This window comes from Zootoca vivipara, chromosome 6 (genome assembly GCF_965207765.1).
Source record: "Zootoca vivipara chromosome 6, rZooViv2.hap1.1, whole genome shotgun sequence".
Lineage (NCBI taxonomy): Eukaryota > Metazoa > Chordata > Lepidosauria > Squamata > Lacertidae > Zootoca > Zootoca vivipara.
Genome location: NC_142589.1, coordinates 24,019,903 through 24,308,260, shown reverse-complemented (window position 1 = coordinate 24,308,260; position 288,358 = coordinate 24,019,903). Strand labels below are relative to the sequence as shown.

Here is a 288,358-nt window from a genome sequence, read left to right as displayed (position 1 = left end):
TCACAGCTGGAAGGGTGTGTGTGAGATTCCTGAACGAGGCACAGCTAACGACTACACGAGAAGCCCTGACCCTACGTTGCACTCTAAATTCTGTCTCGTTTTTTGGTTGTTGCAAAATTAAACCAATAATGTAATGGAGCCTGTGAGTAAAGAACAAAGATGCTGCTGGTAACTAGAGCAAGGAGCTATTGAGGCCATCACTGGCGATACGTTCCTTTGCAATAAAGGATTGGGATTCTCCCTACAAGAGGTCATAATGGCAACAACGATCCTCCAGGTCTGCTATCAAGAAGCCCCACTAAAAGCCAGTAATAGTGCTATTATGTGAAATCTAAGTGCGTTCTCTCTCCAGCCATTTCTTACAGACAGCTGCATTTAAGAATGACAGGAGCTGTCGTATGTTCCACACACAGACGCCTCTGAAAGTCTCAATTTTGCTCTGGACCTTGGTGCTTCCAATTACCCAGCTATGTTTCCAAAGTGGGGATGGGGTGGGGTGCGTTCTTAAAAATCATCAGGGTTGTATCCAACTAAGTTATACTTACCCATCAAATTCAATGGAGCCAAGTTTGCCACATCCACTAACTTCCACGGGTCTCCTAATGGGACTAATGTTAGATACAACCCATTATTTCCAGATTTTGTATCAAATCCCACCTATGTATTCCCCCTCCCATGTCTTAATTTGGAGTTGATGGAAGGGGGAAGATTCTGAGGCTTCCGCAGTGAAGAACTCTGATCCAGAGGATGGCAATGCAATGTCCTTGAGCAGGAGAACAACTGGCTCATCTATGAACATAAGAGCAGTCTTCTGGATCAGGTCAATGGTCCATCTGGTCCAACATCCTGCTCTCCCAGTGCCCAATCAGACGCATGTGGGAAACATGCAGGCAGGATCCAAGCACAAGATAGCTCTCCCTTCCAGAGGTTTCAATTAGAACTCAGAAGAACTACTTCCCTCTGGGTCCTTCCCTAGGATCACCAACAGGCAGCTCCCTGAGCTTCTCACATCCCTTGTCCTGCTCCAAGCAGTCCCTTCAGGATGTCTCTTCAGGACTTATGACACCTGAAGCACTGCTATTTTTCTTGTCACTGTCAGGTAAGGCTACTAGGGCCCGCTGGTGGAGGAGGGGGTTCACCCAAAGGCACATCTTGGGACTCCGGGTCCACACTTTATGTTTTGAGGGCACCTAAGCAGGTGTCTGTCTCATGCCTGTGCAATGTAGCCATTTTGATCCCCAAACAGGAGGGTAACTGTGCCCTCAGCATTTGCCTTCCGTCCCTAATGGAAGCAGAGCCGTCACCGATAATAACAGAAGATGGTGCCTTGGCTTCACCTGGCTGGGACACAGCTAATGCTGATAAATGTGAGGCTGGTTTATGAGGCGCGAAGGGAAGCAGGGCACAGAGGAAAGGCGGGCAGGCAAAAGGGCTGGACTCGGAAATTAAAGGTATAAATCTTTGGTGTTGCCTTTGCCATCTCTGAACGTCAAGCCAAGACACAGGGAAATGGTGCTGAACAGTTGAGGAGCAAAAGGGAAAGGCTCCATTGATGTCATCACGGGGGGATGTGTTGCCTGGGTCAAGGTTCTGACATTCACCCCAGAGCCATTAGCCATGATGACTGTGCTCCGCCTCCATGGTCAGAGGCAGCAAAGCTTCTGAAGGCCAGTTGCTGGAAGCCACACAAGGGGTGAGGGATCTTGTGCTTCGGTCCTGCTTGTAGGCTGGAGTAGATGGTGTTTTTGTCTGATCCAGAAGGCATTTTTAATGTTCTGTGGTTCTTGTCAACATTGCATTCAGGGAGTGGTCTTGCTTGTGCTTCACTTTTGGGTACGGTTCTGCGGGGCTCCATCACCTGAGACCAGCTGATTTAGTGCACTGCCCACCACATATATCAATCAGATAGATAATAATAATAATAATAATAATAATAATAATAATAATAATAATATACTATACCATAAAATGAAGATAACTACTGTATTAGTCTGAGAGGTACAGATCGTGTCATCACTAATTGGAGTTTGCAAAAATTGAATTTCTCAAGCATCGCTACAGTTGCCACAATTCTTCTGTTTTCAGTGATTAATGAAATTGCACCAGATTGTCAGATTGTTTTATAGAAATTAGGGAGATGCAGAAATATGTCATTGGATTTCCTGAATGTATTCTTCCCCTGAAAAAGAGGTTTCCATGTTTCCTCCCCAGAGCACATGAGAATACCTTTAGAATTTTGTTGTGTGTGGGGTTGCCATTTTGTTGTGGCAGCGATGTGTGTGCATTTCTCTTTTCAGTAATCCTTTGGTCTCACACCCAGAGTGAGGATATGATAAACAACAGCAAGCGAGAAGTGAAAAAAGGAGGCACGAGAAGAAAAATGATGTTTTAACCTTAAATAGTTTTTTAAAATCAAAACTGCAATCCTAATATCACAGAGCATCAGTTGCCTGACTGGATACAAGGCAGTTTCATATATTCATTTGTATCAAGGGTTCCCATATATTAAGGCAGGTGTGTGGTGCAGGGACCCCTCCCCCATTGCAGAGCCTTTCTGGTGGTGGCTCTGCAGTGAGGAGGGGTGCAGGGACCCCTCCTCACTGAAATGTGCCTTGCCTCAACTTTGCATTCTTTCAAATGCCAGGCATTTTAGTGGCAGACAGATTGGCATGACTTTTATGTTGTTTTCAATTATGCTATTGATGGCTGAGGCTGGTGGGAGTTCTGCTTCAACAATATCATGGAACCATAGAATTGCAGAGTTGGAAGTCCAATGCCCTGCAATGCAGGAATCTCAGCTAAAGAATCCCTGCCAGATGGCCATTCAACCTTTGCCTGGAAACCTCCAATGAAGGAAAGTCTGCCACCTCCTGAAGGAGTCCATTCCACTGGGAAACAGTAGTCAGAATCTCCTTTCTTGCCATTTGAATCTATTAGTTCAGGTCCTCCCCTCTGGAGCAGCAGAAAACAAGCTTGCTCCACCTTCCATGTGACAGCCTTTCTGTTATTTCAAGATAGCTATCATTTGGAAGGCCAAGGCTCCCCATCTCTGTGTTGGACCATTGACTCAATTCTTGATGGGACGCAGATGGCCTTTCTATATAAGCATTTAGCACTCACTGAACAAGGAACACCATCACTTTTCATGTTCTGCCTCAAAACGAGAAATATTTCCTGAGGAGTCAAAGGCCTGACTAATCATTTGCTATGATTAGAAGAATCGGGGGGGGGGGAAGTTAATCAGGATGCAATGACACGGTATCCTGTTCACAGGGACAGACAGAAGTGGGTAGAATTTTTGCTGCCCTGATCCCGCCTGGCATCCCTTGTTTCTAAAGTATGCCAGCTTGCTGCCCTCATAAAGCTGCCACACTGCACATTTGGGCAAGCTGTCCTTTTGACCTGCTCTAGTTAAGTAACAGATGCTGACACGGAGCGCTGTAGCGGGCCCATTCATCCCCCAAGGAATGCCATAGCAGCACAGAAAATCCACAGCCAACTGGACAGACTGTCACCCTAGGCCAAATTAGCTGCCAGCAGTCTGAGAATAGCAGCTCGTTAAAAGCTACCAATTAGCCCTGAAAACTGGAGTGGGCTCATTAGTGCAGAAACCTGGTGGCAAAACCGGCACATGCCAGAGAGGGATTAGCCCGGGAATCTGGATGTCTCAATGAAGGGCTTTGTCTTCAATGAGGATGTGCAATAGGATGGACACTCAGACCTTGACGATGAGCCAAGTGTCTCTTTGCAACAGCATGGAACCGTCATGGCTGATGCCTACAAAATATCCAGGGGTGGGATGTTAAATTGATCCCGCTCTAGTCTGTCTTTCATGGTTCCTTCCCTTCCCTATGTCATGAAGATTGTGCTCTATCTCCACTGTCAGAGGCAGCAATGCTTCTGAATAGCAGTTGCTGGGAATTGCATGTGGGGAGAGATGCTGTTGAGCCCTGCTTGTGGGATTCCCACTGTGGTTTCTGCTTGGCCAATGTGAGAACAGGATGCTGGGCTAGATGTGACCCCTCTGGCCCAATCCAGGAGGGCTCTTCTGATGTGACCTCCTCTCAGTGCCATCTACAGCAGAGGCATTGTTGGTGATGACACGGGAGAAAGTCCTTTCTGTGGCTGCTTGCAGATTGTGCGATCCTCTCCCAACAGAGGTCAGACTGGCTCCCTCCTTGCTATTATTCCACTGGCAGGTCGAGTCCTTCCCCTGTTCAGACAGGCCTTTGGGAACCAAGGTGCAGATGCTGCTGATCACTGGGCTGCTGTCAGGCAAATTGTGTTTTAATTGCTGATTTTAAATACCTTGTGGATACTGTATCTTTAAATGCTGAAAGTCACATTGAATCCCAAATTGGGAAAACGAGCGGGATATTACTATATTGAATGAATGAATGAATGAATACCAGCATTGTGTTGTATGTTAACATCAAGAGCATTAGTAGCACAACCCTGCACATCTTTACTCAGAAGTAAGTCAATGAGTTCAATGACACTTACTTCCAGGGGAACAGGAGTAGGATCGTTGCCTTCCTTCTCCCCTCGCCCCTCCTATTGCAATGCTAACTTTGCACTCTCCTTCCATGAACCTCTGGAAAATCATCTGGTTTTGAAAGGATTAAGTATTCCCCGAAGTTTATTGTTGATGAGAGCAATGTAGTTGTTTATTGCAAAGTGGAGGTTTCAGCCTACCAAGAGCAATTATTTGAAGGCATGGAATTACATGGGGCTTAGAGATGTGTTATATGCCTAAGAAGATATTATCTAGCTTCTGAAACAGCCCCTGGGTAGCTTGGATTACTCGAATCATGTCGGTATCTGATCCACTCAGAGCCGAGAGGGAAAGGGACCCGTGTTTCCTCTCTCTCCCCCCTATGAGTCCCGTGTTTGCTTTGGGTGACACAACGTAAATTGAGCTCCTGTTTCTTCTCTTCCTCAAAGTTTAACCACCTCCTGCTTTGTGGATGAGCTCTACAGTTCCGAAGCAGGGAACCAGTTCGATAGGAAGGTTTTTGCACAGGAGAGCTAGAGGGTGGGAGATACATCCTATTGACCTCTGTGCCGATGACCTCCTCTTGTTTTTAAGCGATTCAATTACCAGTACTGTGGAGCCCACTTAATGAGTTCCACAAAGTCTCTGGTCTGGAAGTCAATTTGCATAATGGGCACATCTACATCTCTTGAAATGCAGAGAAACACCTCTGGCTTTGTGAACATAGGAAACTGCCTTATATCAAGTCAGAAAGCTAGTTTGTCTTAGCTTAGTATTGCCCAGCTCTACCTAGATATGCCATTGGGGATTGAACCTGCGACCCTCTGCATGCAAAGCAGATGCTCTTCCTTGAGCTGCAGCCCTTCCTTGTAGGTTTAATGTGACAGCATAGCTACATTAAGTACCTTGGTGTTCTTCATCTCCCCAATATTTGATACAATTGGAGAAATGCAAATTTAGACCTTTATCGGAGATACAACAGTGGAAATGAGTTTTTGGGGTTTTCTTGACATTGTTTGTGTGGATATCAGCCGTGGAAAAAAGAGTGTTTTCTATACCTGCATTGCAGGGAGTAGTGTCCCTTCCCACTCTACAGTTCTATGATTCTGTGGCCTGTTCCAGACTCTGGCCAGTGCGTCCATCAAACGTCCGAGACCCTGCCATAGCTGCAATGCTGGTCTGTGCTTCTTTGGTAGTCTGGGCATTGCTGAGTGGGCATTTGAACCCAGGTCTTAGTATTTGTATATTGTGATGGTTTTTTAATTCAAGCTGCTTTGGGAGCCAGTTTTGCCTGAAAAGCAGAGTGTAAATATTAACAAATATCAATATAGTAAGTCGCTCATTGGCTGGAGGAGAAGAGAACAAAGGTTGGTTAAAGAGCCATGAGTCTAGGAGGTCCCTTTTTTCTAACCTTATGGAATGTTCTCCCTGGGGAGACTTACGTGGGGCCTGGGGAAAACACCCCTATTTGACCAGGGCTTTGACTGCCCATGAACTATGACCTTTTGAATGTTTTGAATGTATCCTCCCACCCCCTTGGATTTAATGAATATATGGTGTTTCTTTTTGTAAAGTCACTTTGAGTTGCCTGTGGCAAGGAAGATGATCTAATAATTTGAATCACAGAATTGCAGAGTTGAAAAATACCCCCAAGGATGATCATTTTGTCAAACCCTATGCAATGCAAGAATCACAGCTAAAGCATCCCTGGCATACGGCCATCCAACCTTAATAATAATAATAATAATAATAATAATAATAATAATAATAATAGGCTAGCCATGGTGAATCTCTCTGCCTCTCTTGGCTGAAATCAGTGTTACCTGAAAGCTCCTTTGCTTTTTCCAGCTCAATGGACTCGCTTGAGTCCTGTCCCCAGCTGCCTGATTCCTAAAATATGATGCTTTGCAGGTACATTTCAACCCTCTTGGCCCCTTGGAGGTGGATTTCAATCACAGTGCTTTATACTTCCCAGCTCCTCTTTATAGGAGTCACCCCTCTTATTCAAAGCCTAACCCTTTTAACACGCTGCATAACAAAGATGATTTGTCCCACAGAGCGATAAAATATATTTATGGGTTGTTGCAAGCTCCATAATTGAAACGACATTAGAGAAAGAGAAGGATTTTTTCTCTCCCTTCCTGTGGTTTTTTTTAAAAGCCTTACCAGTTCCAAGCCTTTCTAATAGTGTTTTAAACTGTAACTTAGCTTTTAAAAAAGTTTATTGCCCCTTAATTCATTTGGTTTCCTCATTTGAATTTTTGCTGACAGGGTGCAAACTGGCTCCCTTCCCCATCTAGATAGCCCGGACTCCAACAATTTATTATTCCTTTCAGCTTTAATCAGAGCATTTCTTAAACTCGGCATTAATAATACAGCATTTTTCAATAACGACTAAGATAAATTGGGGTTATTTATACCCGTTGCATCTACAGTTATTTTCAAGGTATATGCTATAAGCCATTCTGATGTCTTTGTTGAAGTAAAGGTTCAGTCAGGGAAAATGTGCCCCTTGAGCAGGGGCAGGCCTTGGTAATATGGTGTCTTGTAGGATGCCAAAATTTGACACCCCCTCCGCCCTCACGCTGCCTTCCCAAAGCCAAGCAAGGGAGGTGCAGGACTTTGGGAAAGAGGTGTGAGGCTCTGGCAGGGTGATAGAGACCTCCCGCCTCCTTCCCCAAGCTGGGAAAGTGCTAACTAGGCTTGGGAAGGAGGAAAGAGGAGTCTAGGACCCTGTCAGATCCCTCATGCCTCTTTCCCCAAACCCAGCACTTACTAGACTTCGGGAAGGAGGCAGGAAAGCCCCTGGACCCTATGTAGGGGAACCAGTCATGTTGCCCTAAATCTGCCTCTGCTTGTGAGTGATGCTCAGTTAAGTTGGGCATGATACAAGTCAGGGCCGTCTTTAGTATATGTGCTGCAGGGATGCAAAGATCTGTCCAGCGCCCCCAATCAACTTTTATTGAGCTTTTCTTTGGGAGGGGGAAGCAAAAGTTGTTGACCCTTTTTAGGGGGGAAATCATTTACCTGTAACAACGACGCAGTGGGAACAACTACGCTACGGAGGAACAGAGCGACGGAGGAGGAGAGCGGGGACTTTCACTCCATTGATTTTCACCGCCGATGGTCGAGAGGGACCAGTACACAGTAGGTATGCATTTGGCGCCCCGCAGAATTCGGCGCCCGGGTGCCCCACACCCCTTGCACCCCGGGTAAAGACGGCCCTGATATAAGTCACAAGGATATGGTGACTGCATGGCTGAGGAATTAGCCTCCGATAGGAAGGGAGGAATTGTGTTTCTGGACATCTTTGAGTACATCTGGGCAATAGTGTTATTATCCCTGTGGTGTTTGCGGTTGTCACATCATAACTTAATCATTTGGAGATTCTGCCAGGCTGTGTAGCACCTCATTCTTAGCAGAGGCACAAAACCTCTTCGAGCTGTACTAATTCAAGACTTTTGTGACCAAATGCTCCTGCACAAATATTTCCATGTGCATAGGAGCCAACTCCAGGGGGCTGTGGGTGCTTGGCCACCCACAATAATATCATTGTGGGGGCCGGGTACTCACAAAGTCAATGAGAAAAGCCGGCAGGCAGCAGCGGTGCTGCTTTGAGAGAGAAGCAGTTCAACTCCATCCTCTGCAGCCAGCCAGTGAGGAACCCTTGGGGGGGGGGGCAGATGGAGGCAGAGTCTCTCTGCCACCAAGCCCCTCCCCATGGGGAGCCACTGCAGAAAAGGCCTGCTCTTGTGTTGCTGTCTCTGGGCCTCTCATGGAAGAAGCACATGAAGAAGGGCCTCAGATGATTACCACAGGGTTCTGATTGGCTCATAAGGGGAGAGGTAGTCCTTGAAGTATTGTGGTCTTGAGCCATTTAAGGCTTTATTACAGGGGTCAGCAAACTTTTTCAGCAGGGGGCTGGTCCACTGTTCCTCAGACCTTGTGGGGGGCTGGACTATATTCGGGGGTGTGCGAACGAATTCCTATGCCCCACAAATAACCCAGATATGCATATTATTATTATTTTAAGCGCCCATTCTTCTAATGTAAAAACACCAGGCAGGCCCCACAAATAACCGAGAGGTGCATTTTAAATAAATGGACGCATTCTACTCATGTAAAAACATGCTGATTCCTGGACCATCTGTGGGCCGGATTGAGAAGCGGATTGGGTTGGATCCGGCCCCTGGGTCTTAGTTTGCCTACCCATGGCTTTATAGGTCAAAATGAGATTGTCCAGGGTTTCCTTTCCTTAGAATGAAGGTCAGCAGGGACTGTGGTGTCTCTTGGATGTATGGTTTTATTTACACATATAAACAGGTTGAGCATAGAATGGAGGGGCTCACAACATTAACAACCCCCAACAGATCTTGCTTTCCCATTAGGGTTTCAGAGAAGCCTGAGACTCATCTTCGGATCCAGCACAGAGCAAGACATGTCTCTGTCTATCCAGCTTCCAGTACCAGTAAGCTCTCTCTCTCTCTCTCTCCCCCACCCACATAGGGTTGCCAGACTCAATAGAGGACAGGACTTCTGTGCCTTTAATTGCCCTGCTCTCTTTTGAGTCTGGAAACCTTAAAGAGAAACCAGCTGACCCTTTGCTTGGAAATTAAACAAAGGGTCTGCTGGTTTCTCTTTAAGGTTCCCAGACTCAAAAGAGAGCAGGGCAATTAAAGGCACAGAAGTCCTGTCCTCTATTGAGTCTGGCAACCCTACACCCACCCCCACCCCCAATCCACCCATCCCTCTATTGTTCAGCCAAGTAAAACAGGAAAAGACCCACCTGTTTGTCTCTATGGCAACACAACTCACTCTTTGAGATGCTGATGAAAGCATTTAACTGGCCAGATAAGGCCATTCTAAGGAACTCAATCGATCAGTTTACCAGGTTGCCTCTTGTAGATTCTTAACTCACAGTCACAGGATCACAGCTTTGGAAGAGACCCGTGGGTACCATCCATTCTGATACTCCCTTCAAAAGCTATAACACCCAGCTATTGCACCCAGATTAATTTTGTGCAGAGTTTTCTTGTGGGGCGTTCCTGTGCATTTGCAAAACACGGCAAAAAAAGAATTTTTATGCAACCAGGTGTACAAATCAGGAGGTACTTTTTTTTGGCTAGCATTTTACAGGTGTATAAATATGACAATGCAGAGGTGGGTGGGGGAGGAGAAAAGAACAAATGAACTCAAGGGACTGACAGCTGGACCACCCCAAATTGTGCATGGATCACATTCTGTACCTGAAATTCAGAAGTTTAAAAAAAGCACACAACTGGAACAATGGTGGATTGCTAATGCAGCCATGCCCCTTTTGAAAGGAGAACCAGCTGACCTGTAGAATATGGGGAGAAATTTGAATGAGGAGAATTGGGGAAGCATCACTAATGTGTATGCAATCTTCATTAGCTGAAGGAAGTTGCTATTCCTTGTTTTGCTCAACCATTTCTCCTTCAGTTACATTCTCCTTTGCCCGGAATTCTCTATGCAATGAAGGATTGTCATCACTGAACTAATAACTAATATTGATTTGCTAGAAAGGAAGCGGGTGGAAAAGAGGGGAGGGGGTGGAAAACGAAAGAAAAAGGCTAAATTATTGCTTTCCATCTTTCTAGTGTCGACCTGTCAAGCAAGGGGAGGAAAAGCCCTCAGGAAAAAGGCAAATCAGCGTGAAATGTGGAGAACAAAAAAAACCCTCCAAGATGCACAGTGCCTGCACACTATAAATTTCACCAGCACTTTAATTAGAGGATCAACGAAAGAATCCAATGAGAGGTATAATGTACAAAGTGCAATAAAACAACAACAACTCTAAACACCTTCCTGTTTATTATGGGTTTATTAGTCTTTGAATTTGGGCAAAGGATATATACTGTATATATATATATGTTGTGAAAAGCACAATTCGATGCCAGTCAGAAGTGTTTCCTAATGCCCTGACAGCTGGTTCTGGAGAGCACACTGGAGGAAGTGAGCTTCATGATGGCGGCTGAGTGGCGATTTGAACCCTGATCTCTCCCAGGTCCTAGTCTGACACTATGACCACTGTGCCACATTGTTATCCATTATGCAGGCTATGCTTTTCCTCCATGGTTGGAGACGGCAATGCTTCTGCATATCAGCTGCAGGAAACCACAGAAGGGAAAATCCTCTGTTGCTGGTTTCCCACAGGTATGTGGTTGGCTACTATGAGAACAGGATGCTGGACTAGATGGGCCACTAGCTTGATACAGGAGGCTCTCCTTGTGTTAATATGTGGGGTGGGAATGACAGGGGGGTTGGAGAATAGAGTGAGCAAGGACACAACCCCAGCTATATTCTCCAAGGCCTCTCTGAAGGAAGCAGCATCCCAGTCAATTCCAAGGAGGAAAGGAAAAATGGAGCATTTATTTTGCCACTTCTCAAAATTGCTTCTGAAAACTTCATCCCTTGCTTTCAATTCCCCTTGGCATTTGCTTTATTGCAAGGGGCTTAGGGAAAGTTTCGACAGAGATCTTTTGCCACTTAGAATTGACCTGTGCTACTTGGAACAAAATGGAGAAGATGTGTGCTTCTAACCTAAAACCATGAAAAGGATGCACAGTTTCTGGGGTGAGACATGACAGGTTTTTTTTATGACCTTAGACAGGATTGGGCAGAATATAGATCTGGGTCTACTAGCAGCCAAACATTTTGTAACCATAAACATTTTGTAACCACCTGCAAATCTCTAGGAGATCAGCAGTAAATTGGCAATGGTTTCTGGTTTCCAGTTTTGAAGTGGGACGAAAATGACTTAGCCTCACCCCACCCCTGTCCTAAGTTGTACTGTTGAAATGAGGAAAGCTCGGGGAAAGCTGGAGGGGGATTTTTGTGTGTGGAAGTATTGTGAGTTCCATTCAATTCTGGAACTCAAGGCAAACTTGTGGACTCTTTAATTCTAAGTGTATGTCTCTTGCACAAGGCTTTGGAATGGCAGATCTCAAGGTTTTAGTAGAAGAGCGATCATGATATATGATATCGAAAGTTGTCCAAGAAATGCTGGGTGATGCCCTGTTCCCATGTCAGTTTGGAATAATTAGGTTTCAAGATGGGAAGTCATAAGAACATTAGCAGAACCTGCCGGATAAGACCAATGGCCCATCTAGTCCAGCTTCCTTTTCTCGCAGTGGCCAACCAGATAGATGCACGTGGGAAATCCATACGCAGGACCTGAGCACAAGAGCCCTCTCCTCCCTTGTAGTAGCTTCAGCAACTGATTCAGAAGCATTACTGCCATTGACCATGCGGGCAGAACACAGCCATCACACTGATTGACTTATTTTCCATGAATTTGTCCAGTCCTTTTTCAAAGCTATCCAAGTTGGTGGCCATCACCACCTGGCTGGAGTCGATGGGATGTGGAGTCCAACAGTATCCAACAAGTTCCCCATCCCTGAATTAGACAGTCACTTGTGTTTCCCTGGTTACCTCCATTACTTGCCCTCACTCTCCCTAGCTACTCCCATCAACAGCCTTTATTGCTCCAAGATACCTCCATCATGACTCTGCCTTCTTTTAAGGCAGGGATGGGCAACTTGTTAACCTCCTGATTTTGCTGGACTATGACTTCCATCATCCCGCACCAGCTGTGGCCGCAGGTTCCCCATACCCAATCTATATTTTCTTCTTTCTCACTCAGGAATTCGTTCTTTGGATTTATCTCCACTTCATTTGCAAGAAGTAACTTTTGACAACACCCCCAAGCAACACATGGTTTCTCTCGTCTTCTCTAGCCAATACAATTTATAATAGATAAAATGTCACTCATACATCACGTCAGCACGTCAGGGTTGCACTTTGCAAGGCGAACTCAGCTTTGCAGTCTCCATGGCGGCAAAGCGCGGGCTCAACAGTAGTGCCTGCAAGCACTAAGAGCTTTATAATTTTTATAGGCTGTGCCTTCTTCGTTAAAATCATTTAGGTGGGACGGGGGAGACATATCTTTGAAAGGTCATAACTATAAAAATATTGGGAACATAATGTTTGCCATTTTCCTTCTCTTCATAACCTCCATTCTTTGAGCATTTTATGGGAAAGCTCTTTTGGTTCCCTTCAACACACACACACACAGGGACAAATAAATGTTTGCAAATGCATCTTACAACCTTGTCTTATGGCTATAGAGCAGGTTGGGGAACACTGTGGCCCTCTACTTGTTGTTGGACTCCAAATCTCAGCATTGGCATGGCCAATGGTCAGGGACAGTGATGGGGAGAAATTCAATTCTGTTTGCATTTGAAGTCAAATCTATCAAATTCTTACTTTCTTAAATAGCATATACTGTACACATGTTTGTATGCAATTTCTCCTGATTTACACATTTTTTGCACAGCAATGCTCCCCAATTTAATGCATTTTTGTATGTTATTTTCATTAATCTATGCATATCTGTACATGTTGCTTGAACAGCGAACTGCAACTGCAAAAGTGTAAATTCCAAAGGACTGATCAATTGATTGAGTTTACCTATATGCCATTTTCCCTTTTGCTAGTTGGCCGAGGAACTGCAGTGATCTATACTTTCAGAGGCTTGGGGGAAATCAAAATTCCAGGTTCAGAAATCCATGAGAAATTCCCTCATGCAAATCCATGGTAATCTCCAACTTGTTACATGAACGTCCACCTAATGAACAATATCCAAGGAATGCATTGTGTGCAGAAAGCAGGGCCTGCATGCATTTCTTAGAGTTAATTCATAGTTCGGTGTTCCTGGCTACTAAGTATACCAACCAGAAACTATACTGGATTATTTGAGACATAGATGAAGAACATCTCTCACTTTCTCTGGCTGCGTTTCAGTTCATGCATCGTTTCAGAAAGTACAAATTGGGTTGATTCACCTTTAAGTGCATTCTGGATTGGTTCTTATCCTTAAAAATAAAATACTGTAAAATAAAATACAGCTTTATTAAAAACTTTTCACATTACAATAAAAAAGCAAACTAATTGAAACAAAAAATAGTAAAAGAAAAAAGAAAAAAGAGCCAGAAGAATACAGAGTGCTGAAGCATGTGGTTGTCCTTGCTCATCCTGTTCCTGATTCCAGTGTTCCTGACTTTGGCTTCTCCTGATCCCCCAGTACTGATACCTCCTGACTCGGACTGCTCCTGACTTTGGCTTCTACTGACCAAGACTGTGGACCTAGGATCCGTCTGCACCTGACTGTTGCCTTCAGCACGCCAACCTGTTGGCGCCCTAACAGGCAGCCCCACACAGAGTGCATTGTGGTAATCCAGCCTCAAAGTTCCTAGTGCATGGACTCCAGTGGTCAGGCTATTCCTATACAGGAACGTCCTTAGCTGGTGAACCAGACACCGCTGCGAAAAGGCATACAGATATTGTTCCATTTGTTCCAACTAACTTTCCCTGTGTATCGGAAGAAGAGTATGCATGCACACGAAAGCTTATACCCAGAACAAACTTAGTTGGTCTCCAAGGTGCTACTGGACAATTTTTTAATTTATTTCGACTGCATCAGACCAACACGGCTACCTACCTGAATCTAATTACAGGTAGGTAGCCGTGTTGGTCTGAGTCGAAGCAAAATAGAAAAAAATTCCTTCAGTAGCACCTTAAAGACCAATTAAGTTTTTATTTTGGTATGAGCTTTCGTGTGCATGCACACTTCTTCAGATACACAGCAGATACACAGGTGTATCTGAAGAAGTGTGCATGCACACGAAAGCTCATACCAAAATAAAAACTTAGTTGGTCTTTAAGGTGCTACTGAAGGAATTTTTTTCTATTTTACCTGAATCTAACTTTCCCTTGACACACACACACACACACACACACACACACACACACACACACACACAATATGACTTCAGGGCTGTGCCTTTGTTTCAAGGAGAACTGAGTGAATGGAGGTGATGTTTTTGCATCCCTCAGGGAGTTGCAAACATCACCTCTCTCTCCCTCCCCTCCCCACGCACGGGGATAAGAATAGGTTTCTCGCCCACCTGGTTTTTGACGATTACCTTTGCCAAACAGAAGGGATTGATGGTTTCTATAGTAATGTTCCGCGGTGCATCTCCAGATTGTGTACAGCACACACAATACCAGCTTACCCTCTCTGCCACCCTGCCAAGCAGGGCCACCGAGTGCAGCTTGTGGGCTCTTGCAACGGAACGGCAGCCTGGAGCGTGAGGGAAGCCCACCTGCCAGACTCGAGATGAGATCTGCGCCTACAGTACATTCAAATGCAGCTCGTTTTTCGGAGGATGTGAATGCCAGCCCCCAAATCCTTCATTGTGTAGAGGCTTTCATCGCGGCTTGAGAGGAGAATGGCTCACCCCTTTGCTTTTCGGATATATTTTTTAAATTACTGCACAGAGCGTCAAAAAATATTTTATCCTGTTAGAATATAAAATTTAAATAAACAAGGATGCAAGATGAGCCAGCCTGCTGGAACAGGCCAAAGGGGACCAATCTAGTCCAGTATCCTGTGCTCACAGTGCCTGCCCAGATGCACACAGGAAACCAGCAAACAGAACGTGAGTGCAAAAGGACTCTCCTCAGCTGTGATTCCCAGCAACTGGAATTCAGAGGCATACTGCCTCTAACAAGGGAGGTAGAGCAAGTTTCTAGACCTCATTGCTACATCTATGGCAAAGGTCTAGAAAATTAAAAGTACCTGGTTCATAGAATTGTAGAGTTGGAAGGGACAACGGGGGTCACTCTGCAATGCAGAACCCAACGTGGGGCTTGAACCCACAACCCTGAGATCAAGAGTCTCATGCTCGACTGACTGAGCTATCTGTTGAGTGCCTTGTAGCCCTCAATAGCCTTTCCCTCCATAAATTTGTGCAGCTCTCATTTAAAGCCAGTCAAGTTGGTGGATATCACTGGATATCACAGCTGAACCAGGTTCCACAAAAAAGGTTCCCAGAGTAATTGAAAAAAATCACAAACACATACACATGTGTGAGGGGCTGGAAGAAAGACCTGCTTCCTGTTGCAAGGCCCATTTCCACCTGGCCTAGGGGGCAGGGCCCAGACTCACCTTGAACAGCTAAAAGAGGCTCCTAGGAGGCCACTGGGATATTGCTGGAACAACTCTTGGGTTGGGGCAACTGGCTAAAATGTTCGAAAATGTTTTAAAGAGTTCTAATTTTGGTTCCTTTGTTTTGTTTTGGTCGGGTTGGTTAAATGTTTAGTTGTGGTTGGCAGTTATTTTAATTTGGGTATAACTAAACTGTTTATTATTGTTGTCATTATTGTTATTGTTGTCGTCATCAGTTTCTATTGATTTATTGGTTTGTTTGTTGCTTGAATAGGATAATTTGTTTTTTTAATTGTTGGATGTTTTGTTGTGTTTTTATATATGTTGTAAGCTGCCCAGAGTGGCTGGGGAAACCCAGGCAGATGGTCGGGATATTAATAATTACCGGTATGTTGAATTAGATATATATTGGGGGCACCCAAATCTATTAAGTGCTTAGGGCTTCTAAAGGTCTTAATCCGGCCCTGCCTACCTCACAGGGTTGTTGCAGGGATTGAAAGGAGGAGAGAGAGAGAGAGTCATGTACGCCATCTTGAAAAAATGTGAAAACAACCAAACTGGTCACCTGGAGGTGCCCTGTTTTGTTTTGTGTGGTCCTCAGATGAGGGTGGCTTCTTGTGTCCCTGGAAGAGTCATTGCTCTGTGCGTTTTTCTGCACAATGAAATTTGCAGAAACATGGGGATTGTTCTCTCAATAGCAAGCTCTTTTTTGCTCTTTCAGATTCAAAAAGTCACCCTTTGCGTGCGTGTAAAGTGCGTTGTGTCTCCGTCTTTACTTTGGGAAGGCGGAGCATAGCTACTAAATGTTAGGCAACCTCCATTGTTTCTAATTCATTGCCAAAACATCTTTCCTCCCTGTTCTAAGAGAGAGGAGAGAATGTGCCTTTTCCTTCTGCATCCCCACTTCCTCCATATCCATTTTGATCACGGCAAGCTCATATTTTTCTTTATAAATTTCAAGCCAAGTGAGCAGGGTGTGTGCGGAAAATATACTGTTGAAATAAAAGAAAAACTGATTTGGCTTTGCCAAGAGAGCACTGATTTATGGATACCTCAGCCCTGCCTTGAAAGTGTCGCTCTGACACCAGGGGAAAAGAAAACCAATTCAAGGAGGAAAAGGAGAACAAACAACCGGGGGGGGGATTTTTCTCTTTCCTCCATTTGTAACCTTTTTTTGAGATAAAAATCCACATGGTTGGGATTTTTATTTATTTTTGTCAAGTGTTTGTTTCCTTAGTTTGTATGGGCCCATTTTTCTCCCTGACAATAATGTGATGTACTGTTCTCGAAGCATTAAAATGCAGGGCTGAAAATGGAGGCAAGGTGCAAAAATCATCACACTGTAGAGCTGGAAGAGATCCAAATGATCATCTAGTCCAACTGGAAGAAAGACATCTTGCGGATGCACCATGCGTTAGATTTGGAATCGGGTGGGATGCTTGGAGATGGCAACCCAGCTCTTCAAATGTAGTGCTGTGCCAATCACAGAGAAATCAGAGGTGTGTGTGTGTGTGTGTGTGTGTGTGTGTGTGTGTGTGTGTGTGTTTGTATGTGTGCACCTGCAAAAGTGGCACTGGAGTTGAGGACTGCTAGACCTTCCCATCTGCACTCCAATCCCCCCCCAGAAGCAATGTTGTTGTTGTTGTTGTGTTTTTTTAAAATAAAAAACACATCCCCATATGCCTTAAAATCCAATGCTGTGCTGAGTTCTGCCCTTCAGTTCCTCAAAGTCCCCCCTCCCCGCTGTGAAAGAGACTCCCCCCCCGCCTTGTTTTCAGGGCATCTGAGAATCCCAATGGATGCAGGTGTGATGTCCTGACGTTTATGCAATTGCAATTGTGTAAGCATTAGAGTAATTATGGAAAACAAGGATGTGATAGCATGGTCCCAGGTGCGTAGATTAGGTGAATTAGGGTGAGTGTTAGGTTGGGAGGGGGAGAGTGTGATTTACCAGTTCCTGGAAACCACAGGAGGGGAGAGGGGCTCTTGTCCTTGCTGGTTTCCCACAGGCAACTGTTCAGCCACTGTGAGATAAGGATGCTGGTCTAGATGGCCATTGGACTGATCCAGCAGGCTCTTCCAGTGTTCTTGTGTTCTGGGTGACCTTGGGCCAGTCACTGCCTCTCAGCCTAACCTGCCTCGCAGGGTTGTTGTGTGAGAATAAAATCAGAAGAAGAACTGTGTACACAGGACATAGGAGCACATGACTTTGGCTATGCACTTCCTTAGATGTTACTCTTGTTCATTGAAACACTCTTACCTATCATACCCTCCGATGAAAATAGGGACACCCTATTTAATAATAATAATAATAATAATAATAATAATAATAATAATAATAATAATAGAATTGTAGCATTGGAAGGGACCCCAAGGAGCCTTTAGTTCAACCCCCTGCAATGCAGGAATATGCAGTTGTCCCATATGGGGACTGAACTTGCAACCTTGGCATTATCAGCACCACACTCTAACCAACTGAGCTATAATAATAATAATAATAACTATAATAATAAGTTTATTATTTATACCCTGCCCAGCTGAATGGGTTGCCCCAGCCACTGGGTGGCTTCCAACATATAATAATAATAATAATAATAATTAAAAAACAACAACATTAAAAGCACTTCCCTATACAGGGCTGTCTTCAGATGTCTTCTAAAGGTTGTATAGTTTCTTATCTCCTTGGCTTGAGAATCTCATAACTCCATACCCTCCCACATTTCTCCAATAAAAATAGGAATGTCCTACCATACACTCCCAACAGCTGTCTAATGAAAATAGGGACGTCCTAAGGGAAAGATGGACATTTCGGGATCAAATCAGAAACTGGGACATCTTCTGTAAATCCAGGACTGTCCCTGGAAAACAGGGACACTTGGAGGATCTTATATCCACCCTTCCAAATATACCTAAGTTCTCCTGATATTGCTGGACTCCAGCTCCCTTCAGCCTTGGCCAACATGGCTGATAACCAGGGCTAGTAATGGAAGATGTAGTTCAGCAGTATCTTGGGGGGACATTGGCTCCACCACCCAGGACTCATGGAACACCACATGTTCTGCCCCTCTTATGCTTCCATATAAAACCCCATCATTACGCGTGGCACATCTTTTATTTCTCTGTGTGTGTTTGCCTTCGCTCTCAGCTGAAGTATGAAGATCACACTCCTTGTAAGCAGCGGCGACACTTGTAAAATGATTGCTGTTATCATCACTGCACAGGGATCTTCCGTGGAATAATTAGTACCTCATGGAATGAATTAATGAGCTCGGTGGCCGACATATGCTATCGGAACGCAAAACACCGTCTTCTCCATTCTCCGTGCTGCGCAGAAGTTTGTACCTAGGGCAAATGTCAGCAGGCAAAGAGCAGGATCACCTTCATTAGAGATCGAAATGAGCTCCATAAAAAAGACCCCGCAGGTGAACCTGGTGCCTGTGCTTTGGTATGTGGAAGGAGAAAGGGTTAATTGTTTCCTGAATAGATTTTCCATAATTAACAACACTCCCTTGATTTCTTTCTTTCTTACAAGAATGGCTTAAAAAAAACACAAAAAACTTCTGGAGAGGGATCTTTTTTTCCTAGCTGTTTCTGAAGACAGCTAAGCAGACAATAAAAGAAAAGAGAAGTGGAGATTTACAACGTTGCTGATTGAACTGAGCCACAAAACAGTAAGAGAATCAGAAAAAGGACAGAATAAATCCCATCAAAGGACTTTGACCTTTCTGATCATATTGCAATTGGCATGAGAGGGGCTACTTTCATATCTCTAAAGTAGAGATGAAAATAGGTCGTGTATTTGCATAGCTTTAGCATATGCTCATTAATATGTATAGATGAAAATTTAGAGGGGAAAAGCAACTACCTTTGAAATAGAATTGCAGTACGTCTTGCTATAGTGAGGAAAATTGTGACCACGGACTGAAGAGGGAAAGTGTAGATCAGGCATCCCCAAACTTTGGCCCTCCAGATGTTTTGGACTACAATTCCCATGATCCCTGACCACTGGTCCTGTTAGCTAGGGATCATGGGAGTTGTAGGCCAAAACATCTGGAGGGCCGCAGTTTGGGGATGCCTGGTGTAGATGGACAACTAGCTGCTCTCCCACCTCAGGGTTCTTTACCTTTAAACTGAGCCTGGAGCTTCAAAAAGAAGATGGCTTAAGTTAAAAACATATGAAAAGCCCTGGTGGATCAGGTCAAAGGCCCATCTTGTCCACCATCCTGTTCTCACAGTGGCCAGACAGATGTCCCAATGAGGTCCCTGAGTGCAACAGCACCTGTGATTCCCAGTAACTACTAATCAGAAGCTGCTTCTTCTTCTTTGGCGATCACTCACAGCCGAGCAAGATTGTCTTCCATGAACACAGTCTTAACAGTGAGTCCGTAAGTGACTGTGCAGGACAATTCTGGATCCACATGTCCTTCTACAGTGGAGACATAGGTTTCCGGGGAGGAGTTGATCACGGTGAGGGTTTGCCAAGTGTGCCTTCCTCTTAGCACGTTTCTCCCTTTCGTCCTGAGTTTGACCATCTTCAGAGCCCATGACAACTTTTGTAAAGGCTGTTCTTGCAGGCCAGTGTTTCCCAGTTGTCAGTGTTTATACTGATTTTAACTGTGGTGTCTGTATGTAACTCTCTAAGTATTGTGAGAAGTCGTCTATCAATGTCTGTTTCATATAGTTTTTGCCGTAATTTGTCCCTACAAATTGAATCAAAAGCAGATGTAAGATCTACAAAAGCCACAAAAAGTTTGCGCTTATGTACTTTTGTATACTTATCTATCATTGTCTGTAATACCATACAATGACCTGTTGTGCTATGGCCCTTTCTGAACCCTGCCTGTTCCGGATTAAACAAGTTAGAGTGGTCAGCCCAATCAACCAATTTATTTAGCAGGTAGCGAGTATAAAGTTTATACGTGATGTCCAGGAGACTTATGGGGCGATAGTTTGACGGGTCTTTGGGGTCTCCCTTCTTATAGATGGGGGCTACCAGACTCAGTTTCCAGTTTGCTGGGATTTTGCATGTATCATTTATTACAGTAAAAAGTTGGGCCAAAATAGCAGCCCACCATTGGGCAGTGCTTATACTACATTTTTTTAAGATTTACCTTGAGAGAGTCTTCAAACTTCTTTTGTTGACCACCAGCATTGCCCTTTCCATTTTTAAGTTCGGAATAGAGTAGCATATTTCCTCTGATGGTTGAAAGTTTGGGTGCACCAAAAGAAGGGGTTTGCATGCATGGAGTTAAGACAGATAGGGTGAGGACCCTCCAGATTCCCAGACTATGCCTGCACTTATATCTCTCTGAATTCTCTCTCTATGGCCTTGTTGTTTAGGCTGATACGTCTTAAGGTTGCATACTCTTTGAAACGTTGTCCTTCCACTTCTCCCTAGGACCTCAAATGATCCAGCAGGGCACATCTTAGGACTTTAATGTTTGCTTTTCTTAGGCTTGGTGACAACTGAGGAATGAGCCTCTTCCTGTATGCATCCTATGTGCTTCAGAAAATTTGGGAGAGGGGGAGGGACTCTTAAGCCTGAGCACCGTCACTACCTTGTGGCTGAATCTGTCTAGAATGGCTCCTAAAGATTGTGAGCATCTGCTCAGGAGGCCATCTGAGTTTGCAAAGAGGCAGGCCTGTGATTGCCCCCCCCCCCCGGCCGCTCATGAATGATTCTATCAGCCTATTAGCTACAAACAGAGACGGGCTAATAAAAGGTGCTGGTTGCCATGGCAATTATCTCTTAATCTCAAAGGACCTAAGATCACAAGCAGCAAGAGAGGAAACTAAAACAGAAGAGACCCAAAGCATATTTCAGTCTTGCCAGCTCCTTCCTCTCCCTGCTGGTCTCTCAGATCTTCCTCTTTTGCTGTATTTGCAATGGGCATGGGTGCGTGGGAAGGTGGCTCCAGAGAGTTGCTCATTTGGAGCTGAGTTCGTGGATAGTGAGAAAGGGGTTTTAATGGGAGGCAGGAGAGTAAAGGACCCTAGCATAAACACTGGAAGAGTTCCATGTGGTCAGCTGCTAGCTTTCACATGCAAGGAGGTTTGCGCCAGTAAGTGCACCATCTCTGATGATAGTGTTTAGGGGAAATTGGAACAATTTCCTCTCCTTTTAGCAAAGTGAAACTGCCTTCCAGAGCACCGGAGTGGTCTCTGTCGCTGGTGTGTTGACATCCTCTCCAGCCATACAGTGGGAAAAAGTCCGGTGTTGGCTGTTCTCCACCCTTACTTTACCTTCACAACAACCCTGTTAGGTAGGTTAGGCTGAATGGCAGCGACTGGCCCCAAAGTCACCCAGCGGTGACTGAGTGGTGGCTGAGTGGCGATTTAAACCCTGGTCTCCCAGGCTCTAGTCCAACACTGCAACCACTACACCACACTGCCATTTTCACAAACCGTTAGCAACATTTACATTCTGCCCTTCCTTCAAGGAACTCAGAGGGCTGCTTTAACTGCTCCATGTGGCATCATAGCCTTGTAGTCACTGGTTGCCTTACCCCCTCCCCCCCAAAAAAAGAATGTCTCTAACAATCCTTTAAGGCCATCCAGTTTCATAACCAGCACTACATCTTGTGGAAGAAAATTCCATCACTTACAAGCTATGTGAAGAAGCACTGTTAACTGCGCCCTGTACAAAGAAGTACCAAATATTATGTCAGAACTATTCTTATCTGTCTGTGTTCCCGCATTGCAGGGGGTTGGATTAGATGGTGTGTTTTTGAATAAATCACATGGGATGGAAGGTGAGCAGCGCCTCTTGCTCCCCATATTCTCCAGATCCCTTCTTTCCTCTCTCAGCCTTTCGCAAGTCTAAATGCATCTGCCCCACTCTTGTACCACAGGGCTTAGTCAAGGCCAGATGCAGAAGCTTAGGCTATCAGCACCAATTACAGCTGCTGCTCTGTGTCTTGACCCGCGCAAAAGGCAAGGTGCCCCCAGGGCAGACACCTGCTTGGTTAGCTGCAGCAGAACAGAACACAGCACTTTTGACTGAGTGATACTGAATCTGTTTTCTGTGTGTGCCAAGAACTGGATCTTAAGAGTTGTGTCAAAACATCCAGCATTTGCCAAGTGCAAAGGAAGAAACTCAGAGTGCCAATGTCCTTGAGCTGGTGGATAAATGCAGGAAAATGTGGTCAGTATTTAGAAAGGTGATGGGCAGAAACAGGCCAGCAGCAAAGTCACTGGGGTTCCAGATGGGGGGTCAGGTCCCATTATATCTCTAAAACGGTTGCAAGGTGGCAGGGAGTTGCATCCCAGTCCTTTCGAGCTGGAAGAGGTAGAGCAGGCATCCCCAAACTTCAGCCATCCAGATGTTTTGGACTACAGTTCCCATCATCCCTGACCACTGGTCCTCTTAGCTATGGATCATGGAGGGCCGCAGTGTGAGGATGCCTGAGGTAGAGCATAACCATCATGGAGAACAGCCATCAATAGCCTTCTCATCTGTTAATTTGTCCAATCCTCTTTTAACGTTAGTGGCCATCGTTACCTCCTGTGGGGGTAAGTTCTACAGTTTAACAATGACCCCATCCCCACCTTTCCCTTCCCCCCCTCTTTTCTTCCTAACCTACCATTGTATGTAACAAGAAATCTTTAATAAAAAATAAACTAAAAACAACAACAACAACTATGCGGTGAGAAGGTAAGTGGCATTTCTGTGTGCTCTGGCACTCGTCATTGTGTTCCGTGTGCGAGAAGTGGTTTAGTCATGTTGGCCACATGACCCAGAAAGCTGTCTGGGGACAAAGGCTGGCTCCCTCGGCCTGAAGCAAGATGAGCAAGATGAGCGCCACACCCCATAGTCGCCTTTGACTGGACTTAACTGTCCAGAGATCCTTTACCTTTTTACCTAAATGGATAGGGAGGTCAGCACAGAGGTTAAAGGTACAGGGATAGCCTGCAGGTCCCTTGCACCATCCCTTTTGTTTTTTTTATTATTAACGTATTAAGGTTTTTTTTAAAAAAAGAGAAATATAAAAAGAAGAAACAAAAATGACATACAGCAAAAAGAAAAAAAGAATACAAAAGCACACAAAAAGAAAATTTTACAAAAACAAAAATTCATATTTGATATCCTTATTACTAATCTAATCTGTTGACTTCCTCTCCCTCCTCCCGCTATGCTTCTTTACATATCTAGCTTAGTAAATTCTTAATCTTACATACTTCTAAATTTGCTTAAATATTATCATAATACCATATCTAGTGATTCTAAACAATTAAACTCTTAATCTATTACTTTCGTCTTTATATTAATATCTCTATCTTCTAAGATTGGTTATTCTAAAACCCTTTTGAAATCTGCAACCTCCTTGTATCTCCCTCACTATCATTAAATCAGTCTATGATATGTTTGTTTTCCAGATATCTTTTGAATTTCTTCCAGTCTTCTTCCGTCGCTTCTTCGCTCCGATCCCGGAGTCTCCCCGTCAGCTCAGACAGTTCCATAAATTCTATCAATTTCTTCTGCCATTCATCCACCGTTGGTAATTATTCATTTTTCCAATTCTTTGCCAATAATATTCTTGCAGCAGTTGTGGCATACAAAAAGAAAACAATATCTTTCTTGGGAATATCATCCCCTGTGATCCCAAGTAGAAAGGCCTCTGGTTTCTTAACAAATGTGCATTTCAGCACTTTTTTCAATTCATTATAAATCTTTTCCCAGAAGTCTCTCACTTGGGGGCACGTCCACCACATGTGGAAGAAAGTACCTTCCTGCTTCTTACATTTCCAGCACTTATTATCTTTTTTGTGATAAATCTTAGCTAACTTTACCGGAGTCAGATACCATCTGTACATCATTTTCTTTAAGTTTTCTTTTAGCACTGTACTCGCGGTAAATTTCATATTGTGCTTCCATAGCCTTTCCCAATCTTCCACCATGATGTTGTGCCCCACATCATTTGCCCATTTTATCATAACACTTTTTGTTCGCTCATCTTTTGTATGCCATTCCAACAATACCCTTGCACCATCCCTTTTGACCCCGTGCAAACCCTTTTCTTCAAGCTGAATTGCACCCAAAATTCTAACAAAATGTGCGTCCAAGATGTGACAGAGTGACAGAATGAGGCAGAACAGGATGCAACTGAATTCCAAAGGACTTGACTGGACCGAACAGTTCAGGGGTCCTTTACCTCTACCTTTTCACCTGCATGAAGTACAATTTTTCCCCCTGTCCTGAACATTGCAACAATCAACTTCATTGGATGTTCTATGAGTTCTAGGTATGAGAGAGGGATAATTCCCCCCTCTAACCACATTCTCCATGCCATTAATCATTTATATGCCTCTATCATGTTTCCTCTTACTTGCCTTTTCTCTAAACTAAAAAACCCCCAACGCTGCAAACTTTCCTCATAGGACAGCCGCTCTATCTCATCCATCATTTTGGAAGTCCTCTTCTGAACTTTTTCCATCTCAACAATATTTTTGAGGTGAGGCAACCAGGGCTGCACACAGTATTTCAATTGCAGCTGCACCATAGATTTGCATAGCACTGTTGTTTTCGCTCCATCTTTTATGTGAATATTTCAGCCTTCAAGGCAGACATCATATTCCCATATATTTGAAATCTTCCGTCTCTGTCACACTCCCCACCGGACTGCGTGTCTCAAACAGGAGTCCAAGTGCTCATGGCAGCAAAGGTGGCAGAAACACAACAATGGAAAAATACACAACCGCAAGCACCAGCTGAACACCTCTTGTTTTTGAAAGTAGGAGGCATGGCTATTACAGAAACCCTTACTCATCAGGTTAAAGTCTCCAATCGTCTTGCAAATCTCTCACATTGCTTATTTACTCTGACACTATTTATATGTTATGCAGAGTCTAGAGGAGGATCGATGGGATAAACCCCTTAAATATAGGTCAATATGCATATATTGATTTACGGAAATGAAATCATTGGAAAGGGTGATGTGAATAGCAGAGGCCAGAGATTTGTTGCAGACACTCTGCAATTATTCAAAAATGCTTATGTTGTGGTTGAAATTTGTTTCTTCTTCTTCTTCTTCTTCCTGCAATTTGTAATCATTTTACTGGTACAACTCACCGCATATATTATAATTCATCTGGAGTTTAAATATAGAAGATTTTAGGGTGTGTGTGAAACCACATAGCTTTAAAAAGAAAGTTGTGAAAAATAGCAAACAGATCCAGGAACTGAGCTGATGTTTAAAACTTGGAGAGCAGAATTGTGCAAGGAATATGTGTACCAAATATCTTGGTCAAAACTGGGTTCATTCATTTCTAGGTGGCATTTTCTGACAAAGCTTCCAAAGCAGCCAGCAACACTTAAAAAAATAAAACAACTCAAAAAAACCCCAACAGTTAACATTGGAGCAGTTCAAAATCTCCAGTAACAGTTAAGTATCCTGCTCTGTGAGAGGTTGTTGAGGTTCATATGGGAAGCCCAGCAGTGTCCTATCAAGCATATAGTCTGAGTCAGAAATTCAAGGAAGGAATCCACAGTGTGAGAAACAACAGAACCTTGGAGAGCTTCCATGATTCTGCTAAGATACATTTCACTACTACAGTGGTACCTCTACTTACAAATAACTCTACTTACGAATTTTTCTACTTACAAATGGAGCTCCGTCCGCCATCTTGGATGCGGTTTAGATAGGATTTTTTAGATAGGGTTGCTTCGACTTACAATTTTTTTCTCCCAATGCATTCCTATGGGATTCGACTTACAATTTTTTTGACTTACAGATGTGTGTTCGGAACGCATTAAATTCGTAAGTAGAGGTACCACTGTACTTTTACTACTTCTACTACTGTTGATCACTCACCTTTCATCCTAAGGTCCCAGGGTAGGATTACAACAACTAAAACAGTTTAAAACAACTTACAGTCACAGGAATAAAGCAACTGGATCTCCGAAGTACAATGGAATAGGTAGAGTTATATAGGAGCAGGTACTGTAGTCTTTTTAGATTGAGCAACCAAATACATTGCAACATTTGGGCGAGTGTAAAATCTGAAGAGTAGCCTGTATTCAGTCTGAGAGGTGAGTCAGCCTCTACTTGAATCTGCAAAGATGGACTCCCCCAGGGCATCTCCCCCCACCTCAAGCCACCTCTCCTTAGAATCCACATCTATTTCTCCCTATGGTGTTCCCGACATTTTCTCCGGCAAATGAGGTGTTCCAATCCAATGAGCTTCTCCTGTAATTTACAAATAAACAGCACAAGCACAATGAACACGCATTAATGTGCTCATTCTGACATTGACACAATGTCAGCTAACAAACTCTATGGCCCATGCAATTGGCTTTTGTGGCATATAAAACCACAAGCTGCAAAATGTCATGTTTGGGCAGTAGTAGAAAAGGTGCTTCAAAACACACACACACTTACTTGATAGCTTTTCATGTTCCATTTGCTGAAAGGTGTTTCGGCAAACCAATATTCCTGCTGTAACAACTCTCTCTAATGAAAGGGTGCAGGAGGAAATGATGTGTGTATATAGGGGAAAGGCGGGGTGGGCAAGAATAAACTTCTTGGGATTTGGTACTGTGGCACTTCAGAGGGTAGGCTGGAGAGCATGGGATGGAGCACATACAGTCCCCAGGAGCTGCCACTTTGGATGTTTGTGGTGAAAGCAGCAGTGGCGATGAGGGAAAGGGAAATATATCAGCCTCAGTTACTCCCAGGTTCTAATTTTTCCAGTCTTTCAATCAGTTCTGAAGAAGAAGAAGAAGAAGAAGAAGAAGAAGAAGAAGAAGAAGAAGAAGAAGAAGAAGAAGAAGAAGGAGAAGAAGAAGAGTAGTTTGGGTTTGATATCCCGCTTTATCACTACCTGAAGGAGTCTCAAAGCGGCTAACATTCTCCTTTCCCTTCCTCCCCCACAACAATCACTCTGTGAGGTGGGTGGGGCTGAGAGACTTCAGAGAAGTGTGACTAGCCCAAGGTCACCCAGCAGCTGCATGTGGAGGAGCGGAGACACGAACCCGGTTCCCCAGATTACGAGTCTACCGCTCTTAACCACTACACCACACTGGCTCTCTGAACTAGACTAGAGCCACTTTATTGATTTTGTAACCAGCCAAATCAACAAACACCCACAGATGGCAAACCCTGAAAGATGCAGGAACTAATTCTCAAATGCCAGACAAAGCCTGCAGCCAACAGCATGACAACCCCTGTTTGCAGGGAATAGAGGAATGGAGAGGTGGACCTAAAGGATCAAGAGCTGGATCCAAAGGACTAAGTGGGTTTGCAGAGGAGTATTGCTCCTGTGAAACTGGATACCTGGATATCTCTTGCTGTGGGGCCACCCTCAGTGCCAGTGTGGAGCCTCCTCCTCTGCAGGAGGCAACTGAAAATTGGATGCTGAGCCAGTGCTGACCCCACCTGCATTGCCAGAGATACAGACACCAGCATGAACAAACTCCGTGAATCCAACCCAATGGAGGGGGTGCCCATTTGCTAGCCCAGTCTGGTGACTCTGATCACGTCGCTTGTTGGATCAGTCTTAGCTTTCACTTAGCCATGTGTCTTTCTATAACTCTTATGCACCTGCTGTACCTGTTTGTTTTTACACCTACATCCCACACTTCCTTCAAGCAGTGCAAGGTGGTGCACATAGTTCTTCCTCCTCCATTTTTTCCTCATGTGAGGTAGGTTAGGCTGAGAAACAGTGACTGGCCCAAGGTCACCCAGTGAGCTTCATGGCTGAGTGGGGACTAGAACCCTGGTCTCCCCGGTCTTAGTCCAGCACTATAACCACTACATTATATTAGGACATCTGGTTGGCCACTGTGAGAATAGGATGGTGGACTAGATGGGCCACTGGTCTGATCCAGCAGGCTCTTCTTATGTTCTTCTGCAAGGTGTGGTGATGGCCACTGTCTTAGATGGTTTGGAAAGGGTCCGAACCAATTCATGGATAAACAGTGGCTTATCACTCACAATGGCAATATGGAGCTTCCATATTCAGAAGTAGTATATTACTGAATAAAGATTGCTCTGGGCCAAAAGTGGGGCTGTCTTCATACGCTGTTTAAGAACTTCCCAGAAACATCTGGTGAGCCATTGTGGATGGCAGGATACTGGACTACATGAATCTTTGATTTCACCCAACCCAGCTCTTCTCAGGTACTTGTGCAGATAGCATACGGGGGGGGGGGGGAGCACTACATTCTGTCTCGCATTTAGAGGGATTTCTTTTTTCCCCTTTTTTCTTTTTTGGTGGGAATGTCTTCTGTCATTTCTAATGTTTTCAGACAGGGTAACATCTGTAACCTTCCTGCAGAGCTGCTTAGCATGGTATACATCCCAGAGAAAGTAGAGCACTCATGCCAATTTGACTTGCATCTGCTTGGGTTTGGTGAATCCGTTTTTTAATGCCTCCCAGAGTAGGTGAGGGTGGTATGTTTTCAGCACTAATTCTGGGCTCCAATGACATTTCCAGCTTGCTGGGTCAACACCAAAGCAAGCCCTATGTTTGCACTGCGAACATTTAGGAAAGGCCATAGCTCAGTGACTGGGAATCTGCTGTGCATGCAGGAGGCCCCTGGATTAATCCCTGGTATCTCCAGATGGAGCTTGGAGAGACTTCTGCTTCTGAATACCAGTTGCTGGAGGGGAGTGTGGTCTTTTGCTTGGTTCCTGCTTGTGGGTTTCTCATAATGGACATCTGGTTGGTCACCATGAGAACATGATGCTGGGCTAGATGGGCTGCTGCCTGATCCAGCAGTCTCTTCTGAAGTTCTCATGGAAACCATGGGAGGGCAGAGTTCTCATGTGCTCAGATTCGGCTTGTGTGCTTCCCTTTGGGGCATCTGGTTGTTGGAAGCAGAAGAGGCAACAGTGCTTGCGTGTCTAGGTACCAAGACTTCCCACCAATAACTCACACTTCACACAGAATTTAAGTTTAAGGTTTTGGGCATTAATTTTGGCCGCAACTTTATTTAAATACAACTAAATGTGAGTGGTTGCTTAGGCATTGGTTCCCATGCCATCTGTCCCCTGCCTGGGACAGATCTGACTCCCCTAGCATACTGGGGAAGTCAGGAAAGGTAAGCACCCTCTGAGAGAGGCCGGGGCAGGGCCACCAAGCCCTTGACCTCTCCCCCAGGCTCATGCGTGGTCCTAGCCCCTACCGGGGGTACAGACAAACATGTGGAGCCCCAGGATTCCTTTAACGGAACACCCCTAAAGGCAGCAGCAATTTTGAGGGGCAGGCCCAGCCAAATCCGTACTCCTCCACCATCCAATTTGAACCAACCTTACAAGTTGTGACATTTTGCTATGTTGTAGGCAAGAACCACCTGGCACCAGCCAATCAGCCGAGTGGCAAAATTCCTACTAGGCCCCCGCCGCAAAACGGACGACCCCATGACAGGCACAGCAATGTCATACGCAAGCAAAACCCCTAAATATAGGGAGGGTGGGTGGGAGATCCGTTGCAAGCACCAAAAGTGAAACTGCAAGCTGCTTGCTCAGTATATATAGGCTGTGGCTATCAATCAAATAATTGCAACATAACATTCTCCCCAGAAACAATACCCCAGTGGCCATCCAAACTGGCCCGCCCAACAAACCAGGGAATGTCTTGTTAACCCTTCCACAACCCATGCTCTCCTTAAAGGGAGAACCTGCTTTAGTGAACAGGAAGAGGCTGAGGCAGAGAGTGGTGCAGACTCAGAGGCTGAAGCGGAGGCTGGAGAGGAGGTTTGCCAAGAGGCAGAGTTGAGACAGACTGCTGAAGAATCCAAGGCGTCTCCCTGTCCTGCTGCAGCCAGCTTCCTCCCCGCCCCCAGTCTCATAAAACAGGCAGAGAAATGGAAAGAGCAGAGCAGATATTGGTTGTGCACAGACATACAGGGAAAGACCCTGGAGACTTAGGCAGCTGTGGGAGGGCGAGGAAATTCAGTCCTTGCAACTGCCTCACTGGGGCAAGACCTCCTGGGAAGACTTGCTGGAATCACTGGGCCTGCAGTGTTTTGGTTTCTTGGGCAAAGAGCTAACTTCATGGACACTGTGTTTTTTATTGCAGACCTATGCCTGACTTCAGTGCCTCTCAGCAGCTAGGAGCGTGGGGCATAGCTGCCAAGTTTTCCCTTTTCTCGCGAGGAAGCCTATTCAGCATAAGGGAAAATCCCTTTAAAAAAGGGATAACTTGGCAGCTATGGCGTGGGGAGAATTGCCCTGAAGCAGCAAAAACCATGGAAAACCCATATTCGAACCTCCTATACAGGTACATATTGCAAAGGAAGATGGGAAGATCGATAGTTGTTGGAAACCAGCTTTTTATGGGCGTTTACGCATCATGATGGATCTTATTAAAAATGAACTTCCTTGAGCTTCCCTATAAAGAACTCTTTTAAGAGGTTCAATGCAAGACAATTTGAAAACCGTAATAAAGTGGAGCTGGCATGATGTTTATATGTTGTTCTGCGCTCTGCAAAGTTGACATTTTAGGCCCAATTCGTTGCCTTTCCCATAATAAATTACTCAAAGCTGCACCCTTTTTCTATCCTCTTTTCCACATGAACAATAATGTTGAACTGAATGTCAGTCATCAGGCAGGCATAATTGGATTGTGGAAAGTGTTATATTGTGAATTAAGTTGACTGATGGGGGAAATGTCAGTATTATTAACCGGCTTCCTAGGGATGATAATTTTATGTCTATAAGAATGAATTGCAAAAGAGTACTCCAAGGCATCCATTCAAAATGATGGAGTCCTTTTAATAAAAGGCAGATTTCTCTCTCATATCCTTGTTTTTAAACAGTTTATCTCCTTGCGGGAAAATGGCACCAAGTTAAGAGCCAAATGTCAGCATAAAAGGTGTGTGTGTGTGTGTGTGTGTGTGTTGAAATAGCTGAGGAAAGTGGTTTTGCTACAGAAATGTCGATTGCTCTGTGTTGAAATATGCCCATAGAAATAAGTGTAATTCCCTGATTCTGCAGGGACACAGGATAAAGGTCAAGTGTGATACTAGGTCTATGTTGTGTCTAGGGCACAGTCATTTTAGTATTTCTAGAAATCTTCAAACGATAGAATTACAGAGTTGGAAGGGACCCCAAGAGTCATCTAGTTGAATCCCCGGCAATGGAGGAATCACAATTAAAGAATCGCTGACAGATGGCCATCCAACCTCTGTTTAAAAAGCTCCAGCAGCTTTTGAGGTAGTCAATTCCACTGTCAAATAGCTCTTACTCTTAGAAGGTTCTTCCTAATGTTATGAGACTAGCCTATGCCTGCTTGTGTGTAGTTATTCAATCACAACTGTTTCACGACCAAATGCTGCTTGAGTGATTGTTTGGCCTCTTGGACAATTGCCCAAATTATTTTTTTCTTTGTAAAAGCCCCAGTGTTGGGCTCCTTGCCAGAATGCTTCCCTCCCCTGCCAAAGGTAGAATGTTTTGAGAAAAGGTTAGCAGTTTAACTGTCAGAAATATTTTCTGGACATGTTGAGTTGTTCTTCCTCTGAGGCCTACCAACAAATATTGTTTTTCATTGGGACCTGTAAAGTGTTGGTGTCTCAAACCAGGGATCTAGAGGCAAATAAAAACATTGCTGCAGAATCCTCTCATCTCCTCAGATTACATCTTAAAGGTTTCTTAGCCAATGATCTGACAGAACTTTAATTACTTTTGAGCACATCTGGGTGCCTTGGGTGCACATCAGACATATCAAAAAAGCTGTATTTGATTTGAGTTGTCTCCACACACACTTTTTGAAAGGGCGTTTCCACTGCCGCCATTTGCTTCCTGGGAAATTAGCAGCCCAAAGTTTGCTGCAATTTCAGGACCCCACAACACAAAGTCTGGGTGCCCAGGACCAATGTGTGCTCAGGTTAATTTCACCCGTAACTTTCAAATGAAAGAATTCTTCACTGGTGAAACTGCCTTGAATTTTTCTTTAGTTACTTACAGAAGCCTGTTGGAGATCACGTATAAAGGAAAATCGCATCTTGCACTAGGGTTTGGTTCTAAGGGTTCTGCACATATGCAAAACTTTGTATACTTGAACTGCTCCATGAGAACATCCTTACCCAGTGTGGTGTAGCAGTTAAGAGCGGTAGACTTGTAATCTGGGGAACCGGGTTCGCGTCTCCGCTCCTCCACATGCAGCTGCTGGGTGACCTTGGGCTAGTCACACTTCTCTGAAATCTCTCAGCCCCACTCACCTCACAGAGTGTTTGTTGTGGGGGAGGAAGGGAAAGGAGAATGTTAGCAGCTTTGAGACTCCTTAGGGTAGTGATAAAGTGGGATATCAAATCCAAACACCACCACCACTACTTCTTCTTCTTCTTCTTCTTCTTCTTCTTCTTCTTCTTCTTCTTCTTCTTCTTCTTCTTCTTCTTCTTCTTCTTCTTCTTCTTCTTCTTCTTCTTCTTCTTCTTCTCTCCCTTACCAGGCAAGGGACTCTCAGTGCTTTGGCCCTGGGATGCTCTCAGAAGATAGCATGGTGCTGTCCAGGTTCCCATGAGATCTTGTACAAGCTTCCCCAGGAGGGCCTTGCCCAGTAAGAAAGGCAGGCAACTTAAAAGTTCTTTTCATGCTAGGCATTTAATTTGTGCCATTTCACATGAGGGTGAAATAATATAAGTTAAATGTGTGTAAGATGTGATAGTACAGTACTGCCTGGGGAAATGTGTACAGCTCCCCATTTATGGATAGCTTAAGTGTACATTCTCCATGAGGCCTGGGCACAAAAGCTGGTTGTGATGCACATTAGCCATGCAACTTCATTACCTCCCCCAGCCACACAACTGGATCAGTCCAATGACCCATCTAGTCTAGTATCTTGTTCTCACAGTGACCAACAAAATGCCTCAGTGAGTAACCCACAAGCAGGAACTGAGTAAATAGCAACTCTCCCCTTCTGTGGTTTCCGGCAGCTGGTATTCAGAAGCATTTCTGCCTGTACCCATGGAGGCAGAACAGCCACCATAACTAGTAGCCATCAATAACTCTCCTCCATGAATCCTTCTCATCCTCTTTTAAAACCACCTTAGTTGTTGGTTATCACTGCCTCCTATGCACCGAGTGAAGAAGGATTTTCTTGTATCTGTCCACTCCTGAATCTTCCAACATTCAGATTCAACAGATGCCCATGAGACTCACTGCCTCTCAGATTCAACAGATGCCCATGAGACTCACTGCCTCACCTACCTACCTCCTAGGGGAGGGGAGGTTTCCTTCTCCCTCCTATGGATATTGGTGTTGTTTAGACGTTTAGTCGTGTCCGACTCTTTGTGACCCCATGGACCATAGCACGTCAGGCACTCCTGTCTTCCACTGCCTCCCACGGTTTGGTCAAACTCATGTTCGTAGCTTCGAGAACACTGTCCAACCATCTCATCCTCTGTTGTCCCCTTCTCCTAGTGCCCTCCGTCTTTCCCAACATCAGGGTCTTTTCCAGGGAGTCTTCTCTTCTCATGAGGTGGCCAAAGTATTGGAGCCTCAGCTTCAGGATTTGTCGTTCCAGTGAGCACTCAGGGCTGATTTCCTTCAGAATGGATAGGTTTGATCTTCTAGCAGTCTATGGGACTCTCAAGAGTCTCCTCCAGCACCATAATTCAAAAACATCAATTCTTCGGCGATCAGCCTTCTTTATGGTCCAGCTCTCACTTCCATACATCACTACTGGGAAAACCATATGTGTTCCCCCAATTCTCCTAGGACTGCTTTGGGAAGCCCTACTTAATGCAAACACTACAGTATTACCATTTATCCTATCTCCTGGCTGCTTCCTATCTGCTTCTTCAGGATAAAGCCATATAAAGTATTTATGAATGAATGCATGTGGTTGATGCACCTCTGCCTTCCCAGTCATCTCCCCTCTCCACCCGGTTTGGAAAATAACAACTCTGTCTGGTATTCTGAAAGATTATCTGCTCTTGCTTCCGGCTCCATCACCACTTATCACACACAGCAAAGAAAAGGACAAATTATATTGATAAGGATTTGTTCCTCCCCCCCTCCCAAATGCTACTGTGATATCCAGATTTATTCAGGGGCTCTCATGAAAGTAGCAGCTTCTTGCTCAATGAAGGCCACTCTCATCCAGCCTCTTAAAATCTCCTCTTCTTAACGTATATGTAAAAGCTTGTTTCTGGGTTCTACCAAACTGTGGTGTGACCAAGAAATGGAGTCAAGGGTATGGCTATATAGAGGAAGGTGTAGGCATATAAATAAGATCTGGCTCAGGTCTCTCAGTGACCCTCATCAAGGTGAATGGGACCAAAAAATGGCACACAAGGGACATGTGATCTTTCACCAACTAACATTGTAATCAGTTTTCAAATTAATCCACCTCAATCTTCACTTCTCTAATGTTCTACATTGTATTGCATTATTTTGTAGCACTCTACACACACACCGATCCACCCTGTGACCCTGATCCATGCCCCCTCCCCAATCTTTTCACCTGCTCTGGGCCAACCAGTGTGGTATAACAGTTACAGTGTTGGACTACTAGGACCTGGGTGACCAGGTTTCAAATCCCGGCCGCCGCTCAGTAATGAAGCTCACTGGGTGACCATGGAGGTCCATGGAGGACCATGGAGAAGTCACTGCTTCTCAGCCTAACCTACCTCTCAGGGTTGTTGTCATCACCTTGAGACCCCTGGAGGGCAGAGGTGGTATATAAATGTAAGAAATAATTAACCTGAGTATCACCTGCCCTATCCTGAATCCAGTCACAGATTAGTTGGGCAGTGAAGAGATTAATAGTCCAAAACATCTGGAGGGCATGACATCAACCCCTTCCCTTGCAAATGTGGCCACAACAGCTGATGCGGTGAGGTGCTTTTAAAAAACACACTCTATTTTCTAAATCCACATCCAAATCCCAAATCCAAACCTTCTTGCAGGTTTTTCCTGAAGCAAATGGAAATCAATTCTGAGCAAGGTTAAAGATCAATCCACTTAACCTAGAGGATGTGTGGTTTTCTACTGCTTCGTCCCAAGTTCTTTTCAACATGCTGTGGCTCAATTTCACTCCCCATCAACAAGTAACTTCCTGAAGGGTCATTGCTGTAATTATGAGGCTGATTCCTCAGGCACTAAGTGTTCCTGGATCCTGGCCAGCTGCAGGCTCTTCACTGCAAACAGGCTGTCTTTTGGAATCACCGCTGACCAACAAACTCACACCTGTGATTTGGAGGTGAAGGCAGGTGGAGGATGAGGTGCCTTGGAAGTAGAGCGGAGCTGAGCTGAGCTGAAATTTCTCAGAAGACATTTTGCTGAGGACATTTCTCAGACCTCCAGTTTCTCACCGACTGAGACGTGGTTGAGTGAGTTCGGGAAGTTTAGCATGGAGAAGACTGAGAAGCGATGCAATAGCCATCTTCGAATATCTGAAGGACTGTCACATGGGAGCCTTTTTTTCTGCTACTCCGGAGGGTAAGGCCTGAAACAATAGATTCAAATTACGAGAAAGGAGATTCTGACTAAATGTTAGGGGGAAAGCTCCTGGTAGTAAGAACTGTTCAACAGTGGAATAGACAACCTCGGAAAGTGTTGGACTCTCTTTCATTGTAGGTTTTTAAGCAGAGGTTGGATTGCCATCTGTCAGGGCTTCTTTAACTGTGATTCCTGAATTGCAGGTGGTTCAGCTAGAAGACCATTTACCGGTACAGTGGTACCTCGACTTACGAATAATTCAAAGGGCTGCATTCAGATGTCTTCTAAAACACAAAACAAAATAAAAAAATTCCTTCCAGCAGCACCTTAAAGACCAACTAAGTTTTTTATTTTGGTATGAGCTTTCGTGTGCATGCACACTTCTTCAGATACACTGAAACAGAAGTCCCCAGACGCTTATATATAGAGAAAGGGTGGGGAGGGGTATCACTCAGAAGGGTGGTGGAAATGGGTGATTGACTGATAGCTGATTGACTGACTGATAGCTGTTGACAACTGTAAACGACTGCAAATGGTCTTGCATGAAAAAGCAAGGGGTGAGATGGCTTTATCATGTATAATGAGATAAGAATCCAACGTCTCTGTTCAAACCAGGTCTCTCCATGGTTTTGTTTTGTTTATTTTATTTTATTTTATTTTGTTTATTTTTATTTTGTTTAATTTTTTTATTTTGTTTCGACTACGTCAGACCAACACGGCTACCTACCTGTTTCTAAAAGTCAGATAGTTGTTTATTTCCTTGACATCTGATGGAAGGGCTTTCCACAGGGCAGGCGCCACTACCGAGAAGGCCCTCTGCCTGGTGCCTGGTTCCCTTTAACCTCACTTTTCGCAGTGAGGGAACTGCCAGAAGGCCCTCGGAGGAGGAGGACCTCAGTCTCCGGGCTGAACAATGGGGGTGGAGACACTCCTTCAGGTATACTGAGCCGAGGCCGTTTAGGGCTTTAAAGATCAGTACCAATTGTGCTTGGAAACGTACTGGTATCCAATGTAGGTCTTTCAGGACAAGTGTTATATGGTCTCCGTGGCCACTCCCAGTCACCAGTCTAGTCAACACAATACCTGTTGGGGGTCAAAGGCCACGACTTTATGAAAATCAAAGGCCTGTGAAATGAGGGGGGGGCTCAGTCCTGGGACCCAGATGCAGCCCACTATGCTTCTCTCCCTGGACTCAGTTGAGTACGTTATTTGCCTCCAGAAGGTCTTAGGTTCAATCCCAGCCAGGTAGGGCTGGGAAAGACCCCTGTCTGAAATACCAAAAGGCTCCTGTCAGTTGTTGTAGATCAGGCATCCCCAAACTTCGGCCCTCCAGATGTTTCGGACTACAATTCCCATCTTCCCTGACCACTGGTCCTGTTAGCTAGGGATCATGGGAGTTGTAGGCCAAAACATCTGGAGTGAGTGCCGCAGTTTGGGGATGCCTGGACTAGACAACCCTTCAGGGTACCTTACAATTCTATGTTCCTATGGGAGCCCTGAATTCAGCTGCCTTTTTTGGTGAACAGTTAGAAGAAGACGCTCTCATTAAAATTGGTCAGGGTTTCAGGATAAATTTCTCCTAACACATATGATTTTTCTCTGCATTATTCACATTTTTGCAAGCCTCTCTCCTTAATACAAAGCATTTTGCACACTGTTTTCACTAATATTTGCATATTCATGAAATCCCCCCCAATATATATATTTCTGTACATGGTTGCATTGCAAAATTCAAAGAAGTGAAAATTTTGAAGGTCAACTGTGTTTTAGTTCTTGTTTAAAAAGTGTGAATTAGGTAGATATTTGAATTCAGACCAGACTAAATCTCTCCCCCATCCCTACACGCTGGTATGGCAAGTGCAACTTTCCAAAGATTTCATCAGTCTCAGGACCACAGAAGCTCTTTTGCTAGGGAAGGACAGTCATAGTCCTTAAGCATTTTACAGGTTCTGCTATTTGCCAGCAGTGGAGATAAGCTCATGTTTTGCATGAGGCTTGGCAATGATAAAAGAGCTGCATGTCAACAGCATTAAGAAAAATTATCATTGTTAATTCCACAAAACTTTTGTACTGAAAAGCATCCTTCCTGTTATGGTACAGAGCTGATTTAAATAAGCCCTTAAGGACTTTTTCAGCTATGCCACAATTTCTCATCGTGTCAACAAAGGAAGCTTTCTTATATCAAGTCACACTGTTTGGTCCATCTAGCTCAGTATTGGGTTTTTTGTTTTTTTAAAATGTGATTGATTTTTCAATAATATACATTAAATGAGCACAATAAAATCCAAACAACAAGAAAATGTAAAAAACAAACAAACCCTTCCTCTTGCCAGAAGCCATAGAATTATAGAATTGTAGAGCTGGAAGAGACCTCAAGGGCCATCTAGCCCAACCCACTTGCAATGTAGGAATCACAGCTAAATAATGCCTCACCAATTGCCATTCAAACTCTGTTCATAGGTGCCAACTCCCTGGGGCCCTGGGTGCCCGAGCATCCACAAAATTCCCCATGAAGGGGTTGGGCACCCACAAATTTTGGTTCCAGGGCCATGCATGGCACCTATGGCCCCAAGGACCCATGGTCGCGGGACCAAGCTGACACTCCTCCTCCACCACCTTCCAAGGGAGTCAGTTCCACTGTCAGAACAGCTCTTACTGTCAGAAGGTTCTACCTAATGTGTAATTGGAATCTCCTTTCTTGACCTTTGATTCTACTGGTTTGGGTCCTACCTTCCGGAGCAGAAGAAAACAAGGCTGCTCCATTTTCCAGGTGCCAACCCTTTAGATATTTTTGAAGGTCATCATCACATCACTTCTCATCCTTCTCTTCTCTGGGATAAACCTATCCAATCCTTCAACCATTCCTTATTAGCCTTGGTTTCCAGACCCTTGATCATCTTGGTTGCACACGCTCCAGCTTGTCAATATCCTTCCCAAACTGTGGCACCTAGAGGTATTCTTGATCACATTCTATTATATGATCCTCAGTCATGTTAGTTTACTCTTCATTTTTGCTATTCCTTCAACAAGGATCATGCATATCATATTACCTCAATCTCCATCCATATCATCACATCATAATCTCCATCAGTCAGGACACTCACAGACATAATCCTAAGGAAGGAAAACAACCAGGAGGTGAGGTCCAAGGTGATGCAGCCAAGATAGTCTTCTTCATTCTGGACGTATTAAAATGTGTAATAAATGGCCACCAACTGGCATAGAAAGCATCTAGTCCCCCCCCCCCAAATACCGCTACATCATAAATTGCATTATTTTCTCTACAAGTACTATTCTCCATACATTCTTAAACCTCAAATCTAGTCCTACACGTTGAAAATCTCAGCATTGGGATATGGAGATTCTTGCTGCAACTAGGAACACCCTTAACAGCTCTTTTGTCTCGATATCTTTATTCATCTCCTCAAAAAGTGAAAGTAGGGACGAGTGCAGAGGGTGAAATCAAATTCCTCTGAAATTATCCACGATATCTCCACATGCACTAACCCCCCTAAATGTCTGCAGCAGTGGGCAGGACCATTGCATATGGTGGTACGTTCCCATATAATTAGCCAGTGTGGTGTAGTGGTTAAGAGCGGTAGACTCGTAATCTGGGGAACCGGGTTCGTGTCTCCGCTCCTCCACATGCAGCTGCTGGGTGACCTTGGGCTAGTCACACTTCTCTGAAGTCTCTCAGCCCCACTCACCTCACAGAGTGTTTGTTGTGGGGGAGGAAGGGAAAGGAGAATGTTAGCCGCTTTGAGATTCCTTAGGGTAGTGATAAAGCGGGATATCAAATCCAAACTCTTCTTTTTCTTCTCTCCAACACATCAGAGCTAAACTAGAGGTCATCTGGGACAGTTGTGCTGGTGTTTTGTGCCTTCTGTGGACAACCTTGGAAAGTTTGGGTGTCTACTAGCTCAGTAATGTTTCTGAACTTTATCTAGGGATCTGTCCCATTCCAAACTAAAGATGTGGGAGATGCAACACAGCGAGCTGCAGTCCTTCCTTACTTCAAAGAAAAGCACATTTCAAAACCGGCCAGACAACAACAGCAAACAATTTTAACATTTGTCTGTGGCTGAGATCTGAAATGCTACCTTGTAATTCAAACCCTGGAACAGTTTTGCAATCAAGCAATTTCAAGGCATTGAGCTATTGGTGAAGGATTTGCATGGGAAATGAATCACAATTTAATGCACTTTAAAAATGCCCATAAAGGTTGGTTTTAAGCCTTTTTTTGTTCCCGACTCATAATTTTTCAGTAATTTTATGCCCCCTGGGAGAAGTATCATTTAGATGAAAAAGGAGAGAGATTTTCCTTGGAATTCATTATTTTCTAACTGATCTAAAGGGGATGTTTGATTTGAAAATCTCTTTTTAAGAGGCTAAGCTCAGAGATAAAAAAGTACTGTTTTGCTTTGAAGTGCAAAGGGATATATATATATATATATATATATATATATATATATATATATGAGAAAAGAACAAGCTGATGAAATCTTGGACCCTATAGTCCCTCTAAGTACCTTTACTTTGGTAGTGTGTTAGTTTGTTTTTATTTATTTTTCAACTTTTATGATACCTTTCAGCCAAAAAAGTGGTAGAGATGGGACATTTCGGAACATTCTGGAGAAGAAAAAATGAGGTCACTTTGGGGGGGGCAGTGATCCTTACGGCTTGGTCCCAGGCTACCTGATATCTCCTCGTAGGAACCAGCCAGGTGATAAGATTCTTGAGTCCCATCAACAGCACAGAAATTGTTGGTGGTGCCATGGCAGAGAGCTTTTTTTGCGGCTGCTGCCAGATTGTGGGATTCCCACCTAAGAGAGGTCAGACTGGCTCCCTCTCTGCTATTCTTCCATGGGCAGACTAAGATATTCCTGTTCAGACAGGCTTTTTTAAAACTAAAGTGCAGATGATGCTGATCACTGGGCTGTTGTCAGGGTGAATTATATTTTAATTGCTGGTTTTAAATGTGCCCTGATGTATTTTAATTATTGTTTTTAACTGCTTTGTTTTGATGACTTTGTATCCCACTTTCCTGCTTCTGCTTTTCTCTCTGGCACAGACTCTCCTTGCTTGCTAAGCCCTGTGAGCTGGGAGAACTTCTTTTTCCACCTCTTCCCAGTCTTCTCCCTCTGAACACTCATCATTGTCCCACCACCAAACCCCAGGCTCTGAGCCTTCTTCTCTTGGGGGTTCCGCAGCCGGTTCCTCCCACCATTCCTTTGTGTCCAACCAGTTCACGGCAACCAATTTCTCCTCCTCCGTTAATCAAGAGGCAGAGAAAGAGAGGGGGGGGAGAGAAAGAAAAAGAAAAAATAGAGAGGAAGAGATAAAACAATAGAAAAATAATTTTAAAAAGAGAGAAAGAGAAAGAAAGAGAGAGAAAAAAGAGAAAAGAAGTTAAAGAACTTCTGATTCTTCATCTGTCCTCTCTCTATACCGTATTGTTCCGTGTATAAGACTAGGTTTCCCCCCTTAAAAATAGTGTCCAAAATTAGGGGGCATCTTATACTCTGGGCCATTTTCCCGCCCCCATTTTCTTAAATCTGAGTCCCCCAAAATATGGGGCGTCTTATACATGGAGGCGTCTTATAGAAGGAAAATACGGTAGATATTATTCACCCACTCCAGTATAACACCTAATAAAGTCACTTTCTATAAACCATTATCTTCAATCCTCAAATCTAAACAAAATTTTTTTCTTTTTCTTTTTCATGCAAAAAGTCTATGAGAGGTTTCCAATCTTTAGTAAATGTTAACAATGACTTTTCTCTGATTAATCATGTCAATTTTGCCATCTCAGCTAAGTCCATTAATTTTTATGTGTTGTTCTAATTTGTGTAAGCCATATTGTGTTTTAATGTTGTACCTTCCTCACAACCTTTGGGTGAAGGGCAGGACAACAGCAGCAGCAGCAGCAGCAACATAACAGCAACAACTAGGGAGTAAGTACAACTGGACACAGTGGTGTGTACATTTGAGTAAGCATGGATAAGATGCATTAAACCAACCACTTCTGAAGGAGTGCCAAAATTGGGAGGCTAATGCATCTTCCTGCATAATATGCAGAACAGCTCTAAGTGGCGTCGATAGAAGCACTTGCTACATTGAGTATTCATAGCAAGGGGATTTAAAGAAGAAGAAGAAGGAGGAGGAGGAGGAGGAGGAGGAGGAGGAGGAGGAGGAGGAGGAGGAGGAGGAGGAGGAGGAGGAGGAGGAGGAGAAGAAGAAGAAGAAGAAGAAGAAGAAGAAGAAGAAGAAGAAGAAGAAGAAGAAGAAGAAGAAGAAGGGGGGGGCTTGGGAGAGTACATTGTCAGACTGGATCTGTCCTCCCTCCCCGCCTTTCTGAACATGCTCAGAATTAAAGAAATAATTGAACCAGATCCAATGCCTCCATTTATTTCACTGTGAGTGGCAAGGAAGTAGCCGTGCTGTGATGCTCGCTTTTTGTCGCCTTGTCACTTTGATAAATTCTTTAGTAACATCTGAGTTTAATGCAAAGAGAGCCTTGCTTTACTTGCCGTTCCCTGTCACTTAAATGCCAGATGGAACAATGGCTTCAGTCTGCCTAATTTTTTTTTATTCCAGGGGAGGGGAGTAGAGAACTGTATGCATTTCTCCTAATCAGCAATTTACCTTTCCTCTTACAAAAGCAAATTATGCACGTCAAAGGGATTTGTTAAAAAGGATCCCAGCTCCCCGCACTTTGATGGCTGATTTATGGCTAGGTGGCATAAGGCTCAAAATGGGCACTCAAAATCGGTATTGCACAATTGGGAAAAGTTTTTTAAAAGGGCAAACAGAACCAACATGGGAAACGAGTGATTCCTCTATGAGGAAAGGTTGCAGCATTTGAGACTTTTTTTGAGAAAAGGCAATCAAGAGGCATGATAGAAGTCTATAAAATTAGGCAAGGCACAGAGAAAGTGGATTGAGAAAACCTTTTCTCCCTCTCTCATAACACTAGAACTCACGGGCATCCTATGACACTGAATGTTCAGTGAAGATTCAGGACAGATAAAATAAATGACTTCTTTAAGCCACGCATTGTTAAACCATGGAACTCACTCCCGCAGGAGGCAGTAATGGCCACCAACTCAGATGCCTTTAAAAGAGAATTGGACACATTCCTTGGTTGATAAGGCTATCAATGGCTGTGCTATGATCTGCTTCCATGGTCAGAGGGAGTAATGCTTCTGAGTACCAGTTGCTTGGAATCGCAGACAAGCCGAGTGCTGTTGTGTTCATGTCCAACTTGCAGGCTTGCTATGGGCATCTGGTTGGCCATTGTGAGAATAGGATGCTGGACTAGATGGGACATCATCGGTTTGATCCAGCAGGCTCTCCTGGTGTTCTTAATAGCTTGAGCACATTTGAACATATGAAGTTTCCTCACAATAAGTCAAATTATTGCTGATCTTTTCCACTGCTCTGGGTGGCAGGAGCTCTCCAGGGTTTCAAGCAGAAGCATTCTGAAGCTCTGCTTCCTGAGAACAGTCACCTGAGCCTTCTCCCTAAATCAGGGCTACGGAACTTGTGTCTCCCTTCCAGGTGTAACTCCCATTAGACCTAACTAGTAGGACCAATGGCCCACCAGGGAGTTGTGGTCCAGAAACACCTGAAAGTCACCAGGTTCCATATCCCTGATCTAGAAAGAAGACCTCAGATGTCCTGTGTAGCTTGTTCGAGAAACTTCTCTGTTGTTGCCTAGAGTTGTCTACAGACTGACCAAAGACCCAGTTTATCTTCTTTTGCTTCTCCTTGCAAGTGCTCCCTACATGTGGACCACCTGATTGCATTTCTGTGGGTGAAGGGGGAGGGTTTCCTTCTCCTGAGAGAAAATCATTCTTTAGTTGTCTTTATGACAATGTGGCAACCTCTTCAGTCATGCAGATGAGGGTACTTAACTGGGCAGCTAGGTCAGGGTTTCCAAACTAAGGCCCAGGGGTCGGATGCGGCCCAATCGCCTTCTAAATCTGACCCGCACACGGTCCGGGAATCAGCATGTTTTTACATGAGTAGAATATGTCCTTTTATTTAAAATGCATCTCTGGATTATTTGTGGGGCATAGGAATTCATTCATATATTTTTTCTTCAAAATATAGTCTGGCCCCCCACAAGGTCTGAGGGACAGTAGACCGGCCCCCTGCTGAAAAAGTTTGTTGACCCTTGAGCTAGGTTATTAAGTGGGGGGGAGGGAACTGGTTTGACCAGTTCAGCAGTTCCTCCTCCTACAGACCCCTATATTGTAGATACAAAGCCACAGGCTTGGTTGAGACCCACAGGCATCATCCAAAGCAAAGGGTCTGGAAACCAAACCTTATGAAGGACCATTGATGGAGTTGGGGGTGCTTAGCCTGGAGACGAGAAGGCTAAGAGGTGATATGATAGGCATCTTCAACCATCTGAAGAGGATGTCATATGGAAGACGGAGAAGACTTGTTTTCTGCTGCTGCTCCGGAGGGTAGGACCCAAATTGATGGATTCAAATTACAAGAAATGAGATTCTGATTAAACATTAGGAAGAACTTTCTGATATTCTGATATTCAGCTGTGGGGGTGACTCCCTTAGAAGTTGGTGACCTCTCCTTCCTTTGAGGTTCTTGAACAGAGATTGGATGGTCATCTGTCAGGGATATTTTCAGTGTGATTCCTGAATTGCAGGGTGTGTGTGGGGGGGACTTTTCCAGCTCTATGATTCCATGATTCCATGAACTGCAATTCCTTAGCTCCATACCTAGTTGGATAATGCTCTCTTCCAAAGAGGGTGTGATAACAAAGGCAATCTCGTTCGCCTTCCTCCCCCCTTTAGCTGTTTCTCTAAGGGAAGTTAGCAGTAATTGCATCCAAGATCTCGGAAATCTCTTCATCTCCCAAAGTACCTCAGATAGCCTGTGGGGGCCTATTTTGAAGATAATGATAATAGGAGGAAATCTGAGGTGCAAAAGAAGATTATTTAAAACTCTCAGGTAATTTCACCAGGGAGCAGAACTCTCAGAGCAGACTTTGGTTATATTCTCCTTGGAATGGTCCATTGGGTTGCCAACTAGCCAGGTTGCAATTTGCCTGAGATAAGAGCATACAAGTACACACAGAGGGCATGTTGGATAATATTAAAATTCCATCTCATTTCAGCATGGGGAACATGGAGCCCTGCTGAAGTTGCTGTTTCTTGCTTTTATTATTTATTTATTTATTTATTTATTTATTTTATATACCATCCTTCATCCAAAGATCACAGGGTGGCTTACAATATAAACAAGTAAAAATACATACCATAATAGCAAACAAAATCAATACCCCTGTCCCCACAGTTTAAAAGACCAAATATATTTTAATCGGCCCAAGGCCTTGGAGAAGAGGAATGTTCTTGCCTGTTGCCTCCCTGCAGAGAGCTTTTCACAAGTGGGTAGCCGCCACAGAAAAGGCTCGTTTTCGTGTTGCCACCCTCCAGATATTTTGAGAAATGTATGCTCAAACCATCTTGTCCCAGTGAACACCTTGGCCGCTGAATTCTGCACTAGCTGAAGTTTCTGAACTGTCTTCAGAGGCAGCCCTATGTATAACACATTGCAGTAATCTAACCTAGAGGTTACCAGAGTATACAGTACAGAAGTTAGACTTTCCCTGTCCAGATAGGGGCATCTGAGCCACCAGCTGAAGCTGATGGAAGGCACTCCAAGCCACAGAGGCCACGTGAGCATCAATTGACAGCAAATGATCCCGGGTACTCTCTCCTTCAGAGGCAGTGTAACCCCATTAAGAGCAGACCACCTCCCATCCATGAGGTCTAGGGAACCAGCCACTAACAGTGACTCAGTCTCATCTGGATTGAACTTCAGTTTATTGGCTCTTATCCAGTCCATTATGGATGGAAGACAACAGTCCAGCACAACCACTGCCTCTCCTATAGATGTAAAGGAGAAGGAAAGCTTGTGTGTGTCACCACTAACCTCCTGTGCCATGTGCCCCTTACTTGGCCCGCCCAACCTCTACACCATACCTCCCCCTGAACCATTGTGACTGGGGCCCCCTCTGGAGGAGAATAGCAGTAGGAGGGGGTAGCTGTAGATGGTGAGAGAACTGAAGTCTTTCCTCTTACCCTCTCTCTTCCCTGTTCAACTCTTTGCTACAAACAGCAGTCCCTTGGTTCCTGGACTCATGCTGTGTTGGCCCTGTCTCTGCTTTGCAATCGTTTAAATCTTGATTTTCCTCCCTAAGGAGACCAGAGTGGTGTACAACAAAAGCAGTTTTTGTAAAAAAAGAAAAAGAAAAAAGGAAACCTCAATGAAATATAACAGCCAGTGTCTCTCTTCCTGTGCTTTGTCTGCAATTCTAACTTAAGAACAATGCTCTAGCTTTTAAAATTATACCAACCAGCAACTAGAAATCTTGGCTTCCATGTTCCACAAATGAACAGCCATATCCTAGCCAACCCCAACATCTCTCACCACCAAAGGAATGCAAGCAAACAGCAGAGAACTAATAATAATAATAATAATAATAATAATAATAATAATAATAATAATTTATTTATACCCCGCCCATCTGGCTGGGTTCCCCCAGCCACTCTGGGCGGCTTCCAACAAAGCATTAAAATACAGAAAACATAGACAAGTGACGCTGACAAAACAATTAAATAATCCCTGGCAGATTGCCATCCAACCTCTGTTCAAAAAACCTCCAATGAAGAGAGCCCCCCCTCCCCGCTTTCCATTCCACTGTCAAACAACTCTCACCATCAGAAAGTTTTTCCTAATGTTTAGTTGGAATCTTCTCACTTGCCATTGGATTTCAGAGATTTGGGTCTTACAGGAGAAAACAAGCCTTCTCCAATTTCATTGTAACAGCCCTTTGGATATTTGAAGATGGCTTTCATATCACCTTTCAGGCTTCTTTTCTTTAGGCTAAACATACCCAACTCCCAGACCCTTGATCATCTTGGTTGACCTCTGCACACATTCCAATTCGTCAAAATCTTTCGTAAACCATGGTACCTAGAACTGGACCCAGGACTCCAGGTGGGGTCTGACCAAGGCAGAATAGTATGGTACAATTACTTCCTTTGATCTGGAGATAGCATGCTGTTTTCACAGGAGCCAAGCAGATTCCTGATGGAAGCTCACAAGCAGATCTGTGTGAGGAGGACCCCCCCTCTTGCAACTGCTATTCAGAAGCATTACTGCCTCTGATTATGGAGGCTTCGATCAGCAAAGGCTGACCTCTTCAATATCCACATTCTTCATTCAAATAATGTGCAAGGGAGCTTAATTATGTGCCATTAAATTAGCAAATCAGCTGCAGTTCTCCTATGTTTCCTAGGCTTCTGTTGTGATTCTTGATGTTGAACATGATTAATCTGTTTCAAATGAAATACAGAAAATACGGCAACTATATTTATTGATATTACCAACCAAAGCATTTTTTTATGATCTCAAACTTTTGGAGATTAGATTTTTATATTTTTTTATTTCAAAAAGTTTTTTCACTGCCCATTTGGTTTGGGAACTTGGCAACTCCCATTGGCCATGCTAGCAGTTGGGAAGATGGGAGTTGGAGTCCAAAAATATTGGGAAGGGTACAAGTTCCTAATCATCTAAGGATATCTAAGCAGGAAGCGCAGTGATGAGTCATGACCAATTTTGTGTACCAAAGAGGCGTTCTGAGAGGGACCTCAAGTTCCTGATTTTATATAGAGCCAGAGTTCTACCAGAGGAACCCAGCAAACAAGGAATGCTCTGTGACTCTGAGGGCTTCCCTAAGTGGAATCCTAAGCAAACCATTGTTGGCCTGAGGGCCACATTCCCTCTTTTCTAACTCTCTCAGGCTGTAGCAAAAAGTAGCTGCGGATACCCTCACACTCTGACATACACACGGCACTCACAGACACTGTAGAAAAGGCTACAACTTAAGGATATACAGTGAAGCTGAATGTTGGAAGATGCAGGACAGGTACAAGAATGTACTTCTTCATGCAGCCTAGAGTTAAACTCACTTCCACAGGAAGCAGTGATGGCCACTATTATGTACTAAGCTGAATCCTAGAACAATAGGATCCAGAATGCAGCAGTCTGATTGGTCTTCAGGAGCCACCCAATCCAGCTCCAGGTGGAAGTGAATCAGCAACCTGATTGGCCTGCAGGAGCAGCCAATCAGGCTGCTGGCAGAAGTCAATCCACAACCTGATTGGCCCACAGGTGCAGCCCTGAAGTAGCCAATCACGCAAGGCCCATTGTGTAAATAATGTATATAAGCAGACGTTTTTGGGTAAAGAGCCATTCTTCTCTTCTTCCTCTATTGCTGCCACAAGCTGAATAAAGAGCATGAAATTCATTCTTGACTCCGAGTATATTTCAGCCACTAACCTGGATGGCTTTAAAAGAGGGCAGGACAAATTCATGGAGGAGAAAACATTTAGTGGCTACTAGCTATGATGTCTATATTCTGCCTCCACAACTGGAGGCAGCAATGCTTCTGAATACTGCCTGCTGGAACCCACAGGAAGGGGGGGTTTGCTCTTGTGCTTAGATCCTGCTTGCAGGTTTCCTACAGGCAGTACTGGTTGGTCACTGTGAGAACAGGATGCGTGACTAGATGGGCTTTGGCCTGATCCAAATAGAACATAAGAATCTTACATTCTTACACACACACACACCTCTCCACTCACCACAGTGAAGTGGCTGCTTTCACCCCCCCCCATTTTTTTGCTTCCATCAAGATTCTTGGGGTCCTCAGGGGCCATGAAAATTTCTTTGGAGGGGTGGATCAGCCCCAACCCTACCCTTCCAAGAGTTATCCCCTGCCCCACTCCAGAAGTAAAATTTTCAGATGTATGAGTGATGTCTCTGGTCTTATTTTGGACACAATAGCTTTGGGGAATGCTGCTCTGCCACTGGGCTGGGATCTCCGTCAAAAATAGTTGATGGTGGAAAGTTCCAGGGTATTATATTAATTCCATTCTGTTTGTTCTCCTTGGACCCTTTAGTGAATTTGAATTCTTGGATTCCCCCCCCCCCCGTGCAACTGAGAGTTGGGCCCCCCATGAGCCTTACACCAAAATTAAAAAACAAACCTATGATTTAGAACGCTATTTGCTTGGGAGCTCTCTCTGAGCGCAGCTGCTTCTTTGAATAGAGGGCTTGAATATTCATTTGCAAAATGTATAATTTATAGTTGTGGCAGATGATTCATAATTTAAATGTTATTGCCCTAAATTAACTATAGCATTTCAAACTTGCAAGAGACACTTAAACATAAAATCATGAAATGACACTGAAAGAGGGATTTTTTTTTAAAAAAAGCCACACACACAACCCCAGGCATTTGAATTGTTGAGCCATGAAAATCTCCCTCCCACTCCATCTTCCTATTCTACCCTTCTACTTTGGTAGGATTCAGGTCAGGATTCGGGACAACCATATACTAAGAACCTCAAGTAATGGCTGTGACTATGATGGAATGTGGTCTACAGAAGAGATGAAGTCCCATGATGGAGTGCCTCCTGGAAGAAGGAAAAGTAAAGTTTCCATCCTGAACCACCAATACACAATACATTGACTGAGGTATTTGAGATCCAAGAGTGTCCCAAAGGAACCATCCTTTTTTAAAGTAAGGTGAAGAATAGCAAGTAGATAAGAGTTTCACTTATGGAACCGGCTCCAGTGCTTCAACACACCTATGTAAATGTCCATCTTCTTGGGTTTCATGTTGTTGTTGTTTAGTCGTTTAGTTTTGTCCGACTCTTCATGACCGCATGGACCAGAGGACGCCAGGCACTCCTGTCTTCCAGTGCCTCCCGCAGGTTGGTCAGACTCATGTTCGTAGCTTCGAGAACACTGTCCAACCATCTCGTCATCTGTCGTCCCCTTCTCCTTGTGCCCTCCATCTTTCCCAACATCAGGGTCTTTTCCAGGGAGTCTTCTCTTCTCATGAGGTGGCCAAAGTATTGGAGCCTCAGCTTCAGGATCTGTCCTTCCAGTGAGCACTCAGGGCTGATTTCCTTAAGAATGGAAAGGTTTGATCTTCTTGCAGTCCACTCTCAAGAGTCTCCTCCAGCACCATAATTCAAAAGCATCAATTCTTCGGCGATCAGCCTTCTTTATGGTCCAGCTCTCACTTCCATACATCGTTACTGGGAAAACCATAGCTTTAACTATATGGACCTTTGTCGGCAAGGTGATGTCTCTGCTTTTTAAGATGCTGTCTAGGTTTGTCATTACTTTTCTCCCAAGAAGCGGGCGTCTTTTGACAGGACTGCTGTCACCATCTGTAGTGATGATGGAACCCAAAAAAGTAAAATCTCTCACTGCCTCCATTTCTTCCCCTTCTATTTGCCAGGAGGTGATGGGACCAGTGGCCATGATCTTGTTTTTTTTTTGATGATGAGCTTCAGACCATATTTTGCGCTCTCCTCTTTCACCCTCATTAAAAGGTTCCTCCTCACCTTCTGCCATCAAGGTTGTGTCATCAGCATATCTGAGGTTGTTGATATTTCTTCCGGCAATCTTAATTCCGGCTTGGGATTCATCCCGTCCAGCCTTTCGCATGATGAATTCTGCATATCAGTTAAATAAGCAGGGAGACAATATACAGCCTTGTCGTTCTCCTTTCTCCTTGGGTTTCATAGAGACTGGGGGGGGGATTGTGAGAATGTTGGGATACTACTTTCAGTCACAGGCCGTGACTGACAGTACTCAGCACTCAGTGGTCCACAGTTATGGAATGCCATCTGCCTGAATACGTGAGAAAATGTAGTACCACTGAAGGGAGGATGGCATCAGAACTGGAGAGGGGGAAGGGATGGTTCTGGTTCACTTTCCACAACAGACTGACTCAACCCAGTGCTCCTGAGCTTTCTTGTGGAGTGAACTTCCAGTCAGCCAATTGCACAGCTCCAGGTTTTGCAGTAGAGTTCCAGTGCGCAAGAAGTCAACACAAAAAGATGTGTTTTACATAAACGATGCATACAAACTGCAATTTACAGATGAACGCATTGAAAAGTGACACTTCTACATAAAAGCGTGAATTTTCCAAGAAAAGGTGTACAATGCGATAGAACAGAATGCATTGTGTACTGATGACTAAATAAAGATACATATATGTATGCAGGCTGGCGTTGAACTGGGTCATGTTTATTCAGTTAAATGTAAGGAGATCAGCAGAAGGGGATAGTTATGAAGGGGGGAACTCCAACTCCACTTGTAGCCATTGGGAGACACACTCCTGCCTGCGGAAAAAGAGGGTGAGAAGGGAAGTGTTACTTGCACCCCCCAGGATGCACCATAGCTCCAGGTGGATGAGGCAACTTGGCCCCGAAGGTGGTCCCTATCCCACCCTAGAATCCCAGAGTTCAGAAAAATAACAACTACTTAGAGGGAACTCTCAGTGTGGCTAATACTGTACGTCTTCCTGGTGTCAAAGCCCAGCAGCTGTAGGGATTCTGACTTCAGTTGGTGGAGTGGAACCTGGGGGCAGAAATTCAGCAGGTCCAGCTAGAGGCCTGTGACTCTGCTTTGCTGCTTTTCAAGCTGCAGTAGAGGCTCATTTTGCCATGTTCCCTTTTATAAGCCACAAAGAGACAGTAGAAAAGAGAGAGGAAAATTAAACATGAAAATTTAATTAAACCATCCGCTGATCACTCTCTGCGGAATGGACTTTGGCTCAAAATATTATTTGTAAGAGAGGAATAATAGCACCTAATTAGGGTACGAATCAACCTGAAATGGGAGGGGGGGCAATTGCAAATCAGCTTGCCCCATAAACATTCAGGGGAGCTGAATCTTATTAAACTTATGTTTTATAGCTCAATTATATGCCACTTTCCTTTTGTTTAGTCACGGGTTCCATTTGATTTAAACCCAACATACACGTCTAATTGAGAGGATCTGTAGCTGCATATTGCCTTTGCCTCAAGTGTGGTGAATTTTTTGATCCTGCAGAAAGGAGATGTAGGAAGTACATTTATTTAGAAAGTGCTGAGTCCATCTGAGGAATGGGGGAGCTCTCAAAGACCCAGTTTGGCACCCCGATGTATGTTTGCGCGCGCGCGCGCGCGCGCACACACACACACACGCACACACGGTCATACCTCGGTTTAAGTATGCCTCGGTTTGAGTATCCATCTGGAATGGATTAATCCACTTTCCATTACTTTCAATGGGAAAGTTCGCTTCAGGTTAAGTACGCTTCAGGTTAAGTACGGACTTCCGGAACCAATTACACTCATACCTCGGGTTAAGTACGCTTCAGGCTGAGTACTCCGTAGATTAATCCACTTTCCATTACTTTCAGCGGGAAAGTTTGCTTCAGGTTAAGTAAGCTTCAGGTTAAGTACAGACTTCCGGAACCAATTGTATTTGTAAACCGAGGTACCACTGTACATAGTAACACATACACACACACTACAACACATCTGTTTGTAAAGGGCATAAAAAGTAGACAATATATTATCTGAATACAAAGGAATCCTAAGAAGTATTATGACTGTATGACCAAAGGGGAAATGAGCATCCCTTCCAATAAAAACAAATTGCCTGTCAAAAGTAGAACTTCCATGTGCAGCAAATGTCTATCAGAGATCAAGTTTTGAATTGGATTTATTTGGTCACAGGATCATTAAAAGACTGCATTTCCATAAGATCAGCCAAGACCCACTGGTTTTCTTTTAAAATGTCCCCTCCCCCCTTTGAGGCTTTTTACCACCCACCCCTCTTCTTGGTTCTGTGCAAACCCTTTCAATAAGTAAATGTATTCCCTTGTAAGCTTAAACAAAATTTCTTTCAATTTTATTTTTGTTTGATTAATCATTTTAGGAAATGATAATTTTGTAGTCATTTTAGGTTCCATGTAAGGTGAAGAAACGCTTTTTGCGAGCCTAAAATAGAAAGTGTCCTTCCATTACAATCCTAATGCAGCGGGGCTGACCAGAGCTTGCTAGGAAACTGCCTCTGGCAGGAAAAAAAAATGCTTGCACACTCCTTACTTTCCTGTGTGTAGATCATGTATAGTCTGTAAAATGACTCAACCTTAGCTATTTAAATACATTCAAAGTTCTGAAGGGATCATAGAATTGGAGAGTTGGAAGAGGGACCCCAAGGATCATCTAGTTCAACTGATTCTCTTTTTTGCATGCCTTTTTTCATTAATTTTCAATGCCCACTTGACCCTAACACATGCATTTTTGTCAATAGTGTTCAATTGGCGAATCTCTTGCAAAATTCAGATGAGTGTGCATTTCAAATGATGCCTAAGTTTTGGTTCTCATATTTCAAAAAGTGCAAATTTGATAGATTCAGGTTTAAATGCAAACTGAACCAAAATTCTCCTCCACACCTTGCGTGTGTGATTCATGACTGCATTGAGGGATAAAGCAGTCTGTGGACAATGCAGTTCCCCCTTCCCCAAGTTATTCTAAACTGTGGGGAAACTCTCCCTGCTCTGCAGTTCCTCCTTCTGGGACTGGCTGCTTGCTCTCCAGCTCCATCTACTGCTTCCTTATATGGACTGTTTAATACCAGAGAACTGGGATTTCTAATACAGTGGAGCATCAGAAAATACAGAGGAAGTTCATTTTGGGAGTTGCTGCAACAAAGCAGCTGCATGCCTAGATGTTCTAGGATCAAATTTATTAAATTAATTCTGGGGCTTTTGGCAAACAACTGTGCTGGGCTATGGGTCACACACCTACACCATACATTCAAAGCACTCAAAATGTATCTTCTGCCTCCCTAGAGGCAACCCCCACCAATCACTTGCCCAGGGCAGTCTGCTCTGCGCTGTTCAGAAATTCATCATCGTCTCTGATGAGTTGAAGTATGGACAGACCGGCTTCAAATTGCTCTACCTTCTGTTCCAGCAGGGCAACCAGCTTTAATTTGCTGCAGGTGTAGCTTCATATGCCCTCAGACAGGAAAACAAACATGGCACAGGTATTGCAGGTCACTGTGGCAGCTCCCTTGCCCTCCATTGTCTCTTGCTCCTTGTTCTGTCTTTTCCACCAATCCCTGGCAAATGCCCCTGTTCACTTGCCTTGTTCATCAGCTCCTGGTTGTGAGCTCCCAGACACTGAGAGGAGCTATGTATTATTCTGGGACAGTGGAGGGGGATTAAGGTAACATAAGAGGATAAGAAGGACCCAGGTGGCGCTGTGGGTTAAACCACAGAGCCTAGGGCTTGCTGATCAGATGGTCGGCGGTTCGAATCCCTGCGACGGGGTGAGCTCCTGTTGCTCGGTCCCAGCTCCTGCCCACCTAGCATAGCTGCCAAGTTTTCGCTTTTCTCGCGAGGAAGCCTATTCAGCATAAGGGAAAATCCCTGTAAAAAAGGGATAACTTGGCAGCTATGCCACCTAGCAGTTCGAAAGCACATCAAAGTGCAAGTAGATAAATAGGGACTGCTCCGGCGGGAAGGTAAACGGTGTTTCCGTGCGCTGCTCTGGTTTGCCAGAAGCAGCTTTGTCATGCTGGCCACATGACCCAGAAGCTGTTTGCGGACAAACGCCGGCTCCCTCGGCCTATAGAGCGAGATGAGCGCCGCAACTCCAGAGTCGGACACGACTGGACCTGATGGTCAGGGGCCCCTTTACCTTTACCTTTAAGAGGATAAGAAGAGCCTTCTGGATCAGGCCAATGGCCTATCTAGTCCAGCCTCCTGTTCTCACAGTGGCTGTGGGAAACCCACAAGCAGGATCCGAACACAAGGACCCCTTTAGCAACTGGTATTCAGAAGCATTATTGTCTCTGACCATAGAGGAAGTGCATGGTCTTCATGGCTGGTAGCCACATCTTCCTAGAATCTGTTCAATCCTCTTTTAAAACCATCGGGTAGGTGCCATCACTGCCTCCTTTGGGAGGCCCTGCTCCCTAAAATATCACTGGTTTGCTCATTTCTATATATAGGGTGCCTACATTCTGCATGGACTGGTTGCATGGCAACATGTGCAAATGGCTTTAGATACCTATTAGGTCTGTATATTACCATATAACATATATTCAACACCAAACAAAACCAGCGACAATCTGTTGTTGACAAAGGGCAGCTGGACATATAAAGGGTCCCATTACCTCCAGTAGCTTAGGGCCTCATCAAACCTAAATCCGGCCCTGGCTCATTCAGAATAAGACCAACAAATTTGGGAAAACCCATTCATCTTTTGAGTCAGCTAATCTGTTTACCGGTCCTTTCTTCTTTGTCTCTCACAAGTTAATATTCTTTAGACGGCTTATGTGATCCACTCTGACATACAGTGCCAAGAGAATCCAGCCTCAATTATCCTGCCTAATATTGAACAAGGGGCTCATTTCAAAATCCCAGCCCCCTCCCACCCCAGCATGGCCTCAAAGCCCCCACTGCAATGTTTTGGCTGTTGTCCCCTCGGCTATGCCACCAGGGTTTAGATCTATATAAATGAATCCAATTTAGCTGATTCATCTCCTGTGTTTAATTTCCATGCTAACATAACAAGATTATATAATTGCACCGAGAGGGTCTAGGCACAGGGATTGGAATTTCTAACAGGCAGCGGTAGTTAAAAAATAAATCCATACATAGCGTACATTACCAACATGAAAGAGGGGGGTGGGAACTTTCAAAGCTCTTGTTGCAGTCCCAGATGCTCGGTGATCTTTCACTAGGTTTTAAAATATAGTCAAGACTGTTGGTTCAGAAATCGGAAAGTCCTCCATGCAGCACATAGTTAACTATGGAACTCACTGCCACAGGAGGTAGTGATGGGCACCGACTTGGATGACTTTAAAAAAGAATCACACAAATTCACGGAGGAGGATAAAGCTATTGACAGCTACTAACACCGGTCCTGAAAGACCTACATTGGCTCCCAGTATGTTTCTGAGCACAATTCAAAGTGTTGGTGCTGACCTTTAAAGCCCTAAACGGCCTCGGTCCAGTATACCTGAAGGAGCGTCTCCACCCCCATCGTCCTGCCCGGACACTGAGGTCTAGCAGCGAGGGCCTTCTGGCGGTTCCCTCGCTACTAGAAGCTAAGTTACAGGGAACCAGGCAGGGGGCCTTCTCGGTAGTGGCACCCACCCTGTGGAATGCCCTCCCACCAGAGGTCAAAGAGAACAACAATTACCAGACCTTTAGAAGGCATCTCAAGGCAGCCCTGTTTAGGGAAGCTTTTAATGTTTGATGGATTTCTGTATTTTAATATTTTGTTGGAAGCCGCCCAGAGTGGCTGGGGGAACCCGGCAAGATGGGTGGGGTATAAATAATAAATTATTATTATTATTATTATTATTATTATTATTATTATTAGCCATGATGGCTCTGCCCTGCCTCCACAAGCAGAGGCAGGAATGGTTCTGAATACCAGTTGCTGGAAACCACAGGAGGGGAGAGGGCTCTTGTGTTCGAATCCTGATTCTGGGTTTTCCACAGGCATCTGGATAGTCACTGTGAGAAAAATATGCAGGACTAGATGGGCCACTGGCCTGATTACATTCCTTATGCAAACCTGTGTTTGACACATTGCTTGACTCAGCCACTGAACTCAGAGATAACCCTCTGTGAATGGCTGCCATGGCTTGTCCCTGGGCACAGTTCCACCTCAGCCTTGCAGGACACTGGAATGGTGGTGCCTGGGTATGATATGAGCAAGATGCATGTCTGGCTGACTAGATCAGTGGGCTGAAAAAGGCACAGCTGCAGGCAGTCTGCACACGAGGGGCCAGGGCATTAGCAATGGCAGGAAGAAATTAGCTTCAGTTTGCATTTTAATGTCAACTTACCCAATCCAGACTTCCTGAAACACCACAAAGATCACAATACAAGCATCACTGAAATTCACACGTCTTCAAAAGACAATCCATCCAAACAACATGTTCAAAAATGCATACAGTAAGGAGAAGTATGCACAAGCTGGTGAAAATAAAATGCCATAATGCATTAGATCAAGACAAATATCTCACAGAAATGTGTGTGTGTTATGCACAATTGCATACCGAGAAATGTACATTGTTTGTACCAAAATACTAACAACTTTTCATGTGGACATACCTCTTGTTGTTATAATAAGGAGCTGGGCTTTCTCTTTCTGCGTGTGAAACCTCTTGGCTAAACCTTAAACAAGTATTTTGTCATCTTCAAATTTGGATCTTTTGGTAGCTGGAGGGGCTTTGATGACGATTTGATATTTGAGGAACATAGGAAGCTGCCTTATACTGAATCAGAACTTAGGTCCATCCAGTTCAGCATTGCCTGCACTGACCGGCAGCAGCTTTCCAGAGTTCCAGGCAGCGGTGTCTCTCAGTTCTTCCTGGAGATGCTGGGGATTGAACCTGGGACTTTCTGCATGCAAAGCAAATATTCTACCACCAAGCTATGGCCCTTTGTTTAAAAGGTATGACCATAGGAAGCTGCCTTATACCAGAACTCAATACTTCTGCCTAGGGGAGGTTCTCCTCCCCTCTTTGTGTTTGCAAGAGGAACAATGTGGGGCTCCTCCTGGGAGAAAACACTGGCAGGGAAGAGGTGGCAGTTAAACTTTGTTGAGTAGGAGAGAGAAAAGGTGTTGTTATGGTAACTAATTGCTTGTATTCTCCAAAGGAAGCCCAGGCTCTCTCTTTTAATAAGGGGAGAAGCATTGGGAAGGTAAAGGGATAATAATGCTTCATTTCTTTTTAAAAAAAAAAGGAAGGAGGGAGGGAGGGAGGAAATAAAAAAGAGAACAAGACTTGAATTGCTCCTTCTCATTTTGCTGGAGGGTTAATAATGGTTGGAAGGAGGGATGTGGCATTTAGACCAGACCTTGCCGTGCAGTGCGTGGGTGCTCGCCCTGCTGATGAGGCTGCACACAGCAGACTCCAGGAAGGAAATCGTGGGTGGCTTTAAACCCTCCCTTTGCCTGTCGCAAGACGCCATGTGTCGCTATGCAGCCTCCACCTAGGATCAACTCTGCTTTCGTTCCGCAGCTTCATGAGAAGCCTGCTAACCTGGATTCTGCTGCTCCAGTCGGCACAGTTTTCCTCCTCTGCGAGAAGGGAAAAGTCGCACTTGCCGGTGTGGTTTGAATCCAAACTGCACCTGCAAACAGATAAAGTGAGGCCCGCAGTTGGTACTAATCAACAGAGTAGTTGCTGCCTCCACAACTGGTGGCAGAACATAGTAGACATCATGACTAGTAGCCATTGATAGGCTTGCTGTTCTGCCCCTACAGCTTGGGAACCTTTCCACCAAATCTCACTCCTATAATAAAGCCTGTGCAAAGGACATGGGAATCTGGAGAGTTTTGGGGAGGACACAGCACGGTTGTCTGTCAGGAGCAAGTAAACAACAGAGTTATATATCAAGATGATTGATGGAGTTAAGAGAGGGGGAGACTTCCCTCACTTCAGATAAGCTTTTTTCGCAGCCAAAAAGACTTTCAAGTGATATGTGAAGGGGAAAGAAACTGGTGGCAGATGAAGCAAGAAATGCTCACATCCCATCATAACAGCCAGGAAAATGAAACAGCTCTCTCTCTCTCTCTCTCTCTCTCTCTCTCTCTCTCTCTCTCTCTCTCTCTCTCTCTCTCTCTCTCTCTCTTCTCTCTCTCTCTCTCTCTCTCTCCTTGCCTTACTGCAAAAGCAACACCTGTTCCGTCAATATCATTCCATCCTTGCTTTTTCCTGTAGGACTAATGGCAGTTGTTAACAATCGTCAACAGGTTTACCATACCCTTTGAGCCAATCACCCATCTCCTACTACCCTTCTGAGAAAAAACCCCACCCCACCCTCTCACTATATATAAGGGTTTGGTGACTTCTGTTTCAGTGTATTTGAAGAAGTATGCATGCACATGAAAGCTTATACCCAGTATGCAGATGACCAAAAATAGCTTTAGCATGTGTAATGAGACAAGAATCCAATATCTCTATTCAGACCAGGTCTCTCCATACTTTTCAGTTAAAATTACGGCACTAAAGTTGTAATTCAGCAACTTCTCTTTCAAGTCTATTTCTGAAGTTCTTTTGTAATAAGACAGCTGCTTTGAGATCCTGTATTGAATGTCCTGGGAGATTGAAGTGTTCTCCTACTGGCTTCTCTGTCTTGTGATTCCTGATGTCAGATTTATGTTGATTTATCCTTTGGCGTAGGGTTTGGCCTGTTTGTCCAATATTGCTGTATTGGTTCTTTTGTACAAGTTTCATTTCCTTTTTTATATCTTTCATCTTCCTACCATACTCAATTCTCTCATTCTCTCTCTCTCTCTCTCTCTCTCTCTCTCTCTCTCTCTCTCTCTCTCTCTCTTATACTTTGTTAGCCTTGCTATACATTTATTTATTTGTTTGCTTTCTAAAAGTGTAATCTTTATCTATTGTTTCTTTTCAGCTTCTCTAAATGACTTGCTTACAGAAGGAAGTAAAAAGAAAGCAGATTTGAGGATGGGCAAATATTCTCCAGATTCAATTTTGTGAGTGGAAACTACTCCATAGGTGAGGATGGGGGTGGGTGGGGACCATATATGGGAGATGGTGAGGGAATGCTTCTCCACAAACCCTTTTGATAGGAAGCTCCTTTGCATCGGCAACTTGAATTCAACCCTGCATTGCAAAGGGACCTTTTTTATTTGGATCCAAAAGTCTGTGCTTTGTGAATTGGGTGCCTATTTTCTGTTGCCAGGCAGAAAAAGCACAGACTTTTCAATTCAGAGGAAGAATCAGGAGTCTGCTTGGCACATGCTCCAAATTCTTAGCTGAAACTTGCTTGTACTTGAGATAACATAGGACCAGAGCTATTTTTTCAACTTGAATGATTTCCAAAGAGTTGGTTAAAAGCAGTTTGCGTATGTTTGAGAAATAATCAGTAAGTCTTGATCAGTCCTAGGACACATTCACACCATGCATTTAAAGTACTATGAACTCACTTCAAACAACCTCAAGGAATCCTGGGAGTTGCAGTTAAGGGTGCTGAGATGTGTTAGGAGACCCCCTAACCTCCTCACAAATATGGTTTTAGTTACTCAGGGATGGTGGAAAAACACAGATAACAGAGCTCAGTCCTCATGAACCCATTCAAATATTTCACACTGCACCCCACCTGGCTTTCAAAGTGTGTGCATGATTCTCTCAGGCCATTAACTGAATTAATCTACAGCAAGGGTGGGGAACCTGCAGCCCTTGAGATGTTGGGAGACAACAGCACCCATCATCCTTCACCATTGGTCACCCTGGCCCTGGTTGATGGGAGTTGGAGTCTAGCAATAACCGGAGGGCTACAGGTCCCTAAGAGGTTCTCCATTAGAGCATTGTGGACACACCAGCCTTTAAGCAGGATGCACCCACAGTGTGCTATTGAAGAGGAGCCTAGTGTTTGCCTTGGAGCACTCGAATGGGCTTTGCTTCTTCCACTGGCTATAGCCAAGTCGTCACCCATCCCATGGACCTTGGGGGAAAGAGAAGAGATTCCCTTGAATTTGAAAACAACAGGGGGAAACCTCAAGCAGATGTCAAGATTCTAGTCCTCATTTATACGCCCTCCCACCTCTTTCTCTCTTTACTTGTTTCCATTTATATGTCTTCTTGTTCCCCTCTGGTTTATTGGTCTATGTGACGTGAGTCTGGTTAATATAATGAAAAGTGAGGGTGAGCCTACATCCCCCACTCCCTCCTTCCACCCTGAGCTATGCATTTCCCTTTGTTTGCCTCTGTTAATTGACACCTTCTATTCATAGCTGATTACCAGGGCCTCAGTTTTCACTCATCTACATTCCATTTGCATAAAGAGGAATCCAGTGCAACTCTTATCAGCTGCAGAAAAGGCTCTTTTATCAGGAGAGAGGAAGTTTCGGGAAAGAGGAAATGTCAGGTGTCTGGAATACCAATTTCCACCCTGTCTGCTCTCTCCAGGCTGCTCTGGTGATGGGCGACCCACCCTACCTTCCCACTGCCCCCACCAATGGTTTGACTTGCAGTTGAGCTGCACAAACTGAACAATTTCCCAAAGGGGTCAGAAAATAGCTTGGTTTATTCGGAGACTGAGTCCACTCATGATTTGTGCTATGCTCACAATTGACAGCTCTGGAAGTACGGTGGGTGTGATGCCTCCTCAAACCCCCCACCTTCAAGCTTCATTGTCTGCTGTAATTGTGGAACCAGAGGATGTTTCTATCTTTTTGTGTCTCCTCCTCTCTCCCAAACCTAGCTCCTTAAACTATTCAGAGGAAGATCCCTCTCTTTCTCCTATTTATACCCTACCTTTCCTCCAAAGAGCTCAAGGCGGTGTACACACTTTCCCTCTCACAACAACTCTGTGAAGGCAGCTAGGCTGAGAGACAGTGACAGATTACTAATGGTGTTTGGTTATTTTCATTTTTGGGTCTGTCTTGCAGCAAGTTCTCTCTGGGTATCAGTCTGGCTCTTACTATTGGCTCTTATTCTTACTATTGCATGGAAGATGGAGCCAGCTTGTTTTCTCTTGCTCCTGATGGTCGGAGATTCCAACTAAACATTAGGAAGAACTAAACATTAGGAAGAACTTTCTGATGGTAAAAGCTGTTTAACCATGGAACAAATGCCATCAGAAGGTGATGAGCTCTCATTCCTTGAATATTTTTAAACCAAGGTTGGATGACCATCTGTCAGGTATTCTTTAGCTGTGTTTCCAGCTTTGCAAGGGGTTTGGACTAGATGGCTCTTGGGACCCTTTGCAATTCTACAATTCTATGGGACCCTCAAGATAATTTTGCACTAGAGTTCCCTTCATGCCTGACTGTGGACCACAGTGGCTGGGGCCGATGGGAGTTGGAGTCCAATGACAGCAGGAGGACATGGCTGGGGATGGTTGTGTTTTGCTATGCAAACAAGAAGTGTTACTTCCAAGTGACCTTGCATAGAGTTGGGATGCTGGTACCCTGGATCCCATTTTAGCATGAGTTAAAATGTCGCCCTGATAGTATGTTTGTTCAAAGAGGGACTAAACAGCCATTTGAAAACAAACTAGTTAAAGGGAAAAGGTCATTGAGGAGTGTAAATATTTAAGGACTTTAATCAATAAAGGTATTTGTCATGCAGCCCGAGAAGTACATGGTAATTCACTCGACAGAGGAAAACATGTGTTGCCAAAAATGAATTAATCACTAGCGACTACAGCCTGGAGCATCTACTGCCTGCCAAGGGCAAATGGAGTCACCCAAAGTTATGTAGGGGCTGGCACAATTCAAGCCATTTACATAGACAGGGAAACTGCTGAATTTACCTGACGCTTTCAAAACAAATAATGACATCCCACACACATACAGACAGAGACAAATATTGCACAAAAGCAACCTAAATTTCGTTCTGGGCAAAGCTGAATTGTGAAACTGAAGTATGGTTTACAAAGCTGATAATCCTGGCTGTTGTGGACAATTCATTCTGTTTTAACGGTGCTGGGGAAGAGCACAGAAATGTGCAGAATATTGCTGTGAACCTGGAGGAGATCCTCAATGCAGCTCCTGAAGCAAACTAACAATTCAGTTCTACTAAACCTGGAGTGGGGAACCTGCTGTGACAAATCCCTCACTGAAGATGGGATCTGGGTAACATGACCAATTTAGTCTGGGGGAGATGTTTAGCCTGGAGAGCAGAAGACTGAGAGGGGATATGAGAGCCACCTTCAAATATCTGAAGGGCTGTTGCATGGAAGACGGAACAAGCTTGTTTTATGCTGCTCCAGAGGGTAGGACTCAAACCAATAGTAAGAGCTGTTCAACAGTTGAACGGTCTTCCTTGAGAGGTTGTGGACTCTATTTCCTCGGAGGTTTTTAAGCAGAGGTTGGATAGCCATCAGTCACGGATGCTTTAGCTGAGATTCCTGCATTGCAGGGGGTTGGACTAGATGAGATTCTGAACATTAGGAAGACTTTTCTGGTGTTAAGAGCTGTTCATTTATGAAGGTGGTGGACTGTCTCTCCTTGGAGATTTTAAAGCAGAGTTTGGAGGGCCATCTGCCAGGTATTCTTAAGTTGTGGTTCCTGCATTGCAAGGTGGCCCTTGGGGTCCCTTCCAGCACAACAACCCTGTGAGGTAGGTTAGGTTGAGAGGCAGTCACCGGCCTAAGAGCACCCAGTAAGCTTTGCAGTTGAGTGGGGATATGAAACTTGGTGTCCCATGTTTCACACCAACATAAACCACACTGGCTCTTATCTAGAAATAGGAACTGCTACAAAACAAAACAGAATATGACAAGTTAAACCTGAGATAGTTCTGCTGTGTTGCATAATCAGAATAGCTTCTATATCCTTAAATACATATTTTTAAAAAGCTTTTTCTCACAAAATGGGCATTGCTAAACATATGTCAGACAAAGGAACACGTTTCTAAATGTACTTTATCCTAAAATACACATTATTAAAATGCATTTTGGTCCATTTGTTTGAGCTAACAACACTGTTGCAGAATTTGAGGCAGTGTGATATCTGAAAGTTAATTATATTCCGATTGGCACAGTAGAAAGTGAGGATCAGGTCAGTTCACATTGGAATTCACAAAGATTGAAGAGTCAAAGATTCCTCAACCTGACTCCCTTTCATGGGGTGATGTCATTGCCCATGTGTAAATGGGGTGCTTCTTTCTGCAGAGGGCCTCCATGATCTAATGTGAGTAGATCAGAGCAAAGTTTGCACCCAGCATGGCCTTCAAGGGGTGATCCTTGGCCTCCAGCCCTCACTGCTGGAATTATTTTGATGGCATATAATAGTAAATAAATTATATCCCCCCACCCATTTACCTATCATTTCACATAGTCCTCCATGGGCTGTTTTGGGGGTTCTTCAAACAAAGGTGTTTTCTGCAAATCACGTGGCTTCCTTTAGACCTGCTGATATTGCCGTCTTAGCAATGGAGAGGGCAGTTTTGGCTGCAGGAGGGCTCACAATCACCCCTTAGAGAGGGGATGATGGTGTTTCCTCAAGAAGGCTGTGAAAGGATGGCAAAGTCCAGAAAGAATAGCCACTCATTATATGCTTTGAAGAGCACCGTTATGCAACTCTGCGTGGCCTGCCACTCTGAAGCCTATTTCAAGAATCAAAGACTAATATCTGTTCTTGCCTCTGTGATTTACTTTATTTTCTCAATAGAGAAATATTCAGTTTCAAGCCGAGGCGAGCCGAGCCACACAGAAGATTAAAAGAAGCCCTGAAACCCTGGGGATGCAACATTGCAATCTTGCTAAGCAGCCCAGTTCAGAAGAGATGGAATAACTTAGAGGGCACTTTCAGTTAGAACTGCAGAATCTTCATGCAACATACCAGTGTGAAATAACTTTGAAGCACACTATTATCAGGAATCAGGATATAAACTCCTTGCTCAATCAGACCAAACAGCCATCTCTCTCTAAGTGTTCTGTGTCCCATGGGAGGCAGCCAGGGGCAACCTGGGAGGTTGCAAGAAGTGTGGTTGCAGAGCAGCTCTCTGCCCATGTTTGTCTCCAGCAACTGGTATTCAGAATCATTTTACTGACTGATTGATTTTAAAAATGCACCCTGCTCCCTTTGAGCAATGTCCTCCACATAGTGGTTCACGGTCTCCAGTAAAACCAAGCCCGCCCAAACGATGGGTTATAAAACAGAATGCACTCAACAGATAGAGCACCATAAATGAAATTAATAAATCAAGCAAAGATTTGAGCTGTGAATGCTCCCTCCCCTCAGAGATACATTAAAAGACAAAGTGAAAAATGTCAGAACATAAGTGGAGCCCTGGCTGGATCAAACCAGTGGCCCATTTAGTCTAGCATCCTGTTCTCACAGGGACCACCCAGGTGTCTGGGGGAAACCAGCAAGCAGGATGGGAGCACAAGGGCAATGGGAAATAAGGCTATCGACTGCTACTCCATGATGGCGATGCTCTGCTTTCATGGTCAGAGGTAGTCATGCTTCTGAATGCTAGAGAGGACGGGAGAGTGCTCTGGTGCTTCGGTCCTGCTTGCTGGTTTCCTACAGGTGTCTAGTTGGTTACTGTGAGAACAAGATGCTGGACTAGATGGGCCATTGGCCTGATCCAGCAGTTTTCTCATATGTTCTTAACATTTAATGTATATCGGGGAAGCATTCCGCTTGAAATCTGACAACTTGTAGATGAACCCTGCATCCTGTATGTTGCTGGAATCCTCTGAATCCCACAACCCCAATTCCCTTATGTTAAGAACACAAGAAGAGGCCTTGTGGAAAGGCTCAAAGGCTTATCTAGCCCAGCTTCCAATTTCCTTTGAAGCCATGGGAGGGGAGAGGGCTTTTGTGCTGAGGTTCTGTTGTGAGCTTCCCATTGGGCCATCTGGTCATCTACTGTAAGAACAGGATGCTGGAATACATGGGCCATTGGCCTGATCCAGGCTCCTCTTATGGGCAGACTTCTCTTATGTTTTTATGGAGGCACACTCTTTCCTTTCCCCCAAGTCCTCAGTTCCATTTAGGATGGGCCCTGTATTGCAGATATTAATATTGCACAGCATGAAGCAAAAGGATGCATAAAAACAAGCTTGTTTTGGAATAAAACATTGTCCAGACCCATAAGTATTATTCAAAACTTTACTTGCAGAACTTTCTTTAAAACAGAACAAAAACAATATGGATACATCCAAATAATTCTATGCAATATCTTGTGCATGTGCAGCATAGGCTTGTCATCTTATAAGACATAACTTTACTTCTTCCAGAAATCAAAGCTGTGCCTCTAGTCTGCATTAGACTACACCCTGCCTAAAGCCTATGCAGCTCCTGTAGATGCACTATCACATTCTTTGTTGTCTCTGTGGCACCCAGAGTAAGACTAACAGGCAACTCCCTTCAAGATGGTGATTTGCAGTTGAATACCTTACTCATGTGATCTAAGGTTAAACACTCACATGTTAGAGCAGAGAACATTCTCAGTTAATCATTAACTCAGTGAGAGCTCTGAAAGCTCTTGGTATGCTGCCATGGGAAATCCCCAATATTACCAACACACATTCAGGCATTCTCCATTTCAGTGTGTAATAGCAATTATACTTAACACCCTGTTGCTGTTTGTATATTTTATTTTTTTATACTATTAAAAATAATTTTTAAAATTCTAAGCAGTTTACATAAAAATAATGAGAATACAGCATTCAATAAAAATTCATAAGAATGAGAGGGGGTAGAGATAAAATAAAATGCCACTGTATGTTGCAGAAATGAACCGTTTCCTCTAGCTTGAGGTGACCTTGCATTGCTAAACGTTCTCCGCTGCTATATGGAGTGGTATGAAGTTCAATCACTTTGCAGTAACCCTGTTAGAGTGAAAACAATCTACTGCTTAAATAATTTATCCAGATTCAGTACAGAAAGTCTTCTGAAGAGATTCATCAGCTAATAAAGAAAATTGATCCCAGGAGCTGAAGTCAATATGAGGTGAGAGAAATGTTTTGGCGTTTACAAGTAGATTTATCTAGGGGGAATTCTCAGCTTCTGCATGTGCCGTGCCACTTTATGGCTCCATCTGAGTACTAGATACTCAGAAACCATGGCCTTCTAGATCAGTTTCCCACTTAAGCTTTACTAATCCTTAACATTGGGGCTGTAGCTCCATAGCAGGGCACCTCCATCGCAGGACACCTGCCAATTAGGAGTGAAAGAGAACCCTGCCTGAAATTTGGAGAACCACTGCCAGTCAGCACAGACAATAGTGAGATCACTGATATGACACTATACAAAGAAGCTTCCTATGTACCCATGGGTAGGGCACAGGCGTGTGTACGTTCTAAAAGAAGTGGTAAGCACTGAAATTCTGTAAGCAATAAACAAAACAACTCTCTGATCTAGGCCCTGCAAAATCCAGCACAAGTAGTTCCTCCTCCAAGTCTGAGGAAGGTGGAAGGGTTACATCTTCAGCCTGGGAGGACCTAGAATCAGGTGTTGAGGTGCATGAAGTGTGCATGCACACAAAAGCTCATACCTATGACAAACTTTGTTGGTCTCTAAGGTGCTACTGGAAGGAATTTTTTATTTATCCTTTGTTTCGACTACGTCAGACCAACACGGCTACCTACCTGTAACAGGTGTTGAGGGTCTCTCCTGCGCGGAGTAGCCTATAGTTTTCATAATCTGTGTCTTTTTCAGGATAGTGTGAACAGATAGATTCAGAGATCATGATACCATCCACCTAAATGAATGCCAGAACTGTGCTCAGTTCTGGGCACCAAGGTTTAAGAAGGATATGGACTAGCTCAGGGGTGTCAAAGTCAAATTCATCGGGGGCCGCATCAGCAGTTTGGTCACCCTCAAAGGGCCAGTTGTATCTGTAGGACTATGTGTCCACTCTTTATTATCACAAATTATTGTCACTGCATTCAATTATTACAGGGTTTTTTTGTAATAATGTAAGTAATAACTAACTCTGAAAGCAGAAACATAGTCAGAATAATGGCAAGCAGATATTCAAATGTACAATTATTGTACAATTTATTGAAAAATGATTTTTGGTAACTGCACTGGGTGGTGGAGGCTCGCTAGGGTTTCATGCAGGACCTTTGCAGAGCTACTAGTACCTGGAGATGCTGGGGTCCTTCTGCATGCAGGACAGATGTTCTGCCAGTGAGCCACCACCCTTCACCAAAGGGACTGGCTGAGGTTGACTCACTGGAGCTGCTCTCCTGGTTCCAGGGTTTAAGGGCCAGAAGTATAAAACAGCATCCTATGTTTCTGAGGAGAGGGAGAGGGAGAGGGAGAGGGAGGGGGAGGGGAGGGGAGGGAGGAAGGAAGGAAGGAAGAAAAGAGGGAGTGGGAGGGAGAGAGGAAGGAAGGAAGGAAAGAAAGAGGGGAGAGAAAGAAGAGTAGGAAATAAGGAAGGGAATAAAGAAGGAAAGAAAAAAAAGAGGGGGGAAAGATGGAAAGGGAGAAAGAAGGAAGGAAGTAGAGAAGGAAGAAAGAATAAGAATGAGGGAGAGGAAGAAAGATGGGAAGGACGGAAGGAAGAAAGGAAGGAAGTAAGGAAAAAAGAAAGAAAGAAAGAAAAGAGGGAGCAGGAGGGAGAGAGGAAGGAAAGAGGGGAGAGAAAGAAGAGTAGGAAAGAAGGAAGGGAATAAAGAAGGAAAGAAAAAGAAAGACGGAGAGAAGACAGAGATAAAGAAGGAAGGAAGGAGAGGGAAAGAAAGAATAAGAACGAGAGAGAGGAAGAAAGGGAAGGGGGGTCGCCGCCTTGATTCAGCGCCAAAAAAGAGCGCAAAGGGACCCAGGGGCAAAAAGCATCTCCCGTGCAGCGTGAGGCAGCGGGTGTCCGTTTTAGCAGACGTGTGTAAAGCCTCAGAGTTGCACGTTCATCAGGCTGAGCCGCTGCTGAGCTCACGTTCATGAGGCTGAGCCGCGGCAGGAGGAGGAGGTGAGGCAAGAGGAGGAGGAGGCGGCTTATAGGGTCGGTGCCCGGCAGCACCGTACGGAGAGTGCCGAGCCTCTGGGACGCAGCAGTGCTCTGTAGCACTTTGAATCCTCCTCCTCCTCCACGTGGCACTGCTGGGTGCTTTGTCTGTGGTTCAGCAGCAGCAGCAGCCGTTTCCAGGCGCCGAGCCGTGGCAGGAGGAGGAGGAGGATTCAAAGTGCTACAGAGCACTGCTGCGTTGCAGAGGCTCGGGACTCTTCGTGCGGCGCTGCTGGGCACTGAACCGGCAAGCTGCCTCCTACTTCTCCTGCTGTGGCTCGGGGCGCTCCACGCAGTGCTGCTCCGGCCACCTTTCTACCTCCCCCAGGCCCCAGCTGTTTGTCGGTGCTTTGTCGGCACGGCGCTTCAGCAGCAAGGTCCCGCTGCTGGGTCCCGCTGGCTGGGGCGCTCGGCGGGCCACATGACGAGGTCTGGCGGGCCGGATTTGGCCCCCGGGCCTTGAGTTTGACACCCGTGGACTAGCTGGAATCAGTACAGAGGAGGGCAGCTAAGCTCATAAAGGGTCTAGAAACCAAGACCTATGAGGAACAGTCAAGATAGTTGGGTACCCTTCAAGTGTCCTGATTTTCTGGGACGTCCCAAAATTTCATTCCGGCTTCTGATTTGATCCGGGAATGTCCCATTTTCCCTCTCCAGCACCGCGGCCACCCAGCTGTAATTCATAGACATTGAGCTGACAAGTATGTTGAACCATTCAGGAGTTGCAAAAGCTGGTGGGTGACTACTGATCTGTTCCAGGAGAATGCAAACCAGGCCCATACATAGGAGAACACAGGAAGATTTAATTCCACAAGCATCCCCGACTCAAAATGGGTGGGAAGAAAAACTCCATATGTAAGCAAATCTTGCCAGATGGCAGCACACGGCTGATTTCTCAGAAGTCGGATCCCTCCTGTTAAGAAGTCAATAGAATATTTGTATTCAGGAAAGGCCTGAGCATCATTACTCTGAGCTTCCCCCTTGATAAGATATATCAAAGGCATGTCTTGAAGAGCCCATCTCTTTAGATCACCGTGGCCAACGATAAGTGAAAAATGGCCCAACAGACCCTTTTCAATTTCCTTGTTAACACCGATGCCTACTTAATGATCCACCAGCAAATCCATTAAGTTCATTTGTAAAACACACTGTTTGCTTTCTGAGGATGGTTGGGCGACTGTCACTCACATCCACCTCGGCGTGTCAATTTTGCAAACAACGGGAGACTCCTGGAGACACAATGGGAACTCTAACTCTCTCTCTCTCTCCCCGTCTTGCACAGTACTTAGTCTCTTCTTCATTCAGTTTATCTCCCTACACACTCCTGCAGCAGGCGCTATCTGGACACCAATTTTCCCTTCCCTGTCAGCAGGCAGCCACTTACCTGGTTTGGGCTGTCATGCAAAATGAGAAACCGTTGAAAAATCCTCCTGCAAATATGCAAAGGACTATCGCCCATTTGAGAGGGAGGGGGAGGGGGCTAATTTGTCACGGACTACACTTTAGTGATGAGTCTGGAGAACGGGATTCGAAAGCGGAAGAAGCACTTGGGAAGAAATGGAGCAGTTCAGTTCATGCCATTAGTCAGAAAATGATCAAGGGGATGCAATGACTCCCCTGTGAAGAACTGTTGCAGCATTTGGGACATTTTACCTGAGAGAAAGGGTGAGTAAGAGGAGACATGACAGATGTCTGGCATGGAGAGAGTGAATAGAGAAAAAGATTTTCTCCCTCTTGCATAATTCTAGAACTCATGGACATCCAGTGATGCTGAATGCTTGAAGATTCAGGACTCTTTCTTCACACAGTGTGTAATTAAACTATGGAACTCACTCCTGCAGGAGGCCACCAACTCAGTTGACTTTAAATGAAGACTGGGCAACTTCATGGCATAGAGTGCTGTCATTGGCTATTAGTCATGATGGCTATGCTCTGCCTCTATGGACAGGAGCAGCAATGTTCCTGAATAGCAGTTTCTAGAAGTCACCGGAGGGGAGAGTGCTGAAGGGCTCAGATCCTGCTTTCAGGTCTCCCACAGGCATCTGGTTGGCTGCTGTGAGAACAAGATGTTGGACGAGAGAGTTCATTGGCTTGATCCAGATGGATCTTCTTATGTTCTTATAAGTGGCTGTTCTGCAACAATTATTTAATCACCAGGAGCATCCAAGGGTGGTAAAGTTCAAAACCGGCTTTTGAAGTCATTGAACTTGGGAAGGTGTGCTGTAAGATTAAGTCTTACAAGATCCTGAGGAAATTAATTCCGTCAATGTTGAGGGGAAAGGGGGAGGCAGACGGGCCATAAAATTAATGAGATATTATTGAAAGAAGGATAAACAATTAGGCATATTTTTTTTTGAGAGAGAGAGGAGATAAACATAAACCTGTTGCCATCAGAAGCGCAGAAACTAATTAAACTGAAAATTACAGCATAACTGTAAGAAATAAAATAAAATAAAAACAAGGGTGGAAATTAACAGGCTTAATATTGCTTTGACATTATGATTATTAACAATGGGAGGTAGGAGAGACTTGATTAAATTCATACATTCTCACATGCGTTTGGTGCATGAAAATGAACATTGAGGTATTAAATGGCTGTGGCTGGAAATCATGGAACTATAGACTTGGAAGGGATCCAAAGGGTTATCTAGTCCAACACCCTGCATTGATCTGCACACCCTCAACTTGGGCCGCTTGGTGTGTGTTGAGATATGTCTGGTGTTCATAGAAGACAGCATGGAGACATAATGAGAGTTACCAGTGGCTGGGGTTCGTGTTTTCCTGTATTGGATGGGACCTATGCGCTGCCTTGCCCCATGTTTGAGGGGGGCTAGGGCCGTGCAACATCAGCACACTGTGCAAGCATGCCCTGCCATGTGTGCACATGATGTCAGCTTGCCCCACAATGTTTGAGAGGCGTGCATGCAAGCCCTGCGGTGTGCTGACGTCACTTGTGCATGCCATAGGGTGTGCTGTTGTGTCATGTGGATTTTTTTGGTCTGGGAGGGAAAATCAGACTGGGGAAAAGTCATGGAAGAAGGGAGAGGTTAGGATAGGATAGGAGAAGAGGGGCAGAGAGAGCGAGAGAGTACTAGCTTCCTATTGCACTAACACCGCTGGTTGGCAATCACTGATGGGCACTGAATTTTGGCCTTGCACAGGGCCCCATATTATCAAAGTCAACCCCTGAGACGAGCCCTGCCAGATCAGGCCAATGACCCATCTAGTCCAGGTCTCATAATGGCCAACCACATGCCCTCCAACTGTCCCTATTTTAACAGGACATTCCCAGAATTACAGAAGCCACCCTGGCTTCTGATTTGGTCCTGGAATGTCCCAGGGGTGAGCCGGTGCTTGCCTCACTCTCGTGTGAGTCAGCTAACTTACATGAGAGCATGGCACCAAAAGACACACATTCTTTGGTGCCGCACTACCATGTCCCGAGTTTCATCAGGGGAATGCTGAAGGTTATGCAACCAGATGCCCCAATGGGAAACTCACAAGCAGAACCTAAGCATTAAAGCACCCTTCCTTCTTGTGTCTTCCAGCAACTGGTATTCAGAAGCATTTCTGCCTCTAACTGTGAAGGCAGAGCATAGCCATCATGGATTTGTCTAATCCTCTTTTAAAGCCTTCCAAGTTTGTGGCCTTCACCACCTCAAGTGTTGCTCTTTTAGTCACTTGTGCTTCCATCCCTTGTCCTCACTCTCAATTGCCTTCACATATTTACCCAGACGTCCATCTGAGATCAGTTGCGGTTTACTTCAAGGCAGGTGTCTTTAGGAGTTATGCCCAAAGAGAACATTAAGAAAATGTTCTGAAAAATTATACTGATTCCTATGCTGAGTTTGCCTGTCTTTGATATAAACGTTATGATAGGGGTGGCTGACTTTGGAAGTTCCACTTAGATGTAGTACCCAAGTAATTTAGTTAATCACACAGCAGCTAGTCCTCATTGTTGGTGATGAGACATTTGATATCAGATGCCAGCCCATAATTACCGATGACTTAAATGCTTCTCCCTATTGTTATATGTGAGACTACATCTTCACAATAGCAGCCCAGGTAATTCTGCATGTCAAGAGGCATGTGATTCTGGATTTAAACTTAAAGACTCATTATCCCATTGTAAAACTGGGGAGAATGATAAATTAAAAACCAAATTACATGTCCGATTATTCCTGATTACCCCACCATCACCAACATAAAGTTGAATTGACCTTGAACAAGAGGGAGTGAAATCTGCAGGAACATTCCAAGTTAGCAAATGCCCCTTTCAGATTTAATTTATAGTAACATCGTAATTCTGCCATCCATTAAATAATAGATGGCGCACCTAGCAAAAAAGAAATGTAAAGAAAATAATCAGCTGCACACACGGGTCATTTATAAAGCAGAAATGTAGGCATCACTTAGTAATTCAAGATGGTATTTGAGTTAGCTTTGGAGACCTAATGCAACACCTTGCTCAGATAATAGGTGGCAATCCCCTTGTTAAAACACTTGTACAAGCAGATGGGGTAGTTGCAATGGTAGAATCCCATAAACCCATTCAGCGAGGTTCATAGCCTGCATGATGTCACTGCATTGCAAATGCAACCCCCCCCCCACAACAATGTCACCCAATATATGGCGGGAGGGATGGAGAAAACTGATTGCTTCTCATGAAGGAAAGAGTGTGGCTTAGCATGAGGGCCTTGTCCCATGAGATCACCTCCATCTCCACCTACCCCATCTTGAACAGAAATGTGTAAATGGGGAGAATCTTTATACACTTAAAACCATCCACATTGTGCAGGGTTTCTGCTTGTGTGGGGGGAATTCTAAACCCATCCAGTCAAATTTGTAAAGATGCCCCCTATACATGGGCTATACATGGTCACTAGCCATGGCGGAGGCCATGTTCTGCCTCCACAGCTGGAGGCAGTAATGCTTCTGAATTTCAGTTGCTGGAAGTCACGGGGGGGGGGGAGTGCTCCTGTCCTTGGGTCCATACCTGTCAAGTTCCTGTGGGTGAAATAAGGGACTGGACCGGAAGAAGCAGACCGGAAGTAGCGCTACCGCCATTTTGGAACTGGGCGGAGCATGTTCAGAAGCGACTTTTGATGCTGCTTCGCCCAGTTCCAAAATGGCTGCCATGCCAGAAGTCACACTGCAGCCATTTTGGAAATGGGCAGAGCTGCATCAAAAGTCGCTTCTGAGCATGCTCCGCCCAGTTCCAAAATGGCCACCACACCAGAATAAACCGGGGAAAAACAAAAAAAATCCGTTTTTTCAGCTGGGAACAGCTAGGAAAATTGGGGTTTCCCGGGGAATACGGGAGACTTGGCAGCTATGCTTGGGTCCTGCCTGTGGGTTTGCTACAGGAATCTAGTTGGCCACTGTGAGAACAGGATTATGGACTGGATGGGCCATTGGCTTGCTCCAGCAAGCTCTTATGATGCTGTCAGACAATGGTAGGACTCAGCAGGAATGGGGAAGGGAAGTTGCCGCTATTGCCCTCTGCCCAGCATGCACTGCCTGAAGAGGCCACTTCACTTTGTCTCAGTATAGAGCTGATGCTGCAGTCTATGGCTTGATACTCTCAGTCTGCTTTCTGCGGCATCCTCTGGGCCTCCAGGGACATCTCATTTCTCTCCTGCTAGAAGAAGCCCTTCTATTATGTGATGGCATTTCTTGAGATGCAACTTCCTCATCAGCAGACAAAAAGAGCAGCTGATATATGGTCCCCCTTGAAGGGGAAATTCACAGAAACATGCCAGAATACACCATCTGATTGTCTCCAATTTAGTGGAAACAAATTGTTTCCTTTAACACTGAGGCTGCTCAATTGAGGCAGCTACCTGAAAGGTGCTCTGGGCCTCATTATCCTTGGGTAATTGGGGTTACGAGCCACTCTCCTGTATTTTTTGCTCAGCTTCTGCCTCTGCAGCATCATGTACGAAAACCTCAAGGATAAATTGTCACATATTTGGTGAATGTGAAAAACCCTATGAGGATCATGGTTCCTTTTGAGACAGTGGGAGGATTAGTTCATGCTTGGGGCCAGGTGGATCTCTGCTTGCAGGGTAGAAAGGAATTTCACCTCCTAGGATTACACTGTTTGGAACCCACAGATTTAAACTGAGTTTAGTTTCAGTTAAAATTGTCTTTCCCACCTACATCTACAAGAAGTACCCTTTCCCCTAAAACATTCACTGTTTATTCAAATTGCCACCTTATCAATCAAGTGCATAAAAATTAAATAACATATCAATAAATCAGTTAATTGACTTAACGTAATGCAATCATGGAAGGTAGGGAAAAAGTGGACAGATAAAAGTTTACCTGTCCTTGTTAACTTGGTGTCATCCAATGACACTGACCTGTAGGGAAGTACTTTTTCTGTGCCACAAAATAAATTATGGAACTCATGATGGCTGGCTGCTTAATCTATTAAAGGGGAATAGACTAATTGCTAAATGATAAGTGCAGCAATAGTTCAATGGAACATCTAGGTTCAGACTCCATAGCTATCTCTGTCTCCGGGAGAAGAAAACAGCATGGTAGAACCTCCTTCTGAAAAATGTTCAGGACCCTGGACAGAACCCAGTTGCTGGGTCTGTTATTAATCAATTAAATTTGTAAGTCGCATTATCTTGCCCAAGGCAACCCAAAACAACTTACAATCAAGTAAACAGCCCTCCACCCCCTGCCCCACACATAGATACCGTACATTAAAACCAAACTTGGGGTGGGGTGGGAAATCTATTATCAGTTGTTTTCAGGACCATGGACAGCAATCCAGAAGGTACTTTACCCTGGAACAGCCCATTGGTTAATCTAACTCAGGGTTGCTGGCACTGATTGGCAGCGGCTGCCCAGGTTTTCAGATGGGGGCATTCCCACCCCTACTTGGTTGAAGGTTGTAGCTGGAAGCTTCTGCATGCAATTCAGGTTCTCCAATATTGAGCTACATCCCTTCCCCTGTTCTTCCTGGTCTTTTTATATTTTTTTAAGAAATAGGGAAGGGGTGACTGTATTGAACTGGCAGAGAAAACTGGAAAGGTTTAGGCAGGGACACTGTGGGCAGAAAGATTGTCATATGCTTGTCATATGACCTCTCCATCTTCTCTTCTCCGGGCTAAGTATACCCAAGTCCCTCAACCCAAAGCTCAATGGGTGACTGCCTTCTCTCAGCCTAACCTACCTCACAAGGTTGTTGCTGTGGGAATTAAATGAGGAGGGAAAGAACCAGATATGCCACTTTGAGCTCCTGGAGGAAAAAAAAAGGTGGGGTGCAAATGCAGCAAATGAACGAACCCCATGACAGATTACCTTCAAGGGAATGTGGTCCTCAAGAGAGAGAAAAGGTTCCAGTCTTGTTTTATATACCTACTTCAGATGTGTTCATTCCTATCCCCCCCAGTTTTTTTTAGTTTTTCTTTATGCACTCCTGAGGTATCACTGCATAACACAAGATCTCAGATTTGTAGTACCACTAAAATTTATAAGTATCAAATCTGGGCACTAACATCCTGGCATTATCTGGCCATAACATTCCGCAAGCCCTTCTGAAATGTCTAATGCTTTTGTCAAAGTAATGTTGTGCCAATGCCGTATTCCCCTATCCAAAATGACATTATGTCTTCATGCTACTGCAGTGCTCCGTCTGGAATGTCTCATAATATATATATTTTAAAAATCTTCTTTGTGCCAAAGCATCTTGTCTAATCTCATCAAATCCCATCTGTTTCCCCCCCCTCTGGCATTCACTTTAGTAGCAACGCCAAATCATTTTATTCTTATCTAATCTTAACAAGTCCCTCACATCTCACATCTCTCTCCCCCCTCACTGTTTTACAGGGTTAAAGGCTACAAATCCCATCTTGTGGTGCAAACGTGAGTAAATAAACACGAGTAAACAAATGTGTTTGTGGGAAGGGAGGTTATTGTTTTGCTGTCTTGTTTTATTTTATTTTTTTTACTTTTTTATCCTGTAGTTCATTCTGTGAACTGCCCTGAGATCTTATGATGAAGGGTGGCATAACAGCAGCAGCAGCAGCAGCAACAACAACAACCATATATTATGACCTTCAACCCCTATGTTTGAGATTACTTGGAGGGCAAGCACTTCCATTCTGTATCTGAGTTTTCTCACAAGGGTGCATTCCTTTCTGATTCTGTTGAAGGAGAACTGAGCCCAAGCATTTTACCCTTTTCATCAAGAATTTCCAGTTTGCTAAGAAAAAAAATCATTTGTTTTTCATTTGTCTGCAAGATGCCGGGAGTCCGTTAGGGTACAGAGACAAGAATCAGGACCAACCCATCATCTTTGCTGTCCCCCCCCTCACTACTGGATCAGGCCAATAACCTCGTCTAGTTCTCACAGTGGCCAACCAGATTCCACAGTGGGGAACCCACAAGCAGGACTTGAGCAGGACTTGAATACTCTCCCTTCCTGTGGTGTCCAGCAACGAGTATTCACGAGCATTCCTGTGGAGGCAGAACATAACCATAATGGCTAGCAGCCATTTATAGCCTTGTCCTCCATGGATTTTTCCAATCCTCTTTTGAAGCACTGCCTTCTGTGAGCTTTAATAACTTGTTTCCACCACTCCTTGCTCCCCATCAATTTTTCCTAGGGTGTTGTGTCTTTTAGTTTGTACAGCTGAGGGCAGGGACCGGGACTGCCTTACTAGCGATTTTTGTAAGCTGCTCTGGAATGGTTTGCAGCTGGAGTGAAGCAAAAGGACTTTAAATAAAACTAGACCAGTCAAGCCAGATTGCACCTTCATGTTCAACCTGAGGGATCAGATTCTTCACTGCTGTAAAACAGAATGTTAGGCAAGATGGACCTTTGGTCTGATCCAGCAAGTCTGCTTTTATCTCCCCCATTAAGCGAAGATTGGTTTAGCACCTCTTGCGTGTGTGCTTGCAAATGAAATGGAGAGAAAACCTCCATTGTGTTGAATATAGGGAATGAATTGGGGTGTTTGGTTTACCTTCCTGACTTTGCCTACAAGAAAACAAAGTCAATTGAAAACAAGGTACACCGAGGAGCTCATGGAAGTGACCTCAATTTCTACTTTCCCCTTTGTTCCTCCAGGTTGAACATGGCACCTCACCTTTCAAACATCTCTGACAATGAAATAAGGCAAATGCTTTATTTTGTGTTTCAACGGCTTTTGTATACAAAGAGCCATTGGTTGTTTGCATCCAAGATGCACTAGCATTCAATTTGGCTGTCAAGGTGAAACTACTTTTGACGGTGCATCGGAATTAACACTGCAGACCTCTTTGTATCCACATAGATGTAAAGGCAGCTTGTCTGAAAGGCAGCTCAAGAAACAGGTGGACATGCAATCTCACAAGCTTTCTTTTATATAAACCTATAGTTAAGGATCATTCAAACGGCTGAGTCAAACTACTTACCTTTTTCATGTTTATTTGGTGTGTGTGTGTGTAAAATTAATATAAACCCACAGTGTTGGGAAGGGAAGACTTTGAAAGGATTCTCCAGTTTCCCCAATCTCAGAACCAGTGTGAGGTAGTGGTTAAAGTGTCAGGTAAAAAGAGGAGACGCGGGTGGCACTGTGGTCTAAACCACTAAGCCTCTTGGGCTTGCTGATAAGATGGTCGGCGGTTCGAATCCCTGCAATGGGGTGAGCTCCCGTTGTTTGGTCCCAGCTCCTGCAGTTCGAAAGCATGCCAGTGCAAGTAGATAAATAGGTACTGCTGTGGTGGAAAGGTAAACAACATTTCCATGTGTTCTGGCTTCTGTCATGGTGTTCCGTTGAGCCAGAAGTGGTTTAATCATGCTGGCCTCATGACCCAGAAAGCTGTCTGTGGATAAACGCCAGTTCCCTTGGCTTGAAAGCGAGATGAGCACCGCAACCCCATAGTCGCCTTTGACTAGGCTTAACTGTCCAGGGGTCCTTTAACTTTACCTTTTTTTAACCTAAAGTGTCAGACCTGGACCTGGAAGACTTAGGCAGAATGAAATAGAAATGTTTTCTGTCTTTTTCCCACCACAGAACTGAAGGGAAGTAATGTCACACAGAGCTTTTCTAGCAATCAGCAACTTGGGGGGGGGGTTCTTAACATTTTTCATACTTGCTAATTGTTATTTTGACTACAAACTCCCACGGAAACCAACATTGCCAACATTTCTCCATACAGAGCCATGGAGGACACACAGTGTGCCAGTGATGTACAGCAAACCGAATGTGATTGAGCCCAAAGCTTTACCTTCCCATCTGTAAAATGGGTGCACCACTTAACCCTGCAGCATTCTTGCCATGATTTTTTTAAAAAAAGGAAAACACTGTACTGACTATAAATCTGTTCCATTTAAAATGTATTCGTTTCCCGAGTGATCATTTCATGGGGACAAATGAAACTTAAGTTTCATTTGCTGGGGTCGAGGAAGTTAAACGACTCTGCTTTTCAGTTTCCCCCTTTTTTATACTATTCCATCCCCCAAAGGAACTTGAAAAGGGTAAAAACCACTGAAGGAAATGTAATTACTTTTTGCAGGCACATTTAAACATCATTTTTATTGCTATGCTTTCTCTGAATGTAATCCACTCCCCCCACATCCAAAATCTGATTTATTCTTGTTCCTTGGCAGATGAAATGGTGTTCTGCTTGATTTTCAGAGGTCCTTTCCCCCCCCTTTAAAGGGTGGAATGCATTTAACTTCCTTGGTTCAGCAGCTAGAGCGCTTGGACCTCAGGGACCTGTTTTAGGGGTAGCCATAATTCATCTGTAACAGCAGGGAGTGATTCTCACTTGATGCGGGGGGTTTCTTTGCAGACCTAAGTACAGGACTAGCTCAACACAATTTGCTGCCTGGGGTGAAAGGGATACTGCTGCCCCTGTGATGACACATACAGATGCTGGTTGGACTTGCAGCTGAACCTTACTTTGACAGTGGTGATGGGAAAGAGTCCCCCACTGTAGTTAAGGTGGCATGTTAGTTGCCTGACAGCCCATGTGACATGCACAAATCTGTTCTTCAATAGAGGGGAAAGCTGCCTTGCTTTGTCCAGCGATAACCCCAGTCCCACCTGAGTACCATAAAGTCCCAAGAACATGCCAAATAATGCCAAGGCGAGATGGCCCAGTGCTATTTAGAATGAAGAAGGTTTAGCATTGCTAGAGAATATAATTTCTGGGGAATTAAAGGGGTTGGGAAAGATCCCTATCAGCCTAGAGGTTGGAGAGCTATTCTTCTTCTTTGGCGATCACTCATAGCCAAGTAAGATTGTCTTCCATAAACATGGTTTTAACAATGGTTAAAAAGTAAGTGACTGTGGAGGCCAATTCTGGATCCACACTTCCTTCCACAGTGGGGACATTGGTTTCCGGGCAGGAGTTGATCACGGTTTGGATTTGCCAAGCGTGCCTTCCTCTTAGCACGTTTCTCCCTTGCGTCCTGAGATTGAATTTCTTCAAAGCCCATGACACCTTTGGTAAAGGCTGTTCTCCAACTGGAGCACTCGCAGGCCAGGGTTCCCCAGTTGTCAGTGTTTATACTACATTTTTAAAGATTTGCCTTGAGACAGTCTTTAAACCTCTTTTGTTGACCACCAGCATATTCATTATTTTCATTGCCATGATCCTACACTTTGTCAACGGGAAACTCCACACCAGAGTAGAAATCATATATTGAACAGATGGAAAACTCTTCAATCTGAGCAGGCTGAAAGCAAAAAGTAAGGTCACTGTAACTTCCGTCATAGAGCTTCAGTATGCCGATGACAACGTAGTGTGCGCACGCTCAGAGGATGACCTCCAAACCATCCTAAATATATTTGCAGAAGCTTACGAAAAGCTTGGCCTATCACTCAACATCCAAAAAAAAACCCCAAAGTGCTGCACCAACAAGTACAAAATAACCCCTCTGCAGCATCACAAATCCAACTCAGTGGAGAGCTATTACTGGTTGAGGAACATGGGGTAGATGGGTATGTCATCTGACATGGTACAAACCTGCTTCAGAAGGGCATGTGGAAGCCACCTGAGCCTCTCAAAATCTTAGGAAGGTCAAAGTGCAATCAAAGGCTATTTCTGTGGCACTCAAAAGAACCCCATAAGCAAATTCTGTCCCCGCAAGTATTGCTGCTTTTCATTCCCCAGTCTACTCCTGATTCTATTCCAGCTAGTCAATCATCCCCACTTGGGGGGGTGGGGAGCAAGCTTGTTTCCTGCTGCTCCAGAAGGGAGCACCCAAACCAATGGACTTGCAGGAAAGGAGATTCCAATTAAACATTAGGAAGAACTTGCTGAGGGTAAGGGTTGTTTGACAGTGGCACAGAAGATGGTAGACACTCCTTTGGGGGGGGGGGATTTCAGCACATCATCCCAACTCACTTCTACTCATAACGGCTTGTTAGTATTCAAAATAAAAATTTTAAAAAAGAAAAAGTGTGCCCCTTTCTTCAAGCACCCTCTTTTAGTCCTATGCAAGTTTAATTGACTCGGCTTCATGTAATTATTTGAAACTGTTTAATTAGCCCAGTGATGCCTCCCGCCCCGCTCCTGCTTGGAGCATTCTGCCAAGCTGATAGCTGGTTTCTGCAGAGAGTGCAGAAATCCACACCTCCCAGCATGTATCTGATGGTTGTAACCAAGCGTCAAGTCATACCTCCTCTCCTGTGCCCCACCCCTTTGTGTAATTCTGATAAGGCAACACAAAACTGCTCAGAAGATTAGCATGTGAGCTTTTCAGTTCTGATAAGGACTATCTGATCCAAATTAGATGCAGCAGGTCTGGTCATAATGAACCGGGCCCCGCCTGCCTCTGTTTGCCAACTTTTATCTCCCCGCTGTTTGGCCTCTGTTGCCTCTAATCCAAACATCTTTTCATTTCACACTTCCTCCATTCCATTAAAAGCTGCGCCTCTTCAAAGCCCCGGACAGTGGGAATGTAGAATGAACTCTGAACATTTGCAGAGGTGGCCCAGCTCTGCTCTGAACTGAAACCTCTCCCCTCTCAGCCCTGCTGCTCACAGGCCTACTAGGACTGATAATGGTGTGATAGGAAAAGAAAAGAGAGGTCAGGTTTCCATGTGCGTTAAAGGAAGGCACATTGAGAACCATCTGCTTCCAGCCCATTTTAGTCTTGCATAATTTGTAAGTCTGTTCCATCCTGTTCCCACATTAATTTGCATTTTCTTTATTTCCATTTTTCTCTATAAACAATTACTGCACCAAGTACGGTATGTATTTAGATCGATATATAGATATAGATATATGCACATAAAAAGTAAGGGTGCCCTCATGCAAGCCCCCTTTGGAGGATTTGTAGCACTTCGTTGCAATCTTAGATCTGCTTAAAGTCAGGGTGGGGGGCAGGAGCAAAAAGAAGGCAGGTTTTTTAAAATTGTAGCTTTAAACAGCAGCAGAAGTTTGAATGGAGTATGGATGGAGGTACATAGAGGAGCTGTGATAATATGGGAGGGGCTTGATGAAGCTGTCAGGGGTTGGGGGTAGGGTGAGGAGTAATTGGGGGGTTAGTAATGGTGGCGGAGGAGATAGGTGGGGTTGGCAAGCAAGGTGAGCGGGGGCAGCAGCCCCTAGTAGACACATATTTTTGACTGTATCCAATCATGTTCTACTCAAAGTAGACCCATTGAAATTAATGGGCATAAATTAGTCCTGTTTATTGGTTTCAGTGGGTCTATGCTGAGTTGGACTAGTTTCGGATTCATTATATATTATATATACATCACAGCGACTAACAAAACAAAACAAAATTAAACTTGTATAGCAAAACATACTGGCTTCCACTGTCGTCAGTTGCTCTCATTAAAATGATGCTGTTTCCAAGGCGGCAGTGATAGAGCTTTGAGGATGGAAAGCTCAGAAGACCATCATATGCTGAAGCTAAGTGATGTTGGTACTATCCTCTAGGCTGAGGTCACACAGTGTTAATGAGTCCAGCATAGACATCCGGAAAGTTTCCCTTTTCGTTAACATTGTTGATTCTGCAGGCATTTCTATAGCAATTATCGATAGGTCCAAATTAAAGTGTTTAGGAACAGATTGCTCCATTTTATTTTCATTTTCATCAAAATTACAGATTTGTGGTTTCCAAAATGTGGGCATAGGTCAGGAGTAGTTTTACTTACATACTGGATATGAAATCCTTTCTTTTTCTTTTTTGCGCTGAATGATTTAAATTATATGGCAAGACTTTGTAATATGATCTTCCCATCTTAGTGCTTTTGAAAGTAGCCGTCTCCATGAGATAAACACAGGTAAAACAGCATTTGGAATTACAGGGATAGGAACCAAGATTGCTGATATGTGGCTTAAGTACAGTTCTCACAAATAGTTTGCATAGATGTGGAGGTTGGCAAAATGCTATAGCAGGAAGCTTGTTGAGAGCTTTAGCAAGCCATTTAGAATTTGCTAACAATGAGTAGCTTTCTCTGGTTGTCAGGTGGTAGTCAGGAGATAGTGGATGAAAATCTGCCACAAATGGGGTACACTGTTCTTTGTTAGTTGCTAACCCATTTTGATGAAGGAGTTTTTCTCTAGACAGGATGGAAGTTCAATGGATGTTGCAATCAATTCCACGTGAAGGATATCCTCTTTGCAGATGGCATTGCTAAAGTTCACTGATCCTTCTTGAGTATTTGTTGTTGCATTTGTTGTGTTTGATCCTGAGAGCCAAGCTATAAATAATAGTTTTCTTTTTTAAAAAATCTTAAAAATAAAATTTTTATTTTTATTTTTATTACAACCACCAACATACAGAGATCACAACAAAAATACATACATAAGTCATAAGTGGTTTAGTCACAACGAAAGTACATACATACTAACGTATTAACATACATACATACATACATACATACATACAAACGTACAACATACAACTATACCATTACAGTACAAAATCCATGTAGATATCATCCTAAATAATTTCCAAATAATTCCTACTTCTTAACCATAATCTTGGTTCTTTAACTTCCCATTTTTCTTTGTATGTTTTGGGTGGCAGGATTTCCAGTATAGGTGGGTATAGGCACCAGTAGGTTGATCTGCAGATCAGTGACTATACTATTGTCCATGTGACAACTCTTCAGATATTTGAAGATTGTGGTCATATCACCTCTCAGTCTTTTCTTCTTCAGGCTAAACATCCCCAATTCCCTCAACCATTCCTCATCAGGTTCAGTTTCCAGATGCTTAGTTATCTTGGTTGCTCTCCTCTGCACACTTTCCAGCTTGTCAAGATGGCTCTTCACTTGTGGTACCCAGAACTGGACACAGGACTGCTGCTGGGCCCCTTCCTAGGATCATCAATAGACAACTTCTCCTAACCCTCATTCTTGCCTGACCATAATTTCTCCTTTGGACTCATGACAATACATATCCACTGAACCAGTCTTTTTTTCTTTTCTTTTCTGCTGACGGCTTATCCACACTTACTTCAATTGCATGCAATTTCACACAAACACACAATTACCCAGAGCACAACCCCCATGCAAATCCGGGGTTGCCTGTAAATAAAGCACTCAGACATGGACCTGGACAGCCGAGAACTAGAAATGCAGAGCAAAGCTAAATGTGGAAGAGCCCAAAGTTCCGCAAGAAGTTATTCCAAAATGCCCCAAACAATATACCTTTGCAGTTTCACCTAGCAGTAACTTTTAGCAAGTGATGTCGATGCTCTGAACCATTCTCTTCCTCTCACCTAAGTCATGAGCTTCCTGACTGAATATTTCAAAGGGTCATTCATTTTCTTAATAGCTAATCATTGCCTTGGGCTTTCCTTGAGTAATTTCTCCCCTCCAGTAGCCTTACCTACTGGATCTATCTGCCATACTAAACCACTTATGAAATAGAGATATAGAGTAGTACCAAGTCAAGCCTTATTTCAAGAGGTGTTTTGGCTTCAATCATGGAAGGGAGGGGGAATTCTCCCTCCTACCCACCTCAAAAACTTCATGGACAGTTTTCAGAGGGAGATGTCCTAAATAATTTGGTGGGCAGGGGAGAAGGGATCTCATTCCTGGAGGGGAGGGTGCTTTCTCCTCCTCCTCCTCCTCCTCCTAAAACAGGCACCCCCCAAACTGCAGCCCTCCAGATGTTTTGGCCTACAACTCCCATGATCCCTAGCTAACAGGACCAGTGGTCAGGGATGATGGGAATTGTAGTCCCAAAACATCTGGAGGGCCGAAGTTTGGGGATGCCTGTCCTAAATATTGAAATAACAACACCAAGGAGAACCCCCCTTCTGCAGCTGCTATTTCTAGATGGCCTCTGTTTTACCTAAAAATAATCTAGAAAGTTACTCTGTCTTTGGCATTTGGGTAATTGCAGCCATCACCAGAGAAGAGAAACTCCTTGCTGTCTTTTCAATTTATTCTTATTTTTAGGAGGAGGAAGGAAGTCACTCACCCACTCCTGGAACTTTTAAGAAATGTGCCCCCGGCAATACTCCAAAGGTATCCCATGAAGCAGCAACTTTTTGTGACTTTGAAGTTTTAGGATGCCAGGCAGGAGCGGGGCACGGAGGGTGATCTTCACCCTCTGTGCTCTCCAGTCCCTGCCACCAGCAGGGTGCAATGGGAATCTCTGCAGGGGGTGCCTGGTCTGTGCCCACCCCAGATTGTGTGCCCAGGGCAATGGCACCCACCCCATAGTGCACGATGTTATGCATATGACATCATGCTGCGCTGGCTCCCCTCAATGTGGGGGCAAGTTGGTACCCCTGATTGGAACTAAGGAACTCGCTCCCACAGGAGGCAGTGATGGCCACCAACTTTGATGACTTTAAAAGATGATTGGACACATTGATGGATGAGAGACGGCACTGGAATAGCTCTTTCCTGGGCCCTCACACTCACGTAGGGCCACTAGGAGGACCTCTTCTGCTAATCTTAAGCATAGGCAGGTCACCAGGAGAGAAGACATTCTTGAAGCCATTTGGATGCCAAGGCATTTAGGACTTTAAAAAGGACCTGGAAAACCAACTGGCAACCAGTGCAGCTGTTTTAGGACTGGAATAATATGAGGAATATCCAGAGAAATCAGCTGTAACTCTGGGTCAGGGGATTTGTCATGGGCATAGATCTTGCTTAGACAGGGAGAGTGGTTACCTGCATGAGTGGTTGACTTGCAAGGCGTTTACATGCGGTTGCCATTGATCCCTATGCACTTTGAAAATCCTTGGCACATGAATGCCTTTGCTCTTATGGAGCGCTCCATAAATACACAACCATGACTTTAATGAGAGGACCTGGCGTTTCCGTAGCATAGGAGTGTGATTCATTCGAAGCTGCTCAACAAAAGCAGAGATGTGAGGGCTTGGAGGGAGTTTTGCTTTGAGACGAACAAGATCCAGATTCAATACCTTCTCAGACGGAAGCAGGATTGGCGGAAGGGGAAAGGCATTGATCTTCTAATTTCCTGGCCTAACATACATCCCAGGGTGTCAGGCAACAGTGGTCTATGAAACCCTGCTGAGAATGTTTGCTAGTCTTAATAAGAAAATAAGGTAATATGAGCTTGCTAGATCAGGCCAATGGCTCATCTAGTCCAGCACTGTGTTCTCACAGTCGCCAACCAGGTGCCGAAAAGGGAAACTGCAGGGGTGGGGTTAACCACTCAGATAACGCTCATATTTAACTCTCAGAGAAGTAAAATAAAAAAATTCCTTCAGAGAAGTGTAGACATTGGCTGAAGCAATCTCCAACATCAGTGTTCATGTATAGGAGAACTCTACTTGGAGCTGTCCAGGGTCCTGTATTGACCACCTGAACTCCTGGGGAAATTGTAGCAAAGGTAAAGGGACCCCTGACCGTTAGGTCCAGTTGTGGATGACCCTGGGGTTGTGGCGCTCATCTCGCTTTATTGGCCGAGGTAGCGGGCGTACAGCTTCTGGGTCATGTGGCCAGCATGACTAAGCCACTTCTGGCGAACCAGAACAGTGCACGGAAATGCCATTTACCTTTCCGTCACAGCAGCACCTATTTATCTATTTGCACTTTGACATGCTTTCGAACTGCTAGGTCGGCAGGAGCAGAGACCGAGCAATGGGAGCTCACCCCATCGCGGGGATTCGAACCGCCGACCTTCTGATTGGCAAGCCCTAGGCTCTGTGGTTTAGACCACAGCGCCACCCGCGTCCCTTAAAACCACAGTAAAATAGACTAAAACAAATTAAAACTGCTATAATGTTCATGCTGCACATGCAAGAAATCACTCTGTTCTCACTAAACCTCTGGAACTCCCTGCCTATTGACATTAGGCAGGCATCTTCTTTGCACAACTTTTGGTGCCTGTTTAAATTCATTGCTGTTTTTGTTGTTGTCCAGGCAAACCTACAAGACTTGGATTTTTATTATGTAAATTTATTTTCAAACTGTTGATTTTATTCATATGATCATTTTCTTGTGTTTAATGTTTTACAGTCTGCTTTTATGGCTCTTTTTAATGAATATTTTATGTAAACCACTCAGATTTTGCTCATTAAGCAACATATAAACCTTCTTAATAAATCAAAGAAACAAACAACAATTCTGCAAAGTGGACTTCTTTGTCTGGACCTTCTAAGAAATTTCCGTTCAATTTTACTTGTAACCACTTAAGAGGGCCTTATTTTCCATTGAACCCAGAGGCCTTTAGATGGCTTGTCTCCAATCATACATAGCATGCCTTTTGTCTAAGGAGTCCTTGTGACCTGACATTTAGAGCATCCCTTGTCAGGCTTGTCAGGCTAATATCCTTTGTGAATTGAGAAAGAGGTTTCTGAATGAAATGCCTGAGAACCAGCCCCGGATTCAACTCCCCGAGAGAGTGTCAAGCTTCATTAGGAGGTCAGATTATGGAGTGAGTGATCAATGCTTCTTTCAAGTGTACCGCGGGCCATTTCCCAAGTTTGGTTTTGGTTGTGTGTGTGTGTGTGGAACTCTATAATCATATTTCTGGAGTTTGGAGCGTGTCACACATGCTTTCCTGTGCACAAAACCATCATTCAATGCACAGAAGAAACTGAATTTGATGTTCTCCTATTCACACAACCATCCATCTAGTAAACAGAGAAGAATAAAACAAGGAAGTTATCTGAATGAACATTAGCTCAATGCAGTGGTAGTGGTAAAACAGTGTTCTCTGTTGCACTGCACTAGGGATGGTTGACCCATAGCATCCAAGATGTTGTGGGACTCCCAATTTCCATTAGTCCCAGTCAGTAAGGCCAATGGCTATGGGTGGGAGGAGCTGCAGTCCAGAAACATCTGGAGGGCCACAGGTTCTCCATCCCAGCTAAAGACCAAACTCCTTATACAGGAAGAGCTAATGAAACTACTCTAGAATGAGAGTTCTGGAAATGGCAGACTATCATAATCAGATTTTGATATTGCCCACTTTGTAGAGAACACACGGAGAGTCCAGAATCCTGTTCTCACAATGGCCAACCAAATGCCTGTGGGAAACCAGCAAGAGGGGTTCAAGCACAAGCGTACCCTCCCCTCCTGAGGTTTTCAGCAACCAATATTTAGAAGCATTCCTACCTCTGACCATGGAGGCAGAGCATAGCCATCATGGTCACCAAAAGCCAATGCAATTCTGGGCTGCATCAATAGGAGTATAGCATCTAGATCAGGCATCCCCAAACTTCGGCCCACAATTCCCATCTTCCCCAACTACTGGTCCTGTTAGCTAGGGATCATGGGAGTTGTAGGCCAAAACATCTGGAGGGCTGCAGTTTGGGGATGCCTGATCTAGATCAAGGGAAGTAATAGAACCACTGTATTCCGCTCTGGTCAGACCTCACCTGGAGTACTGTGTCCAGTTCTGGGCACCACAGTTCAAGAAGGATACTGACAAGCTGGAATGTGTCCAGAGGAGGGCAACCAAAATAGTCAAAGGCCTGGAAATGATGCGTTATGAGGAACGGCTTAGGGAGCTGGGTATGTTTAGCCTGGAGAAGAGAAGGTACAAATATATAAAATGATGTCATATAGAGGAGGGAGGAAGGTTGTTTTCTGCTGCTCCAGAGAAGCGGACACGGAGCAATGGATTCAAACTACAAGAAAGAAGATTCCACCTAAACATTAGGAAGAACTTCGTGACAGTAAGAGCTGTTCGGCAGTGGAATTTGCTGCCAAGGAGTGTGGTGGAGTCTCCTTCTTTGGAGGTCTTTAAGCAGAGGCTTGACAGCCATATGTCAGGAATGCTTTGATGGTGTTTCCTGCTTGGCAGGGGGTTGGACTGGATGGCCCTTGTGGTCTCTTCCAACTCTATGATTCTACATAGCTGCCAAGTCCCGGTTAGAAAAATATGGGATCAGCAACTTCCAGTGCCGCGCTGCCCGATTTCCGGTGCCCAGACATGGGCAGAGAGGCACCGGAAGAATTACGGGATATTTCGCCATTCGAGATGACAGCGAGAAACGGCTTTAAAAACGGGGGTTTCCCGGGGAGAACGGGAGACTTGGCAGCTATGTGATTCTATGATTCTGTGAATAGCCCTCTCTTCCATGTTTGCCCATTCAATGCATAGATGTTCTCCTAAGTCTTTTCTGGGAGGGGTGTGGGTGGCCAAGAAAAACAAACTATTCTGAAAGCATCTATTCTACTTTGAGTGGACCCCCAGGTATTTCAGAACTCTTAAATTCAGGGAGTAATTTGAGTGAGGAGAATTTCGAATGCATGGCCATCTTATTTCCCTCCCTCCCTTTCTCTGTTTGTTGGCCAGACGTTTATGATTCTGTTTTTTCTGATACTCGTTCCAATTCTTCCCCCCTTTCTCCTGCAAGTAGAAGCGTGTGTCTTGCTGTTTAGCCTCTTCATACCCAGGGAAGGGAGGGGAGGTGGTGGGCAGGTGTTGTAATAAACAGTGTCATTCCTGCCTGCAAAACACAGGCCCATCCAAAAAGCAGGCGAGTGAGAGCTCTCTCGATGGCTCCTGGCATCCCGACGAAAAACATAACCAGGAGAGCAAGCGAGGCGAGTTGTGCAATAAAGCAGAGTTTAAGAACATGTAGGCAAGGAAATCAGAGTTGATGAGAACCAAAGAGCCCCGCAGCCTCAACTGCATGGCAGAAAACTCATATATTTCAACAAAAGCCCAAGCTCATTAGCTCTTAAAGGGCTCGGAGCCTTGAAAATCCCATTTCCTTTTGACGTTTCAGCACGGGGCGCTTAACTGCCAGAGAAAACGACCAAACAAACAATGTTTGATTCCGGAGCAAGGCATTTTGAGAAAATTATTTTTTCTTGTTGTTGTTGTTTTGTAAAAGGCTAGAAGTAACAGATGGAAACCAATGCATTTATTTAGGAGCTAGAGCAGGTAGGAAATGTATCATTGCCTTTCCAGGTAACTGCCCCCTCATCTGCTAATCTGTTTGGGCAAGTCGCTTTGCCATTGGCAAATCACATGAATTTTGCATTGGTGAGCACTGAGGTGCGAGAGAAAAGGAATAGGGTCCCAAATCCAATTCAGAGCAGGAGCAGCAAATTACAATCAACAATGAGCTGAATCATTGCCTACCAGTCATGCCCTGGGAACATAAGATGTCTGCAAGATGCTGGGTTGGGGTGGGGTGTCCTTGGGGTACAGAGACAAGAATCAGGACTATCCCATCACCTCTGCTGTCCCTCCCTCATCAGGCTGCTAGAATTGTTTCTACCCCAAAAGGTCATTATAAGGCATGTGACTTTAAGAACATGAGAAGAGCCAGCTGCATCAAGGCAATGGCTCATCTGGTCCAGCATCATGTTCTCACAGTGGCCAACCAGAATTCAAGCACAACAGCAGCCTCAGCTCTCCAGGTTTTCGGCAGCTGGTATTCAGACGCATTATTGCCACCAACCATGGAGGTAGAACATAGCCACCATGGCTAGTAGCCATCAGTTGCCCTCTCCTCTAGGAATGTGTCTAACCCTCTTTTAAAGCCATCCAAGTTGATAGTCACCCCTTCCTTCTGTGGCAGTGAGTTCCGTGGTCTAACTATGCACTGCATGAAGAAGGACTTCATTTTATCTGTCCTGAATCTCCCAGTGTTCAGATTCATTGGATGTCCATGAGTTCTGGCACTATGAAAGGGGCAGAAAAACTTTTCTCTAAATTAAAAAGTCCCAAATACTGCAAACTTTTCTCTTTTTTTTTATAATCTATTTTTATTAATTTTCCAATTAAAACACGATTATATCACATTCATTATTTCGAATTATACAAATACATATCAATTAAACCGAATATTATGCCAAATCATATAATATTTTCTGGAGTTCCCATGCTTCAAAAATTTGGGGATTCCTCGCACCCGTCTACTGCCGTCTTTTTCTAAAGTCCAAATCTTCTCTCAAAATCCAAAATAAGCCCGATCATTCCCCACCAGTCACTAAAATATTTTCTTCTTTCATCCGATTTTTCCACAGCTGCTGAAATAAGTATCAAACGAGAGTTCACATATATTCTTTCTCCTGTGTGAGTTTTAATCGTCCTTGCCCCCCCCCCCATAAATCTTCTGTCTGGAATGTCCTGTTACGTCAGCCTTTCAACACGGAGCAGCGCCATCTTAAAAAGCTTAGATCACTTTCGTTTTCTTAAGCTTTTTATTTTTTAAACCACCGATCTTTGTAAAATTTACAGCTTTTCCAGGCAAAGAAACAGCAGTCACTTTATGCATAGACTCTTGATAAGTTTGTAGGTCTCCTTGCCCTGTAGCTGAACTTAGCTTCAGATCGCTGTTCAAATTCAAAGTGCGTCACAACCATAAATCCACCAAGCGCATTCCAGAGACTCCGACCATCCAGTTAAAGGGGGGCTTCTCTCTTCAGTAGTTTTCCAACTTCAAAGGATATGCTCAATAAAATAGTTTATAAAGTTCATTACTCACTCAGGTATTCTTTATCTCTCATTTGTTCCAAACAAACAAGGACGTCCCGTCCGGGAAGGTATGGAGTAACTCGTGGAGTATATGAAAAAAATAAAAAAGTTCGCTTCCCTTCTCGTTACGTCCCCATCAATCTTTCTTCCAGATAAAATACAGCTTTGACTTCTCACCCTCAGCAGCACAAATTCCTTGGCAGTAAACAGAGCTTCTTCCCCTCCTTCCGAAGCATGTCCATGAATACACCTAATTATCTTCTTTAATCATGGAGATCCCGCCATGCAGGTTAGCGTCCGGGAGTGCCGACATTTCATGAGTGCTCTCAGCCCAAGCCCCCCCCACTCCTTAAACAGTCGGAGTGGGTTTGGGGGCATCGCGGGCCCACGGCCCCTCTCTGTAACCCCCGGAGAGGTAGGGGGGTTGCCTTTAACTCCCCTGGCAACCGCCGAATTCCTCATGAAGGTCGGAGAGATGGAACAAGGGTCAGCCATTCCTGCAGGCGGAAGCGGAACTCTGCAAACTTTTCTCATAGGGTAGTTTCTCCATATATTGGAAAGAACCTCTTTCCTGAACCTTTTCCAAATTTACAATATCGTTTTTAAGGCGAGGATTTTAGCAATGTTCCCCAATACAATGTATATTTTTTAAAAGAAAGGGGATTAAAAAAAGAAAACATTACTTTCATGGATATATATTTTTAATGCAGCCTTTCGCTCTCACATACCTATTTCTGTACATATTTCTCTATTGGAGACCTGCACCACTAAGTTTGGAGAAATATGCCTTTCTTTCTTTCTTTCTTTCTTTCTTTCTTTCTTTCTTTCTTTCTTTCTTTGATATTTATTGGTTTAAAACCAACACTTACACACACAACATTTGCATTTGGAGAAACATGACTTTCAGAGGATAGCTGAATTTCACTTTGCATATTGTTGTAGCAAATGTGGATTGGATAACTTGGCCTTAAAATGCAGACAAGACCAAATTTCTTCTCCATCCCTGTTGGGTTATAAGCAAGCTTGCATGCCTCCAGTCAGCAGAGGGCAGGGTTGAGACTAACAAACAGACAGAGAGAAACATGTTTTGTGGTTTTCCTGTCAAATTCCCAAGCTCCACCCCCCCTCTCTCCTGCCATGAGGCAACCATGAGAAACTAGCTCCCACCACATGAGATTAGAATTTGAAGTCATTCTTGTAAATATGAAGGAAGTTTAAGTATATAACTTTTTTCCTTTCCCAATGGGAGATATATGTTTTATTTATTTATTTGTTGAAGTAATGCTAGTGGTATGTGGAGGAGACGCAATGAGTGGTGGTGAGACTGGGCAACTCCAGCTTCTGGGTTTTTTGCTTTTTTTGTTTTAACTCTCATAAACCAATGTAAAACATCAATAAGGCCTAGTCAGGATTGGCAATATTTCTTCCAGGGTGGAACTCAATTCTCATAATGTCCCTAAAAGAAACACTGAGAATGATATATCCACCTGAACTGGATCTGCAAGAAAAACAAGAACAAAACTTCAATTGATTGCAGAAGAAAAGCAAACAGACAGCAGGGGGGTGGAGAATTCTGGGCACCATTCAGCAATGAGAAAGACCGACTGGCTTGTTCTCCTACATGAAAAAATAAATTTAAAAAGTGCTCCAAGCAAAAGTAAAGAAATCCACGACATGAGCATTTCTCTCCTTCCATTATTTATGGAGCAATTGCAATGATTTACCAGCAATGATCAGAAATATATTTATGCAACGGAAATTCCTGGCAATATTTCAAGCCTGTTTCACCTCTTCTACAGAAGTCTCTTTGTCACTTGTCCTTGTAAGTCTGCATTTCACATTTTTCTTTCCACTGAAAGCTGCTTACCCAAGAGTTCTGATGGACTGGTAGCAAATTTAGGAGTGCTCAACACCCCCTCCTTGTTTGATGGCAAGGGGGATGAATCCTATCCAAAATAGAATATGTCACCAAAACACATATTTTCTGCCTCAGAAATATATGCCTCAGAGGCTCCAGCGTGAGATGAGCATTCTGATCTCCAAATGTATTTCTAAGGCCACATTCACACCATACATTTAAAGCACTATGACACCACTTTAAACAGTCATGGCTTCCCCCCAAAGAATTCTGGGAGCTGCAGTCTGTTAAAGGAGCTGAGAGTTGTTAGAGAGTCCTCTTTGGGGAACTCTCCTCACCCTACCCTGACATAGAAATTCAGCTTGAGGGAGACTACTATTGGAATCAATTGAAGGGTCTCTGTTTTTGAAGCCTAATTGCAGCAAGGGAGTCTGTGGGGATTTTGGGGGGGCGGGGGGTAGCGGCCATGCAGCTGCAGGACAAAGCATTAGATACATGTAGATATCTCCTTGGTGGACAAGTCTAGCCACTCTAATTGGGCATGGAAACTCAATGGAAACTCCATGATCAGAGGCAATATGCTTGTTCAAACATGTCATTCCATGAGCTTACAATAAGAATTGAATTGAATTTATTCTTACGGTCACAGACCAGCTTACAAAATCAGAGGGATCATAAAAATCATAAACACAAAGATAATACACTAAAATTTACACTGCAGGAACAACACACACACATATATGTATACAGCACAGCAGCATTTAAAATGTATAAATTGGAACTGGGACACTAAAATATAGCCTAAAGATTACGTTTAATGTGTGTATTGTCTGTGTGCCTGATAGTTGAGCCGCAGAAAACAAGAAACACACACTTTCACACAAACACTTGGACATGTATAGGGACTGCTTCTGCCTGTGTTCAGCATAATGAATGAACGAAGCTAGCAAGCCTTTGAGCAGCTGATTCCTAGGAAATGGGAGTGGTTGTGGCCTTCACAGGTTCCTTAGGATATTCTCAGAAGGATCAGGCTGCTCCCTGTTGGATGTAAAATTCTGGACTAGATGAATCTGTAGTGCCATTGGACAAAGCAAATTCTCATGCCCATTCTTCTGACAACTCCAGTTTCCTTCTTAAGGGACAGTGCTTTCAGAAACAAAGAGGTTGCAAACAATGCTTTGTGGATATAGACTGTGTCCCTCCATCTATCAAAGGGCTTTGAAACTTGTGGTTGCAGTTGCTCAGAAGTGGAAGGTCACAGTTATCATTTTTCTCCCCAAACACCAAGGGCTGGCTAGTTTATTTCAAGACCACCGAGAGGCCTCGGACAGGGAATGTCTTGTTAGCGTTATGAATTGTTCTTTCCACTACAGATCTATGTCTGTGTGCGTGTACAAAATCGCAAATGGCCATTGCTTAAGTTGGTTGAAAACCCTATGCGGAGACTTCATGTTACCCCAGCCTTTTGCAACAGTTTTCTGGGAAGAATCTGACTCCCATATAACTCAACTGAAACCTCCCAAGAGCAGGGATGGGCAAATCTGTCAATCTGTTCTCTACAAATGTATAGTCGTTGCCTTGGTAGTATTGGGGAGCCAGATGTTTAGGGAATCCCAAAGCAGAATCATAAAACCAGAAGTAATCCTAAGGAAACAGAGCCACTGATGGTTAAATCCTATAGAAGTCTACTCAGAAGTAAGCCAAATTAATTTCAGTGTGACTTACTCCCAAGTAAATGAGTACAGCTCCTCTCAATCCACAATGTTTTTATGTTTTCCTTCAATAACCTAAGAAAATATACAGGAATGTTAAGATCCTGGGAATTGAGGCAAGAATGTAGTAATTTTCCATATCACTTGTTACAGAATGTTAACACGGTGGGGCACAGGGGAACCTGATGTTGAAACCAAATTCCCCCAAAGCTGATATTGTTTGCATTCTTAGCCAAACATTAAATTACAACCCTTTAAACATATACAATACACTTGCAAGATCAGTATGTAGCATTCCTCCCAGATGGATTGTGTGGGGTAAGGGTGCTTTGTGAGTTTCAGTTGGTGGGGCAGAATGCATGAGTGCCACACTGGGCTTTCCCATCCTGCAGGGCAGAGGGCAGTGGATGCAGTACGCATGGCCACTAAGGTTCCCAAAAATGCACCTCAGGCCTTGCAGCACCTGATTTTGAGAATGGGCTCTCTTAAGCCACCCCTTGACACGGGGGGGGGGTACATTATCGAGGCTTGGCTTGCCCATTGCACCAGTTCTTTTGCAGAGCAGCAATTCATTAGAGCCTGCCAAGGGTCACAGCATGTCAGGAATCAATTCCTCTTGGGTATACGAAGAGCATAGTGTTCTGGCATATTAACCACATTAGCTCCCGGTGTCCTATTGACATTTATGTAACAAATGTCCCCAATGAATCACCTGCAACAGAAACTCTTCCAGGCCCTTAAGATGCATCCTCCACCTCACAAGGATGTAACGATTTGGTTAAAGGAACATAAAACATTGCTTTTGCATCTTGGAAGCAAGTTTTGAGGCCGGATTCAGAAGGGAAGGGAGTAGTGTGTCCTTCAGGTCAACTAGGAGTGATCAGGAGCTGTGAAAAGGGAGTTCTGGCAGCAAAAAGGAGAGGGGAAATCAAAGAATTGTATGTTTGGAAGGGATTTCAAGGGCCATCTAGTCTAACTTCCAAAGGAGAAGCACAACCAGTCAGTGTCCATATCAGGCATCCCCAAACTGCGGCCCTCCAGATGTTTTGGCCTACAACTCCCATGATCCCTAGCTAACAGGACCAGCGGTCAGGGAAGATGGGAATTGTAGTCCAAAACATCTGGAGGGCCAAAGTTTTGGGGTGCCTGGTCCATATCTTTCTCCACCACGCTGACTGCATGTGTAAGTATGGCTTTAATTCTTGTGCATAGCCCCCTAATTGGGTTGAGACCTAGACCAGGCATAGACAAACTCGACCCTCCAGATGTTTTGGGACTACAACTCCCATGATCCCTAGCTAACAGGACCAGTGGTCAGGGATGATGGGAATTGTAGTCCCAAAACATCTGGAGGGCTGAGTTTGCCTACTGGGGTTGCTCCAAAGCACCAGATGAGGCCTCAAACTGGACTGGGGGACCTGTGCCCTGCCCTGCTGTTTATTCACATTTGTATATGTACACAATCTCCTTACGTTTTTATGCTTTTGGGGTGTTTGGAGAACTTCATTGCAAAATTCAAAGAAGTGCAAATTTTGAAGGAGTGCAGTGCTTTGTCTCATATATTGGCCCGTGAAGTGTTAACCAGGTAAGTTTGCATTAACATGTCAACTGAACAAGGGATCTCCTCATCCTACTCAGCTGCCATGAAAGCGATACAGCACGACCACATCTTGCACATCTTACACGGTTGAAAGCCAAGCAGTTGAAACCACACAATTCCCCCCCCATTATTTTTATTAATTTTCACATAAAGCATATTACATAGTCAAACATTTAGTCTCATTACATTTGTTGTATTTACAATTTAACTTTTACATTTGTCCATATCATTGTCTCCTAGTCTTGATTCTCAAATTAGAAATTCAACTTAACACAGGGCCCTCTTAAGCATATTTGGCGCCCTGGCGCCGTGGTGCGAAGATCCCTCCGGCGCGTCCCCCCCATTTCCCAGTGCGGCGGTCTGGCGGGCGCTGCAGCGTGGCACCCCCTGGCGGCCTGGCGCCCTGGCGCATTGCGCCACCCAGCCTTGCCTGACTTAACATTAAAGACTTAAACTTAGAACTTTAAATTACAAAAGTTCCCTTTGCACTGGGTTTTCCTGGCACAGAAGGAGCTTTTAAGCTCTCTGCCTTACTTACCATGCTCTGGGATGCCCATGAGAGATCTCACAGGAGTTCTGACAGCCGAACAAGACCTCACAAGAGCATACCAGAGCCCAGCAAGTTAGGAAGAGAGTTTAAAAACTCTCTGCTTAGAAGATAAGGGTGGTTGTGTGGGGCTGGTTCAGGTATATGCATATTTGTGTACACACACCATCTCCAGAACAAAACCCCTATGTAAGGCATGACTGTACTGTCGTGGCAAAATTGCTAACAAGAAAGTCCTCACCCCATTTTCTCCACCCTAAAATAATACCCCATTTTGCAACTGTGCTGCAATATGAGCCAAAAGTTCAAAACGTTGAGCTTTTGGCAAGGTGTTAATAAATGCACTTTTAAAAGAACACGCAGTTAATGTTGGATTGGGGCTGTTGTCAATAAATTCTCTTTAGCCCCTCCTTTCCTCTTGCTATGTGAGATTGGTAGCAGCTTCAAGGTTTTGGTATCGCTGGTGAGGATCTGCAAAGGAGAGGAAAAAGCATTTTCTCGTACAGTTTAACCTACAGTGACATGCTATATAGATCTGCCCCGTTATCTGATAAAAGCTCCGCAATTGGAGTCCATCATGTGTAGAAGAGGTGGATTTGGGAAGAAGTTGCTCTCTTAACAACTGAAAATCCAGCTCTTTGGAGGAGGCGAGATGAAGAATCGCGACATTGCCAACACACTGGAAAGAAGACTCACATGGTTGAGTGAACAGGTTATATTTATTAAAACACAACAAGCTAGAGAATCTGCAAATCCACCTCACTGAAGCACATTAACCAAATAAATACATCCAGATAGGTGAATTGTAATGAATTGGGAGGTGGGGAGCTTGAATCCCACCTATCTGCTGGGCATATTTATAGCCACACTCTGTAGCCACTCAGGAGTGTTTGGCAATAAATGCTCCCTTCCTGCTGACTGCACTTTGGGTGTGTTACCCTGACATGCACAGCATGGCCCCACCCCACAACAACCCTGTGAGGAAAGTTTGGATGAGAGGCAGTGAGCAGAGGTGAATTTAGGGGAGCATGACCGGTTTGGTCACACTGGGCATGGAGCCTGAGGGGCATCAGACAGGCCGTTGCAACCATGATGTAGAATGGAAGGTGCAGGAGGGCAGGGGCAAAACGAGGGTGGAATCTACACGCATACAGAAAATGCTGTGGAAATGCTTTTTTAAACAACGTTTTGAAAATCACATTGAATTTTGCATAGCTCACTGTCGCCATCTAGTGTCACATTTGTACGTTGCACTTTACAACACATCTAAAATGTTTTATTTGCAGCTGTGCAGCTGAGTCCCCGGTTTTATTTCACCCAGGTCAAAGAGCCAGTTTGGCATGCATGCATGCGTGCACACACACACACACACACACACACCTGTGTAGACAAACACAGGCTGGAAGCCCCAATGGCACTCCTCTGGAGGCTTCACCCGTGGCAAAAAAAACCCAGGTACCCCCCATAGCTATGGCACTGTGGGAGGATGCAAAACTTTGGTGCCGCTCAAATTTGAGACCCCAAGGCATGCCACTGCAGGTCATCCAATGAGAGCTTCATGGCTGAGTAGGGATTTGAGCCCTGGTCTCTCAGGTCCTAGTCTAACACTGTAACTACTGCATTGCATGTTCACCAACAGAGTGCCTGTCAAGCCCACCGCCTTAATGCCACAATCAATTCACTGGATGAAATACCAATTGAACTGAATTAGGGGTGATTCCTGCTTGCAGAGGGTTGGGCTAGATCAGGCTTCCTCAACCTCAGCCCTCCAGATGCTTTTGGCCTACAACTCCTATGATCCCTAGCTAGCAGGACCAGTGGTCAGGGATGATGGGAATTGTAGTCTCAAAACATCTAGAGGGCCGAGGTTGAGGAAGCCTGGGCTAGATGATCCTTGGGATCCCTCCCACCTCTATGATTCTATGATTCAATCAAACTCAACCCCCCCCCCGGTAAAAGATGGGGACTTTCTGTTGCTTAGGTTGTAACAGTAAAGATATATTTTTTTAAAAAAATCTGTGATCATTCATATGCCAGTATTCTGTGCGCAAAGTGTCTAAATCATCTCACAATGGAATCAGGTAATTACCATGTCAATTACATTAAACCAGTGAACATATAAAAGAAATAAGACACCACTGTCAATCATTGCATACGGAACTAGGAATCAGAAAGTGAGGCAATGGTTCTTGGATTAAACAAGAGTCACCAGTTTATTAAGAAATAGTTGTATGGGGGGGAGCAATTAATATCAAAAGAACTGCAAACAGTACAAACTTTAACTTGTTTTCTATTCAATTCAGAACCCCTGTGCAGTTTAGAAGTCTCATGCGATGTGAAACTTTCACCGGTGAGGCTGGTTTCCTTTTATTTCATGTCAGCATTCACCTAGCTCAGGAAAAGGAGTAAGGAGGAGATGCAAAATAAGATGTGGTTTTTTGAGGGAGGCCAAATTCACACCTAGTCCAGTATCCCATTTCATCCAGGTGCTTCCAGGAAGCCCACAAGTAGGCTGTGATGTCTATAGCCCTTTCCCACTCCCCCCCCCCAAGCATAGTGCTGTATAATGCTGTTTTTAGCTCTCCCTTTTAATTTCATTTTAATTATCACTTTTATTTCATTTACTACATTTTATATCCTGCCACCCCATCATGGGCAGGGATTAGAACTCAGCTCTCTCTAATTCCAATTTGGCATTCTGACCCTGGGATGGCTGACTTGTGGGCCCTCACATGTTCATAGAATCATAGCACTGTTGAGTTGGAAGGGAAACTATCTAGTCCCTGATGGACAGCTACCCAACCTCTATTTAAAAACTTAAAGTGAAGGATAGTCCAGCACCTTCAACTCCTATAAGCACTGGACAATTGTCAGGGATGATGTGAGTTGCAGATAACAACATCCTCTGGACCACAGGTTAGCGGCCTCTGCTCTAACCACTACACCCTTCTGTCTCTCTTGCCACTTGTAGTTTCTTCGAGGTCAGCCTCACAGAAAGGAAATTGCAGAAACCCAAGTGGAGCTTTAAGCCATTGATCACTGTGGCCAGGACTTGTGGCCTGCTCAGTGGGGTCATGACACCGGGGATTGAATTTTATGGCAATTAAAAAAGAAAAGGGGAAAGGGGGCTCCAGTGAATTATGTCCTTCCAGCCAACTCTCTCCACTCCTCTCCCCCTCCCCCCAAACTCAGTCTTCACTATGAGTTTGGCTTGGCCGTCAGTGAGACAGCAAAGTAATAAACATCTCAGCGACTCAGGAAGTTGTGTTATTAACCCTGATGCGTTAGTTACGGCATAAATTGAAGTCTTGCCAGCTGTCGGGAACCACAGACTCCCCCCGCTCCCGTCCCTTGCATAGCTGTCAAGTTTTCCCTTTTCTCGCGAGGAAGCCTATTCAGCATAAGGGAATTTCCCTTTTAAAAAGGGAGAACTTGACAGCTATGGTCCCTTGATAGTGCAGGGGGGAAGGGGGGAGAGAAAGGGAGAAATCCAAGATTTCTTGATGAAGCATTTCGCTACAAGCAAATAGCCAAGGCGCCCTGTGGTCAGGCGCCGTTACGAATCTTGTGCAATCTGTCGCGTAGCTGCCCAAACAGGCATCCTGGTAAATTAATTTCAGGAGAAATCGATACATCTATTCTGGCAGATGTCTCAGGAGGGGGCGAAATTATATCGAAAACATAACAAGCCCAGTAAGGAACATCAGAGAAGGAACTGAAGTTTCTGCTGAAAATATAAATGGTAAGGATTAGCTTCCTGAGCTCCTACGCTCCTGTAACACAATGAGAGGCCGGTGTTTTTATACATAAAGGTAAAGGGACCCCTGACCATTAGGTCCAGTCGTGACCGACTCTAGGGTTGCGCGCTCATCTCACATTATTGGCCGAGGGAGCCGGCGTATAGCTCCCAGGTCATGTGGCCAGCATGACAAAGCCGCTTCTGACAAACCAGAGCAGCACATGGAAACACTGTTTACCTTCCCACTGTAGCAGTTCCTATTTATCTACTTGCATTTTGACGTGCTTTCGAACTGCTAGGTTGGCAGGAGCTGGGACCAAACGATGGGAGCTCCCCCACCCCCCCCCGTCACAGGGATTCGAACCGCCGACCTTCTGGTCAGCAAGCCCTAGGCTCAGTGGTTTAACCACAGCGCCACCTGGGTCCCGTTTTTATACATAGGGATAGACAAAACTGTCGCTTCTGTTTTCTCATTTTCCCATTCCTCAGTTCAGTTCTCCACATTCCTGCATCAGTTAGTGATTTTTAAAGTTTTTTTTTTAAAAAATCCCCATGAATTGGTGGGACCCAAACCAAATGACAAGAAAGGGGATTTCGTCTAAACATTAGGAAGAACTTTCTGACACTAAGAGCTGTTTGACAGTTGAAAGGACTCCCACAGAAGGTGGTAGACTCTCCTTCCTTGGAGGTCTTTAAGCAGAAGTTGGATTCTTTCAGGAATTGTTTATCTGTGATTCCTGCATTCTAGGGGGGTTGACTAGGTGGCGTTGGGATGCCTTCCAATACTGCAGCTCCATGATTCTATGATTTATCTCCCTCTCAATATATATATTTTAATATACTTTCTTTTCTCACGAATTGATGGTGAGTGGTTAGAAAAAGGGACGAACTTTGGGCCTAGCACATGGCACATGTTTAAGTGGCAGGTATCAGAGGGCTAATGCCACACCGCCCACCCTGTATATGCAAAAAGCACAGCCCGCTGAAACTCTGGGGTCTCCAACAGGAACCAGTGAGGCGGCATCGAAGCCCGCCTTCGTTTCTGCCAACTTTATAAAATAATTGTCACGGGGGAAATCGTTTGTAGAGTTCAATTACTTAGTCGGTGGTAATGTAGGACTATTCCATTCTGAGAAAATTGGAGTGCCTGAATGGCAGAGCCCCCTTTTCGTCTTGAAGAGATGAAATAAAGCAATGATTAGAGCAGAATGCTCTGCATTTGAGAGTGTAAGGTAATACGTCTGCCATGCATTGATAAATAGTGCCGTCAAAAGAATAGGAGCCCAGGGCATAGAGTCGGGGGCGAGGGGGGGGGAGATGCTACTAAAAATGGCTTGCATAAGTAGGAGACACAGTTTCCTCCTTGGCGTAGGAACGCATTGACTCTGCTTTGCAAAATTAAGCTGATGTGCTTCGAGACAAGAGCCTAGGAATTGATGAGAAGCAGGCATGCTCCAAAGGAGACTGAATCTCTCAAAGCTTCTGGGATAGATTTATCCCAGAGTTTGTTAAGAAGGACCTATCTGAAAGGTAGGACCAGCCTCCTCACAAGGCAAGGTGAGGTGACTGCCTCAGGCATCAGCAGGATCCTCAGGGGCAGCAGATCCTAACGTAGATCTTTATTCCTCACCCTTGTTCCTGATGTAGGTCTTCATTCACCACCTTCTTACTTGGTGGAAAGGGGGATGCGATTTTGTGGTTCGACTCAGGTGCCAATAAGTCCTGGGCCAGCCCTTTCTGAAAGGGAAGTGGGTGGGCTCATTTAATTACTCCTCTGACATGCGTCTGATCACAAGGACATTTTGAAATGTGGGGCGTGAGAAGATCTAATACGGCCTTCCCCAATCGGGCTGGTCCAAACTAGCATAGTTTTATGGAAGTCACTGTCCCTTAGGCAAGGACCTAGTTGGATAATCCAGTCAACACAACCTCAATCTCTGTCAACAGGGAAAATAAATAGGGGTATCCTAACAACCCTCAGTGCCCTTGACAAGCTACAGTCCCGGAAGCCATGGGATGAAGCTGCTTTCAATGTATAGTACAAATGGCCTATTGCCTGAAACTGGATGAAAGTAAAAGGCAGGCATGGGGTGGTTCTCCGGATGTCATAGGAATACAGCTCCCATCATTCTGCCCCATTGGTTGTGCTGACAGGGAGGGGCCTTATTTGCCTTATAAATTCAGACAACACTGGGAGTGTTAACTAAGTAGCTAACCCATGACCCTAAGTATTTCAAGTTGTTGAAAGAATGCTGAAATGTGTATTTTGGAGTTTGGAAATGTCACTTCCAGTGGGTTTGTAGTGATTGTCTCAATAAGAGGTGAGTTAAGGTTCCAAAAGGTTTTTTTTTCTCCAGCTTGGATAATATCCAACCTGATCTTTTGTCCTCTCCTCTTTGTCTGCCTCCCTGGAACTCTGTCAAAGTGGAGGAGACCTCCCCCTGATGACAATATTTTAAGGCAATGCAAAAAGGTAAGTGAGATGTGAGTGGGAGGGAGACAGATATGTGGTTTAAGGGGTCTTCAGGGATCACCAAGAGGGTGTGCTGGGGATGTCTCTGTGATGGATGGACCTTGGTAGGCATCACAGCTCAGATTATTTCCCTGTGGGGAAGGAAAAGATCCTAGAAGGATTTGGAAGTGTTTTACTGGCTTAGTAGAACAAATAATAATTCTGGGGGGGAATCAGTTTAATCAGGAGCGGGTTTAAAGTGGAAGTTTTAAGTAAAGTTCTTTATTGCTTCTGTAAAGTGAAACGAAGTGTTGCGCCTAATCAAAGTAACCGTTAAGTGTGAGGGACAGGGGATATCGCGAAGTCCCTCCCCTCCTGAGTTCCAGCCCATCCCCGAGCGCAGGGGAAAGCAGGGAGAGCTCCGTCTCAAGTGGGGAAGCAGGAAGTGGGGTCCGAGGCTCAGACAGGGTAGCGGAGCCAGCGCCCCAGGTGAGACAGGAAGGGAGAAACAAGGGGGGCAGACCTGTTCCCCCAACTCCGGAATTGCGCAGAAAACGTAGGGGGAAGAGGATGGGTCTCCCCAAGTTGTTATGTTGGAGGAAAACGCGCCAAACGCCATTCGGAGGTTCTGATTCTAGCGGATAAGATGTGTCTCTGTAAATAGCACTGCCTTTCAGCACTGTAAATACGCAGCACCAATAAAAAGATAAAATGCAGAGCGGTGTAGAGTCGTTACTCTGAAGTAGCCCACTCCGGCCACTGTGACAGCAAGCTTTAACCATCATTCAGTGTGTTTAAATAAAATTCACATTTTGTTTCCAACATGCCTCGCCCTTACATTGGTCCTCTGGTTAAGGGAAGAGGGGTCACAGGTTTCCCTCTCATATTATGAAGTGGATATTGCTGGTGAATATTAATAGATGCTCCCACATACTAAGAAATCTCAACCCTTTCAAGAGTTACGGACAGGGATTGTCTAAATTTTAAAGCACCCAAAATCTGATCTGGTCAAGCTACCATGTTCCTATTTTTATATTTTCTTTTTTATGCCCAGCCTGGTGACAGCCATGAAGAACGTGGTCACCGGAGTCATGAGGGTAGCCATAAGGTTGACCATCCAACCACTGAACCCCATGTTTGGGATGCCAATGGCCTGGAGGACTTACCTGTGCAAAGAAAATGAAGAAGATGAAGAAGTTGAAAGAGCTGTTGCTCCTGTAGGCCTTGTACATGGGCTGATACCAGCAGATGAAGGAGCAGATGAAGAAGACCCAGAGGATGGAAAGACGGACATCTGAGCCACCTGAGGAATCCACACAGAAAAAGCTGAAGAAGACGGTTATGATGTTGGCCATTCAGAGGTAGTACATGGTAGAGACTTTTTCCAGGAGTCTGTGGGAGATTCCACAGGGATATCCTGATAGAAACATGGCTTCAAAGGATGGATGGTCAGTTGTTCTGTTGCACTCCACCGCTCAAAGCAGCATTTTGAAATTCTTGCTTCCGTAACTTTGTGGATCAGCTTCTGCCATTTCAACAGTTCCGCTGTGACTGCTTGAGTGCTGTAGGAGCCTTAATTCCTGGGCTCAGTGGGGCTTGGCTTTCAGGTGCACTGCAAGGCGTGAGCTGGTGGTGCTGGGGATGGGGGCTGTTGGATCTAAGGGAGAGACATGGTATGGAGTATGGCTGCATTGTCAAAAGGATTGTACTTGTTACAGGTAGAGAGCCGTGTTGGTCTGACGTAAAGGTAAAGGTGACCGACTCTGGGGTTGCGGCGCTCATCTCGCGTTATTGGCCGAGGGAGCCGGCGTACAGCTTCCAGGTCATGTGGCCAGCATGACAAAGCCGCTTCTGGCGAACCAGAGCAGCACACGGAAATGCCGTTTACCTTCCCGCTGTAGAGGTACCTATTTATCTACTTGCACTTTGACGTGCTTTCGAACTGCTAGGTTGGCAGGAGCTGGGACCGAGCAACGGGAGCTTACCCCATCACAGGGATTCGAACCGCCGACCTTCTGATCAGCAAGCCCTAGGCTCTGTGGTTTAACCGCGTCCCTGACATAGTCGAAACAAAAAATAAAAAAAATCCTTCCAATAGCACTTTAGAGACCAACTAAGTTTGTCAAAAGGATTGTAGACATCCATGGAGGTGTACTTTGAGGTCAGTTTGTGCTGTATGATAGAAGTGTCTTGGAAAGGATTCCCCATTTTCTCTCTAAGGGGTTTCACCCAGCATTCAAGCCCCTGCCTGTCCTCGCTTCCCTCCACTTCCTTGACTCATTTCACTCTGACACTGAGATCCTCAGCACCCATTGTCTGCTGTGATCCTGCTTGCCACCCACAGAGAGGATTTCTGCTCATGTGACTGAGAGGAAAGCGGGAAGTGCTCTCCTATTTATTAAGCATAACCATGTTAGAAGAGCCTGCTGGGTTGGGCCAATGGCCCACCTTGCCCAGCATCCTATTCTCACTCCCATGACTACAAGAAAGCATGGGCGTAGGCAGGGGGGGGCAGGAAGGGGCAGCTGCCCCCCCCCTAGAAGCAAAAAAATAATGTATTTTACAGACCATAACCAGCACTTTTCCCCTCCAAAAACTGAAGTGGAAAGGGCTTTGCTTTAGCAAGAGCAGCTAAGTCTCCGCTTGCTGGGGGGGGGGCACACAGCTGTAACAAAAACACATCAAATAAATAAAGCAAAGTGGCTACCAGTAGTTAAGCAGTTAAGACAATGGAGCAGATATCCCCAGGCAAGTTTCGATAGCTGACCAATTCACCCTATTGTTCTTGAGTGGGAGTTGTTAATGAGCATTCAGGAATCACATTAAGAGTTCTATTGACGATTTAATGAGGGTGCAGAGGATTCAATTTGACTAAGGTGGCTCTGCAAGGCTAAAAGGAAGTGAATAAGAAAGGGGGGGCTGTAGCTTTGACAGACACAGTGATGTTTATAAAAAGCACAGGTGTTCCAGCCTGCCCCTCCTCCTGCATCTGTATACTGTAAATCAGGGGTGGCCACCTCCCAAGAGACTCTGATCTACTCACAGAGTTAAAAACTGGGAGTGATCTACCCCCTTTTGGGGGGTTCAGGTCAAAGCTGTTGAGTTTTTTTAAGGAAGGGAAGCCCTGTTTTGGGGGGTTTAGGTCAAACTTGTTGAGCTTCTTTTAGGAGGGAGGGAGGCCCATTTTTGTTTAGGGCTTCAGGTCATAGTTCAACTTTTTTTAGGGAGGAGGAAAATTTTGGGTGAGCTTTTTTTAGGGGTGCCAGTGACCTACCAGTGATCTACCACAGACATCCAGTGATCTACTGGTAGATCACAATCTACCTGTTGGACGTGCCTGCTGTAAATCAAGCAGAGAGAAAGCTGCTTACAAGACTCCTTGGGCAGATAAGCCCCACATAGAAAGCCCATCAACATGGGGGGGTGACTCTTTCAAATACGGCATTTACCAGTAATTTGGGGGGGGGGAGAGGCACCTAGGCCTCTAGGAGTTGGCTGCTATGCCTAGGAGTAGGACAATTCAAGAAAGCAGAATGATGCATATGCTATGGTAATATATCAATAGAATCATAGAATTGTAGTCGGAAGGGAGCACAAGGGTCATCTAGTCCAACCCCCTGCAATTCAGGAATTTTTTCCTAAGGTGGGGCTTGAACCCAAGACATGGTTGAAATATTATGCTGATATGCAGCAATGCCTCGGAGCTGTCATGACTGCGGCAATGCCTTGCCTCGCCCTCGCCCGCCCTGCCACCCTCTCTCGCCTGCCCGACCCTCCCGTCCTTTTGCTGCAGAGTTCCAGCATCACAGCATCACCCAGAGACACCCGTAAATATGAGTTATCCCTCTCTCTATTTCTTCCTTCCTTCCCTCCCTCTTCCATCCTTAATAAAATACTGGGGGGGGGGCAGATAAGCCCCACATAGAAAGCCCATCAACATGGGGGGGTGACTCTTTCAAATACGGTATTTACCAGTAATTTGGGGGGGGGGAGGGGAGAGGCACCTAGGCCTCTAGGAGTTGGCTGCTATGCCTAGGAGTAGGACAATTCAAGAAAGCAGAATGATGCATATGCTATGGTAATATATCAATAGAATCATAGAATTGTAGTCGGAAGGGACCACAAGGGTCATCTAGTCCAACCCCCTGCAATTCAGGAATTTTTTCCTAAGGTGGGGCTTGAACCCAAGGCATGGTTGAAATATTATGCTGATATGCAGCAATGCCTCGGAGCTGTCATGACTGCGGCCATGCCTTGCCTCGCCCTCACCCGCCCTGCCACCCTCTCTCGCCTGCCCGACCCTCCCGTCCTCTCCAGCCAAGCAGGGTAGCTGCTAACGCTGCCAGCCCCAGAAGCACAAGGTGGCCGCTGCCGCCGCCGCCACAATGTCATTGGGCCCACTGGCCCTGTAGCCCCGTCCACATTCCCACTTCGTGGCCCCTCCCCTCCCGTGCCTTGGCCCCGCCCCTGAACGACCATGGCTTGCCCCCCCCCCCTAGTTTTGATCCTGGCTACGCCCCTGCAAGGAAGTGTTCTCCACTGCTAAGGGAAAGTGTACGAATATTCTCCCCACCCCAACAATGGAACATAGGAAAGTGCTGAGGTCCTGAGGCTATCTTAAAGGACCTACACATCTCCAAGCACAATTCAGAGTGTTGATGCTGACATTGAAAGCCCTAAATAGCCTCAGACCTGTATACCTGGACACTGAGGTCCAGCTCTGAGGGCCTTCTGACAGTTCCCTCACTGAGGGAACTGAAGTTACAGGGAACCAGGCAGAGGGCCTTCTCGGCAGTGGCGCCCTCCCTGTGGAACGTTCTCCCGCCAGATGGCAAGGAGATAAATAACTATGTAACCATTAGAAAACATCTGAAGGGAGCCATGTATGGGAAAGTTTTTAGTGCTTGGTGTTTTATTATGCTTCTATATTTGTTGGGGACCTTCTATATTTAAGGGGACCCAGGTGGTGCTGTGGGTTAAACCACTGAGCCTAGGGCTTGCTGATCAGAAGGTCGGCGGTTTGAATCCCTGTGATGGGGTGAGCTCCCGTTGCTTGGTCCCAGCTCCTGCCAACCTAGCAGTTCGAAAGCACGTCAAAATGCAAGTAGATAAACAGGAACCGCTACAGCGGGAAGGTTAACGGCGTTTCCATGTGCTGCTCTGGTTCGCCAGAAGCGGCTTTGTCATGCTGGCCACATGACCTGGAAGCTGTACACCGGCTCCCTCAGCCAATAATGCTAGATGAGCGCGCAACCCCAGAGTCGGTCATGACTGGACCTAATGGTCAGGGGTCCCTTTACCTTTACCTTTATATTTGTTGGAAGCCACCCAGAGTGGCTGATGCAACTCAATCAGATGGTCAGGGTACGAATAATATTTAATAATGTAGTAAAAATAGTATTGTTTACGCTGACTGGCAGCAGCTCTCCAGGATTTCCAGACAGTGGTCTCTTCGAATCTTACCTTGAGATGCTGGGGAATGATGGTGAGATATTCTGCAGCCCATGCAGGAGGTGCCCTACCACTGACCATTCTCTCTTTTTCACATAGATTACTTTTTGCACCTTTACCCTCAGTGGTTGACCTTAAGGTTCTGTACTGGGGAGGTGTTAGTGGGAGGTTGCTGCTAACGAGGATCTTCTAAAAATAATTTCCCTGTGCAGTGTTCACCCCGTAGGAGTTGATGAGTGATGGTTTAGCTTTTAAAAAGCAAAGGATATGCATGTTACTAGCCCTCAGGGTCATGTAGGGGCCACAACAGGCTTCTGCTTTTATATGTCAAGACTTTTCTAATAAAGGGCAAGCGCAGCTGTTGGCTACTGGCAGCGAAAGTGCCCCACTGAAAGGCAGGTTGTTACTAATCAAACTGGGCAGGGCAGGGGAAGCCCTCACTTCCTGGGAACACAAGTTCTTCCCAGCAGATTTTGGAGTTCTGAAATAACTTCATGTGACTTTCAAAACAGAATCAACTAGGAACAGAATAATAGAATCACACAATTCTAGAACTGGAAGGGACCCCAAGGGTCATCTACTCCAGCCCCCTGCAGTAGGGGAGGAGAATTCATTTTGCCTGCTCCTCTCAGCAGGCTGACACTATCCAATGTCCCCATCCTTGCTCATGCATCAGAATGCAACTCCCAATTAGATTACACACACTTCAAGATTTTGCAGTGTATTCTCGGTGTGCCAAAAGGGCACACAAAAATAAGTATATCACATAAAAGATACATACAAGATGCATCTTTCACTGGCAAATGCATTGAAAAGTGCATTTACTTTTAAAATGTATGCACCAATGTGTGCAACAGGACTGAATTAAATGTAATGGCACACAATGGAGGGGAAGAGGCCTGTGACCGAATGCCAACAAGACTGAAACTGGACAGTGTTAGGAGAACTTGCAGCTTGGGTGAAATATTTTGAAGTAACCACTTACAATTTCTGGAATTCAAAGGATCTATTCATGCACGAACTCTTTACAGGGTAAGTGGAGATGAGAGAGAAAAAGTAGGAGACATCTTGTCAGGAGAGAACAACAAACAAAATGGACCAGCTTTTAGGGGTGGAGTCAACTTAAAGCTACAAAAGAGAACTGGCTAGATTAATAAATAAGCATAACAATGCTCTCTGGTAGTTTAAATAAATACATGCTTTAAATAAGAATCTCAAGAGAAGTAAATGTACTTACTTTTCTCCAACAGATCCAGTGTTGTTCGGGTGGCATTCTCCTTCCTTCCCTCCATGTTGGAGAGCCCTGCACCCCACAAAAAACTGCTCCAGAGGATTCCCTCCACCATCTAAAGCATATCTGGTGGGTTGCTGCAGTGTTTCTGCTGAAGTTACACAGGGAAAGAGCATCCTTTGCGGCACCCCATTTCTGGAACTCTCTCCTTGCCTAGTGCTTAATTCAGTGTGTGTGTATACAATATATCGACTGGATTTATCCAAGATTAACCATATTTATAACAGATCTGTTGACATTACTGGGCATTGCTAACTTAGATCCAATCATATCAATGGGTCTCATCTGAATAGTATTTTCATAGGATTTCCCCAACTGAGTTTCCTTTAACACCTGGTTCCTTGCATCGCTGCTTCTACTATGATTTTTTTTTTTAAGAAAAGGATTGGTGGCATGCTATTTATGATCTTGTTTTATTCTGTAAATCAACCTGGTAATGCTACAATGAAAAGTGGTCCACAAATCTTATAAATAGATAAGCAACCCACCCCCATCCCACTGGTCTTACACTGAAGCCTAACACTTCTGAAACAATCAAAACATTGTACTTTAGAGCAAGAGAAAAATCAGCAACAGGGAGAGTGAAGCAATAAACATGTTAGAGGCCAGCAGCACTATTCAGCCAGGGAAGGAAGAGGGAAATAAATGGGTCTTTTGCACCAGCATTGAACAATAAAAAGCATAGGCACCAAGTTAGGGATCCTTGAGGAATTTGTTCTTTCCTAATTCTTGTACACATTAACCTGATCCACACCTCCCTGGACCATGACTAATGAGCAGGTTGGGATGTTGCTATATTATCTATCTAATCATCTATATCTATCTATCATCTATCTATCATCTATCTAGTGCTTTTTTTCTGGGGGTACGCATGTCCCTAAACATTTTGTGAATCTAAGTTTGGTCTCATTGAAGGGCAATATTTCAATATGAGAGGAGGAGGAGGAGGAGGAGGAGGAGGAGGAGGAGGAGGAGGAGGAGGAGGAGGAGGAGTTTGGATTTGATATCCCACTTTGTCACTATCCTAAGGAGTCTCAAAGCAGCTAACAATCTCCTTTCCCTTCTTCTTCCCCCACAACAAACACTCTGTGAGGTGAGTGAGGCTGAGAGACTTCAGAGAAGTGTGACTAGCCCAAGGTCACCCAGCAGCTCCATGTGGAGGAGCGGGGAATCGAACCCAGTTCACCAGATTACGAGTCCACTGAGAGTACCCCTAAACATTTTTTAAAAAGAAAAAGGCACTGTATCTGTCTGTCTGTCTGTCTGTCTGTCTGTCTGTCTGTCTGTCTGTCGACTGTCTAATCCACACACACACACACACACACACAAACACACACACACACACACAATGTAAGGCTGTTATCACATAGCCCCCATTGGAGGATTTGTAGTGCTGCATTACAATACTGGATTTTCATGAAGAAAAACCAACGAGACCAAGAAAAGAGAGCTCAGTAGTTGCATAAATTGGGGAGGGAAACTCTAGGGAATATGTTGGGGGAATGGCAGGGGGGTTGGTGAGTAGAGTGGACAGAGGTGCAGTCCGGTGTGTGTGTGTGTGTGTGTGTGTGTTTACACCATCAATGTTTTGTGATGCAGATCTCAGACCAAAAATACCTAACATAAAAAATTCAGAATAGAAGAAAGTTAGAAAATATGCTGAAAACCTGTATTTAATTGCACATACAATAAATACAATAGATGCAAATTTACGTGAAAATAAACTGGAACAGACTTATGAATGAACACACATGAAACTGTTCAAACTAGAAATAGACAGATTTCATCCATCAATATCCAAGATGAACCTCTCTAGGAGGATATTCCACAACTGGCCTGCTAGCTCCCCCTCCCCAACATCAGATGACGAGGCACCCGAAAAAGGTCCCCTAGTGATCCACACAAATGTGCTGCTTCCTGTGTTATGTTGCATTTGGAATTTAGAGGTATACTGCTTCTCTACATGGAGGCTCCAGTTTTTGAGTTGTAGCTAACAGCTGTCTGTGGACTGCGGCTGGAGGACCTGTGGTGCTTCAGCTGTTGAACTCCAACTCCTTTGATCATTGTGCCTCCTGGCTGGGGTTGATGGGAGTTGTTGTTATTAATAGTATTTATTGCATTTATATCCCACCTTTTCTCTGAGTACCTCAAGGCTGTGTACATGGCTCACCTTCCTCATTTAATCTCCACAACAACTTTGTGAGGCAACTTAGGCTGAGAGGCAGGAGGCTGGCCAAAGGTCACACTAAGTCAGGGGCCAGCAAATTTTTTCAGCAGGGGGCCGGTCCACTGTCCCTCAGACCTTGTGGGGGGCCCGGACTATATTTTTTTGGGGAAAAGAAAAGAATGAATTCCTATGCCCCACAAATAACCCAGGGATGCATTTTAAATAAAAGGACACATTCTACTCATGTAAAAACACGCTGATTCCTGGACTGTCTGTGGGCCGGATTTAGAAGGCGATTGAGCCGGATCCGGCCCAGGGCCTTAGTTTGCTCACCCATGCACTAAGTGAGCTTTTCATGGCAGGTCTCTCCAAGGTCCTAGCCCAACACTGTAACCACTACACCACACTGCCCAATAGGGACCTGAGGCTCCCCAATCTCTGTGACCAACCATGTCTGTGCCTCCCACCTTCATGGAAGAGACAATTCACCCTCCGTAAATGCTGCAAAGCCATTTGAGACTTGCATATATGGACCTCGTTTTGAAAACCTTATGCCCCCTTGCGTCCCCCCCCTAGTAATGATGTGCTCGACTCTGCCTGAGGCAGAAAGGAAAGGGTTAAGTCTTGCCTCCTTTCCGATTGCCTCAGCAATCCGGAGATACTCCTTGGTAACCGTAACCAGGACAGCATCTTTCTTTCCACCCACAGGCGAATTAGCAGATGCTTCCATCAAGGGCATGATCTAGGGATTGTACCGCCTGGCTGGCAATTTTCCTGAGCCCCCACATTCACTGGGGGGAACAAAAGGTTTCAGAAAGGGAGTGGGGCAGCACAGTGCTGGGTATTCATGGCAGAAAAAAGAGAGTTGTTCCTTAAAAAAAAAAATCACCAGAGGAAACTTGGCTCTCTGGGCAGATGTGGGCTCCATAATACTGTGTGGGATGGCTATTTAAAGTCACATTTTTCATGAGACATTTATGAGGTGGTGGTGGGGAAGCCTAACATAACAGCATCATCTTTGCAGGAGACTCCTGTTCTTCAGGAGCCAACTGCGAGGTTTTGCATGTGCTGTAGCAGAAGGGAGAAGCATTCTTCACATGCTCAGGGAATAGAATCACCGAACTGTAGAGTTGGAGGGGATCCCAAAGGTCATCTAATGAAGCTAAAGAATCCTGGACAGATGGCCACCCAACCTCTGTTGGAAAACCTCCAATGCAGGAGAGTCCACCACCTTCTGAAGTAGCCCATTCCGCAGTCAGATACCAGAAAGTTCTTCCTAATGTTTAGTCAGAAACTCCTTCCTGGTAGGGAGCCGCAAAAAACCAGCTTGCTCCATCTTCCATGTAGCAACTCTTCAGATGGTTTGAAGAGGACTCTCACGTCACCTTACCTTTCTAGGCTAAATATACCCAGCTCCCTCAATCATTCCTCATAAGGCTTGGTTTTCAGATCCTCGGCCATCTTGGTTGCCCTCCTTTGCACATTTCTCCTCCAGATTGCAAGTGAAGAGAGAGTTGTCCCACGGTAGAAGCAAGTTCCACAGTCATTCTCACTTAAGCTCTCAGCCAACTCTTCATGAAGCATTCAATCTTAAGACTCTAGTGAGCCATATGTACCCGTTCATATATTACACTCTCTGTTGTGTCTCTGTGTAAGTCACTGCTCTGGCCTCCCTCCATTATACACCCCTAGAAATGGATAATTTAACTTTGTACCTGTTCAAGGTGTGAGCACATCATCAATTCATTCCAGGTGCAAGATGCCAACAAAGAATGACCAGCAGTCAGCGGAGGGTCTTTATTGCATCTCTGCATGATCCACTGCCCTGGGATTGCTTCTTTTCAGTTAAGCATGCCTCTGAGGGCAGGTTGTTCTGAATCCCACAAGCATGTAGTGAGTCCTAGAGTACAGGGTGAGGTAGGGATGTAAAAACAATTCCTCTGGTTTCCATTACAGTGGTATCTCGGTTTATGAACACAATTGGTTCCGGAAGTCTGTTCATAACACAACTCCTAGTCAAGTTATGCTCTATATTTAGAACTAGTGTTTGGGGTTGAAGTCAATGTTAGTCCTGCTCAGAGTAGACCCACTGAAAGTCATCAGCACAACTAACTTGGGCTTGTTAATTTTAATGGGTCTACTCAGTTTAAAACCTAGCTGGATACTGTAGGTTAAAAAGGCATACAAAATGCTTAAACATTGTGTCAGTGTGCGCGCGCGCACACGCACACACACACACGCATATTTTTGTGTTAAAAAGAGTCCACAAAATGCATATGATTTAAATGCGGAATTTTTCTGCATCCTGCCAAATAACCTGCACAAAACAGGTATCACTGACTGAGATCCAGCAACATATCACAGGGTTGGAATTGGGCTTCTCTGGAGCCATGATGGGGAAGTGAAAAAAAAAACCACACAAACCTATGGCTCAGCAGCTTGATATGAGGGTGGGGGTCTTTGAAGGCCTAAAGAAGTCCACCTACTGAGGAAGAAGAGCACCCTAGGCAATAAAGAGAAACAGCTGGGACTGATCAGCTGTCTGGGAGCTGCACTCAAGCTGGAGGGTGAGGAGGTGTAGCTCTGTGCCAGGAACTCCAACAGAAGGAAGCCTTGCAGACTTGGCAAGAGAAAGCAAAGTAGTGATGGGGGGGACGGTGGTGGAGGGGGGGCAGCATCTGCTGATGGATCTGGGGTGTGAAACCAGCTTTAAAGTTGGAATTGAGAACTCTGCCTCCTGAGCTGGAAGATTCCTGCTTTCACACTTCCCCGAGATCATCAGCTGAAAAGTGGCTTGGAGTTGTGCTGGGAATTGGACTGGGCGACTTGTTAAATCCTGGTTCTGATGAGAGTCCAGGAATGTTTGCGTATGGTTTTGCCTTTGTTTCTCAGAACCGATAAAAGGAACGACTTCTTCATGCAGTGCCTGGATGAAGTATGGACTTCGTTCCCACAGGAGGCAGTGATAGCCACCAGCCTAGTTGGCTTTCAAAGAGGGTTAGAAAAAAAATCATGGTGGAGATGGCTATCGATGGCTATTAGCAATGATGGCTATGCACTGCCTCTATGGCCAAAGATAGTAAATGCTTCTGAATACCAGTTACTGGAAGTCACAGGAGGGGAGAGTGCACTCATTCTCGAGTCCTGCTTGCCGGTTTCCCAGTAGGGCATCTGTTTGGCCACTGTGAGAACAGGATGCTGGACTAGATGGATCATTGACCTGATCCAGCAGGCTTTTCCTGTGCTCTTGTCCTCTCTTTGGAACCTCTACAGAGCCTGGCACATGGGATTGTAGGGTCTTTGAGGGCATTGACCTGTCTGTGGTTTATGGTACTCCAAGGGTAGTCAATGAGTTGTCATTTAGATGTTGCTGGGTCACAGCATCCATCTTCCCATGACTGCTGGCCAGAACTGTCCCAAGTGTCTTTAAACTTCTACAGTTCTTCTCCATATAGTCAATGAATTTACTCCATTCCCTTTGGTACTTTGTCTCTCTCTGGTCACAGATCCCGCAAGTCAACTTTGCCAACTCTGCATAGTCTATCATTTTCGTCTGCCACTCCTCGATCGTCGGTATCTCCTGTAATTTCCATTTTGGGGCTAATAAAGTCCTTGCCACGGTTGTAGCATACATAAATAGTCTCTGATCTCCTTTTGCTATTTCCTCTCCTATTAATCCCAATAGAAAAGCTTCTGGTTTTTTGGGGAAAGTATACCTGTCAAACAGTTCTTATGGTCAGAGGTTCTCCTTTGCTTCAGTCACATCTGGTAGGGAGTGATTGTAAACCCTAAGGTCAGAAGGAAATGACATGCATAAATGTACAGACAGTAATATATGTGCTATTAGCAGTGAGTGGCCATTCATAAACAACAACAACAACAACAACAGTGGTTAATAACACATACATTCTGGCATTGGTGAGCTATTTGAAGTTCCTTTGTTCTAATACAGTCACCTTAAGGTCAGTTATCACGTGTCCTGCGAGGTTTTTCTCCACTCCCTTTTGAGTTTGCCGTTTCTGATATCAGATCTGTATACAATTATTATTTTTCATAGAGTTCATGTGGGTTAAGCATTCTGTAACAGTGGCTGTGATGCCGATGAAGGGGCTTCTCACTTTGACGGGCGGGGTGGAATCTGGAGCGCCCCATGCCCTGTGTCTAAATTCTGGAGGTTCCTTAGAAATTCAAAGTCCAGATAAACACGTCCGCATTTGCTCTGGAAAATGATCTGGGGCAAACTGATTCAATTAGTCAGATTTAATTTCTCTCCCCTCAGAGATACCGCAGGCGCTTTTGGTGTTATGTTTCCACTGGCAGTTAAAAACATATTTATTCAGGCACGCATTAGCTGGCAATTAATGTGGGCTTAATTATCTTCTGCTCATTGTTTTATCATGTATTTATTAAGCAGTTTGATGTAATTTTACAGTGTTGTTATTTTATCATTTGCACACCCATTTGGTGCCTCATAAGCGAAAAGTGGCGTGAGTATATGTTTGTGTGTTTGTGTGTGTGGTTTAATCTGGAGTTTTGATGCATTTTAAATGTGTGTGTGTGTGTGTGTGTGTGAGAGAGAGAGAGAGAGAGACAGAGAGACAGAGAGAGAGACAGAGACAGAGAGAAAGTGCTTAAAAACCCCAGATTAACCCAACGACTCCATTTACTGGAGATGGAAACTTCCAGTTCTCAGTGAACCCAAGTTGCTGGAAACCAAGGGGCAGGGGAGAGGGTTGCTGTTCTGAGGTCCTGCTTTGCTGGTTTGCTACCATCATCTGGTTGTCCACTGTAGGAACAGGATGTACACAACTCCTATCCTGGTCCAACTGTACTGGCTGCCGATTAATTTCTGGGCCCAATTCAAAGTGCTGGTTTTGACCTGTAAAGCCTTAAATACCCCAATGACTACTTCTCCCTATATGAACTAACCTGAGCCTTGCAATCATCCTCTGAGGTCCTTCTTTGCGTGCCCCCTCCACAAGAGGTGTGGAGTGCAGCAACACGAGAGTGGGCCTTTTCAGTGGTGGCTCCCCACTTGCGGAATGCTCTCCCCAGGGAGGCTCGCCTGGTGCCTTCGTTGCATATCTTTACACACTAGGCAAAAACATAGCTCTTCAACCAGGCCTTTGGCTAATGAAACCATCCATGGCCTTTTAAACTGTGGCAGGGTTTTGTTTGTTATGTATCCTTGTGTTTTTATATTCTAAACTGCCCTGTGATCCTCAGTATAAAAAAAAAGTTTAAAAAACCACCCTAAAATAAACAAACATTAATAAAATGCTGGATTAGATGGACCATTGGTCAGATCCAACAGGCTGCTCAAGGAGGATGCCAATATTTACTAGCCTTAATGTCCATACCAGTAGTTGGAGGCAGTCAAGCTTCTGAATATCATTGGCTGGAACCTGTGGTGCAGGAAGTGTGCTCTTGTGCTTGGGTCCTGCTTTCTGGTTTCCTGCCTGTTTGGCCCCTGTGGGAACAGAATGCTGGACTAGATGGGCCCCTGGCCTGATCCAGCAGGCTTTTCTGATGTTTTGCGGCTGCAGCAGAACAATCCGTTCCAATCCACACTCCATTTGAGAATGTTTCAGACCCTGCTTGTCTGAATTTCCCCCATCACTGGTACCTTCCTTATAAGACAAAAGTTGTTCCTTTCCAAGAAAAGGGGTAATATATAGAAATACATGTCTAGGTGACTGTTTCTCAGACAGACAGAATTCAAAGGAACCATCAGGTTGCTAGGGACCAACACTGTCATTTTCTTGACATCTCTGATGAATAATAAAACAGGTGAGGGAGCAGAACCATCTCTCCAGTGACAACTCCCCCCCACTGGATTATAGTGTTGAAAAGGGGTGATTCATTTGCACTATGAGCATCAAGCTGGTATGTGTAAATAAGACCTACATTCCCCTGATATTTACATGTAGGGACAGAAATTAGCCATGAGATACTTGTCAAAGGCTTCTCTTTTTTTTTGTATAACATTTTATTAAATTTTCCAATTATTGCACATTTAAACATACAAATTACAAAATGACACCTTAACATACATTCTACTGTGACTTCCCTCCCTCCCCTCATCAGGTTTTCTAATCAGAGCTTATCTCGCAGTTTCTTTATTTCTTCCCCTTAAGTTCGATTCGCAGGATTTACTTCAACCCTGCAAGAGTTTTTAAACTACAGTTCTTTTCCATATAATCCACATATTTACTCCAGTCTTTTAGGAACTTTGCTTCCCCCTGGTTTCGGATCCCGCTAGTGAGTCTCGCTAGTTCTGCATAGTCCATCATTTTTGTCTGCCACTCTCCAATCGTCGGTAGATCCTGTGTCTTCCACTTTTGGGCTAGTAAAGTCCTGGCTGCTGTTATTGCATATAAAAATAATACATTATCTTCTCTTTTAATTTCTTGACCTATCATTCCTAACAAAAATAGTTCAGGCTTTTTGGGAAAAGTATATTTAAAGATTTTCTTCAGTTCATTATAGATCATTTCCCAAAATTCTTTAACTTTATCGCACTTCCACCACATATGGTAAAAATCTCCCTCCCTCTCCTTGCATTTCCAGCACATTCTATCATTCATTCTATACATTTTACGGTAGATAATTTCACTGGAGTTAAATACCATCTATATATCATCTTCCAAGAATTCTCTTTCAGTGCGGTACATGCAGTAAATTTTAACGATTGATTCCACAGCTTCAACCAACAATCGTAATCTATGTTATGCCCAAAATCTTTTGCCCATTTAATCATCACCTCTTTTGTCAGTTCGTCTTTTGTATACCATTCTAACAGCAAGTCATACATTCTAGACAATAATTTTGTTTCGCCTTCTAGCAGCTCTATATGGAATTTGGACTTCTTGTCCTCAAAGCCTATCTTTTTATCTTCTTTAGCTTCTCAGCTCATGCCCAGCGTTGCAATAAATGAGCAGGGCCTGGCTCCAGCACGACAAGGTCTCTTCCAGACAGGCATCGGTAAAAGCAGCAAAGTTCGTCAGGTTTGCCAGACTTGACTGTTACCACTTGCCAAACTTAACTTCACCCTGTCTCTTGAATGCGTTTAGCAATGCGTGCTCATCTGTTGACTTAAACCATTTCATAGAATAATAGACTCATTTCCTTCTGCATTATCCTTCTATGCTGCTATTTTCCAACAGAGAACTGTTTCCAATGCATTGGCCCCCTCAATAGATCAGATCAAAACCTTGGAAGAAATCTGGAGGAGGAGAACTTCAGAGGCATCTCAGTCCCTAGCACCATTACTATTCCATTCCTTGATCCGGACACTAGAATTCTGTGGATGCAGCCTAGAATTGCATTAGTTTTTCCCCTAGGTTGGTTCCTTTGGGATCCCACCTCTCTTCTTATCTAAATCCTCCTTTTCCACAAACTCTTTGCCTTTTAAGCCCAACCAAAACATAACTTCATTTGCACACTCTTCTTCGGCAACTTATCCCTCTGTCAAGAATTTAGATTGTTAGCTTCTGGGAGGGTTAGCTAATGCCACAGAAGAAAGAACAGTGTTGGAAGATGACCTTAATAGATTGGAGAACTGGACCAAAACTAACCCAATGAATTTCAATAGAGACAAATGTAAGGCTCTGCACTAAGACAGGAAGAACCAGCTGCACAAATATAAAATGGAGGATACCTGGCTTACTAGCAGTACATGTGAAAAGGATCTAGGGGTCTTAGTAGACCACAAGCTTAACATGAGTCAACAAGGTGATGGAGCAGCAACAACAACAAAATTCTAATGTTCTTCTAGGCTGCATCAACAGAAGCATTGTGTCCTGATCAAGGGAAGTAATAGAACCACTCTATTCTGCCTTGGTCAGACCACATCTGTTGTCCATTTCTGGGCACCACATTTTAAGAAGGGTAGAGATCCAAGCTGGAACGTGTGCAGGGGAGGGTGGCCAAGATAATCAAGAACTGGGAAACCAAGGTTTATGAGGAATGGTTGAGAGAGTTGGGTATGTTTAGCCTGGAAAAGAGGAGACTGAGAGGAGATATGATGGCCATCTTCAAATATCTAAAGCGCTGTCACCTGAAAGATGGAGCAAGCTTGCTTTCACCTGCTCAGGAGGGTAGGATCCAAACCAATGGCATCAAATTACAGAAAAAGAAGATTCTGACTAAACATCAGGAAGAACTGTTTGACAGTGGAATGGTCTCCCCCAGAAGGCAGTGGACTCCCCTTCAATGGAAGTTTTAAAGCAGAGGTTGGATGGACATCTGTCATGGATGATTTAGTTGAGATTCCTACATTGCAGGGGGTTGGACTAGATGGCCCTCGGGGTCCCTTCTAGTTCTACAATTCCATGATTCTATGGTCCTGCCTTACCTGAGGTCAGGTGCTGGGTTCTTAGCTAAGGTGAGAATAGAAGGGAAAGGTATCTGCCCTTCAATCAGTCTTACAGCTTGTACCCTGTGCCTGGCAACACAGGATCTAGTGGACCAGATTATTATGAATCTGATTATTTTATGCTTTGCTGATTGTTTCCTTGGATTTAATATCATTTTAATGATATACGCATCCCACCCTGGGACCACTTAGTGAAGGGCGAGTTTCTAAATCTTATTACTGAATAAAAAATTCCAATGGATGTAGCAAATCTTAGTCTCATCACTTTATTAAGCCAAAGAGCAGTCCCCCCTCCCCCCCAAAAGGTATTAAGGACAGAGGCATCCTGTTTAAAAAGGGCTAATGGGACTGGCCTAGAATTCAATTACTATTTCTCCAATTTTGAGCAGCAGGTTTTCACAGAAAAGTCTATGTTATGCTCCAGCTGTTCCTATATATCAGGAATAATCTTTATTTTCTTATTCCTGATACAATCCAACCAGTACTATTATTTGTGTGGGGTGTGTGGTCTGTTTAAACAAATAAACCAAAGTATTGTTTTGATATGAAACAGATTAATGCAGAAATTGTATGAATTGTTAAGGATATAAGTTTAATGTGCATGCATTGTCTTTAAAATGCTATGCAGAGATTTGCATTAGGCAGGAGGTTTAACTGTAACACACGAGGCAAGAAAGAGGGTGGATATTTCCATTTGGGCAGATTATGTCTCATACTGGAAATCCAGGCTGGGATCTCTAACAGGAAGAGATGAAACCTGAGAACTCGGTGTCCTGGTCATTTCTTGGAGTCAGCATTTCAGCTCAGCACTGTTGGTACAAGCAAGTTGCTTGTATAGGATCTCTCTCTAGGACCAGAGAGAGGATAGTTCTTACACTGTATTAAAAGGCTGGACCACATTGCTAGTTTGTTTAAGAGCAATGTGTTATTTTGTATTTTGCAACATTTATTTTGTAACTAGTTTAAGACCGTTTGCAGTAAAGCTTCGAAACTTTTTCTTGTGGTGGAGACTTTATTCATTTCTACTCTGCATAAGGGCCAGATTAGGACCATTTTCACAATGTCTAACATGAATAAACACATGCAAAATTGGAACAAGCCAAAATTTGTCCATCCTCAGTTTTGGGGATGCATTTGAGCTTCCCATTTCTCTCTCTCTCTCTCTCTCTCTCTCTCTCTCTCTCTCTCTCTCTCTCTCTCTCTCTCTCTCTCTCTCTTTCTCTCTCTCTCTCTCTCTCTCTCTCTCTCTCTCTCTCTCTCTCTCTCTTTCTCTCTCCACACACACACACACACACACACACACACACACACACACACACACACAGTCTTCTGGCACCTTAAAGATTAACTGTGTCATACACTTTTATGGAGTACAATCCACTTCATCAGATATAGGGCTCAAGAGAACGGTGGTATATGGAAACCTATAACATAATAAATTTCTTAGTCTTTAAGGTGCTACAATGTTTTCTTTTGCCATACATTCATCCATGCCATTAACATCCATCTAGGAGGCTGAAACCCATCTGGAGAGACTTTTCCTACAATGCAAGAGCTGTCTGTGATTTTCCCCCTGTGCAGTCTCTTTCATTTATTTATTAAATTTGTGGCCTGCCTTCCAATCAAATGGTGTTCCAGATGATGAACAACAATGCAAATGCAACAAAATGGACTATAACACCAATGTATAATGTAGGAAAACCGCATCCACTTAAGCACAACAAAAGTAGGGCAAACAAATAAAAATAAACCAGAACATTTCCGGTAAGAAGGGTTGCAGGATTTTAGCAGGAAGCAACGAGACATTCACTGATTAGAAACAGAGAATCGTGAAACTTCTGAAGGTGCAAGCTGCCTATAAGAACATAAGAAGAATCCTGCAGCTGAATCCAGGGCTGGCTCAAGACATTTTGACACCTGAAGCAAACCACAATCTGGTGCCCACTCCCAACCAGGGAAGGAGGGGTGAGTGAAGATCTACATCCAGAACAAGGGGAAGAATATCAACCTTACCCAATGGTTGAAGTGGGAATCAAAGGCCTCCGTGTGGAGGAAAGGGGCCTGCTCTGAATCACACTGGGTAGGTCCACACCCTGGGAGAGCAGTTGCCACTGTAGAGGCAACATGGAGGGAGGGTTGGTTGGTGAGGAAGTGGCAAATCCAGCCTCAAAGGTGCCATAGCCATCGCTTCCACTCCAGCAGTGGCAGCAACAGCAGATGATGCATTCATTGGAGGCCAGATCTGTTGTTTCTGGGATTCTGCTACCAGAGGCAGTTGCCTCAACTTGCCTGATGAGTGGGCCGGCCCTGGCCGAATCAGGCCAGTGGCCCATCTAGTCCAGCATCCTGCTCTGGCAGAGGACCAGCCAGGTGCCCCAGTGGGAAACCCGCAAGCAGGATTCAAGTGCAAAAGTGTTCTACCCTACTGTGGTTTTCAGTGACTGGTATTCAGAAGCATTGCTGCCTCTAACTGTGGCTGCAGACCATAGCCATCCTGGTTAGCATCCCTCAGTAGCCCTCTCCTACATGAATTTGTCTATTTCTCTTTCAAAGCCATTCAAGTTGGTGGCCACCACTGCCTCCTATGGGAGCGAGTCCCATAGTTTATATGATTTGTAAAAGAGTATTTCCTTTTACCTGTCTTGAATTTTCCAACATTCTACTTCATTTGATGTCCGTGAAGTTCTAGTGCTGTCAGAGAAGGAGACAAACTTTCCTCTATCCCCTTTCTCCATGCCTTGCACGGTTTTATAAACTTCTATATATGTCCCCTCTTATTTGTCTGTTTTCTAAACTAAAAAGTTCCAAAAGCTGGAAACTTTCCTCGTATGAGAGTCTCTCCATCACCTTGAACATTTGGGTCTGAAAGAATCACTGGCTGTGCCTGCTAGACAACAGATCACCTTGGCCTTATCCTGTCCAAGCTGGTTTAGCTTCACCTGGCTATCTGCAAAATGGGTATGGCGTCTGGCTATCTTGCAGGGTAAAGACTCCGAGACTAGGCTTGTGAAAGGTTTCAAATAGATACAGCCCAGATCTTATGACTTAGGTGAGTTAAGGTGACCTGGGGATGGCTTGCTATATGGCTCCCTCCACTCTGCTTCCAGTTTTTGCTGTATTTTCAACACCCTTCCCCCCAAAAAGGGGAAAAGAGAGAGATGCTTAGTATTATTTAAGTACATTTCCTTAACGCTTGTGTCAGAACTCGTGAATGTAACACCTTCGTCCTGACTCAAGTACCAGCCTGCCAAAACCTCTGTGGCATGGCCCCCTGGGTTTTGTTTTTTTAAAGGGGGGCATACTGTGCCCCTCTGAAACATGACCCATCCTGAATGCTTTCCTCCTGCTCTATTTTGCCCCTGTCCCTTGCTGCCTCCTCTTCTCTGGGGATCTGAGTGAGAACATTCCTCCCAGTTGCCATGGAAACTCCACTGTTCGGCCCGATCCCAATTTCTCTCTCTCTCTCTCCCACCCCCTTGTGCTCTTAGATGACTGAGCAGAGGACGGCTCTTAACATGCAATGGAAGAGAGGTACATGGCTGGTGGATTTCCTTTCCTAGATACCCTCCATTCTCCCACAGTCCAGTCCGTAGCTTGCCTTCCTAGGGTGTCTCAGCACTCGCCTGCCCCTCCAACATCCTCCACCTGTTTTCCTACAACACATAAGCATCACTCGAGCATAATGGCCTGTCAGCAGGTGGCATGTCTGGGCAGCTGCTGAGAGGCCACTGCTACTGTCTGAAGCTGCTGCCCCAGGTGGCTGTTAGAAGTCTGAATTAAGTGAAGCCTCCTTGTTCAAGAGCAGGATATCTGAGAGGTCTGGCTATTGCAGACAAACAACAGGTGGTGGCTATTTCCCATCATGTGTGGCTTGCAGCTTACCCAGGCACACCTGGCTGGTTGACATAGGCGATGGCTCCTTGGTGCCCTGGGTGCCCAAACATCCACAAAATTCGGCACCCACAAACTTCGGCGCTGGGGGCATGCATGTTGCATGGCACCCATGGCCCCGGGCACCCATGATCATGGGGCTGCCGGCAAACCTGCTGGTTGAGACTAGGGCCAAAGTGCTAGACAAAATGAAACTCTTAGTGTTCCCAGCAAAGCAATGCCTAAACTTTGATAATAATGTTATCTAGATGTGACAAGTTCTATCTCAGCTGGGATATAGGGACATAGGAAGCTGCCGTATCCTGAGTCGGGTCATTGGTCCACCTTGCTCAGTGTTGTCTACTCTGACTGGCAGCTGCTGGAACTCCAGGGTTTCAGGCAGGAATCTCTCCCAGCCCTACTTGGAGATGCCTTTGGGGATTGAAGCTGGGACCTTTTACATGCAAGGCAGATGCTGTGCTAAGGAACTACAGTCCTTCCTTATTTCGACACAGTTGTGAGTGGCTAGTTGATACTAACTCCACAGGAAGTGATGAACTTTGACACTCTGCACATGTTCAATGGCATGCAATTCCATGACACTTTTCAGTGTTGCAGGGCTGAAACCTGGCTTAGCACATCTCACACTGAGCTCTACACTCAGTTGTCCAAGCTCACACTCATTTTTTTTCTTTTTAAAATGACCTCAATGCACATTCAGGCTCATCCTTTGTTGCACAACCCAACACTTTCCCAGGCAATCAATCGCTCAAGAAGATAGGCGACTGGGTGACAGGCAGATGAGCCAGACGACTTTAACCAAAGGTATTTGCCCACAACTGTAGGCAGTGATACAAAAGTGAGTCATGAGATCTATATTACACAACAAAGTAATTAAATGTTTAGTGCAGTTGATATGAGACATGAGATATCAAATTCATAATACTGCAGGCTTTTGATACATGAGAATCAACTATTTTGCGCATATATATATATATATATATATATATATATATATATTCAGGATTAGACATTATTGGAAGAAAATGTCCCAGATTTCTCATATGATTACTGCCCTCAGTTCGAGCCACTCTGAAGGCCACCTGTCTCTGCTCCAAGTTTATCCGTATTCACTTCAAGGTTATCAGTCGTCGTGCCAAGGTTATCTGTCTTATTTCCAAGTTTATTTGTCTTCACTCCAAGTTTATCTGTCTTCACTTAAAAGTTATCTGTCTTCTCTCCAAGGTTATCTGTCTTCAAGCTTATCTGTCTTTGCTCCAAGGTTATCTGTCTTCAGAAAGCTGGTTCCACTGGCAGGTCTCAACATGCACCTTCTCAGCAATACTGTCAAAAATGCAGTGGCCTGTGAGCTACCCATGTGCCCAGTGTTAGGCCACTGTTCCACACAGTGATATTCTATTGCAGCCTCCTGGCCAACCTTTGAAAAATATCCATCCAGGCACTGCTGCTCTGCCCTGGCCTGCCCTCTGCAAGCACCACCCAGTGAAGTTAAAGTCCCTCCAGCCCATTGGAGGTGGCCATTGTCACCCCCACCCTCACTTGGTTTCTTTAACACAGGAGTGGGGAACCTATGCCCTGCCACTTGTTGGTCAACTATGGCTCCTATCATCCCTGGCCATTGACCAAGCTTGCTGGGACTGGTGGAAGTTGCAGTTCCCCAACATCTGGAGGGCTGCAGTTTTCAAATCCTGTCTTAACAGGGCATGGATGGGAAGAAACTTGAGAATTCAGAAATGACAAGCATGAGGTCTACCTACCAGCCACCTTCTCTCCATACAGCCTACTTTACAGGGGTGTTGTGAGGATGAAAACCATCTTGAAGGAAGGGTGGGCTAAAAGTATGGTTAGTTTTGGTGTGTTTTTAAAATGCTGTTAAAGTTCTTCTTCTTTTTAACCAAACATAGTGGAGTTGGGGGGCGTGATGGGATGAGATAATGTCAGAAGGATGATAAATGTCAGAAGGAAAGGTCAAAGGAGATTCCTATGTACATGTGCATGTGTGAAGATTTATGAGCCCCGAAGTCCTGTTCTTGAATATAATGAAGCTTAAGGGCTCAGGATCTCCACACTGAGAGTCAACGGGATTTACTTCTGAGTAAATATGCATAGGGTTGTGCTATAAAATGGCACCTCTCCACACAGAAAAGCAGATGATTTTAGAGCAGTCTTGCTCCACTTTTCATGCTTTGTAACAAACTTTGCCGGATTTTTGTCACACAAACTCTCCTTCATTTGCGGTTTTCAAACAGAGGCTGCATGTCAGCAATTCTTTAGCTGTTATTCCTGCATAGCTGGGGTTTGGAGTAGATGACCCTTGGGATCCCTTCTAACTTGACAGTTCTATGATTCTATAGGAGAACCTTTGGTTCTCCAGATGTTGCTCAGCTCCCATCAGTTGACTTCTTTCAACTCAGGGATGAGCAGCCTGATGACCTCCAGAGGTTGCAGGACGACCACAACTCCCAGCTCCCCTGACCATTGGCCATCCTAGTCAGGGCTGATGGGACTTGGGAGTCTCGCAACTTCTGCAGGGCACCAAGTTGCAGAAGGCTGATTAAGCCTTTAATTAACCTCCGTGGCAACACGAAGTGATGCATTATTAGCAACTTTTTCTACACGCAGCCCCAAAAGGGTGATAAACAATCGCACAATGCACGTACCTGTTTTTATATGGGGGGGGGAGTGTAAGTGAGGTAATAAATTAATTCTGCAATCTCATTTTTGCAATGGCACCAGCCCTGATATGGATGTACATATGGAACAGTGCGCACACCCAAGCAGCTCATCTTCTTATCAACATTTCCCTCCAGAGACAACCATATGGTTGAAATGTGTTTGACAACTTATAGCTTCGTATTAGTCACATCAGGTTGCTTAGCGATACGTTCTGCTTTCAGTCCACACCGTATTTTATTTCTTATTGTGTTGGTTCATTCCAATTTTAAACAATTGGCGTGCAACAATATATTGAATAAAATTTTGCCGTATCTTAGAAATGCAGAGTTGGAAGAAACCCTAAAGGCTCACCTAGTCCACTTGCAATGCAAGAATCGCAGCTAATTTGCAAGACTTTTTGACATACTGTCTCAGTACAGAGTGATTAGGAACTATTCCTTCCGTCTCTCTCAAACACAGAGACACTAAACAAAAATTCGGGGAGCTGTGGTCCAATAACATCTGAGGTGCCGCCAGTTACTCATCCCTGGCCTAAAGAGTGAAACCAATGCCCTGTGAACACAGGTGTATGGACAGGTATAAGAGGACAACAGACCTTGCAGGTTCAGGTGTATTTCAGCTCTGAAAACCAAGACTGGAGACAATAAATAAGAGTGGATTGTTGCCTTTGTGGCCTGCCTCTCGGCTTCCTGCGGGCATCTTTGTGAAGTACAGTAGCAAAGAACTCCTTCTTCATGCAGCACCCAATTAAACTATGGAACTCTCTCCCACAGGGGGCAGTGATGGTCACCAACTTGGATGGCTTTAAAAGTGAATTGGGCCAATTCATGGAGGAGAGGGCTGTCGGGTTATTTTATTTCATCGATTAACAACAGTCAAGAGCAAACCTAACGATAAAGGGGGAGGGGATGTAAAAGTTTAACAATAAAAGTGTATCAGCCTGGAGAGACAAAAGTACAAAGATACAGTGCAGCTGCAAAGGAATGATGAAGCATACAAATTTTCCCATTACTGTACAAATAATAAAGGTAATGGGGACTACCAGCTATGCCTCTTCTGCAGCGGCAGACTTTGGTATTTCCAATTCCAGCAACATCCTGTGCTATGCCAAAATTTGGGACACCACCCCCCATCTTGCCTTCTGTTCTAAGTTGTTGTTGCGGCGCCCCCTGCAGTGCCCTCTCAGCTCAACACCCAGTGTAGAAGAAACAGTTGCGCTCCCCTAAATCTGCCTCTGCTCTTCTGGGGAGCCCACAAGCAGGACCTGAGCACTCTCCCCCTTCTGTGGTTTCTAGCAATTGGCATTCAGGAGCATTCATTGCTTCCAAAAGTGGAGGCAAAGCATAGCTATTCTGGCTTGTAGGCAATGATAGCTTTACCCTCCGTGATTTTGTCTAACCCTCCAAGTTGGTGGCTCTTGCTGCCTCCTGTGGCAGGGAGTTCCACAGTTTAATGACGCGCTGCATGAAGAAGGGCTTCCTTTTATCTGTCCTGAATATTCCAACGTTCAGCTTCATTAGATGTCCACGAGTTTTAGAGTTATGAGGGAGGGAGGAAAACTTTTCTATATGCATGCCATGCATAATTTTAATATGTTTCTGCGATTTCACCTCTTACCCTTTCTCAAAAGAAAAAAGTCCCAAACACTGCAACTTTCCCTCTCAGTGGAGTCGCTCCATAACCTTGGTCATATTGGTGGTTCCTTTTTGGACCTTCTCCATCTCTACAATCTCCTTTTTAAGGTGAGGCGACCAGAACTGTACACAGCATTACTCCAAATGCGCCCGCACGAGAGATTTCACCAACGACCTTATGCTACTGGCAGTTTTATTTTCAACTCCTTTCCTAACGATCCCTAGCGCGGGATTTGCATTTTTCCACAACTTGCCTCCCACTGCATCGACATCGATGTGTCGACATCTTCATCGAGTTATAGCCACTGATCGTATACTGGACTCGGTTTTCCAATAGCCCACCTTGATGTACTCCAAAGAAGCACGCCAAAATTATCAGGTTTGTTTGCAGTGGAGATCAAGCCGGCCAGCTGCCAGCTGCCGTCGGTCCTCCTCGCTCAGAAGCAGTCTACCAGACTTCGTGGAACGCGACCATCCTCCGCCCTGCTGCGCGAAGGCGCCTCCTCTCACGGCTCCCTGAACGATCCCCCACCACCTCACCGGCATCGCTGCTGGAGCAAGGGGGGTTGCGTACTGATAACGGGGTTCAGCCCCCCTATTAGCTCCTGGGGGTGACGTCAGGCGGGGCTGGACCACGCGACGGCGGCGGCGGCGGAGCGAGCGAGAGATATCGGAGAAGGCAACGCGCTGCAGCAGCGGCGGCGGCGGCGGCGGCAGGAGCAGCAGCAGCAGTAGCAGCAGCTGAGCCGAGCTGGCGGACGGGCGGACGGACTCCGGGAGCCCCGCCAGCGCTGCCCGGATGCCGTTGAGCCCGCTGGGGCTGAGCTTGCCCCGCTGAGGACCACGCTGCAGCGATCCGGCCGTCCCCACTGAACCCAGACGACCCCCTCCCCACCTCGACAAGGCTGACCACTTCCTCCCCCCCCTCCCCATCCACCCAAGAAGGACATCGGCGTCCCCCCCATCTTTCCATGGGTCTGGGGGGCTCCCTCGAGGCTCTCTCCCCCCAGCTGGGGGAGGAGTTGGACGGACTGCCCCCCTTGTAGAACCCCCCAAACGACCCTCCCCCTTCAACCTCATCTCTTCCCTCCCCGGAGAAAAAAACAAACCCAAACTAACTTGGGTGCACACTTTTGAGGGGGGAAGGCGCCATGCGGGGTCTGAACTAAGCAACCGGACCCCCCCCGTTTAATCCTTAGGGGTTGAAATAGGGGGAACCGCCGACACTCCCCCCCCCCGGGAAAAATCACCCCCCTCTCTTTTGGAAACTCTTCCTTTCTCTCTATTGATCACCTCCCTCCTCCTTGATCCAAACCTGAAAACCCTTCCCCTCCCGTCTTATCCAGTAAGCCCCCCCCCCAACCAAGCACAGATGGCTGGGGCTGCGAAAATTTGATCCCCCCTTTTTTCTGGGTTCCCAGACGTGACAATGTGGATACATCGGTTTTTAGCTACCAGGTAAGAGATTTCAACGGGCGTGGGGGGTGCTTGGAGAAGGGAAGGTGATATACGGATGTTTGTGACACAAATGCTTTCATCTGGTAAAATCTGGGGCAGGGTGTGTGTGTATGGGGGGGGGTGAACTTGGAAATATGGATATAGGTTGTTGGAAGGGCTTCAATATATATCTGCATGTTAAAAAGAGTTATTTGGGTTGGTGGAAGGATGTGGTGGTGACCTTCTGCTTAACTTCTACCCAGCCAAAGGGACGACGAAGCTGGACAGTTAGTCAAAGACTCTTTCCCCCCAGTTATGCCCAGACTTTTCTGCGGGTGTCTTGTGTGTGATTTGGGAGATTGGGATTTGCTTCCCTGGTTCTGGAAGCAGAGGCGCTCCTTGATGGAGAGGGGACCTTTGCCAGCAGCTCATGCCCAGGGACCTTCAGAGCTGGGGAGGTGGGCTAGCTTCCCTGACACAGTTAGAGAGCCCCCAGATCTAGCCAGCTCCGCGGAATCCTACGAGTGAGAAATTTAAGCTGTCTATCTTCCTCCTCCTCCTCTCCTCCACCTTCACTGTGTATATTGGGGTCAAGCACATTGCGCAGTTGGGCAAACATGTGTATTTATGTGGGCTGAGACAGTTCCAAGGCAAGAGTATCCCCCCCCCCACATCTCAGCTGGGGGAGGTTCCAAGCAGGATCTGAAGCTTTTCGATTGCCTGGTCCATGGGACTGGCTCCCAAGTAAGTGGGCACAGGGTTACAGTTCTCAGGGTCACCTGCTTAGAACAAGCAAAGGAGAAAGAGAGAGAGAGAGAGAGAGAGAGAGAGAGAGAGAGAGAGAGAGAGAGAGAGAGAGAGAGATGGGGGGGGAAGAGACGGGGGGGGGAGGGAGAGAGAGAGAGAACAAACACAAATTTCAGCCAGTTACAGTGTTCAGCTCCCAGAAGACTGCTGAGGAATGGAATATGTGCAGTGAAGTGATGTGGCAATGTGTGTATGTGTCCCTTTGTCCCTGTTCCTCTTGTAGGAACTTGTTATCCATTGGCTAATGGATGTACATGCAGAGACATGCGTGAATTGGAGCCATAAATTGCATGGGTGTTTATGCAACAGCCGCCACGCACACACCGGAACATGTGCCCAAGCACCTCCAATTGACACGGGCATCTTTGTTAGTCTTGGCAAGACTCAGGCGAGAGTTCCTCGGCAAAGAAGTTGCATTTTTCTAACTGGCTGTAGCATCAGCTTGAGATCAGTCGTGTATTATTATTATAGCCTTCAGTTCTCCTGCAATAGATTAAATGACTGTCTTTTGCAAGGACGGGTGTGCAAATTCCACCAAGGAACTGCAATCACACACTCTCAAGTTTGATGGCACAATGTGAAGGTGAAAGTGCTTGCCAATCCTGGGAGCTTCGATGTCTCTGTAGAGTGAAGGGTGTGTGTGGCGAGGAGTTTTTGAAAGCAAAATTGTTCTTCGTGTGTCTGTCCACTGGGATGCAGCAGACTCCTGGATTGGGGAGAAAGAGGGCAAAGGAAGAAGCTTGGTTTTGCACACAGACGTCTACCTGAGAGGGGCTTTTGGGGGGGGATGCTACTCCCATTTATGTGTCGAAGGAGATGGGCACCTCACAATAGGTTTGCGTATTCTTTGAAGCAATTGCTTGGTGTGCTTAGTTCTGCAATCTTGGTGAAAATGTTATTTCTTCGGGCAAAGGGATGCAAAGATTATACTTTCCCCTCTTCAGTAATTTTTAACTCTTTACATTGAACAGTACAAAAGGTATTGTTTGGGTGCTGTTGAATAAGAGTGAGTTTTCATGCTCTGTACCCTGACCAGGGTTGTATAGCTTTCTCATGGTCCTTGATGAGATCAAAAGATGAGCCAGCTACTGATTTGATGGTGAATCAGTACCTATTGTCATTTCCTAGAGAATTACAGAATTGTTCTTGAATCAGGTGGACCGAGACCCTGGCTCATTAGATCTGACACACAGAGCCAATTATATGCTATAACCTTCCTCCACCAGCGAGACTCCTATATTTCTGCTGACTTCTACCATGAGATGGGTCAATTGGTTCAAATTTGCGCCACCTAACATCTCATGTCTTCTCCCTATCTACAATAAACTGGAGAGACTGTTTCATGCCAAGTCAGTTCCTTGGTCCATCTCACTTGGTCCATCACTTTACACTGAGGTCAGCAACTGTCCAAGGCTTTCATCCCCTTAGGAGAAATTGCCAGCGATCAAACCTTGGACCTTCCTGCACCCAACAAGACACGGTCATCCTGGATGTGATGCTTTCTGTTAAGGTTCCTCTGTGGTGCCGATGTTGAATGGATTTGGTGTAGGCACCCTTGCTTTCTGTTCATGGCACATTTAAATCCGACTGGGTGAAATGGGTTGCCTGGTGAGCAAGGGGTTGATGTGCAGTCTGGGGGTGTCCTCTAATGTAAGAAAGCACCTGTGTGTTATGGAAGGGTGAAAGCAGTGGACTACAGTAGATGACCCTTCACTCTCATCCAGTTCAGCCAGCCACACTGACCTGTGATCATTTTGCCCACATCTGTTGCGCATTCATCCGCAGAGTCTCCAGATAGCGTGGTGAGGGTGGGATCTGTTGCCTATTGCCGTCTTAATTTGCTCCAATAGTCCTTTATCCTGTGGACAACATTTCACAATCTGCTCATGGATTTGTGCAGTGGGCAGGCAAATAAACTCCTACGGACGCAGGAGTTAATTGGGCCCTCAGTTCAAGAGCACTGGTGTGGAAATGTTATATAACACATATTTTGTTGCTGTTGCAAGAAAGGTATAAACTGATATTTGTGTCTATTCCCCCCCTTGCATTCAAAGGGAATGCAAATTGGGGAATGAGCTTTCCCCAAATCTTTTACATTAGGAAAGGTCTGTTTCATCTTCCTGCTTCATGTCTCATTTTTTGAGACATGGACAGCATCAGTGGGCATGTTTAGGACAGCAATCCTTTCTAACAATTATTTGCAAGTGGAGGAAGAAACCACAATTCTTCTTTTCCAAAATAAAGACACCGTCAAACTGTTAAGGCCAGCAAAGTATTTCTACAGCTTCAGGGTGATGAACCCCACACCAGTGCAATGGAAAGCATATGAAAAGCAGTAAATTTTCATGGTCATACAGTGAGGGTAGTGTTACGGGAAAATATGCCCCTATTTTAAAATTTATTCTTGTTTTTGTTGGTCCTAGTGCATTTTAAATCCTCCTGCTCTTCTGCAAATCAGTCAGTTTAAAGCAAATGCCCTTACTGAACTAGGGACACTGTCTGAAGCAGTGTTGTTGCATGTGTGAGATTTGCTTGATCTTTGGTGGAGACAGAGCAGAGCCACTGTGGCAAGTTGCCATCGATAGCCTTCTCCTCTATGAATTTATCCAATACTCTTTTTAAGCCGTCCGAGTTGGTGGTCCTCATCACCTCCTGTGGCAGCGAGCTCCATCAATGAATGGAGAGCATCTGGAAAACTCTCTCCAGTTGAGTTTTCAATGGGAAAAGTGGATCTGAATCAGGTCACCATGGCTAATTGCTGGCCTTTGGACTTTTACAAGGGGTTTTGTGCCAACCACTGAGAGGATTGTGCTCAGAAGAACCTGCCTATGCATGCAGTTTCCTATCTAGGGGGATATTGTAGAGCTGGAAAGGTGCAGAAAAGCGTAACCCAATTGATCAACAGGCTGTGGAGGAAGTGTCATAGCGAGAGCCAGTGTGGTGTAATGTTTCGAGTGTAGGACTAAAACCTGGGAGACCCATGTTGGAGTCCTCAGCCATGAAGCTGAGTGACCTTGAGTTAGTCATTGCCTCTCAGCCTAGCATACCTCACACGGTTGTTGTTGGGATTACATAAAGAACAGGTAGAACCATGTATGCAATCTTGAGTTCATAGGATGAAAAGGTGAGGTATCATTCCTCAATGGCATCTCCAAGTAGAACGAGTACAGCCCACTCCCTGAAACCCTGCAAAGCTGCCGATAGGGTAGGCAATACTGAATTAGATGGACTACTGATCTGACTTCCGGCTTTCCTAAGACACATTAGTTGGAGAAAGACTTTTCGGAGCCTTCGAAAAAGTGTTGCTAGAAATACTCGACATTGGAGAGGAGAGAGACAGACAGACAGAATATTCCCTTATTCCTTCTGGCGCGGAGGCATTTCAGAATTGAGTTTCCCTGGCTTATTACAAGCAATTCCAAGCCCCCCGCACAGCTGGCGCAGAACAAGCCCCCTGATGAAACTTGTTAGGAACAACAGAACACACACAAAACGAAGTACCCAAAATATTATTCATTATTGTAGAGCTAATGGGATGGTAGCTTGGGGCTAGTTTTCTGATCTTGAATGTTTGTTTGGTGCTGTAAAGAATGCGTTATGGAAACAGCAGGAGAGAGAACGAAAAGGATTTTTATTTTTATTTTAAAAAAGGAAACAACTCTCTCTCTCTCTTTTTAAAAGCCCCCTGATCACTTCCTTGCTTCGCCTCCTCTTTGAGCTACAACCTCAGCCTCTTGTAAGGCAGGTCCAAGCTGCAAATGTAAGCCAGTTTCAGCACCATGAGTTTCCACCAAGGATTTCAACACAAAGCCACTTGTGTGTTCCTGCAGAAGAGATAGAAAAGGGCAATAAAAAATGACCAAGGGGGAGAATTCTGAGATTTGTAGGTTGTGAAGGGTGCTGAGAGGTGTTACGAGGCCCTCATAGGGCTATGATACCCAGAATTCTGTGAGGAGATGGACTGATAGTTGAACCGCTCTGAGAATTGTAATTCTGGCTGGAAGAGGAATGAGAGTCTCCTAATAACTCTCAGCTCCCTTAAAAAGCTACAGTTCTGAGGATTTGCTGGGGGACGAATGGACCCAGAAACTGTTTAAAGTGGACTCACAATGTTTTAAATGCAGGTTGTGAAGCTGGCCTTTGTAGAATCTCACCGGGTAACTGCAGAGTGGGCGGAATTGAATCTAAGAAAGAGTAAAAGTGTCCATGTATCTTTTATATCACTTGAGGTTTTTTCTTCTTCTTCTTACAATCAAGCGGTATATAAATGTTAACACCTAAATAAATGAAATAAGAAAAATCCAAGAAGTCCATTTTAGGGCAAAGCCACAGTATAGTTGTAGTCAAGCTTAGATAATGGTCAGGTTCAAGGAAATACAGGGTAGAGCCCACCTGTTCAAGCAGACTGCGATTCAATACATTCGGAAGAACATTAGGAATAACTTTCTGATGGTAAGAGCTGTTCAACACTGGGACGGACTCCCTTAGAAGGTGGTGAACTCTGTTTCATTGAGGTTTTCAAGCAGAGGTTGGATGGCCCTCTGTTTTAGCTGTGATTCCTGCATTCTGTGGGGGATGACGGGACTAGATGACATTTGGGCTCCCTTACAACTCTACGATTCTATGAATACGTTTCCCAGGCCATTATTTATAAAATATGTATTCAAATGCGAATGTCCATGGCAAATGGGATGGAGCAGACTGATAGATGAGCCCACGCAGGTTGGGAAAAGGAGACTAGTTTGCCAATTTGGGAACTGAAAACCATTCTGATAAGGCTGGCAGAATTTTGCATGGCATGCACTTCTCTAATTGACACACACATTCTACTTGCCAACCTTTCGAGGATCCAATAACAATGGAATAACTTTTCCCTGCTGGAGATCCTGTCTCTTTGAACAGGGAGCCATTCCTCCCTCCCCCAAGCCTCTGAATAATTGCAGCAATAATGTTTGGAATCAGCACAGTGTTCCTTTGTGTTGTGTGTGCACATGCACACACACACGCACACACACAGAGTGAAGTGAGGAATGAGGAGCTGACTCAGTTGCTTAGCAGACAGCATCCCCCTTGCTGTCTTTTATTCAGAAGCGCCGGGGCCTTGGGCTGGAGGAGAAGGAAAAGCTGAAACAGCGACACACACACACACACACACACACACACAGAGATTCCCCTTTCTTGATCTCCGGAGAAGCGCTGTTTTGGCAGTTTTCGCTTCTATCCTCCAGCGGTCAAGCGGTTGTGCATTATGCATGCAGGAGGGGTGTGTGTGTGTGTGTGTGTGTGTGTGTGTGTGTTTAAAACCCTGCTGTCCATCTGATGTGCGCTCTCTCTCTCTCTCTCCCTCCCTGCTCCCCCCACCAAATTGGCATCCAGACCTTGTAACATGTGCTCTCCGTTATAGCCCAGCAATTTGGAGACATCCAGCGACGGCCTTTGGGGAAGAACGCGTTCCTTACTCATGCGTGTCAATAACAATTACACCTCTGATAGTTGTGCGTCTGTACACACGGCGACGCTGGCTCCAGTGCCCGTCTGCCCATCTGCTTGGGGGCTGTGGCGAGTCTTATGTAACCACCATCTGATTAAAATAGGTAATTGCTACAGTTTCTCCCAAGGAGGATGGGAGGGGCGGCTGGTGGGGGAATGGGGACGGGGGACATAATCTGCTGCAGAAAAGATTATGGCTGCGTCTTCCCTTAGCCAGGAATGACACTACCTCAGCTTAAGAAATGGAGTGTGGGTGAATGAAGCAGAGGCGCCTTGGTGACATGAGAGAATTCCTGGATGGAGATGTGGAGTGGGACATCTGGCTACCACCTGGAAAAAATATATCTTTGTATCTGTTCCTCTTCTCTTCCCCAGTAAAGCCTAGGTTGTGTGACACGAGGGTTTCTTATGTGACGTACCCTTTCAGTTTCCCCAGAGGCTTAGTAAGGACAGCAGGCCGGGCAGAGTGACACCAATGCAGCTCCACAATATGGTACATAGGTAGCCAATGTAGTGCCCTCCAGATGATATTTCATAGAAGCATAGCATTGCAGAGTTGTAAGGGACTGCAAGGGTCAGCTAGTCCAACTCCCTGCAATGCAGGAATCAGAGCTAAAGAATTCCTGACAGATTGCCATTCAACCTCTGCTTGAAAAAAAACCCTCCAAGGAGGGTTATTTGTTACATCTGTGTTCCACCTTTCCTCCAAGGAGCTCAAGCTGGCATGCAAAATTTGCCTCCCTCTCTAATTTAATCCCTCACAACAATCCTGTGAGGTAGATTAGGCTGAGAGGTCCCCAGGTCACCCAGGGAGTTTCATGGCTGAGTGGAGATTTGAACTTGGGTCTCCCAATCCCTAGTGCAATGCTCTAACAGCTGTACCATACTGGCTCTCATTTATTAAATTTCATCATCTCCAGCTAGCATGGTCAATGGTTAGGGAGAATGAGAGCTGCAGTCCAAGCTATCTGGAATGCACATCATTGACTATCCCTTGTACAATACATTTAGCCCTTCATTATTATTTACTGGGGGGAGTGGTGAAGCAGTGGCATGTGATTCTACCCAATTTCTGCTGTCGAAACAGCAGCTGCCACCTTTGTTTCTGCACAACTCATTTTTTTCCTGCTGATTCCCTGCAGAATATGAGCGGTGGTGCATGGGTTGCTATCTTCCAAGGGTTGGGATGCAGAAAGATTGGCTGCCCCCATGTGGAAATAACTACCTACATAAGAATGTAAGATAAGCCCGCTGGATCAGGCCAGTGGCCTCTCTAGTCCAGTATCCTGTTCTCACAGTGGCTGCTCAGATGCCTGTGGGAAACCAGCAAGCAGGACCCAAGCACAAGAACAGCACTTTCTCCTCCTGTGGTTTCCAACAGCTGGTGTTGGAACAGCATGACTACCTCTGACTGTGGAGGCAGAGTATAGCTGCCATGGCTACTAGACATTCATAGCCTTCTCCTCCTCCTCCATCAACTTGTCCAATCCTCTTTTAAACCCATCCATGTTGGTGGCCATCACTGCCTCCTGCAGGAGGGACTTCCATCATTTACCTGCTATACCAGCATATGGTGATATTTAGAGGGAAGTCCGTGAATGTGTTTGTTTACTCATACGTTCATTTCTCTCGCTTTCCGTCCCATCAGTGCCCCTCAAAGTAGCTAAGAAATCAAATTGGGGGAAAAGAACTATAAAGAATCAGAAATCCGCAGCAAAATGTGTTAACACAGCAGTTAAACAGTACGGCAGCCAGCTCTCAAAGGTGGGAGAACACAAATGCAGTTGTCATTCATAAGGAAGGCTTTATGATGAGTGGGTCCTCCTCCCGCCCCCAGTGTTTCTGATAGGCTGCCATGAGTCATGCTAGAGTTCTTCTCTCAACCACTAGGGGCTTTGGGTGTGCATGTTTTAAGTCCTACAGATAAGGACCCAGCTCTAGGGGAGGGGGGCGGAATTATAATGAGCTTTGGATTCACTTTATCGGAGTCCAGAGTATGCCAAATCTTATGGAGGCTCCTTAGAACATAAGGGGTAGCTTAGCAACAATGCTGTCTAACACATAGGCAAAATTTTAGGAAGGCATTCTGAAGCCAATAATGACTGTCAGCGAAATGCCATCTGAGGGGTGGAACGGGCAAATGGATACATCGGCATAGAGACTTCCACATTATGGGTGACACAGCTGAGAAGGCCCCGCCACATACAATTGGTGGCTGCAGGATCCATTAGAGACCTGGAGGTTTTTGAGCAGAGACTGGATGGGCCATCTGCCGGGGATTCTTTAGCTGTAATTCCTGCATCGCAGGGGGTTGGACTACATGACCCTTGGGATGCCTTCAGACTCTACAATTCTATAAGTATATAGTATAAATGGGGGGGAGGAAAATTTAGGGGAATTACCCAGCTAGGTCATACTCAGAGTAGACCCATTGACTTTCAACCATCGGCATTTTAGTAGATTTGTTTTTACATCATTCTAATTCGATCATAGTCTAATTACTTTCTATTATCTTTTCTTTGTATTGAGCTTCCTGCATTTTATCTGTGTTTCACTTTCTTTTTAAAGGGCATCTTGAGTCCCAATCTGGGGAAAAAAGGTAGAATATAAATATCATCCCCATTTAGGGCCTTTCTTCATGTGCCCTCTTCATGGGAGGATCAGGGGGTGGTGACACGAGATCAAGCCTTTACAGTGTTAGAATGTGGAATTGTGGAATGCTTGTGCCTGGTGCAATCATTTCCAGCCCCCTCTACGTTTAGGCACTAGGTAAATATTTTATCTTTACCTGGGCCTTTGGATTTTAATTTGCTAGGTGGCATTGTAGATTCTTTTGGTGGAGTGGGACCTGTAAGCTCTGCCTTTTTATCTGTATAGTTGTGCTTAGAGATGCTCTATTGGGTGTTTTTAATTCAAATATCTGAAGGGCTGTCACATGGAAGATGGAGCGAACTTGAGTTTCATTTGAAATTCAAACCAATGGATTTCAAATGACAAGGGTGGGGATTCCAACGAAACATCAGGAAGCACATCCTGATGATTCTTCTTTGACGATCACTCATATCCAAGTAAGATTGTCTTCCATAAACACGGTTTTAACAATGGGTCCGTAAGTGACTGTGGAGGCGAATTATGGATCCACACATCCTTCCACAGTGGGGGCATTGGTTTCCAGGTGGGAGTTGATCATGGTGTGGATTTGCCAAGCATGCCTTCCTCTTAGCACATTTCTCCCTTGCGCCCTGTGTTTGAGTGTCTTCAAAGCCCACGACACCTTTGATAAAGGTTGTTCTCCAACTGGAGCGCTCGCAGGCCAGTGTTTCCCAGTTGTCAGTGTTTATACTACATTTTTAAAGATTTGCCTTGAGACAGTCTTTAAACCTCTTTTGTTGACCACCAGCATTACGCTGATGATGAGAGCTGTTCAATAGTGGAACAGACGGACAACCCTCGGGGCATGGTTAAGAACCTCCTTCCTTGGAGGTTCTTAAACAAAGATGGTCATGCATTCCTGCATTGCAGGGTGTTGCACTAGATAACCTTCAGTTCTGTGATTCTACGTGGCACATGGATCTGTCTGAGGAAATGAACTTTGAGAGCCACTGCTGGGCTTTTTAAGTACCACTAAGGGGAGCTGGGCACAGAAACTGCCTCCTCCCAAGGTTGAAGGCGACCTCCGAGAGGAGGTAAAACCAGATGGTGGCTTAATCCTCCTTTCACTGACAAACTGTCCTCATCTCATATCTTAAAATTCAGGAATGCCTCTAAACAAGGCCCACAAAGACATGGCCCTCTGTGCTTTTAAAGTGGACTGTTTATTTTCCGTGTAGATCTGCAAGGCACCATAACCTTACAGAGCTCGAGGGAAGGCAGGAAGCTGTAGTTTGTACTGGCCAACATGCAGAGCTTCTTCTTTTTTTTAAAAAAAAAAAACAACAACCCTGAAATTGTATGGAAGGCTCATATCGCATTGCCAACTGCATTGTCTTGAGACGGGAGCTGCTGATCAATTCTGAAGAGCAACTCCACCAGGCATTTCTGACACAATGCACTTTGCAGGCAGGCATCCAGGACATTTTTTATTGTTGCTGGAAGTGTGTGTGTGCAGAGGAGGGGTGCTTGGGGGAGGCAATTTCTTAGCATTCCTTCCAGGAGACCATTTCTTACATTTTTGAAAAGGTTTGCCAGGCTCCAGTAAATCCTAGAATCCTTTTTTTCTCCATTCCCAGAATTAAAGAATTTGGGTCCACTTAATTTACCAGGAATGCCCTCTGGACATGCTCAGGCATGCTGTGGGCTTTACAGTAATGTCACTAGCGGTGGAAAAATCTGTCAATTTCAGTTTTTCTTAGTTTCTCATTCTGCCACCGTTGTTCACCACATTTCCACATCGCTTTGTTATTTATTCATCTTTAAAAGCTGCAGGATAATTCATCAGCATTTCATCCATGCATATTTCTCCCATTAAACATAATTGTTTTTGGTATGCTGTTCTGCTTAATATACAGTGGCACCTCAGGTTACAGACGCTTCAGGTTACAGACACTTCGGGTTACAGACTCCGCTAACCCAGAAATAGTACCTCGGGTTAAAAGCTTTGCTTCAGGATGAGAACAGAAATCGTGCTCCGGCGGCACGTTGGCAGCAGGAGGCCCCATTAGCTAAAGTGGTGCTTCAGGTTAAGAACAGTTTCAGGTTAAGAACGGACCTCCAGAACAAATTAAGTTCTTAACCCGAGGTACCACTGTACAGTTTTCGTATGTAATCCCCCATAGTAAAATGCATTTTTGTAAGTTATTTTCGCCAAGAATGCATTTTAAGTCGCACTAATTCAGGTTTGGGGCTTGGGGGCTTGGAGAACTGCATCACAACATTTGAAGAGGTGAGAATTTTGTAGGATGCCTACATCCTGGTTCAGATATTCTTTCTGGAAGAATGAATTAGGGAGAGACACATTAAAATGTGGTCTAATTCCCACCCCTGCCCCCATTCACACAAGACTGCAGAATAAGACCTATGTGTCCACTCAAAATAGATGTGGGAGGCAAGCAGGGAGAAAGGGCTTTAGGAGCCAAAAGGGGAGGCATAGAAGCATCCCCAGAACTTTTAAAATGACAAATAATACTCATCAATTTGTGATCTTGCTCTAGTATCAATTTTCCCACTTCATCCAGCAAGCTGAGGTTAATCTCAACTATGGTTTGTTTAAAACTTTAAACCATCACCTATGAAGCCAACTTCTTTCAAGAAACCATTATTTATCTATGGTATTTTTACTGCACTCTTAGCTGAAAAGGCTGATGAACTGGGGGACCCATGTCCTCATGCTTACCATGACAAAAGGAAATAGGAGGGAGGGGAGAAAAAACAAGCTCTGATTACTGGTTCCTAAAGTTCTTAGGTGGGATGGAAACAGCTCAGGGATAGGAGATTGTCTCTTAGCAGGACCGATGGAGTGGTCCTGCTTCCCTTCTCTTCTCCCTTGTGCTGTAGCCAGATGGGAAGCCTGCTGCCAGGTGACAGTTGATAGAGGGATGAGTTTGATGAGGCCGACTTCTTCTTTTCTGCGTGGTCCTACTGCCCTCCTAATCTTCTGCTGCAGAATGAGAGAAGAACAAGAGGCTTGTTGTTCAGGGCTCAGCCTCTCCACTCTCAACCTCTGGTCTCTCCCCCTTCCTGCATCAGTGCTTTTTTTCAGCTCCTAAGGCACAGCAAGCAAGACAGTGCAGCCAGTTGCTGCGTCCTAGAAAATGGACTGTCCTTCACTTTCCCCCTTATCAATTAGCGCTGATTACAACAGATGCATGTATTGGGTTTTTTGCCTGATAATCCAATGGAAGGATAGCCAGCTCTCTAGCCAATCTAAGAGGTGGATAAGATTCCCCCAGGGGCCCTGAACATGCCATGACAGCAGAATGTCCAGGGGAAAAAGAGATACTCCAGTCCTTAGTAAATGCAGCCATTATTTCTCACCAGTCACCACAACGACCCAAGGGTTTAAAACGGAACGAGTGTTGCTGAGTCTCTCTCTCTCTCTCTCTCTCTCTCTCTCTCTCTCTCTCTCTCTCTCTCTGGCGTTCCAGGCAATCCCAGCCAGGCTGTAACTGCTGCAACCATTTCTGAGGGCTTTTTATTATAAGCAAATAAAACAACAACAGAGTTTTATGGAATTTAGCCCCAGTCTCTCAGCAATCAGCTGTTGACATCAGCCAAGTGCTTTTAGCAAACGAATCCATTGCTGCCGTGGAAGTGGGATTTAAGGAAGAGAGCAGCTAGAACTTGCTCTCAGGCACTGCTTTATATCTCTATAAATGGAAACTGAAGAGCATTGGTGTTAACTGAGAAGTTCCACGCTAGAGCACGTATGTTCCAATTGCCCGAGTTTAACCAGGGCAGCCCCTCTTTTATCCTTTGGGGGGAAATGCTTGTTAACGTTCCCTTAGAGTGGTTTCTAGTACCGATGTCCAATCCCAGCTCCCTCCAGAGAACATATAGGGACATCTGAACATCAGAAGAGGTGTATCAAGTCAATGGCCCAGCTAGGCCAGCATCCTGTTCTCACAGGATGCCCAGATGCTCCAATGGGAAATCCTCAAGCAGGACCCGAGTTCAAGAGCACCTGGCACCCCCATGGTTTCTAACCACTAGTGTTCAGAAGCATTGCGTCCTCCAACCATAGAGGAAGAGCAAAGCTTTCTTGTCTAGTATTACCTCCCTTTGTCTGTCCTGAATCTTCCACCATTCAGTTTCATTGGAGTTTTCATGTTACAGGAGGAACAAAACTTTATCCACTTTATCCATGCTAGACATAATTTTATAAACTTCTATTACATCACCTCTTGCTAACGTAAGAAGTCCCAAATACTGCCCGAGGCATTGAAGGTTCAGTGAGCAGATGGTAAGAACAGCAGCAGAGGTAGATATAGTCCAAGCAAGTGCTGAGAATCCCATGAGGGTGAGGATAATAGATGGGGCAGAGTCCCGGATAACAAGGACTATGGGAGACAACATTTTCAGGACCATGGACAGGTCATTGCTTGCACCAGCTGAGGGATGCAGTGGTGGCCACCAGCCTAGACAGCTTTAAAAGAGGCATCTGGTTGGTCACTGTGAAAACAGGATGATGGATTCAATGGGCCATTGACCTAATCCAGCAGTCTCATCTTATGTTCTTATGACTTTCTGTAGGCTTCACAATTCCAAGAGTGGAAAAGGAATGATTTGGTACACTAAAAGCAAGAGAAGGGGTCTGCAGACCCAACAGGATGTGCAAAAGATTTCTTAAACGAAATAAATGCTTTCATTTCATTCTTTTTTTCTGGGAACACATTAGCTTTAATTTTAATTTCTTTTTTTCTTAAACTGTTAATGAGATGCAAATAATGCCAGCAATTCTGACTCACAAAGCAATTAGATCCCCCCTAAAGTTGTGTGCCCAACAAACCGGTACAATATTTTTGAGTCTTTTGACAAATAGACCAAAAAGAAAAAAGAAAAGAAAAGAAAAGAAAAAGCTAAGGAAAGATGAAGGAACAGCCATGGTGACTCATGTTCACCTTTTCTCCCGCTGCTGTAACAGAGATCATCCTTGCTTGAAAAACACAGCCTGGAACGAGACAGCTTAGAGGAGATGAATTTCTGAGCTCGCTCCTTTGTGTATGAGAGAACAGTGGTATTTTTGCAGTGGTGGGGAGAGAGTTAAATCGGAGATCCTTGGTTTAAAAGTGAATGTATTGTGGGTACACAAGACTGTCTCTGTACACAAAATTGCCAGTTTGCCCAGGCAGGCACATGCCTTGAGCCTTTGTGTAGAAATGTTGCAGCCTCACAAATCAGTCCTTCCACTGGTAATGGTTTCGGCTGCATTTGGTGACTAGATAATGAATGATTTATGGACAATGACCAATGGTCATGGAAGACAAAAGTTGTAGTCCAACATCATCTGAGGACACCACTTTGGGTATCCTGGTTCTAGAAGGATGAAAAGGCTGTAGTGTAGCACCACCTTGACATCAGCATAAGTGCCAGGGAGAGATTCCACAATGGTGGAGAGGGGCACTGCAAAGAAGGCCCTTTTCTCTAGTTACCCCCTATCATACCTCTAATTGGAGGAGATACAATCAGAGCAGGGTATCCTTCGGAGAAGCAGCAGGAAGTCTCCTCTGTCCATTGTGCTCACACAATCTTTTTAACTAGGGTTGCGGTTCTCCAAGTGTTGTCAGGGATCCTAGCAGTCCCAGTCAACATGGACGATGGATATGGGTGGTGGGACTTTTTATCGCCAAAACAGTTGGAAAGCCACAAGTTAGTCACCCCTGATTTAATCACTGAAATAATTCACTATCAACAGTCTGGAAACCATGCCTTATGAAGAACGGTAAAAGTAGCTGAGTATAGCTAGCCTGGAGAAGAGAAATGACATGAGAGTCATCTTCAAATATTTGAAGGGCTGTCACCTGGAAGATGGAGCAAATTTGTTTCTGCTGCTCCAGAGGGCAGGCCCTGAACCAATGGATTCCAATGACAAGAAAAAGAGATTCTGACTAAACACTAGGAAGAATTTTCTGATGGTAAGAACTATTCAACAGTGGACTCACTTGGAAGGTAGTGGACTTTCCTTAATTGGATGTTTTTAAACAAAGTTTGGATCGCCACCCATCAGGGATTCTTGAGCTGTGATTCCTCTTAGGTAAAGGTAAGGTAAGGTAAAGGACCTCTGGGTGGTTAAGTCCAGTCAAAGGTGACTATAAGGTACGGCAGTCATTTTGCTTTTCAGGCCAAGGGAGCCAGTGTTTGTCCACAGACACCTTTCCGGGTCTTGTGGTCAGCATGACTAAACTGCTTCTGGCATAATGGGACACCGTGCCAAATGCCAGAGTGCATGGAAATGCCATTTATCTTCCTGCCACAGTGGTACCTATTTATCTACTTGCACTTGCACTTTTGAACTGCTAGGTTGGCAGAAGCTGGGACCAGGAAACAGGAGCTCACCCTGTCCCGCAGATTTGAACCGGTGACCTTCCGATCTGCAAGCCCAAGAGTCTCATGGTTTAGACCACAGCACCACCCGTGTCCTGCCATACAGGGGCTTGGACTAGATGACCCTTGGTATACCTTCCAACTTCTACAATTCTGTGATTCACAATGGCCCCTAGGGTGCCCTGGCATGAAATGTTGGTGACCATATACAGAAGAAGACAGGGCTCAAGACATTAAATAGTTTAAAATAGGAACTGCAATATCTTGGTGCAAGATTGTATGTTCAAGCAGGTTAACAGCAGTTTACAATCCTCTTACAACCAGCAAAACATGTCTTCTTCCTTCTTGATTTCCTCCCTCCTTCCCTCCCTACTCTCTCTCTCTCTCTCTCTCTCTCTCTCTCTCTCTCTCTCTCTCTCTCTCTCTCTCTCTCTCACACACACACACACACACACACACACACACTTCCAAGCCTACCAGTTTTCTGCTTCTGGCTCTGAAATTGATTCACTTGTCATGCCTTGGGGGCAGCCTGTAATCCTAGTGACTCACCCACTTGCTCTAGAAAAAGAGAGAGGATAATGGCACCTGCTCAACTTTCATGCATGGTTCAGAAGATTAATTAGCGGATGTGACCCATAGGCAAAGATCGCCACACAACTGCCTTTGTTGAGTGGACAGTATTCTGCAACGTGTTGGGGTTTCTCTTTCTGGATTTCCTTAGCAGAATTCTCTCTACTTTGAGAAAGTCATGGACTGGAAAATTGACTCTGGGCTGTGGACCTGAATTAGTACTAGTAGGATTTTGCAAAGTCCATCTAAGGCACCCTTTGCCCTGGGTTCCTTGGTGACAGGATGGCATGGCAATGGCAAGATCTGCCAGAGGAGGAAGAACCAGAGGTTTGGGCAAGTGCTAACTTGGGGAGAGAGTCCTGCCATATTTTTGCCAGATGACACCACAGGTTCCAAGAGCAGTTTTGTTCTACTTTTCACAATTTGTATGATTTTTGTTGCACATACCCTTGATAAGGGAGTCGTGGTCTCATGTCTCATTTTCTACAGCTAGCCCATTCTTTCAAAACATTTATAGGCTGCCCTTTGGATTTAGAGCCAATGTCAACCATATTTGTTCAATATATTTCTTTAAAGAAGTAGAATAATAGAATTATAGAGTTGAGAAGGACCCCACGACTCATCCAGTCCAACCCCCTGCAAAGTAGGGGAATCAGAACTAGAGAAACCTGGACAGATGGTTGTCCAACCTCTGTTTAAAAACCTCTGTTGAAGGAGAGTCCACTACCTCCTGTGGTCGTCCTTTCCAAAATTGCTGGAAACCACAGGAGGCGATAGCGCTCTCATGCCTGGGTCTTGATTGAGAGTTTCCCAGAAGAGGCACCTAGCTGACCATTGTGAGAACAGGATAGTGGACAAGATGAGCCATTGCCTTGATCCAGTAGGCCCGTCTTACATTCTTACGTTGTTAATATTTGCAGTATTGCTGCTTTCACCTCATCATTTTTCTTCTAGCCAAAATGTGGGAGCAGGTAAAATATAAGAGAATTGATCTGTCCCTCCTACTGTCGACTTTCTGTCCTAGGGAAAGCAAGCTGCTGTGAACATAAGAACATAAGGAGAGCTTGCTGGATCAGGCCAATTGTCCATAATACTCCAGCTTCTTGTTCTTACAGTGACCAACCAAATGCTTCCGTGGAAAATTCACAAACGGGACCTGAGCACAAGAGCTCTCCCTCCTCCCGTGGTTCCCAGCAACTGGTATTGAGAAGCATTGCTGCCTCGTGGGTCAAATTGCTTTTGGTATCCGCCTCCCCCCCCCACCACTACAAACCTTAAATGCTGATTTGTTTGCTTTTGGTACAGAGAGATAGAGCTTGATGGCTGGGTAGAAAAATTGGGCTGGCTTCTGAATTGATTAGACAGACAATAAACATGTGAGAGAAGGCCGGGGACTTCTCAGGCAGGGCAGAGCAACCTGTCAGAGAACGCTGGCTCATTTTTCATCGTCTGGCTCCAGGGAAATGGCACGTTCCTCAAGCAAGCCATATCTATCAGCGTCAGCCTTGAGAATGCGAAAGCACTAAATCTCACCACATCCCCCCTCCTCTTTTTTGTTCATCAAGAAGTAAGCGGAGGGGGGAATAAAGACCTGCCTAATTAATACTGCATTATTCTGCATTGGACAAGACATTTCAAAGGAGGACAGGAAAGCATTTTCCAAATTGTAGAAATAAATATTGGAGGGAGGGATGCTGATGCATCTCCCAGGAGAATTAAAGAGGCCATGGTTTACAAACTGTGTATCATTTAGCTCAGGCAGGCCTCAGGCTCATGGGATCTGCTCTCACACACCCCTTTGAGATCATGGACACCCACTAGCCAAAGCTGAGTGCAAAATCATGGCAGGGGCAGCGCCAGTCACAAAATGGTGGCCCACAGAGTGAGAGTCCATTACATACCGCATTGGTTGTGATCACCTGCAATGTCAGATTTACATTACAGTTACAGCATTCAAAAGCAATGAAACAGCATGCTGCCCCGGGCACTCTTAACAAGGGATGGGGGAGAAATTTGATCCATCTTGCATTTAAAGGCAAGCCTACCCAATTCTTGCTTTCTGAAACAATATGCCCACCAAAACATAGCCACTCTTTGGAATTCACACTTCTTTGAACTATGCAGAGCAAGTAATGTGTACAAAATGTGTATAATTGGGATATAGTGTCTCTAATATGCATATCTTAGAGAAAATAACATAGAAATGTGCATTATGTTTGGCCAAATTGCTTTGCAAAAATGTGCATATTTTGCAAAATTGCACAATAACGTGCACTCATAGTCACAAAGTCCCATTTTTTTCAGCATGGATTGGGCAAGTAAGTTTGCATTGGAATGTAGTTTTGTTGTTGTTGCTGCTGCTGCTGCTGTTAAAGACTCAGAAGTCTGAGACACTTGCTGATCTATCGCAGTTCGCCTAGAGATCCACCGGTAGCTCCTGGTCTACTTTCCGCTCAGCTCTGCTTTCAGGAACCCATTTCCTTTGCTTGCCAAGTGAATAGATCCCTGCCATGTTTTCCGGGTGCACTCTCAGTGACTCTATCACCCACAATTTATTTGCTTGCTCCCCCTCTACAAAAAATAAAATAAAAAAATCTTAAAGCAGCCAGGAGAATATCGAGACATCAAAAAATCTACCCCTGCAAAAAAACAATTTCATGATAACAGCAATCATATAACAGCAAGCGATAGCAAGTGCAAAATCGATAGAGAAATAAATCTGTACCAGCAATAGCACACAACAAGCAACTCATAAAGCATATCAATAATGTTACGCGCACCACAAATACTGAGTTGTGAGAGTTATGGAATGCCAGTGCATACCTTGGGTTTGAAGGTCAATGGAGACTATGAGCATGAGAACAGTGGACTTAGCATCACCACTCACAGAATCATAGCCTTGTAAAGTTGGGAAGAACCCAAAGTGTTGTCTAGTCCAACCCCCTTCAATGCAGGAATCACAACCAAAGAATTCCTGACAGATGGCCATCCAACCTCTGTTTAAAAGCCTCCAATGAAGGAGAGGCCACCAAATTCCAATAGAGTCCATTCCATTGTTGAACAGCTCCTACCATCAGAAAGTTCTTCCTAAAGTTTAGTCGGACTTTCCTTTTTTGCAGTTTGAATCCATTGGTTTGGGTCCTGCCCTCTGGAGCAGCAGAAAACAAGTTCACTCCATCTTCCAGGTCACATCTGGGAAGGCTATTGTGGGATAGGAGAAGGAGGTGCTGCATTGCAACATTTGTTTGAGTGGGGACCAGACAGGGTGGTGGGTGAAGCAGCTGTGAGGTGTTGCTGAATGGAGCTTGTGTGCAGTCAGGGAGCTGCCCCAATGCAGTGCTAAGCTAGATTGTTGTCCTTGGATGGGGTGGAGGGAGCTGTCCAGTGGCTGGTGCTGAAGTCAGATTCAACTGCCACACAGAATGGAGGAAAGGTCTCATCTTGGCAAAGGCAGAAAAATGCCTTGGACCATGGCTGGGTTCCAACAGGGCTAGCAAGATACTTCTGGGAAGCTTACATTGGGTCATGGAGGAAGCAGTCCTTCCCCTTTTTTGGTTCCCAGTACCTGGCAATCATATGCATCCTGCTCTTGTACATGGAAGTTCTACTCCTATCACTGTTAGTAAGAACACAAGAAGAGCCCTGCTGGATCTGACAGATGGCTGTCAAGCCTCTGCTTAAAGACCTCCAAAGAAGGAGACTCCACCACACTCCTTGGCAGCAAATTCCACTGTCAAACAGCTCTTACTGTCAGGAAGTTCTTCCTAATGTTTAGGTGGAATCTTCTTTCTTGTAGTTTGAATCCATTGCTCCGTGTCCGCTTCTCTGTAGCAGCAGAAAACAACCTTTCTCCCTCCTGTATATGACATCCTTTTATATATTTGAACATGGCTATCATATCACCCCTTAACCTTCTCTTCTCCAGGCTAAACATACCCAGCTCCCTAAGCTGTTCCTCATAAGACATTGTTTCCAGGCCTTTGACCATTTTGGTTGCCCTCCTCTGGACACATTCCAGCTTGTCAGTATCCTTCTTGAACTGTGGTGCCCAGAACTGGACACAGTACTCCAGGTGAGGTCTGACCAGAGCAGAATACAGTGGTACTATTACTTCCCTTGATCTAGATGCTATGCTCCTATTGGATCTGACCAACAGATGAGAAGCCCAGCATCTTGTTGATCACATTGGCCTATCAGAAGCCAATGAGAAGCCCATAAGCAGAGCCTTGAGGGAATAGCCCTCTCCTATATCCAGAACAAGGCTGGTTCTGAGCATGTGATGGGTCTATACAGTATATCTCTCTTCTAACCACACACGTTTGGGGAAAGAGGAAATGGCTTTCCGAAGCAAACCTGAGGTTTCCATTCCAGCTTGAAATAATGCACTGTGGCAATGAATTAATTTTGGCATCCAAGGTGAAGGCTGGAACTCTGCGGCTGTCAAAGCTGCTGTTGGTCAGTAATCTGTAATTAACACCCCTGCCACTTGGGAAAGAAAATGCCTCGGAGTTAGGTCAGCCAGATCAATATAGCAATGAACTTGAGTGGCGAGGCTGCTTAAGGAACCTGATTCAAGAGCGAGGGAGGGAGAGAGAGAGCAAGTCTCAGAGGGCCATTGAGATCATGCTTGAATACTAGCCAATTGAAATGCTCCCTTGATGAGGTGGTTGGCACTCTCCTGTGGTTGGCTCCTACACTGCATTGGTAACAGCTGGAGTCGTGGAGAATGTGGGCAGGAAGATGCCACAAAAGAAGTGTCAGAGCACAGGGCAGAACCCAGCTCCATTCCTCCTGCTCATCAGTAGGCATTATGAACTAGCAAAAGTAGAACAATAGCAATAATAAAGGGCAGCTCTCTTCCCCCAAAGATCTTACAATCAAAATTTTGGAAGGGGGTATTAAATCACCACCACCACCACCATCATTTTGTTATAATTAGCTTTTGCATCCCATCATCTCCCACAAAGTCACAGGGTGGGTAATGCAAAGGCCACATTCACTCCATGCATTTAAAGCACCAAGCTGCAACTTTAAATAGCCATGGCTTGCCTCAAATAATTCTGGGAGCTTCAGTTTTTTAAGGGTGCTGAGAGTTGTTAGGAGGCGCCATCAAAGAACTACAATTCTCAGATTTCCCTGGGAAGGAAGGCTTAACTGTTGAACCACTCTGGGAATTGTAGTTCTGGGAGGGGACTAGCGGAACTCCTAGCAACTCTCATTGCACCTTAAATAAAACAAAAAACCCACAGTTCCCAGGATTCTTTGGGGGAAGTCATGTCCATTTACAATGGAGTGATACTGCTTTAAAAGTGTGGCTCTGATCAGGCCTGTGTCACTCAACTATGATCATTGACCCAGAAGGGAAGGTGGTCATTGGGTTGAAAGAGGTCTCCCTACGCTGCAATGAGCCCATTTGTTGGTTATACATTCATTCCTTGCTTTATTACCCACAGTTCCAAAAGAGCTGGGCCACACACAGAGACTCACTACCCTTCTGCCTGGGTGATCAGCATCTTGATCATAGAACCATGGAATTGTATAGTTGGGAGGGACCCAAAGCTCATCTAGTTCAACCTCCTGCTCAGTAGAACCAACCTTTGCAGCTGGAGTCGGTCAGATCCCTGCCCTCTCAATCGAGATGGGAGTGGGGCCAGAGAAGGCCACATCCAGAGCAGCTCACAGGTAGGTGGTCTCTCTCCTCATCTTGTGAAACTGATCTAAGGGAAGTGACTTCCACCCATGGGCAAGCAAGCTTCTGCTGCCCATCCCCAAGCAAAAGATTGAGCCAATGCCAGTTTGCAAACCCAAGCTTAATTGCAGACTCCTGCCAAGGAAAGTTCATGCTGCCAGCTGAATTGGGGTTTCGTGTAGTCGAGATAAAACAGAAGCTCCTTACAGAGATGGCAGAACAAGACCAGCCACTCCCAAATCCTTGAAATGCAAAAGAGATGTATCAGGATTTTGAGGTAAAGGCCACAATTGGTGAGAACTGTCTACAGGGTTGGTATCAGGAATGAAAGAACCTCTCAATTTGCAGGGATTTGCAGGGATTCGGACAGGGGACTTTCCAAGCCTAAGATTTGAACCTGGGACCTTCAGCATGCAAAACAGATGTTTTACACCTGGACTGCAACACTTCCCTTACACTGCATGGGCCAGATATGGGTGATTCATGCTATTTCTCCCCTGCATCTTTTATTTCTCTCCTAAAATTCAGTGTACTTTGCCCACATTTGGGGCAATTTCAGTTCTAATCTATGTCTTCCTCCCCTCTAAAATAAGCACTGAAATTAGCTCTTGCAGCTGGGCTTTGCAGTCCACGATGTGTGATTACCTGCATGTTCTGAGAGTCCTCCAAGGTCCTACCTTTTTAATGCCTTGTCTCTTGTTTTGTGATGATTAGAAGCCATGTTTGTTTGGTTTTTTTAAAATTTATAATAAAACCTCTTTAGATTTCATCTCTTCCTCTTTAAAAGCAAAGTGATTATGTAAGACTGGTAAGGCAGCTAAGGGTGAGTGAGAAGCTTTCTGCAGCCTCTTTCGGAAAGTGGCTCTTTTGTCTGGGACTTCCCCCATTGCACTTGAGCCCTCCAAGGCAGATGATCCAAGGGCAGGGAGATCAGAGATGGAGAGCCATCTACTTAAGACTCCTCCAGGAACCCTTGTGAGGACATAGATGAAAAATCCTGCCTGACTTTTGATGCACTGGGTGTAATGGCCTTGTTAAAATGGCCTTGTTTTAACATGTCCAGTAAAACTAAGCAGGCAAATCTGCATATCTCAGATCACTGAGACAAAGGGATGTATGAGTTCAGAGTTGTACGAACAAGAGTGGGGAGCTTAAGCAATTATCCCCATCTGAAATGTTCCCAGGGTTTGTGTACAAAGGAGAATTTTGATGATAGTTTTTTTGGGGGAGGTTGTTCTTTAGGCTCTAGCTATACATTTCTAAAACATACAGGGTGAGATGCAACTAAGTTCTTGTGTGCGTGGAGCTCATGGTGGTCCCATGTGCTTCTCTACCCCCATTTTATCCTCCTAACAACCCAGTGAGGTAGGTTAGTCTGAGAGGCAGTGACTGGTCACCCAAAGGGCTTTGTGGCCAAGTTGGAGGATTTGAACCCTGGTCTCATAGGTCCTAGTAGTCCAGCACTCTAACCAATACACCACACTGGCTCCAAGCAGAAATACACTGATGTATTAATGTCCTTTGAAGTCCACTAAGTCCTAAACCCATTGAGATTTATGGACACAAGTTAGTTGTACCCACTAATTTCAGTAGGTCTGCTCTAAGTAGGACTAACATTGGATACAACACTTTGTTTATAATTTTTGTTGATTGTTTAAAGGCATTTCATTTACAGTACCATCATAATTAAGAACATTGCTAACAAAAAAATCACATAAGGAGAGCTACAAGTAAATAGCATTATGAAGGTGGTGGACTCTCCTTCATTCCAGGTTTTTAAAGAGAGGTTTGATGCTGATCTGTCAAGGATTCTTTAGATGTGATTCCTGCATTGCAGGGAGGTTGGGCTAGATGGCCCTTGAAGTCCCTATGGGTCTATAAAATAACAGGAATCCTGTAATAACAAGAACTAATCTTATAGGTCAGGGAAAGCCCAGGCAAAAAGAGATGTCTTTGCAAGACCTCTGAAGCAAGTGATGCTTGCAGAAAATGCTCATTTTAGGGTCATTGCCCAGCGATCTTCCATAGAGTGTTGTGCCAAGAGTAAAATCTCACTGCATGATCTGATTTCATGACTTAATCCACCACAGATGCCTGGCTACAGAAATAATAGGGCTATGACTTGATAGAGATGAAATAATTTAGATAGGCCTTTAAAAAAAATAAAGAGGGGGAAAAATGATAACTACATTTAAAGCAGTATATCTTACAATTTTAAACAGTCAAGAATCATGGAAGCTGCAGTTTGTTAAGGGTGCCAGGGGTTGCTAAGAGAGACCCCCTATTTCTCCTCACAGAGCCACAATTCCCAGAGTTCCCAGGGAAAAGGGATTGATTGCTAAACCACACTGGGAATTGTAGTTCTGTGAGGGGACTAGGTGGTTCTCCTAACAGCCACTGGCATCCTTAACAAAGCACAGGTCTCATGATTCTTTGGAGAAAGCCACGGCTATTTAAAAGAGGCAGTATGCTGTTTTAAATGTATAGTGCGGATGGGACCATAGAGAGTTAACTTTTTGAGGCTATAGAGGCCTCTGCTTCTGGACAAGCCACCCAGGCCACTCAAACCCTTACAAGGTATCCCTAAAAGGCAACTGTTATGGACAGCATGGGGACAGTGATTTGCCATGGGCAGTCCTCAGGAAATAAACATGTCCTCGTAAATCGGGACAGCAAGAGCGCATGCCAGAGGGATTCGGAAATATGTTACTGCGCCAAACCGCACAACAAGGGGAGGGTATGCCACTCTCCCTCTTGTGTAACTGCTGCCAGTTTGGCATGTGTTGTGTATGCCAGGGATGGAGAGAGAGAGGAGGTGGGGGCCGGGGAGGAGCAGAGTTAATTCAATCCAGGAGGCAGGTGCGGATTTCGGCGGACACAAAACCCCTTTGTTTAAGCCAAAGTCTCAACGATGGGAGAAGGGGGAGGTTGCCATCAGTGTGATGAAAAACCCAATGGCCTGGTCCACACTGCAATAAATGCAAGCAGTGTTTGGGTGGATGTTTCCAGATGCTGGTCTTGTTTCTATGCCCAGGTGGTGGGAGAAATTGTGGCAAACCTAGGTGCCCTGTGCTACATCCCAGAGTGTCACACGTGGAAACAGAGACATGCTTGTGACATGCCATACCAAGGAATCAGTGAATGAGTTTTATCCCTTGCTTTGTGCACAATGCATTCTTTTCTACGGCCATACTCTTCCATTTCTGGGTTAAAAACCAGGAAGGTGTTTTCTCCTTTGGATTAATATAAAAAGGTAAAGGGTAAAGGGGCCCCTGATCATCAGGTCCATTCGTGTCCGACTCTGGGGTTGCGGCGCTCATCTTGCTCTTTGGCCAAGGGAGCCGGCGTTTGTCCGCAGACAGCTTCCGGGTCATGTGGCCAGCATGACAAAGCTGCTTCTGGTGAATCAGAGCAGCACATGGAAACGCCGTTTACCTTCCCGCTGTAGCGGTCCCTATTTATCTACTTGCACTTTGATGTGCTTTTGAACTGCTAGGTTGGCAGGAGCAGGGACCGAGCAACGGGAGCGCAACCCATTGCAGGGATTCGAACCGCCGACCTTCTGATCAGCAAGCCTTAGACTCTGTGGTTTAACCCACAGCGCCACCTGGGTCCCTGGATATATATATGGAGAATGTTGTTTAGTAGCACAAATCCCTAAAGGCTCTACTCAGAAGTAATTCCTACTGAATTCAAATTTCTCCCACAGCTTGGGGAAACCATTATTAATGAAGAAAATAATTGCATTTGAAAAATTATGAAAGGAAAGCAGGGTTTGAGCACAAGGGCCCTCTCCGCTCCTGCGGAGTCCAGCAGCTGGCATTCAGAAGCATTGCTGCCCCTGAGTATGGAGGCAGAGCATAGCCATCATGGCATGTAGGCACTGATAGCCTCCTCCTCCTCCATGAATTTGCTGCATCCTCTTATAAAGCCATCCAGGTTGTTTGGCTACCACGGCCTCCTGTGGGAGCGAGTTCCATAGTTTAAGTCCTGTGTGAATGAGTGCTTTCCTTTATCTGTCTTGAATCTTCCAACGTTGCAGAGGCAATTGGATGAACAAAAAATTATGTATTGATTAAAAGGACAGCTGCCCAACCAGTATTAGCACCTCTCACTCAGACTGCACCGAACTAACCTCCCAGGCACTAGCCACGTGGCCAGTATCCTCTGGCTACAGGTCCTCTATGAGTTTGTCTTAAAGCAACAGCCACATCGACAACACATCTTCTGAATATCAGTTCCCGGAAGCCACAAGAGGGCGGGGGGCTCTTGTGCTTGAATCCTGCTTGCTTGTTTCCTATGGGCATCTGGGTGGCCGCTGTGAGAAGAGAAAGCTGAGCCAGATGAGCCAACTGGGATGATCCAGCTGGCTATTCTGATGCAGGAATCACAGCTAAATTAAAGGACTCTTGTTAAGAACATTTGGCTGTGATTCCTGCATTGCAGAGGTTAGATTAGATGACCCTTTGTGTCCTTTACAACTCTACCCTTTAAAAAAATTATATTCTGTATTGAAAAATGAAAAATTACAAAATTACAAGTGCACGGAGTATGATAAGACACAAGAAAGAAGAAGTAGTACCCATGTAGTAAAACAGAACAACAAAAAGATACATTGCAAAAAAGGGGGGAAACATGTTATTGTAGTTAACCAGCCCCTATGCTAATATGATATTTCTTTAACGAACTCTATCATTTTATGATTTCTGTGTGTCTGTTTTGAGCAGGACTAACATTAGATGCAACCTATAGAAGGGAGGGGGCAGGAAAAATGGAAAGGAACATTTTGGGGCCAGAACCACTGCAAACAACTAATAGGATTTGCCGGTTGCCAGTTCTAGATGCTCGTTGTTATTTCTTGAAGGAAGGCATCTCCCTCCCTTCCTCTCCCAGATATCCTTTCAGTGTTCCCAGCTCAGTGGGGGACTGTCGCCAAATTGCTCTCCCCTGCCTCTCTTGCTGCAAGGAAAGAAATAAAAGAGGCGATGAGGCGGCGAAAGCAGAGCTCTAAAGCCGGTCTGTTCCTACTCGGCGATTTCCAGGGGATGCAACTGTCAGGCTATTGATGATTGTGGGGGAGATGGGCCGAACAGCAAGGGTCCTCTGATAGCGTGGTGTAGACAATCCTCTGCCGCAGCGGCAGATCAGAACAGCTGCCAAATAATAGCAGTCGGATCAGCCTGCGGGAGCGGGGAGGCAACAACCCTCCTGGCTTTGTGTATTTCAGGCTGTGGCCTTCTATAAGCTCCCTAGCGTTCCTGCGTGGCACATTTTCCTAGTCTGATTGTGAAGGTGGCTTTGGTAAACCTGAGGCCTGCTGGGTTAGGCTAGCAAGTTAATATCTTCTCCGGTGGGTATGAAGCACTTGCCTTTATTTCCCAGATGTTGCCACCTCCCTCCAATGCTGGCACAGCACGGCTCAAGCCAGGGAGGGAGAGCCTTTTTCTCAGCCTCAGAGCCACATTCCCTTCTGGGTGACCTTCTGGGGCCGCTTGCAAGTGATGGGCAAACAAAACAATTACAAATAAGAAAAATTTGTGGAGATAATTTAAGACTTTCAAAAAGTTAAAGTGGACTAAAAGCATATGTGCATCAACTTTCTAAATTTCTGGGTAAAAGGTAAAGGGGGCCCTGACCATCAGGTCCAGTCGTGTCCGACTCTGGGGTTGCGGCGCTCATCTCGCTCTATAGGCCGAGGGAGCCAGCGTTTGTCCGTAGACAGCTTCCGGGTCATGTGGCCAGCATGACAAAGCTGCTTCTGGCGAACCAGAGCAGCGCACGGAAACACCGTTTACCTTCCCGCCAGAGCGGTCCCTATATATCTACTTGCACTTTGATGTGCTTTCGAACTGCTAGGTGGGCAAGAGCTGGGACCGAGCAACGGGAGCTCACCCCATTGCAGGAATTTGAACCGCCGACCTTCTGATCAGCAAGCCCTAGACTCTGTGGTTTAACCCACAGCGCCACTGGGTGTACCTAAACAAACATGTTTTTAGCAGGTGCCAGAAACAGTACAGTGAAGGAGCCTGCTTGATATCAATCAGTTGGGAGTTCCAAAGTGTAGCTGCTGCCACACTAAAAGACTGAGTTCTTACAAATGTGGAATAGAGTGCCTTTTAGAAACCACATCAGAAATGCTTTGTCAGGTCCCAGTAAGCTCACAGTCCTCTTAATATCCCATCCTTAACCTGAGACCAGGTGGCTACTGGCTCTGCACGCTCCCTCTCCTCACCTTGACTCCCCTCACCTGAAAATGAAGTGAAGGCCAGCTCTCTCCCTCTCTCCCCACTTTCAGCGGCACTGGAGATGAAGCTATTTCACCGTCTGTTAACTCCCCACATTCAAACCTATCAACTGCAGGCCAGTGAGCCTTGCAGATTAAATGGAAGGTAGGAGGAGGGAGAAAGGAAAATGATGGGAAAAGAAAATAGAAGAGTTCCTTAATGACTTTTCTTTAATAATTTTCCCCCTGGCAAAATTTATATGAGACGCTTCTGATGCTGTCGTCGTAAACAGGTCGGCAGCCTTGCACATCGATCCACAAAACTTAATTGCCTACACGGGTTTCTGCTAACCCACTGACCCACTTATCCCCGTGGGAGGCTTTTTGGTGACATATTGGGTACCCCACATTCATTCTGTTGTCTCACAGCCAGGATTTGAGTGGTCTGTTCAGTTGAATTGCATTTGCTTTTTTTTTATGCCACTATGTGGAACAATCTAAGGTGGGCTTATGGCAAAAGGCCTACCCAAGATTCTGTTTTGAGGGAGTTTCATGGTTAAGGAGAGAGCTGAACCTATCTCTCCCCAGCTACACACCAAAACGTGACCCACTGAATCATAGTGAGTCTGTCACATTTTTGTGCATCACCTGATCCCCATCCATCACATTTCACCAAGTGTTCAGAAGCTTTGCCTATAGTCAGAAAGTGAGGAGAGCCCTGGTGTGTCAGGGCAAAGGCCTATCTAGACCAGCACCCTGTTCTCACAGTGGCCAACCAGATGCCCCACAAGCAGAACCTGAACGCTCTCCCCTCCTGTGGTTTCCAGCAACTGGTATTCAGAAGCATCGCTGCCCCAAGACAGTGGGGAGAGAACTGACTAGTACCCATGGAAAGCCTGACCTTCCATTCTCAGTAGACTTTGTTCCTCATTATACTTTTATAATAAACCTAATAAACATTTAGAACCATGTACATGTCTAGCTGGCTGTCCCCTGACTATCTTCTCCAGTGCCTGTGGGTGGTCATTTGGAGACCCTTGGAGTGCAGTCTCAAGGTTACTTACAGATTGTGCAATGGGGGCTAGCCTCTTTGTGAAAACCTGAATTACGGATCAACTCTAAAATCTGGGGAAAGAGCAATGGGACTTGCTCCTTTGTTCTCCTCACCTGATCAGATGTCAGGGACTGGCCAGAGGAGGAATGGTGGAGACTTCCTCCTCATCCTGACCCCTCCAGGGAGGAAGAGGAAGACAGTATAGGTCACGGGACAGCAAATTTTCCAGCAGGGGGCCGGTCCACTGTCCCTCAGACCTTGTGGGGGGCCAGACTATATTTTGAAAGAAATATAAATGAATAAATTCCCAAACCCCACAAATAACCCAGAGATGCATTTTAAATAACAGGACACATTCTATTCATGTAAAAATATGCTGATTCCCAGACCGTCCGCGGGCCGGATTTAGAAGGTGATTGGGCCGGATGCGGGCCCCGGGCCTTAGTTTGCCTACCCATGGTATAGATTTACAACAGGGGTTTGAGGGAGGTCACAGTTCAGAGACAAATGAGGGGGAAAGTTGGGAACTAATGGGAGAGGAGAAGGCAGGACCAGAATGGCAGCTGACTGATCTCCCCCCTCCCAGAACCTGGTGAGCCTTAAAAGTAGGAGAGCAAAGAGATAAAAGTCAGAGGGCACATAGCAGCACCCATAGAAGTGACGAGTGAGGAAGTGGGAGAGACGAGCCGGGTGGGGATTCACTCAGGACAACACCATTATCCAAGAGGCCAGGTTCTATAGCCTCTCTCTGCCTGGGAAAACAGCTAGGAGCTGCTGGCAAGCATCTTGACATCAGAACACTATGACATTGGTCTCAGTAGTGAAATGTAATAAAATACATGATAATGCCCATGCTTTTTATTTCATTTGAGTGAGGTCCAGAAAGGTGGCATAAACCTTTTTCACTCAGGGATCCCGTCCCCCCCGTCCCCCGGAATTCCTCCCCAACATTTGAAATGGTTTTGGCCATTTCCTTCTGCTTTGTTTTACCTTCAGATGAAGAAGGAATGGGGTGGGGGTGGGGGAGTGCACCACCTCTGGCACCATCGGGGAGGGGGGATACACACCACGCCCCTGCACGCCACGCCCCCGGGATGCGTGCCAGTCACGCCCCCTCCTGCTCTCTGCCCCCATGCAGCTTCACCACTGGCTACCCCTGCCTCTGTATATACTTGATCCTATGCTCAGATCCAACTTTTGCATTCGCATCTGCATTCCTATGAATGTCTGTGTTCAGATTTAAGGCAGATTGCAGGATCCCCAGTAAGACCTGCCCCCCTGCTGTCCTCATTTCCATCCTGCTGCTCACCATATGCACTCTGTCTTCTTGATTACATCATCTTCTCCCTGACCCAGCTGAACAGAATTTTTCAGCTGAGTTTATTGTTCTGTTTTGTTTTTCTAGTCCACCCAATTAATCCTGCACCCTCCCCAAACCACAGCATCTGAATGTGTATAAGATGCATATACAAGTGGGAACCTTCAACACAGTTGTGTAGTTTACAAGGATTCTCTTCAGGGATCCAGCCAGCCATGCCCTCTGTCATTCCACATTTAGTCAGCATTCCATCCCCAGTGAGCATGCTCAGTCTTCATTGGGTTGCTTTGTGGAAGGTTAACCTCTTTCAGTTACCCACCTCTAAACATACTGTATTTTTAGTTCCGCAAACCTTCGACATTCAGCATGCTTCTTTGGAGTATATAAGGATAAGCCATTGGAAACTGAGTTTACTGTTTAATAGAAGCAAAGAGTGATAGAATTGTAGCGTCAGAAGGGACCTCAAGGGTCATCTAGTCCAACCACCTGCAATGTAGGAATCACAGCTCAAAAATCCCTGACAGATGGCCATCTGATCTCTGCTGAAAACATCCAGTGACGGAGAGTCCGCCACCTTCCATGGGAGTGTGCTCCACTGTTGAACAGTTCTCACCATCAGAAAGGTCTTTCTAAAGTTTAGTTGGAATCCCCCTTCTTGTCATTTGAACCCATTGACTTGACTCCTATCCTCTGGAGCAGCAGAGCGGGCTGTGAACACACATGGTCCCATAGAGATGATTCAGCTAAGGTAGCCCTCATCTTTGCCCCATGCAGAATTTGGAATCAGAAAGGCTGATTGCAGCTTGCACTTCCACGAACCTTTTCTCGGCGGGGGCTGTGTACTTGCAAGGACAACCACATGGTGGAATTTAGCTCCCTGCCTGTGGGTGTGAGCCAGATCCACCTTGATGCCTGTAGATCTGCCTAGACTGACTGACAAACACACTGCTTCCTTGCTGTGTGTTTGGCTGTGAAGCTGGCGCCTGGACTGACTGAAATGAAATGGAACACTTCCCAGTCTTTCTGGGTTCGTGGGCTTTTGCAGTGTTTGAAGTGTGTTGCTGAGTGAATTAAAATCCAGGCATGTCACCAGAATGGCAGCCTTTCTGGAAGGAATTGGGGGGGGGGAGAGAAAGCTGTTCTCCCTGGCTCAGCCAAGGCAGTATCCAGCCTCTTTGACCCTCTGCCCTGGGTCAGCAAAGCATAAATCTCAGCAACTAGAGAAACCCTGAGAGCACAAGATTCAGGGGACACTGTGCTGATCTCCCCTGCATTCTTTAAAACCTTGTGGTTTTGGTAGCCTTCCTTCAGGATGTTGAGGTCCATAAGCCCTCAGGGCTGGAGTGCTGGGGTCAGCACCAGGGAACAGCAGACGCTTCAGTCTACTATGCCTGGGTGCCCAGCTACTGCACAGCAAAATTGCACTGTTAGAACTGTGTGCCTGGCTGTTTTAATAAGGACAGTGTCAATCAATGTTTCACGCAGACAAAGCCTTTGTTGAGAACATTAAAAAATAATAATGTTCAGCTGAAGCCAGAGAGGGCATCTTTTGCCCCTCCACAGAGGCACACAGTAGAAGAGTGTGGAACAGTTTGCAATGGTGGTGTAAGAAATAGTTTGCATGTAGAAGGTCTAGATGCCATAAGGAAGTAAGAGGAGCCTGCTGGATCAGGCCAGTGACCCACCTAGTCTAGCATCCTGATCTCACAGTACAAGCAGAATTTGAGCTCAAGAAGAATCTCTCCCCACTGTGGTCTCCAACTGGTATTCACAGGCATTGCTGCCTCCATGGAGGGACAACATAGTCATCATGGCTGGTAGCCATTGATAGTCTTATCCTCCATGAATTTTTCCAATCTCTTTCAAAGCCTTCCAAGTTGGAGGCTCCTGTAGCAGCGAGTTCCACTGTCTAACTATGCACTGCAGGAAGGACTTTGTTTTATCCACCCTGAATCTTCCAACGTCCAGCTTCATTGGATGTCCCCTTGTTCTACTGTTAGGAGAGAGGGAGGAAAGCTTTTCTCTATCCACTTTCTCTATGCCATCCTATCCTATTGCCTCTTACTTTCCTTTTCTCTAAAGTCCCTAATGCCACAACCTTTCTTCATAGGGCAGTTGCTCCATCTCCTTGATAATTTTGTTGGCCCTTTTTGGAACCTTCCTGAACCACCTGAAACATCTCCAGGTAGGACTAGGAAGTCCTCCTCTCTGACTCTTAGGGGCATGCTGCCAGGTAGTGTTGGCCAGGAGTAGCTGATGTGTTCCCTTCCAGATGTTACTGGGCCACAACTCTTCCTGGTCCCAGCCAGCATGGCCAATGGTCAAACACAATGAGAGCTGTAGTTCAACTACATCTGGATGGCAACGCTTTGCCAACGACAAGCAGCCAGGATGTCATCATGCCAAATGAAGCGTGGCCACATCAGCAGCCAAAATCTCACCATTCACCACAGCCAATAGCATGAAGGGCAGAGAAGGACTAGGAGGGCAAGGACAATAAAGACCCAGGAGGAAGGAAAATGAGCCTAAATGTTGGCAAGAAGCAAAATACTGTCCATAAGCTGCTAACTTTTTCTTTTTGGGGGAGGGGGACAAATCTGAGCACAAAATGAAATAAATTGTTTTGGTTCAGGCAAACCTTTTGATGACCCTCCAAAGCCACTCTTGAAGAGGAAAAAAATGACTTAATGGCAGGGAGATCCATTACTGACACAACAGCTCCACTCAAAGAAAGGCGAAACAGAGAGAACAGTTGAGTCTTTTAAAAATGGGAGATGGGGGTGCCTCTCCCTGTTGGCTCTCCTTTGGGGGGGAATCCTCCCTCTTCTAAAAGGAGGGACCATGTTCATTTTCAAACGAGAGAAATACAAAAAACTCTAAGTAAAGCTAACCTCACAATAAGCCTGCCTGAATCCTGCTGATTACAGCAATTGCCAGAAAGCTCTTTTGCCCGAATAAGTTTGCCTGATTGCCCGTCCTAATTTGTTACATGGAAAATACCTATTTTCTTGTTTAGCAGCCAAGGGTGAAAATCTTTTTTCTCTCTCCATCGTACAAGATGCTAAAATGCTTATGCGCAGAAGAGAGGAGGGCTGAGTTCTTTTAGCATGGCTTAACTTTTTTTTAATTCTTTCTTTTTCTTTCCTTTTAAATAAATATTCCTTTATATTCAGTTAGGCTGTTCGTCTAATTCAGTGTAATGTTACGTAGGGGAAGAATATCAAGTCTGTGGTTAGATGGCAAGCTGGGGTCGGGGGAGAGAAGATGCAAGCAAGACTATGCAGGTTCTCAGGACCTGATCAGGATTGACAAAACGGGCCCTGCACCAAATCAGAGGTTCCTTGGAGACATGTCTCTGTGCAGCAATATTGCAGACAACAATGTGTATGTCAGAAACCCAGATTGAAAAATGTGTGTGCATTTTCCTACAGTCTTCTTATTCTTCTTTTTTTAATTTAAAGTAAAATAAACTGAAGTGGAAATGGGGTATGCTGAAAGACTGGGAAGGGGGGAAATGAGTAAAAAATATCATCTGGAATTCAGCATGTAACACAGTTCAGCTTCGATTTTTCCTTTTTAAGTTTCTAGTCCTTATGACTTGGTTGCAGCAATTATTGCCCCCTACTGGGGACTTGGAATGGGTGGGGACTGGGTGGGTTATAGCAGGCAGAACTCACTGTGAAGGTAGACTTGCCTCTTTTGGCCTCGCCTTGTTTCCTAGGCTTGAGTAAGGATGAAATGAAGCAAGGGAGATTAATGCTCACTTAACAGAAGAAAGCATCAGCAATAAAGAAAGAAAAGCATTTGGCTGAGGAGGATTTTAAAAAATTGCTGTTCCTATTCATTGTTTTATGTGCCTTGCGCCTTTCAAACTGCTGACTGTATATTGCGGGGGATGGACCTGCAACCTCCATATGTTGTTGGACTGCAACTCCCAGCATCCCTAGCTGGAAAACTGAGTCCACTCTTTGTATATATGAGACCCTGGGGGCATAGGGTATAGCTCCCTGGAGATGTGAACCCAGCATGCGGCAGCTGTGAAAAGGGCCAATTCCATGCTAGGGATCATTAGAAAAGAAACTGAAAACAAGTCTGCCAATATCATAATAGCATTAAACAAGTCTATGGTGCAGCCACATTTGGAATACTGTGCGCAGTTCTTGTTGCCTTGCTTCAAAAAAGAAAAGAAAAGAAAAAAGGATGTGGTAGAGTTGGAAAAGGTTCAGAAAAGGTATAACCCAAAATGATCAAGCGGATGGAAGAAATCCCCTATGGGGAAAAGTTGCAGCTTTCAGGACATTTTAGTTTAGAAAAAAAAAAGTCGAGAAAGAGGTGACATGACAGGGGTTTGTAAAATGATGCCTGGGGTGGAGAAAATAGGTAGTGAAAAACCTCTCTCTCTCTTATCACACTAGAACTAAGGGTTATACAATAAAGCTGAACGTTTGGAGATTAAGGACAGGTTAAATCAGAGTCTAGGGCTTGCTGATCAGAAGGTCGGCGGTTCGAATCCCTGCGACGGGGTGAGCTCCCGTTGCTCGGTCCCAGCTCCTGCCCACCTAGCAGTTTGAAAGCACATAAAAAAAATGCAAGTAGATAAATAGGGACTGCTCCGGCGGGAAGGTAAACAGTGTTTCCGTGCGCTGCTCTGGTTCGCCAGAAGCAGCTTTGTCATGCTGGCCACATGACCCGGAAACTGTCTGCGGACAAACGCCGGCTCCCTCGGCCTATAGAGCGAGATGAGCGAGATGGGCCCCTTTACCTTTACCTTTTAAAAGAAAGTATAGAATCATAGAACTGTAGCGACGGTCATCTCGTTCAACCTCCTGCAATGCAGGAATCTCCACTAAAGCATCCATGACAGATGGCCATTCAACTTCTGCTTAAAAACATCCCATGAAGGAGAATCCACATGCCACTGCTAAACAGCTCTTAGCATCAGAAAGTTCCTCCTGATGTTTAGTGTTTCTTGTAATTTGAAACCACTGGTTTGGGCCCTACCATCCATAGCAGGAGAAAACAAGTTTCCTCCCATGTGACAGCCATTCAGGTATTTGAAGATGGCCATCTTGATCACCCTCCTCTGCACACGTTCCAGCTGGTCAACATCCTTCTTAAATTATGGCACCCAGAATTGGACACAAGATACTGGACTAGATGGGCTGTTTTTTTTTTAAAAAAAATACATTTTATTCCAATTTTCCAAATTCAACAAATTAACAAAACCAATCTTTTATACAAAATCTTATATTCACATCTTTTACCTTGCTCCGCCGAGCTATGACTTCCCCCCCTCCCTTCATGCGGGTTTCTTGTTAATTCCCTTTTTTGCAGTTCCTTTTTTGACATATTGGTCAATTCGTAAGGTTTATTTTAATCCTGCGAGAGTTTTTAATGATCTACAGTTTTTCTCCATATAGTCCACATATTTACTCCAGTCCTTTTGAAACCTTGTCTCCCCCTGGTCACGAATCTTGCATGTCAATCTAGCAAGTTCAGCATAGTCCATCATTTTTGTCTGCCACTCCACAATTGTAGGTAATTCCTGTAATTTCCATTTTTGGGCTAACAAAGTCCTGGACTAGATGGGCTGTTGACCTGATCCATCATGCTTTTCTTAGGTTCTTCTGGATGGGCCTTGCAAGGGTTTACTTGCAACTCTCACAAATGGTAGATCCTTTCCAGTTTGAGGAGAAGCACGCCCTTCCATCCTTACTCCAGACTATCACCCATGATAATGCATGGCCAGTGGCCAGCTTATTATAGCCTTTCCAGCTTGCCCAAAGCAATTCTACTGACATGAAGTAGAAATGAGTTTCCTCCTTCAAGACACCATATCAAGGTTGCTCACTCATCTCCATTAACATCACAGTTCATGATCCTCCTGTGCAGAATCAGGCAGGGGAGAATGAATCTCAAGGATGTAGCTAGCCAAGCAAATTGCCCAAACCGTTCCTATTTCCTGGTAAGGTGGAATTTGGGTTGGGAAGGATTGAAGACCCCACAGTTATCTGTTGCAGAGGATCTCATGTGACACACAAACCTCTCTCTCTCTCTCATGAACACACGAGAGAGAGAAAGATGGTGTGTGTTGACAGGATGTCTTCCTGAATAAAATAGCTATGTGTGGGAGTTTTCTGGTTGTCTAGGCAACACACCTCTAAACTATTTGGAGACAGTGATAGGCAATCTTGAGTTCCCAATGAGCTGATTTCTCCAGCCACCTGGAGGAAAGGATGGCCTTTCCCCTTGACTGAGATGGCCACAGATGTCCAACAGACCCTCACGTACAGAGTGTGAACCTTAGTTCATGCACTTATAAGGGAAGCATCAGAACAAGGCAGTAGCTGCCGAAATTTTCCTCACTCATATTTCTCCTTGGAATTCGTTTTTGAAAATGGGTGCATTTGGCACTTTCTGATGCCCTCAAAGAAACATAGAATCGTAGAATTGTAGGCTTGGAAGGAGCCCCAAAGGATCATCTAGTCCAGGCATCCCCAAACTTCGGCCCTCCAGATGTTTTGGACTACAATTCCCATCATCCCCGACCACTGGTCCTGTTAGCTAGGGATCATGGGAGTTGTAGGCCAAAACATCTGGAGGGCCGCAGTTTGGGGATGCCTGATCTAGTCTAACCCTCTGCAAGGCAGGAATCACAACTGAGAGTGGCCATCCAAACTCTGCTTATAAACTTCCAATGAACAAGAGTGGTCCACCACCTTCTGAAGAAGTCCATTCCACTGTCAAACAGCTTTTACCTTCAGAAGGTTCTTCCTGATATTTAGTCAGAATCTCCCTTCTTGCCATTTGAATCCATTGGTTTGGGTCTCTGTTGCTTAAATGTCTGGATTTTGTATAGAACATTGTGGGTGGATGGTTTGCACATTCTTCAGGTCTGGCATCAAGGGTTCAACATTGATGGGCACCACTAACGAGACCACTACCAACTCCTCCTCTCCTCTGGCCCTACCGCTCCACCTCCTTGCTGCCTCTGTTGCATATGCAAATGAGCTGAGACGAGTAAGGAAGCAGATCAGCTCCTTCCTTGCCTCTGAGCAAGCAGGCAGGGTCTATGCAGAAAAGTGTGAGTAAAAGGTCAGGAATGAGGAGGAGGTGAGCCCACGGGAGGGCGCTCTTTAGGGCAGTTTGCCCCCTTCCTTACGAAAAACCACTCCTGCAGCCTGCAGTGCATTCTTTATCTTCTACTATCAATGGCGCCAATGAATTGCTCTTGCGTTGCGATTCGACTGCATGCAACAACTACATCAAGATTCCTTGTCTGTGGTGCTTTGCCCATGCACCAGCAAATGCTTCTCGCCAAGCATTTTAATGCAGCCATGCAGTTACATTGCATTGCCTGTTAGCTGTGCTCAGAGTAGACCCATGGAAATGAATGGCCCGAGGCTAGACATGCCCATTAATTCCAAAGGGTTAACTCAGAGAAGGATTAGCACTGGATATGATCTGCAATGTTTGTATGTGGGATGAAGATGAACATGAATGAACGAAGCCCAATGCTACCTGTTAATTTTGGATGAGGGTTTGCAAACTCTCATTAAACATGCATTCAGGGTCATGGGAAAAAGAAACATATGTATGCTTCCTTCCTTTGCTCTGCTCTGCTCTGCTCTGCTCTGCTCTCCTCTCCTCTCCTCTCCTCTCTGCCAGACCTCCCCACTCTTTTGACAGCCGCCCTTGGATCTTGCATGGACCTGACCTGACCTGACCTGACCTGGTACAAACCAGTTGAATCCTGAGTCGACCCAATTTGGTTCAGGATCTGGGAATCAGCTGGATCTGCTGCACAGCCCTAGTGGCGACATTATCTAAGCACCTAACCCTTTGCTCTGGATTGTTGCTCTGGAGATTTGTCCTCTCCTCTCCTACTTTTTTTCACTATGAACCTGTGTCTGGCCCTACCACTGTCCACACAGACTGACTGCACCCACCACTCTGCCCATTCCCGGAACTCCAGCACATGGTGATTGACCTTAGCTGAGGCCTGTTAATTAGGACCAAACGTTACCTGACATCAAGGGTTGCAGGACTGGAACATCCCCTACAGTTTCTAAAATGAGCTAAAAGCATCTTTTGAGTGGGAACTGATTTTTGACAAGGGCAGTCACTGCTGCAACCATCAGGGGAGACAGCTGGACCCTCCCACACACACAGTTTCCCCATTCCAAATTGTCTGCGATTTCCCCCCCCCCCAGATTTGCTCACTATAGCGGAGGCAGGATAAAGTACATGTAGGGGTTGGTGGATGGATCAGGTCATTCTGTGTCCACGTCAGTTTCACTTGCTTTTATTCATATATTCATTCCATCCTCTTTCAGCATCAATCGGTGAATGCTCTTGTTTTTAATGTTTGATGTTGTCGCTTTTTAAAATTAATATTCTGTTGGGAGCTGCCCAGAGTGGCTGGAGAAACCCAGCCAGATGGGCAGGCTATAAATTATTTATTATTATTATTATTATTATTATTATTATTATTATTATTATTATTACAAGCAAACCACAGCAAAAAATAACAAATCACATGTTTGTTTGTTTTTAAAAAGGTCATATTTTGCCTTTGAATTAGGGATGGGGAATAACTTTGATTCAGTTCACCTTTAAAGATAAACCTACCTAATTTACACTTAACTAACACAGTGAATGAACTGAAATGCAGATATCCTTAAAAATTCACATTTCTCTGAATTTTGAAATGTGGTTCTCTAGTCAAGTAATGGGTACAGAAATGCACATACTAGGGCAAAGTTTGCTTTAAAAATGCACCTGTTGGGGGAAAATAACATACCAAAGAGCGGCGTAGAAGAAGTTGCTTTGCAAAAAGATTTTGCATACTGTGTTAGGCAAAGTGGCCTACAAGGTTGTATATAGGAGGGGAAACCTAGACTAAACATAGTTATTATGAATTTCATTTACAAGCATGCATTTTAATGCGAAACATGCATTTTTATAGGCATTTTGGTCCATTGTTTGAGCTGAAAGCTGTATTTCAAAATTTGGAAGAGTGCAATAAATAGAAGGGATCTCTGCATTCCGATATGTGTATTAGTCCAGGAGGTGTGATTGGGGTTGTTCCATGTAAAACTGTGGACCCAATGAAGTCTTAGAGCCTCCCCAGCTACCCTATAAACCCAGACCAAAATGTTGCTCCTCAGTTGTAAAAAGAATTGCTTACGTAGTGTGGACAGGATACAGACTGCCCCGTCTGCAGACACAAAGGTTAAAACAACATGAGGGAACAGAATGAAGTTATATACTTGGGGCTGTGGTGATTGTGAGCCTGGAGATGGATGCCCTGTCAGGCAACCCTGTGCCCTGGCTGTCTTCCTCTCCTGCAAGGAGAAATTTCAAATCACATCAACAGTGTTAGCCGGGGCTCAAGTCTGAGTCTGGCGGGCCATTATAAATGACAGCAAGGCTGGGCATTTTTATTAAGGAAGAGCCTTGCTTTAATGCTTTCTCTGGAAACTTGCACTCTTGACTTACCCGCAGCAATGCCTGGGAGTTTCCTGGCTGATCTGCAGCAGAAGAGAATGATCCCCTCTTTTGTCTTTCAATTACTGTTTCCCAGACACTAGAAAAGGGGTGGCAAAGGCAGTGGGGAGACTCATTGGTGTGTGGGAGTTCAAAGCACCCCTGACACCCCAATCAATGCCATTTAACCAGATGAACCATCTCCACCTCTAAAAAAAGAAGCATTCTTCCTAGAACACCTAAGGACAGTAGCTGCAATACTACCTGTTGGCTATCATCAGTGGTGGTGCTGAAGAGCCAATAGCTCCCTCCTCTGAGAGCGTGCCAGAATTTCTGTCTTGAGATTGTTACCACCTTGAAGTGCTCCCCGCAATCACTGAACCAAATAGGGTTCAGTTGCAAATGTTGGGTGGGTGCCCCAGCAAAGTGCTCTTTTTGAGGCAAAATGATAGAAGTTAATAAAACTATGCAAGGCATAGGGAAAGTGGATAGAGGAAAGTTTCTCTCCCCCCCCCCCACAGCCACTATAACTCATTTCCAACAGCTGGTATTCAGAAACATCGCTGCCTGTAACTCTGAATAAAGAACATAACCGCTGTAACTAGAAGCCATTGATAGACTTCTCCTCCATGAATTTCTCCAAGCCTCTTTTAAAGGCAAGCAAGTTGGTGGCCATCACTGCCTCCTGGGGGAGGGAGTTCCCTAGCTTAACTATGTGTCATGTGAAGAAATACTTTCTTTTTATCTGTCCTGTCAGGGACTGGGCGGAGGAGGAATGGTGGAGACCACCTCCCCAGCCTGACCCTTCCTGAGAAGAAAGAGACAGTTCAGAATTACAAGGGGGTTTGAGGGAAGTTACAGCTCAGAGGCAGTCGAGGGGGGAAACTGGGAAATAGTGGGAGAGGAGGGAGAGGAGGATGAAGCACCAGAGGAGAGACAGCTGATGGACTCAGTGTCTTTAGAAAGCATCCCAGACCCCCCTCTTCTCCCATAACACGGTGGGCCTTGAAAGTAGGAGAGCAAAGAGCTCAAAGGCAAAAAGCCCTTTCCAGCACTGGTAGTGATGACTCATGAAGAAATGGGAGAGATGGAGGTGGTGGGGTTTCACCGGGAGCAACACCATTACTCCAAGAAGCTGCATTTCTAAGCCTCTCTCTGTGAATATTGAATAAAAAGCACTGGAAGAACTTTCCTTGTCTTATCCATTCCTAGCAGCCTACTGTGAAGGGTTGGGTCCTCTGACGCCTGCCATGTCTTGAATCTCCCAACATTAAGTTGCACAGAATGTCAATGAGTTCCAATGTTACGACCGAGGGAGAAAATAGGAAAAATATTTCTCTATCCATTTTCTCGATGCCATGCATCATTTTTAAACCTCTTATCATGTCACCTCTTACCCGCCTTTTCTCTAAACTAAAAAGTCCTGAATGCTGCAACTTTTCCGCATAGGAGATTCACTCCACCCCCCTGATGATTTTGGGTTGCTTTTTTCTGAACCTTTCCCAACTCTATAATATCCTCTCTCTTTTTTAGGTAAGGCAACAAGAACTGCACACAAATGTGCACCATAAAATTGTATGATACTGGCAGTTTTAGGTTCAATCCCTTTCCTAAAGACCCTTAGCATGAGAATCACAGCTGGGGGAAGTGCAGTTGTGCTCAAATCCTGCATCTGGGCTTCCCATTGGGGCATCTGGTTGGCCACTGGGAGAATAGGATGCTGAAGTGGATGTGTTGCTTCTTCTCATGTTCATCCTTCTGCAGAGAGACTAGCTGGATCTTGTTGACCTCTCACTGCCCAGCAGATGTGGCCAAGACTGGCCAAGTTTCCACAATAGGATTTTGCAGTCTCACAGAGCTATGTCAGGCCCTTGAGGTCCCAGAGCCATTCCGAATAGTTTGCGTGATCATGCCAGATCGGATTGTGCATCATGCCCAGTCAGCAAGACATAATGCAGCCATTCTCTCCCTTCTCTCTTCCATCTCTATTTCATTTCATTAAAAAAGTAAGTTTTATAGCCTATTGGATGTGCTGGATGGAAGGAAAAATACAAGGGCTTATCTCAGGGCTGCTAAATTGCAATCCCGGGCAGTGAGTCAACCTGGTTATTGCTGAGAGGAACAATGGAAAGAATTGATGGCTATTAGATGCAAATCGAACCTCTGCATTGAAGGGCAGTATATCTCTGAGCAGTAAATGCTGTGGGCCCACAAAGAAAGGCTAGTTGTGGGTAGCGATGGCAAAGTGACTTTCCCTGCCTTCCCTTCCCATAGTCCAGTGTTTTTTCAGAAGAAGAGAAGAGCTGGATCAGGCCAAAGGGGGGCCATCTAGTACAGCATCCTGTTCTCACAGTGGCCAACCAGATGCTTGTGGGAAGTCTGCAAGCAGGGCCTGAGGACAAAGAGCACTATCCCCTCCTGTGGGGTAATGGGAAGCCGGGTTAGATTCACCGATATTCAGATTTTGCCCGAATATCCAATTCTGAATGTGACATTTGAAAAAGTGCAAAATGTTTGTGTATGTCATCCATCAATGCTACTGCATGCCAACTGTCAAATAGCAAATATGGAATTCATTAGGGGCTACCACCCCTTTTCATAGTGCTTACCAACTTCACCTACCTGCCACCAACTCACCAACCCCCTTGCCAACCCCCACCTCTCTCTTTACACCCAAATCTCAAATCCCCTCATAACTCCTTCAGGCACTCCCCCATATCCAATCACAGCTACTCTGTGAACCTCCATCCGTGCTCTAATCAAATCTCTGCTTGTTGTTTAAAACCCAATTTTATATCCTGACTTCTCCATTGCTTCCCCGCCATACCTTGGCCATGCAAATCCCAAGACTGTGATGAGGTAGCCTTACATTTATATATAGAGAGAGGGGGGGGGAGAAATGTCATCTGTTCAATATTGTTGGACATCAACTAGATATATTTTGGAGAAATATTTTGGCAAATGTGGGTAGGGAGGTATTTGAGGAGGCGTTTGAGGAGGCGTTCCAGCTCTGGAAACAAAAGTGCTCATTAACCCAAAATGTTGAGCCAATTTGCACATTTGGGATAACAGTATGGTCTAGTCCTGCTTGGACTCCACTTTTGCTGACTCAACCATGCAAAATGCCACATTTAAAGGGCAACCTGTGTTGAAGTCTAACAAATCTTCACCATCCAAAGGTTTGAGTGCCAGGCTAGCCCACTCTTTGATTTGTTAGCCGCTCATGTGAGATAAGGTTTCAGAGACAAGCAGAACTGCCGGATCCATGAGCAACAGTCTGGAGAGTTTTAGTGCGTCATCCTGCCACACTCCCCTTGAATGAACTCTGTTGACTTTTCTGTTTGTTTTCTTGCTTCTTTCTAACACAGCTCTGTGTCTATCTGCAGGTCAGGTTATCCTGTACGAAGCCATGCTTGGATTTTAATAGCCATGTTCCGACTTGCCATGGATTTCACCTCTTGCGAATCTTTGGGCCACGGTCATAGGCCCTTGCAAAGACCGGGTCACCGTGACCGATATGGATTCTGGCATAGTCCTTTGTGGAGTCTTAGATCCGGGCAGCAGGCTAGGAGTTATGGGCTTCCGGGGAACCATGCTTTCCCCTACTTGGAACGGTCTAACGGACAGCTGGCCAGTATGTATCATTCCAAACGTCTACACAAAGCCACAGACCTCCTCTGGGAAAATGGGCACCCTGAGCACTTTGCGCCCCCCAGATCAGACCCTTCCCTGGCAGATGGGAGTACAGCATACCAGACTTACTTGAGGAGGAGGAAACGATACCTCCGGGCGATTGGCAAGCCCACTCCAGAGACCGAGGTGATTGTCTGGGGGTCCACAAGCCCTTTGGAAACCCTGGAGAGCTTCTCGGGAATTTATGGCAGTGCCACTACCATCTCTGTTTTGCGACACAAGACCACCACCATCTCCACCACCACCACCACCACGATCACCACCACAACTGCAGCTTCCACGACGGTTCAGCCAGAAGGACCTGGCCCTGGGATTGGCACACCCAAGAACAACCCCGGTGTGGTTAGCACAATGGGACCACCTGCCACTTCTGATGGGAACAGAAAAGAGGTTGGTGCCCCTCCACCCAAGATACCAGGAGACACGTCAGGTATATTTATAGATTGTTTTGAGACCTGTGTGGATTTGCTTGCCTGTGTGCAAATGTTGCGTTTCATTTCCAGTTGTTGACCCAAGCAGGAAAACAAACAAACAAACACATGGGGTGTCTATTATGTTTGTATGAAGGGGCATACTGTGTAACAGAAATGCAATGCACATGCACCACTAATTCATAAAACAACATATCAGAGTGGTTCACAACAGTTTTATATAAGACCAAGCCATATAAAAAAAGTTAAAATCTGGAATTAGGAAACTACAGTTGTACCTCGCAAGACGAATTCCCTGCAAGATGAATTTTTCGCAAGATGAATGCGTCTTGCGATCTGATGGTGACTTGCAAGACAAATTTGTTTTGCGGAAAATTCGTCTTGCGAATCGCGGTTTCCCATAGGAATGCATTGAAATTTAATTAATGCGTTCCTATGGGCAAAAAAAGAAATTTCAATGCATTCCTATGGGAAACAGCGATTCGCAAGACGAATTTCCCGCAAAACGAATTGACTCACGGAACGAATTAAATTCGTCTTGCGAGGCATCACTGTATTGTGGAAAGCTGTACAGTGGTACCTCGGGTTAAGAACTTAATTCGTTCTGGAGGTCCATTCTTAACCTGAAACTGTTCTTAACCTGAGGTACCACTTTAGCTAATGGGGCCTCCTGCTGCCGCCGCACGATTTCTGTTCTCATCCTGAATCAAAGTTCTTAACCCAAGCTACTACTTCCGGGTTAGTGGAGTCTGTAACCTGAAGCGTCTGTAACCTGAAGCATCTGTAACCCGAGGTACCACTGTATTATCAATTACCTAAATGCAGCCTGATAGAATAGAAAAGTTTTCAGCAATTATTTTAAAGTTGGCACAGAAGGAGCTTTCTGAATCTTTTGTTCACACAGCATTACACCATACTGGGCCAATGACACTAAAGGCTTGATTTCTTGTTGTTAGTATTGAGACCGAAATGGGACAGAATTAACTGCTTAGCCCATCTTGTGTAGCCCAACTGATCCTCATCACCCCTCTGCCATTTTGTAACCCATTATAGAAAACCCACAGTGTGGTTTCCTTAATGCCAAAATAATTTTCTTGAACATGCTGGTAAATTACTTAGGACTGTCCTATAATTAGGCAGTTGCCTCAGATGGCAGATACGGGGTGGGCAGGGGGCAATGGCGGAGAGATGGTGGAAGAAAGGTGCCTATGTGCCGGTTGACCAACCCCTGCTCCCTCTAAACTTCCTTGTTGACTTCCAGTGTGGTGGAGGATACCATCATGTTGGCAGTGTTGAAGGAAGATTCAGCTCCCAGTCTGGTAAGCTGTTGCACCTGAGGTGAAGTTGGCACTCTCTAGCCTTTTGTTTCAAGCAGCAAAAAGACTTTCCCCTGAGCCCTCTAATGACCCGGACATAAGAACATAATAAGAGCCTGCTGGATCAGGACAATGGCCCATCTAGTACACAGTGGCCACTCAGATACCTATGATGGGAAGCCTGCAAGCAGGATTCAAGCATAAGATCACTCTCCCCATCCTGTGGCTTCCAGAAACTGGTACAGTGGTACCTCGAGTTGTGGACCCGATCCGTTCCGGGGTGCCGTTTGCACCCTGAAAAGTCTGCAACCCGAGTGGCGCTTCCACGCACGCGCAAAAGTGTGATAGAGCACTTCTGCGCATGTGCAAAGCACGCAGAACGCTTCTGCGCATGCGCGCACAGCAGAACCCAGAAGTAAACACTTCCGGGTCCGCCACATTCACAACCTGGAAAAACGCAACCTGCAGTGGATGCAACCCGAGGTATGACTGTATTCAGAAGCATTATTGCCTCTGACGGTGGAGGCAGAGCATAGCCATCAAGGTTAGTAGCCACTGATAGTGCTCTCCTCCATGAATTTGTCTAATCTAATACCAAATTGGTAGCCACTACTGCGTCCTGTGGCAGCAAGTTCCATAGTTTAACTTTGTGTTGTGTGAAGAAAAGTTTATGCAGCTTGGGACCCTCGTACCTACGGGACCGCCTCTCCTGGTATGCCCCGTGGAGGACCTTAAGGTCCACAAACAACAATATTCTGGAGATCCCGAGCCATAAGGTGGCTAGATTGGCCTCAACTAGGGCCAGGGCCTTTTCAGTATTGGCCCCAACTTGGTGCAACACTTTTTCACAGGAGACCAGGGCCCTGCGGAATATGTCATCTTTCCGCAGGGCCTGCAAGACAGAGCTGTTCCGCCTGGCCTTTGGGTTGGATTCAGTCTGACTCCTGTGTTTTCCTCCCTCATGGTTTGGATTTATGGACTACTTAAAATGAGGCTGCATTTTAAATTTTAAATTTTAATATTGTATTTTAATCTGTATTTTAATTAATTATTTTCTTTTCTTTTATGTCTTATTTTAATTTTATTGGTGTTAGCTGCCCTCAGCCCAGCTTTGACTTAGGGGGGGATAAATAAATTTATTATTATTATTGTTATTGTATTATTATTATTATTATTATTATTATTATTATTATTATTATATCTGCCTTGGCTGTTTCAACATTTAGTTTCACTGGATGTCCACGAGTTCTGATGTCTTATGAGAGAAGGGGGGGGAAAGACCCACCCCTTTCTCTTTCCACTTTTCCCATGCCATGCATGCCTGCTTTTATAAACTTCTATCCTGGACCCCTTTTTGGGAGTAGTTTTCTAGTAAAGAAACCGACGAACTAAAGGATTACAGTTGAAAACGGAATGAAATGAGTTTCAAGGAAAATGTTCAGCCACTGAGCAAACTGGAACTCCCTCCTTCCCTCCCTCTGATCCTTCATTTTTATGTGTGGTACTCACTGGGGGTTTAAAGGGGGTTTGTCCGTAAGCTCAGTAAATCCACACGTGGGAGCCCTGTAATCGAATCTAAGCGCCATGCTCATTCCTCATAGTGCAACACACCGATTCCATTCGCTCAGCAGCTGAAAGTGGACTTTCCATTTATTGCAAATTATGTTTGCTATTACGGAAGTTTAGACCGGAAGGCCCTTTGCCACACATGAAGTAAATTAAATCGCAGAGAATGTTGGTTGTGACTCGTAGAGCCCAGAAAGATGCTTCTCTTTAATAAAAGGGAAGGAGAGGAATTGTTGGATTTTACAGTATAATCTATACCCAGATTAATTTCTCTAATGGACCCATCTTCTAGGGAGAAATAGATATTAACTTATTCCTTTCCCTGAATACTGAACTAGGCATTAAAAGGAGTGTTTGGTGGGCTGCTGAAACGAAAAGGAAAAGCAGCAGTCTTGCATCTGCTCTTTAGCCATGCAGCAACCTCCAGATTTAAACTACAATTCCCATTAGGCCTAGCCAGCGTAAATTAAGGGTCAGAGACAATGGGAGCTGTACACCACAATATCAGAAGGTCGCTGTGTTGACTACTTGTGGTGTGGCACTATCAACCTGGAGTGCTATGTCCAGTTCTGGGCACCACAGTCTAAAGGATATTGGGATAGCTCAGTCGGTAGAGCATGAGACTCTTAATCTCACGGTCGAGGGTTCGAGCCCCACCTTGGGCAAAGAATCCTGCATTGCAAGGCCTAGATGACTCACGTGGTCCCTTCCAGCTCTACAATTCTATGATTCTATGACAAGCTGGAAGGTGTTCAGAGGAGGGTGACCGGGTTGATCAAGAACTGCTATGAAGAACGGCTGAGGGAGTTGGGTATGCTCAGCGTGGAGGAGAGAAGACTGAGAGGTGATGTGATAGCCATCTTCAAATACTCAAAGGGCTGTCTGTCACAGCCTGTCCCAGATAAGGAAGGCACACGCTTGTTAGTTACCTCTTTGTTGGCAAGAGAAACACTGACAGAAGCTTCCTCCATGCTCCGGATAGGCATGCACACATGCACGCATGCTTCTAGGTAGCTGTCCACAAATCTGGGCCCTATGGAGCAATTGCAGCAACAGGGAAACCCTTCCTCTTTGCCAGCTTACAGGTTGCCCACCCACAAGCTGCAACTTCTCTGTGGAAGGTAGCACTTCCCACTTCAAGCCTCTCCTGGTTTTAGGAGACGCAGGGCAGGGGAAGGTGGGGAGTCTACTGACCCGTCTGTAGGCTAAACAGCCTCTTCTTCTTCTTCTTCTGCCACATCTGCCACACCTTCCTCTCTCTTGGTCTGCCCTGACTCTCCCTCCCCTGACTCCTGCCTTGCAGGCCACGTCACATGCCATAAATCACTGCTCCCCACTTCGGGATCACTCTGCTGGTCCTCTGCCTGCACCACACACCTTTCAGAGCCTGCCTCTCCCTGACACCATCACATGGTAGATGGGGCAGGTTTATTTCCTGCTGCTCTGGAGGGTAAGATCCAAACCAATGAATTCAAATGACAGGAAAAGAGATTCTGACTAAACATGAGGAAGAACTTTATGATGGTGAGAGCCATTTGACAGTGGAACAGACTCCTTCAGGAAGTGGTCGCTTCTTCCTCACTGGAGGTTTGCAAACACTGGAGGTGTCAGGGCTTCTTTAGCTGGGATTCATGCATTGCTTGGGGTCAGACTAGATGGCCCTTGGGGGTATCTTCCAGTACCACAATTCTGTGATCCTACCACTTTATTATTCTAAATGCATGATGGCAACATGGTTAAGGATGCATCTGAAATTTATCCAAATTTATTTCTAGACTCGGGAACTCTACATAAATTACACATACACAAAGTACATAATTTTGCTTGCCGTGTCTCCTGATAGCAGCCTTGTGGCTCCAAGGTGAATAATGTCTTGTTCCAGCTTGAGGCAGGCAGGAGGAGGTAGCAATCAATCTTTGGGATTTTATCCACCGGTTGGTTTTCATTTCTGAATTGCTTCCTATGCGATTTAACAACAAAAACAGCAGAAATAAAAACCTACACGAAAGAACTCCACACATAAAAGCAATTAAAACAATTTCACATGTGGAAAAGCAATTCCATGGATGAAAACAATTTCAAATTTCATACAGATGGGTTTCATATATATATATATATATATATATATATATATATATATATATAATCTCCAAATACCTCTCTACTTGAGAGCCTGGTTGAAAAACAAACACTTTCAATCAGCACTGGAAAAACTACAAAGCCTGACTGGTGGGGGGGGGGAGAGAGAGAGAGAGAGAGAGAGAGAGAGAGAGAGAGAGAGTTTCTGTGGCTAGGTGCTGCTACACATAATGCTTGATTCCAATATTATATGGATGGACTTCTAATGAGATAGTATCTGTGCAGTGTTTGCTTGGGTATTTAAGGAGAGTGAAGAACCAGGGTGTTGCAGATGGAATATAACCTGGGAGACCTGGGTTCAAATCCCAGCTCAGCTGTGAAGATAACCCAGTAACATAGCTGTCAACCCTCCCCCCCTTTTTTTTTTGCGGGAAACTCCCTTATTCCAAGCCACAGCTGTCAGCCTTCCCATTTTTATTTTTTATTTGCTGGAAATTCCTTTATTCCAGCACCGTTTCCCGCTGCTATCCTGGATTGTTAGATTTACCGTAGACTGTCCCCGGGACAGGTGGGGCTGCTGCTGATCCCATATTTTCAAATCCGAAAGTTGACAGCTATGCCCAGTAATCTTGAGCCAGCCAGTCACCACTTCTCACCCTCAATGTTCCCCACCTATTCATTTAACCTTCACAACAACCCTGCGAGGCAGGTTAGGCCGAGAGGCAGTAACTGGCCCACTGGTGGAGGAAGAGGAGTGGGGGGGGGAGTGCCATGCCCCTGGCAGTGCGATCCCAGTGGGATGCCATCGCAACTGCCCCCCCACCCATGAAGGGCGCCATGCCCCCACAGGAAGCATGCCAGGAAGCATGCCCCCAGGACATGTGCCAGCCTTGCCCCCGCCTGCTCTCCGCCCTCTGGTGCCGGAGCATGAAGCTCCACCACTGGACAGGTCCAAGGTCACTCAGTGAGCTTCATGGCCAAGTGTAAAATTGAACCTGGGTCTCTTGGGTCCTAGTTCAGTTCTCTAACCACTACATCTCTCTCTCTCTCTCTCTCTCTCTCTCTCTCTCTCTCTCTCTCTCTCTCTCTCTCTCTCTCTCTCTCTCTCTCTCATCCTGTCTGAAAACTCACATGCATTTTGCACATGCATTTCGCCTGATGTTTACATTTTGCCTAATACAATCCATTCCTGCATACTTATATTCTGTAATATACACCATTTCTATGCGCACGACAGATGGTGATCTACACTTTTTTGGGAGAGGAGGACTGTGCAGAAGCGGGAGCTAACTCCTAGCCCTAACTCTGGCCTTTGGCTCCTGAGATGTGTGTTCCGAGGACCCGCCCTGTCTTTGTGAACGTAATGTGCTTCAATTGTTTTTAATTCTCAGTTTTAAATTGTTGTATCCCACCCTGCGACCTGCTGGTGACCGGAGGGTAATAATAATTGCAGATATGAAGAAGTGTGACTTTTGAAGGGTGCTGTGCATAGTTAAACTGTGGAACTCACTGCTGTAGGAGGTTCATTTGTTGTTGTTGTTCATGTGGTGGGTCAGAAAATGCAAATTAGGTAGCTTTGCATTAAATTATGAACAAATTTCTACCTCATTCACTACCTGGACCTTACAGGACAATCAGCTTACTTAGAGTGGTTTGCTACAAAAAGGCAGGGGGTGGCAGACTGGGAGGCCCCCGCCTCTTATGCTATTCGTAGCTGAAACCTGGAGATTAGGTGAGGAGGGAGGGAGGGAGGGAACGGGTGCCCATTCACCCTTCCAACAGACATCTTGCTACCAATTCCGATCACTTACTGATTCAGTCGTTGCTTCTGCCCCGACACCCTCCGGGAGGTGCCTCCATTTCCGAGGATGTGAAGCAGGCTTTCTGGAGCTCCGTTGCTATTGGCAACAGAGTTCAACATGTGTTTGAAGTGGAGCAAGTTCCGCCCCCACACGCTGTGATACTGAGAGAGCATCACTCTGTTGTGGGGAACGAACAGGAAAGGGCATGTATTTCAGGATCTTCCCCTGGAGGGAGAGTGTTGCTAGGCATTATCCCTGACTTTGAGAAAATTGCAAGGTTTTTTCCCCCTCCCTCTTTTCTTTTCTTTTTAAAAACCCAATAACAACTTTCTTTTTATAAAACTTTACGAGAGTTCCTCTTGATCAATAATACATGATATATATAATCTTGGCTTCAGTACACAATGTTACATCTTGTTAGACATTATATCGTGTTACAGTGCACTTGTGTGCCATAAAAGAAGGTTGCTGCCTCATAGAAGCACACAATTGGGCACTCTTGGAAACCCAAAGCAATAATGTAGAGAGGAAGCTTTCCACTGCGCCCCTGGCTGAATCAGTGTTCTGGGCAAACTTCCTTACACTCAGCCTCTGTTGTGGGCAGTAAATTGTGAGACTAGGGTGTCGGTCTGCAATCTGGGAGACCAGAGTTCAAATCTCCCGACTTGGCAATGAAGCTCACTGAGTGACCTGGATTCACAGTTGCTGCGTCTCAGCATAACCTACCTCACAGGGTAGTTGTGAGGGATTGAATGGAGAGGGAGGAGAACCGTACATGCAACCTTGAACTCACTGGAGAAAAAAGCTGGTCTATAAATGCCATACGTAAATAAAATAATAAAATTGTGTCTTCTTCAACTGGTAGGGTGGGCTCATCCCTTAGATAAGGCTGCCTCTCGTCTCTGCATGAGTTGCTGGTTTAGAAGAGAATGCTGGTCAAGATGGGCCACTGACCTGATCCAGCAGGGTTCTTATGCATCTGTAAAATGTGTGCAATTTAAATGCATCTTCTTTTGTTGCCATTTCATTTTTAGCGCACAAAATTTGGAAATAAGCTCACAATAAAATGCAAGTGAGATGGAATGGAAATAAGCCAAACCATACATTTTTAGTGGTGAGGATGGGATGGACAATGCACAGGATGCTCAAGCCAGAATGCAGTTGCACCCTCTGGTACTTTTTGCTCAGTGCTGAGGGGTGGGTGGAATTCCTCTGAATCGAAAGTGCTGGCAAAGCGGTCCCCAGCGATGCTCAGAAACTGACTTTTAAGGACTTTAAAACCCCTTCCTCAAAGAAGATGAGGTGAGCTCAAAGTCTTCCTCATACCTTCTCCTTTGCAAGTGGAAGAAACAGCTTGGGGAATGCATGTGAATTCATCAGGAATAAGATGGGAGGCATGAGGGTTAGGGCAACCCCTCAGTTTGTTTTGACCCTTAGCCTCTCCATTTGGCCACAGGGGATAATGCTAGTAACTCACCACGGGCCACAATAGCTATGTTCTACCTTAGGCATATGGGACCCAGGTGGCGCTGTGGGTTAAACCGCAGAGCCTAGGGCTTGCTGATCAGAAGGCCGGGGGTTCGAATCCCTGCGACAGGGTGAGCTCCTGTTGCTCAGTCCCAGCTCCTGCCCACCTAGCAGTTCGAAAGCACATCAAAGTGTAAGTAGATAAATAGGTACCGCTCCAAGCGGGGAGGTAAACGGCGTTTCCGTGTGCTGCTCTGGTTCGCCAGAAGCGGCTTTGTCATGCTGGCCACATGACCTGGAAGCTGTATGCCAGATCCCTCGGCCAATAACGCGAGATGAGCGCCGCAACCCCAGAGTCGGTCATGACTGGACCTAAGGGTCAGGGATCCCTTTACTTTTTTACCTTAGGCATAGGCAAACTCGGCCCTCCAGATGTTTTGGGTCTACAGCTCCCATCATCCCTAACCACTGGTCCTGTTAGCTAGGGATGATGGGAGTTGTAGTCCAAAAACAGATGGAGGGCCAAGTATCTGAATGTCAGTTTGCTGGGAGAGAGACACAGTTGCATTTGGCTCCTGTCCTGCTTGGACATCCTGTGAGAATAGGATGCTGGGCTAGAAGAACATTTGGACTGAACCAGTTACAGGATCTTCCTATGTTCTTAGGTTCACAGTATAGTCCATTCTACAACCCAATTCTACTCTTTTTGTTGACCAGGCTTTTACGTATTCTTCTTCTTATTATTTATATCCTGCCTTTCTCCCTGACAGGAACTCAAGGTGGCACATTAAATTTAATAGAATTAAACACACACACACACATACAGTAAAAACATCATAGCCCCAGCACTTCCTTGGAAACAGTGATTTCTAAAAAGCCAATTGGAACAAGAAAATCTTCACCTACCGGCGGGAGAACGAGGAGGGAGCCAGTCTGTTTTCTCGGGGAAGGGAGTTCCAAAGTCTGGAGCCAGACACCAAGAAGGCCCTCTCTTGCATCTCCACCAAGCATGCCTTTGAAGGTGGGGGGGCTGGGAGAAGGGCCTCCTCTCAAGAACCCAGAGCCTGGGCACGTTCTTATGAGGGAAAACGTTCTTTCAGATAACCTGGGTCTAAGTTGTACAGATATTTGCTTCTGAGGTCTATGAAAACAGTTGATGCCATAAAGCTACAGGCCTTACGTTAGCCACTCCCTTGGTTGACTATATCAAATAAAACTGCTTCCATGCAAGTTCCTATGACTCTAAAGGTGGAGCCGCCATAGCACTGCCCCATATATAGACAGAGTTTAAGTGAGGGCTTAAACTGGGGTGACATATGGTGGGAATGCATGTGAGCCCCACATCCTGCAATCATTTCTATGCATGCTGTTCGGGGGCCCCCGGTTCTGTTGGAGCTGGAGTGGAGGGTGGACATGTGGGGAGTAAATCTCGCATGCTCCCTTCTCCACAGGCAAAGCCCCTCACATATTTACTTCTTTTAAAGGGCTATGCAAATGGAGCCCAAGATGTGATGTGTAACCTACCATGTCACTGCCTGTGGTTGGCAATATTCATTTTTGAGCTATGAACAATGAGTCATGGGGTTCTCTTGTCTGCCTAAGGCCCGGGTGCTTTCTTTGCTTGCAAACTGGTGCAGCCCATGGATTGTGGGGGGTGAATTAAGGTGGCACTTAGGACCCCCCCCCCCAGCCACATGTAAGTTGGGTGTCCAGCCTAATCCTGGTGTGGGACTGCAAATGTTGCACATCCATAAAAGCTTTCCCTTTTGCCTCCTGTAAAATATTGGCTGGTATGGACTGTAACTTGGGTCACCCAAAGATTTCTTCTGTTCTCCAGCTGGGAAACACAAGCATCATTCTCCGCCCCGCCCCCCGCCCCCATTAGCCCTTTCAAAGGCCTGGAAATGCTGTTTCTCTAAGCTTCCCTGCAAACAAAATGATGCTCTCAGCATCTCCAGATCCCCCCTCCCCCTGCTTCTGCTGGTGTTTTCTAAGCAGATACCTCAGGTTGCTGCTAATTGATGTTTTACCCAAGGGTTAAGGTTGGACAAAGGAAAATCCTGCCGTTCCATACTGACATCTGACAGGACTGAGTCACTGGGGGGGGGGCACAGCAATGCTTGAACCATCATCGACTGACCGCCGCTAATTGCAGTGGCATGCAGATTGGCCCTGAGCAGACTCCTTTCCCGCTTGATGACATCAGAAGGAGATGATCAGAGCTAATTTGCCAGATTGCAGATAGGGAAGAGTAACTCGTTCCTCTCCTGCTCTGTGTAAGTCATCCCTGGCTCTATTGTTATGAGAGAGGAAGAAAATAAACTTTTCCCTATCCATGCATCATTTTATAAACTTCAATTGTGTCGCCTCTTACTCACCTTTTCTCTAAACTAATAAGTCCCCAAAAGACTGCAACCTTTCCTTACCCAGGAGTCTCTCCATCCCCTTGATCATTCTTTCCTGAACCTTTTCCAACTCTACAATAGCCTTTTTGAGGCCAGAGCTCTACCTGGTATTCCAGGTGAGATTGCATCATGGATCATTTTAATGGCATGGTCTTATTCCTTTCCTAGTGCTCCCTTGCATGGAATTTGCTGTTTTCACAGTTGCTGCACACTTGGTTGACATCTTCATCAGGTGATCTGCTGCAACCGCAAGGTCTCATTACGGCTCATTCACTTCCAGCTCAGACCTCATAAGCAAATATCTGAAACTAAGGTTTTTCATGGCATTATATTCGCCACAAGGGGCAGCTGTTCACAGATTCCCAGCAGTTATTGATTTTCAGCATGTGGGCACTAGGCCAGTATCAGTTGGCCAGTATTGATCAGTGTCATTGTTTATGGTCAGGGGAAAATAATAATACATGAATGCGCTTAAGATCTCAAGAAAGTATACATCCCCTTTCTTCAGAGGAGTGGGCTACGTAGGGTTTAATGCATACTTTCCTCACAACAGTCCTGTGAAGTAGGTAGGGGGTGGGTGAAAATAACCTGTCCGAAATCAGCCAGTTAGTTTCATGGCTGAGCTGAGAGATGGTCCCTCATCTTCAGGTACAGAACTGTTCTATTTTCAAGCAGTGTTGGTGATCCTATTGTATGGACAACTAAGAGTGTTCTTGTTTTCAAATGGACAGGAGGTAGCGAAGACCACCAGCTTGGGTGTACAAAAGAGGATTGGACAAATTCATGGAGGAATGGGCTATTGATGGCTGCTAGTCAAGGCAGCTGTGCTCTGTCTCCACAGTTGAAGGCAGCAATACCTCTGAATATCAGTTACTGGAAGCTACAGGAGGGGATAGTTGCTCCTGCAGTTTTCCCAGAAGAGGCAGCTGGTTGGCCACTGGGAGAACAGGATGCTGTACTAGATGGGTCTTTGGCCTGATCCAGCAGGCTTTTCTCATGTTCTTATGCATGCCTTTTGATCTTCACAGTAATCCATAGTTTTTTCCCTACATGCCATTGGATAAAACCTACAATAGCAGAACTGGATGAAGGCTGGCTTTGTGCATTGTCACGTTGCCTAGACACTGCTCCCAAGGACACCTCTGCTGCCTCTTTCGTCCTTGTCAAGACTGAACCTTTGGTGCATTCAGTTGCTGACATTCACAAAATTCCAACTGAGAGCTGGCTGATGACATTGGTGCCACTACGGCACCAGAGATGGAGTGGGGAGTGTGGCACATCTAATTAAAATCAAAGTCAAAGGAAACCTGTTAAAGGGGAAATTTCAGGTGCCAGGGAAGGACAAAGACCTTTCCTTTTGATCCTTTATCTGAAACACTTCCTTTAAACTCTATAAAGCACATTTGGATTCTGAAACTAATCGGCAGTCAGTGGCAGGGGTGCCAATTTGAATAAAATATTGGGGTAGCCCAGGTAAGCCCCACCCTGCATAATCAATCACATGGTGCAGTGCACACACACACCATGTTAATGGCAATGCCCATCAACTTTGGGGCGGCCTGGCCCCCTCAAATATTATTTTGGGGGGAAGTCCCCTTGGCCCCTAGGAGTTGGCTCCTGTGGTCAGTGCAGTTGGGCCAGGATCAGTGTTCTTTGCTCGAACCATCTTGCCTTGGTGAGCAACCTAGCAGCTGAATTCTGCACCAGCTGAAGTTTCCAAACTGTCTTCAGAGACAGCCACACATAGAACACATTGCAGTAATTAACCTAGAGCAGGCATCCCCAGACTTCGGCCTTCCAGATGTTTTGGACTACAATTCCCATCTTCCCCGACCACTGGTCCTGTTAGCTAAGGATCATGGGAGTTGTAGGCCAATACATCTGGAGGGCTGCAGTTTGGGGATGCCTGACCTAGAGGTTACCAGAGCCTTGACAGCAGATGTTAGGCCACCCCTGTCCAGATAGGGGGGCAGCTGGGCTGCCAGCCAAATGGAAAGAACTCCACACCCTTGAGGCCAGCTGAGCCTCAGGTGACAGTCATGGATCCCCAAGTTGTCTACCAACTCCTTCAGGGGGAATATAACCCCATCAAGATCAGCCCACCTCCCATCCATCTGGCCTAAGGAACCACCCACTAATAGTCCCTCTGTCATATTTGGGTTGAGCTTCAGTTGATTGGCTCTCATCCAGTCCATTGAAATGGTCCAGTGCCACACACCTGCAGATGTAAAGGAGAAGCAGAGCTGTGTGTCATCAGCATATTTCTGACAATATACCCCACAACTCTGGATGACCCAACTCAGCAGTTTCATGTATATGCTAAGCAGCATGGGGGATAAAATTGAACCATGAGGAACCCCGCATTGAAGGCTCCATGGGGTGGAATGATGCTCCCCAAACATCACCTTCTGAAAGCAACCATCCAAGTAGGACCGGAGCCACAGCAAGGCAGTGTTACCCACCTGCAACTCCAGGTTGCAGCCACTCCAGAAAGATGCCATGGTCAACTGGGATCAAAAGCCACTGAGCATCACACAAAAGTGCTGATTAACTTTCATGAGGACTTGTTTTTTAATAATAATAATAATAATAATAATAATAATAGATAAAATTGCAAACTGATATGGAAATGTGAAGAGCTGATGAGTGGAAAAAAAAAATCTGAAATCGACAGATCCTCCCTTCCCTAGTTGTTCCTGCTGCAGGCCCCCCCCCCCCCCGAAAAAAAAGTGAGTAATTTTGACTCTGGTCTAAGAACAGACAATGGCAAGGGAGGTTGAGTCTGAAGGTTACCTACCCAGTTAAACAGACCATCTTTATGGTCCCAGTATTTCCATGGATAATCCTATCTAGAGATGTGAGCAAAATCTGAATTATTTTGGGTACCTGCAAAATGTTACATATTTTGCCATTTCAGGTCCTCAACAAAGCGAATGCACTTAGAGCAAAATTCCATGAGCATTTGCAGGATTATGGTGCCCTGGACCATATTATTTAATATTATTTTTAACCCCCCTTTTAGGCAATAATAAATCTTTCTATGTTAGCTTCACTTTTCACAAGTAATCTCCATTCTGCATACACATATATCGCTTGTGTACAATAAGCCCGGAACTTATGTGCATTTAACTTATTCGCATTCAGCTTTATAAGCATGACTTTTAAAAAAAGGGAGTGGGAAAGGGGTGGGGTTTCAGGAATAATGGCTGGCATTTCCATCCACCACTGAACCCAATGAGTTTTGACTTTACATGATTTTGGCTTTAGGTGCAATCCACGGAATGCAATCCACAGTGGTGGCGCCTGCCCTGTGGAACGCCCTCCCACCAGATGTCAAAGAGGAAAACAACTACCAGACTTTTAGAAGACATCTGAAGGCAGCCCTGTTCAGGGAGGCTTTTAATGTTTAATAGATCACTGTGTTTTATTTTTCTGTTGGAAGCCGCCCAGAGTGGCTGGGGAAACCCAGCCAGATGGGCGGGGTATAAATAATAAATTATTATTATTATTATTATTATTATTATTATTATTATTATGCAACACCCATATCAGTTGTGGACCTACTGTATATTAAAATGATGTAAAATTACATAAATCAAAAGATGTCATTCGTTATGTGGCCCGAATTCATGGTGCAAGATGCAGATGAAAGTTTCTGTGAACACTTACGAAATCCTACAAAAAAAGAGCATCAAATCACAAAAGACAAGGTGCTGCAAAGCAGAGTGTGCTCAATAATTTGCAAAAAAACAACAAACAAAAAAACAACAAAGAGAGATGACACCCATTATACCACTGGTCCTGCAATTTCTGAAGGCCGTTTAGCCGGCTTCACATTAAGTTGATCTGAAGTTGCTGGGCGAATCTCAGACTGCTGATCTCGAGGCTCTAAGTGTGAGGTGACAGCTGTGCGCTTCCCGCAAGATGCTCTCATTTGGTGCAGGAGGCTTTGCGATCCACGTGGAGACACCAGATGCTCGGAAATGGAGACTTGTCAGTCCCTCTTAATCTGGTCGGCTGAATAGTACGATTTGTTGTGTTCGTCTTGTTTAATTTAAAGAGAACTGTGCTTATTTAGGACATGTCTTTTTGCTGTTTTGAAATGGGTGGAGGGGAAAATGCATCCCAAAGAGCCAAATGCAACCCTCCAACCTTCTCTCCTTGGCCTCTGGGATTCTCTCTAATGCTACACCTTTTGCCCCAGGCCATACCCATCATGCCTTGCATTGCACCCCCAGCAAGTGCTTTTTCCTGGCTGGAAAGTGTCCCTTGAAGATAGAAGGGTGTGTGTGTGTGTGTGTGTGTGTAAATCTCTGGCTTCCAGTAGCTGAAATCTGGCTTGCTGTGTAACAGCAAAAGTTGCATCGATTGCTCTGCCTACTTTGGACTCTGGGTCCTCTCTCTTTGTTGCCTATAGCCCCACCTACTATTGGCCTTTGGCCCCCAGAAGCTTGCTTGTGAAGCTGAAGAAAGCTGCTTCACCTCTCTATTAGGATATTGCTCTTTTAACATGTGCAATGATGGAATGATTCTTTATTTTTTTTCTTATTTTAACGTCTCAAAGATAAAAGGGTTTTCTGAGCAGTATGGCGTAGTAGAACATTACAGGATGGGAGACACCTGGCTTGAGAGCAATACATGTGAAAAGGATCTAGGAGTCTTGGTAGATCACAAACTTGACATGAGTCAACAGTGTGATGCAGCAGCTAAAAAAGCCAATGCAATTCTGGGCTGCATCAATAGGAGTATAGCATCTAGATCAAGGGAAGTAATAGTACCACTGTATTCTGCCCTGGTCAGACTTCACCTGGAGTACTGTGTCCAGTTCTGGGCACCACAGTTCAAGGAGGATACTGACAAGCTGGAACGTGTCCAGAAGAGGGCAACCAAAATGGTCAAAGGCCTGGAAACAATGCCTTATGAGGAACGGCTTAGGGAGCTGGGTATGTTTAGCCTGGAGAAGAGAAGGTTAAGGGGTGATATGATAGCCATGTTCAAATATATAAAAGGATGTCATATAGAGGAGGGAGAAAGATTGTTTTCTGCTGCTCCAGAGAAGCAGACACAGAGCAATGGATTCAAACTACAAGAAAGAAGATTCCACCTAAACATTAGGAAGAACTTCCTGACAGTAAGAGCTGTTCGACAGTGGAATTTGCTGCCAAGGAGTGTGGTGGAGTCTCCTTCTTTGGAGGTCTTTAAGCAGAGGCTTGACAGCCAACTCTCATTCTTTGATTGAGTACGTTTCTTTGGGGAAATGGTGGGTGGATTTAGCTTTGGGCTGTTATAGGTGTGCTGGTAACTGGGAAGAGTAGGGCAGCTTCCCCCAACCTCGTACTCCCCAGAGCTTCCATCAGGCCCAGACAACATGGCCAAGGGATATGGATTGTGGGAGTTGAAGTCCAACAACATACAGATAGCACCAGGTTAGGAAATTCTGCAGCAGGGTGTCTGAGAAAGGCACCGATACCAGAGGAGGGGTAGTCAAGAAATTGAGCATCCTTATTCCTTTTCTGCAAGGATAACTGGGGCAAGAGGCAAAGCTCACATGGAATGGAGGAACATCTCCATTTCTGTTTGCACAATCTGCCAGCCTGGACCTGCCAGGAGTCAACACTTTGCCTCAGGGAGAGGGTAGGAATTTGATGCCTTTTGTACTCAAAGCCAAGTCACACTTCCTGGAACAAAATGAGAACTGAAACACCGCCATCCTTCAAAATCTGCACATATCTGAATTTTCCAATGCAGTTATTCAACCGAAGAAGGCTTTTAAAGATGCAGCTGTATTAGGGGGATATGTGCATAAAAAAATCAATCTATTAGTGAAAACAACATACAAAAATGTGTTATATAATGAGGACATTTACTGCAGAAATGTATAGATCAGTCAAACTCCACAGAAAAAAGGTTTATTAGGAGCAATTTGACACTGAATAATTTTAACAAGGGTTGTTTAAAAAGAAATGTTTAACTTGTTGAAGAAATGCAGATGGATTTCATGGTTAAGCATGAGATGAGATGTTGATCCAGCAAGCTCCACCCCGCCTGCCTCTTAATTTGATGAGTGGGGCAGGCACACAAGGCTTAGTGTGGCCATTGAGAGGTATCTCTGTTCTGGGCAAGCAAACAGGCACTTCCACCAATGAGGGCATGTGTGAGGTTTGCTCTTGTTGGCACCGGTTTGTCTCTGTGTCCTTGTGTCAATGGAAGTGCCAGCTCAGCATCAAACTTACTTTCAAGCCACTCTCACAAGTTTCCTGCTGTGGCATCAGACTGGCCACAAGATGCTGGACTAGATGCCCCCCACTTTGGCCTGACCCAGCAGGCTCTTTTATATTCCTTTTTTTAAAAAAATGCTTCTTTTTCATTTTTCCCACAAATCTATATATACACAACAACAACAGTGCCAATGACTAAAATTCAATGAAAACAAACAAACAATAAAATCACAAGTCAAAAACAAAAGAAATAAAATCAACAAAGAAAAAAATTATTTTATCCTTACTAATTTTTTGATTTTCCATCTTAGGGGGACTTCCCTTGGTCCCTCCTTTTGAGCTTCCTTTTCTTTAGCAGGCTCATCTTGTAAATATGTCACAACCTAATTTTAAATTCAATTTTCAACATGAAGTAACTCTAGAACAAACCGAAAACTTCCTTCTACTTCTCTCGGCTATCTTCTATATTATAATGTTTTATTCAGATCACTTTTAAATTCCTGCCTATCTTCTTCCATCTTTTCCTCCTCTTGACCATGGAGTCCCCCAGTCATCTTGGCGAGTTCCATATATTCCACCGTCTTCATCGCTCTTTTATATTCTTCTGCTCTTGTGCTCAGGTCCTGCTTTTGAACTTGGGGGATCTGGTTGGCCACCGTGAGAACCGAATGCTGGTCTAGGTGGGCACCCTTTGGCCTCACCCAGCTGCAGGACCAATCTTAGGGGGAATACAGGCAGACTTTTGCAGTGGAAGCTAGAGGTGAACACATGTTTCTATCACCTTCCCTTTCCTGGACTAATGGTGCTGATGGACAGCAGTCCATGGCGACTAATTGGAGAGGGTTGGCAGGTGCCGGTTTGTACATTTCATTTCTCAAAAAAACCAAAACAAACCCCCAAGATCAGGTGCACAGCTTGCCTCCCCTGTCATGTTGTGACCACCTGGTGTGCTAATGGCATCATCCGCAAGATCATTCAGGTATATAACTTTATTCAGTTGTGTGTGTTTGTGTGTGTGCACTTTACAGTGTGTGAGGGAACTAATGAACATTCCCCTGTGTTGTCAGAGAAGAAGGATGTTCTGTGGTTTTTGGAACCTATTTGTGGATTTTTATTTTATTTTTTGCAAAACCTGGGCTGCATCCAGCAAATGATCTGCTCAAGATCTGCTGCCTTGGAATGGTGGAGAGAGGGGAGGGCAGAATCAGGTCAGGAGTGATCTCTTGGTGTCCTGGTATGATTATTGCTATTAATAAGAGCAGCAGGGAGTCATCTGTTTCTCGCACACACCCGTTGGGCAAAGGGGAAAATAATGGTCAGGCCTGTGAAGACCGTCTGCCTGGGCTGATTAGACTTGGTAGAAGCCAGCACAGGTGTTGCTGCTAATTGACATAATCAGTCCTGAAATGTGCTGAAATCAGGTGCTGGCTAGAGGAGAGAGAAACAGAAGTGAAGGTGGGATCACATAAAGTACCGTCCCTTGAGAGGAAACCTTAGCCAAGGAAAGGAGAACAGATGTTGTCAGGCTCCAAGTCCCATCAGGCAGCATGGCCAGTAGTTAGCAATGGTTGTTGTTGTTGTTGTTGTTGTTGTTGTTGTTGTTGTATATTGAATTTATGGTGAGTGTTGTGGTTCAGGAATATCTGGATGGTTGAAGAGTTTCCCACCCCAGCTCTAGATAATGGACTAGATAATGGATAGGTAGGGTTGCCAGACTCAATAGAGGACAGGACTTCTGTGCCTTTAATTGCCCTGCTCTCTTTTGAGTCTGGAAGCCTTAAAGAGAAACCAGCAGACCCTTTGCTTGGAAATTAAACAAAGGTTCTGCTGGTTTCTCTTTAAGGTTTCCAGACTCAAAAGAGAGCAGGACAATTAAAGGCACAGAATTCCTGTCCTCTATTGAGTCTGGCAACCCTACTCCCAAGTCCCATCGGTCCCAGCCAGCATAGTCATGGGTCAGTGACGATTGGGAGTTGGAATCAAATATCTGGATGCATGTGCCTCATTTATGCCATCGCAAAAACAAAAACAAAAACAAACAAACAGATTACCAGGTAGAATAATGCTATGTGAAACGCCCTGAGACCTCTGGGTATAGGGTGGTATATAAATAATAATAATAATAATAATAATAATAATAATAATAATAATAATAATAGAATTGTAGAGTTGGAATCCCTGACAGATAGCCATACAACCTCTGTTTAAAAACCACCAGTGAAGGAGAGAACACCAAGGGGGTCCATTCCACTGTCAAACAGTGAGTTTTCTGAGTTTCCCATCAGAAAACTCTTCCTAATATTTAGCCGGAATTTCCTTTGCACGGTCAGGCGGAGTCCCCCAAAGCCCCCAGGCAGCCCCCTAGTGGAATGATGACACATGACCATGTTCTTATGGGATTAAAATTGGCCACAACTTTATTAAGAATTCGGATGTAGGGAGACCTTGGCTCAGGCATTGGGCGTATAGCCTTCCCAGCCCCCAGCCAGGGATCTGGGTAATTTCAGGGTTATCCAGCATGTGTGGGGGTTGGGCAGACAAGTCTCTCTGGAGAGGGAGGGCAATGACAGCCTATTGCGTATGGTCAATGCCTCGCCCTTAGCCTCATTGACAGGAACCCTGTTATCGCTGCTGCAATGGGGGTGGGGGGTCACTGACCCATGCCCCCCTATTTATGTAGATGACTAAAGGATTCTGCCCAAGGCCTGCATCTGCCAAAGTTGTGATGAATTGCTACGGGAAAGGCGAAACCTGCCAATGCAGGGGAAATTCTTTTCCGGCCCTTCAACAGCAGCCTTGTCGTAGCAGCGCCTGCGTGCGTGTATGCCTGTGGAAAAAAATAACCTGTAATGCAATCATTATTATTTTTTTGGGGGGGGGAGTGGAGGGTGGGAAAGCTTCTGGAGCCGTTGACTGCTTCCCAGGAATGACTCTGCTTCAGCCGTGTTCAAGGTAAGGTTACCTCCTCCTACCTGGCCAATCCCCCTGGCAACGCTGGGTTGGACAGGTAACTGCATGGGCGGAGACCACCAGTATCCAGCCCGGGAAGGCAGTGACGGCCTCAGAACTTCCAGTGCTGCCCCAGGGATCCCAGGGGGCTGCTCGCGACTGCGCAAAATGCAGTCATTCTTGTAATTTGAATCCATTGGTTCAAGGCTTCTCCTCTGGAGGAGCAGAATGCAAGCTGGTCAGTTTCATTGCTTAAAGCTGACTGCTGATGACACCCAGGACTGTTGAGCAGGAGTCCCCAGACGAAATTTTGGGTTGGAGAACTGTATTAACAATTCAGAGAAACGTGAATTTTGAAGGAGAGCTGTGCTTTGGTTCATTTAGTTTTTGAAGTGTGCCTTAGATATGTTTTCAGTAAATTGCAACCTGTACAAATTTATCCTCCACCTCTAGGCTGAGTGTGTTGGAGTTTGGTGTGTGTGTGGTAGCGGAGTGCTTTTTGAAAAAATGTAGAAACACAAGGTTTACTGCTCCTTGCAGGCAGAGCGCCATTTTGCGTACAATCGTATGTTTAGCCACCACAGAGTCTTGAAGTTAAGAAAAAGGGTCTGAAGAACAGGCAAGAAGTAGTAAAGCCTGAGGTGGTGATGGGGGGAGCTGTAAGCATTGCAGGTTTACTCCAAATGGAATCTGCCTCCCCAAGGCTTAAATCTATGGGGGGTGTTGACACATGGCTTTTGGAAGTCACCTCTGTGGCACTCCCTTAAACTGTTGCATGTATCAAAAGTGACAAGCGGAAGCTTGTTCGTTTGCTCTCGCCCATCAATACTCAAGCAGCAGAAAAGAAGAAGAAAAAAGAGGAGAGGAAGACAAACTCCTTTTTCCATGCCAGTTAGAAAAGCCTATTGATTCTTCTTGTTTTAAGAGGCTGCATTCTGCACTGATTGAAACCTCCATCAGAGGCTTAAGATAGCTCTTTTCATGCTTGAGTTAGCTGTAAAAGAGCGGGTCTTTTATTGACTGGTCAACTGACTCATTTTCCCCTTGATTTACCTCCAGGTAGGGACTTTTTCTCCCGAGGATCTATATGTCGAGGTCTTTGCCGCATGACAGGGCGCCCAGTGGGGCTTGACCATGTCAGTTGAGAGGAGGGGGCATTGCATTGCTTCATGACCCCCCCCATCCTCAAGTTGTGGGAAATTGGGTGGAGGGAGCCTTGACAGGGTCACCTTGCTATGGGGAAAGGAAAGCGCCGGAAAGGCACCTGCTTATTTGCAAACTAGCAAATTTCACCGGCATGCTTGCACCTCTGAAGAGAAAAGTCAATTCCTCTTTTGCAAGAGCAGCTTCACCCACTCTTGAGCTGAAATGCTGAATTATGTTAATAGACCCCATGAGTGTGTATGTGGAATTAAGAGTTTTTGCTCCAACCTGCATCACTTTGTTGTTGTTGTTGTTGTTTAGTCGTTTAGTCATGTCCGACTCTTCGTGACCCCATGGACCATAGCACGCCAGGCACTCCTGTCTTGCACTGCCTCCCACAGTTTGGTCAAACTCATGTTCGTAGCTTCGAGAACACTGTCCAACCATCTCGTCCTCTGTCGTCCCCTTCTCCTAGTGCCCTCAATCTTTCCCAACATCAGGGTCTTTCCCAAGGATTCTTCTCTTCTCATGATGTGGCCAAAGTATTGGAGCCTCAGCTTCACGATCTGTCCTTCCAGTGAGCAGTGATCCAGTGATCCCCTTCATGGATCAATGCCCCTTCATGGATCAATGCCTTGTCATGGCGAAGGGGTTTGAATAACTCAGAGAAGCTATGAGCTATGCCATGCAGGGCCACCCAAGATGGACAGGTCATAGTGGAGAGTTTTGACTAAATGTGATCTACCTGGAGAAGGAACTGGCAAGCCACTCCAGTATCCCTGCCAAGAAAACTCCATGGACAAAGACAACAGGCATCACTTTATAAGTGATTTAATCTAACCATTTATTTCTGCATTGCAGTGTGGTAGATTAGATGGTCTTTTGGGTCCCATCCAATGCTACAATTCTTTGATCTGCTACCTGTTAACAACTCAATATGGATAAAAGAAGTTCTTCATGCAACAACATAGTTAAAATATGGGACTCATGGCCACAGGAAGCAGGGGTGGCCACCAGTTTGGATGGCTCAGACAAATTCATGGGGGAGAGACTACTGATGGCTGCTTTCATGATGGCTGTGCTCTGGCTCCACAGTTGGACACAGTGATGCTTCTCTATGCCAGCTGATGGAAACCACTGGAGGGGAGAGGGCTCTTGTGCTCAGGTCCTGCTTGCTGGTTTCTCACAGGCATTGTGAGAACAGGATGCTGGACTAGATGAATCAAGAGTCCAACTCTTCATCCTTTCATTTGAACCACAAGCACTGGAATATTTTTCATTACTTTTTTTTAATATAAAAAAGACTTTATTAAGTAGTCAAAATAATTCAGAGCCAGGTGGTGACTTGCTGTTATAGAGCAATAATACTTGGTTGACTATGGCATCAGAATATGAAGAGGTCTAATCTAAAGTCAGACAAGAAAGTAGAATTATTGTTTGCACAGGAACAGTGAGGGCTATTAAGAGTGGATATCAGTGCCAAATAAAGTCGGATATTAATATACACCCATCGCAACGCCCACTGTGTGATGGTGTAGTAGTCCATTGGCTTGGCTGTGAGTCATGAAACATGCATCAAATGAGAAGGTTAAGGGGTGATATGATAACCATGTTCAAATATATAAAAGGATGTCATATAAAGGAGGGAGAAAGGTTGTTTTCTGCTGCTCCAGAGAAGCGGACACGGAGCAACGGATTCAAACTACAAGAAAGAAAATTCCACCTAAACATTAGGAAGAACTTCCTGACAGTAAGAGCTGTTTGGCAGTGGAATTTGCTGCCAAGGAGTGTGGTGGAGTCTCCTTCTTTGGAGGTCTTTAAGCAGAGGCTTGACAGCCATCTGTCAGGAATGCTTTGATGGTGTTTCCTGCTTGGCAGGGGGTTGGACTGGATGGCCCTTGTGGTATCTTCCAACTCTATGATTCTATGATTCTATGATTCTATGAGTCAACTTTTTCTGAAATTGCAATATGCAGGACCTTCTGAAACCAAATGAGAATGGAAAAGTCTGACATATTTCTCCATCCTGGGGTGATGCTCAACCTAGCCATATCCAACAAATATACAACGAGGACTGGACTCTTAATTTATTTTTAGATGAAAGATGGGGCACATTCTTTGCATGCAGAAGGCATCTGGTATCTCCAGGTAGGACTGGGGAATGACCTCTCTAGCTGAAAAGCTAGAGAGCTCCTGGCTGTCTGGGTAGAGAATACTAACAGTCTGACTCTGTGTAAGGCAGCTTCCTCATGCTCCTATGTAACATGCAAGTTCAGCATTGCAGGGAATGGTTGTCCAGCACCACCTTATATGACCAAGGAACTTCTAACAGAGGTTCTCTATAAGATAACTTGAAAATGACTTGTCTAAAGCAGGTAAAATGTAGGAAAAGAGCCTGGGTGAAGAAGGAAGAGAGGCCTGGAGAGACCCTGTCGAACACACAATAAATTTGTTCAAACATTGCAAAGCTCTGAGGTCCCTGAAGCACCTGCTCTTTCAATTGCAACCTTTCTGATTATTTTGACATCTTCTGTTAGAGTCAATTACACTCTTCTGGAGGCAGTTGGAGACCTGGACTCTGCTCTGGCGGAGATGAACTTTTACTCTCTCATTCGGAGCTTGGTTAATATGTTTTGGGCATCCAATAAGGGGAAAGGAGAATAGGAGGGAGGGAGTTTGGGCAGGAAGACGGGAAGCGTCCATAAAGATGCACCATTAATCTCCCCCAGGTGCATAGTTTGCAAGGGCTGACAGCTGCCTCTGGAACCCAAATAATCTTAGGTTTATTCAACCTCACATTGAATAACGAGATTTGTTAAGCTCCCTCCCCATCTCCTGCTAAAGGATTTTGATTTCACACTTCTGCAGAAATGTGAGGATGGATGTCTTTCAGTTTATGCCTTGTTTCAGACAGTACAAATTAGGAACGTTTGCTTTTAAATGCAAAATGAATCAAATCTCTTCTGCATCCCTAACTGGTGAGCAGTGGAACTTTTTAAGAGAGGTTCTGCTCCATCTAAAACTTCAGGATGAAAGGTTTGGAGCGCGCATCATTTTATTGTGGGGAAAAGACCAAAATACAGTTTTCCTAACCCAACACTTTTGCAAGAGAAGCCCTTGAGGGAACAGAGGTTTTCTTTGTTTTTAATTAGGAAATTCTGCTTCCTGCAGTTGCAACATCAGATTTTATGGCCACAGCTCAGCGAAAAACTCAGTCCCAAATCAATTTTCATCAGAAATTAATCATGCCAGTGGTGATCATGCCCCTCTCCCCTCCGATATCCATGCAGGCTTCAAAGTCAATGCAGCTGAGATGCCCTGAAGGGTAGGAAACGGAGCTATGCTTAAAGATTCTCAGGGTTTTGATTTTCAGGTGGAAATTAACTATTTCACTGATCTGGATATCTTTCCTGGAAAAAACAACAGCACTAGATGGTGTGAATATTTGCTTTTATTTCAACCTATTCGATTATCCCTGACCCACACCCAACCATTCCAGATTCAGACCAGCCTTTTGGGGGTGTTATCGAAAACTGGCAATTCCACATGGGATGCAGATTTCAAAGGGGTTTAAAGAAATCCATGGAGGATCAGCATACCAATGGCTGCTAACTATAACTCTGGATACTTGCTGCTGAGGATCGTAAGTGGTGAGTCTGCTGTTGCCCTCATGCTCTGCTTGGGGGCTTCCCAGAGGCATCCGGTCGGTCACTGTGAGTTAGTAAAGGTTCAAAAAAAGAGCAGCCAATATGCTCAAGAGGATGGAGTGATTTCCTTGTGAGGAACAGTTGCAGCATTTTAGTTTAGAGAAAAGACAAGCAATAGCTGATGTGATAGAAGTTGACAAAATGAGGCATGGCATGGAGAAAGTGGATAAAGAAAAGCTTTTCTCCCTCTACTCTTGGACATCCAACGAAGCTGAATGTTGTGTGATTCAGAACACATAAAAGAAAGTCCTTCTTCACACAGCACATTGTTAAACTACTCCATCCCACGAGAGGCAGTGATGGCCACCAATGTTGATGGCTTTGAAAGAGGATCACACAGATTCATGGATGATAACAGTGGCTACTGGCCATGATGGCTATGCTCTGTCTCCATGGTTAGAGGCAGTAATGCTTCTCAATACCAGTCGCTGGAAACCACAGGAGAAGTGAGTTGCTCTTTTGCTTGCTGGTTTTCTACAAACATTTGGTTGGCCACTGTGAGAACCAGATTGTGGACTAGATGGGCCATCATTGCTCTGATCCAGCAGGGCTCTCCTTATGTTCCTATTAGCATATACAAATCTTTATCAACAAGTGTGGATTATATTGGTTTTCGTAAAAATGTGGTCCAAATATGGACCAAATCCCCCTCTTTCTCTCTGTTTCCTGCATGTTGATCGGTAAGGAAGATGGAGCAAGCTTGTTTTCTGCAGCCCCAGAGGGTAGGATCTAAACCAGGGTTTCTCAAACTCGGGTCTCCAGCTGTTTTTGGACTACAGTTCCCATTGTCCATGACCACTGGTCCTGCTAACTAGGGATGATGGGAGTTGTAGTCCAAAAAAATAGCCGGAGACCCAAGTTTGGGAAACCCTGATAGAAATCAATGTATTCAGTTGACAAGAAAGATGTTCTGGCTAAACCAGGCATCCCCAAACTTCGGCCCTCCAGATGTTTTGGACTACAATTCCCATCTTCCCCGACCACTGGTCCTGTTAGCTGGGGATCATGGGAATTGTAGGCCAAAACATCTGGAGGGCCGCAGTTTGGGGATGCCTGGGCTAAACATTAAGAAGAACTTTCGGATAGAAAGAAAAGTTCAGCACTGGAACAGACTCACTCAGAAGGTGCTGGATTCTCTTTGATTGGAGGTTTTTCAACAGAGTTTGGATGGCTCTCACTTCTGGATTTTGTAGCTGTGATTCCTGCATTGCAGGGGATTGGACGAAATGGTCCTTGGGGCCCCTTCCAACTCTACAATTCTATGATTCTATAATAATGCATCTCCCATCCCATTCCCTTCATAAATCACTCTCACTTTCTTTCTTATAAACTGGTGCTGTAAATATGTCATGATATAGCATAAACCACTGGAGACTGTTTCCAGTTTCTTTCTTTTTTTAAGTACAATTGCTCACTGTTGCATGGGAAGTCTTTAACCCTTGAACGAATCTTTTAGCCCCCACATCCTGCCATCACCCTAGAAAATTGCATGAGCTCCATCAGGTTTGACAGGTAGATGGAGAGTGTTTCTCTTCTCCCTCTGTGATTATCAGGGCAATGTTGACAGCACTTCCTCTAATCCAAGTCTGTGTGAACCTCAGTTTAGCAGTTTCATCCTTGTGGTGTACCGGTGATGATACAGTTTGGTCTGTGTAATTTCCTGAGGCAATTGGCTGCCTGGGTAATTAACATGCAATTAAGCACTCTCTCCCATTACTAAGCCCCTCAGAATTAGTTACTTAATTATCCCTCTTTCCACCAGCTCACGCCATTAACCTCAATTGTCCAAACCAGTAATGGGTGACTTCTGTATCCTTGGAGGATGTTCCATTCTCCATTCCATCATCTGTGGGCCTTTGGGATATTGCCAGGGTGGGATTATGGGGCATGGGCCAGGAATAATTTTCTAAGTGTTTCTGGGAAAGGGTTTGGGGAAAGTTGAATTGGGAGGGTTATCTGGGTTACTGAACAGGGTACTAATTTGGGAGCTTAAATTAATTTAAAACAGCTTTATCTGGGGATGATTTGGGAGTAATGGGATTAAATTAATTTGGACCAGGTTCTGTTGTGAAATTAATTGGAGCTAAATGGTTTGAATAGGATTGATTTAGGGTGATCCTGGATGGGGTGCAAATAACGACAAGTTTATCTGGCATAATTTGTATGGGGAATTATCTGGCATTCATTCTATAACATTTATTTTTTGCAAGTTCTACACATAGTGGACCTACATTAGTCATGCCCATGAATTTCAATGGGTCTATTCTGAGTAGGAGCAGAATTACCAATTCAAGTCTTAACTGGACAGGCCCATGGCCTAAATCTTTTAAATACCTAGCAACACCACTAGCTGTGAGCCAAGTGATCTGTTTTGTTGTGTAGTTACAAGGGCCTGCCCTGTTCTGCTCCCATGGTGGACGTTAGTTGGTTCAGCACCACAGAGAGCTCCAAGTCAGCAACTTGCTCCCAACAAGGGTTGGAGGTGATTTGGAGAGTTTCTGCAGAAATGCCAACATCATGTCATAAACCTGTTGTTTGAAGCCAATGAAGTTTTACTCACAGAAGTCCAACTGAAATGAAATTCTTTTTAGTTAGTCATGTTGATTGATTTCAGTGAACCTACTCTAAGTAAGAGTAATGTTGGATACAACTTCAGGTGACTCCATCCAGGTTCCCACTGCCTTATGGATGTTGCAACATTCCTTAATGCTGATAAGAAGTCAATTAACTTCCTCTTCCTCCTCCCCTGTCAAGGGGATGAAGTGGCTCCCCTATGAAGAAAGGTTGCATCATTTGGGACTTTTTAATTTAGAGAGATGACATTTAAGAGATGACATGAAAGAAGGTAGAGCCCACAGCACAGCTGTCGGTGGAGCATGAGACTCTTAATCTTAAGTTCATGGGTTTGAACCCCACATTAGGCAAAAAAAGAGCCCTGCATTTTGGGGGGTTGGACTAAATGACCCTCATGGTCTCTTCTGATTCTACGATAGTTCTGAGTTTATAAAATAATGCATGGCATGGAGAAAGTGGATAGAATAAAGTGTTTTCCCCCTTTCTCATAACTCATTGACATGCAATAAAACTGAATTCAGGACACACAAAATGAATTACTTCTTGACACAGTACATAAAAGGAAGTACTTCTAAACACAGTGCATAGTTAAATCATGGTACTCACTCCCACAGGAAGCAGTGATAGTCACCAACCCAGATATTTTTTCAAAGCAGATTGGACAAATTCATGGAGGACTCAACTATTGATGACTACTAGCCATGACGGCTGTGCTCTGCCTCGATTGTCAAAGGCAATAATGCTTCTGAATCCCAGTCGCTGGAAACCACAGGAGGGGAGATGATGGTTCTTGGCTTCAGTTCCTATTTGTGGGTTTCCCATTGAGGCATCTGTTTAGCTACTGTGATAATAGAATGCTGGAGTAGATGGGCTGTTGGCCTGATTCAGCAGACTCTTCTTAAAATAAAAATTTATAAATTCCAGGATTTGTTGCTTCTGCTAGCAACTCAGAGTGGAAGCTAAAACTCTTTGGCTGAGTAAATATGGTTTAATCCTATCTGAAGGCCCATGCAGTATATGTCTCTGATTGCCTCTGCAATAATGCTTGCTGATGTATCAAACTTTAGCTTGTAGATGTCTCAACTCAAGAGGGCGACATATGGAAGAATGTAATGCCATTTCCAACTCAGTGCTTGAAGCTTTGCCTTGTTGAAACTCATTCTGACAGATTTTGATTCAGAAAAAAAAGATTAAAGAAACAGAGCTGAGCTTTTAAGGACAGAAATTCCCTTGTGGCATGAAGTTATGAAGGTGTATTCTAAAGCAGCTTTTCTCAATCTGGTGCCATCCAAATGCTGTGGACGACTGCTTCCAGCAGTACCAACAGATATTGCCAATGGTCAGGGATAATGGGGTTTGTCATTCATAAAATCCAGAGGGCACAGAGTTGGGGGAGGCTGCAGGAAAGATACATTCCATTAGATAAGATAATAGTGGGTGCATTTCCAAGTGGACATCTTTTACAGGCAGTGGTGGGAATTCCAATTGTGGTTATGGTGGAGATACAATAAACTCCACAGCTGCTACACCATCAGTGTATACTCCCTTAGCTGGCAGACATCTCTTTAAAAAAATGTAGACTCCCCCCCCCCCGAACTCTAGAAGAGAAAGCAATTAATTACCAAGTCAATTCTGAGTGAGTGGTGTCCAATAGTTGGTAATAAAAATAATGTATAAATTTGTCTTTGTTTTTAAAATGCATTTGTACACCAGGGGTTGGGGGTGAGATTTTTTTGGGAGGAATTTAGTCCTTGTGATTTCTGATACAAACTAATCCAATCTACACTTCCTGGAACAATTACCAAGCCCATTCTGAGTGAGGGATGTTCCGTCACTCCTCATAAAAATTCTGCATACCGTTTTCTTTCTTTTTCATTTTTGTTTGAAAATATATATTTGTACATAGAGCTTTGTGAGGAATTCAACCATTGTTCATTCTGCTGCAGGCTGATCTAATCTACACTTGTTGGGAAAGCCTGTTGTTACCCCCCCAACCCCCCCCTAGTTTTCATGTGTCCCAAATATTTTGATAAGGGGAGGGTGGGAGGGAGATTAGAATGTGTTTTAAAAATGTGCATTTAAATTCAGGTCAGCTTGCAACTGAACTTTGCAATTTAAATCCACGTTTGGTGGTGTTTTTTTTAATGACCATCTGAATAGCCCCAACTCAAGAAGGCTATTTTTCATCTGGACTTCACATCATGATTTTTAGTAGGGATGTTTTTTTTTCTGGAACTCCAAAAGTGTCAGAGGACTTGAAATTACCATTTGTTCCTAGAGGCAGGGAGCCTCCTCATTCTTAGTGGATTCGCCAGAAAAAACAACAAAATCCCTGCCTTGGCTGAGATACTAAATTGTGAGTTTGATGGTCCTTTTTAAGAGGGGAAAGAAATGCCTTGTAAAAGTTGCTCCGAAGTCTCCATTACTTTTATCACCCTTGTCAATTTGATGCAGGAATCCTTTTTGGGGGGGGGGGAGGATGAAGCAGGACAGAGTTTATAACTTTTGTAGAAGTAGGAAAAAAATAAAAGATGTATGATTCACTCAATGTAGAGTCATAGAATTGCAGAGTTAGATGTGACCCCCAAGGATCTTCAAGTCCAACCCATGATTACTTGTGAAACTCCCTGTATCTATTGAATGTGTGGTGTGGGTGTTTTGTTTTGTTTTGCCTCCGGCAAGTGGTAGGTCAGGGAATAAAGTGGAAGGTGGTGGTTGTAAGAAGGTTTGGCTTCGGTGTCGAATGAAGAAGGGAGATTCCAACTCAGCGTTAGGAAGAACTTTCTGATGGTAAGAGCTGCTCAACAGTGGAATGGACTCCCTCTAAAGGTGGTGGATGCTAATTTGTTGGAGGTTTTTCAGCAGAGGTTGGGTGGCCATCTGCCAGGGATTCTGTAGCTCTGATTCCTGCATTGCAGGGAATTGGACTAGATGACCCTTGGGGGTACTTCCAACTCCACATTTCTATGATTCAATGATGTTGTTTAAAACATCAGGATGGTGGGGTGGGGGAAGAACCCTGCTCTTGAACTCAGGTCCTGCTGAGTGTTTCCCAGAAGTATCTGTTTGGACACTGTGAAAAGAGGATGTTGGACTAGATAGGCCAATGGCCTGACCCAGCAGGCTCTTATTATGCCCTTACTTGTTACCTGTTAGCCTTTCTTCTTCTTCTTCAAAATGCAAAATGGGAAAATTAGATATTTCCCTATAGACTTCAGGTTATTCACACCATTTTATATGTTGTTGTGCAACCCTAACCCTGCCATGTTTTCTGTTCATTTGTATACATGCAGGTCCTGCTATCTGCCCACTCACTATGCTATGTGAAAATTCCCTTATCCAAACATAAAGAATTTTACCCAAACTATACGCACCACAGATTCAGTTATTTGAACAGCCAATGTTTGTCCTCTTCTTTACGTCCTTACTTATGTGTGCTTTGCTGGTTGGTGGCAGCCATTCATGGGAGGGAGTGGGGAGAGAGATTGGAGAAATCCAAGAAGAGGAGAGATGGGACAAATCAGTTTTACTTTTGTCTCACTTTTTCTGGTTGGCTGCAGTCATTTCAGGTAGAAACCACTGTTGGGGGAAAGAAAGATTTTTTTTAAAAAATAATGGATTAGAAATGTTGCCATAGAAATCAATGGAAATCATTGACTCTTCCTGTGAATGCTTGCCTAATGAACCATTTCCAGGGAACACATTTTGTTTGGTAAGTAAGCCCTGCATGTATTCAATGAAGGGAAACCAAATGCCCACAAATGGGTCTATTTTTTTTTTACATTGTCCATGATCACCTGTCACTTGTGGGAGATGATCTCCAGCAAGGCTATATGTCAAATTTTAACCTACTGATGATTCAGATATGTAGATGTGAAATTCTTCCAAAATCTTGCTGTTGCCAACTGGGCCACAATAAGAAGATGGATAAGTTCCTTGTTCTTTGAAATCTCATTTGGACCATCAAACAGATTCAATAGTACCAAGCATGAGGAACAAAAGGATGAACTTTCTGACAGTTAGAGGTTATTTGACAGTGGAACAGACGCCCTTGGGTTCTCCTTTGTTGGAGGTTTTTAAGTAGAGGATCGATTGCCATATATCAGGGACTATTTAGCTGTGATTCCCGCACTGCAGGACTATGTGGCCATTGGGGTTCCTTCTAACTTTGCAATTCTATGATTCTTATAAGCTAGCGGTTACACAATTTAAGAGATTCCTATGAATACTCTCTCCCAAAAGCGCTGGACCCCTAGAAAATCCCACCCCATGTGTTGATATGTGCCCAGCTGATGGCACCCCCTCAAACACATGGGAGAATTGCCACGCTTTGAGGGCACACTCCAGTCAGATCAAAGCATTTGAGGAGGGCACAGAGGAAGGGCATAGTCTTGGGAGGCAGGGTGTGCCTGTAGAGGTTTCCGAGGGCCAAATGAAAATGCCTGGAGGGCCACACTACGCCCCTGGGTCTGACCCCTGTGCTACAGTGATCAGGCTGTTAAGTAGTGAAGCTCAGGGGACATTGGCAGGATGTGTTATTATGGTGCCAGGGTCATAACTGAGAGTGACAGTAAATCATTAGAGTTTGACTAATACTGCTCCACAGTGGACATGGAGACCATTTAATGCTGCTGGCTTAGACCATAATAGATTGATGCCTGGCTCTGCCTCCATCGCTCTGAAGACCTCTGGACAGCGAATCCCATAACTGCTTGGGATATTGGGGTGTGCGTGTGGATTTCCAATGGAAGCATCACCCAGAAAATAGATAAGTGTAAGAAGAGATAAGGGGATTTGTGGTGCCCTGGTGAGAGAACCAAGCTAAATGCCCAGTAAAGCTATCTCTTCACCCGGGACGATTTCCGGTTTGAATGTTCTCCCAGTAAAAGAGAAATTTGATAGCGACTGCTGAAGAGGGAGAGAGGAATAGGAGAGGAATAGGAGCCTCACGTGAAGCACCAGTTTTGAGGGGCAGGCAGAGGGCAAGGCCACCCTGGGTGGAAAGAAAGGGGGAGTGGAGCCGAGCATACAAAAAACTCTTGATTTTTTAAAATAAAAAATGCTTTGTGCATCTGCATCTAATCCTGCCCCTTTATAAAAGTTATGTATAGGTGTGTATTTTTCTTTTGGTAAATCTACAATACAATACAATAAGAATTAAGGGTTTTTTCCAGGATGGTGGAGGGTGTGTGTGCTGTGTCCCGTTGGTGTAGTGGTGATGGCACTCACTCCGTGGGGCAGAGAGGAATGCCAAAAACAGAAGGTCAAGGAGGGTCAGTGGAGGGGAGAGTGACAAATGTTCCTATTTTCCCTCTTAGGAATATTGGAGGCTATGCAATTGCTGCTCTTGGAGGGGAATGGGCATATCCCAGGCATAGGCAAACTCAGCCCTCCAGATGTTTTGGGACTACAACTCCCATCATCCCTGACCAATGCTCCTGTTAGCTAGGGATAATGGGAGTTGTAGTCCCAAAACATCTGGAGGGCCGAGTTTGCCTATGCCTGGGATACCCTAAGAGTTCTCAGCACCCTTAACTAACTACAGCTCCCAAAATTCTTTGGGGGAAGCCATGTAGTTTAAAGTGGTATCGTAGCACTTTAAAATGCATGGTGTGAAAATAGCCTAAGAAAAGGAGTAGATTAGAACTTTCCTCCCTGAATTCTTCATGATAATGATGAGTCTGATCTCAGTGGAACCCAGAGTAGTCCCCAACATACCGTAATACAATGAAACTCAACATTTTTAAAACAAAAACAAAACACACACACGCCTGGTTGAAGATAGATGTTCTTAACTGCTGTCTAAAGACCATCAAGGTGGCTGGTTCAGTCACACTTCCCAAGGGAGGGAGTTTCCCAGCTGAACATCCACTGAGACATTCCTATCTCGGGCATTAGAAGAGAAGATGATGAACTATCGCTGGTGGGGAAATCACAAGCAAGGCTTCCCACACTGATCATTAAGGTTAGTAGGTATTCTTCACTTTTACTGCCTCTCTCTCTGATTCAGAACTGTGATGTCTCACCTGGAGTTGGAAGCCATCCATCCATCACCCAATAGGCTGAATTGCTACAACAACTTGTGTGGTGTTGTTTCATTTTATTGGAAATTCACAATAACCTATTTCTGGGTTCAGAACACTGACCTAAGAGTATGAAGAAGCAATATTTTTCACTCCCATAAATGAAGATCATGGGGGTACCTTCAGCCTCTACTCTTTTAGAGCTTGGAGCAACAACAGGAAGGGCTGTTACTGAGTGATAGAGCCCATGCTTTGCATGCAGACGGTATCATGTTCTACTCCTAACATCTCCAAGCAGGGGCCAGGAAAAGGCAGCTAGTTGGAATACTGGAGAGCTGCTGCCTGTCAGTGTAGACATCACTGAGCTAGATGACTTGGTGCAAAGTAGCCTCCTGTGTCTTGTTAGGAGCACCCATAGCTCAGTAGTGGAGTATCTGCCTTGCATACAGAAGATCCCAGGTTCCGTTACTCAGCCTGGACAGCTCAGTTGGTTAGAGTGTGATGCTGATAATGCCATGGCCACAGGTTTGATCCTTGTATGGGGTTGGACTAGATAATGGGTAGGCAAACTAAGGCTCAGGGGCTGGATCCGGCCCAATCGCTTTCTAATTCCGGCCTGCGGACGGTCCAGGAATCAGTGTGTTTTTACATGAGTAGAAAGCGTCCTTTTATTTAAAATGCATCTCTGGGTTATTTGTGGGGCATAGGAATTCATTCCCCCCCCCCAAATATAGTCTGAGGGACAGTGGACCGCCTAACTGCTGAAAAAGGTGCTGATCTCTGGACTAGATGATCCTCAGGATCCCTCCAAACTCTACAATTATATGATTCTATGTCTCCAGGTAGGGCTGAGAAGGTCTCTTGTCCAAAAGCCAGAAGAGCCACTGCAAGTCAGTGTGGATGATATAGTGCAGAAAAAAGAGCTAAAAGCACCAATGATTTGACTAAGGGCTTATCTACAGGTAGGTAGCCGTGTTGGTCTGGGTCGAAGTAAAATAAAAAAAAATCCTTCAGTAGCACCTTAAAGACCAACTACCCTTTGCCCCACTCTTCCCAGACCCAAATCTGTGCTTAAAAGCTCAGTGTCCATGGATTGCTGTTTGCTCCAGTTGAGCTTTAAAGAGTGTCTTTTTTGCAGGGAAAGCTCTGGAGCAAAAAATAAATAAAAAGGTGTGCGGGGGTGTGTGTGCTCAAGACATGGAGCTTTAAAGCACGGACCATGCCTAGCAAGAGCAGAGGGAAGGTAAGTGTGGATAAGTCCTCAGTGTAATGCAAATCACAAACTCATTACACCAACCAATAGTGTTAATAGGATGGAACTTCCTAAGAGGCGGAAACAGCAGACTAATAAGCTGCCTGCACTGGGTGGCAGTAGCTCTCCTAGGCTCTACAGATGAGTCTTTCCCAGCCCTACCTGGAGATGCCAGGGGTAAATACATTCTTAAGTAGTCCCTGTCTAACCCAGTGTGGACAGCACCTAACTGAACAAGGCATCAACATCCTGTAAATGTAGCAGTTCTTCAAAAGCTAAACTAGAGGCTTAGTGTGGGCAGCAGGTCATTCAATTGCAGCACCTCATTGACCTAATACAGCGCAGTCACTGGATAGTGCTGGTGGGAGAGGTAGAAGTCAGGGGTGTGTGATGGAAACACAAGCAGGGGTGTTTGTTTTCCATAACTGCTTCTGATTACCGGTAGGAGGAGTCAGATTGAGAGTTCAGCAGAAAGTTTGGCCCAGTGCTTGGGGGGTCATGGTGTAGAATTGGGTGGGTACAAATTGAATGCCTTCAAAAGAGGATTGGACAAATTCATGGAGGAGAATTCTATTGATGGCTACTGGCCATGATGGCTATACTCTGCCTCCGTGGTAGGATACAGGAATGCTTCTGAATTTCAGTTGCTGGAAACCACAGGAGGGGAGAGTGCCCTTGTACACAGCATCCTGTTTGTGGGTTTCCTACAACTAGGCTTGCCATACATCCTGGTTTTGACATGTCCTGGTTTTCGGTTGTAAAAACGGCGTCAGGGGGGAATTTGCCAAATCCGCAAAATGTCAGGGGAAACCCGGATGTATGGAAATACAATGGAAAAAGCAGAGAAAACAGCTCCAAAACTTTGACATCACTATTGGGGGGGGTAGGTTTTTTTGGGGAGCTCCACCTTCTTGGTATCTTTCTAAGAAAACAGCTCAACACCTTTGCAGGCGTCAGGAATTTTACTTTTGCTTTTTGAAATATGGCAGCCCTACCTACAGCGATCTGGTTGACTGCTGTGAGAGCAGGATACTGGACTAGATGGGCCACTGACCTGATCCAGCAGACCTCTTCTTATGTTCTTAATAGAGGTGGTGGTGGTGGGAGGTCCCTGGAACTCCAGGGCAGGCAAATTGATGCTGCAGTTACGCTCCCAGCTCTCAAAGTGACGAGTAATGTCTCAAGGTAAATCTTGTTAACACTCAGAGCTTCTGAAACACCTTTTTGCTTTTTATGCAGCCCTTCGCGGTACATACCAGCCTCAAAGCTGTGTCAAATCTCCTGGTTTAATTTACTCCCAGGAGTGCAAGAGCGGAAGAGCCTCATCTGTAAACAGAGAAACACCTCCAAGCTAAGTTAGGGTCCAGCTGCTAGCCGACTGGGGTTTTAATGCAGCCTGGCAGCGGGAGGAGAGTGGTTATCTCAGTGGTTCATTAAAGTCTCCAAGGACTGAGGAAAGTTTGAGGAAATTGCTAGGTTGCTTTGAGAGCTGGAAGGAAAATGGACACCCGTTTGGAAGCGGAAAGGCAATATCTTCCCCACTGCGACTCTTTCAAGTTCCTGGGCAGCAGTTCCCAGGGGGAAGGTCTTTTGGTGGAACAGCCGTATCTCATTAAAGGGAGAGCATTGAAACAACAATTATCCCAGCAGCCGAAGTCATGGCCATGAAAGAACATAAGAGGAGCCTGCTGGATCAGGCCAATGACCCATTTAGTTCAGCATCCAGTTCTCACAGTGGCCAACCAGATGCCCCTGTGGGTAACCTAGAAGCAGGATTTGAGCACAAGAGCCCTCTCCCCTCCTGCTCTTTCCAGCAACTGGTATTCAGACGCGTTACTGCCTCCAAGCACAGAGGCCCAGCAAAGCCATCAGGACACCCAAGCCAGCCCTCATGGCAAAATGGCCATTTCCATGTCTCCCAGAACTGCACGCCTTCTCTGAAAAGACACACATTTGCATTCTCTAGAGCTGCCTTATGGTTTCTTCTAGGAAATGGTTTGCAAACACATCACCTCCCCTCCCCCCCGCCACCCCTGTTCTTTCTCTTACTTGTTTTAAGGCCATATTATGAGGGCAAACCACAAACCCAACTCCCAATTTAGTATCTGATACAGAGGGGCCAAGGCATTTTAGTTGGGCTGCAGTTTGACTCCTTCAGTAGTTCTGGAAGGGAGAAGAGGGTAATGCCAGGCTACTATCCCTTTTAAATGGGACCCAGGTGGCGCTGTGGGTTAAACCACTGAGCCTAGGGCTTGCTGATCAGAAGGTCGGCGGTTCGAATCCCTTTGACGGGGTGAGCTCCCGTTGCTCGGTCCCAGCTCCTGCCAACCTAGCAGTTCGAAAGCACGTCAAAGTGCAAGTAGATAAATAGGTACCACTACAGCGGGAAGGTAAACAGCGTTTCCATGTGCTGCTCTGGTTTGCCAGAAGCGGCTTTGTCATGCTGGCCACATGACCTGGAAGCTATACGCCGGCTCCCTTGGCCAATAATGCAAGATAAGCGTGCAACCCCAGAGTCGGTCACGACTGGACCTAATGGTCAGGGGTCCCTTTACCTTTAGCTTATCCCTTTTAAAGGCATTCAGGGGAGAATGAGTGACACCAGCCAGAATTCCACTGCTGTGAATATGTCACTGAGGCCATCAACACAACTGGTGGCTTAGGAGGAGAAGGCAGTAATGCTTCTGAATCCCAATTACTGGAGGCGAGAGCGCTCTTGTATTCGGGTCTTGCTTGTGGGCTTCCCAGAAGAGGCATCTGGTTGGCCACAGGACGCTAGACTAAATAATCATTCATCCTGACTCAGCAGGGCTTTTCCTTAGTGTGAGCAGCCCCTCACTGCCATTATAAGCCTTTTCTCCAAAACTGAACCCTTAGGAATACTAGAAGAGCTTTGCTGGATCTGGCCAAAGGCTTATCTAGCCCAGCATCCTGTTCTCACAGTGGCCAACCAGATGCCTATTGCAGGAGAGTAAATACTACTGGTAAGGTGTTCATGCTTGTTGTCCTTACATTTGGACAGGAGTGGGAGCCCTGTGGTCCTCCACATGTTGGACTACCAGATGTTTTTGGACTACATTTCCCATCATTCCCTGACCAGTCACCATGCTGGCAAGAACTGATGGGAATTGGGAGTCCCTGTGCCCTGCAGTAGTGCAAAACCACATCTTTGATTTCTGCTTTGTGCTTTTAAAACCATGTGAGAAAACTGAGCAAGGAGGGTGCAATTTGCAGTGGAGAGACCCTTCTCCTGTCTGCCATCAACCCCTTCTGCAAATACCACCCCCCCCCGACCTTCTGGAAAACAAATTGTTTTCCACCCAGAAGGGATATGCAATGGAAATATAAGTCTGAAGGGAGTTGCGGAGGATAGAGTTAAACACTCTCCTTTTGCTCAAAACTCCAATCTTGCAAATCGTTCCCTCCTGGCTGGGGCTGGCATAGGCAGCCGCCAGACTTTAAAGGCATGAGGCTGAGATGGAACGTGTCATTCGTCCCTCAGCTTTGGAAACAAATAGGGGATTTTATGGACAGTTGCTGATCTGGCTGGCTGAGCCTGGCATTATGTTCAATTAAAGTGATAAAAAGGCAAAGTGTGCTGCTGTAAAAAAAATTAATTAATGTATGTATGTATGTGCTTCCAGAAGGGAGAGGAAGAGAGGAGAGGCTATCAAAATGTTCATGAGAGACCAACAATTATATTTGATAGTGGGACTCCAGTCAATTTGGCACATCTTGTCATTCAGCCCTAGCAACCTGCTCCCAACAGTGGGCAGCAGATGTGTCGAGGAAGCTCACAAGTAGAATATGAAGATGGAAGTCATCACCTTTGCTTGCCCACAACATCTGGTATACTGCTCCTGTTTATGGAAGCGCTGTTGTTGTTGTTGTTGTTGAGTTCTATCCAACCAAGTTCAAATCGGAGCAGAAGAATTGAAATTAATGGGCATGTTCATAGAATCATAGAATGACAGAAGGTTAGTGAATGTTACTGCACATGTTAGTGAAATCCATTTATTTAAATGATTCTGCTCTGAGTAGAATTTTGTATCAGTGCTAGTTAGATAGTTGCTTTATATAGGGCAACCTCTAGGCCACGGATGCCCAACAGCGATTGCTGTGAAAGGAAAGAAAAGCAGTGAACGGCTCTGTCCCCTTATGCTCTCTCCGTATTTCAGTGTTGCGTCAAATGGGCGTATTTATTTATTTTTTCAATTTGTGGTGGCGAGTTCTGTTACTGCAGTTGTTTACGGTAGCTCCCCCCATACCTGCCAAGTTCCGGCCTGAGAAATAAGGGACTGGACCGGAAGTAGCAGACCGGAAGTAGCGCTGCCACCATTTTGGAACTGGGTGGAGCATGCTCAGAAGCGACTTTTGATGGTGCTCTGCCCTGTTCCAAAATGGCCGCCGCACCAGAAGTCGCGCTGCAGCCATTTTGGAACTGGGCAAAGCAGCATCAAAAGTCGCTTCTGAGCATGCTCCGCCCAGTTCCGAAATGGCCACAGCGCCAGAATAAACTGGGGAAAAAAATCAGTTTTTTCGGCTGGGAACAGCTGGAAAAACGGGGGTTTCCCGGGGAATACGGGAGACTTGGCAGCTATGAGCTCCCCTATATATATATGGCTTTCTCCTCCCCTAAAAAAAGCTCAGCAACAGTGTTTTTATACTGGGAGTAGATAGCAGTCTCTTGGGAGTTGGGTGTGCCTGCTGTAGGTGATCTACAACTAAGTTTTTAAAGAACTTTTAAAAAGGAACTATCAATAAATCATCATAACAATATAAAAAATTGTGGTAACTGGGTGGGCTCAGGGAGCAGTGTCATGACTAAGAGCATAACCCATAAGAGCATAAGAAGAACCTTCTGGATTAAGCCAGTAGCCCATCTAGTCTGGCATCCTGTTCTCACAGTGGCCACTATATGTTGGCTTCCAGATATTGGTATTCAGAAGCATTACTGTTTCTGCTTTTCAGCTATCCAGTTTGCATCGAAAGCCAATTTTATCAACTTTGCGCTTTCCAAAACAGCATGAGAACTGAGAATACAGCCATTCTCCCAAACCTGCATGTATCTTAATTTTGCCATGCCATGTTCCAACCAAATAATGTGTGGAACAATGTCTGGAACAATGCATACCGGTGTATTAGGGGAAAGCATGCATACCAACAGAGATATCTGTGAAAAACAACTTTTAAAATGCACTATATCACTTGCAAATATCTGCCTGTTCGTCAAAACAAAATCCAGATAAAAAAATAAATAAATCTGTTCATTAGGAGAAATTTGCACTGAAAAGCCAATGAATGTTCAGGAGGAAATTTTTTTAAAAAAAAGAAATTTCACAAATGGCTGCAGAAATATGAAGAAGTAAATTTAAGGTTGTAGAAGTGGAAAACTGAGAGAACTGAAATGTTCCCTAATATGGATCGGAGGTCCAAATCCAGAACTTTTTGCTGAAAATACTGAGTTTCGTGCTGAAAAGACCCAGCAACCCCCTTGAAAATCCTTCTTCTTTTTTCCCCTTCAAATTGTTATTATTCCCCCCCCCCCTGATAGCTAGGGAGCTCTGATGGCCTTGGCAAATTCTCTGGTGGTCAGTGGTTCCGCTCTCATAGCCCCTGTCTGTAATTACCTTCTCTGGATCCCCATTCCTAGCCATGTTATGTTTTGTATGTGTCTGAGTCGCCTGTTATTCCTCCAGACTACCCGACCTAACAAAACAACTTGAAGGAGAGCAAGAAAATAAAGAGTCCGTTGCAGCTATCATTACCCAAACAGCTTGGCAGCAGTCATCCCAGTGACTCACGCTAACAAAGGTGACCTTGGCTTTTATTATATGAGATTGCCAGCATCCACATCTCTGAGCCTTTGATTGATACTTGCGATGCGTCTTGGCAGAAGGGACTATGGTGCTTCCTAAGAGGCATCTCTGCTTGCTGGCATTTGCAGGGTTCTCAGCTACTACTACCAACATCACCCACTTGCCTAGGTGGTGTAGCTATTAGTCATTGCCAGGGCTGCTGGGAACTTATTATTAGGTATCAGAATAATAGTTGGAAGGGACCACAAGGGGTATCTAGTCCACCCCTGCAATGCAAGAATCTTTTGCCCAGCGTGGGGCTCGAACTCACAACTCTGAGATTATGTGTCTCGTGCTCAACTGACTGAGCTATCTGGGCAACTCTATGGTTCTTCCTCTTCCTCTTGTTACAATTTATCATGCACCCTTCACCCTAAGATCCCAGGGCAGGTCACGGCCCGTTTAGACAAATGGTTATTAGAGAAAGTCATTAGACCAATTCAAGGGCGTAAAGGCTATCAGTGGCTACTAGTCATGGTGATGATACTTTGGCTGGAGGCTGTATACTTCTGATAATCAGTTGCTGGAAACCACAGGAAGGGAGAGTGCTCTTGCGCTCGGGTCCTGATTCTGGGCTTCTCGCAATTAATCACTGCTGCTGACCCTTCCTTTCTTCTGCACCTGTGTAACAGGACAGGGAGCTTTCAGTTACAACCGAAAGGAAATTTTCGGCAGTTGCAAACAACACTTCCTTTCTTCACTGACTTTTTCCCAGCACACATTGCAAGGGAAAAGAAAGGTGGTATACTGAGACTGACATCACTCACCAGGTGCACAGCCTGGGAGCCATTCTGGACTGGTCCATAGAGGCGCAGGTCAATTCTGTGTCCAGGGCAGCTGTTTATCAGCTCCATCTGGTACGCAGGCTGAGACCCTACCTGCCTGCAGACTGTCTCGTCAGAGTGGTGCATGCTCTAGTTATCTCTCGCTTGGACTACTGCAATGCGCTCTATGTGGGGCTACCTTTGAAGGTGACCCGGAAACTACAACTAATTCAGAATGTGGCAGCTAGACTGGTGACTGGGAGCAGCCGCCGAGACCACATAACACCGGTCTTGAAAGATCTACATTGGCTCCCAGTACGTTTCCGAGCACAATTCAAAGTGTTGGTGTTGACCTTTAAAGCCCTAAATGGCCTCGGTCCAGTATACCTGAAGGAGTGTCTCCACCCTCATTGTTCTGCCAGGACACTGAGGTCCAGCGCTGAGCGCCTTTTGGCGGTTCCCTTGTTGCGAGAAGCCAAGTTGCAGGGAACCAGGCAGAGGGCCTTCTCAGTGGTGGCGCCCGCCCTATGGAACGCCCTCCCATCAGATGTCAAAGAGAAAAACAGCTATCAGATTTTTAGAAGACATCTGAAGGCAGCCCTGTTTAGAGAGGCTTTTAATGTTTAATAGATTGTTTTATTTCATTTTTCTGTTGGAAGCCGATCTGGGTATAATAAAAAATTATTATTACTATTATTATTATTATTATTATTATTATTATTATTATTATTATTATGTCATAATGCGGCAAATCCAGCTGGCTATACAGTGTTGTGATGGCCAAGTGGGTTGAATTATCAATGTGACTAATAGAAGAAGCAGCCATAAAAGCTGTGCACAACAGGCAGTGCATCAGTCTCATAATCTGAAGGTCCCGAGTTTGAGCTTAAGAGAAGGCAGCTTGCAGCTGTCTTATTTTTGAGTGTTGTAGTGGATTGGGCTCACTGGTTGACCTTGGGAGCCACTCACTGTCTCTCAGCCTAACCTACCTTTACAGTGTTGTTGTGGGAATTAAATGAGGGATGAGGAGAACCATGGACGTCACCTTGAGCTCCTTGGAGAAATGGGTTGGCATATAAATGCAGTAAATAAATAAAATAAGTATCCTCTGAAAAAATAATGGCAGTGAAGAGGAACAGATTTTTGAGGGGTGGGTAACAATTTGATCCAAATGAAATGGCTAGCTTCTACCTGAAAGCCTAAGCAGTAGAAGATTGGGCAATGCTCTAGTGCTCTCTGGGACTGAGATTGCTCCAATTGTCTGTGTTAAGCTGATCATATAGTATTGCTGATGGCCCAGAGAGGAGTTAATCAACATGAATGACTGTTGCCGATGGTGGCCCACTGCGGCAAGGCAAAGAAAGACACAAGTGGCAAAATAGCTGCTGTTATGACACTTCTCTGCATGAATGGCACAGGAAATATCCTCGGATGTTAAGGCATGTCACAACAGCCATCAGCTGCAGAGGGTGACTGGTTTGCAGCTGCGAAGTGTGATGATACCTGCTTCCTCTGAGCTCACCGTCTCTTGGATTTCTCCGTCTTATGAAATGTGGGGGAATCAAGTCTGGGACGCACTGCCAAAGGGTTCCCCCTTCCTTCCTTCCTTCCTTCCTTCCTTCCTTCCTTCCTTCCTTCCTTCCTTCCTTCCTTCCTTCCTTCCTTCCTTCCTTCCTCTCTCTCTCTCTCTCTTTCTCTCTCTCTCTCTCTCCTCCCTCTTTCTTTCTTTCTTTCTTTCTTTCTTTCTTTCTTTCTTTCTTTCTGGTCTTTTCTTCTTTTTGACTTTCTTCTTTTTTCAACTAAGCTGCTATTTTATCTTAGAATATTATAAAAAAATACTTTGTAATGGGTTTGTATTTTTGTATAGCTATGAATTAATATCAATAAATAGGTTTTTTTAAATGTATGAGTTAGACCAAACTGCAAGAGGCAGTGGAAGATAGGAGTGCCTGGCGTGCTCTGGTCCATGGGATCACGAAGAGTCGGACACGGCTAAACGACAAGAACATGGGACTCTCTGTCTATACTCATCTATGAAGAATCCCTCTTGGAACAATTTGTAGAGGACAAGGTCTAGGCCCCCATAGAGAGCACACCTACAACTCCCAGGTCCCAGCAAGGCTGGATGCAGGGTTTGAATTCACAGGGTCCATTACAAACAGAAGCACAGATGCCGTATTTATGCCACAAAGCAGCACTTGGGGGCTCAGGATCAAACTAAAACTAGAATTAAGTCTTCTTTGCTTTTCCTTCGACTGGCAGGCTAAGACTCTCCTTTTCAGACATGCCTTTGGAAACCAAGGTGCAGATGATGCTGATCGCTGGGTTGCTATCATTGCAAACTGGATTTTAAACAGCTGTTTCCAATACTTAAACTGTGTGTGTGTGTGTGTGTGTGTGTGTGTGTGTGTGTGTGTGTATAATTTTGCATTTTATAATGATGTTTTGAAATAGAATCATAGACCTGCAGAGTTCAAATGGACCCCCAAGTGCCATCCAGTCCAACCCACAGCATTGCAGGAATCACAGCTCAAGACAGATGGCCATCAAACCCCTGTTTAAATACCTCCCATGAAGGAGAGCCCAGCACCCTCCAAGGTCATCTGCTCCATTGTCGAACAGCTCTTAATGCCAAAAAGTTATTTTTCATGCTTAGCTGTGATTTCATTTCTTTTGATTCCATTGGTTCAGACCCTGCACTCTGCAGCAGCAGCAGCAGCAGAAAAGAAGCTTTCTCCATCTTCCATGACACGGCCTTTTAGATATCTGAAGATATCACCTACCAGTCTTCATTTCTCCAAGCTAAACATACCCAGCTCCCTTGGCCATTCCTCATTAGCAGAAGGAAATAAATGGTGGAAGCCCATCTTCGGAGAAAGGCAGGACAAGAATGTTAGATAAATAAATAAAATTATACTTCAATGATGTAGATTGAATTGTTTTAACCCATCCTGGGACCTTAGGATGAAGGGTAGAGAACAAATTAGAATAATAATATTTTTAAAAATATATCATTATAAAATAAAACGATAGACAAAAACCAACTCTCCCACCTCTAAAATGCCCTATTTTCATGAGGACAGGCAGGCTGATGTCACCACAATGGACCAGCTTCCACTGTTGATGGCCCAAGAAGAAGCTTGGACATCCCATCCCACTCAGGTCTAGGTGCTTGTAGAGAGGAGGGTTGGGTCACTCACTGCATATCCAAGATTTCTTTTGTTTCCAGTATACATCTCCATTCTTCCTTTATTTTTATTTCCTCTACAGGTCTGGCCGTCCATCAGATTATCACCATCACCGTCTCCCTCATCATGGTCATTGCTGCTCTGATAACGACGCTCGTCTTAAAAAATTGGTAAGGACCTTCCACCACATGAGTTTGGCCTGTATGTGGGTTGAAAGGAGGGAACTGTGTAGCAGCTGAGGATACTGGGCTACTAAGGCTATTGGCGAGTCAGTCGCAACCTGGACCTTAGCCAGTGGTGTGGAAAGCAAGCCCAGTGAATAAAATTCGATGAGACTTGGACTGTTTGAAAAGGATTGGACAAATTCATGGAGGACAAAGCTATCAAAGGCTACTAGCTATGATGGTCCTGTCCTACTTCTACTGTCACAGGCAGGAATGCTTCTGTATTGCAGTTGCAGAAAAATGCAGGAGGGGAGAGTGTTTTGTGCTTTTGTCATGATGGTGCACTTCCTATAGGCCTCTGGTTGGCCACTGTGAGAACAGGAAGCTGGACTAGATGGGCCACTGACCTGATCCAGCAGTCCCATCTTATTTGCTTAAGAGACAATGCAAAAATCTGGACCAGGCCATGGTTTCTTCATTATTTCTCTGCTAAGTCATTGATTTTCTTCCTAGTCTCCTAGTCTTTGACCACCTTTCGGCATCAACCTGCATGGAATTGTGGGGTGGACTCCTCCTCTGTTTGGGTGGTCAGAACATGTTCTTCCCTTTGATTTGATTTCCTGAAGACCCATGTGGGCAATCGGAGGGATGTAGACCTCGTGCAGCCCTTGACTGACTTCAGGGTGGCCTCCACGACCCATTCTACACCCCCCACTGCCCAGATGATTGGCTGAAGTGCTCAGATGGGAATGCTCCTCAGCTGCCCCCAGTGCAAATTAACTGGGAAGAGCTGCTGATGGGGAGATTGTTACAGACTAGGACACTGAGAACCCACTGCATGCCTCCTTCTTGACCACTGTTCCCAGAGCTATTATGCTGGCTAGTGTGGTGGGAAGGATGTACACTCCCTACTGCCATGCAGGAGTGGGGAGGAAGGGTGGCTGTTTGTATGTGTGTTAGCAAGAACTTTCTGATGGTAAGAACTGTTTAGCAGTGGAAAGGTGGTGAACTCTCCGTCACTGGAGGTTTTTAAGCAGAGTTTGGATGGACATCTGTCAGGGATTCCTTAGCTGTGATTCCTGCCTTGCAGGGTATTGGGCTGGCTAAGCCCTTCCACCACCCCAAACAAACCCTTGCACTGGGACCTCTTCCAACTCTACAGCTCTATGATTCTATGAGGTCTATTATTTTGAGCAAAGCAGACATAGTAACACAGCTGGCCTTGTCTTGGAGCGCTGGAAAAAGCCCTGCTGCACCAGGAGGCTTGCACATCATTACAAAAATATGAGGGAGGGTGGCAAATGGCAGGAATGCAGACGGGCAAAGGGACCCATGGAGGAGCTACAGCAGCCACTTCAACTAGAGATTTAAAGGGCAGCGCCCTGTGTCAAGAAAAAGGTGTGTGTCAATCTTACTTCCCTGAGAGCAATCTTTTTTTTTTTATGGCACCTCCTCACTGGGGTTGAGCAAAATATCCACATGTGCCTGGTTCAAGGCTGGAGGCAGAATGACTCATTTCCTGACTGTTTGGGAAGAAGCAAGAGCAGAGCCGTGACTCATGCAGAGACACAGTGGGCAGCATCCTCCAAGGACAGATTATCCTCCCTCCCTTGCTGCTTTGCCCTATATTTCTGTTACAATTGCCCTGTCTTTCTTTTGCAAGGTTCCATCTCCTCTGAGCTTCCAATGAGTTCAGGGGAAATGTATCCAGTTTTTAAAAAATTAATTTACTTATGCATTTTCCCAGTCAATTAATGGAAATGACCGCACTCAAGCAGAGAGCCCCCTTCTCTCTCCCCCCCCAACTAAATGCCTTGCAAGGACTAGACTGTTTTACATGCCTCACATCTCCAAGCTTTTTTGTTTTCACCCAGCCTCATTTGGAGGCCTTTCTTCTCTGACATCCACTATGCATATAGTAAAATGGGTTACGTCTTAGCTCCAGGCACTGCTGCCGTTACCTATTTTCCTAGTCAATCTGACCTATTTTGAGGTCAGCCTTACTCACTCTAATAATGCGACGCACCTCTGGGAGAAACAAAGGAGTTAGAAGGTTGTGTAGCTTCCCTTCTCTCGAAGGCTGCTCCCAGGCCTCTTCCCTGCTTGAAAAATATGTTCCCTAATAGCTTCAAACCTGTGGCATTCCGTGGCGCAAATGGCCCCGGTTGTTCTGACACTCACCTCAGGTGATGGGGGCTGAATCAGATGAAGAGACTGCAAGTAAATTGGAAAAGTCATCCAGGCAGATCACTCTCCATCGCCCCATCTGCCCCCATTGGGCTTGTCAAAAGGGATTAAGGAGAATTCCCAGGGTGAAATATGCCAGCGTTTTTTCCAAAAAACCCCTCTTCCAAATCAAAGGCATCTGTGAGCTCAAATCCTATTTGAATGTTATAAGGAAAGCAGCAGGAGGAAGAAAACAACCAACCAACTGAATTAAAACGTAGCTTTGTGTTCTTAGAACATTACCACATATAAGTTCCTTGAGGCCTGAATTCTGGGCCCCACAGTTTAAGAAGAATATGAACAAGCTGGAAGGTGTGCAGAGGAGGGAAAACAAGATGAACAAGCGCCTGGAAACCGAGCCTTATGAGGAGATGGGGATGTTTAGCCTGGAGAAGAGAAGACTGGGAGGTGATATGAGAGCCATCTACACATATCTGAAGGGCTGCCATATACAGGATGGAGCAAGCTTGTTCGCTGCTGCTCCTCCTGAGGGTAGAACCCGAACTACTGGATTCAAATTACATCAAAGACGATCCCGACAAAACAGTAGGAAGAACTTTCTGGCGGTGAGAGCTGTTCACCAGTGGGATGTTTTCTCTTGAAAGGTAGATGACTCTCATTCATTGGAAGTTTTTAAAGAGAGGTTGGGTGGCCATCTGTCAGGGATTCCTTAGCTGTGATTCCTGCATCACAGAGGGTTGGGGCTCGATGACCTTTGGAGTTCAGCCCAACTCTACAATTTTACAATTCTACAGTTCAAATCCTTCTCAGCCATGAAGCTAACCTGGGTCAGTCACCATGACTTATATCCAATGCTGTCATTCTGCTCATGCCACAGACCCCTGCTTGCAAAGTGTAACTCCCCACTCCTCTCCTATGCCCTCCAGCATTTCTCTGATGAAAATAGGGACGTCCCATGCTATAATGATAATTTCACTATTTATGCCCCACACATCTTACTGGTTTGCCCCAGCCACTCTAGGCAGCTTCCAACCTTTATAAAAACACAATAAAACAATTCAGAAACCGGGACGGCTTCACTAAATCAGGGACGTCCCTGGAAAATAGATAGACTTGGAGGGTCTGCTCTCCTTTCCCATGCAGCTTCCTACCTACAATCTAATTTTCTGCACCAGAGGTTTGGATATCTCTTTGGAGAAGATTCTGGATGGGGGACGAAACAGGAAGGGTAAGGTGCACTGCGTGAGTGGAAGGCTACTCATGCAGGAGTAAAGGTAAAGGTAAAGGGACCCCTGACCATTAGGTCCAGTCATGACCGACTCTGGGGTTGTGGTGCTCATCTCACATTATTGGCCAAGGGAGCCGGCATACAGCTTCCAGGTCATGTGGCTAGCATGACAAAGCTGCTTCTGGGCTGGCGAACCAGAGCAGCACCCGGAAACGCCGTTTACCTTCCCACTGTAGTGGTACCTATTTATCTACTTGCATTTTGTCTTGCTTTCAAACTGCTAGGTTGGCAGGAGCTGGGACCGAGCAATGGGAGCTCACCCTGTCGCAGGGATTCGAACCGCCGACCTTCTGATCGGCAAGCCCTAGGTTCTGTGGTTTAACCCACAGCGTCACCTGCGTCCCATACTCATGCAGGACTGGCTGCCACCAAATAGCTCATAATAATCTACCTTGCAGGATTGTTAGGAGGGTAAAATGTGGAGAGGGAAAACCATTTCCACACACCCTGCCCAAGCATCATGGAGGGAGAGTGGAATATAATTTTTTAAGAATCAGTGCTTGGAATGTAGTAGGTTAGCTAAATGCAGTTAGAAGCTTCAATTTGACGGGGAACTGGTTTTATGTAGTATCTGATTATGTAATGTATCCAATTTTATGGAACATTACATGCAACAATATATGCAACTATATCTATATTTATATCTATATATTAAGCAATTAAGTCCCATACGTCACTTTAATTCTGCAACATGATTTTACAGCTATGGGATACATAGAGGTATTTGTGCAAAGTAATTAGCATTGTTAGCTTTGTGAATCTGTTTACGCATTGTTTATCTTAGAAAATCTGGCGAGTGGGTGTGTATATAAAAATTATGCCAGAATATTAGGAATGATATAATGCATGTAATAATGTGGATAACGTGCAAGAATTGGTTGCATTTTTAGCAAAGCTAGTAACAACACCTCTCTTCTTGGCCAAATCAAGGAGTGAGACAGGAAATGGGGGATGGGATCCATGTTTTATTGGGGATCTAATTTTGTTTGTTTATTTGCTTGCTTACTTGCTCATTTCTTTTAGTAATTGGTTTTATACTTGTAAACCACTTTTGGCAATAAAGCAGTACAGTCGAGTCACATCCAACGCACATTGAACTTACGCAATTTCAGCTATGCAAACTCTGTTGCAACTCCATTCCAGGAGCCATTCCAGCCTTTTTCTTTGGCCCTTTTGGGACATGTCTGCTTCCCTCTCTCCTCCTCCTCCTCCCTTCCACCAGTCGCTCACAGGTGGAGGAGTGAGGGGAGGCAGCGGAGACACTGGAAAAGGTCTCCCCATGGGGCTTCCCCACACCTGCCAGCCAGAAAAGGGTAATTTGGGCTGCATGCAATTTTTGCATATGCGCACTATCCTTGGAATGTAACCCCAGCATACAGTGTGACTCAAATGTACGCAAAAATATTATTATTTAATTCACATTGAATTTTTCAGGAAATCCCATCCCTGTATCTATGCACGAACACAATGGCTGCTTTTTGACACTATTTAAGGGATGCTTCACTAGCATGGTGCAGGGTGCAGGGAGCATACCTGCCAAGTCTCCCACTGAAAAATGTGGGGTCAGCAGCAGCGTGGCACTGGAAATTGTGTAGAAGCAACTTCCAAGGCCGCTCTGCCCATGTGTGGGCACTGGAAATCGGGCAGAGCAGCACCGGAAGTCGCTTCTACGCATGCCCGGTGGCCATCTTGGTGGTAGCCGCATGGCGGTGGCTACCTTGGTGACGGCCGTCGCCATGCAGCCACCTTGGTGACGGCTGCCGTCATGCGGCCACCACCAAGATGGCCACCGGGCATGTGTAGAAGCGACTTCTGGTGCCGCTCTGCCCAATTTCCGGTGCCCACACATGGGCAGAGCGACCCCCAAAATGGAGGCTCCCTGGCAGGTAGGAAATCTGGGGGATTTCCGGGATTTTTCTCCATTCAGGAGAACAGCAGGATACGGATTAATATCCGGGTGTTTCCCACGAAAAACGGGATACTTGGCAGCTAAGGCAGGGAGATAAGAGGAAGAAACTGAAGTTTGATGTAGGCTGTGGAAGTAATTTTAGATTTTTTCCAAATTTTTAGATATTTTCCCACTTAAACCAGAAAACAGGAAGAGTGAAATGCATAATGAATAATAACAAAGGGGAGTTAATTGCCTCCCAAGTTTTTAGAAAGGGGCAGACTTTGAGTTTATCATGAGTGGCAAAGATGTATCCTGCATGCTGAAAGATCCTGGCGAATACCAAATCCACGGTGCTTTCTTCCCTGCGCACTTCAGGCCTGTGATTTTTCCCTTCCTTATTAAGGCCTCCATTTAAAATTCAAATTTGATTATGCTAGATAAATACATACATGCACAAAATAGTCCTGAAACCTGATCACTTGGTAGAGGCCAACGTTACTCAGATACTGGAGGATAATAATTAAATTTGAAATTGCAGGTATAATTAGCAGGAGATAATAGAGTTTTCTCTCCCAGGAATCCGAGTTGCTGTTCTTTCATAACTGATATCTTTCTTCCTTATTTATTTAGATTTTGGTTTTTAACCCACCTTTTCCTCCAACAAACTTACAGTACCGCATTATGACTGACCCAAGGTCACTTATTAAACATTGTGGCTGCCTGGAGATTTGATTCCTGCATTGCAGTGCATTGGAGTGGATGGCCTCTAGAGTCCCTTCCACCTCTAAAATGTGATGGTTCTTACTGGAGGAGCCAGTTGAGGGACTAGGTCCTGAACTCCCTTGAGAACTTTAAAGGGAGTTTGCCTTTCAGTCAAATGGTCTGGTGTTCTGAGAGCCTTCTTTACTGAACATGTAAGATAAGTAATTCCTTGTGAGAACATAAGGAAAGCATTCTGGATCAGGCCAATGGTTGCCTAGTACAGTGGTACCTCTACTTACGAATTTAATGCGTTCCGAACACACATTTGTAAGTCGAAAAAAAATTGTAAGTCGAATCCCATAGGAATGCATTGGGAGAAAAAATTCGTAAGTAGAAGCAACCCTATTTAAAAATTTCTAAGTAGAAAAAATCCTATCTAAACCGCATCCAAGATGGCAGACAGAGCTCCATTCGTAAGTAGAAACATTCGTAAGTAGAGTTATTCATAAGTAGAGGTACCACTGTAATAGAATCACAGGACTGTAAAGTTGGGAGACACTCCAAGGGTCATCTAATCCAACCCCCTACAAGGCATGAATCTCAGGTAAAGAATCCCTGTCAGATGGCCAACCAACCTCTACTTTAAGAATATCCAATGTAGGAGAGTTCACCACCTTCTGTGAGAAAAGGTTCCACTGTTGAACCGTTCTAACCACCAGAAAGGGAGTCCATTCCACTCTCAAACATATCTTACAATCAATAAGTTTCTCTTAATGTTTAGTTGGAACTTATTTTGTTGTAATTTGAATCCATTGGTTCGGGTCCTACCCTGCAGAGCATCTTTTTCTCGCAGTGACCTTCTGGATGCTTGTGGGAAACCTGCAAGTTGGACCAAAGCCTGAGAAAAACTCTCCCTCCCTCTGGTTCCCAGAAACTGATATTCATTGGCATTAGTGACCTTGACCTTGGAGGCAGAGCATAGCCACCATGGCTGGTTGCCATCGGTAGCCTTCTCTTCCATGAATTTTCTCCAATCCTCTTTTAAAGCCATCCAAGGTGGTGCCCATCTCAATACATAGTCCCATGGGCAATATATATGCGTGATAAAGAATTATTCTGCTTTTTGCAAAGTCTCATTGAGAGTCACATTGTGATTGGTCCTTTTTCTGCCTACCCAGACAAGGGGCACTGTTTACTCTCTTGAATACAATACCTTAGTTGTTAAAGGTAAAGGGACCCCTGACCGTTAGGTCCAGTCGCATATGACTCTGGGTTTGTGGCGCTCATCTCGCTTTACCGGCCGAGGGAGCCGGTGTACAGCTTCCAGGTCATGTGGCCAGCATGACTAAGCCGCTTCCGGCGAACCAGAGCAGCACACGGAAACGCCATTTACCTTCCCGCTGGAGCGGTACCTATTTATCTACTTGCACTTTGACGTGCTTTCGAACTGCTAGGTTGGCAGGAGCAGGGACCGAGCAACGGGAGCTCACCCCGTTGCGGGGATTTGAACCACCGACCTTCTGATCGGCAAGCCCTAGGCTCTGTGGTTTAACTCACAGAGCCACCCGCATCCCTTGAACCTTAGTTGTTACGATGTGCTAAAATGTGTCTGAGCCGCATTCCCGGCGGACCACCCCATTCCTTTTGTTCAAAATCTCTTCCCTTCCACCTGCAGTTGTGCCCAGAGTGGGAACACGAGGAGGAACAGCCACCAGCGTAAAATCAACCAGCAGGAAGAGAGTTGTCAGAATCTGACGGACTTCACCCCAGCCAGAGTCCCTAGCAACCTGGATATATTCACGGCCTACAATGAGACGCTACAGTGTTCCCATGAATGTGTGAGGACGCCGGTGTCGGTCTATGCGGAGGAGACAATACTTCCCCCAGGGGATTATAAAACATCTTTCAATGGAAATAGGTAAGGAAGCAGAAGCTCGGTCGGACACATCCATTTGCATTTAGTGGATATTGGATTTGGTGGTTGACATCATGAGCAAAATAGAGTCTTTCTTTCCTTCCTTCCTTCCTTCCTTCCTTCCTTCCTTCCTTCCTTCCTTCCTTCCTTCCTTCCTTCCTTCCTTCCGTTTCTCCCACACAAGCACAAGTAACGTAAAACTGTTAAGTGTCTCCTTCCACATCATCCCATTTCCCTCTGGAGGGAAACTTAGAAAAGCTGGCAAAAGCAGGCGTCCATATAGAATTGCATGGTTCCCCTATATGTTTATGCTCATACCTTGACTGAAAAGGGCCACACACATCTCTGTGTACACCAGTGGTAGCCAATGTGGAGCCCTTCATTTTTTGCTGGACTTCAACCAGTAGAGGTTGACCCATAAAGGAGAATGGGGCACTTCCCCACCAACCCCATCTTACCCTCAGTCATTCACCATCTGCCTCCTTAACTGCATCCATCCCATGGGGGCAGCACCAGCTGCCAATTCCCTCCTTCTAAGTCTGAGTGTTGCCTTTGCAGAACTCAGCAGGGGGGGGGGAGGCATGATAGCTATTATTAACAATTGCATTTGTGTCCCACCTTTCTTCCAAGACCTCAAGGTGGTGCATGTAGTCCTTTTCCTTTTATCCTCAGAACAACCCCATGAATTAGGTTAGGCTGAGAGGCAGGGGTTGGCCCAGGTCACCCAGTGAGCATCATGGCTGAGTGTGGGGATTTGATCCCTGGTTTCAAAGTCCTAGCCTGACACTGTAACCACTACAGCTCGGTGGCTGTCTACTTATCATTAGTTCTGGCTCTGCCTGCCATTAGCTCTGGTTCCTCCCAGTGTTGGCCTCCTCACCTTCCACTCTCCCAGTCCCAGCAGTTTCCAGTCTCCACTGACTAAAATTCCCAACACCTCCAGCCAGCATGGCTATAATGGTCAAGGGGGGGGTGATGGGAGGTGGTTTCCAGCAACTTCTGGAGGGCACCACACTGGCTAATCCTGTATGTACACCCTGAACAGCAGTTTTACCCTATATGGCCTGAGCCAGGCATGTGATAAAATTCTCAACACTAGAGCAAAGATTTCAATGTGTGTCTGTATTAGATGTGACAACAGGCAAATGCCCCCCCCATTGTAAAACAGAGAGGCAACAGTCTGCCAGGAAGTGTTGCCCTACGTTAGTCTGTCCCAGGACTGATCCAGAAACCTGATCATAAATCTCTCTCTTCCCAACTTCATGATCCATTCAGTGTAACTCAGGGTGAATCCAAACAACTGCCAACCCTTTGGTGACTAGTTTTCTGAGTGAGTGTCAAGCGATGGTAGTCACCGCCCCCGCCCCCCCGTATCTATTAAACCACTTCTCTACATTCCAACCCCTATGAGGGGATGAAAGGGGGAACAAGAAACCTGGAGAAAAACTGTAATAAGATAATTTTTCAGTTTGAAGTTTGAGGGGTGGAGGAATCACCTTGTGGTGTGTTCCTCCAACTTGACATCAAGATTGGTTGTATGAAATAGTCCTGTTTGCAGGACGTTCTGCACTTGGGACTCTGCAACTATCTTTTTCTCAATTTGAAAAGGATCTCTGGGACAACCCAACACACACACAAATGTACCCCCCCCCCACACACAACCCTTCCTCTGTCTCCCATGCACAATATTTGGTCTACTTGTTCTAATTAATGTGAAGTGAAGTTTTGCAAGCACTGTGGTTAATGTGAGATTGTGGGACGGGGATTCTTTTGTCCAGCTTGAGATTTCATCACACTGAATATGGGAGGGCAAGATAGACCCTGAGCGTAGTATTCAACGCTAATCCTGCTCAGAGTAGACTCACTGAAGTTAATGGACATGGCTAATTCAGGTTCACTGAATCTGTGTAGGACTTGCTTGAATACTGCCCCATAAGTGTGAAATGTTAAGCATTTTCTCAGAAGCCTATAATCTGTTGAGTGCATCTGATTGAATGACCAGCAAAGCAGCCATGAGGAAATATACACTCAGTTGCTTAGGGGCCAATTGCATGCAACTATGAGGGTTTTGTCTGTGTGTGTGTGTGTGTGTCACTGGAATCACGACTATCCATTGTGAATCCCCTCGCTCCCTCCCTCCCACAGGAGACGTGGATGATTACTAGGAGAGGCATAAACTCAGCCTTCCCCATCTTGGCGTTTACAGAAGTGGTTGGACTCTGGCTCCCACCAGTCCCAGCTAGCACAGCCAATGGTCTGGGATGATGGGAATTGTAGTCCAAAACATCTGAAGGGTCCTAGGCTGGGGAAGGCAGTTCCATGCCATCGTTGTTGATGCTACTACAAAAAAGCAAGTTTGGGGGGGCAGGAATTCAACTCCTGTTCAATTCCTATATATTGTACACTTATGAGCACTTTCTAAGAATTGTAAATATCTAGACCACAAGGGTCTAACCTGTACACACACCCCAATATGTTGGTGGGCTATAATCCCCACAATCTCTGAACATTGGCCATGTTCTTGGGACTGAAGGGGACCTACGTCCTACAACATCTGGAGTACCACAGGTTCCCCACCCCTGATACATAGGTATAAACCACCCTTCCCAACCCAATTCCATCCAAATGTTGTTAGACTTAAGCTCAGGGATGATCAACATGTGGAGGACTCTAGGCAGATGAGTGATGCCCTTGCTCCTCCTCCATCCCACTAAGGTCACAGCCAGCCAACAGGATCCTGTGTTGTTTAGCCACTCCTTGATATTTTTTGCCCAATTTTCATGTTACCTGTTGCCATGTTTTGTTTCTATGGTCGACTCCCATTTCACATAGGAAAAGTTTCTCAATCATTTTACTTCCCAGGGAAAAAGTGTCCACTGCATCCAGAATTTGATGTTATGGATGTAACCTGATCATTGGGAACTGATGGCTATGTCACAGAGGCAATTTTAAGTTCAACCTTGCCTGCCTGTCCACAGATGTAGGAAGTGTAGTATCCCACAAGTCCCAAAGCAATTTGCATACATCCAACGATGCCACAATCATTTTATTTGGCTTAAGAGAGAGAGGGAACTCGGCACAAAAAAGGTCTGGCTTTAGAAGAGTCTTGCTGATGATCAGTGCAACCAAACATTTGCTGCATACTTGAAGCATGCTTGAACTTCATCTACTAAACCCAATTAAGATTCTGAGAAATCTCCACACCACTACTTCATCCCTGTCGGTCCAAATGTAGAACTGAACTTAAAGAGCGAAAGGGGGCATCACTCCAATTCTGCAGGGTTCCCAGGAATGGGGGAGGGGAGTAGTTGTAATCTATGGGGGGGGAATACGCTTGTGGAAATATGTGAGGGCGCTGTGGACACTGGCTGAAGTGCGAAGATGCGGGCTTCCTGGTGGGCAGAACATTGGCAAATATTTTTCAACCATTTCATTGTGTGCCTGTAATAGTGATGTTGGAATATGAGCCCCAGCCAACCAATGCGGGGTGGTGGTGGTGGTGGTGGGGAGAGCCATAGAGTAGCAGTTTTGGGGAAGTGGGGGGGGTGGAGGGCTTACCTATGTGTCTGTGTGTTTTCCTGTTGTACCCGTGAACTGTGGAGAACCGTTTCATACAGGTGCCTTTCCATTTTATGCTCCTCTTTCTGTATTCTTCCCCGGCAGGTGTGCATTGGCTGGAAAGGGTTCATTGCGATTTATTTCTACAGTATCTTTTTTTAAAAGCTGGGGGGTGGAGAATATGATTTTTGTCTAAAGGTGGTGCTTTGTTGGGAATTATTGGTCTCTGCTCAATTCTTTCCGATTTGGCAAAATTGCCACTCTTGCAATTTCTTTACAGAGGAAATCAGAGGGTACAACTTTTCATTTTTTTGCATGGCCAAAAGCCACTGGCCTGGTATCAAGCAGGCATCTTAAATACGGTAGCCTATGACTGTGTCTGCAAAGCTCATTTGAAAACCACAACATAAGATACAAATATGACTCTTTCCCCTGCATCTGAGACATCTCACTGTAGGGATTGAGGCTTCAAGTTACCATTAATAGCCCTATATGGTTATTAATATGGCTATTAGAGCCTCTTTATCCTTCAACATGGGTGATATAGCACCCACTCATGTTGGGATACCAATACTGACTGGGGATTTTGTTTTAATCTGGGGTGGGGTTTTCCCCACACCTTCAAAAAACAGCAACAAAAAAAACCCTCCACTTTCCTTTTGGAACACCCGCAGAAGCCAATACCTCCATCCAAAGCATCGTTCTGAAATTATTGTCCCCACTCAAATATGAAAAGAAAAAGCTGGTTTTGGGCTGCAGACGTAGCTAGACTTACTTGCTGTGTGTCACACATTGCCACGTGCCAGTCGATTTTTCTGCTTACTGCAGACCCTCCTCCTCTGATCGGCATCTAATCCCTGTGGCCTTTGTGTCTGAGAAATGGTTTGAAATCTCCTGTTGACCAGCCGAAGTCTGTTTTATTTCCTGGGGGCAGGGCAGATGCCATGTGTCCATTTCCTGGTACGTACCTTCTCTTCCGCCATTTTTATTCCCAAATCCCCAATCTGTCCGACCAGTGAAATCCCTCCCACACTTTCCAATTGCACCCCTTCTGTGATCTGAGGGAGCTCCCCGATGCTTTTAATTAAAATGCCTTGCTAGTTTACGCAGAAAAAAAAAAGAGAGCGAAAGCGAGCACGGCTTTTGCTCTGCAAACACCAAACATTTGCTGCTACATTAATCTATCGAACCTTTGTTTTTAATCTGTTTTAGATTATCGCAGTTACGCAAGGCGCTTATCACAGCAGGGCTGAAATTGGTTGCATGCAGAGGTGGCATTGGAACAACTAACATTAAGCATGTTTCAGATGAATTTAAATTATTGTAATGAGTTGCTTTCATTTTCTTACCTGATGTTATTGCTTCAGATTGTTTTGTAATAATTGATTACAAGTCAGGATTCCTAAACATTTTAGTTATAAAAAAAATGTCTGGTGAAGAAACAAGGAGGGGGGTCTGGTGTTTTGCCACTTCTGTAATAGAACACACACATGCCTTTTTATTTGGGGCCGAGGATGGGTAACAATATTGTACAGGTATCTCAAAAGCACATGGTCTAAATTCAAACAGGGATGGTGGGAGGATGTTGAGGAACTCCTACTTCTGTTGGATAACCAACATGGTCCATGTTGAGGGATGATGAGAGCTGTAGTGCAGCAAAATCTGGAGGACTACAGGTCATTGGTCCTTGAATTAGATGGATGGAGAGGAAGAGGGGGGTGAGTCAGAGAAGGGGGAAAAAGCATTGGTTTTTGTTTTGTTTTGCAAAATCACCTTCCAAAATCCCCCCTTCCTTCCACAAATAATTCAGCTTCTTTTAGCGATTAGCCAAAGTATTAATTAATTAATTAATTAATACTTTGGCTAATCACTAAAAGCAGCTTAATTAATTGATTGATTAATTAGTATCACCCCTTCATCCATAGATCTCAGGGCGGTTCACAGCATCATCCAGCAGGACATTTGGAGCAAAACTGGAGTTTAGGGGGTACAAAGTTTACAAAACAAACAAACAAACCCACCCTTAAACTTTCTCTTCAAATTCTTTTTTAAAATAGTTTTTGATTAATTTTAATATAAACAAAGACAAAAGACACACATATAAAACAAATAAATTTTTCAAATCTTATTTCTTAACATTGTATTTGTGACTTCCTCAAATCTCTTCTTCCTGGTATTCTTAATATCTTAATATAATCTTTCTCTTCAAATTCATTTCTCCATCCATAATGACAGTTGTTCAGGTGTCTTGTGGTGAACCAGAGGCAGAAAATTGAGGCAAGGTTTCTTAGGCAAGGTGAGAAAGCTATTCTGTTTTTAAGTAAAGCGCAGCACAGTAGGGGAAGGCGCATAAACTTGGCTAAGCCCCAGAAGCATCGACAGAAGTGGGAGAATTTCTCTGGTCTTCCAGTGGTTCCATTATCCAGGGATACATATACCCTTCTCACCCACCCACAGTCCGCTTTTGCTGCCTCCCATTCCTTATGTGCCTTCAAGAGCATCATTTCAGAGGGAAGAAATGGCAGGCTGTGTACAAATGACATTTTATTCTAGAATCCATGGAAACCGAGTCCTTTCCTGCTCCCAAACACAATCTCAACCTACTGTGTATTTTTTATTTTTTTTGCTCATGAAAAGCACTACTGGAGAAACTGGTTTCATTCTAAAAATAAAAGCTCATAGCAATTTATTCTGCCTCACCCCACAGTATATCCATTTGAAGACAAATGGAACTTGTATGTAGAAGATCCTAGTGAAGTGGGTTGCAGGCCCGTGCAGGGATTGGGGGGGGCAGTTGGGTACACCTGCCCTAGGCCTCGGAGGGCTAAACCAGGTGAAGGCCCTCACCAGGGACTGGCTGCTTTTTTGTTTGAGTTTATAGCTTTATTCTAACAAGACTCCCACCTTGGACCTCAGACAAGCGCTGCATGGATCTGGTGGGGTGTATCCACACATATCCAGTGACATTTTGGGTGGGCATATAGGACGGCTGTCCACCTGACTCAATCAACAAATCAGGTCTATGTAGAGAGACTTGGGTGTTGGATGAGTCGGGCTCAGACAGCCATGAATTTCCAAGGGTTGGAATGAATGGTCCATGACTGTCAAGGAGCAGGGCATCAGGAAGGCAGGAGGCCCAGGCAGGGAAGTCCCACAAAAAAAATCCAGGCTCTACCTCTGCATCACCAGCTGCATCTTCCAGGAGAAGGTAAACCCAACTCAGGTGGGTCTTCTCACAGCAAGGCTGTGAGTGTTCTCTGCAGGCATCCTACCCAGGGGGCCGTGTGGCTGCTGTGCTGTGTGCCCTCACCCTTCTGATAACCACCTTCATATATCTGAAGGACTTTCACATGGAAGGTGGAACGAGCTTGTTTTTGGCTGCTCCGTAGGGCGGCTTCCAACAAATACAAAAAATACATTAAAATATCACAGATTAAAAGCTTCCCTAAACAGGGCTGCCTTTAGGTGTTTTCTAAATGTCAGGTAGTTGTTCATCTCCCTGACCTCCGGTGGGAGGGCGTTCCACAGGCTGGGCGCCACTACCGAGAAGATGCTGAAACTGGACGGACCATTGGCCTGATCCAGCAGGGCTTTTCTTCTGTTCTTGATTTTTTTTAAAAAAAAGTTCTTATGGTTCCAAATTCCCACTGAGGTCTGATTATACTAGAAATGTTACAGCCATTCCCCCCTCCCTGTCCTTTAAGATCTGCGGTGCCTTTCATGTTGTTCCTTTGAAGGTGGCCTTGTAGACTGCAGCAGGAGGGGAAAAGCTATTAGACATAACCCGGCATTTCACTGTAGGGTAGCCAGGCCAGTTTTGAGCCAAGCAGTCAGGCAAATTAATTGGTCAGTCTTGAATCTGCCCCCTCCCCGCACCATCATAATGAATCACGGATCTCCCCTAAATGAAATTTTCCAGCCTTCGCTAACTGTGACTTGCTCGGAATTGCCCGTTTAACATCGTGCCCAGCCACTAAGCATTACAAAAAGGTAATTAGATTAGAACAGAAAAGAGAATAAAAAGTTAACGGCCTTCGCTGAAGCTGCTCCACACAGCTATTTCGGGGGCTGCTGAGATGAAATATGAGATTGTCAGAGGCTCAGGATTAGGATGGGGCCTAGAAAGCCGCCTTGTACCAAGTCAGACCATCAATACATCTATCTACGTACACCTGTTTGGCATGCAGAAGGCATCTTCAGCTACGGTGTTTGCAGAATTTTTTTCCAGAGATTTTCTCTCTCTTTTTTCCCCCAGTGGGAGGCAATATTTTTGGGTGGAGGGCCAAAGTAAAACACTGAAATGGTTGAGCAGGCCAGTTTCTCACACAAAATGCTGTCTGTACATTTGGGCTCACATCGCCGGTTCTAAAAATGCTAGAAATCTCCTCTTTTTAAAAAAGAAAAAAGAATGAAAGCTGGGAATCTGGGGAGTATGGTTCATCCTGGGGGCACCAAGGAAGGCCTTTGAGGGCATCATGGTGCCTGCCGGATATACCAGGTTGGGAACACATGAAGATGGACCAATGAGCTTGACTTGGTGTAAGGCTCCAAGACAGAGCAGGGAAAGGGGGTGGGGTGGGGAGAGAGACCTTACTTTTGCTGAACCAGCTGCCATTCGCCTACTACCAGCAGGGACAACACAATATGTTTTGTTGATGAGCTGGAACAGCGAATGTTGCCCCACCAGAAAGGAAGGCGCAGTCCCAAAGGCCCCTTTCCTTGTGCTAAAAACCATTAAATAACTGAACATTGTTCTGCTTTTTGCAGGGCATTAAAAACAAACAAACAGGTGTGTAGCAGGCATCTGGTTCAGAAGTCCCTTCTGTACCCTAAGAACCACCTCCACAAATTCTGTAAATTATTATAGATTATTATAACCAGCCTATCAACACCGCATCCTGAAGAACAATTCTGCCAAGCTAATCTTCCTGGAACTTTTAACCCTGTGGGAACCCTGTAGTCCATCTGTTGTTAATTATTAACATTCTCTCCAATATCCTACCTGAGAAGAAACCCCTGGTTAAATCGGCAAGATCTGACAGCAAAAAGCCAAATTCAGTTCTGGAACTATAAAATCTTACTCCGTGTAGTTCTGGGGGGGGGGGGAGAGAAAAGAAAACAACCCCAGAGTATTGTTGACATCCTTCAAAAGTCGATGGACATGCTCTGTGATGTCTGCAACATTTCTATACAAGGGAAATTAGCTCTTTAATAATATTTATAGTATAGTGATATGGAAGTGTGTATTATTCCACCCCCTGGGACAGAGTGGGTGAGCTTGCAAGTGAAGGTAGTGTAAATGGCAAGTGAGGGCACTGTTTTGCAAAATTGCCAAGAAATGATAAAATGGGTAAGTGGTCGCTTTTCATTCCCACCAAAAATACCTCCTCTAAATAGTCAGTTCAACTAAGCACTAACTCTATTCTTATTAAAACTTTACACCTGAACCCTGAATTAGAGCCATGTAGAAAGGGCCTCTTGGAATTCTCTAGAGAAATTGGAAAGACTCCTTAAATTTATTCAGGTTCTCTGGGTGGAGCTCACCAGGAGAAATAATAGTTGCAGTATCTATTTCCTTTCGCATAAGCTTCCTCTTCCTCCTCCTCCTCCTCCTCCTCCTCCTCTTCTTCTTCTTCTTCTTCTTCTGCTGCTGCTGCTGCTGCTGCTGACATTTTGCATTCTCACTGATGCACCGGACCAAGCATAATTCCAAGAAAACATATTCAGGTTTCAGTGTGAGCTGAAAGGCAACCATTAGCTTTTCATTAGAAATGCTAGCAACCCTACCCAAAAAATGCAACCATTTCAACTATCAGCAGGAAGCAGGAAGCACGTCAAAGGAAAGGGAAGATGTTTCCAGCCTTTGATTCCCTCCCACCAATTCTCTTTCCCCAGCCGATGACATCACCATCCCTGCTCTGAAATAAGTCCCAGAGCAATGCTCCCCACCCCCACTTTACCACCCGTTTTCTCTGCCTTGGGTGTTTTAATTTTCAACCGGAAAGATGGGCTGTAAGTGCCCCCCAGAAATAAGAGACAGGCAAAGAAGCATGCAACAAGACCTCATTTCACTTTCAAAGGAAACACAGAGAGATACTTATGGGAAGAGGTGCTCCCTGAGAACCGTAATTTGGATGAGAAGAGGTGATAAAAAAAAAATCCTCAAGAAGCATGAAAGAGCCCACATAAGTCCTTTGGGCCTCCAGTTGTGAATATCTGCTTGGCTGCTATCCCAGGGACTCTTGCTCCTCTTCCTTTGACTAAGAAGGCACCAAATTGAGGTCACAGAAGATTCCACATCAAGGAGTGACCTAGTTTGCAAATTGAGGCCATGGAGAAAAGCTGTTAAGAGCGTAATAAATATATAGGTTGCTACTGACACGTCTCTGTAGCTTCACTCTGCAGCGCTTATTAGTGTCTGCACAGTGCTGAGAAACCAGATCTGGTGGTTCAGCTAAGATCAGGGGTCCCCAGACTTACCGCGCAGTGGGCCAGTGCCCGCCGCGCCGACCGCGTGGCGGGCCGGAGGGCAGGGGAGTGCGCGCACAGCGGGCCGGAGGGCGGGGGAGTGCGCGCCCGTGCGCATGCGCACACGCACACAGGCGGGGGGGAAATCGCCGAAAATCGCTTGTGCGCATGCGTATGGGCCTCCCCCGACCCGGAAGTGCATCGGAAATGACCTCTTCTGGGTCGGGAGAGGCCCATACGCATGCGCAAAATGGATTTTCGGCGATTTTTTGCCGATTTTTCTGATCGTCGCCGTGCCGCGCGCCGTAAGAGCGGGAGTTTGGATGGCCATCCATCAGAAATTCTTTAGTTGTGATTCCTGCATTTCAGGGGGTTGGACTGGAGGATCCTTGGAGAGCCTTTCCAACGCTACAATTCTATGGTTCTATAATTCCTTCGGACACCACCCTCCCCGATTTTGAGCTTTTCAGTTGTTTTCAATGTTGGGGAGCATTTCCCCCCCTCAACTTGCTGGTAGCAGTGTCCATCTCAGTGGTTTGTGGTTGCCATTTGTACTTAGAATTTTCATCTTGATGATGTAGCTTTATTCTGAAGGGGATGAGGATAGGATGGAACCCATCAGCTCCTGAGAGATGAACTGGCATGGAGGTGGGAATAAGAGGTGAACCTGGAGACAATCTGTGGGACCTTTCACCCATCCAACCCTTCTCCATGATTTCAAGCTACAAGTCGACTATAGTGCCTTTTTGGGTCATAAATGAAATATGCTTCAATCGGCTAGCCTTTGCTCCCCACCCCCAAGGTTCCAGACTACAACTCCTGTCAGCCCCGGGGTTGTAGCAGAGAAGATCTGGAGGCCACCAGACTAGCAAAGGCTGATATGGAGAAATGCAAAATTTTGCTTCCCCCACTTCTATCTGAATCATTTTAGCTCCAGGCAGGGCCGGCCCTACGGCCAGGCTGGGTGGCGCAAGGCACCACGGCGCCAGCCCGCCAGGGGGGCGCCACGAGCTGCGCCCGCCCGCTGGCCAGCCGGTCCGCTGCGCAGCTGCACCCACGGCAACCGCGCTGTGCCTACCCGCTCGCCGTGCAGCAGCGCCTGTGGCAGCCGCGCTGCGCCCGCCCGCCCACCACGCTGGGAAACGGGGCGGGGGCGCCGGAGGGATCCGGCACACCACGGCGCCAGGGGCGCTTAAGACAGCCCTGGCTCCAGGGTCTGGCTTCCTGTTGTATGTTTGCTTTATGGTTGGTAGCCTGGCAAGGTCTTCACTCCCTGGTTTATTTATTTATTTTTTGCATTTCTATCCCACCTCCCCACCCCCTAAGGAGCTCAATGCGATGAATACATGGTCCTCCCCCTCCTCATTTATTTCCCACAACAACCCTATGAGGTAGGTTAGGCTGAGAGGTTTTGGACCTTGATCTCCTGGGTCCAACACCCTAACCACTACACCCCATTGGCTCTCAATAAAGGGCACAAAGTGGGTCGTGAGAAAAGGACCTCCAGCAGAACCATAAACAGAGCTCTTTCTAAACCTCCCCCGAAAAAAAGAGATATGAATGGCAGTGTTGAGAGAGGGGTGTGCCCCTTTTGAGTCTAGCCTGCTAGCCATTGCACAAACAGCAATTAACTTTAAATGTAATTAAAGTTTAGCTGCAATACAGGGTACTTATCTCCTGCATGTCGGCTAATCCTCAATAGATGTAGCTCTAATGATGATTTACGGTTTTGCTAACGCGTCCTTTAATCTAAATTAAATGTGTAGTGATATTAAAGACCTCTCCTCTCTCTCACCCGCACCCAGATTGCACACTTGTGGGCTAAGAGATCAGGAGGAGGAGGAGAGGTGAACACCTCAGAACAGGATCGGGGCCATGTGCTGCTGCTTCCCTTCCTCTGGTGAGGAGGTCACATTAATGAGGGCTGGTTCATGCTTTGGACATTTTGAGTCAAAGGATGCTTACTGGCACATTACAATAGGCCACTGCAGACAGGGATGCCCACGACATTTTGCTTCTAGAAGCAAAAGAGAAAATGCTGCCCTTGCTTCTGCCACCACCACTACTGTACATGCCCTCTGCTGCCATGCATCCCCTGCCACCTGGTGGTGCATGGATGTGCAGTGGAGGTGGCCGTGGAGCACAGGAGGCAGCGAGTGGTGCTCTCCTTGAAGGTTGGATCTCCTGTCCCTCCCAGCTGTCCGGAGCTGGTTGCCCTGAGGCCACTGCCTCAACTTGCCTCATGGGTGGGCCAGCCCTGACCGCAAAAACAACACTACAAGCTGAGCTTTCAGAGCAGCTCCATCCTTGTTGTTTTCAGCTGAGTCAAATAATAACGTAATGTCAATAAGTTGCACCAGTAAGAACATAAGCAGTTGCATGCCGAGGTTCCAATACATCCCCCCCCCAATAACTCACACTTCACACAATATTTTAAGTTCAAGGTTTTTGGCATTAATTTGGCCACAACTTTATTTAAATACAACTGAATGTGAGTGGTTGCTTAGGTGTTGGTTCTTGCCATCTGTCCCCCGCCTGGGAGAGATCTCACTCCCACTAGCCTAGTAGGGGATCCAGTAGGTAAGCACCCTCTGGGAGAGATCGGGGCAGGAGCCCACACCCTTGACCTCATCCCTCAGATGCTCCCTGACTCCTACCGGGGACAAACGGACAAACATGTAGAGCCCCAGGATTCCTTTAAAGGAATACCCCTAAAGGCAGCAGCAACCATGAGGGGCAGGCCCAACCAAAATCCATACCCCTCCACCATCCAATTTGAACCAATGCCTAACCGCCAACCTTACAAGTTGCGACTTATTGCAGCGTAGTAGGCACAAACCACCTGGCACCAGCCAATCAGCCAAGTGGCAAAATTCCTACCAGGCCCCTGATCCAGAACAGGCAACCCCATGACAGGCGCAGCAAGGTCAATGCAAAAACACCTAAAATTAGAGGAGGGCGGGCGGGAGATTCATTGCGAGCAGCAAAAGTGGAACTGAAAGCTGCTCACTATATACAGAGTAAGGCTGTCAATCAATCAGGCCCGTCCTAGCCATAGAGGCTACTGGCGCGGAGAACCACAGCGCCGGGTGCTGGAGGGCGCTGGAAGGGCGCCAAGTGAGCGCAGGGTTCCGGCGATCTGTCCAGGACTGCGCTCCTTCTCCAAGGACTCTGCGCTGCGCCTCCTTCTCGTTTCCCCAGCGCTGGGTTCCGCTCAGTCGAGCTTCGCCACCAGCGTGCGCACAGCACCCAAGCAGCTCTTGCTGGTCCCGCGGTGCGCATGCTGGTGGCAAAGCTTGACTGAGCAATACCCAGCGCTGGGGAAATGAGGAGGAGGTGCAGAGCGGAGTCCTTGGAGGTGGCCTCCCGCTGCTGCCGCGATCCGCTTGGCACTTGGAGAGGCTCTGGAGGGGGGCGCTGGAAGGATCTAGTGCCAGGGCGCTGGATGGGCTTAAGACGGCCCTGCAATCAATCATTTGCTACATGCACATTTCCCCAGCAATAGCACACCCTCCAATCACACATGTGACCATCCAAACTGACCCGCCTCTCCAACCCTGGGATGTCTTGTTAACTCTTCTGCAACCCATGTTCTCCTCTATGGGGAGAACCTGCTTTAGCCTTTCTGGATCAGGCCAAAGGCCCATCTGTTGGAAGATTCAGGACACATCAAATAAAGTCCTCAAAGGAAAACAGGGCCCAAGCTGGTGATAACAGAGCAATAGCGGAATGGATGACCTTGAAAGGTGATATGGACTCTCCTTCACTGGAGGTTTTTAAGCTGAGGTTGGATGGCCATGTGTCAGGGATTCTTTAGATGTGGTTCCTGTATTGCAGAGGGTTGGACTAGTTCCTTGAGACCCCTTACGATTCTGCAGTCCTATGGTTCTGTGATTCTTCATGCAGCACATAGCTAAACTATGGCGCTTGCTCCCATGGGAGGCGGTGATGGCTTTAGAAGAGGATTTGACAGATCCATGGAGGGCAAGGCTATTGGTGGCTCCTAGCAAAGGTGGCTATGCTTCCCCCCCCACGTCCTCTGAATGTGAGTTGCAGGAAACCACTGGAGGGGAGAAGGCTTATGCTCAGATCCTTCTTTCAGACTTCCCATTGGTGCATCTGGCTGGCCACTGTGAGAGCAGGATGCTGGACTAGATGGGCCATTAGCCTGATCCAGCAGGCTCTTCTTACTTTATTATTTAGTTCAGCCTCCTGTTCTCACAGCAACGGGCCTGATGCCTCGATGGGAAAGTCTATCTTAATTCTGCATCACTGCAATGTGACAGCATTTGTTATCCCCCCTCCTGCCCCTGCTTCCCTATTTATAAAATGTTCACAGTGCTTCCCCTTCTCTCTCTCTCCTTTTCCCATCCAAGCCACAGTGCAAATGAGCAGGGATGTCATCTTTTAAATGTTGCCTGACTTCCAATATGTTGCTAAGCCCCATCTTGTTCTTGGGGCACTCTAGATCTGTTTGAAGAATATAAAAGGGAATGGGGTTTTGAGCTTACCTTACCTTTCCAAGGTGGCTGAAGGTGGTATGTGGGGGTTCCCCTCCATCCCGCAGTCAACATTTCTCCAGCACTCTGCAGCTTCCCCGAATGCCCCTACTTCCTGTTCTGAAAAAAAAAAAGCCCAGCCGGAGGAGTGACCTCATGATGTCTTCCCCTAGGCTGAGCATGGGAAACCAGGGAGGGTGCAAACTGCAGAGCGCTGATGAGATGGTTTGTGGAACAAATGGAAGGACCTTCACAATACACCCCTCGACCACCTCAAAAATAAGGTAAGTGACAAAAAAAATGCCAGCACCTCATTCACGAGAATGTCATTGAAAAGCTCTACCTGCTTTGATAATTATAGAATGCAATTCTATTCATTAAAATAAGGCAGGCACTTTCAGCGTACTTTTTTCAGCACCTACTCAAAAGATTTTTTAGGCAAGCCCACCCAGATACGTAGAATGTTGACATGTTCTTTCAATCTATTTTAGTTAATTATAATTAGTATTTTGGAATGTTTTAAATAGTAGTGGTCTTTAACAGTTTTTATTGATAATTCCATAGCTTTATTCTGTTTGCAAACAGCTTTGAGGTTTTATTTTGTTTTTCCTATACAAGTGCTGTATATATACAGTGGTACCTCGACTTCAGAATGCCTCAACTTCTGAAGGTTTCGACTTACGAAGTCGGCAAACCCGGAAGTATTTTTGCCGTGTGCGCGTTCTGCGCCTGTGGAAAACGGGAAATCGCGCTTCGCGCATGCGCAAAATGGATGCTTCGACATCCAAAAGTTTCGACTTACAAAGAGCGCCGCGGAACGGATCACCTTTGTAAGTCGAGGTACCACTGTATATGTATTTAAAAAGTTGTTTTCTCATTAATTGATGACCAATAGTCAAAAATGTAGGAGAAGTTTCAATGCGGCACTAAAATTAGATAGCTTAGACAGATAAATCTTTATTACGGTCACTGACCAGCACAGTAATTTACATTATATCATTAATGTTTAAAATATTTTAAAAAAAACTTTTTAAAATAAACTAAAGTAACTTATCTAAAAGGGATCAATCAACCGTTGATCCTTATTTTTATATTGATTATATTGATGACCAATAGTCAAAAATGCAGGAGACGTTTCAATGTGGTACTAAAATTAGATAGCTTATATAATATCACTTGTTGGTAGCCTGAGATGAAAATGAACTTTCCCAGGTGACCAGATAACAATAAATGATATATTCCTTGATTGCCTAACCCCAACATCAGTCGACCCAGCCCCCTCGCCTCGCCTCTGATACCATCAGATATCCACACAAGCCCATCAAGTCTGAACTAGATATTAGGGCATAAAATCCAGTGGGCAGAGATTCTAATCACAATGTTGGTTTCTTGATTTTGTCTAGGAAATTGACTAGGCAAGCTGGCTTGTAAGTCTGTAGGGTTGAATGCATGCATGCCCCAAATGAACATTATTCCTCATTCACACTTGGATGTCTAGCTGTGTTGGAGGTGGGGTACTAGCACAGGGTTGGTGGGGAGGGAAAATCTGATCTCTTCTTCCACGGCTTATAGGAGAGCGATTGAGGAATATGTAGCCTCATCTTGTCTAGGGAAGCTCTTTTGTGTGTCAGAGGAGAATTGGTTTTGGGATTGTCTTTGTATGTAGTTGTTATTTGGTTTTTGATAGGCCATAACTGGTTAACTTAAGTGAATATGGGCTGGTGACATTGCTCCCTAATACCTGCCAAGAGCATCTCCACCCCCATCGTTCAACCCAGACACTGAGGTCCAGTGCCGAGGGCCTCCTGGCGGTTCCCTCACTGGGAGAAGCAAAGTTACAAGGAAGCAGGCAGAGGGCCTTCTCGGTAGTGGCGCCCACCCTATGGAACACCCTCCCATCAGATGTCAAAGAAATAAACAACTATCTGATGTTTAGAAGACATCTGAAGGCAGTCCTATTTAGGGAAGTTTTTAATGACTGATGTTTTAATGTATTTTTAATCTGTTGTTGGAAACAGCCCAGAGCGGCTGGGGAAACCCAGCCAGATAGGCAGGGAATGAATAATAAATTAAAGGTAAAGGGACCCCTGACCATTAGGTCCAGTCGTGACCGACTCTGGGGTTGCGGCGATCATCTCGCTCTATTGGCCGAGGGAGCCGGCGTACAGCTTCCAGGTCATGTGGCCAGCATGACTAAGCCGATTCTGGCGAACCAGAGTAGCACACGGAAATGCCGTTTAGCTTCCCACCGGAGCGGTACCTATTTATCTACTTGCACTTTGACGTGCTTTCGAACTGCTAGGTTGGCAGGAGCTGGGACCGAGCAACGGGAGCTCACCCGTTGTGGGGATTTGAACCGCCAAGCTTCTGATCGGCAAGCCCTAGGCTCTGTGGTTTAACCCACAGTGCCACCTGTGTCCCTTTAAATAATAAATTATTATAATATATTATTATGCCAAGCTGTGCCTGAGATCTGCTGGGGTGACCCTGCTTGGAGTTCTATTGATGGGTATCACTATGATGTTCTGGTGTTCATGTAAACAATATTGTGTTTGTATCTTCCTATATACATAAAATGCAAGGCTGTCATCACACAGCCCCCACTGGAAGATTAGTAGTGCCACACCACAGTCCTAAATTTGCTTGTGGAAATGGGGTTAGGAAGGTGAAAAGGAAGCTTAGTAGTTCCATGGGGTGGCAAATGGAAGCTTCTAGGGCAGGCATGTCAAACCTGCGGCCCTCCAGATGTTTTGGACTACAATTCCCATCTTCCCCAACCACTGGTCCTGCTAGCTAGGGATCATGGAAGTTGTAGGCCAAAACATCTGGAGGGCCGCAGGTTTGACATGCCTGTTCTAGGGGTTAATGTAGGAGAAATGAGGGGAGAGGTTGGTGAACATAGCGAGTAGGAGAACAGCTCCTAGTGTAATTAAAGTAAATGTTTAGGTAAGTATAATCTGTGAGTATGTAAAGTATGTGTTAGGTTGCAAGGGGGGAAGAGCGTGCATGGAATATTGGAAGTGAATGGTGACTGAATGAGAGTTTGAAAGAGAGTTTGAATGCTGGTGGGAGACAGTTTAGAGAGTCAGTTGAGTTTGGGAGTGAGTTGTAGCTGGAGTGGGAGTTAGAGCTGGAGATGGAGAGAGAGCTTGGATGGCAACAGGGTTGTTTTCAATAGAATCGGGTCTGCATTTATATTAGCCACACGAGACAAAGTAACAAATAGGATAACTCAAAACTTAAAGCATATGCTTCTGTCCACTATATGATCATAAATACCTATATTTATTATTTCTGCCCTAATAGATCATTGCCTTACCCCACATGCCTCTTGAATGGCTACATTAGATGTTGGAAATATTCAGGTGTATATGATCTGTGGGGGGGGGACAGGAACGTAGGGAATGTTAGATGTACCCCACAGAAACCCAGCTCACGGTGGTCACCTTAGAAAGAAAGAAGGTGAAACAGGGGAGTTGGGTGGGTGGGTGGGGGCACGGCAGTCACTATGGTGACAGGTATTGTGGAGCGACTTCTCTGTGAAGAAAGACTGCAACTGAGGCTTCTTAATTCAGAGAAAATGGAAGATTATAAAATTATGCAAGGCCTGGAGAAAGTGGGGCGCGGTGAAAATTTGTCCCTCTCATATAGCATTAGAACTCATGGCATCCAAAGAAGTTGAATGTGGGAAGATGGAGGACTGAGAAAAGAAAGTCCTTTGTCACACAGCACATAGTTAAACTGGGGAACTAACCTCCTGCAGGGTCAGCAACTCAGATGGCTCTAAACAAGGATTAGATAAACTCATGAAGAGGAGAAGGCTATGAAAGGCAACTAGCCAGGGGTGCCAACTTGAATAAAATATTGCGGAAGGGGCAGGTAAGCCCCACCCCGCATAATCGATCACAAGATGCAGCCCATCAACTTTGAGGAGGCCTGGCCCTCTCAAATATTTTATTTGAGGGTGAAAGGGAACTCGGCCCCCAGGAATTGGCTCTTGTGCTACTATCTACGATGGCTGTGATCTGCCTCCATGGTCCAAAAGAGCAATGCTTCCAAATACCCATTTCTGGGAGCCACGGGAAGGGAGAGAGAGTGCTCTTGTGCTCAGCTCTTGCCTGGGGGTTCCCCAGAAGAGGCATCTTGTTGGCCACTGTGAAAACATGAAGCTGGAGTAGATGGGATAGTGGCCCGGTCCAGGAGGCTCTCATGTTTTCAATGGGGGCCTTTAAATGAGTTCTTATTTTAAATGGGGGTCTTCTGGGTGGCAGTGCACCAGTTGTGGAACTCCCTCCCACAGGAACAGTTTTTCATCGTCAATCAAAGATGTGTTTGTTTGTCCAGGCTTTCGAGATCTACGTGAAGGGTCCCAAACAGTTCAATATTTCGATCTGCTGCTATAGAGTTTTTTTTGCATGCTGTGAGGCTCCCTGGGCTCCTGTGGCAGGAAGGGGTAATATGGAATCACACAACCACAACCATAATTTGAAAAGTATTTGTTCAAGCTTCTGTACATATTGTTACCTACCTTAACCAGGCTAGAAAAAGTATTATTTTCATTGGGTGTGATTTAATGTTAAGTCATGCTCAGATTTAAAACCCATGGGATCAATTAATTTATGTAACTTTGGTTCCAACGGATCTAAAAGGGATCAATCAACCGTTGATCCTTATTTTTCTCTCTCATGTTCTGTTTTTATTTAAAGAGGAAATGAAATTACATTTTACATTGGATGATTGTATATTTGGTCTGCGGAGGGTCCTTGTGCGCATGGCTACTGTTTTATTTGAGTTTTTGTTGATTTTCTCTAAATTTGGTCAATTTAATTAAAGGCGAAAATGAGCTATAAGGAAGGTGATAGCCACTGAAAATGAATGCATGGCTAATACTATTAAAAAACAAACAAACTGTAGATTATTGTGGGATGCTGCTAATTTTAATATTTTCTTTTTGTCCTTAACAGGATTCCATTGGTGAACCTGTAAAAAATAAAAAAAGGAATGGGTTACCTATTACCTACCATTTGTGTTTACTGATGGAAGACTCAAAGAACAGCCAAATATATTTTTATATAATAAAAAAGGGATTTGCCCCCACGAGTGATTGAATTTTCGAGGAGTGCATTATTTTTCATGGGAGAAGATGGTCGCGGGTGGGGTCTGGGGCGGGGAGAGAATAAACTTGCAAGCAAAGATGGAAGAAAGAAGATGGAAGCCAGCCAAACAGAGCCATGGCTTCAGTCTGGGACATGTGTGGACTGTGACTCTATTTTTGAACCTGTGCCAATAATACCATAATGTGCCATGATTCGCCTGGGGGAAACGTCTTCAGAAGGTGACGCAGAGCAGAATACATGTCAAAAAGAAAAAATATATATAGTGAAAGCAAGGGTGGGGAATATCTCTTCTAATAAAGTCAGTATTTCTGGTTACTATACATATAATATATATATATATATATAAACACAAACACTTTTTGTACTGTAGCAAATTTTTGGAAAAAAAAAATCTTAAATGTTCTGGGTTGTTGTTTTTTTTCTAAAAAAAAAAAGTAATACCATCAAAGAAATGGGTGTTGTGGGTTATAAATATGATTCCGTTTGACACGCTTAGTATATATGAACTTAAATAAATGGATGTTTTCTACTTCAGAAATTTAGTTTTCACAAACATACATGCTGACACCTGCATTTCAAAGCCCATTTCTACAAAAGAACTAATTTAACAACAACAACAACAATCCCAGGGTTGGGAAAAGGCAATTGAGCGTTCTCTGAATAATCCATGTTGATTACAGCTCTTAGAATTTTACAAAAGAAGCTCAGTGGATCCGGTGTGAACACAGAGAGTTTCAGTGTGCAGAAGGAACCAATTCAGGCTATGACATTTCTCCATGCCTATGGGTTTCAGGATGCAACACTAAAAATTCTTAACAGGGAGTAAGTCACATTGATTTCACTGAGATGTACTTCTGAGTAGACATGGTTAGAGTTGTCAGACTGTGTTCCCTGGGGTTCCTTTAAATCTGATTGAGGATCCCTTGATGAGAAGGTCAGCAATGGTGGCGCCACATTCTTGAAAGACAGAAATCTTCCCCTGCAATGCACATCCACAGGAGAGCATGGGGGCCATGTTCAGGAACAGCCCCTCAAGTTCACTCAAGGCAATGATAATGGCCAATAGATCTGATGTGTGACGTTCTGGTGGTCATCTTTGCACTTGCTTCAGAACCTTCTGTCAACACACAAGAGATCCATGGCAGGCAAGCCAGTGTGGGAAAAGATACTTGAAAACTACATGACTATCAGCACATTCAGAACTTCATGGAGAAAGGCTAGTGTATGCCAGGTGACCAAAAGCAAAGGAAAATAAGCCAATGTGTTGTATGGGGGAGGAGGGGCTTTTGAAAGGTGTTTGGGAACATCAACTGGACCAGAAAATGATGGGTGCTTACCTCACCAGTTTGCTGGCTTTTGTTTCTGAGGACAATTCAAAATCCTTGTGTTGACTTCCAAAGCCTCTACTTGTTTTTGATGGGCTGGGATAGGTGAAGGTCTTCTCCTTCCACTTGAACCTGCCTATCAGCTCAGATAATCAAATAAGGATCTCCTTGTCCTTCAGAGGTTAAGTAGCTCACTTACCCGAGAGAGGGTCTTCTCATGTGGTGGCTCTGTGATTGTGGAATACCCTTCCTAGGCAAGTTATCACTTGGAGCCATCATCACTCTCTCTTAGGCACCAGATAAGGTCCACCTTGTGTCCTCCCCTGTGTTTTTAACACTGTGTTATTTCTTTTCTCCTTTTTTTTTTTAAAAAAGAAACTTCTGCTGAAACTGTTTTATTGGGCTGCTGTTACTGGGTTTCTTTCTTTTTTATTAAAAAAATGTTTCTAAGATAGTTTATTATTGATTGTATTGTTGATTTTAATTTTTGTAAGCTGCCTTGAGCAGCTTTGGAGAAAGGTGGGAACCACTTTTCCATAAGTAATAAACAATAAATACAAAATTAAGAAGAAGACTCCTGTAAGAGTTATGTAGGAGGGAAACAATTTCCGTGGGCACCACTCGATCTTCAGAATGAGACTACGATGAAAAGTCTACACAACCATAAAACGGGAAACTCATGGAGGAAGAATGGCTCTGAGTCAGAACACAGACTGATCTGACCAAATCGTACACTACTACCAAGAGCAGCACATGAAAGCCAAGGAAAAATGCTGAGGTTCTCTACTTTCATTCTTAAACTCATGAACATGATTAGGAAGTGGCCCAAGCCTTTTGCACTGGGCCACAGATATCCTGACCCTTTTAAAAAGCTGCTTTTAGTTTTTTAAAAAATCCTTCGATGTGAGTAGTTTTTGACAGGAAGTATGCTGAGTTGCAAAGAGCATGCTTGTAAGCACTCAGCCATCCATCACCTTAATTTGCTCAGAAACCTGCATTTGCATCTTTACATATAAATAAGCATATGCAAATTTTATGTGCATTTGTGTTCCGATGAGCCAGTGCCCTGAAACCTTTAAATATCTAGCAATACCTTTGCCTAAACTTAATTTTGTTTTTCATTTCTTTGAATTCCATTCATTTCATTCCCCTCCCATTTATGTTTGTTTTAAGACTTCTGATGTTTACAGCATTGGCATTTACCATCCAAAAGGCAACAAATTCCCAGGTCTTCTGTTACCCTTTCAAAGGATCAGATGTGCCAAATGCCAGATAGATGGACCAGAAGAGCCTTTGATATGTAGACCTCATTTTATATCTGTCTTTCTCATCCCCTATGACTTCACTATGGCCTGTCCAGGCTGTTCCAGATTGTTTTGATTTGTGTACCAATAGAAATGAACAGTGGGTGGGCACCTAAAAATGAAATGATTGAACAATTTTCATTTTTTATTGTTCAGAAATCAATGAGGTTCATTCTGCCCTTTTCTTTCTTTCTTTCTTTCTTTCTTTCTTTCTTTCTTTCTTTCTTTCTTTCTTTCTTTCTTTCTTTCTTTCTTTCTAAAACTGCCTCTGATTGTCAGTGGATCTCCAGGGCCTTGGGTGAAAGTTTTTCCCGTACTCTAAAATACAGGAAATACCAGGGATTAGACCTGGGACCTTCTGCATGCAAAATATGTACTCCTGCCTTCCTGGGGCTGATGGGAGTTGTAGTCCAAAACATCGGGAAGGTAAAAGGCTGGTGAAGTTTGGAGGACATTGCCACTAAACAATGGTCCTTGCTGGCCTCCATGATTTTTGGTCTTTTGCAAACACCCAGAAGAGCCTTTCTCTATACATTAATACATATTGTTGTCGGCATCCAGAGGGTTGAAAGGCCAGCTGGCTAGCTCCCAGCTGGATCGTGTCCTTCCAGCCGTCCTGCTGCAAAGACCCATCGGCCTCTGCTCCGACGTAAATCAGTGACCCAGGCCTCCCAGACACTGGACACACTTTATCAGCAGAGCAAACTGCAAACAGAATAGGTGTGAGGCTTGTAGAAGCAACACTACAGATTTATTTAGCATAAATCAGAACAAAAGAAACATGTCTCTCTCTTTGTCTTCTCAGCGGGAGAGTCTCAAAAGCAAAAGCTATACACAATGGAAGTTCCCAGCAGACTGTGCTGGAATGTAAAAAGACATGTGACACGTAACAGTTCCATGTCTGCAACTAAAGGTGGAATGGAATTTCCCAACAACTATCACATATTTGACAGTGTAAAATGGCTTCATTCCCTTTCATATCAAGGCATAGGCATGTGTACAGGGGGTGCAAGGGGGGTCCACAGACACAACACTGTTGTAGTTTCCAACCGTCTGTCTCAGGAGACAACGGAAGAATGTGCCTTCTGGGGTGAAGTCAAACTGTTGCAGAGTTACAGCACCTGTTGTGGCTGTAGAGACCAATATGGGAGAGTCATGTTTTACTGCAGGTGGGGCAGATGAAGGCATCCAGTTTTGCTGCTACCGGTGCACCTTAGCATTTCTTCTCTCTCTGCTCCTCCCAGCAATCACTTCTGCTCTGGTCACCGCTGTGGATATGAAGCAGGAGGAAATCTGCTATTCACACTAGTACCATTAACTACTCATGAGTCAGGTTAAAGGAAGAGTCCAAAGTTTATTTTACTGCTCTGCAGTAAAAGTGTTTCAGTGGGATTGCTCCGCAAAGACTGACAGTAAGAGCTGTTTGACAGTGGAATTTGCTGCCAAGGAGTATGGTGGAGTCTCCTTCTTTGGAGGTCTTTAAGCGGAGGCTTGACAGTGTTATAAAATTGTTATAAAATCATATTAAGGGGGGTTTGCAGGACACCATTATTAATGAACAGAGAGGGGTGACAGCTGCAATACCCAGAATCCTGTTCAATGCCATCTTCCCTGTCTCCCCACCCCTCCAGCTAGGACGAGACCCTGCCTGAAGGAAGGCTTAAGGATCTGCATATGCACAACAGTTAGCATAAACGCACACATTTCCCCTCTCCACCTCCCCTCCGCCCAGAACAAAACAATGTTTCCAGAAGAAGGGGGGGGGGAAACCGCCCAAATCCAAAGTTAAACTTTTCTACTCAAGTTAATAATACAGCCTATTATATGTTCTCTTACCATGAAATCTCTATCCGCTGCCTCTGTATTAGAATTGCTGTTTTATATCTTAGAACTGTATATGTCAGGACTGCTACCTTTTAATTAGAAATCCCTGCATTAGGTATGTTTTCCAGGTATATTTTCTGTATGAACCCTGTATGATCCCAACCCACCTGAACCTTGCCCTACTACCACCCTATACCCATTCAAGGACACACGGACAATAGAGGGATTAGCTGGAACAACTTTATTCAAATAAATTGCCATCCTCAACGTAGCCCACCCTTCCATGGCCTGGAGGAAAACACCTGCCGGGCGGACTTCCACCCCATGGAAATCGCCAGGAACTGCCCCACCTCTGCACCCATCTCGACTGATTGCCCTTCCTGCCAAACAACAGGGAGCACCATCAACGACAGGAGAAGAGAGATTGACATCTCTCCATCTGAAAGGAGAAGTCATCTCCGCACCCAGCTAATCCGATCTCCCACCCGTCGCCCTTGTCTCCCCCTCCCTCCTAGTCCAGAGATTTCCATGCATGAACAGGAGGGTATATAGGGGGACTTCACCATTTCCCGGGGTTCCTTCCTTCTTTCCAGAGGCAGGGACCCTACAGCTGTAGCTTTGCATTCTGCAATAAAGGGATCAGTTTGTTTTTCCTGACAGCATCGTGTGGTCTCTGTCATTTTCCCGGCGGAGCTGAACTTAGTGCAAATTTTGGAGCTTCCGACCCGCGTCTGTCCTTCTTAAAAGGCAACGCATTTTGGGGTACATTTTTCATAACAATAGCCATCTGTCAGGAATGCTTTGATGGTGTTTCCTGCTTGGCAGGGGGTTGGACTGGATGGCCCTAGTGGTCTCTTCCAACTCTATGATTCTATGATTCTATGACTGAACCCCAGGTGTTGTCCATGGGAAACTTTTTATAGGGTTTACAGACAAAGGATTCACATAAAATCCAATCAATAGCTCCAGGCATTTGCAGAGGGTAGCTGGCAAAACGCTCATTGGATACAACTTTCTACAAAGTCCAGTTTGCACCTTGACATGGCATCCCTTGCTTCTTCCTCGTCTACATAGCTACAAGCCTACATACTAAAAGGTTGAATTGTAGTCTGAGATTTATGTTTACATAGATAACAAGCCTACATAAGGGCAAGTTGTCCTTGTGGTAAGCGGAGATGGCCAGACTCCCATAAATTTACTCTTCAGAAGTACACTCCCAATTACCATTCTCATCTTCTCTGAACCCAGGTGTCTCTGCAAAAGGGCCTCTTCTGTGAGCAAAGGAAAGGGTTTGAGCTATCTGTGTCTCTTATGTCTCAAAAGGGAGCTTTTGTGAGCCAAGAGATTTTTAACAGAACCCCTGGTCTCCTTCAAAGGGGGCTCTTTCAGACCCCCCCTGACTGCCTCCAGGCATGACATTCATCTGCAAAGGATTCCCATTCCGCGGGGTTAACGTTGCAGACATCTTTGTAGCGCATAACATTGGCAAACCTGGAGGCCGTGGTGAGAAGGGAGAACATGCAGAGCGACAACTCAGATCCCTCAGCTGCCACGATCCATGGGGAAGTGGCAGTGGGGAGGAGACAAAGGCAGAACAGAGGAAGAAGGAAGCAAACAGAGAGGGGTGCAGACAGAAGTTAAAGGTTGGGCTGGATCTGCCTTCATCGGTCTCTGGAAGTGGCAGCAGTGGCAATACTTCTCCTCCCTTACTGCTGCCACTGCTGCAGTTAACCCCTTCACCACCACCACCACTGCCACTTCCTGAGACCGATGCAGGCAGAAACGGCAGGTTCATTTTGCAAAGCAAGACAAGACGAGACAAACATATTTCAAACTCTGTAGTTATATGTGGTTACATTAAAGAGCATGAAAGAAATCAGAGGGAAAAATGAAAACAAACAAGCAAACACAAGGGTACAAGAAATTCCTAAAATAACCAGACAGTTTTGTGTTGGGCCTGAACTGTTCGTTTGTGTTCTTTTGAGTTAACGTATTAAATAAGTGAGCACCAAATTGTCGCATATGGTTCTCTTTTTCTCTGTTCAGTTTGTACCCTTAACTTATGGTTGGGTTTTTTCAAATAAAGTCAAACCTTTCAGAACCAGTGATCTAAGTCTGAAAAATTAGAATCATTCCAAAACTTTGCTGTAGTTGTTTGAGCTGCTAATAAGAGAAGGGAAAGCAATGTCTGCCCCCCCCCCCCGAACATTGAATAAATTCAGTAAAGTGAGCCATGTGGATGCTGAAACATTTGGTTTTGTTATTTTCGAAATTGTTCCAAACACGTCCCTGTCAGGGCAGTCCCACTTGAATCTGGTCTTCTGTTGTGACCTATGAAAAACCAGCTTCCAGCTAACTGATGCAATTAGAAGAGGGATTCATTTGGTCTCCTTCTTACAGAAGACTGACCCAATTTGACACCCCCTTTCTGCGCATCTTGGACCCAGGTGGCTCTGTGGGTTAAACCACTGAGCCTAGGGCTTGCTGATCAGAAGGTCAGCGGTTCAAATCCCTGTGACGGGTGAGCTCCCGTTGCTTGGTCCCAGCTCCTGCCAACCTAGCAGTTTGAAAGCACGTCAAAATGCAAGTAGATAAATAGGAACCGCTACAGCGGGAAGGTAAACAGCGTTTCCGTGTGCCGCTCTGGTTCGCCAGAAGTGGCTTTGTCATGCTGGCCACATGACCTGGAAGCTGTACGCTGGCTCCCTCGGCCAATAATGCGAGATGAGCGCGCAACCCCAGAGTCGGTCACAACTGGACCTAATGGTCAGGGGTCCCTTTACCTTTACCTTCTGTGCATCTTATAATGCAACCAGCAGTCAGATTATGCGGTTCTCCCAATTTGGCAAAGGTGAATGCAAAATGTGTATGCAGAAATACTGCTTTACACAATTATGCATACAACTAGGCAGTGACTGTTTTCTTTAAAAAAAATTTTTAGGGGTATTCTCATTTTGACTCAAGAAAATTACCATTTTATAGTTCACATTGGGAAAAATCAATACAGTAAATGGACAAAAGTACAAAGATTCACAAAATGTTTAGGGGTATGCGTACGCCTGCGTCCCCCCAGAAAAAAAGCACTGCAGCTAGGGGCTGCACCCCTTCTTGCTACACTCACCAACCAACCAGGCAACCAACCAACCAACCACTATTTCCACATTAACACCCTAGGATTTCCCCTTCCAACCCCATGTAACTACTAAGCTCATTTTTCACCTTCCCAACCCCACTTCTTCATGCATATCCATCGTGACACAGCCCTGCAAAACCTTCAAAGGAGGCTGCGTGACGACAGCATTACATTTTTATGTGTATAGGAAGAAAGGCATATTTTACAGATGAAAGTATTCAAAAGCATTGCAAAGTGCACATTTTCCATTTTAGAAGTGCCCATTTTACATTGAGCGTGTGTAAAAAATGCATCCAATGCAAATGAGCTCTTTAAAACCAACCAATTCCCCCCCCCCAAAAAACCCCGCACCTTTCAGAATGGAACAGACCTATGATTGAGTCCCAGCAAGACTAAAATGAGATCGGATTGGTTGCTCAGCTCCTCTGTACTTTCAGACAAAGCCCTTAGTTGCCAATTTCTGTAACTCGCTTTGGGAACCTGTGTTGCAAACTATCCAACTTGATGTCTTGATTTGGGTCCAGCTGCTCTTGCCACAAATACCTGGCTTGGCGCAGAGTCTTGCCAAAAGGAAAAGCTACCCGACAGGCATTTTCTAATTTTACACACACAAAAAGGAACTCCTAAATTTAGATTGCACCCGAAGGGAAGCATTGCCAGTATTTGCACAATCAGAGCCATTCAAAAAAAAAGAAAAAAAGAAAAAAGCTTTCTGATTTCCAACCAGCTGCACTGATGTAAAAAGGGAGAGTAGTGAAGCAATTCTAGAGCCTCAGTTGGTCCATGTCCAAAGACTCAGTGGTTCAAATGAGCCATGAGGAGGGGGGGGGGAAGTAATCGTGCAGGCATTCAGGGGGCTGAGGGAGAGAGGGGATGGGTCTGGAGGTGATTCCTTTCTGTTCCAAAAATCCCCTACATTTTTGTAATCGTTCTCCATGAATTAATGCAAAAAGGAATTCCATTTGAAAATTAGAGAGATAAAACTTTGGTGAAATTCTCAAGGTTCAGAGGCAGGGATTTGTTTTTCTCTGTTGTGCATGCATTACTTTTGAGGTTTCTGAGGCCACATTCACAACATACATTGAAAGTGCTACCATACACAATCATGGCTTTCCACCCCAAATCCAGGAGTTGTGCTTTTTTAAGGGTGCTTACAGTGTTAGTAGGAAACACCCCTCCCCCCAAAAAAATTCATCTCAGAAATATACCACTCCCAGGGGTACCTGTTGAATTGTCCAGGGCAGTGGTTCCCAACAGGTGGTCCGGGGACCCCCAGGGGTCCGCGAGCTATGCCAGAGGGGTCCTCAAGATGCTATTAGAATAAAAAAAATATTAAATATATTTCGTATGATAACATATTTTTTGTTTTGGCCGCTTCCTGCATGAGCAGAGTCTAGCGCAAAACTAGAATTAGATAGAGGCAGTAGTTCTGCTATATGCCGTTAGGTGGCGCCTTACAAACACTACTGTTTTGCAAAGAGGCAGCGTGCGCATTCTACTAACGCTCACCTCCCCAAGGTGCTTTGCGCGTGTCGGCTTCATTTGTGCGCTACTGCGCAGGTACCCTGTCTTCTCCATTCCCCTCCCTCCTCCCTGGCACGCGTTGCCTCTTTGCAAAACAGTAGTGTTTGTAAACAAAGCGTTGTTTTTCGCGGAAGCTACAGTTCGCGTAGTTAAAAATGAACTGTTGGTGAAAAAGTAGTTCATCTCATTAAGAACTGAAAATTAAAACTAACTGTATACTGATGGAGTACTCTGTTGTAACTGTAAAAAACGTATAAATATAAAATATAAAAAGACTCTTAATTTGGCTCTCACTTTTTAATTTTAGGATTAGGAATTAATGGGGGTCCTTGTCACAATAGCGGCTCAATGAGGGGCCCTCGAGAAAATTTTGTTGGGAACCCCTGGTCCAGGGAACTGTAGCTCTTTAAGGGGAGTGTTTTAGTGCCTGAGGTTTTGGCTAATGTACTCATTTTGCAAGACGTTTCTCCTAATATTTTTTTTTCTCTTCCTGCATGCAATGCATTATATTCTATGCAGTTTTCACTAATATAGTCCCCTTTTTTGAACACTTTCCCGATCTACATTCATTCTTGTAAACACTAGCTGGAGAGTTGCATTGCAAAATTCAGGTCAGTGCAAATTTTGTGTGTTTCTGTTGTGTTGTTTCAGAATGTGCGAGTTTGATAGATTTGCCTTTAACTGACTCCAATTCACCAGATGAATTAAATTTCTCCCCTATCCCTATTTCCAGCTGGGCTAAGAGAATCATACGATAACAGAGGTGCAAGCATAGCTGCCAAGTTCTCCCCTTTTTAAAGGGAAATTCCCTTATGCTGAATAGGCTTCCTCGCAAGAAAAGGGAAAACTTGGCAGCTATGGGTGCAAGGGGCCTCAGATATAATCTAGCCTGACTCCATATTGTTGCCAGATACCCGCTGCTATGGCATCAGTCATAGTTGACTGTGACAACCTCCCTCAGTACCAATGGGAATGAAGAGATGGATGGGATTTGGGTGCTTTCACAACATAAAAATATTGAATGAGAACACAAAATACATAATAAAGCAAACCAACTACTCCCCGCTCACAAACACATTTCAAATCCTCCACGTCGGTCTGGAAACCAATTGGATCCATCAACTGGGAGGGAGTTGGGTATGTTTAACCTGGTGAAAGGCTGTCACATGGAAGATGGGGCAAGCTTGTTTTCTGCTGCTCCATAGGGTAGGGCCTGATTTAAATGCCAAGAAAGGAGATTCTGAGTAAACGTTAGGAAGCTCTTTCTGATGGTAAGAGCTTTGGACAGTGAATTGGACTCTCTTCCATTTGAGGTGGGTGACACCTGGCTTGAGAGCAGTACATGTGAAAAGGATCTAGGAGTCTTGCTGGACCACAAACTGGACATGAGTCAACAGTGTGATGCAGCAGTTAAAAAAGCCAATGCAATTCTGGGCTGCATCAACACCGTAGGAGTATAGCATCTAGATCAAGGGAAATAATAGTACCACTCACCTGGAAAACTGTGTCCAGTTCTGGGCACCACAGTTCAAGAAGGATACTGACAAGCTGGAACGTGTCCAGAGGAGGGCAACCAAAATGGTCAAAGGCCTGGAAACAATGCCTTATGAGGAACGGCTTAGGGAGCCAGGCATGTTTAGCCTGGAGAAGAGAAGGTTAAGGGGTGATATGATAGCCATGTTCAAATATATAATAGGATGTTATATAGAAGAGGGAGAAAGGTTGTTTTCTGCTGCTCCAGAGAAGCGGACACGGAGCAATGGATCCAAACTACAAGAAAGAAGATTCCACCTAAACATTAGGAAGAACTTCCTGACAGTAAGAGCTGTTCGACAGTGGAATTTGCTGCCAAAGAGTGTAGTGGAGTCTCCTTCTTTGGAGGTCTTTAAGCAGAAGCTTGACAGTCATCTGTCAGGAATGCTTTGATGGTGTTTCCTGCTTGGCAGGGGGTTGGACTGGATGGCCCTTGTGGTCTCTTCCAACTCTATGATTCTATGAGGTTTTAAGACAGAGGTTGGGCACTGACAGAGGAATGGGGGTGCGGTGGGAGCGGAATGCCCCCTGCACCACTATTCCAGTAGGGTGCCATCGCAGCGCCTCCCCGGACATGTGACATGCACCCCCCCACACGTGCTGGGCGCCACACCCCCACAGGCGGCTCACCATGCCCCCAGAATGTGCACCACGCCCGTGCGGGCGGCGCGCCATGCCCTTGCAGGCAACGTACCATGCCCCCGCCTGCTTTCCGCCCCTGGTAGCAGAGCATGCAGCTTCGGCACTGAGGTTGGGGGCCCATCTGTAAGAGATTCTTTAGTTGTGATTAGTGCATTGCAAGGGTGTCATGGGATTTGGGCTAGATGACCTTTGGCATTCCATCCAGCTGTACAATTCCATGATTCTTTTCTTTACTTTCTCCTTAGGGAGAAAAAAATCTGTGTCGCCCTGTCCAGCTAACCCCTAATTCAGCCCCAACCAAGCTCTAAACTGATCCCTATCCAACAATGTAATGGTCAAGTTCCAAATGTTGACTTTCTAGTCTCCATTCTGTCTCCTGATTGGATGATACTCCAAGGAACTCTGATTGGTTTCTAAGACTGGCTCAAGGACTATCCATCACAGTGATCATCCAGAGTCCAGACTCTGCTCATGCTGTTAGGAAGTTTGCCAGAATGTTTGACTAAATCTCTCTCTCCCCACCAAAAGAATAGAAGTAATTGCCTCATACCCTACCATCTGGAGCAACACATTTATTCTATCATTGATTTGATAGCCCTTTAGATATTTGAAAAGGACACTCATCGTATCATCTCTGAATGTAGTTTCTGGTGCAGTTTTCCACCACTTTCGTTACCACAGAAGGCAGTTGAGAACACAGAGTTCTGACGGGCACAAAAAGGAAATATTCCAATAAATGGTTTGTTTACCTAATTTCTACCTGTCACTTTGCACAAAAGAAAATAAAAATAAAGTATGTTCCCAGCGTGGCTAATGAAGTGGTAAGATCTGAGAGAGGAACCAAATAATATTGTCACAAAACACAGTAAAATAAGACAGCAGTGGTACATTCAAATAGACAGTAGCGTTGTTTATTTTTTATTTTAAATATGCATACACGCTTGATGTTTAAAAGGGCTAAAATTGGCAGTTCTGAAAATCCCAAGAAACCAGGAACGTTTTTTACCTGTCAGCTGAGTGAAAGTGACAAGGTGAGTATCCCTAGGGAAAGTGTTGCCAGGGCTCTAGGAACAGCTGAATTGAATACAACTTTTGTTGTCGAGATGGGGCCAGTGCTTAATAATAGCTATTTTGTCTCAAACAAAAGAAAGGTTCTCAAATTATGCCCTAGGGGAAGACACAGCGGTTGCTGCCAGAGAAAGCACACATTGAACAACTGTCCTGATTTGTTGTCATAAAATTTGCACAGAGGTTACGCAACATTGTAATTTCCCACTCCCCACTTTTATCCCCCCGCCCACAAAAAAAGTCAGAAGTTTGGATCCAATGAATTTTTTTCTGTTCAGACAAGGCCTTCTGCTTATGCAACATAACTTCCCCTTCCTCTCATGAGAATGTAAGAAGAAGCTTGCTTCATCAGAACAGTGACATATCTTAGACCCTCCAAGTATCCCTATTTTCCAGGGACAGCCCCAGATTTACAGAAGCCATCCCGGTTTCTGATTTGTTCTTGGAATGTCCTGCTTTTCCTTAGGATATCCTTATTTTCATCAAAGAAATGTTGGAGGACATGGAGAACAGCCGCATCTGTTCCAACTCTACAGACAGAGACTCTCACCTAAGAGATCCACAGCAAACCTTTTTAGAACTAAAATATCCACCCGATGAAGTTAAACAACAAATCAACAGAGCCAGACTGATACCCAGAGAGAACTTGCTGCAAGACAGACCCAAAAAAGAAAATAACAGAACACCACTAGTAATCACATACAGCTCCCAAGCTAAAACAGTACAGCGCATCATCAGAGATCTACAACCTCTCCTAGACAATGACAGTTCTATTTCTCAAGCTCTGGGAGGAAGACCTTTCATTGCCTATAGACAGCCACCCAATCTTAAACAACTCCTCACCCACAATAATACCACCACCAGACTTAACATGGACACTGGTACCAGAGCCTGCAATAAACCGAGATGCCAACTTTGCTGCCACATACACCCGGACAACACCATCACTGGCCCCAACAACATCAAACATACCATCTCAGGACTATTTAATTGCTCATCTTCTAACATTGTGTATGCCATCAAATGCCAACAGTGCCCTTCAGCTCTCTATATTGGACAAACAGGCCAAACCCTACGCCAAAGGATAAATGGACATAAATCTGACATCAGGAATCACAAGACAGAGAAACCAGTAGGAGAACACTTCAATCTCCCAGGACATTCTATACAAGATCTCAAAGTAGCTGTTTTATTACAGAAAATTTTCAAAACAGACTGGAAAGAGAAGTTGTTGAATTGCAACTCACTACCAAGCTTTAAACCATGGAGAGACCTGATTGGAATAAGGACATTGGATTCTTATCTCATCATACATGATAAAGCTTTCTTTAGCCATCTCACCCCTTGCTTTTTCCTGCAAGACCAATTGCAGTCGTTAACAGTCTTTTACAGTCGTCAACAGGTTTACCACTCCTATCAGCCAATCACCCATTCCCACCACCCTTCTGAGTAATACCCCTCCCCACCCTCTGACTATACATAAGGGTCTGGTGACTTCTGTTTCAGTGTATCTGAAGAAGTGTGCATGCACACAAAAGCTCATACCAATAACATACTTAGTTGGTCTCTAAGGTGCTACTGGAAGGATTTTTTTTTTTTTTTTTGGAGGACATGGAGTTATGCGACCCCTGAGCCAAGCAGATAAATAACTATACAACCTTTAAAAGACATCTGAAGGTAGCCCTGTATACGGAATATTTTTTAAAAAACGTTTAATGTTTTATTATGTTTATACATCTTTTGGAAGCTGCCCCGAGTGGTTGGGGCAACCCAGTCAGATGGGTGGGGTATAAATAATAAAATTGTTGCTGTTGCTGTTGCTGTTGTTATGGAATAGGGCATCCCTATTTTCCCATCTAGTTCAGCATCCAATTCTCACAGTGGTTGCCTAGATACCTGGGGAAAACCCACAACAGCACTCTCCCGTCCTTCAGTTTCTTATTTTTTTGTTATATTTATATACCATCTTTTCTTACAAGGCACTTGAGGTGCTGTGCATGGTTGGCCTCCTCCCCATTTAATCCCCACAACAACCCTATGAGACTAGACTAGAGAGATGATGACTAGCCCAAGATCAACCAACGAGCTTCATGGTTGAGTGGAAACTCAAATCCTGGTCTCAAAGATCATACACTAACCATTACGCCACACTGTCTGTCACTAGCAACTTCCAGTATCTGGTATTCAGAAGCATTACTGCCTCTGACCATGGAAGCAGAACATAGCCATTGTGACTAGGAGCAATCAAGAACCCTCTCCTCTATGAGTATGCAGAATAGTCTTTTCAAGCCATCAAAAGCATCCCTTCCTCCTACGAGAGTGAGTTTCATAGTTTAACTATGTGCAACATGAAGAAGGACTTGCCCTGCAGCTGCCAACGTTTCCTGAATGTCTTCTTCCCGAGCCCGAGCCCGAGCCCTCACATATTTGTTACTGGGTTCCCCCAACCCTCTGGAACAGAGGTGGGATGCACACCCGGGGAGAGAAGGACAGAAAGTTCTCCTGAGCAAATGGAAATCCTTCCATGAACAGGACAGTCTAGTCGAGTTCAGCTCTGAAGTGCTCACAGGGGTGGGGGAGAGAAAGGTTGTATCCAACTCAACACAGTTGCAATGCCTTCAAAGTTTCCGGTGCTTTTGCATCTTTTTGTCAGGAACGTCCCTTCCCAGAGTGACAGCGAGGACTCCGAAGAGGAAGGGTGGCAGGCTGTGGGAAAACAGAGGCTTGCTTCCTTCCCATACTGAGGCCCTCCCGTCCTGCAAATTCCCAAGATAGCGTAGGTCAGACAGAGGCAGGTTCAGAGGAACTGCAGCCTTTAGAGACGGCTCCAGAGGGGGGTAGGTAAACTGCCCCCGATTCCCCATGGACACGACAAAGAAGTAGGGTCCAGGCTTGGTGTTAGTCCAAGAGTAGGAGGGGTGGCCAATGGAGGATGTCCTGTTGGCAGAGGACCCGCCCTTTAGTGAGCTCAACATTATCTTCAGCAGACAACTGAGCTGTGAGCTCGGACTGAAACTACTGTGTAAATCAGGCATTCCCCAACCACGGCCCTCCAGATGTTTTGGCCTACAAATCCCATGATCCCTAGCTAACAGGACCAGTGGTCGGGGAAGATGGGAATTGTAGCCCAAAACATCTGGAGAGCCAAAGTTTGGGGATGCCTGGTATAAATACTAATTAATCCAAGCGCAATTAAACCACCAGCTTGCTGCATTCTTGGTGTAAGAAGGACATCTGAAATCCTGACACTTTTCCAGAAGCTGGCATCTGAAACCTGGAAGGATGTGGCAAACCCTCCCCAAAAGCAGCCTAATGAGGGCTAGCCCTGCTCAGAAGCCACAGCAAGGGGAATGTCTGATAAGCAAAGAAAATTGAAAACTAGGCCAGGGTCATGGGCAGATTTTGGTAGCATGGTGCCCTGAGTTAGGGCAAAATTTGCCCCCTTCCCTGCTGTTATACTGTGCCAGGCTTCAGGAAGGAGGTGCGAGGGCTCTGTCAGGGTCCTAGAGGCCTCCCACCTCCTTCCGATAGATGGGCAAGTGCTAACTAGGTTTTGGGAAGGGGAAAGGAAGGCTCTAGGGCAGACATAGGCATCCTTGGCTCTCCAGATGTTTTGGAACTACAACTCCCATGATCCCTAGCTAACAGGGTCAGTGGTCAGGGATCATGAGAGTTGTAGATCCCATACCTGACAAGTTGCTGTCCAAGAAATAAGGGACCGGGCCGGAAGTAGCAGGCCGGAAGTAGCGCTGCCGCCATTTTGGAACTGGGCGGAGCATGCTCAGAAGTGACTTTTGATGCTGCTTTGCCCAGTTCCAAAACGGCAACCGCGCCAGAAGTCGCACTGCAGCCATTTTGGAACTGGGCAGAGCAGCATCAAAAGTTGCTTCTGAGCATGCTCCACCCAGTTCCAAAATGGCCGCCGCGCCAGAATAAACCGGGGAAAAACAAAAAATTGCGTTTTTTCAGCTAAGAACAGCTGGAAAAATGGGTATTTCCTGGAGAATACGGGAGACTTGGCAGCTATGAGTTCCAAAACATCTGGAGAGCCAAGGTTGCCTATGCCTGGTCTAGGAAGACCCCTGTCAGAGCCGTCATGCTTCCTTACCAGGTGCCCTATCTGCTCAATGCCCAGTATGGATAACTGATCACTCTGCCTTAAAATCGCCTCTGTTGGGGTTGGAAATCTCTGCTTGAGCTCCTTGTATTGCCCTGGGAGAATCATGGAGAGGAGATGTCCTTGCTAGGACTTTGAGGCTACCCTGCTGTGTTTTGTTGCCGATTCCACCTGTCACTTTACAAAGGCAAAGCAAGGGATCTAAGAGTAACTGTGTCTTGCATCTTGATCATGACATCAAGAAGCACTTTCCAATCTGCTTTCTCTTTTGCATGTAGCCTACTCACCACTGTGGGATTAAAAAGCAATATAATATAATAATAACCTCTTTTTCCATTTGCATGGAACCATCGTCTGCTATGGTTGGGAGTTTTGGAGCTCCCTTGAGCCATGCAGAGGGAGGAACTGCACCTCCACTGCCGCCGTGGAGCAATCTAATGCTTGCACCTATTTGAAAATGAGTTTATTTGTTTTAAAATGTAACTTCAGTTCATAGAACCAGAAGTGTTAGAAGATTTGGGGGCCGATGAAAAGTGCTTCTTCATGCAGCACATAGTTACCACCAGAGGAGAGTGTGATGGCCACCAGCTGGGATGGGTTTAAAAGAGATTTGGACAAATTCAGGGAGGAGAGGGCTATCAATAGCTACTAGCTATGAGAAGGATGCTGTGCCTCCACAGTTGGAGGCAGCCATGCTTCCAAATATCCGTTTTTGGAAAACTCAGGAGGGGAGAGTGCTCTTGCATTTGGCTCGTTTTCCATAAAAGGTATCTGTTTAGCCACTGTGAGAACAGAATGCTAGAATAGATGCACTAGTGGCCTGATCCAGCAGCCTCCTCTTTAACTATGTATTTTGTTTTACCTGTCCTGAATCTTCCAACCTTCATGTCCACCTGTCCCAGTGTTGTTGTTGTTGTTGTTGTTGTTGTTGTTGTTGTTGTTGTTGTTGTTGTTGTTTACTTATACCCCGCCCATCTGGCTGGGTTTCCCCAGCCACTCTGGGCGGCTTCCGACAAGGTCTGAGGGAAAGTGGACCCGCCCCCTGCTGAAAAACTTTGCTGACCCTGATCTAGACTGACCCCAAGCCTCTGTTTTCCCCAGCCTGCCACCCTTCCTCTTCAGAGTCCTCGCTGTCACTCTGGGAAGGGACGTTCCCAACAAAAAATTTTGGGGGGTGGGGGGGATAAACGAATTCCTATGCCCCACAAATAGCCCAGGGATGCATTTTAAATAAAAGGACACCTTCTACTAATGTAAAAACACACTGATTCCTGGACCATCTGCGGGCCAGATTTAGAAGGCGATTGGGCCGGATCCGGCCCCCGGGCCTTAGTTTGCCTACCCATGGTCTAGAATGATGACCATTGGGTGTACCTTCCAGCACCACAATTCTATGATTCTACAATTCTATGATTCTAAACAGTGGAACGAACTCGCTCAGAAGGTGGTGGTGGACTCTCCTGCATTGTAGACTTTTAAAAAGAGGTTGACTGGTCACCAGAGATTGTTTAGCTGTGATTCCTGTGTTGCAGGGGTTTGGACTAGATGACCTGAGAAGGGATCTTCTATAATTCTCTGATTCCACTGCCACACCTCTCTAGTGTTGTGCCACACCTCTCTAGTGTCTTCCTGCTGGAAGCAGCTGGCTCCCTTGGGCTAATGATGTAGCCAGCCCAGATCATGTCATCTGAGCTCCAATCCATCCCTTCTCAAAACATGCAAGGGGGAAGTGCACCTCCCATTTCAACCGAAACAAATCCCACTTCCGCCATCAGATCCTTCAGCAAAGCCAGATGATGGGCAGGCCGCAGTTAGCTATTACTTGGTAAATGGCTGCCTCCGTTTTTCGCCCTGCACCTGTGTCTCAGAAGATAGGACATTGGTGGAACACATCTTCACAGCCCAGTAACTTTATTAATAGCCTGTAGTTGGTTTAATTGCAGATTCAGAGCGAGTTCTTGTAATGCTGGAGCAATTTACGCTCTTTTCCCGGCTGACAAAACACTTCCTGGTTGTATTCCGGTATTTATATCCCAGCACAATTTCCCTTTTCTCTTTTCCATCAAGCGTCCCGCTTTCTTTCCAGACTGAATGCGCACAACCCTGAATGACTAAAGCTCCCTCCACTGGGGTGGGAGTTTAGATGCTCATCCGTCAGAAAGCAGAGCCAAATACCTTGAGACAGATTGACAAATGGAGCCCATCATTACCTTTCCTAGGCAGGAAACAGTAAGGCAGTGAACTTGACTTTCTACATGGTTTTAAGCACTGAGAAATCATTGAAAACACCAAGTGAATCAATTCACTAGTAAGACTTTGACTCCAGCTATCCCCTATTTACTGGATATAGACCTCTGCTCCTAGCTCCCTTGCAGTAGCGTGAACTGCTGAGCCAAGGGCCAAGTTTGATCTTCCAACCCATGGCTTCCAGAAGTTAAATCTACGAGGGCAAAGGCTGTGTATTAGAAACATGAAGTGCAGCAGCCCAGGCCTGTGGGCCAGATTTCACCTGTGGCCAAAGCTCAACCAGAATGTGGTGCTGGTTTACTCCAGCCCCATTGCTCTTTATTTTTATACCCAAAGGGCTGTCCCATGGAAGATGGAGCAAGATTGTTTTCTGCTGCTCTAGGGGGGAGGACCTGAACCAGTGGATCCAAATTACAAGAACGGAGATTCTGACTAAACATTAGGAAGAACGTTTTGATGGCAAGAGTTGATCAACAGTGGAACAGGCTCCCGTGGAAGGTGGTGGAGGCTCAATGTCCACCTGCCAGGGATACTTTAGCTGTGATTCCTGCATTGTCAAGGGTTCGACTTGCTAACACTTGGGTTCCCTTCCAACTCTATGAATCATTGGAGGTTTTTAAACAGAGGTCAAACGACTGCCATGGGTTCTTCCATCATGATTCTTGCATTGCAGGGGGTTGGACTAGAGGACCCTTGTTGGTCAATTCCAACTCTACAGTTCTATGATTCTGTGATTCTATGACCCTATCAGGCAGCATGGCCAACAGCCAGGGGTGATTGGAAATATAGTCCGGGGGGCACAGTTTCCCCAGTGCCTGTAACCAACAGAGGATGAGTTCAAACAATATCAGTCAACAACGGCGATGCCTTTGTTGTCTTAACGCTAGAGACTTGATAATTCCCTCCATCTGCTTCTACCCCCCCCCCCCGCCTCCTACCATTGGAGTTCTGGGCAGAGGCTCCTCTGTTGCTTTGAGAATTGACCATCTAGCCTGTTGTGTTCAAATACACAAATGTGTTTACTGTACGCTGCTCCAATAGTGCTGTAATAGGTATCGGCAGGGAGCACCATCCATTACCGCCAGAAATGCGATGGGAGAGATGATATTACAATAATTGCAGCACCCTGGAGGTCCCCGCAGATGTAGCAATATCATGTACTCTTCCCCACCCCACCCCCTTGGCAGTGTAAAAACAAAAAAAAGGAAGCATGATAATTAAGGCAGGCTTCTGTTTCGTTAAAGGCATGCTTTTGATGCTGAGTTCTTCTGAGCTTCAACTTATGATTGATCGGATTCTGTTTTTCAAATGAATAAAGCAGTAGTGGATAAACTTTGGCCTGAGAGTCAAATGGGGCACTTCCCACAGCCCTCTGTACCTGGCCCCCAGATTCTCACTAGACCATGCCCCTTCTCCAGCCATGCCCCTCATTGGCCTGCTGTGCACCCTCTTGAAATGCTTTTTGCAAAGCTGGTGTGTGCCGTTGACTTGTGATAATGCCTCCTGCTTGCATAGGTGAAGGACTGTTTGAAAGCCAGTATGGTATAGCAGTTACCATGTCTGACTAGGACCTGGGACTCAGCAGTAGAGAAGCTCGCTGCATGATGCCAGTCGCTGCCTCTCAGCCTAACAGGATTGTTGTGGGGATTAATGAGGCGGTGGAGAAGAACCATGTATGCCACCTTGAGGTCCCTGGAGAAAAATGTGGGCTATGAATGCAATAAAATAAATAAAATGGTGTACTGGCAGCTCTTTATGGTCGAAAGGCAGCTGTCAGGTTTAGCACTCCCCTCACACAGGACACGACACTCTGGCAGTTCGACTAGTTGAGGTTTATTTATCAACAACAGGCTTTCAGCAATCCGAGCTTCCCACAACTCATTCCTCACTGTCGTAGTCAGTTGACTTGACTGGCTTCCGGCCCCTTCCAAATATACGCCAAGCCTGCCCCCACTTCCTGCTGGTCTTCCTTTGTTCTAATCACTTGCTCCGCCTCCTACTTCCTGGAGGCTCAGGTGCAGCCAATTCCTCCTCCTCTGGAGCTGAATCCAACCCCCTCCTATCACCTGCCTCCTGCTGCTTTATCTCTGTGCTGCTGCGAAAACTTACAGGCAGCATTCCAGAGCGAGATTGTGAGAATGAATCAAGTTCCTGTTTTCCTCTGCCTCTTCCTCCCCCTCTGCAGACTCCTCTCTGCCGGCTATGTCTCGGACAGCAGCCTACAATACAAAAGTGAGAGTCACATTCGGTACTCCTTGGACTGTGTCCTTGAACTGCAATGATGCCTTTTGTTTGTCTGGATGGATGGAGAGATAGGGTGTGTGCATGTTGAAAACATGCACAAAGTTGCCTACTCTACAGAGGCTAGGGCACCTGTCGTGCTACGTGACATTTTCCTTGGACCCCACCATGTGGCCCCTGGAATGATGTCCATGAGGAGTGGTGGGCCTTTCAGGTGTTCATCATCGCTAGAATAGACCCATGAACTGGTCATACCTATTCCATGACTTTGATGGGTCCAGTCTGCCCTGAATAAAACTATTTCTGGATTGCTCAACCTTTCTGATAGGAACCCTGGCCCCATCTGCACTATATATTTAGCGTGGTATCATACCACTTCAAACAGTCATGACATCCCCTAAAGCAGTGTTTCTCAACCTTTTTTGGGCCAAGGCACACTTGTTCCATGACAAAAATCACGAGGCATACCACCATTAAAAAAGTTAAAAAATTTAACTCTGTGCCGCCCTATATTGACTATATAATTATGACTGTAAGAAACACTTGCCAATTGCTGTGTTGGTTGCAATCTCCTGTAATAAGGCTTCACAAGCCGCTGATTTCTCTGCCAGCACAATCCTTTGCTCAGCAAGTTTCAGGTTGAGCTCATCCAGCCAGCTTCTTTAAGTTTGTCTAAAACCACCCTCCCGTGGTGGTGGCTGTTGAGAGCTGCGCTCGCCCCGCGTCGTGACCCGGCCGGCTTCCTTTCCGGCGGGCAAGTACTGTTTATTGGCGGCCGCCAGGCACGTGACAATGCAAATCGCCCTTCTCGTCGCCCACGTTGCGGCACACCAGCCAGCGTCTCGCGGCACACTAGTGTGCCGCGGAACAGTGGTTGAGAAATGCTGCCCTAAAGAATCACCTAAAGAGATTGTATGTCATGGATGTTGAGCAGAACATTTGGAAGACAATGCATGTGGAAAGATTCAAACAACCACAAGTGGTCCCTGCAGCTCCCTGGGAAGAGGAATTGATTGCTAAAAACACTCTGGGAACTTTAAGTGCATTGTTGCCTAATCCTTTAAATATGTGTGTGGGCACAGATGGAGGAGCCCCCCCCCCCTTTTCCCATTGTCTTCTAATTTGGGCAACACCACCTGGACTAACCATGCTGAATCAAACAGCTTGCTAAGCCAAGCCTTTCATTGCCTGCTTACTTCAGTTGAGTGGTCTCCTGCTGTGCCACCCCACCTCTCTGGGCAATGTTTGATGCTCTAAAGCCTTCAGGACCCATCAATCCCTCTTTCCTATATCCTCTCAAGCAGCGGAGGCGGCTTCATTTGGGAAGATGGGGCACTGCCCCAATCAACCTCAGTCTGGAGGAGAGGGCTACTGATGGATATTAGTCATGATGACTACAAGTTGCCACCGCAGTTGAAGGCAGAAGTTGCTTCTGAATGCCAGTTGTTGGAAGCCACAGGAGGGGAGAGTGCTATGGTGCTTGAATCCTGCTTATGGGTTTCCCACAGGTGTCTGACGGACCACTGCGAGGGCAGAACGCTGGGCTGGATGGCGCATTGGAAGCTCGCACTGATTTGAATTTTGCAACACGGTGCCCCAACCAAAGAAGATTTACCAAGACGCAAATATCAGTGGGAAGTTTGCATATATTGAAAATAACCTGAGGAATCTGCTTGCAAAAATGTGTACGTTAGTCAAAACTGTGTGCAAAAAAAGTGTTTGTTAGGATAAATTCACACTAAAATGCTGAAGAATTTTACTAAGGAGGTTTTTTTAAAAAGTACTTTACAAGCTGACAAAGAAATGTGTATGTATCACTCCTGTAATGCTAATTAAAAATTGGTGCTACATTGACTTTTGCATTGGTGTTACATAGGTTTTCCTTTAGACCAGCCTCTATACCTGAAGACTTTCCAGTCTTCAGGTGTAGAGGCTGATCTAAGGGAAAGTTACATATTTTTGATTAGAGAATTGACAATTTCATATTTGTGTTCTCTGAGAACTCTTGGGTAGGTGTCACTCAGACCCAGTCATTTGTCAGTTTTTCTTCTGTCTATTAAGCCTAGAACTTCATCTCTCATCACCACTATCTTCCTCAGTTCCTCATACTCATTTCCTGCAAAAGTTAGTTCAGCCATTAGGATCTGCCCTCTGAAGGCTGATAGGAAGAATTCATTCAGCTTCTCTGTAATTTCCTTATCCTCCTTTGTTATCCAAGAGTCCAACAGATGGTCTTCTGTTGCTAATGTATATAAAGTAACTCTTTTTGTTGCTGTTAATATTTTGTAGCCATGTGCTCCACAACCCCCCCCCTTTCTAACCATCCTTTATTTTCTGCTTGCAAATTTTTGTGCTCCTTTTTATTCTCTGCATTTGGACAAGACTTCCATTTTTCGAAGGGAGCCTTCTTGGCTCTAGTAACATCTTTGACTCTGTCCATTAACCACACTGGCATTTTTACAGCTCTCGTGGTACATTTCTTGATCAGTGGTGCACAATCCAGTTGAGCCTCTTATACTATATTTTTAAAGAATCACCAAACATTTTTGAAAGATTTGAACCTCTTGACTTTGCGTTTCAGCTTTCTTTTTTTTAACCAATGCCTTCCTTTGGTGGGGGGGAGGGTCCTCTTTTGAAAAATCTGACCATGCTGGATTTCCCTGAAAGTTGATCATTTGCATATTTAATTTAATAGCACTATGGTCACTCCTCCCAATTGCTTTGACAATATTTACAGGTCCTGCCGCATTAGAGGGGTGTTTGTGGAATGTGGGGGATCAATTGAGAGAGCTTATGGGATAAAACATATTTGCTGGGTTGAGCTGGGGATTGCTTGCCCATCGCTATATTATATAAACACATGAACAAAGCATAAATCCAGGCAGCCAGTGAAAAAGCAATGCAATCTGGGCACTCAATAAGTGCTATATGTGTTTGTTTGGTTTTTTTGCAACCATACTGGAGGTGGGGGAGAGGAACAGCAAGCAAGCTTTTAAGCTTCTGTCAATATGTTGTTTGAAATAGACTTTCTAATTTCTCTCCTCTTTAATTCTTACACACACACATACACACATGCTGGTATTAGCCACCCACACTGCCAAAGAATAAATAAGTGCTATTTTGCCCTGAGCTATCTCCAAGTAGTTCTCACTACTTTTCAAGTTATGCCTTCATTGAATCACACTGTCTCAGTGACCATCTTTGGTGTGTCAGGAGTCCTTGCAACACAGTTCTGGGCAGCTTCAGTGTATCAAAATAATATGCACTTCGATACTTATTTTTTGAGAGTAAATGCATATTTAAATTGGAGCCAGCTGGGTGATTTATTGTCTCTTTCACTTACCTTTAAATGGGCTGATTTGGCACTATTTGGCAGGATGAGGCAATATTCGTTCTGGAAGAAAAGAATTGCCATTTTATTTCCCCCCAGAATTCCTCATTCTGAGGTGCGGTGAGAATTTTGGGGAATTTGCAAAGGCCCCCACCATTGAAAATGACTGCCTAATTTGCTGTTCACTTGAAATGGACAGGTACAGTTTTACAAAGTGAATGGACCCCCCCTCCATTTCAGTTGAGGGGTACAGTGTTAAATACTGTGCCCCTTCCTCACAAAAAAGATGAGGCAGTGATTGAAGCAAGCTTGTAAAAAAACAAATACTTCATGTCTAGATTTTAGAAATATGCAAGCACCATCCAAAAAGCAAATGAACCCAGATATATTTTATTTATAATTTTTAATCACAGCCCCATGTCATTTGGCAGGAAGGGGGAGAGCATGTATGGAAGAGGGGAAGTTTGCAGTACTGCTTATGTCCAATCTGAGGTAAACCCCACCGATGTCATTTGGGATTACTCCCAAGTAGACACACTGAAGACTCAGTGAGATGATTTGGCTAACAAAGTTGCTGGTGGGGCAATTAAAAAAAACAATTTTCCCTTTAAATGACTGGGTTATTTCACCCATTTTTAGTTAAATCCCCCATTCTCCCTGCTCATAAGCAACATTGTCTGCTTGACCACTTTTGGGCCCTGAAAAAAACCCTAAAAAGCGGCAGTTGGGGCTCCAAATTCCAGGGTTCAGTGTGGTCACCATGACAATGGGATTCCAAACCAGTCCAACCCATTAAGAAGCAGGTTGCAGGTCCCTTTCTGGACTTGGATGCGGGCAGACACACCTTTGGGTCTCTCCTGCCGGTTGATTTTGGTTGTGCCCTGGCCCTCCAGAAGACTGATCAGTGTGTGTGTCAACACTCCCATCCAAAGACAGTTGTGTGGTGAAACAGACCGTCTGAGTCCAATTTGTAAAAGCTCCTTGGGATTTTACTGCACCCTGGCCCCAACTGGAATGGCCCAGATGAGCACCCCCTCCTCCATTCACCCATCCCTCCAATGGACTCAATTTTATTTCTGTTCTCTTTTGCAGAGTGTCCAAGAGAGATGCCTATGAGCCCACCTGCTGGGTGTCATAGAAGAGGAAGTTTCCATGGTTCCTCCTACAAGTTATCTGGCTCCTCATTTATTAATATTAAATGCATCACAAACAATATAGGATTCAGATGAACCACAGATGGGGAAGTGTGTGTGTGTGTGTGTGTGTTTATCCTGCCTTTATAAAAACACAGGTCCAAGTGTTAAAAATATTCTCTCTTGCACACAGAGAGAATAATAGAATTCTAGGGTTGGAAGGGATCCCAAGCATCGTCTGGGTCCAACCCCCTGCAATGCAGGAATCACAGCTTAAAAAAATAATCCCTGACAGATGGCCATCCAGCCTCTGTTTAAAAACCTCCAATGAAACAGAGTCCATCACCTTCTAAGATTAACTGTTCCAAACTTGAACAGCTTTTGCTGTCAGAAAGTTCTTCTTAATGTTTAGTCCGAAACTCTGTTCTTGTCATGTGAATCCATTGGTTCAGGTCCTCCTCTCTGGAGCAGCAGAAAACATCTGTTTTGCATGCAGGAGGTCCCAGGTTAAATCCCTGGCATCTCCAGGTAGGTCTAGGAGAGGCCCCAGTCTGAAACCCTGGAGACCTGTTGCTGATCAGTGTAGACAACACTAAGCTAGTTAGACCAAAGGACTAACTCTGTATAAGGCAGCTTTCTATGTTCCTTTGCTGGACTACAGATCCCATCAGCCTCAGTCGCCATGACTGTGGAGGCTGAGGCTAATGGAAGTTGTAGTCTTAAAAGATCTGACCCAAGCCACCCTCCCCCATTTCCTGCAAGACATAACGAAGTGAATGGCATGACTCAGCTGGACACACAGAGATAAATGCCAATTTGTCACGTAAGCAAGAGCTATTCATATATCGCAGGGCACTGGTGAATGATTATCGCAGATCAGCCAGGTTCCCAATCAAATGATCAATCAAATAACATTTGCATAATTTGCCAAATGTAACAGAGTATATTCTGTTCAGGAATCCTTTTGCAGAACGTGCTGTCTCTCGATTCGAGCTTTTATTCTGTGACCGCAAACCTGTCACACCACTGTAGTGGGAACATCACCTGGCCTTTGCTAGTTCCAGCAAAGGTACATGCGCGCGCACACACACACACACACACACACACAGTTTTTAGTCCTCATGAAATAGGTTTGGAAAATGTGCAGAATGCATAGAAGCATCCACCACTTGCTGCAGTCAACTTTCCTTCGCCATCAGCAGCTTGAGACCCATAAACCATCCATGATTAACTGAACACTGAGTGGAACTGGAACTGGAACCACCAGCTCAGATGGATTTAAAAGAGGATTAGACTAATTCATAGTGCAGAAGTCTATTGATGGTTCGGCTCTGCTTCCACAATTAGAGGCAATAATCCTTTTATAAAGTGTGCTGGGCTCGATGAGCAGATTCTACTTAGGTTCTTATGAACTGGTTACTAGCAGAGGACTAAGTCAGCAATTTGAAAATTTTGTGCCAGGGAACAAATCCTGTTGGCTTCAGAGCATTGTGGGAGCTCAGTCATTCTTTGCATCCCAATTGGTTGAGATAATCCATATGAAAAAGAAACAAGCACCCCACAGAAGAAGAAAAATAGATATTGTGGGGCAGTAACAGTCAGGGGAGCTAATGGTAATTAATATAGGTAAAGGTAAAGGGGCCCCTGACCATCAGGTCCAGTCGTGTCCGACTCTGGGGTTGCGGCACTCATCTCGCTCTATAAGCCGAGGGAGCCGGCGTTTGTCCGCAGACAGCTTCCGGGTCATGTGGCCAGCATGACAAAGCTGCTTCTGGCGAACCAGAGCAGCGCATGGAAACGCCGTTTACCTTCCTGCCGGAGCGGTCCCTATTTATCTACTTGCACTTTGACGTGCTTTCGAACTGCTAGATGGGCAGAAGCAGGGACCGAGCAACGGGAGCTCACTCCGATGCAGGGATTCAAACCGCCGACCTTCTGATCAGCAAGCCCTAGACTCTGTGGTTTAACCCACAGCACCACCTGGGTCCCTTAATGGTAATATGCATAATTTTAAAGGGTTATTAAGCCTGGGGTTGGCAAAGTCTGCCTTTTAATGCAAGCCTACCCAACTCAGGCTCCCCCCCTTTTTTTGCAAACCAAAACACAGCTATCCATCAAAATTCACACCACTCAGAATTCCCAATGGAGTTCTCCAGGCAATGCCCACCTCCAGCCCAAATATGCATGAATAAATGTACATACTAGGCAAAATTCTCACACAGAAATCTCTATACAGTGGTACCTCTGTTTAAGAACAGTCCTGTTTACGAACGATTCGGTTTATGAACTCCACAAAAGTGTCCCAGTTTGTGAACTTTACCTCGGTCTAAGAATGGAATCCGAACGGTGGAAGGGCACCGGTGGCGGGATGCCTCATTAGGGAAAACGTGCCTCAGTTTAAGAATGGTTTCGGTTTAAGAATGGACTTCCAGAATGGATAAAGTTCGTAAACCAAGGTACCACTATATTAGGGTAAATGCTTACTAAAATGCTGGTGGATTTCCGTGAGGTTTTTTTTAAAACAACAACAACAACAACAACAACAACAACAACAACAACAACAACAACATGATGGAGATTAAAATAAAAAAATTCCTTCAGTAGCACCTTAAAGACCAACTAAGTTTTTATTTTGGTATGAGCTTTTGTGTGCATGCACACTTCTTCAGATACACTGAAACAGAAGAGCCAGACCCTTATGTATATTCAGAGGGTGGTGGGGGTGGGTGGGAATGGGTGATGGGCTGATAGGAGTGGTAAATCTGTTGATGGCTGTAAACGACTGCTGATGACTGCAATAGGTCCTGCGGGGGGGGGGGGGAAGCAAGGGCTGAGGCGCTAAAGAAAGCTTGATCATGCATAATGAGATAAGAATCCTATGAATGATGGAAATTGTAACTATGAGGGACTAAGAGCTGGCAGGCTCACCATCCCTTATTTACATAGCTAATTGTCATTGGTGGGTGGGTGGGATCTACCCAACTAAAACTCCAAAATGGAACATCAGTTGCAGCCTTAGCTGAGGGAGGGAGAGGGAGAGCCAAATCATTCATAACCACCCACATAATTGCATTACTTATTGATATTTATGTATTCAACTGTTTTCTCAAAAAGGCCAGTTAGAACAAATAGCAGAGACAAATAGTCCCCATTTCCAGCCTCAAGATTAATTCTAGCTGGAAATCTGGGCCAGCTCCATTCAGAACTGTCTCAGAGTCTGTCAGCAAATCAGATGGCTTACCTGTCCCACTGAGAGGCAAGAAAAGGACAGCGGTGGTTGGAATGCAGAAGAAGTCTTGGAGCCAGCTGCTGAATGAAAGGTGCAAAATAAAACAAGCAGCACGCAAAGGCACCAAATTCAATCCAGTTTCAATCAAGTATTATTAATCCAAAGAGAAAACAATAAGAGAACCATATACAAGTGCTGACACAAGAGCCAAAATCAAACGTTAAACAGATAGCATGTACAAATTAAAGGCAAACCAGTCTTTATAGTCTTTGAGGCTATCTAGCGGTCAGCAAGTGGCAGCAGGTCGAACGAGGTGTCAATGGTAGTAGACAGGCTGCCGGCGTTTTTTTGCCTGTTTCGCCCATATGACGGGCTTCTTCAGTAGTTCTCCTTGTACTTTTATGTTTAGTGCATTCACTGGTGGTATAAACCAGGTCTTATTAGTATTCGAATTAAGACACTAATATACATATAAACAGAACAAATATCAAAAACAGTACTTACAATTTGTATGAAACCACTTATCTTGGCTTAGGCCACAATGCTCAGGTGTTTTTTCTAAAGGTTCTCTCATTTACATATTCACTGGTAATACAAATCAAATTCTAATTATTGTTTGAAATAATACAGTAATACAATTTCTAAAATACATGTACACATAAAGAGATACTTACATTTCTTGTATTCAGAGTATTTTTGATTTGAGCATGTATTGACTAAGCAAATATCCTGTGTTTGGAGCACACTTATATACAAAAAGTTGGTTCACAGGTGATAATAATTAAAGATGACAATTAGGATCATCAGAATCAACATCTGAGTTTAGACAATTAAGACCCAGACAACATACACAGTATGACCCTCACAGGCGCAGGGGCAGAGGGAAGAACAGATAACTGTCGTTAATCTGTCAAGCCGGATACTCTCCTCGGATGAGTTGAGAGTACTCAGTTTAGGCTTAAATTTTGCTCCCACCCAAAAATATTCGGCCCTAAGCACTCGCATTGATGTGTATAAAATGATTCGTCAACTGAAACTAAAATTATTATTTCAGTCCAACACTGATACCTTGGACACTAGTACTCCTTTTAAAACCAAATCAACCTTCATCCCCCATAACCAGGATTTTAGGATAGAAGCTTTTCATCATGAAATTATAAAAGACTTAGATAGATTGGAAAAACGTCATATCCCTACTAGACATAATATAACTAGAGAACAACAAGAGCTAATTCATAACTTGGCGAATGACCGCTCCATCACAATTAAACCTGCGGACAAAGGAGGGGCTATTGTCTTAATGGACACAGTCACTTATGAACGGGAAATAAACAGGCAATTGGCCGACAGAAGATATTATTTACCTCTTAGTTATGATCCCACTCAGAAAGTTTCTAACCTTATTCGTATCACGGTCAATGAGGCTCTAGCGCTAGATTATATTTCTATACAAACCGCCGAGTTCCTACTTTGTAAAAATCCACGGGTCCCTATCTTTTACACTCTCCCCAAGATCCATAAAAATATCACACCACCCCCGGGCCGTCCTATTGTCTCAGCTGTTGGTTCACTCACTGAACCCTTATCCAAGTACTTAGACTCATTTATATTTGAATACTCCACTGCCACCACCACATATATTCGAGACACTAAAGATCTTATTGCTAAACTGGAAGACCTTCCCGTGCCTAGAGGAGCGATCCTGGCAACACTCGATGTAGGTTCTCTCTACACTAATATCCCACTAGAGACCATAAGAGGGACCATTGAAAATTTACTACGTTCCAGACAAGAACAAACCCCTCCTTATTATTTTTTAATCCAATTACTGGATATTGTTTTTGAAAATAATTTCTTCAGGTATAAAAATGACTTCTACATCCAAACCAAGGGGGTTGCTATGGGCGCGGCATTGGCCCCATCGGTAGCAAATATTCACATGATTGACTTTGAAAACAAACATTTTTTTTCTGAATCTAACCCCTTTACAAATGACATCATTCTGATTAAAAGATACATTGATGATTTGCTCATAATTTTTAAATCTGAAGCAACATGTATTGCATTCCAAGAATGGGTGAACACATTGGATTCCCATCTAAAATTTACTTGTCAGTATCACAAAAAAGAAATTCCATTTTTGGATGTAGTGGTTTACATTTCAAATAGAAACACCTTGGCATTCAAACCATATAAGAAATTAACGGATTGTTACTCCCTACTCCATTACTCTTCAAGTCACCCTTCTCATTTAAAAAGAAATTTACCATACGGACAGTTAATCAGACTGAAAAGGAATGCTACAGACAAGAGAGACTATAGAAATGCGGCTCATCAGCTAGAAAAAGCTCTCGTTAACCGGGGCTACCCTAATTGTATCATACAGGACGCATACAGACGTGTAGACGGTCGCAATCGAAAAAATTTGCTTGAAACACGGTCTGATAGCATTAAAAACAGAAAACCCAGCCGCCTGATCATGGGGATGGATTTCACACCCCTGGCCAGCCACATTAGAAACATTATATATAAACATTGGCATATTGTGGAAGACATACCTGGCTGTAAAGATCCCCCCCCCCCTTTTAGGGTTGAGGAAGAAAGGAACTTTGTGCAATCAATTGGTCAAAGCTGATTGTTTGGAATCACCATCCATTGTCACTAAAGGCCACTATAGATGCGGCTCATGCAATATGTGCCCCTACAGTTTACAAGTAAAAGAAATAAAAAGTGAACATATGCAGTTCACTTTTAAAATCAACTCCATGACCACATGCAACTCCAAGAACGTAGTTTATTGCATACGGTGCCCTTGCAACAAACTGTATATAGGCAGCACCACGCGGGCACTAAAGGTACGTATAGGAGAACACAGATCACGCATCCGCAATAAAGTGATGGAAGCCCCTCTTACACCTCATTTTTTACAAATGAAACACAGTGACTCCGATTTAATGTTTTTTGGCTTATGGCAGTACACACCCAAGAAATACCACAAGCAGGATATCCTAAAAATATTGAGACAACAAGAAACTAAATTGATTTTTATGTTTAAGACATTACAACCGGACGGTTTAAACTCAGATCTTGACCTTTCTGTATTCATTTAAACGAACACACTAGCAGTATAACATACAGTAATCATAGAGATACTGTAAGTGTTATCAGTACTCACATTCTTCTGCCCCCTCCTAATTGTCATCTTTAATTATTATCACCTGTGAACCAACTTTTTGTATATAAGTGTGCTCCAAACACAGGATATTTGCTTAGTCAATACATGCTCAAATCAAAAATACTCTGAATACAAGAAATGTAAGTATCTCTTTATGTGTACATGTATTTTAGAAATTGTATTACTGTATTATTTCAAACAATAATTAGAATTTGATTTGTATTACCAGTGAATATGTAAATGAGAGAACCTTTAGAAAAAACACCTGAGCATTGTGGCCTAAGCCAAGATAAGTGGTTTCATACAAATTGTAAGTACTGTTTTTGATATTTGTTCTGTTTATATGTATATTAGTGTCTTAATTCGAATACTAATAAGACCTGGTTTATACCACCAGTGAATGCACTAAACATAAAAGTACAAGGAGAACTACTGAAGAAGCCCGTCATATGGGCGAAACAGGCAAAAAAACGCCGGCAGCCTGTCTACTACCATTGACACCTCGTTCGACCTGCTGCCACTTGCTGACCGCTAGATAGCCTCAAAGACTATAAAGACTGGTTTGCCTTTAATTTGTACATGCTATCTGTTTAACGTTTGATTTTGGCTCTTGTGTCAGCACTTGTATATGGTTCTCTTATTGTTTTCTCTTTGGATTAATAATACTTGATTGAAACTGGATTGAATTTGGTGCCTTTGCGTGCTGCTTGTTTTATTTTGGACTTTTGAAGAAATTGGCAGCATTAGCCCATCATCTTTGTTTTTGCTGAATGAAAGGTGAGCAGAGTTCATCTCCAGATCTTAGGAGCATCAATGTTCTTTTGAAAGAAGAAAAGCATTCGCAGGGACATTGACAAGGAATCCAGAGGGGGAAGCTTTTCAAATGGAACTTGAACACATTTGCAGCTGTGGTGAATGGTTTCAAGACAGAAGTTTAGTTATCATTCTAGAGGGGAGCAAAATAATGTGTGTATTAAATAAGTACAAGGAGGAATGTCACTGATAGGTTTGGAAGTGGAACTAGAATAATAAGTTCTATTTTCATTTATGTGTCCCTTTTTTAATTTTGGAAACCATAGCTTAATACAGAAGTTCTACCTTATCAGCCCATTTTAATACTTTGCCTTCAAAGATTTCAGATGCTGAAATTCCTTGTAAAGATAGGAACACTTCTTTGCCTGTCTTTCTCTCCCATTTCTTTATATGAACAAAGAATACCTGAAAAATTAGAAAAAATATTTAGACACAATTTTTGTTCTCTGGCTTCCCTATTGTTGTTGTTGTTGTTGTTGTTGTTGTTGTTAATAATAATAATAATAATAATAATAATAATAATAATAATAATAATAATATTTCACTGTTATTATTAGTGTTGTTATAATGGTGATGGGCTGGGGAAGTATACACTGCCTGTGTAACCCCTCAGAGGTACATACCGTGTTTCTCATATTATAAGACACGTCTTATATTTATTTTTTCCTCAAAAAAAAACCACTATGGCTTATTTTCAAGGGATGTCTTATTTTTTTCCTCCTCCTGCCGCGGCCGGCATTGCTTCTGCGCCTATCACTATGTCTTATTTTTGGGGTATGGCTTATATTCCTTGAATGCTTAAAAATCCTGCTATGGCTTATTTTATGGGTATGTCTTAAAATATGAGAAACAGGGTATCATCTTGTGTGTATGTGTTTAACACATATACTCCTATGACACAGATAGATTCCTGGTTGATCTCTAGAGACCAGCTGAGTATCTGCCTTGAGAAGACAGCTAATTTATTACCAAGCGGGTGGCAAGAATATCTGACATTTCTCTTAGCTCTGCTGCTATTGTTCATGCTTAACTTGTAATTTTTTAAAATAACTGGTTTGATTGAGGCCACAATGTTGACTTTAATATGTTGCGTTTTTCCTCCTTATCAGTTCAGTTGACTGTCAGTCGACTGTAATAAACACCCGACCTCAGACAGCCTCACTTCCTGCGACCTTGGAAATGTGCTAGCAGAGTAAACAACACTGGGGTCGCATGCGCTCATGATCTGACTCCATAAAAGAGAGATGCGCGGACTCCAAGCATTTGTCTGACACCTCCGCTTTCCCCACCTTGAAGGCCCTTAATGTAGGTCTGTTTATTCACTTAACGGATGTGTGAGCACCGTCTGAAATAGTCAATATGACATGAAATATGAATGTGGCAGGGCATGGCACATGATGTAGACTGAGTTCAGGATTGTAGCACAGTGCTCTGGACTCTCCCCTCCACACACACACACACACACACACACACACACACACACACACACAGCTGTCTCTCCACCCCACATGCTTCCTCAATGGCTTCATGCAAGAACCCAGAGAAGTGCAGTGTCTTCCCCAATGTTCAGTCACCATAGCAACCCTTCTGTTGACGTCTGACATCTTGGCCTGGCTTAGAATTCATTTGGCAGCCGAAAGTGAGCCATGGGTGTGTGTGGGCTTCCTCATCCTAGCAGTGGGCTCCCTGATCACCTCTAAACCATCTACGATCTCAAACAATTCCTTTCAAAGCCCTCTGCATCAAAGACCCCCGGAAGAGATTCTGCACATTTAATCCCAGCCGTTATCATTAGCATTTTATATTTCCGTTATGCACAGATGGGTGGGGTGGGGGAGGGGTTTGGGATCGAGTTGGGAAATCCAAGCAGGCTTAGGACCCCAAGGGAACAATAATGAGATGGGAGATGAGTCCATCTGGAAAGGAAAGGCGGGGATGGAATACAGGCTGGTTGGTAGCAGGAACCCTGGGGGGTGAACAGAATGCTAGTCAGGAAACTTCTCTGTGGATCCTGATGCAAATCTATTTCCCGAGCATCTCAGAGGGGGGAGAGAAAACAAGTTCAGAAGGGCTGTTGAAAAGCGCGTGTGATCGGCGAAGGGAGAAATTGAAATGTTAGGGGAGGGGATGGCAAATTAGGCACAGATAATAGCATAATGGAGCAAGTGCTTAACACATTTGTTGCAGAGTGCGCCATGTGGGAATGTGGGGAGGCTGATTAACCTGGGCCACAGAGGCAGTAGAGTGGTCTGTGGCCTGGAACCAGCTTTGGTAGCTTACATACATCCCCCATGATCAAGCACAGACCAGTCTTTGAAAAACACTCAGAGGCTGTTGGATCGCACATTGGTCCGAACCTTCATTAGCCATTCTGCTGTTGTTGGAAGCTCTGTCCGTATCAGGGCACGGGGGAGACATTCAACTCAGTTCACGGTGAAAGACGAATCCACCCAATTCTCAATTTGAAGACTGAAATGCAGCCATCTTTCAAAGCCCCTCACTTCTCGGGATTTTGCAGTGCAGTCCTCCATCCTGGGAATGTGTGCAAAAATGCATATAGTAGGGTAAAGAAGTGTGCGTTAAAATAATAATATATTAGAGAAAATATCATAGAAATATATTATACACGGGGAATTAAAAATATATGTGTATGTCTGGGGAAACTGAGTCAATCTCTGTGCAGAGATTTGGAATAGTTGCCCACCCTCAGAGGAGGCTGCGCGCAGTGTCTCTGGGCAAACTTCCCTTCCAATTAGAAAGCGTCTTCAGGCTGCATGATCCACAAGTTCCTCTGAGAGTGAGCAAGCAATCTTCTTACATACTGTAGAAGTAAATAACAGATTAAAGGGGAACGAAATGCACAATCAATTTGGACTCTGTAAAAAGAGTGCCTCTCAACCACCAGAACAATGTGGGGAAACCACTCCAACCACCTGAGGAGCATGAAAGATAAAGTTCACAATGGTTGCTGGCCACAATGGCTACGTCCTGCTTCCACTGTGGGAGGCAGTGATTTTTTCTGAATAGCAGTTGCTGGGTGAGAGCACTCTTGCACTCAGATCTTCTTGTGGGGTTCCAATTGGGACATCTAGTTGGGACAAAGCTCTGTATAGTTAAAGCTATGGTTTTCCCAGTAGTGATGTATGGAAGTGAGAGCTGGACCATAAAGAAGGCTGATTGCCGAAGAATTGATGCTTTTGAATTATGGTGCTGGAGGAGACTCTTGAGAGTCCCATGGACTGCAAGAAGATCAAACCTATCCATTCTGAAGGAAATCAGCCCTGAGTGCTCAATGGAAGGACAGATCCTGGAGCTGAGGGTCCAATACTTTGGCCACCTCATGAGAAGACTCCCTGGAAAAGACCCTGATGTTGGGAAAGATTGAGGGCACAAGGAGAAGGGAACGACAGAGGACAAGATGGTTGAACAGTGTTCTCGAAGCTACGAACATGAGTCTGACCAAACTGCGGGAGGCAGTGGAAGACAGGAGTGCCTGGCATGCTCTGGTCCATGGGGTCACAAAGAGTCGGACATAACTAAATAACTAAACAACAACAAATTGCCAACTGTAAGAATAGGATGCTGGGCAAACGGGGGGGGGGGCTTTGGCCTGATCCATTACTCTCTTCTTATGTTCTTAAAGAGTAATAGCAATGTTTGACTTTGTCTTTTCTAGGCATGATGACGACCTTCCATTTCTTGCCCTTTCACGGCCCTGCTTTCTGCCTTTCACCAGTCATTTCCCTGTTTATAGCCTTGCGGTTTGCTTAATCCTCCTCCCATAGTTCCTTGTGGAAGTGTGGCAGGATCTCCTGAGCGATTGCTTTTAAACGACACAAACTCCTGTTGATATGATTAACTTCCCCTAACCTTGCCAATAATCCAGAGATTAATACCTCCTAAGGGGCCCATTGACACGTCAAAGCAGACGGGGCTGAGCCATAACCGCGTGCTTATGTTCAGCAGAGCAGAGAAACGGCCCTCGTTCTACCAGCCTGCTAGTTTTTCCCTTGGCATTTAAAAGAGACTTTATGATTATTTACTATTTATTTGCACTGCACCTGGAAGCTCTGGCCAAAAGCACTTGGGACCTTCTTCTTTCCCCCCCAAGGTTTTGTGTAGCAAGTCCCTCCGATCAGTGAAATAATTGACACGTGACACAGAATTTAAGGGTTAAATTGGGTGGTTCAGGCCACAACTTTATTAATTATGCATGTTGAGCGGAATTGGCTTAGGCGTTGGAACCTATCAGACTAAATCCGACTCCAACCCGTGTGTTGAAGTCCGTGAGAAGTTAGCCACCAGAAAGAACCCGGCGATGCAGATCAACCGGAACTCCTCCTGTGGCCACCGTACGGGGCGTGCCTTACGGCCCTGGCGACTCCCGGCTCTGGACCAAGCCTCGCCCCCGGAATCCTTTAACGGAATTACTTCTCCATATTTGGGCAGGCGATGACGCAATCTGCCCCTCCTCCATCCTATTGTTATGCAAATTTCCAACGCCTAACCGCCTAGCCTAAGTTGTGACGACATGCTACGAGGTAGGCGAAAAACCCATCATGGCTAGCCCAGTATGGGAAAAGTCCTACCCGGTCCACTGACTAACCAGGCAACCGACCAGGTCCGCAGCAGCGCCCCCTATTCTCTTTTTAAGGGGCGGGTGGGCGGGTGCTCCTATTTCTCCGGCGAACTGGAACAAAGAGACGGAGTTCCGGCCGCGCGGGAGCTTTAAGGGCCGCGGCCCCGCCCCCTCGTCCCTATTGGACAGGGGCGCGGGTGACGCAGTAGGATGCTTCCATTGCGTGGGGGCTGCAACTGCAGCCCCCACGCAATGGGCTCGTCGGGCTGCCCACAATTCCACCTCCGGCAGAAGCTCGGAAGTGGCTTTGTGTAGCAAGTCCCTCCGATCAGTGAAATAATTGACACGTGACACAGAATTTAAGGGTTAAATTGGGTGGTTCAGGCCACAACTTTATTAATTATGCATGTTGAGCGGAATTGGCTTAGGCGTTGGAACCTATCAGACTAAATCCGACTCCAACCCGTGTGTTGAAGTCCGTGAGAAGTTAGCCACCAGAAAGAACCCGGCGATGCAGATCAACCGGAACTCCTCCTGTGGCCACCGTACGGGGCGTGCCTTACGGCCCTGGCGACTCCCGGCTCTGGACCAAGCCTCGCCCCCGGAATCCTTTAACGGAATTACTTCTCCATATTTGGGCAGGCGATGACGCAATCTGCCCCTCCTCCATCCTATTGTTATGCAAATTTCCAACGCCTAACCGCCACTCGAGCCCCCCCAGGCTCGCCGCCAATCCGCTCACATGTTATAATAACTAACTGGTTAGATTAGCGTAACCCTAATTAGAAGTTTAGTACTCAGTCAGTTTATTATCGGATATCAAATCATTAATTAATTGTTAACCTAGGGGTGTGGCCCTACTCTCTTGTTCTCCTAATTAAAATCTACCTCATACAGGACATCTCTTATGCCAGCAATCACGTTCTGTAGCCAGGTGTCATTCCCGATAGCAGAAAGGTGCACGTCATCATCGCGATAGAAGGCTGCTTCACTTCGTTTCAAAGTGGGGTGCTGTATAACCCGGCCCTTCAATGATAACACTCTGTGGGCCACAAATGAGTTCAAGAGCCTCCTGGAATTGTTCAAGGCTTTTGGGCAACGTCCATCACGCCAACGGCGCCTCTCCAACAAGGAGGACCACAGTATCGTCATCCTCGGAAAGCTGTCCATCATAACATCAAAATCCTTGCATATATTTAACCTCAGGTCGACCGCATTGCGGTAAGCTAGGTCGTTTTCACCAAGCTGAACAATAAGAAAATCTGGGGGGCCAAGTGAAGCAGCCCGGGCTTGGATAATCGGTAGCAACTCGCTCCACAGCATGCCCCTTCTGGATATCCAGGACACCTCAACATTTCCTGGAAGGCCGAGGCCGCTTCCCAGACCAACTTCGATTGCCCTTCTCTGGGCCCAATGCACTATACTGTGCCCTGCTATCCAAACCCGGGTGAAACGGTAACCTGAAAATAGAGATGAAAAAAGGCTGGGGTCAGCACTGCTACCAGAATCGACCTACGAGCGAATGTACCTTTTGTAGGCGTTTGACTTCCACCTCCCCATCTCCTGGATCCTTTCTGATGACAAACCTAGGTGCATGGCAGAAGTAGCAGCGCCTATTCTAAAGGAATGGGCAGAAAAACCGGTGGGGTTGTACCCGCAAGATGCAATGGCTTTGCGAAGTACCCTGGTAAATTGCTGACGGGTAAGCCTAGCACCATCATGGTGAATGAGTAATGGGCCGGGTCCCGTCGGCCGGAGGTAAAGATAACGTCTGGTGTCCTTCACTGGACAAGGGCCCGCAGCGCGTGTTGCCGGGAGGCGAATGGTAGCGCCTTTCCCCTTCTGGTCCGTCTTTGACTGGCGGACGTGAACAAGAGCCAGGGAGTCGGACAGTGACAGATCCTGTAATAATATACCCCGGGTGACCCCGTCAGGGTGGTCCTCACACACCACCTCGCCAACCCTAAGGGCCCCGAAGTAAGCCAATGAAAAAGCTGCCGAAAACAACCGCGCTTCGAATTTGGACCAACAAAGGGTTCTCAATTGCTTATGGATTTGAGAAAGCATGTCGAACGTAATGGGCCGCCTGGAATCAGCCACGGGAGGCTGCAGCCTACGCCAGCCTTCCATTGCTCTACGCAAATGGAAGTTATCGCAAGGGTCGGTGAGATAGAGAGATTTCGAGAAAAAGGTGATGGCAGCAGTGTGGATGCTCAGCGTCTTGGCGGCGCGACCCAGCCCTCTGAGGTGCACCACATATTGCATAACCTCCTCAGGGGTTGGTGGCCCATCGAGGCGCACACCAGCGCCCTTCTGCCGGAAGGCAAGGAAGTCTGCCCATGCCCGCTTGTAGGAGCTGAGGGTAGCGGGGGCCACGGAAGCAAATACTCCCTTTAGGATTTCTCGTTCCCAAGGTTCCATAGATGTTCCGGGAACCTCTCTGGACACTGCTGCGCATCTGGTGCTAATGAGCGGAAGCGGTCCATCTGGAAACGAGACAAAGCATCTGCAATGTTATTATCCTGCCCCGGCACGAATTTGGCTGAAAAGTGCATATTTAACTCGAGACTACGCAGCACAAAATGACGCAGGAGGGCCGACACCCTTCCCGAGCGCGACGACTGCCTGGTAAGTACACTGACTACTGCTTGATTGTCCGTGTTGAAGCAGACTCTCCGGTTCCTGAAGTCGTCTGACCAAAGATGCACTGCTACCACTATGGGAAAGAATTCTAGAAATGTTAAATCCCGAGTAATATCTGTGTTTTTCCAGCTGGGAGGCCAAGGTTCAGCACACCATCTCCCTTTGAAATATACCCCAAAACCCAATGCGCCAGATGCGTCTGAATGGATCTGAAAGTCTGAGCGTAGAGTAATGTTCTCCTGCCATAAAGATACGCCATTGTAGTGTTCTAGGAAGGTCAGCCAGTTCACAAGGTCCGCTTTGACCCCTTTTGGCAGACGTGCCCTATGAAACGGTCGGGTTAGCCCCACAGTGAGCCTGGCGACCCTCAGGCAAAAGGGGCGACCAGGTGAGATTACTCTACAAGCGAAATTGAGATGCCCTAGCAGTGATTGGATTTGCCTCATCGTGACCTTTTTGCGGGGAATGAGCTGTCTAATTAACTCCTTGAGGGCTGCAAGTTTCTCTGCCGGTAAACGCGAAGTTTGCGCTACCGTATCCAATTCAATACCTAAGTACGTCAATCGAGAAAGGGGTCCTTCAGTTTTATCGGCTGCTAGCGGCACCCCCAGATCGCTCGTAAGGGAAGCAAAGGCCTCCATGAGGCCTGCGCAGTCGTTAGTGTGCGCTCCTCCCACGAAAAGGAAGTCGTCCAGGTAATGCGTGACACCTGACAGGCCAGTCCTAGCGCGCAGGGCCCAATCCAAGAATGTGCTAAATGCTTCAAAGGCCGAACATGCGACGGAACATCCCATGGGCATAGCTTTGTCGATGAAATAAGCGCCTCCGAACTTAAAACCCAACCATTTGTAGTCGTGGGGGTGTACAGGAAGGAGGCGAAAGGCCGATTCGATATCGCACTTCGCCATCAGGGCCCCTTTGCCAAACCGGCGAACCAGCTTCACTGCGTGGTCAAAGGAGGCGTATTTCACAGTACAAAGCTCCTGCGGGATACCATCATTAACTGAGCTACCCCTAGGGTGAGAAAGATTATGAATTAACCTAAATTCTCCTGGGGCCTTTTTCGGAACTATGCCTAGCGGGGAAATGTGGAGGTCGGCTATGGGAGAAGTTAAAAATGGGCCCGCGACCCGCCCAGCCGATAGCTCCTTATTTATTTTCTTGATGGCTATGTCGGGACGCTCCCTAACTGACTTCTGATTTGGTGGGTCGGTTGTGGAAGGCGGGATCCGAACGGGGATACGAAAACCTGAAGAGAAACCCTCCTCAAGGTACACTGCCGCAGATCTGTTAGGGTATAGGGCTAGCAACATTTTTAAGGGGTTAAGTTTTACAGGGGAGTAGGCCATGGCTAGAGAACAGTTAGAATCTATTTTGTCCTGAGGATGCTCCGTGAGAGGCACCGGGGGTGTATCTGGGGCCCTGGTGAGAATTACCCTTGGCCCCCCGAAAGGACTGCTTCCCTTTGAAGCAGGATACCCCCGGATGCTGACCCAGACACTTCTCACACTCATGAACGTATTTGCAGTTGGGCCTCTGGCAGAGGCCCTTATTGAACTCCCAACAGACCCTACGCCGCGGGTCTTTTTTGGGCTCAAACCTGCCTGCTTTTGGGGGGTCAGTTTGTTTTTTCTCGACATACGGCACTACATGGTTACTCCAATAGTGTTGGTGGCGCTGATCCCAGCGCGTTTTTGGGTTTTTTGAAGCATTCCTGCGGAAGTCATCGTCGTAGTTCAAATCCGCCGTCTCCCCCGCCATCTTGTGAGCCAGCCTAACGTCGGCCATGTAAGCAAACAGGTGCACCGCACGCTTTGGATACGCCGCAGAGATCACGGCCGCCCAAATGTGAATGCCCTCTAGCCAATTTTCAAAAGTGTGGTCGGCCCGCGGCGTCCTATAACGCCGACCCCTGTAATCCCTGCGCTTTTCCCCTTTGCCCATCATCTGAGTAAGGGGAAGAATGGTGAACACATCAATATAATCCCCGTTTAAAATCTTCTCCCTTTTCTTGTCTGACAGGTGAGACCCCAAAAGAATATCTGTATCTGAATTTGTGGCGAACTTTTCATCTGGAACTACCGCTCCATCGTGCCACTCCAGCGTACCCCTAAATGACTTACGATGGGAGCTGGCCCTCCTTTTGTGCACCCAGAGGGGGAAACCCATCTGGTCTTCCCCCACACCCCAATAGTCCTCCATTGGGATGTCGCAATCCGAATCCAAGGACGTACCTGTGTCGTCGTCCGAGTCGTCCCTTCTGCTCCTCTTACGTTTCTCGGACTTCTTCTTCGCCTTTCCTCCCTGGCGTCGGTCTTCTCCCTCCCGCGATTCCGCTACTCCGCCCTCTGTGAGCCCTGCCGCCTCGTCATCCGTTGTCGAATCGCGCACCTGCGCCCCCTGCTGCGCTGCAGCCGCCGCGGGCTGGGAACCCTGTTGACCAACAACAGACTGGGCCGCCCCACTGAGGGAGCCAGATACCCGGGACCCTGAAGCCACTGATTGCTGGCTGGGCGTATTGGAACGGGCTTTCTGCAACCGGGTCCGCGGCCCCTGGGCCCCGTCACTAACCCCCCCAGAGCTGGAGGTAGAGAAAAGGGATGCGGAGGTGGACGGCCCATCCTGGTCATCAAACTGGGTATCTGCTACACAATCTTGTGAGTTAGGTGGGGACTCGTCCTGCAAGCTTTCGGCAAACGGGACCAGCGTGCTGCATA

At 45.2% G+C, this 288,358-nt stretch overlaps 1 protein-coding gene, 1 long non-coding RNA gene and 1 pseudogene across 2 annotated transcripts; 2 read left to right on the top strand and 1 right to left on the bottom strand.

Annotated features, from left to right (window-relative positions):
• Nucleotides 1–104,040: 104,040 nt before the first annotated feature.
• On the bottom strand, nt 104,041–124,317 carry LOC118086809 (secretory carrier-associated membrane protein 3-like; annotated as a pseudogene).
• Nucleotides 124,318–129,169: 4,852 nt separating this feature from the next.
• Nucleotides 129,170–226,145, top strand: AJAP1 (adherens junctions associated protein 1). Its single transcript, XM_088671080.1, has 4 exons — nt 129,170–129,955; nt 172,943–173,679; nt 218,074–218,161; nt 225,899–226,145. Exons 1-4 carry the CDS (start codon nt 129,927–129,929, stop codon nt 226,143–226,145), a joined length of 1,101 nt encoding a protein of 366 aa, XP_088527206.1. The 5' UTR covers nt 129,170–129,926.
• A 1,770-nt stretch (nt 226,146–227,915) lies between these two features.
• On the top strand, nt 227,916–245,772 carry LOC148685280 (uncharacterized). The gene is made up of 2 exons (XR_015950485.1): nt 227,916–230,656; nt 245,628–245,772. It is a non-coding gene; the product is annotated as an uncharacterized LOC148685280 (long non-coding RNA).
• The last annotated feature ends 42,586 nt before the right edge of the window (nt 245,773–288,358 follow it).

Coding starts and splice junctions, on each gene's coding strand:
- AJAP1 (XM_088671080.1), top strand. CDS start 129,927: ATGTGGATACATCGGTTTTTAGCTACCAG. Junction 129,956..172,942: donor CATCGGTTTTTAGCTACCAG/GTAAGAGATTTC, acceptor GTCTATCTGCAG/GTCAGGTTATCCTGTACGAA. Junction 173,680..218,073: donor GATACCAGGAGACACGTCAG/GTATATTTATAG, acceptor TTTCCTCTACAG/GTCTGGCCGTCCATCAGATT.